At 38.8% G+C, this 288,358-nt stretch overlaps 3 protein-coding genes, 2 long non-coding RNA genes, 1 other non-coding gene and 1 pseudogene across 12 annotated transcripts; 4 read left to right on the forward strand and 3 right to left on the reverse strand.

Moving 5' to 3' along the window:
- The first annotated feature begins 8,511 nt into the window (after positions 1 to 8,511).
- On the forward strand, positions 8,512 to 149,397 carry GNG10 (G protein subunit gamma 10). 6 transcript variants are annotated; one of them, XR_013519840.1, is made up of 7 exons: positions 8,544 to 8,653; positions 12,939 to 13,070; positions 83,144 to 112,059; positions 115,106 to 121,440; positions 126,852 to 128,008; positions 133,583 to 133,687; positions 140,643 to 149,397. XR_013519840.1 is itself a non-coding variant. In XM_054256216.2 (4 exons), exons 1-4 carry the CDS (start codon positions 8,573 to 8,575, stop codon positions 15,355 to 15,357), a joined length of 402 nt encoding a protein of 133 aa, XP_054112191.1. In that variant the 5' UTR covers positions 8,544 to 8,572; the 3' UTR covers positions 15,358 to 16,294. The 6 variants fall into 6 exon arrangements, 3 of the variants coding, with proteins under 3 accessions (NP_001191904.1, XP_054112191.1, XP_078230645.1); XR_013520319.1 differs by lacking the exon at positions 115,106 to 121,440 and having other exon boundaries at positions 83,144 to 83,184; XR_013519168.1 differs by lacking the exons at positions 83,144 to 112,059; positions 115,106 to 121,440; positions 126,852 to 128,008; positions 133,583 to 133,687; positions 140,643 to 149,397 and adding exons at positions 13,972 to 14,094; positions 15,339 to 16,294.
- SHOC1 (shortage in chiasmata 1) lies at positions 25,643 to 131,838 on the reverse strand. 2 transcript variants are annotated; one of them, XM_054258891.2, is made up of 28 exons: positions 131,756 to 131,838; positions 126,271 to 126,394; positions 121,338 to 121,425; positions 115,657 to 115,841; positions 92,908 to 93,061; positions 92,610 to 92,721; positions 90,832 to 90,985; positions 82,909 to 83,016; positions 81,065 to 81,173; positions 76,127 to 76,221; positions 72,608 to 72,850; positions 65,093 to 65,512; positions 64,674 to 64,733; positions 62,661 to 62,780; positions 61,574 to 61,750; positions 54,940 to 55,044; positions 53,312 to 53,490; positions 51,837 to 51,909; positions 47,744 to 47,813; positions 46,450 to 46,628; positions 45,138 to 45,255; positions 41,518 to 41,629; positions 39,771 to 39,892; positions 37,600 to 37,693; positions 33,071 to 33,202; positions 32,711 to 32,860; positions 30,457 to 31,417; positions 25,643 to 25,847 (listed from the first exon to the last, which is right to left on the reverse strand). In XM_054258891.2, the coding sequence occupies exons 1-28, from the start codon at positions 131,798 to 131,800 to the stop codon at positions 25,747 to 25,749; spliced, it is 4,590 nt and encodes a 1,529-aa protein (XP_054114866.1). In that variant the 5' UTR covers positions 131,801 to 131,838; the 3' UTR covers positions 25,643 to 25,746. The 2 variants fall into 2 exon arrangements, with proteins under 2 accessions (XP_054114866.1, XP_035110541.2); XM_035254650.3 differs by lacking the exons at positions 115,657 to 115,841; positions 121,338 to 121,425; positions 126,271 to 126,394; positions 131,756 to 131,838 and adding an exon at positions 93,366 to 93,694.
- LOC144582677 (uncharacterized) lies at positions 59,403 to 61,563 on the reverse strand. The gene is made up of 2 exons (XR_013535896.1): positions 61,250 to 61,563; positions 59,403 to 61,049 (listed from the first exon to the last, which is right to left on the reverse strand). It is a non-coding gene; the product is annotated as an uncharacterized LOC144582677 (long non-coding RNA).
- Positions 149,398 to 181,992: 32,595 nt separating the features above from the next.
- On the forward strand, positions 181,993 to 182,100 carry LOC118148193 (U6 spliceosomal RNA). Its single transcript, XR_004734975.1, has one exon. It is a non-coding gene; the product is annotated as a U6 spliceosomal RNA (small nuclear RNA).
- Positions 182,101 to 197,737: 15,637 nt separating this feature from the next.
- LOC118143776 (uncharacterized) lies at positions 197,738 to 229,772 on the reverse strand. The gene is made up of 3 exons (XR_004728196.3): positions 229,303 to 229,772; positions 228,871 to 229,036; positions 197,738 to 197,905 (listed from the first exon to the last, which is right to left on the reverse strand). It is a non-coding gene; the product is annotated as an uncharacterized LOC118143776 (long non-coding RNA).
- UGCG (UDP-glucose ceramide glucosyltransferase) lies at positions 228,530 to 272,620 on the forward strand. The gene is made up of 9 exons (XM_002743199.7): positions 228,530 to 229,042; positions 249,764 to 249,905; positions 255,979 to 256,081; positions 257,924 to 258,025; positions 260,168 to 260,280; positions 266,258 to 266,436; positions 267,716 to 267,802; positions 269,291 to 269,480; positions 270,098 to 272,620. The coding sequence occupies exons 1-9, from the start codon at positions 228,945 to 228,947 to the stop codon at positions 270,266 to 270,268; spliced, it is 1,185 nt and encodes a 394-aa protein (XP_002743245.1). The 5' UTR covers positions 228,530 to 228,944; the 3' UTR covers positions 270,269 to 272,620.
- Positions 268,498 to 269,038, forward strand: LOC100386353 (ribonuclease P/MRP 21kDa subunit pseudogene; annotated as a pseudogene).
- Positions 272,621 to 288,358: the final 15,738 nt, after the last annotated feature.

The following is a 288,358-nucleotide window of genomic DNA, read 5'->3' on the forward strand; positions in this document are numbered from 1 at the left end:
TTGCAGCTCTAAAAGTATGAAATACTATTTATATTTTTGTAAACTTTAGATGAAAGTGCTTCATGCCTCCATTCTTTGGAGGAGTGTGGTGAAGGTACAGAGCTGAATTATAGGTAGCCATGTTTTAGGCTTCAAATGCCCACCTCTTAAACTATAGACAAAATGCCTTTCAAAGATGCTGTGGTTGCCCGTAGAGTCAGCGATCCCTGTTTTGGTGAATGTTTATCATATAGTTAACACACAATGGTGTTTACCACCTAAAAACATAAGTCCATATATTAGGAAGACCAAAAAGAAATGTCAGTACTTGACTCTCAAAATTTTTGAATAAATTTTTGAATGCCTCTATTTTTAATCTAGCAACAAAGCGTAAGAGGACTGGACATATTAGCATTCGTAAAGGTTGGCTGATGAAAACAGTTTATCTTCTGGTATTCTTTTGCGTATCTGCTAGATTACTGTATTCCTATCTTTCTAGAAATGTTTCTGGAATTGTCCCCAGTAGCCTGCCCACTTGGTAATGTTCAGTCAGTCTTTTGGAACTACTGTCATTGTATGAGTCTAGATGAGTTGTCCCTCCTTAACAGAAGAACTGATTCTTCTCTCCCCTTCCCTCAACAGACGGACCTTATGCTTCAAAATCCTAGGGTGAAGGAAGAGCCATTAGTTGTCACAAGTGTCATTCACATCCTCTGGGTGTCCTTACTATCTGTACCTTGCCCATCCCTCACCAAAAACCCAAAAGCCTCTCCATTTTAGAAACATCTGGAGAAGAATCCTGGGTAGAGGATTTCACAACTCCACTAGTTAGAAAGTTTTTCTTGAGCTTCATTTTAGGGCTGTCCCCATTTCCTTTTCGGTTGGTATTCAAGGGTTTATAAAGCATAGTGGACCTTATAAAATTATAAAAGGGTAGGCCGGGCGCGGTGGCTCAAGCCTGTAATCCCAGCACTTCGGGAGGCCGAGGTGGGTGGGTCACGAGGTCAAGAGATCAAGACCATCCTGGTCAACATGGTGAAACCCCATCTCTACTAAAAATACAAAAAATTAGCTGGGCATGGTGGTACGTGCCTGTAATCCCAGCTACTCAGGAGGCTGAGGCAGTAGAATTGCCTGAACCCAGGAGGCGGAGGTTGCGGTGAGCCGAGATCGCGCCATTGCACTCCAGCCTGTGTAACGAGTGAAACTGTCTCAAAAAAACAAAAAAAATTATAAAAGTGTTTATAATTTTAGCAGACCTCGACTATATGACATGATGGAGACATCTATTCATCATGTTATATAGTCGAGGTCTGCTAAAATTACCCTTCAGGTTATCTGCATAACAGATTTCATGACTAACTCTTCATTGCCTTATTTATGAATTCTAAGTTCTACAAATCATAGGTTACAGTTTCATAATATAAGGTGCCACACCTAGGATCTTAAATAGAACTATTGAGATACAGGATTTTTCAAATGTTACATGAAAGAATGGTTCAGTTTAGAGAATTAACAACTATTTGTATTATTTATGTTTAGAAAATCATAATTTATTTCTTTGAGGGGTTTTTCTTTTTTTGAGATGGAGTCTTGCTCTGTTGCCCAGGATGGAGCGCAATGGTGTGATCTCAGCTAATTGCAACCTCCGCCTCCTGGGTTCAAGCAATTCCCTGCCTCAGCCTCCCACGTACCTGGGATTACAGGCACCTGCCACCATGCCCGGCTAATCTTTTGTATTTTTAGTAGAGGCAGGGTTTCACCATGTCAGCCAGGCTGGTCTCAAACTCCTGACCTCAGGTGATCTGCCTGCCTCAGCCTCTCAAATTGCTGCGATTACAGGTGTGAGCCACCTTGCCTGGCCCAGCAGTAAACTTAATACCCAAACCTTGGAGATACTTTGCTTGAAAGGAGGTTAATTGCTAGGCTATCAGTATCGTGAACCAGACTGCTGGCCACAAACTGAAAGTAATGTGGAAATTAGAAATGGCTTTTATTAGATTATTATAAATAGGATATACCTACTTGAAGACATTAAATCAAACCTGGTCTCTTTTGACATAGAATTATACATTTGAAGCAAATAGATAAATGTTGATATTGATATAAGCCAGTTGTGTATGGGTGAATTATAATTAAATATTAGTTATAAAATGTGATGTGGTTCACATTTAAATATGGGCAAAGGCCAAATCTAGAACCTAATAACTAAATTAAATTTACTTCATAAATTATTTCAGTAAAAAAACCTATATAATTGTAAGCTTTAGCCTCTTCTTTTTTTATTGATACATCATAGTTGTACATATTTCAGCTTTTTTTTTTTTTTTTTTTGAGATAGCATCTGTTGCCCAGTGCAGTGGGGCTTGATCATGGCTCACTGCAGCCTTTACCTCCTGGGCTCACATGATCCTCCCACCTCAGCCTCCTGAGTAGCTGTCTACAGGCTCATGCCAGTATGGCTAGCTAATTTTTAAATTTTTTTTATTTTTAAATTTTTTATAGATGGGGGTCTTACTATGTTGTCTAAGCTGATTCTGAACTTCTGAACTCAATGTATCCTCATCCCTCAGCCTTCCAAAGTCCTAGGATTACAGGTGTGAGCCACAGGACCTGGCCTTAGCTTCTTCTTAAAGGATTTAGGATAACTTTGACAATTGTGTATGGAATGGATCATGTGGTCTCAGATCAGTGTCACAGATTTCTCCTTCCTGGTTTTATTTGGGGATGGAGAAACTTAACTGTCATTTGACAGTCTCTTCTTAATAACCTCAAGAAGCAGGATATAGTGCAATGACTGGCTTTATAACCAAATAGACCAAAGTTGACTGGGCAGGTTACTTTAACATCTGAGCCTTGCTTTCTTTTGTGTAAAGATAATATTTCAGGTCCTTCCGAGCACTGTCACCCTTGGGGCTGGGAAGGGCTGCTAAAAATTAAAAAGAAAAAAATAGATACTATTTCAGAGAGTTCTTAGAAGATAACAAGGGTAAAGTGGCTGGCATATATTGAGTGGTCAGGAAATGTGAGTTCTTTTGCCTTCAGAGGGAATGGCAAAGAGTCCCTTTGTTAAAAAAAAAAAATCCAGGCCGGGCACGGTGGCTCAAGCCTGTAATCCCAGCACTTTGGGAGGCCAAGGCGGGTGGATCACGAGGTCAAGAGATCGAGACCATCCTAGTCAACATGGTGAAACCCCGTCTCTACTAAAAATACAAAAAATTAGCTGGGCATGGTGGCATGTGCCTGTAATCCCAGCTGCTCAGGAGGCTGAGGCAGGAGAATTGCCTGAACCCAGGAGGCGGAGGTTATGGTGAGCCGAGATCGTGCCATTGCACTCCAGCCTGGGTAACAAGAGCAAAACTAAAAAAAAAAAAAAAAAAAAAAAAAAATCCATGGTAATAGATGTGATGATTACAAACCCATTGTTTATTCTTTTAATACATATTTGAATTTCTTCCCTTGTGCAAGGTACAGCTCTATAGTGAAAAAGTGATGCTCCTTAGGGTTGGAATTGTGTATTTTAAAAAGCAGCTGCCTGCCCTGTGCCACCAGTGTGCAATGTAGAGCAGCTGAGATGATGATTCAAGAAAGAAAGATAAACTTTCAGAGATGACAGAATGATGAGCAACTTGCTAGTCTCAGCCTATATTTAGTGAAGGGACATTTTCAATGTAGCAAACAGATATGCTTAGAATGGCTGCTCAAAAAGACATCTAATAGCCTTAAGTTCTGCCACCTCCCACAGTCTCAAAAGTGCCTGTGAAAACCTCTCCAGAAAAGCCATTCTGAATCTACAAACCTGCTGGTGATTCTTTCAGCTCCTGATTATTTCTAGGTTCTTCAAATAATAGACAAGGGTAGTAAAATAATTTTTATGGTACATGATACTGTGTCAAATATATTTGTTAATGTGTTTTCCTACACAATCATTTTGCAAACTATACATGGTATATATTATTGTCATTTTGATATAATGTTGACAGAAATATCTTCCCGTTATGTCATTTTTATGGAAAAGAGTGACTCACAGCCCTTTTCCTGGAAGAATAACCCACTGTTAGTAGGAAGGTGATAAAATGCAAGTCAGAGGAGTGAAGAACTGTAGATCCTAACAGGGAAATAAATGAAACATTTGTCATTACAAGGATATTGACATTTCTAGAAAGTTTCTTGAAAATGAGATTTACAAGTTTGTGCTTAACCAAGGAAAAAAATGTGTAACATAATTTTAAAAATGTTATACTGGTGACCTATGCATGTCAGCTACGGCGAGAAGGAAAGAAGGGTACTGTCTCCATCCCTCACCTTTCAGAGCCCTGGAAATCACAGCACATGTGAGAAAGAAAGGCCTCTGGTCCTCTAGGTGAGCCACGAATTTTTTTTTTTTTTTGAGATGGAGTCTTGCTCTGTCGCCCAGACCGGAGTGCAGTGGCACAGTCTCAGCTCACTGTAATCTCCACCTGGGTTCATGCGATTCTTGTGCCTCAGCCTCCCAAGTAGCTGGGACTACAGACAACTGCCACTATGCCTGGCTAATTTTCGTATTTTGAGTAGAGCCGGGTTTTCACTATGTTGGCCAGACTGGTCTTGAACTCCTGAACTCAAATGATCCACCCGCCTCGGCCTCCAAAAGTTCTGGGATTACAGGCGTGAGCCACCGCGTCTGGCCTGAGTTCTCTTGAAAGCTAAAAATGAAAGTTCTTTTCCCTGCTCCCACTTCCTGTGATACTAGCCAAGTCACTTCACTTTCCTTAGCGGGTCTGTTTCTTCATCTCTAAAATTGTAGATGGGGCACACAATCTGAGGGTTCCCTTCAACTCTGAAATTCCATGATGCAAAAATAATGAATGGGAAGTCTTCTGGGGTAAGTCTAGAGCATCACACAGATGGTCAGCCTTCCACAAGTACAAGGGAACCCGGCCTACTTACCCATGGATCACAGACCATTCCTCTTGAACAGCGCAAAGTAACACCGAGGTGGGCGGGGCAGTGGGTGTGTCCAGCATGAAGGAGGCAGGCAGGGCACACCCCTAGACTTTTCCTGCTACCTTGTGGCTGACGTACACAATATGACATGGCTGACGTGTGTTCTGCACTGAGGGGAACTCCAAAACCTTCGTTTCTTTTCTCTCTCTCTTTTTTTTTTTGAGATGGAGTCTCGCTCTGTCGCACAGGCGCGATCTCGGCTCACTGCAACCTCCGTCCCCTGGGTTCGAGTGATTCTCTTGTCTCAGCCTCCTGAGTAGCTGGGATTACAGACGTGCGTCATCATGCCCAGTAAAGTTTTGTATTTTTAGTAGAGACGGGGTTTCGCCATGTTGGCCAGGCTGGTCTCGAACTTCTGACCTCAGGTGATCTGCCTGCCTCGGCCTCCCAAAGTGTTGGGATTACAGGCGTGAGCCACTGCGCCAGCCAAAGCCTTCGTTTCTAATGATTTTGAGGTAATCTCATTACTCAGCTGTCGTTGCTGTGGAAACATCTCTCACATCTTGGCTACTAAACATTTTCAGCAGCCTAGAGGCATGTAGCAGTGCCATGGAAGACACTTAGTTACTCCCAAACCAAACCCTACATTATTTTTTACTCATCTCAAGCCAAGTCTTGTTTCCTTATTTCTGTTGTGGAGTTAGTTCTGGTCTACTCTCCACTTCAGAACCCTTCGTCCTCTTTTCTTTGCATTTTGTAACCGGCATGAAGTACCACTGATTTAGTCTTCTCAATTTGTTCCTCCTCATTCCTACTCTAACAGTCCTACCCAGGGCCTCATTCCAGCTACTCCTCCACCAACAGCTATCTTGTCTTCTCAACTTCAGTTCATTTTGCACATTCATCTCAGATTAATATTCCCCAAGTGTCTTACCTTGTGGCTATCCCACTGTCACCAGAAACTTTTGTGTGTGTGTGTGTGTGTGAGGTTTTCTATGACTTCTGACCCTAGCAAGTTTGTATCTACTATCATTCACTAGCGCCTCCTCTATTTTAAAATTTATTCACTCTACATGTGAGCATTGCCTCCAGCTCTCCTCCATACTGCAATTTTCTTCCTTTTCTTCTCAGCCATCTGCAAGACACATCTCCAAGGTCCAGCTCTCACAATCTGTGACGAGCCTTTCCTAATACAGTATGTATATCTTTGTACAGAGTTCTTTGCCATCTCTTTAAAATATCTAAATAAATATGAAATCATTCTATTTTCTTATTCATCAATCTAAGAATTGATGGTTGAATGTTCCCAACATGTACTTTCATCTCTTTACTAAATATATATATTAAGTTCTTTGTGGTGAAGAAACTGGCCACTAGACAGGGGTTTCAAATGTGCAAATCTCGTCATGAGCTAAGAAAAACTCTTTAATGTCCCCCCAAGCCATGGGCACATAGCTCACAGAATGAATAGCAGAAATGTTCAGCGTCAATAGTTAAGACATTTAGAAGACTTAAGATACCATTCTTCATCTATTAAAGAACCACAATAGGAGTTGTGAGGGTACAGAGAAATAGGCAGTCTCAGCCTTCCAGAAGGAAAATCAGTTGCTACCACCTTCTGGAGGATATAGTAGGAAAAAGCTTTAAAAAGTTAATATGCTTTGACCCATGAATTCCACTTTCAGGGATGCATCCTAAGGCAATACAACACACACATGAACACTGTTAAAGGTGTTCATCAAGGTGTTAAAGAATAGGATAGTAGATGATATGGTTCGGCTCTGTGTCCTCACCCAAATCTCATCTCAAACTGTAATTCCCATGTGTCAAGGGAGGGACTTGGTGGGAGCTGATTGGATCATAAGGGTGTTTCCCGCATGCTGTTCTCATGACAGTGAGGGAGTTCTCACAAGATCTGATGGTTTTATAAGTGATGGTTCCCACCCCCCGCCTCTCTCCCTCTAACCTGCCACCATATAAGAGTGCTTGCTTCCCCTTCTGTCATGATTGTAAGTTTCCTGAGGCCTCCCCAGCCATGTGGAACTGTGAGTCAATTAAACCTCTTTTCTTTATAAATTACCCAGTCTTGGGTATTTCTTTATAGCAATGTAAAAACTAATACAGTAGGTAAATAACTTGTGATCCACTTGTACAATGCAATGCCATGTGGTCATTAAAATTAATAGCTGTATGGCTTTTTGTTTTTGTTTTTGTTTTGAGACGGAGTTTCGCTCGTTACCCAGGCTGGAGTGCAATGGCGCGATCTCGGCTCACTGCAACCTCTGCCTCCTGGGTTCAAGCAATTTTCCTGCCTCAGCCTCCCGAGTAGCTGGGATTACAGGTGCGCACCACCATGCCCAGCTAATTTTTGTAATTTTAGTAGAGACGGGGTTTCACCTTTTTGACCAGGATAGTCTCAATCTCTTGACTTCGTGATCCACCAGCCTCGGCCTCCCAAAGTGCTGGGATTACAGGCGTGAGCCACTGCGCCCAGCCGGCTTGCTTTTTTTAAATTGGCCCATGCCTCTTTCTTATATCAGCATCCTAATTCTCCTTTGGGGATCCATTCTTCCTCCACACCCCAACCAGTCCAGGTTGTTTGAATGGGTGTTTTAGTTTGGGTTCCCTAGAAAAACAGACCCTGAGATGGAAATTTTCATGCAGAAAGTTTATGGGGAATATCCTTGAAACCAACACTTGTTGGGGAGTCCAGGAAGTGGTGATTGGACAGAGGGAGGAGTTGACCTGTGATGAACTGCCATAAAGGCCTCAGATTACTCTAGCAAGAGCTCTGGAGCTAGAATAATCCTTCAATGCTGTCCCAACTTAAGGCAAAAGGTTAGGGTTCAGCCCTTACGTAAACACCCCACATCAGTCACTGGATGAGGGCTGACACTGGGAGGGGTATGACCTTGGTATGGGTGGCTCTCTGGATAAGGGCAGTTCACAGAGAGGACTCAGCTGAGAGGCATCAGTGCCACCGCTCCCAGCAGTTGAGGGTATGAGTGTCTCAGTTTTGAATGGAGAATTTGGGTGGTGCCTCTCAGCACCCACTAGGTGAGTGAAAGACGCTGAATGTAATTTTGTACTGTACGTTTCACAGAGATGTCGGGGTCTGGGATTTCACCCAACTTAACATTCTCACTCCACCCAATGAACTGGTAAGATCTCCGTAAAACAGTAACAGGCTCACTTAGACATCGATTGCTGCCCCATGAAAATCCTATGAACCGTCCTTGGTTCCCCGAGGATACTGTCTGGCAAGGCCCCTTATTTCTCCAACTCCCGTCATACCTTGGCTCCAGTTCTGATTTCTCAGGGGTGCGTGTTTGCTGCCGCCCACTCCATCCTCGCGTCCCACGCCCTCGCGATTCCTGCTCACGCTAGGGGCGCCAGCTTCGCTGGAGGACGCCCCGCTCTGCGGGTCCCCGACTCGGTTCTCGGTCCGGCTGCAGATGCCACCCAGGTTTCGAGCGCTGAGGAGCAGAGAGGAAGGCCTGCCCGCTCGGGCCCCGCAGTCTCTGGCCTGCGGCTCCGCGCCGAGTGTGCTGGCGTGGCTGGGCGGGCACAGAGGCTTCCCCGCCCCGGGGCGGTGCCCTCGCGCGAGGCTGGTGGCTCCTCCCCTCCCGGCAGGGCCCAGCCGCCCTCGGAGCTCAGCGCCGCCGCCATGTCTTCTGGTGCCAGCGCGAACGCCCTGCAGCGCCTTGTGGAGCAGCTCAAGCTGGAGGCCGCCGTGGAGAGGATCAAGGTGCTGGCTCCGGGGACCCACGCTCCGGTGCCTCCGCCCGCGGGGCGGTGAGAGGAGGAGGCCGGGAGCCCGGGCCGGGCGCCAGCTGGGTGACTCGGGGGCGGCGGCGAGGCCTCGGCTGGGGCCGGGGGGCGGCGGGCGCCGCGGGGAGGGGAGGCGCGGGGCGAACCGGGGCCGGGCCCTACGGGAGGAGGCCGCGCGGTCGTGGTCCGGGCCGGGTCCCCGGGGGCGCGCCCACGCCCACTCCAGAGGCGGCAGCGGTCAGCTCCTCCGAGGGCGCCCCGGGCGGCCGGCGACTCGCGGGCGGGGAGGAGGGACCCAGGGCTGGGGAGGCCACCGCAGGGCCGCGACTTGGTGATGGATTGGTAGGATGAGAGCGAGAGGGAGGAGAGCCAGAATGCTCAGGTTTCTGTCACCGTGACGGGGTCGACGGCGCTGCCACCCGCCAAGGTAGAGAGGAGAGAGAGCGGGTTCCGGGACAGGATGAGTTCGGCTGCGTACCTGGGGACTCCGGGGAACCACCGGGAGGGATTTGTCCTCATGGCCTGAAACAGCGCCCAGGGCTGAAAGAGATCATTCAAGTGCAGGGAGGCGAAAAAGCCTCTTCTATGAAGAGCAGAGCTCAGAGCCTGGAACCCAGGGACCAGCCACACCGATGGCCGAGAGAAGAGGAAGTAAGAAACAGCAAGGTTTCTGAGCAAGGAAGGGGAAATTTCCAAAAACTGGGGGCTCAGTCAACATGTCCAGCGTTGGTTAGTGGGCCAAAAGTCGTCTGTTGCAGAGCTGTGTTTAGCAACGAGTGCAGCATAATTTGCAGAAGGTCTGGAGGAAGAAACAGGGAGGTAGTCCCTGTGCCTCAGCGGCGCCTTTGCTGTGTGCCTGGCGCTGCTACAGGGAATAGGGTGGTTCTGGAGGGGAAGGTAAACAGCAAATTAACGGATACATAGCATCGCTTCACATACTAAGTGGAGTGAAGATTATAAACAGGGTAAGGGAGAGAGGGCGTAGAACGCAGAGGTTTGGTGGCTTATGTGTTAGTAAAAGCAGAATCTGGACTGTCACAGGGCAGGCGGACTTTTTTCTTCTTCTTTTTAAAGAAACCTAGTTTTAAAGAGGAAATAACCTGGTTTTTTAACTTAGGAAATGAAAAGCCATGTTTTGGGGTTGAGAGGAAGGAACAAATTATATTTTTGGTTCCAGTGAAAAAACAAATGGAAGCCAATTGCTGGTAGAGGAGACAGGGCTACCGGAGGCGGGGGATTGGTGGCGCAGCTTCTGAGACAGGAATAAAGAAGGTAAAGATGTGTATAAAGATATGTTTCTGGATATGGGCTTAAGGACTTGTGACAATTTTCTTTGTGAAATAGGAGGCCACGTTTTCTTCTAAGGCAGAGGAAATGGGACTAAGGGAGTGGCCCTAAGCAGGCAGGTAGATGCACTGTGACTCTGAAGACCAAGCTGCTGTGAGAAGAGTGACTGCTGGTCATATTTGCTGGTCACTTTTCTCAAAAGAGACTCCAGCAACCTCTGGCCATCCTGGAATGTGAGTGCCGAAGGTGAACGGCAGTTGATGGAGGACTGAGTTAGCAGGAGAGGTATGTCAGAAAGGTGGAGATGGGGCCAGAGGGCAAGGCGTGTCAAGGTCTGGCCAGAAAGAGGCTGAGCCTAGGTGGATAGAGAAGGAATGGAGCCAGCCTCCTGGTGATGGGTGAAACAGAAGGGGAGGAGGTGACGCCTGGAGATCTGGGTGAAGTCAGAGTAGAATGAAGGAAGAATAAAGGAGGCAGCACCCTGGATGGGAAGGAGAGATTGTGATCAGAGAGTAGGAGACTGAGGTGTAAAATTTCAGAAGTGGAGCAGTTACAGGTGTTGTAGCTGTATCTGTTGGCATTGAGGAGAAGGCTGTTTGAGGAGTGGAAATCAGGGAACTGAAACCAGGGTTGTTGGAAATTCACAAAGACAATGTGGGGACCTGAGGTGGAAAGGAAAACTCTGAGCCAGTCAAATGCCTACCTACCTGCCAAGTAGCTATATATACATATATTTTTTTTTTTTTGAGATAGAGTTTTGCTCTTATTGCCCAGATTGGAGTACAATGGCGAAATCTCAGCTCACTGCAATCTCTCCCTCCCGGGTTCAAGCAGGATTCTCCTGCTTCAGCCTCCTGAATAACTGTGATTACAGGCACCTGCCACCATGCCTGGCTAACTTTTTTTTTTTTTTTTTTGTATTTTTAGTAGAGACGGGGTTTCACCATGTTGGCCAGTCTGGTCTCGAACTCCTGACCTCGGGTGATCCTCCCACCTTGGCCTCCCAAAGTGCTGGGATTACAGGCGTGAGCCACTGTGCCTGGCCGACCATGTTCTTTAGTCTAGAGTTCAGTTAGTCTCATTTCTCCATGGGTCCTGGAAGATAGTGTCCTTCTACCTACCATGTGTGAGTTTACCTGTTGCCCCAATGCAAAGATAGCAAGCCTGAACATAATTGATTCTCAATTTCTTTTGAATTAGTAACTGTTATATATAACAATTCCAATTATTATTATTTTTTTCCTCCATCTTCCCTAATTCCAATTATTATTAACATGAAAATGTGAGAACTTCTATTGAGAGAAAAGTAAACTTCAGCGTTAGTCTGGCAATATTATATTTTGTGTTTATATAATACGGAGAAAACTGTCATTACATTAATGCAACCAAAATTCCTAGAGCTGTCCAGAAACTTGGTAGCAACTGTAACAGAAACAGTTCATTTTCTAGTTATTTGGAGGCTTGGAAAATTAACACAAACTAGTAGTAATACCTGAACACCAATTGGAACCATTTTTGTACAATATGAGTGAATTTTATTCAAAACACCTTTTTTTCTTTTTTTGAGACTGAGTCTTGCTCTGTCTCCCATACTGGAGTGCAGTGGCACGATGTCAGCTCACTGCAACCTCTGCCTCCTGGGTTCAAGCGATTCTCCTGCCTCAGCCTCCCGAGGAGCTGGGATTACAGGCGTGTACCACTACACCCGGCTAAAAACACCTTTTAATGCACACGCACAAAAAGTACAATGAGAAAAGTCTCCAAGTAGAAATAGGCATCAAATGCAAGATAAGAATAGGCATAATAATATTGAATCAGTTAGTTTTTGCTGCCTAACAGATCACCCCAAAATGTAATGGCTTAAAACATTTATGCTCAGTTCTTAGATGGACGGTTTGAACTAGGTTAAACTGTACAGTTCTGCTGATCTTCTGGGCTCTCCCATAGATCTTCAATCAGATAGGGTGTCAGCTGGTGTTGGCCGGTATCTGGGTGTTTGAGAATGGCCTCACTCACATGTCTGCAGGTTGATAGACAGGTGGCTGGTTCTGGCTCACCAGTTCTCCACCACAAGACCCTCCAGGAGGCTAGCTGAGGCTCAGATGGTTGTCTTACAGTTCCATCTGCACCAAGAGAGGTAGATGCAGATTCTTGAGGACTAGCTTGGAATTTGCCCTTTATTTCTGCAATATTCTCCTGGTTAAAGTCAGCCCAGATTCAAGGGGTGGGTCAATAGACTGACTCTACCTCTTGGTGGAAGGAGCTGAAAACTATTGTGATCACATTTGCGGTCTACCACAAATGTATTGACATATGTCTGCACCATTTTAAGGGCTTTACATGTGTGAACTCAATTGTTGCAGCAACCCAGTGTGGTTGGTTTCTATTTCTAAATATTTCATAGATGACAAAACAGCTACTGAGATGTTGAGTAACTTGCCGAAGGTTATATAGGTAGTGACGGCTGAATTTGAGTCCAGGCATTCCTGACTATATATTCCTGAACAGTAAGCTACACTGCCTTAAAAGCAGGGCGGAAGAACTTCATCACTTGTTTGGAGCAGACTGAATAAGGCTTCAGATTTGTAAATATTACGACAATTCACTCATTTGGCAAACTTGGATATATCAATGCATGCTTTATATAAGTGAAAATTTGTCAAGGGAATGCTAGAATGAGCTATTTCTTTACCCATTCAGTTTCAAAACTACATTTCTAAATGAATAAAAAACACAGCTTTTTCTTGGCTTTGTTGTTATAAGCAACTAAACCCAAAAATACCTAAATTTAAGTTCATAGAAATTGTAACCTTTCCTCTGTGTAGTTCAAGTATTAGAACTTTCAGCAGAAAGAGACTTTTGGAGGTCACAAAAAGTTGATATTTACCAGGTTGGATGATCATTTTCAGAATATCCTTGGCTGCCAGATGGCTCGGCCGTGAGCAGCATGCCATGACGCTGTCCCTTTGTTTCAGGTGTCTCAGGCAGCTGCAGAGCTTCAGCAGTACTGTATGCAGAACGCCTGCAAGGATGCCCTGCTTGTGGGTGTTCCAGCTGGAAGTAACCCGTTCCGTGAGCCCAGATCCTGTGCTTTACTCTGAAGACTCGTGAGTAATGATATACCATGATGTCTTGGGGCCATAGCATGATCACAGGGCTTCCCAAAAGATTTGAGCAACTGAGTTTCGAATGTCTACTATTCTTGGGGGAATTAAAATAAAAGCCAGCAAAATGCACAACTTTCCCTGAGGGTGATTCTTGTGAATAGTTACGTTGCCTGTAGAATACATCCATTTAGGAGAGTCTGAAGTTTCTTTGGCACTAACTCATGAGATTCCAGTATCCTTCTGTACTTGAGCTCTTTAACTGAGTTGGCTGGTAGTAAATTCTTTTTTTTTTTTTTTTGGAGACACAGTGTCTTGCTCCATCACCCAGGCTGGAGTGCAGTGGCATGGTCTTGGCTCACTGCAACCTCCACCTCTCAGGTTCAAGCCATTCTACTGTCTCAGCCTCCCAGGTAGCTGGGACTACAGGTGCATGCCACCACGCCTGGCTAATTTTTGTATTTTTAGTAGAGATGGGGTTTCACCACATTAGTCAGACTGGTCTCAAGCTCCTGACCTCAGATGATCTACCTGCCTTGGCCTCCCAAAGTGCTGGGATTACAGGCATGAGCCACAGCACCTGGCCAGTAATTTCTTAACCTTAAGTCCACCCTCAGTCCTTCCAGCATCCCAGGGTTGTGATTTGCTGCTTGGTCCTATCAACTGACCTTGGGACTAAGGACTCCCCAGAGAGGGAGATGTGTGCCTACCACCTGCCATGATTTCTTTCCTAATGGTTTTCAGAATATATCTCTGTGTTTTAATGGAGGAAGAAATGTAGCTACTGGGAGAAAGTGTGAGGGGGTAAATTGATAAAGGAAAACACCTTTCTGGTGGCATTTTAGAAATCCCATGGGTTTGATTGCTTTGTATTGAGGTCATTTTCACAATTTCCTCCCCCCAGGATGGAGTTTTGCTCTATCACCCAGGCTGGAGTGCAGTGGCATGATCTTGGCTCACTGCAACCTCTGCCTCCCAGGTTCAAGCAATTCTCCTGCCTCAGCCTCCCTAGTAGCTGGGATTACAGGTGCGCACCTCCATACCCATCTAATTGTTTTGTATTTTTATTAGAGATGGGGTTTCACCATATTGGCCAGGCTGGTCTCAAACTAGCTGGTTTCAAACTCCTGTCCTCCTGATCTGTCTGCCTCGGTCTCCCAAAGTGCTGGGATTACAGGTGTGACACAGTATTTTTTTAAAGAGGACAAGGGCCTGAATTATTAGAGTCTTTTGGGACCAACATATTTCAAATGATGTGTTCTAAGGGGTGTTTATACAGTAAGTAATTATCTGAGGTCCTTCTTCACAAGTAGCAAAAGGAGATTGTTCACATTTAAAAGAAGGAAGCAATCTATCAAATCCTATTGTACTTTTTAATGGAAAATGTTCATATTTATGGTGTTAATAGTTTTATGTTGGCATGGCATTTTTCATTTTACAAAACTCTCTCCTTTCTTCCCTCCTTTCCTCCTTCCCTTTCTTCCTTTCTTTCTTCTTTTTCTTTCTTTCTTTCGACAGAGTCTCCCTCTGTCACCCAGGCTAGAGTGCAATGGCACAATCTTGGCTCACTGCAACCTCCGTCTCCTGAGTTCAAGCAATTCTCCTGCCTCAGCCTCCTGAGTAGCTGGGACTGCCGGTGCTTGCCACCATGACTGGCTAATTTGTATTTTTAGCAGAGATAAGATTTCACCATGTTGCTCAGGCTGGTCTCAAACTCCTGACCTCAGGTGATCTGCCTACTTTGGCCTCCCAAAGTGCTTGGATTACAGGCATGAGCCACTGTGACTGGCCTTACATACAAAGCACTTTCATGGGTGCTGCTTATTCAGTGGTGTGGTTTAGATGTTTTTTGTATTCAACTCTTACTTTCTTTTTTTTGAGACAGAGTTTTGCACTTGTTGCCCAGGCTATAGTGCAATGACGTAATCTCGGCTCACCACCACCTCCGCATCCTGGGTTCAAGCGATTCTCCTGCCCCAGCCTCCCGAGTAGCTGGGATTATAGGTACTCACCATCATGCCTGGCTAATTTTTGTGTATTTTTAGTAGAGACAGGGCTTTTCTGTGTTGGTCAGACTGGTTTGAACTCCCAACCTCAGGTGATCCACCAGCCTGGGCCTCCCAAAGTGCTGGGATTACAGGCGTGAACCACTGCACCTGGGTCACCTGTTACTTTCTATTTTGTGAATGCTAAAGTGCCTATGAAATGATGATGAGTTAATTTTATAAATAAATCTTACTAAAGTAAAAACCAAACAAACTCTTTTTCCAGTGGGAGAGAAGTTCCCTGAGGAGTGCCTTCAAGCACAAAGTGATGAATGACTGCCTTCAAGTCTCAAGAAAACACTTTTCCCTAGCCAAGTGGCTTTAAGAGATATTTCAGCCCTTTCCTGGGGCATGGGCCTGTAGCCAAAATCTCAGAAATTCGTGAATTTCTACTCAAGTAAGGAAACTGGGTGAAAGAATAGAGTTTTAAAGAGTGATAGCCTGGTTTTCTGTGGAAGTACTTTTATACATAAGACAAAAACCTTACCACCAAATATACCAAAACGCACCTCTTTCATAAGTGAGTTGCTAATGTTTCTATACCTGGAATATCATGTATGTTTTATTTACTGGATGTTTACATTTTAGGAAGGAGAATATTTTTGTTTATTTAAAAAATTGAATACTTGTAATTTGTTCCTGGTAGGTTTTTATACCATAAAAGAATTGTTCTCTTCTCATGAATTTACAATTCCTAAATGAAGACAAATATGAATTGCTGGAGGGGGAAGAATAGGTTTTACTAATCAACTGATGTCTTGATTTTTCTAAATGGGAAGTTTGTTTTATTTTTAACACTAAATATGGCAGCAGTTTCTTAGCAGACTTGTTTGGAAAAGTTAATGTTGTGATGTGCATTAGGCTGTCCCATTGTGTATACAAATGAAGCAGATTTGATCTTTGTATTCTCAAGTTCCTCTGCTTTGTAGTTGTGGCTGTACTTACAGAAATACAGGATTTCATATGTTTAAAAATGTTTAAAATGTGACCCACAGAACATTGTAAATGGTTAAAAACTAACATGAAAATATTACAACCTAAAAGAATTCTTAATGTCACAAATGTTTTACTTTGATGATGTGCCTTTAATTTGGGACACTTTTTTTTTTTTTTAGAAGGATACATTATTTATGTTTGTAACAGTCTTTGAAGAGCTTGGAAATAAAATTTCTGCTTAATTAATCATTTTTCTATGACAGCAATATTTTGTGTCTGATTTTTATATTAAGGATTCATGGATTTCTGTTTGCCTGTGAGGCTGAGTGCTGGAAATGAGAGAGTGAAATTTTTTTTTAAGTCTTTGTAGAATTTTGTAAATGTCCTGAAAAATAGATAACTGTATAACATGAAGAAATGTCTCTATTAATGGCAACATTTGTTCTCTGAAAATAGGTTTATATAAACTCATAAATAAACAAAAATATTGGTGAGTATAAGTAGTATTACAATAGAGAAAATAGAAGTCATTAGATGGGAACTCCCTGAACTTTTAGCTACTAAACTTCTAGATCTAGTGATTGGAATCCCTTATATTCAATCACAATTCAGGCATCCCTTTTATAACCTATTTGTTCTCTGGATCTGTTTCACCTTGTCTGAAATTTCACATTACAATTGATCCTTTCTCCTTCATCTTCAAGTTATCCACTGGATGCTTTCTTTTTTTTCCTTTTTTTTGAGACTGGATCTCACATTGTCACCCAGGCTGAAGTGCCAGTGGTACAATCGTGGCTCACTGCATCCTCAACCTCCCAGGTTACCTCCCACTTTGGCCCCTCATGAACCATCACGCCTGCCTAATTTTTGTATTTTTTGTAGAGATGGGTTTTCGCAATGTTGCCAAGCTGGTCTTGAATTCCTGAGCTCAAGCGATCCACCCGCCTCAGCCTCCTAAAGTGCTAGGATTGCAAGCGTGAGCCACTGCACCTGGCCTCCAGTGGACTCTTTCATCAGCATTTAGCATGCTCTATTCTGTCTTAACAATAGCATTTAAAAAAATCCCCATGGAAAAACAAAATTCTCTTTTGATTCCACTTTCCCCTTTCAGCAAATGTTTAATAAGATAGCACAATAAAACTATATACATCTCACAGATGAATATAGATGCAAATATCCTAGATATAAACGGATAAAATTCAGTAGTTATAGTAAGAGAAAATACAGCCTGATAAAACTATAACATAAGCGAACCTATCAATGTAATTCACTACTTCAATCACTTAAAGAAGGGAATCTATGCCAAAAAGTCATTTGATAAAAATCAATAGCTGTTCTGAATAAAAACCAAGTGGATTAGTGACATGAAAGTAGAGAGAAATTACAAAGTTAATAAAGACAAATTTTCAAAACCAACAGCCAATATGCTGCATGGTGAAAGGCTGACACATTCAGTATATCAGAAACAACACAAGACTACCTTTTATCACCACTGTTAATTAGCATTGCTTTGGGTGAATGCTTTGGGTGAAACCCTGTCTCTACTAAAAATACAGAAATTAGCTGGACATGGTGGTACGCGCCTGTAGTCCCAGCTACTCGGGAGGCTGAGGCAGGAGAATTGGTTGAACCCAGAAGGCAGAAGTTGCGGTGAGCCGAGATCGTGCCATTGCACTCCAGTCTGGGTAACAACAGCGAAACTCCATCTCAAAAAAGAAAAAAAAAAAAAGAAATGGAAATGGAAATGGAAATCATATCCCCTTTCTACTTTAATTATACAACTAAAAAGATACTTGGCAATAAACTTAAAAGTGCAAGAGTCATAGAAAAGGTTTTATTAATGTAAAATGGAGGGACATGGCAATTAGGATATGAAGGCCATTTTGGCTAGGTCCAGTGGCTCACACCTGTAATCCCAGCACTTTGCGGGGCAAGGTGGGTGAATTGCTTGAGATCAGGAGTTTGAGACCAGCCTGGGCAAGATGGTGAAACCCTGTCTCTACAAAAGATACAAAAATTAGCTGGATGTAGTGGCATGCACCTGTAGTCCCAGCTACTTGAGGGGCTGAGACAGGAAAATCGCATGAGCCCAGGGAGTCAAGGCTGCAGTGAGCTGTATTCATGAAACTACACTCTAGCCTGGGCAACAAAGTGAGAATCTGTCTCAAAAAAAAACCAAACCAAAAAAAACAAAACCCAATTACAAAAGATAATTTCATTAACATGCCAATCTTATTAAAATTTATATAGAAATTTAGCGGAATTCATTTTTTTAAAGGGAAACTAGCTAAAATATCTGAAAGTTTATATGGAAAATCAAGTATCCAAGAATGGTTTTTAAAACTGTGTGTGTGTGTGTAAAATATGAGGATGGGATGGGCATGGGCTGGGGGTTGTCTCACGCCTATAATCCCAGCCTTGGCAACATAGTGAGACCATGTCTCTATTTTTTTTTAAATTAAAAACCCAAAGAAACTCTTGTAAAAATTATTACAGACCAAAAAAAAAAAAAAAAAAAAAAAAAAAAAAAAAAACAGAACAGGGCATGATGTAATCCCAGCGACTTGGGGGGCTGAGGCAGGAGAATCACTTGAACCTGGGAGGCAGAGGTTGCAGTGAGACAAGATTGCACCATTGTGCTACAGAGAAAACATCTGCCATGTATAGGAGAGATAATGGGCTAATATCCATAAAGATACAGAATATTCTGATTGCATGGTGAGAAAAAAATATGAGTAAAGGTTATGAAAAAGCAATTCACAGAGGAGCGAATCCAAATGAAAGAACACATAACTCCATTAGTATGCAGGGGAAATGTAAATACGGTGATCATGAGGTATCATTTTTCAATCCCTCAGAAAACAAAAAATAAAAGCGCATATTCAGTAAGAATTTATATGCCATGTTCTAAGTATTTATGTGTATTAGGTCATTTAATCCTTATTGGTGTAACCTTGAAAAAATCAAATTCTCTGGGTCTCAGTTTCATCACCCATAATTCTTTTTAACATTTCAATAAGAATATCTTATCTCCTTTGTACACATGTGGAAAGTGAGGCACAGGTAAGTTGAATGTTGTTCATAATCCAACAGTTAATGGATGATAGAATTAGTATTCGATGTGCAGCAGTCTGGCTCTAGAGCCCACACTCTAAACCACTGTGCTGTGTACCATTGCTGGTGAGGATGAAGGATACTGGACAGTTTTATACCTTGTTAGGGTGTGATGTGCTACAACACTTTGGGAGAGGAATTTGGCAAAATCTCTGTAAATCCCAATCAGAAGGAAACAAGATTGAGGAGGTTGAGATCAGATTAATCCTCATGGCTTCAACTTAACTGTCATAGTTCAGGCGAGGTGGCTCACACCTGTAATCCCAGCACTTTGGGAGTCTGAAGCAGGTGGATCATGGGGTCAGGAGGTCAAGGACCATCCTAGCCAACATGGTGAAACCTCTGTCTCTACTAAAAATACAAAAATCACTCAGGAGGCTGAGGCAGATAATTGCTTGAACCTGGTAGGTGGAAGTTGCAGTGAGCCGAGGTCCCGCCACTGCACTCCAGCCTGAGTGACAGAGCAAGACTCCATCTCAAAACAAAACAAAACAAACTAAAACAAAACAAAATACTGTCATTAAGGTTTAAAGAGGCATGGTACAAGGAAGCAAAAATAAATACATAAATTAAGCATGAGAATTATGTCTAAACAAGAACACTGGATGTAGTTACTGGTACATTGAACTAACTGGAAACAAACAGATCAGAACCCATCACGTTTTTGAGGGGATTTGAGAAAATGGCCCTGTAACTTACATTTAAGTTTATTTTAAGTCTAATAAACTTAACTTTAGGCCCTTAAACTTACATTTCAGGAAGCAAGTGGAGAAAGTTTTGCAGTTTCTAAGAAAGATACTCTCTTAAGGGGTCCAAGGAGAATAAAGGGAGGACTTCCAGAGGGATGGGCTGAGGATGGGGTGAGGATGGAAAACCATGATGAGGGTTTCTCCCAGTGAGTAAAATGAGGATCTACCAGAGGAGGGCCTTCACATCTGCATGGCTGGATCTCAGAATGCTGACCACTGACTTCTGTGTGTCTCTCATTCATTCCCCTTCTACCTGGGAAGTTCATTGAGTCTCTGCTCCACTATTGTGTTTTTAATATTGGTATGTGAGAGTGAGGGAAGTGACAATAGATAACCAAAAAATTCCTAGGTCACAAGACTGAGAAGCCATATCTAGCCCCGATGGAGAAAAATAAGCATGACCTCATAATCCTGGCCTTTGAGCTGCCTGCAGTGACTACCTGAAACTTTGGTTTTCCTCTCTTGAGGTGGGACTCATTGTGTTCTATGAGTGAGAGGATGAATGAAATGGATATTTGGGGACCAGAATGGTAGAGTGCAGTAGAGAAGAGACTTTCTAGGTCTTCACCAAATCCCATTTCTCCCCAAAACACATAACCCAAATCTAATCATGAGGAAAACATCAGACAAATCCAAACTGAGCAATATTCTATAAAATACACCAGTATTCGGCCGGATGCGGTGGCTCAAGACTGTAATCCCAGCACTCTGGGAGGCCGAGGCAGGTGGATCATAAGGTCAAGAGATTGAGACCATTCTGGTCAACATGGTGAAACCCCGTCTCTACCAAAAATACAAAAATTAGCTGGGCATGGTGGCATGTGCCTGTAATCCCAGCTACTCGGGAGGCTGAGGCAGGAGAATTGCCTGAACCCAGGAGGCAGAGGTTGCAGTGAGCTGAGATCGCGCCATTGCACTCCAGCCTCAGAAACAAGAGCGAAACTCTGTCTCAAAAAAAAAAAAAAAAAAAAATACACCAGTATTCCTCAAAACTTCAAGGTCATTTAAAAAAGGCAAGTTTGAGAAACTGTCACAGCTAAGAGGAGGTCAAGGAGACATGATGGCTAAATCTAACAATATATCCTACATGAGGGTATACACATCCTACATAAGGATATATGAGATTCTCTAATGTAAATAGGACATTAAAGAAAAACTAATGTGTTCTGAATAAAATGTAGAGTTTAGTTAATAATAATGTATCAACATTGGTTCATTAGTTGTGACCACTGTGCCACAGTAATAGTAATGTAAGAGATTAGTAATAGGAGAAATTTGGTGTTTTGTATTTGGAAACTCTTTGTACTATTTTTGTAACTTTTCTGTTAATCTATTCTAAAATTGAAAGCTTATTTAGATTTTAAAAAGCAAATGTAATGGTCTTAGTGAGATGAATGTGCTTTAATTCAAGGACGTTTTGCTGATACCAATATTTCAAATTGTTTCTTTATTTAGTGCTTCAGTGGTGTTTACAACTTAGGTCTTGGACCTTAGTAAGATTCAGGATGGGTGAGAGATATACATTTATTTTACAAAGTGGAAAGACAATTGTAAGGATGGAAAGGAGAACCATTGTGATATGTAGGTCTCAGGGGTGTTCTCTGGCTTGGAGAAGCACTGGAAATTTACTGTTTTAAAACTGTTGGTGCCCATGTACTTGCTCTTTGAAATGTCTTTGTAATATGCCCTAGTGGTAGGTGTACCTAAGTCTAAAGACTTCTGATATATACGCATCTTGAGAAGTTCAGCTGTGAAAGTGCTGTGAAAGAGAACAGAGCAGGAGTAGTTGGGGAATATGAAGTCTAGAAAAGGTTCCTTCAGAAGCTTAAGGACATTTAAAAGTCAAGGGGAAGGTCATTGTTGAGGGTAGAAAGGAAGGGAGACCCCATGTGGACTTCAGGTTTAGCCTCAGAATTTTGAACATGGTTTAGAGAAAGCTCTATATAGGGGTTGTATGCACAGCTCAATTTATAATAAAATGTACTTTATGTTCCATTTATAATGATAACATTATAACATTATCATGATTATGGTCACTGCCTTGCATATTCTCAACTCCCTTGTCCCACTCTCACTTTTGCTTCTTTGCACAATCTTGGCTAAGCTGCAGCCCTTTAAATGCAATTCTCTGTCTTTGTTTTCCTCCTTTCTACTGGGCACCCCTCCTCCATTTGTGACCTACTTAATTCTCTCACTTTGGAGTCATGATTACTCATTTAAGAGGATCTTTAATATTGTCTGGCAAACATACACTATAGTTCCCCATTTCCTTCACTCTCTCTCTCTCCTAGGTGACTGTGTCGTAATTTCTTTCTCCTCAAATCTCCAATACCTTCTCCTTCTTCACTTTCAGCTTCCTCACTTTCATATCACTGAGGTTGAAAGTGGCTCTAGTTCCTCCTGGCAAGTTCCAGTTTATCTTCCCCATTTTGCTTCCAACTCTCCTGACAATGAGCTTGGCTGACCTGAAGTGACTTCAGGCCGAACACCAGATGCAAAAGCAACTGTCTTACATAACTTTTAAACCAGTTTCTGCATTTGTACAAGGCCTAATCCTTATCATAAATCCTTTATTCTGTAACACTCAGTGCTTCTGCTTTTCTGATCAAAGAAAACAGAAAAGTTAAGAAAAAAATAGAAACAATCAGAAGAGAATGGCCATAATCTCCCACAACATCTGCCTGTATCTATGCCCATAATCTCAATGGTTCTTCGTATGTCTGTGGATGATCTCTCCATGGTCCTAGCCAAGACCAACTCCCTTCTTGTCTGCACTATATCCCATCTCTTTTCACCTTCCCAGGGACATCCATCTGTTCAGCAAATCTCTCTCTGTTTCTGTCTCCATTAGCATTTGCTTCTGTACTGGATTTTTCCCACCCATTTACAAACACTATGAGATTTTTCTGTGTGAAGACTCCCCTCTCTTGACTTCTTCCTCTAGCCAGTACTCCAGCTCTCATCTGTACAGCAAAAGTTTCAGAAAGAGTTGTCTAAACTCCCCATCTTCTGTTTTCCTTTCCTGTACTTTCTGTAATCTATTATAATCAGGCTTTTGGCCCTACCACTGCTCCAAACACTGCTCCTATCAAGATCACCAAAGAGCTCCACATTGGTAAATCCAATGGTTCTCTTTCTTCCTCTCACTTCATTTGTCAATAGTAGTTAACACAACTGATTATGCTCTCCTTCTGGAAACATCTTCTTTATTTGGCTTCCAGGAAATCTGTTTTTTCTCCTACATCACTGATTGCTTCTTCTCAGTCTCCTTTCCATTTTCCTCTATTTCTCTCTAATGTTGTACCATGGCTTGGTGTTTGAAATCTATTTTCTATCTATATTCACTATGTTGGTAATCTTATCCATTTTTATAGCTTTAAATATCATTTATACTTTGATGACTCCCAAATTTATACTTCCCAGATTTATATATTCTATTGAACTTGAGACTTACATAGTACAAATACCTACTTAAAATCTCCACTTGGAAGTCAAGTAGGTATTTCAAATTTAACTTGCCCAAAAATTGAGCTCCCAAGCTCTGTAAATTATACCTTTCTCGTAATCTTCCCCATAGCAATAAATGGCAACGTCATTCTTCTTAGGCCACAAACCTTGGTGCTATCCCTGATTCTTCAGTTGTATCTTTAAAATATATACAAATTTATAAAGAATGACAACCTTTGTATTTATTACTCTATCTCCTACTGTTAAAAGTTTGAGAATGTGTCTGTCTATATATTTTTCATGCCAAAGCTGAAGTCCACCTAAATGTTCATTAGTGAGAGAATAATTAAATATATCACGGCAGATTATATTAAGCAGCTGCTAAGAATAATATATATCAAGTCAGTGACAATAAAAAAGACAGAAATCTGATGAAAATGATAGCACAGTTTTAAACATGCTAAATGGTTAAGGGATACACAAATACTATAATATATATGGCTCCTTCCCTTGAAAAATACTCAGAGTTTGCTCGTGAACCTGTAGGCCCCACTGTCCCACTGGCCAGCCCTGCCTAATGACCATGGCTGGTACTCTTTCTGCTCAAGGAAGAGAACAAAAGAGAGATTGAAAAAGAATGAGAGAATAAACAGAGAAAAATGGCAGAGACCTGAGAGGAAAGTGGGGAACAATTAAAGAAAGGGGAAGGTAGGAAGCTGCTTAGCCCAGCTGCAACTGGCAAGTTACTGTGAGGTAGTAACAGGTGGGTTATCTAGCCAGAAAGTTGAGACACCAGATGTGGCATTGGCTACATTGTATGGCTCAATGACCTTGTGAAATGTGGTGTGTGTGTTATGTGTATTCCTATCCAGTTTATTTCAGTTGGGTGTCATTTTTGAGTTCACCTAGAGTTTCTGGTAAACAAAATTGCATATCAGAATGTAGAATTCATCTTATGCCCACATTATTCCCTGATATAGTGATCATTTTGGAAAAATTTAGAATTTTCAAAGGTCGCCGGGCAGTGGCTCAAGCCTGTAATCCCAGCACTTTGGGAGCCCGAGGTGGGTGGATCACAAGGTCAAGAGATAGAGACCATCCTGGTCAACATGGTGAAACCCCGTCTCTATTAAAAATACAAAAATTAGCTGGGCATGGTGGTATGCGCCTGTAGTCCCAGCTACTCGGGAGGCTGAGGCAGGAGAATTGCTTGAACCCAGAAGGAGGAGGTTGCGGTGAGCCGAGATTGTGCCATTTGCACTCCAGTCTGGGTAACAACAGCGAAACTCCGTCTCAAAAAAAAAAAAATTTTTTTTTCAAAGGTCTATTTTTCAAAAACAAAAATGGAGTTGTGCAACACAGTGTTTTATGTATTGTTTCCCCCTGCTTTTTTTTTTTTACTCTTTATGTTATGGACATCCTGCCTTGTCAGTGCACCCAGACTTACTTTCTTCTAATAGTTTCATGATATTCTATAGTCTAAGTTGTTTACCTATTCCCCTACTGATAGCTTTTTTTATTGTCTACAACTTTTGCCTATTATAAATTATATATTTCATTGTGTAATTGAATATTTCTTTAAGACAGATTCCTGCAAATGTGATTGTTGAGTCAAAAGAACGGAGCATTTTTCATCTTAGTAGGTTTACACAAACTGTGCTCTAATGAAGCTGTACAAACAATATAGGCAAGTGGTCTTTTCTTCAATATGTAGACATTGGATAGTATTAATTTTCAAAAATTTTGGCAACTGATAGATGAAAAAACGGTAACATTGTTTTCATTTGCATTTGCCTAATAAGTAATGAAGCTTCATATTGTATCAAATGTTTATTGACTATTTTTGTTTTTTTCCTGAGGAAATATCTATTCATATATTTTGCCCATTCTTCTATCAGGTTGTCTTCTTCCTATCAATTTGTAGGAATTCTTTGTATATGAGGAATGTAAACTTTTTTCCTGTGACCTGGATTGCAAATATTTCCTTAGTCATTTGTTCTTAAATTGTGTTTGCAGAAAACAATACTTTAAAATGGAAGTTTTCTAACTTCAATTTTGTCCTAGGTTTTAACTTTCTTAGATGTGGGAGGGTTGACTGGTGACTCAAAGGGTCAGACTGTGATGGAGACTCATTTAAATGGTTTGTGTGTAGGGGTATCTGGAAGACAATTTGGGTCTTATGTAACTGCTAATTGATATATTAGAATATTTAACTTACAAATATGCAAACCATAGGGCAGAATACATATTATGAATATTTAATACAGAAACACTGAGACATATATGAAGAATTGCATTTTCTTTAATGTATGGGCAAATCTAAATAATTTTGCTAGTAGATTATCATCGAAAGCAGTGGGATATAGCATGTAGCACTGCTTTTCTCCCTCAAAAAAACGTCAGCCGAGTCTGCCCATCAACTCTACCAGGGACTTTTTCATATGCTAGACGTCGTTTTTTGAATTGTGGTCGTTGTGAGTACATAAAACCTGTTTAAAAAAGAAAAAGGAAAACCATTTTATTGCTTACAATAGTTAAGTATAGATATTTTTTCCTTACTATTCAAATGGATTCTGTGTCTTCATCATCTACCTACGAAGTGTCAAAATTTCTAAATTAGGATAAAATAATAACTATTAAAAAGTATGTTTTAAACATAAATGCCTCTGTACCGAATGGCCTAGTATTAAAAATTAGTAATAAATGCATATATTTTTATGCTTATGCCTTGTAGAAGTAGTTAAATCACCCTGGATTTCAATTTTCTCTTCTGTGAAATGAAAAGTTATAATACATAATCTCTAAGGTCTGTCCTAGTTCTAACATTTTTAAGTAAAAACAATCCAAATGGTTTGGGAAGGAACTCAGCCAGGGCTTCCTAATTCCTGAAAGTTTCTAATAAGTCCTCATTAATTAGGATGTAAGTTAGAGGCTCATTGTGACAGACTTTGAACCTAAAACAAAGAATATGCCTGGTCTCTGTGTACCTGGTATCCATCTTTGTGGTGAGAGTGTATATAATTCTTTCAGGGTTTTTTTCCTCCTTCTTTTTTTTTTAGTTTGCCCTTCCTATTCCTGACTGCAGCTTTTTTTCACTTGGGCTAATTTTCTTCTCGGGAACATATACCCTCTATGAGGCATCATTTTCACTAAGGACAATTTGTTTTCAGGGAGATGTTATGTATTTAGGAAATATATCTGGAAATTCATGTCTTTAAAGGCATGTCTGGAAAACAAATCTTTAACTCCCATTAAGAAGTTAAAGAATCCTAGGCCGGGTGTGGTGGCTCAAGCCTGTAATCCCAGCACTTTGGGAGGCCGAGGCGGGTGGATCACGAGGTCAAGAGATCGAGACCATCCTGGTCAACATGGTGAAACCCCATCTCTACTAAAAATACAAAAATTAGCTGGGTGTGGTGGTGCGTGCCTGTAATCCCAGCTACTCAGGAGGCTGAGGCAGGAGAATTGCCTGAACCCAGGAGGCGGAGATTGTGGTGAGCCGAGATCACGCCATTGCACTCCAGCCTGGGTAACAAGAGCAAAACTCCGTCTCAAAAAAAAAAAGTTCATCCGTAAATGAACAATTAGATGAAACATAGGGAATATTAAAGATGACAGGACCTTGGTTCTTCACTGTAAAGCTGTGGGAGAGCCTGGACTACCAGTAGCATGCTGGTAAATGTTTATCAACCAGCTCTTGGGGTGGTGTGGGGAAAACAGGGAAAGGCCTGATTTACAGCATTTGCCAATTTTTGTGGTATGAAGATGCCCACCACCATGGCTGATTTTAAGCTGCCAATGTGATAGAAACAATGCTTTTTTCCTGCATATCAATCTCTCACAGCCAATTCTAAAATTTCTAAAAATACTATTTTTTTAGAGCTTCCAGGAAGCTCTCCCATGAAATGAATGTATATTTTGCACCTATTTAATAACTCCAATTTATTTTCTGTATATTATTTATGTATGGATAGCCACATATTATTTCTATATGGATATCTACATATAGCTATCCCTATATTAGTATCCACATGTTCAATTATAAGGCACACAGAAATTTCCAGCTAACCAATACAAAGGATCCCAAGTAAATTCACAGATGAAAACAGTTTTGAAGAGATTACCAGTATTTTGGATATTATGAGCAAAATTTACTACATCCTTGCCAAGTTGGAAAAGAATCATCATTAATACATGGAAGGAGTAAATAATAAACTGATAGCAATGCAGTTGTCAGAAATAACAAAAGTGCAAAATAAAAAAACCCAACAACATGAAAAAAACCCCACTCTTAGCTCAAAATTATAATAGATCAATAAGAAAAAAAATTAGAATACCATATTTAAAAATGGTATTAGTAGCTCATATTCAGCTTCCATTCCAGTCTTTAATATGTCATTTTTAATACTCTTGCTTTTAAGTTTTCCCTCATTAGCTTGCTCCTTGACCCATAGCTATAATGTGAAATTTATCCTAAGCCCTGACGAATGATAGGTGGTGATCATGTAAGAACTCACCTTATATGGTTTTTTAATATATGATACATTAACATTGAATATCCTAGATTTTGATACGTATAGAGGCCAATTATTAAATCAGTAAAATGGAAAACTAAAAAATTTAAATCAGTTGTAATAATTATCCCTGGGGATATAATCTCATAATTGTAAGAGTTGTGATACCATTATTTAAAAGTTTAAAAGGCAGGGCCAGATGCAGTAGTTTCCACCTGTAATCCCAGCACTTTGGAAGGCTAAGCCAAGCAGATTGCTTGAGCCCAAGAGTTTGAGACCAGACTGGGCAACATGGCAAGACCTTTCTCTACAAAAAATACAAAAATTAGCTGGGTGTGGTGGTGCATGCCTTACGTTGCAGCTACTCAAGAGGTTGAAGAGGGATGATTCAGCCTGGGTGATAGGGTAAGACTCCATCAGTAATAACAATAAGTTTCAAAAGCAATGTATTTTGTTAAACAGACATGCCAACAAATAAATATAAAGCAATGTAGTAAGTAAGTATCTCATAGAGAGCACATATGTACACTTCTGGAAAAATGGAAAATTATCTTGAGGTTATGGGTTACACTAATGGCACTGGATAAAATTTCCAAGGCTGTGCCAGTATTATTTCAAAAAGTGTTGTACCTTAAACAATGTATTTGGAGGTAATGATGTACTATGAAAAATCAGTTAAATAAAATTTGCCATAGTGAATGAAGATTCTAGTATCAAAGATTCATGTGAACTGTTTGAATAAAATTATTTCATGGAAATAACTTGAAAAGTGGAAGAAATTAATATTTCTGACATTTTACAGAGTATGTGATTTAAAAATATATAACTAAATTAGTGAATTAAAATGTAGGTAGATGATTGACTATTCTACTCATATACCTAAAGCTTAAATGTTAGAATTTATTTAAAAACTACTTCTAGATCTTCTCATTGAAAATTGGGAGGTTATATGTTGGAGTTCTCTGTGCTCAAGAACATACAATAATTCACATGTGTATTTTGTTTCAGAGTAGAAAAAGATGAAATTTTCATCTAGTTTATGAAGTTAGCATAACCTTTATATCAAAATGTGATGAGGCACAAATAAAGAACACAATCTAATTTCATGAATGTAGGTGTGAAAATCACAGATAAATATTAGCTACCATATTTAACAGCATATTAAAATAACCTCTTAGGCTGGGCCTGGTGGCTCATGCCTGTAATCCCAGCACTTTGGGAGGCCAAGGCAGGTGGATTGCTAGAGCCCAGGAGTTCAAATCAGCCTCGACAACATAAGAAAATCCTGTATCTACTGAAAATAGAAACAAATTAGCCAGGTGTGGTGGTGTGAACCTGTAATCTCAGCTACTTGGGAGCCTAAGATGGGAGGATCCCTTGAGCTGGAAAGGTAGAAGTGGCAGTGAGCCAATCACACCACTGTACTCCAGCTTCAGTCACAGAGGGAGATACTGACTTTAAAAAAGAAAAAAAAAATCTCTTAGACAAGGTAGTATGAAATATTAAATAAAATAAAAATATACAAATGAAAAAAAAGAATCATCCCTCAAAAATTAGTTATGTTAATCACAGAAATGGTAAAGATAATTTAATATTAGTAAACCTGTAAGTATAATCTTTGACATGAAGAGGTCAATAGAGAAAACACATTTGATTTTTCCCAATAAGTACTAAAAAGAGTTTGGATAAAATTCAGCATCTATTTTTCACAGAAGTTCACACAAAACTAGACACACAATACTTCCCAATAAAGTGAGGAACAAAACAAGTTGTGACTATTAAATGCGAGCAAATTCAAGTATTATAAGTCCCGGAGCTTGTACAATTTGGGAGACCTTTTAAAAACAAAACAAAGAATACAAGATTTTCTTGGTCCCTCTCAGGCCTAACAAAAGGACCTATGAAAAACAGAAGTTTGAAACTTAAGCTTCCCCCTGCCCTTCCCTTTTTCTCCTATCCTGGGGAAGGCCACCTTTGTATGGCCATTAGATTTAATATTTTGTTTTAGATGCTTGGGCCAATGCAATAAGAAATACAGTGAAAGAAAAGCTAGAATCACTAGAAATAAGAAAATTAAATTGTTCTTTTAAAAATTTGATATGCTTAAATGTTCAGACAACTCAAAAGCATCCACCAGAATGGAGCTAATGATAGTACCTATTTAATAGAATTGTTAGAATTAAATAATCCAGAAAAGGACTTAGAATAGAGACCGGCACCTAATTAGGTTCTTTTAATAAATGTTAGTCAATTAAATATACCTATATCAGTGAATTTTCTAATTCACTGATTCCTCTGTTTAATCTTTGTTGATTTTAGTTTTCTGCTTTACTTAGAGTTGTACTGCTTTTATTTTTAACTTCTTAAGTTGACTGCTTAGTTCACTTAAGGCTATACAAATTTCACATAATATATTTTCTTTGCATTTATTTTAGAGTTTAGATTTTCTCTTTTACCTAACAGTTTAAATTAGAGAAGTTTTTTAAGCGTAGTCATTAAAACAAAAAAAATTTAAATTTGAAGATGGTTTTATCTTTTCAAATTAAATTTGAGAATAGTTTTGTCATCTATTGGATAGTATTACCTGTTAAAGATTCCTTGTCTCCTGAGTTAAATGAAGATTCAGAGTGCCTTTTCTCTCCTAAACTTTTTCCATATCTTTGGTAGAAATAAAGGCTGTCGAATTCTTTTTGATTTGCATTAGAATCAGAAGCACAAAATAAATCCAAACTGGGGACAGATGGTAATTCTTTCCAGAAAGTCTCATCATTTGAATTTTCACATGTGAGGCCTTCAAACTCATTTGATTGACATTTTTGCTGATCAGTGAATAAATTACCTTTCTGAGAGAACAATTTGTTGCATGTAGTCTGCTCTGTACCATATTGTAAGTTGAACGAGTGATTCTCTTGTTCCCATATATTTTTCTTAAAGTTCCAATGAAGAGGAGATTGAGAGCCCTCTAGTAAAAAGATAGGGTCAGCTCCTTCTTTATTTACAAAACCGTTTGCTTCGTGTGTTCTTCTTTTCTGAGAGTTTATAAAACTGGGGACAACTGACACTCTCTTCTGAGTGTCAATTGGTGATTTTATAGTTTCACAGTTCATTTGTGTTAGACCCAAAGAAAAGACATCTGACTCTGACTCTCTGTGGTTTAGAAAGGAGTTATAAGCCAGTCTTCTTGATTCTGTATTAATTAGAGAAGGAGTATTCTGCACATTATCAGGGTTACAACTGGAGTCTTTCCAGTAGCTGGTCTGATTGTATGAAGTTACAGGTGGTAAAAAACCTGCCATTTCTCTTAGTTCCATAATGGAAGAGTTGTAGTTCGAAGTGGTGGTTGTGTCTTCCTGCAATGTCTCTCCTAATCCTAAATACTGATAACATTCATTATGTTCTTGAATGACGGAGTCTAAATCAGAAGTTGAACTCTGAGAAGAGAAGGCACTAATCTGATTCCTATTTTCCTGAGGTGATGAAATTTGCGGTGATTTTGTTATGGAAGAAGAACTAATCTTGAATAGGGAAGTGATACTACAAAAATGCTAAAAAATTAATATAATACAAACAGTTTAGTAAATAGAAATAATAATGCTTATCTATACAGAAAGAACACAAAATATAAATGAGTAGTCTATTCATAGATATTACATTGATCCAGGTATTAAGAACATGAAATTATTAGGCTCTATTAAAAAAAAAAGTCATTTAAGTCATACATATTTTAAAATCACCTGTAATAGAATTTTTAATAGTCTATTTTTTCAGAACAATCTTAGGCTCACAGCAAATATAATAAAATTTTTAGTTATACAATTCATACATGAATACTATTTCCTTGATAAGGATTTTAAAATATTGCCAATAATGTTAAAGTTCTCTTTACAGCTAGAACAAAAGGTGTGTTAGGACTCTTTGGAAGAGGTAATGTAAATACATGTGAACAGGGTACATAATTGAATTTTCTGTGAGCATAATAATATTCCAAAATGATTTGAAGTGTGATAAACTGACTATATTGAATTTATCTGTATAAAATAGCTTTAGAATGTATAACATAGGCGGGGATTTATGGCTCATGCCTGTAATTCCAGCACTTTGGGAAGCTGAGGCGGTTAGATCACTTGAGGTCAGGAGTTTGAGACCAGCTCTACTAAAAATACACAATTTAGCCAGGTATGGTAGTGCACACCTGCAGTCCCAGCTGCTTACGAGGCTGAGACATGAGAATCTCTTGAACCCAGGAGGTGGAGATTGCAGTGAGCTGAGATCACACCACTACACTCAAGCCTGGGTGACAGAGGGAGACTCCGTCTCAAAAAAAGAAAAAACTACTGTAATCCAGCACTTTGGAAGGCCAAGGTGGGTGAATCACCTGAGGTCAGGAGTTTGAAACCATACTGACCAGTGTGGTGAAACCTTGTCTCTACTTAAAAAAAAAAACACAAAATTAGCCAGGCGTGGTGGTGCATGCTTGTAATCCCAGCTACTTGGAAGGCTGAGGCAGGAAAATTGCTTGAACCTGGGAGGTGGAGGTTGCAGTGGGCTGGGATTGTACCATTGCACTATAGCCTGAGCAACAAGAGTGAAACTCTGTCTCAAAAAAAAAAAAATCATAATAATAAAAATAAATAAAATAAAATGTATAATATAATTGGCAGCTAATGAAAAGTCTATATGAAATTTCGTTCAAGTAAATTTTTTTTTGCTATTTGGAGTCCAAAACAATTAAACTTGGATAACTTCATTTTTAAAATCCTATTGTAAAAATAGATACTCAAATTCAAAGGAAATAATAATATGTATTCATATCAGAATACAGATCTCAAATAACTAACCTTTAACACTTTTTCTGGAACTTCAGGTAGGAGTTCCTGAAGTTGACACAGAGTTGCTAATAATATCCAGTGCAGTGAAGGTGCTTTATTTAGCATGAGCTGAGCCACCAATGGGTTAATACATGGAAAATCAAGTAAGTACATTTCTTCCTAGAAAAGAATTTAAGAAGTAATCAGTCAGTAGTCTTTTGAAAGTGATCCATTTTATTCTACTCATTACAGCAGACTAAAAATGTTGTCATTGTACCTACCACTCAATTTGAGACATTTGGGGGAAAAAATGTTACCAGAAAGTAAATTCAAATACAGGGTTTTATACTTGCTTTGCTAATATCTAATTCATACATTTAGAAAATATACCTCAGACGGTGAAACTTCAAGCCAGGATTTATCCAACCATTCATGAGGATCTGTCTTTGAGGTCATTAAATTGTGGTCAGCAATCTGTCGAATTATCAAGGCAGTTGCTTCTACTCCTGGGGCAATTATAAGCTAAAAAATATTTTTTATGTTAGATTATAGGAAATATTAGGAAGCAAAATGTAAGATTTAAAAAATAATACTTTGTAATTAGAAGACAAAATTAAACAACAGCAGATTCTGATCTTTAACACTATATTAGATAGAAACTATTGGTTTATTTATGTCCAGGACATTTTATTTATGAGGATAACCAATTTTCTTTCCTTCTTTAAATATGACATCCTTGTGTTTTTAATTTTTGGAACTAAATCATTTTCATTTTCATTTGACATTTGTTAGTAGAGTCATTAAAATATAGTGTTATATTTCAACTATATTAGAAAAATCAGCAAGTTGAATATCACTAGGTAATATTACTATTTTGCTGTTTCCAAAGGTTGAACCTAATAGTTGTCAATTAAAAATAAGAATTTTTAAAAATATAGTGCAAAATTTTTCAGAGACAAAGTTAAAAAAATAAGGATATTTATAAATAAATTTGATGTTGTATTCAAAAAAGAAAAAATAAGGTTTTGATTTAGAGTAGTCGTTCCCAGCATTTTGGTAATTGCTCATCTAATATTGGCTTATTGATTCTAAGGTACCCCTGCCAAAAATGTGGTGTTTGTATATATTAAACTTAATTCTAAAAAAATTTTTCCCATTAGTACTGTGGTAAGAAAAAAAGTAAAGAAAAAATAATTTTGTAAATATCCTCTGTTTCCTGTCTGACACTGTTTTCCTTCATGTCCTTCTCTCTTCTGAAATGTCAACCTTCTTCATCTGCTTTCATTTCTTTCTTTTCTTCTTCATCTTTTAGATTTGGTTGAAGAAAAGATAGTTCATGAGTTAGCAGTTTCATGTGAACAAAGAAATACTGCCCCAAATAATAGTATCTTAGAAATACAAATACCCTATACTATAGTGGAAATCTAGTAAACTGTGGAAATCTCACAAGATAATTACAGCATTTTTTCATTTATAAGAATAACAAATACAAAACTGTTAGTACACACCTGGGTAATCTATGCATTTTAAAGGATTTTCTTTAAATTACTTTATATAGGGAGAGTACATAGAAATACATTGTTCAATTCCAAATGTACTTTATTGCTAGTTTTGGATGTTTTGAGAAGATATGACACTTTCATTTAAATATAAACTTTATTTTAACCCTTCTCCCCTTTAGAAAAAAGTACAGCACTCATTTAATTTTACATAAGCACACTCTTTGAGGCTGAAACAAATCTGACTGATTTTTGATGTGAAAATAAAATATAAAAACTGTGCTTGGAGTTATTTCTGAATAGAACTAACATCAGAATTGTCTGAATCATCAGAATTTTCTATTTCAGAAAAATCAGATTCATCAGTTGTATCTTCAGCCAACAGCTGTTTGAGAATGATGTTAACATTATGAGTAGGAATGCTTTGTTTTCTAAGATGTGACATTTTCAGGGATTGAGAATTACTATATTTTGTAATGGAAGTGCCACTACTAAAAATAGAATGCTATAAATACAAAGATGTCTTTTGTTTCCAAAGTTGATATACTAGAGCAATGCAAAAATAATAATAAAAATGAGATACTTTGTGGCAAAGTTATCTCTGGGTAAACACTATAACAACAAGCCTGGCTGGTGAGGATTCTCAAGACAAATGGGAAAAGGGTTAAAAGACACAATTTTATGATGGTGGTAATGATGACTAATTTATCAGGACAGGAATTCTGTGGTTCATGGCTAGATTTTGGGAATTTAGGAACCCCCTTAATTTGTTTGCCAGTTTTGCATGTGTGTATTTACGCCTTTTCTTGCAAAGAGGGTTCATAGAAAATTACAGAACTTTTAAAAAATTAGAATAACACTTAGCATAACACTACTAGCAGTATTTTCTTTTCTTAAACTTCCTAATACTTCCTTGATTTTTAGGTTCTTCAGATGCCTGAAAATAAACAGATGCTAATGGTTCTGATGCTCTAAGAGACAACAATCCGTTTTACTAGAGCAAGGCAAAGCAATAATATATTTTAAAATAATATGAGCCCAGAGGACCTCCTTTAATGCAACAATGTTATCAAGTTAGGAAAACAGGAGGCTTATGAGTACTGAGGACCTACTGATAATACAGTCAGAGCAAACTGGCCATAGTTGCCTCTTAATTGAGAAAATGACCTGCTTTCTAGATTATTATGTAAAACCTGAAAAGCTTTTAGAATAGTTTGATCCAGGTGGAAATAGACTTGTTTGGAACAGATTGCTCCTAGGAAATATGCCTATTTCATAGCCAAATGCCTTCCTTGGATCATGCCCTCCCTGGGCCATGTTGCTGTACTTGAATATAGTATCACTCACTGGTATCATATACCCCACGTATAGAGGAAAAAAACTTTCTAAAACATATTTGCCTGTAATGGTTTACCCTGAGCTGGGAAGAGAACAGACTAAAGTGGTAAGACCTTACCAGAACAGATGAGACAAATTTACATTTGTCATTCACTTATTTAGGTAACTTTCCTAAGAATTTTATTTCTGTTTAGTATGCAGCACAGAAATAAAATTATCTGGAATTCCAGTTCAAACAGATTATTTGTTGATTTTCTTAGCAAGTGGTACTTTGATTGAATTCCACTCAATGTTTTTGCTTTGTGCAAAGCACTAGGCTAGCTGCTAGGTTTTACAAATAAAAAGAACCTTATTCTTACCCTTCAAGGTGGAGGATATATGAATAAATATCCCCATGCTATATTAAAGATATGAATTATTAGTGGGAGAATGGGAGAGATGATGTATCCTGAGAGAGTACAATTGGGGCAAATTTCTTAAAGGAAGTGGTGTTTGAACTGGGCCGTGAAAGGCAGGTAGAACTTTGAGAGCTAGTGGTAAGGGAATGGGGAATAGGATTCCTGGGGGAAGGCAGACCAGAATGCCATGTTTGTGCAAAGGCTGAGAGGTGACAGTAACGAGGCATTTTCAGTAAATGGTGAGTAAAATGATGTTAAAGAAGGAATCACTAAAGGCCACATTGTGGTAGAGTTTGAATCCAGCAGAGTTTAAACTTTATGTTGACTTAAGTAGGAAGCTATGGAAAGTCTTTGAGCAAGAAATTCAAATCAACAGCAAATTTTTATCAAGAGACTACTATGTATCTGGCATTGTGCTAGGTTCCAGGAATAAAAAAATGAATAAACATGTTTCCTTGCCAAAGAGCTTACAGTCTAGGAGTGAAATATTCTCAGCTGTATTTAGGAAATGTAACTGGTGTATATATATGATGGATTGAAGTGGGGAAAGAGTAGAAAAAGGGAGATTAGGTAGGAAGCTACTTTAAAAATTCAAGTGTGAGGTGATGAAGGCCTTCATTTAGGGAAATAGCAGGTGAAGTAGAAAGAGACACTGCAGAGTTAAAAAGAAGATTTAGAGGCCAGGTGCAGTGGCTCACACCTGTCATCCCAGCACTTTGGGAAGCCAAGGTGGGTGAATCACCCAAGGTCAGGAGTTCAAGATCAGCCTGACCAACATGGAGAAACCCTGTCTCTACTAAAAATTCAAAAATTAGCCAGGCATGGTGGTGCATGCCTGTAATCCCAGCCATTTGGGAGGCTGAGGCAGGAGAATTGCTTGAACCCTGGGGGGCAGAGGTTGTAGTGAGCCAAGATCGTGCCACTGCACTCCAGCCTGGGCAACAAGAGCAAAACTTCGTCTCAAAAAAAAAGAAGATTTAGCTACTAATTAGATTAGAATAGTGATACCATGAACTAAGAGTGGGAGGATGAAAAGTTGTGTTTCGAATTTGTAGAGTTTGAGGTACTTGTTGGATATTCATGTGGAGATTCCCAGTAGTCTTTTAGAATACAGGTGCAGACCTTAAGAAATGTCAGGAAAAATTTCAGAATTATACTCAGAAATCTCTAAGTTCATAAAGAAAAGAATGTAATGTGATAATGTAACAGTGCTGAGCCCTGAACTTGGACAAATGTCTAAATTTCGGAGGACACTGAAAAAAGGGGGCCAAGTAAAGATATTGTTTAGAAATCACCAATATATTACTCTATACTAATATATTAACAATATATTACATTACATTACTAGTATATGTCATAAGAGTTCCATTTACAGCAGATAAAGCTTAGTACATCTTTCATAAGAACATTTTTAAATCAAGGGATATTTATTTTTATTCATATCCTGCTATGTTTAGAAAAACATCTGAGTAGTAAAAAAGATATGAAATATGATTTTAAATTCCTTAAACTAAAGCCTTTTGGAATAGAATAATGGTAAGATGTTTATTAAATTGAAAACTACTCTTTATTTAGCTTTTAAACAGTTTTTAACTCATTTGCTTACATTTTTTCTCATTGGGCACTTGAGTTTAATTTTGGTTTATAAAAAATACTTACGAACAAACACATAGGAAAAGAATACCTTTACATCCAGTTCTTCAGAGTTTAGCCTAAATGACACCAAAGCTGCATAAATCAGTGCTAGGTGATGAAGTGTCTTTTCTGTAAGCTGATACCTATAAATAATTATATTACTATATTTCTATTCATTTCATATCAGATTATTAAAATTTCATTTTATTTTTCACATTTCATAATATTTTTAGAATAGCCTAGCTAAGATAGCGTGGCAAATTTGTGGGGTTTTTTTTGCCCACTCTGTATTCTTGAAAAAACATCTCCATCTCTATTCTTTAATAATACTGTAAAAACTAGGGGATGCTAAGGGTATGTGTGTTGTGGGAGGTGTGGGTTGTGGGAAGAACTTAACCCATCCCTTTACTGACTCCAGGGATGGCTTTATGACCAAAGCCTAGCCAAGTAAAATACTCCATACCCCTCGTCAAAGTAACAGGTTCTGACTTGGACACATGACCAGAACCAGGATACACAGAATCCTTCCCAGAGTTTTCCGTGAACTGTTAGAAAAAGCATCCTTTTCTTTTCCTTTTGTGGTTACAAAGCAGATCAGATGTGAGTACTGAACTGTGGGTAGATGTAGGTAGATATTTCTACCTTTATCCACGTTATGTACCCGAAGCAACACAGAGGAAATCACTAGCTTATATTACGAAGAAGTCCAGGGAAAAGCATTGTTGGATCCTGGGACTCAAACAATGCCATCAAGATAATGGCTCTCTTTATTTCTTGGCTCTTCTTTCCTCTGTTTTGGACTCTTTCTCAGATTAGCTCTTTCCATATGAAAGGCTGATAGGAATACTGTGCCTAAACTGTTGACAATGTAGTTTCTGTTGAACACCTCCTTTGCTTCTTAGAGTCTAGAATTTTGATTAAGTGCCAGGCAGAGGTACCTACTTGACCAGTCCTTAAAAAAACCCTAGGCAATGTATCTCTAGTGAGCTGGTCTGGTAGACAAAATTTTACAAGTGTTATTAGAGCTTGTTGCTGAGAAAGTTAAGCACATCCTGTATGACTCTACTAGGAGAGGCCTCTTAGAAGCTTACTCCTAGTTCCCTCTGGACTTTGCCCCATGAGCTTTTTTCCTTTGCTAACTTTACATTATAAGCTTTGTAACCTTGCACCATAATAAATCATAACCATGAATACAGCTATATACTGAGTTCTGTGAGTCCTCCTGGCAAACCATCAGACCTTGGTATGGTCTCAGGGACCTCTGACACTCTTACTCCAACAAGAATTAATGGCATGAACACTACCGTAATTCAAACAATTTCTTCTGTATTTTCAGTTTTCCTCATTTGGTCAGTTGATTAAGATACTCTCTAAATGTTCTAATTCTCTAAAAATATGAATCTGAGATACCCAGAGGTCTGAAAATAGTTATATTTTATATTATTGTGAATAAATGATCACTCTACATCTTGAATATAAAACTATCTCAGAGTATTAGATAATTCATTATTTTCATGAAAATCTGGGTAAAAGTAAGTTTGAATCTCATTTGATTCTCCTTTGTACCTCAACTGTACTACTAGAGCTATAGGTAGACAGTAATATAAAACAACTTTAAAAAAATTTCCAAATCAGTTATTTATCCAGAACACTTCCAAGTTCCAGATGAAGCTTAAAATACAAGAAAGTTCAAAGCTTAAAATGCTTTACAACCTTTATTATTCTTCAAAATTAAGGTTTTAGACCGAAATTATTATTTTTCAGTTTTGGCAGAAGGGAAAAACCAGGCTAAATCACTTGCTAGTGGTTATTTGTTAATAGAAGGAGGAATAAAAACCAAGGTATTTGGACTCTTATATTCTAACTTATACTTATCCTAACCTGATAATAAGCATATACAAAAAATTTAGCACAGTAGTTAAACAGAAACCAGACAAGTCCAGAATTACAAAATAATAAAATACTTAAAGCAGCAATTCTTAGTGAGATGGCAGGGGGTGGGGCAGGGGGAGGGTGGATTGCATAGAATGTCCAGAGAAACATGTGTCATCTCCAAAATTCAAATTTGTTTTCCTACGATCATACCTCCAGCTTGAGAATTCTTGACTTAAAGCAAACTAGATGAGCAAGAAGAAAATTGCATAGCTATTTTCATTCAAAGAAGAGGACTTATGCTTAAGAAATATGAATATAACTTTGAATGAAGAAATGTTTACCCACTCTGAATTTAATGTTTCTTTGGTGTATAAAATTATCCAACAATATCTGTACTGGAATGATAATGCCATCAGCCTCATAATAATATTGTCTGATGCCTTCTCACAATTTAATTCTTCCATATCCTGTCAGAAAATAAAGAACATGTAAAAATTCATTAGGTTGAACAGTTATTATAAAATTATTTTATTATATTTCAAGAATCTATGACATATAAGTAAGTTGGAAAGAGGCATGGGTATGGGCTTCCATTTCATGGAAAAATTAAAATCACACAGGAAGTAGTAGGGGAAAAGCCACAGTAGACATAAAACACGTAGTGATAGCTTCAGCAAGGAAGGCTCATGAATCTCCCAAGGTCCTAGATATGAAGAAAGTAGCCTATGGAGTGCCCCTATTTTGGCACTCCATATACTAGTCCAATTTTGTATTGCCTTTGGAATGACCAGACTAGGATCTGGTCATTCCAAAGGCAATAGAAAATACGTTTAAAACCTATGAGATAATGTGCACTGCATGCTTATTCAGGGGAGATGAGAAAGCAGCAGTTAATGGACTTTCTGGGAATCTCTACCTAATGGTATAGAATCTCCTTTTCCTTTATCATCAGTAATTTTTGATAGATTAAGGAATTCAAAAAATGACCTTCCTCTAACAACAAGTTGTATAACTGAATTACAACAGTTTTGCCAGCCAGCCACGGTAGCTCATGCCTGTAACCCCAGCACTTTAGGAGGCTGAAGTGAGATGATCACTTGAAGCCAAGAGTTCAAGACCACCTTGGGCAACATAGTGCAACACTGTCCCTACAAAAAAATTAAAAAATTAGCTGGGTATGGTGGAGCATGCCTGTAGTACTAGCTACTTGGGAGGCTGAGATAGGAGGATCACTTGAGCCCAGGAGGCTGCAGTGAGCTATGATTGTGTCATTGCACTCCAGGTTAGGCAATGGTGTGAGACCCTATCTCTAAAAACAAACACACAAATAAACAAACAGTTTTGCCAAACAGAAAAATATTGTTTAAAAACTTTGAATATGCAAGACACTATCTCTTAAAAATCTCTAATAGAGTTGTGTTTCTCTATCATATAATTCTTATAACATTTGCTTATCAAAACACATATTGGCTATTAATATATTGCAATATTTATATTGTATACCATCAAACCTGGTTTCTGCTCCCACTCCCACCCCAATAAATTAATTTCTTTGCAGTTGGTTCTCCAATCAAGCAAACATATCAGGGAGATTCAGCCAAGAATTTATACATCAAAAATTCCAAACTATATGAATTTTTGAAGAGAAATTCTCTCTCTAAAAACTAGCTTACTTAGAGACAACTCCTATTTACATTGGAAATGCAATGGATTATTAGAAATTCCATATTACCAATCATCAATTAAAATACTATCTCCTTGTAAGAAATAAAGTGACTGGAAATTGCTTTTTTAGAGCTTTCAATACTAAAATTATTCTATAAATACACTTAAAATGGGTTAATATATAATATTAAAGATTCTTTATTTGCCCTATCTTCTTAAAGTATGTTAAAAAAAACTGTAAGGCATCAGAGAAATTTGATAATAGTCGTTTCCCACAGCGACGATTTTAGCACTTGTAGCCCATTTGCAAAATTTAGAAGAAATCACTAATAGATTATAGTTAAGCTTCCTATAGAAAAGATAAGAATGAATTACATAGCTATATATTTTAATAGATTTTAGTTTATATTTTTCTACCTAATTTTACCTGCAAAACTATGGCAGTGTGTTCATCAATTGTCACCACTATGTAACGCTCTGAACTTCCAAAGAGTTTCAATGACTCACTGCAGCCTCTCTCTACCAGTGTGATATTATAGCTGTAAAATACAATATTCTTGAGTGAAAAAATGAAATGCTAATAAAAATTATTTAAGAAAAGTTGTAGTATCCTCCTACATGTTATTTGGATTTCTGTGCTTCTTCTTTTATACGCCAATTTGTTCCGCTTTATAAAATTTGAAGAATGAAGTTATGATTTATTCAGTGTATAAAACAAATCAGCTGAGATGTGTGTTGCCTTAGGCATTGTGCTAAATGTTACTGCACATAACACTATTACAAATGTTTTAGCCAATTTATTCCAGCTCTTTAATAATTCATGAAATAAAAACATTATGGGACTAAAATATTCTGCATTTATCAGAATTTCCTTTTTTTTTTTTGGGGGGGGAGGAAGGCAGGAAGGAAGGGAATAAGGACGGTAGGGAGGAAGGAAGGGATGAAGGAAGGAAGGAAGGGAGGAAGCGGGGAGGGAAGGGAAGAAAGGAAATCAAGCAATGAAAGAGACATTGCCGACCTGGATCTAGAGGTTTACAAGTTGATTTCTTTTTTTTTGAGAGAAGGAAAGAAAAAAAAAAAAAAAAAGTAAGTAAAGGAGAGGAAGAGAAAGAGGGAGAGTAAATGGAAATATTGCTTTATTTTGAAAAAAATTGGGTATTAATAATGGCCAATCAATGTTTCATTTAAACTTATGGGTAGGTGTGATGTGGTATTGACAAGAATGTATATTTTGTGTATTTGAAGTGGAGAGCTCTATAAATATTTATTAAGTTTACTTGTTCTGGATCTGAGTTCGAGTCCTTGATATCCTTATTAATTTTCTGTCTCATTGAATCTAAGTCTCCTATCTGGGTGTTAGGATCGTTAGCTCTTGTTGTTGCATTGATCCTTTTACCACTATATCTTTGTTGCTTTAAAATCTATTTTATCTGATACAAGAATTGCAACTCCTGCTTTTTATTTATTTATTATTTATTTTTGCTCTCCATTTGGTTGGTAAATCTTTCTCCATCCCTTTGTTTTGAGTCTTTGTGTATCCTTGCATGTGAAACAGGTCTGGATGTAACATGCCGTTGGGTTTTGGCTGTGTCTTTTGATTGGGAATTCAGTCAATTTAAATTTAGGGTTACTGCCATTTGATGTTAACTGGCTGTTTTATCCATTTGTTGGTGTAAATTCTTCTTTATGTTGGTGCTCTTTACTTTTTGGTGTATTTTTAGAAAGGCTAATACTGGTTGTTTCTTTCTGTGTGTAATGCTTCTTTCAGAAGCTCTTGTAAAGCAGGCCTGGTGGTAATAAAATCTCTGAGTTCTTGCTTGTTCATAAAAGATTTTATTTTTCCTTCAGTTGTGAAGCTTAGTTTGGCTGGATATGAAATTCTGGGCTGAAGGTTCTGTTCTTTGAGGATGTTGAATATTGGCCCCCACTCTCTTCTGGCCTGTAGAGTTTCTGCCGAGAGATCTGCTGTAAGTCTGATAGGCTTGCCTTTGTGGGTAATCTGACCTTTCTCTCTGGCTGCCCTTAGTATCTTCTCCTTCGTTTCAACCCTGGTGAATCTAACGATTATGTGCCTTGGGGTTGCTCTTCTTGAGGAATATCTTTGTGGTGTTCTCTATATTACCTGGGGTTGAATGTTGACCTGCTTTGCTAGTTTAGGAAAATTTTCCTGAATAATATCCTGAGGGGTATTTTCCAGCTTGGATTCATTCTCTCCGTCGCATTCAGGTACACCTATCAAACGTAAATTTGGTCTTTTCACATAGTCCCACATTTCTTGGAGACTTTGCTCATTCCTTTTTATCCTTTTTTCTCTAATCTTTTCTTCACGTTTTATTTCATTAAGTTGGACTTTGACCTCTGATATCCCTTCTTCTGCTTGAACAATTCTTCAAGTATTGTATTCTTGTATACAACAATTCTGCTTGTATTGTATTCTTCAGTTCCATTAATTCACTCATACTCCTCTCTAAGTTGTCTATTCTCAATAGGATTTCATCAAGCCTTTTGTCAAAGTTCCTAGTTTCTTTACGTTGGGCTACAACATGTTCTTTTAACTCACCGAAGTTTGTTATTATCCATTCCTTGAAGAGTGATTCTGTCATCAGGAGGCGCTTGTTCTCCATCAAGCCTTGTTCCATTGTTGATGTGGAACTGTGATCATCTTTAGAGGGAGAGGCGTTCTGACTTTGAGTATTCTCAGCTTTTTTACGCTGGTTTCTTCCCGTCATTGTAAATTTATCCTCCTGTCGTCTTTGAAATTACCAACTTTCAGATTAGGTCTCTTGAGTGGACGTCCAGGTTGTTAGTTCCCAGGGCCAGAGCAGCGGCGTTAAAACTGATGGTGCTTTTCTGCCCAGGATTCTCCTGTCGGGCTTCCATAGTAAGTGACTCTGCCTTCCCTGGGCTCCAAACCTTGGTCAGAAGGGGAACCGTTCCTGTTTACTCTGCGCGGAGCGCTGCCGCCTCGAGGTGCTGGCGGAACCGCTGCGCCGACCACGAGAGTCGCGCTGGCGACTCGTGTGTTTCCACCACTGGGGGATCTTCTGCTTCGTGAGCGACCAGACTTTGTCTGAAAGTGTGGCGTCCTCTAGTTCTCCGCACCTTCCCTGAGAGCTGCAATCCCGGGATGTTAGCGATTGGCCATCTTGGATCGTTCTCCCAGAATTTCCTTTTTTTTATTTCTTCAAAATGGCTTACATTTTAACCACTTTTTATTTTATTACTGTATATTGTTATTATTTTTAGAGACAGCTCTGTTGCCCAGGCTGGAGTGCAGTGGTGTTATCACTGCTCACTGCAGCCTTGAATTCCTGGGTTCAATCGAACCTCCCACCTTGGCTTCCCAAGTGGCTGGTACTACAGGCACATACCATTATGCCTTTAACTACCTTTTATAAGCTCATAGTTTTCTATGAATGCTCCACAGCCTTACTATATAAACTAAAAGCATGGAACATACATCTGCATTTGAACTAAGGTAACAGCACAATTATCCTTCCTTAATATGCAGTCCAAGGTCCAACATTCCTGTGACAATTTGTGTGTTATGATAAAGTATTTTACAATTTTATAAGGTCCAATGTTTAGTATGACCTTAGATCTAAAGACCTAAAACCTTGAGAATTCATTTAAAACACAGTCCTGTTTTCCAGGCAGTAAATTTCTCAAAACAATACTCATTTTCAATATTATCAATGACCCAAAGACATGAACACATAATTCACAGAAAAAAGCATATAAAATGTTCATATTTGCTGGTAACAAAAGAAATGCAAGTAAAACATGCATTTAAACAATAATTAAATATTATTTTTATCTGTAAAATTGGTAAATATTACCAAAAAAGATAATATTCAACAATTACGAGGGTGTGGTATAGGGAAAGAAGTATAAATTGATACAAACTCTCTGGAAAACTATTCTTTTGTGATATAATTCCAGGTTTAAATCACAGAGACATGTAGTCACATATACAGCATAATATTTAGCCTATCAGAATATATATATATATATACTTTTGTTAAAGTTGTGAAATCAGTAACTTACTTGGATTCTAGCAGCTGAAGTATGTCTGGAGTATTAAGAAGTCCTTCAGATGCAAAAAACACATATGGAATCTGAATTTCCACAAGAAAACCTCCAAATCTATCCAGCAATGTGCTTCCTAAATAGGAGAAAATTTATAAATATTTCTCTTTTATTCTCATTTCCCAGCTCTTTCTTTTTTACTAAACATGAGGATAGTAGGAGTATTATAAAAATGATATTCAGTGTAAAAAATCAGAAACAGAATAAAGACAGGCTTGAAGAAGAAGAAAGTACAAACCATGCTATCCTACTTAGAAATAAGTTAATAGAGTTTACTAATACCACCATACACTAAAAACAGAGTTTTGTATATATTTCCAGACTTTTTTCAATTTTTTTTTGCTTATACTCACACATGTACACTCACTTAAAAAAAGAAAAAAAAAATAGGGTCACTCTCAACCTGAAATGTTGAAACTTGCTTTATTCACTTAAGTATATATTGGACATGTACTATATAAATATACTGATTTACATAAAGATTTTGAATTATGTGCAGTAATCCATAGGGAAAACATTTTACAGATCAATAAGAAAAGAATAAATACCTCAATAGGTAAACAGTCAAAAAACATAAACAGGTATTTATTATTCCAATTCCAAAGAAATCATTATGGTGACCGTATTTTTAGAATTGAGTTGAAATGTCTCAGAATCTATTTAGACTTCCCACTCATATTTGAAGTGAATAGAAAATAATTTATGACAAGCACTGAGAGAGATGCACTCTCACATTGAGTCCATCTTACACTGAAAATGTATCAGATACATTGATCTGAGAATTCACAATCTTAGTCATGTGAGGTGTTACTGACAAATACAAAGAAATAAAGAAATATATGAAGTGGTTTAGACCTTTTTCTAAGTATTCGTAGATAACCTGTGTTGCATATTAAAATTTTCTGAATCAGCATACTATTATGCAATTGTCCCCTAAAAATTGATAAAAAATACTATTGTATACGAGCCATCAGATTAAGATTGGGTATAAATGGAATAAAATTGTGCTATTATAAGTAAAATTTAGAAGTTAGATAAAGGAATGAAAACATATAATTAGTAAAGCTTACTTTACAAATGAGGACTATGAGGTAAGAGACAGTTAGAGGACTGCCACAGATAGTGGTGGGGTTAGAGGTTGAACTCAAGGCTTCTAATGTCACTCAAGGCTTCTAATGTCTTATTTTTATCCACAGATCATAAACAGAAAATAGAAAATTTTCATTGTTATAAAGCAAAACAAAAAAAGGATTTTGGCTTATATTCTTACTTTCTAAAACTGTGTCTGGAAGAATCACTTTAAAGGCCGTGTAAGGAATATTCAACTCTTTGCAGTGTTTAGTCCAACAAGAGTCTTCCACATAATTGTATTCTACCACAAATGAGAAATTACTCCAGGGGAAATCTGCTCCAATATATTGATTATGTACAACTACACAGGAACTTGTACTAAAGACAAAAGAAAGCCAAGAAAATGGCATTATACTTGTGTTATTATTTGCTCGGACTATTAAAAGATGACTGTTTCGGCTGTTCTATCCTTCTCTAATCTATGCCTCATCTTGGAAAGGCACTGGTGCATTTTCTGTTGATTTGCTCTGCAATTGTGTTAATTTCTTCATATTTTTCTTATTGATGATCATATATTTTTATACCAGGATATAAAAACCTGTAGACTATTTCATATCCTCAAATGGGAGACAGCCTGATTTTACTACCTGAGTACTATCAATAACAGAAATAAATGAAAAATCAGTCTCATTTTCTTACAAATATAAGGTCTTAATCTTAGATAATCTACATAATAGAATATTATCTGACAACTTTGAAATGGGATTTGTTTTTCTTAATGGGCTTCATAAATGATTTAACAACAACAAAAAAGATGGACACTTAAATATCATAAATTTAGCTTTCCTATCTCATAAAGTCACATAAACATTTCAAATCTCATAAAACATACCACCTACTATAATTAAAATTCTCTATTGCTGCTTTCTATCTAGGGCAGTCTAGAAGTTAAAAAGTATCTATGTCCAGTTTTTATGAGCTTCTATTTGACTTACATCTTTTTTTATTTGTATCCCAATATTTGAAAAAAAATTCCTATGAAAAATAAGGCAAAATAAAGAGTTTTATACAATTCAAGAGTCGATTTATTATTAGCAGTTTATTTATTCCTCACTGAAAGAATTTCTAAAGAACATACTTTAGGAAGAAGGAGAATCCCAAAGAAAGAAGAGGTAAAAAATAATGCCGAGCAAAAAAACTGGTAAAACTATACTTTAAATAGGCGCTTTTGTACTAACAACAACAGTATTCTTATTATTATTTGGGGATATTAAAATAAGATTGAATTAAATTTCTGGACACTAATAACATATAATACACAGGACAATGACCAGAACTAAAGTGCCCTATATAAAGCATTTTTCAGGAAGAGGGTAGAGGCATTGATTAATTTCAGATTTTGTTAAATTTTTAAAGTCAAATTCTAGAAAGATTTTGCTTTTCCTGTGAAACGGGTATGTTTGTTCTTCATGGAGAAAGGAATGAATTTTTACCCCTTTAAAACACCTTCAGATTCCAGAAAATCTTTCCTTTCATTTGAATGAAGGACAGTCAGTGTTAAACCTGTTGGAAAAAAGAATAATTTTTTCAGTGTGTTGTTCAGATACATATTTTTGGTATGTCATATATTTTACTACCATAAAAATGAATTAAAAATTTGTGAATAAGGAACCTGCTTAAAATGCAATTTGCTAGATTATTTTTCTAAGTTTAGCGTATCAGAAAGTTTGAACCATAAGCAATATTTCTCTTGTGTGTATATAGGTAGAGGATGGAAATTCTAAATTTATTATATAAAATAATAAAATAGATTAAAAACTTGTGTTTTTAATTTTTTTTTTTTTTTGAGATGGAGCTCACTCTATTGCCTACGCTGGAGTGCAATGGTGCAATCTTGGCTCACGGCAACCTCCACCTTCTAGGATGAAGGAATTCTCCTGCTTTAGTAGGATTACTAAGTAGCTGGGATTACAAGTGCCTGCCACCACATCCATCTAAGTTTTGTATTTTTAGTAGAGACAGGGTTTTAGCATGTTGGTTAGGCTGGTCTTGAACTTCTGACCTCAAGTAATACCACCCGACCTTAGCCTCTCAATGTGCTGCGATTACAGGTGTGAGCCACTGCTCCCCGCCAAAAACTTAATTTTAATAAGCAAATTAAACCCTCACCAATCCTGTGCAGTTAATTTTATTTTGCTAAATATCATGGTAGATTTTATCTTTGTTCTCTAGCCAAAAATTTAAGTACATAACTAAATAAGAGACTGTATTTCAGTGTAATAGGAATGCCTTTATTCTCTTTCTACTGAGTATTTAGAAACAGAAGACTTACTGGGAACTGTTTCTTAGATTCATTCTTGCTTCTTATACTTTAAATTTCTTATTTTACTAATGTTTAAACAAAATATAATAAATTTAAAAATATTCTGTACCCATCCACACACTTTATTTTTGGTAGACATAGTTGATTCAACAATAGCTAATTCTAGTTCAAATTATATATTCTATTAGTGTATTTTTTCAACCACGAAGTTCACAAAGGTGTGATATAATAATAATGAGAGTAATGGTTAATAATTTCATATAACTTTACTTGACAATAGTTCTGGTAGAGATAAGAAGTGTGTACTATTTATTTTTTATAATTCATAAGGTGATTCTTCTTTTTAAAAGCTAATCTGGCCGGGCACAGTAGCTCATGCCTGGTGGGTGGATCACCTGAGGTCAATAGTTTGAGACCAGCCTGGCCAACATGGCAAAACCCCATCTCTACTAAAAAAAATACAAAATTAGCTGGACATGGTGGTGCAGGCCATTAATTCCAGCTACTTGGGAGGCTGAGGCAGGAGAATCACTTGAACCTGGGAGGTGGAGGTTGCCGTGAGCTGAGATTGTGCCACTGCACTCCAGCTTGGGCAACAAGGGTGAAACTCCGCCTTAAAAAACAAAACAAGCAAACAAACAAACAACCTAATCTGCTTAAATAATTGTATTAGTTATGATCCCAAAGCATACTAATTATTTGGTGAGTGCATTACTGGATCTTATAAACATACAGAAAGCAGAACTACATTTTTACTTTCTAGTACTAAGCCGAAAAAAATAGGCCTAGCTTCCAGAAACAGGATAATTGCCATCCTGAAAAAGAGTAAAAACATCTTCCAGTTTATAGATTCAAAATTTTTGTGTCAGTAGACCTTGTTGAAATGAAGCTAACGAGATCGGCGATTACATAATCCTGAATGCCAAAAGAGACATGGGAATTCAGCATGAAACCTAGATAAGCAATACAGAGTAATAATCTGTCAATAAGGATGACTACAGTCAATGATAACTTAATAGTAAATTTGAAAATAAAGAGTGCAACTGAGTCGTTTGTAACTCAAAGGATAAATGCTTGAGAGGATGGATACTCCATTCTCCATAATGTGCTTATTTCACATTGCATGTCTGTATCAAAACATCTCATATACCCCATAAATTTATACACCTACTATGTACCCATAAAATCTAAAAATAAAAAATCTGTCAATATGTCTTCAGTAACATCAAAAGAGAAGGTGTCCCACTAAGTAGGTTTAAATATTCTTCTCTGTGGAGCAGGCATATTTCCTCAGGTTCTTCACAAAAACACTCCTTTGGTTACCAGCGCCCTTTCTTTTATAGTGCAAACATTGCTCAGCACTTTCCTGATTAAAAAAAAATGTTTCTAATTACCCTGATAACAGATAACTGTGGTAGTCTCAGCCCCATAATTGTTAACTATTGCACTAACATTTTAGCACTAGTAAGGATGTTATGAATTTGGTGGATACAAACTCATTTTCCCAGGATTGGAAAACTAAATGAAATAAGATCCAAGTTTACAAATCTGGACTCTGGATATATGATAACTTCATCAAGAAATAGCACCTTGTAAGGTTCTGCTTGAAAGACTTTTCCATCCTCACATTACTATAATTTAAAATATTAGTTAACTTTACGTCCTGCACCTGTGAGCAGATATATGTTGCTTTATTTGTATATTTCAGTTCAATCTTCTTCACTAGTTTCAGTATGTACTAGGTATATAGAGGGGTACTCATTGGCACATTCATTTGTTCAATAAATTTTTATCGAGTGCCTTCTATGTTGTAGGAATTTTCCTGAGCACCAGTATGATCTGAAGTATGCACATAATGCCTCAGAAGTATGCACATAATGCCCTGAGAGCACAGAGGAAAAGCATTTAAATCAAGACTTCCTGAACAAATGTTCTAATTAATATTTAAAGAATGTGTAGGAGTTATCTTCCTAAAGAAGGAGGAAGAGCTATTCTCATAGCTGGAACAGGAGGTGTAAAGGCATAGAGTACAGAATATGAAACAGCATGATAAACAGTTTGGTAAGGTAAGAGTAAAGGACTATTTTAGGAGATGAAGATGGCAAAAGATGCAGCTTATAGAGGGAAGACATAGGTTGATGGTTGTATTTTATTTTATTTTTAAGACTGAAGGGCTTAAACATTAAGGACAAGAGTCATTAGAGAGAAAGGTTGGGCTAGGAAGTAACTGATGGAGCAAAGTGCTTGAGACTGCAGGAGGAGATGGTATCCAAAGCTGCATTATCACAAGTTCCATATCATAGCCAAGGAACTGAAGATGAATATAATTTTTGTTGTGGAGGCCAGTGAAACTATAAAGCCAGGGTATGGAATGAATAATTCATGTTAGAAACATTAAAGATACCTAGAATAATCACAGGACTAGAAATGTAAAGAATATCATGAGCTAGGAACACAACTGTCCGTGGATGACAGGAAACAACCAGGTAGTTAGTAGATGATGAGTGGTAGAGAATAGCATGGCAATACGGCACAGCCTCAAAGGGTAGAGGAATAATGCTTTGAAAATGATAATGGAAAGCAAGAAATGGCTTTCTAATCTCTATGAGGTATATATATATGTAGAGAAAATGATCAGCTTTTATATGAGAGGAAGTAGTATCATGTGGGGAAAGTTGGGTTTCAGTTAGACAAAGGAGATGAAGAATGAGAAGAGTTTGCATAACATGCAATGGATTCTACAACACAAAGTGGAAAAGGTTGACAGAAGGAGCAGTAGTGGGTAGAAAAGTGTAGTGAGTGAGGAAAACAGACTAGAGAACTGAAGAATTGGGAGTTGAAGAATGATACTAAAACAAGAGAATCCTAAGTTTGAATACTGATTCCCTAAATACCTGTGAGGTATGGCAGGCTACATCATCTTTAGCATGAACTTTAGTTTCTTTATTTGTAAAACTGAGTTAATAAAACCTATTCATAGAGTTATAAGTAGCTAATATTTAGCAACCGGCAGGCAATCAATAAAAGGTATCAGTTATTAGTTATAATAAATACATATAAACACATTGTAGTATATATATACTGCAAACTTATAGTTCAGTCTGATTTAAAAGCTGGTTAGATCCCAATGAGTTACACACTTTCCAAGGGTGAATTTTATGGTATATTAATTTTGTAATTAATTTTAAAAGCTGGTTAGATCAATACATTTTTATAATTTCAAGCATTTGTTATCAAATGAAGCATAATTTAAAACTGCCTACCTTCTATTTTGTTAAGAATTTTAATGAGTAAATGTTTTTCACCATCTGAGTCCATTCTTATTATAATCAGTACCTAGTCAAAAATAAAAATTTTATATATATGTGAATGATTATTCTTTTTCACAGTTTTGATCAGTGACAAAATAACAAACTTTAATTGGTTCTATGAAACTAATGACAATAAAATTACAAAGCAAATATTTCTGTTGTAAAATATGTCAATACTTGAACACGAATATATATATATATATATATATATATATATATATATATATATATATATTCTGGCAAGATCAAATATCAGTGAAGAAAGTAGTTTGGGGTAGGGCATTCTTAGCATTCTTCAAGTATCCCCACATATGTGACTATCAATACGTAGGTTGTCTCTGTTAGTGTTAAATTCAACCCACACAAGTTTAAATTTGTTGGAGAAAACCAGTGATCTGATGCTATATTTTACTACTTACCATTACAGTTTTGTGGGGGAGAGGTGGGGAGAACAAATCAGTTTCAATTTCAAATTTCTCACTTAGATTAAATTATTTTAATGACTGAAGAAAGTTATTACCCAAGAAACTATAAAATTGAGGTTAAAGATACAGGAAGCACAGAGTGAAAAATGAGAAAAAGACCACATAAATTTATGTCCAGATTTTTAGTGTAAACCATTTTAAAATGCTTTTCTGCTTGATAAGATTTTTTAAAGCATTTTCTGTTAAAACTTCATTAATGCAATCTTGATGTAGGGTGGCAAATAATTATGAATATAATCCAAGGCATAAACTAAATGTTTGTTTTGGTGGAATCATATGAGATTCTGGCTCAGTATTTGAAATAAAAAAAATAAAAATAAAATCAATAAATCATTGTAGTTCTATTATATGTTCATGGACTTATATAAATATTTAAAATAAATACTGGCTCAGTATTTTAAATAAAATAATCATTGTAATTCTATTATTATGTATATGTTCATGGACTTATATAAGTACCAGACAATTGGAGAACTAATCCATAGGAGAACTATGCATAATAACAGTTAAAGTTTATTTATTTATTTATTTAGAGACAGGGTCTTGCTCTTTTGCCCAGGCTGGAATGCAGTGGAACGATCATGGCTCACTGTAGCTTCAACCTCCTGGGCTCAAGAGATCCTCCCATCTCAGCCTCTCTAGTAGGTGGAACTACAGGTGCACACCCATGCCTGGCTAATTAAAAAAAAATTTTTTTTAATAGAGACAAGGTATTACTATGTTGCCCAACTGGTAAAGTATGTTTAAATTTGAGACATGAATAATGATGCAAATCATCCTTTCTATGGGTCTGATTCTGTTATCTTATTCAAGGACTAAACCTTCAAGGGGCTAAGTAGTATAAACCACTTCATTACTTCAAAGTTAAATGCAAAAAATGTATATTACATCCAATTCTTTATTTTAACTGATTATTTTACCTGCTTTATTCCAATACTTAACCTTAACTTGCTGTTGACATTGCATCCAACTTTGTATCTGACATTGCAATTCTTGTATCTTGTAGTTGGTTTCAGGCTTTTTCCCCCTAATAAACTGTACGATCTGCAGCTGTCTCCAAATGTCACCCAAATAGGGGCCTAAAATGCTCTTGTAGGTATCTTTTGCCTTTGACAAATATCCTATTAAAGCAAAATTAGAAGAAAATTGCCTAAGTCTTTGTTTTATAAGAAACTCCATGGTAAAAAGACTGAAAGAAAATAAGTCAAAGCAGAGACAGTTAAAATTTCCTTTGTTTTCTGATTTTGATCAAAAATACTGACTAATAAAAACTAATAAAAAAATTTAAAACTGAGTGAAGTTTAAAAATATGTAACACATAGCTCTTTTTAAGCTGCATATATATACATTAATATATGTTACATACTTGCTGAATATATATTCTATTCTTTCCTGCCTCCTGGCTTGTTGAATGCTATCACACTCTTCCTTAATCCCTGTATCTATATTTACATTGCAAGTCTTGTTGAAATGCTACTTAAGTGGAATTTTCTTGGTATTTTATCTATATAATGTTTGTACTTGATATCTGCTTATTTATGTATATCACTTAGCCTATAAGCTCTTTGGGGGTAGAATGTGGCATTTATATTTATACATATTTAATTCATATAGCTGCTAAAACAGCAGTGCCTAATTCACACTCACTAAGGGCAGTTTTAAATATAGATTCATCCTTGAAGTTTCATATTCAGTACATCTAGATTGTGTCCTAATTATTTCTATGTCTTAAAAGCTATCCATGTGATTCTGCTGCACAGAATTTTGTAAATTAGTGCGCTAGAGGACCTGACAGTGGTAACTCATGTAGATCAGGTGTTTAATGAATATTTGGCTAACAAATAAAATAATAAATTAAAAAAATTAATGTTTATGTTCAAGTTTTATATGTATGTGCATATTAATTCTACTTTTATATTAAAATTGCTAGACTAATGGGCAACTTAGAGACTGACTTATGTTCTTTCTGCCTCCTCATCTTCAGACCTCCCACTCACTCTCTATATTGCCATCAGAATTAACCTTTTGAAAAATAAATGTAATCCAATAGCATCCCTGAAATTCTTTTGTGTGGCTTAAAGGGCTTTCCATGAGTTGGCTCTTTCTTGTTTCTCCAGGCTTTAGCTCCTGTTACCTTCTACTTGTCCTCTTCAATCTAGCCGTATGGAACTGCTGGCAACATATCCATTGGTTCATTCCTCTGGGCTCTTAATTCTGCCTAGAATACTCTTTTATACTGTATCTACTTGACAAACTTTTACTTATTTTTTAAAAAACATATTCATCTTAAGGATAATAGTCTCCATCCTTTGCGCCACTACCATATATCTCTGTTGTAATACTTGTCACATCCCATAATAAATACCGAATTTATTTCTGGGTTAAAACCCAGAAGAGAAACTCTATTATTCGAACCTAAAACTCACTACCTTGCCAGAATGTATGTAATGCTTAGTATATTAGAAAAGAAGTCTACATAATTTCTTATAAGGTGTATCTTTTTTAAAAAAGTAAGTTATTTCAGATGAAATATTTAATAGAAAGAAAAGGGGAAATAAAATATTCCCAACCCAATGCTGTGTCCAAGCTGCATGTTAAAAGGACATCTCTAATTGTTACCAGAAGATGTAAAAGAGCAGCATGCTTGAATGTCATTTCTCTTTCATCATTTGTACCTAAGTAAGAAAAACATATTTTAAAACATAGACAATATACTACAGTTTCAGAATGTGTATCAGAATCTGCCTACTAATGGGAGCTACCATTTATTATTGAGTGCTTACTATATGCCAGGTTGTACATAAGCTGGCTATTTCATTGAATCCATAACAGTAATCCTATCAGACAAGTTTATTATGATCAAAATTTTATGAATGAGGAAATAGTATTAATGAGGTTAAGTAACTGTCTAAGGTCAGTTAGTGAGTAAATGGTAGAGCTGTCATTCAAACTCAGACAGCTAACCTTAGAATTCATGTCCTTGTTGCTTCCAAAGAATATTCACTTATTTCTACTCCTATTGGGAAAAAGAGTCAATGGTTCCCAGTTATGAAACAAGATAAAAATAAATTCATAACTTACCAACTGATTAAAAGTAGGGGATTATAACATGAAGATATACCCTGAAATGGAGGTAGACACCTAGAAATATTTATTCAAAGGTATAACTCAAACAAGGGATAAACTCACAGGGACAGGCTAATTGCCTAACTGTGTTCCATTTAGTTCCAGAGCTTTTTTGGATGATAGGTTGGATTTTTCTGCATATAAAAGTGAGACCAAGAAGATGGTAATCTAGACCCCTACCCCAATTTAACCAGAGAAGCTCTACTTTTTTCTTTTTCATATATTGGGATCTCATGAAATATTTATTTGAACAAAGAATTCTGCTAAAAAGTTTGCAAATTGATGATATATTCAATGAAGATCAAGGCAAATATGTAGTAGGGAATTAAGAGGCAATAGGAAAGCCAATTATGCGTAATATATTCAGCCCCTAGAAGGACTTGTGGGAACAAGTCAACGATGACCTGCAAGGGCAGAGAAAACATATGTGGGGAACTGGAAATGTAGAAAATGCTTGGAAAATGGAGTACAGACTAGGAAACTAGTTGTGGGAAATGGTCTGACTTCTTTTAATCTAGGTTTACTTAATCGTTACTTGTAGGCTTAGTTTATCTCAATTCTGGGGCCAAAAAAAGAATATTAAGTATAACCACTATTGACTTGCTCGGGATTAACGCAATGTTTTTCCAATTGGATACCCAAAGCCATGTCCCTTTTTAATCATCCATTATATTTCATAAATACTTATGCCTGTATATTTTATAATAATCATCATTCTTCTCAATGATGTTCAAAGCCTTTAGAAGCTCAACCCATATTCAACCAATTTAAAACTTGAGAATTACAGGACTGAAACTATATCCAGAAGACATAAGTTTTTATTTTATGGAAGTCTTGTCTTCATAAAGGCCAGTTGGCTGACAATTGTTCTTTTCTATCCAGTATAATCATTACCAGAATGCCAGCTCCCCAAAGTGTTGATCTTGAGGCTCTTTCTGTGGCTCAGGTATTTCAAGTAGTAAACTATGGATTAACACCTTCCTCTCAGATCAAGTATTCTATCTCAGTAATACTACTGTGACCTCAAGGTTTTAGTGACTAAAATGTTGCTTCCCGCAAAGACTGGGCACTCTATTTGGAAGATTAAATTCAACTTTCTTTTCATTTGTAAAAGACAGTTAACCTTTAAAAAAATATATAGGACATCCAAGTTTAATGAATTTAGAAAATAGACTTTAAATAAAAATAAATTAAGTAGGTTCCAGGTAAGATGGAGTAAGCATACTTCACCCTGTCTCTTCCATTGAATACAACAATAAACACAAACTAGAATACATGAAATCTCTAAAAGGTAAATGGTAGCAAGTGGACTGGAGGAGATCAGATTTCAAAATGCCACCAAACAAGTGGTGAGTTTCCTTTTTTTTTCCACTTATGGTATTTACTAGCCTAGACTAAAGCAGACCAAGGCCCAGAAGTATATACCACCATGTGGACAGAAAGAGCTCCAAAAGAAGGCCTCATTTTGTCTACTATAGAAAACTAGGTTGATGTTATTTCGCTTTCAGAATTTTCAAAAGGTTACTCATTGTCTTTTCATTTGTATTATTTATGTCAAGAAATCTCATGTCACCCGTATCTTTGTTTCCTGTATGTAGCATGTCTTTTTGTTCCTCTGGCTCCTCCTACAGTTCTTTTATATTATTGGTTTTGAGTAATTTGATTACGTGGACCTTGTTTTAGCATTCTTCCTGTCTCTTGTACTTACTGTTCATTGAGATTTTTTGCATCTGTGGGTTTGTAGTTTTCATTAAGTGTAGAAAGATTTCAGTCATCATTTCTTCAAATTTTTTTTCCATTTACTCTTTTCTCCTCTCTTTTGAGAATGCTAATTACCAGAATGTTAGGCTACTTTAAGTTGTTTCACAGCCTACTGATGCTCTTTTATTTATTTTCCATTTTTTCATGCTTTACAGTTTTTGAGAGTAACAGCTTCTATTGCTATGCTTTCAAGTTAACTAATTTCTTTCTTCTGCAATATTTAATCTGCTGTTAATCCCATCCACTATACCTTTAATCTCATGCATTATAGTTTAGTCTCTAGAAGTTTGATCTAGGTATTTTTAAATGTCTCTAACTTTTCAAACAAACAGAAAACAGTTATAAGAAGTTTTGGTGTCCTTTTCTGGTCATTCTAATGTCTTTGTTGATTCCGGGTTTGTTTTGCTTGATTATTCTCATTATGGGTTGTATTTTCCTGCCTCTTTGTATACTTCATGATCTAATTGGATGCCAGACATTGTGACTGTTACCTTGTTGTGCATTCATGTATTCATATAAATCCTCTTGTGCTTTATGATGGGATGCAGCTATGTTCCTTGGAAATAGTTTGATCCTTGGTGGGTTGCTTTGTGATTTGTTAGGGAGGTTCAGAGCAGTGATAAGTCTAGGGATAATTATCCCCCACTACTGAGGCAGGATTTTTCTGAGTACTCTCCTTAATCCTCTATTAATTATGAGTTGTTCTAGTCTACCTGGTGGGAACAGCTATTATTCCTGCCCTGTGTGAATGCAGCATACTAGGCCATCTAGTCCTTTCCGATGATTTGTTTCTCTAACTCCATGTAGTTTCCTCACATATATTATTTGTTTGTTTTTGAGATGGAGTCTCGCTCTGTTGGCCAGTTGGCATGCAGTGGCATGATCTCAGCTCACTGCAACCTCCGCCTCTCAGGTTCAAGCAATTCTCCTGCCTCAGCCTCCAAAGTATCTGGGATTACAGGTGCATGCCACCACACCAGGCTAATTATTGTATTTTTTAGTAGAGATGGGGTTTCACCATATTGGCCAGGCTGGTCTTAAATTCCTGACCTCAGGTGATCCACCTACATCGGCCTCCCAAAGTGCTAGGATTATAGGTATGGGTCACCAAGCCTGGCCACTTCACATATATTCTTTGATCAATCATCTGCTGAATACTCAAGAGATATCCTCTGCACAATTCTATACTTTCTGTGTGAAGCTCTCTGCTCTCTAACATTCTGTTTTGAACTCTTATCTGTCTTGGTCTTCCTGGACTCTCACCTGTTTCTTCAACTCAGATTGTCCACCAGGCTCTGCCTCAGGTAACTTTCCCTACACCATGGCCTGACAATTCTTTCAAGACAGTTACCTAGGGTAATAGTAGAGCTCATTTCACTCATTTCCCTTCTCTCAAGAACCACTACTTTTCATTGCCTGATGTCCAGGGTCTTTCAAAACCGGTTTCATGTATTTTGTCTTTGTCTTTTTTTTTTTTTTCTTAGGAGGGTAAATCTAGTCCCTGTTACTCCATCTTGGCAGAAAGAAAAAGTCTAGGATTGATTTTAGTTTTTGGGGAATGATCCAAGATGGCTGATCGCTAACATCTCGGGATTGCAGCTCCCAGTGAAAGCTCAGAGAACAAGAGGACGCCACACTTTCAGACAAACTTTGGTCGCTCACGGAGCAGAAGATTCCCAGTGGAGGAGCTCCATGGGTCGCCAGCATGATTCTTGTGGCCGGCGCAGCGGTTTCACTGGCACCTTGGCGTGGCAGCTCTCGGTGTAGAGTAAACGGGACTGGTTCCCCTTCTGACCAAGGTTTGGAGGAGCCACATGGGTCGCCAGCACGACTCTTGTGGCCGGCACAGCGGTTGTGATAGCACCTCGGCGTGGCAGCTCTTGGTGCCGAGTAAACGGGACTGGTTCCCCTTCTGACTGAGGTTTGGAGCTCCAGGAAGGCAGAGTTGCCTATTATGGACTCAAGAAGGAAGCCAGACTGGAGATTCCCGGGTAGAAAAGCACCATCAGTCTTAATGCGGCTGTTTTGGCTGGCGCAGTCAGTTGCTCATATTTCGGCCCTGGGCATTAACTTGGACCCACTCAGCAACCTAATTTGAAAGTTGGTAATTACAAAGACGACAGGGGGATAAATTTACAATGATGGGAAGAAATCAACATAAAAAGGCTGAGAATACTCAAAATCAGAACGCCTCTCCCTCTAAAGAGGATCACAATTCCTCATCAACAAGGGAACAAGACTTGATGGAGAACAAGCGCATCCCATTAACAGAATCAGGCTTCCAAAGATGGATAATAAGAAACTTCTGTGAGTTAAAAGAACATGTTGTAGCCCAATGTAAAGAAACTAAGAACTTTGAAAAAAGGTTTGACGAAATCCTAATGAGAATAGACAACTTAGAGAGGAATATAAGTGAATTAATGGAACTGAAGAATACAATGCAGGTACTCTGAGAAGTATGCACAGGTTTAAACACTCGAATTGTTCAAGCAGAAGAAAGGATATCAGAGGTCGAAGTCCAACTTAATGGAATAAAATGAGAAGACAAGATTAGAGAAAAAAGGATAAAAAGGAATGAGCAAAGTCTCCAAGAAATGTGGGACTATGTGAAAAGACCAAATTTACGTTTGATAGGTGTACTTGAATGCGACAGAGAGAATGAATCCAAGCTGGAAAATATTCTTCAGGATATTATTCAGGAAAATTTTCCTGAACTAGCAAAGCAGGACAATACTCAACCCCAGGCAATACAGAGAACACCACAAAGATATTCCCCAGGAAGAGCAACCCAAGGCACATAGTCGTTAGATTCACCAGGGTTGAAACAAAGGAGAAAATACTAAGGGCAGCCAGAGAGAAAGGTCAGGTTAATTACAAAGGGAAGCCTATCAGACTTACAGCAGATCTCTCAGCAGAAACTTTACAAGCCAGAAGAGAGTGGGGGCCAATATTCAACATCCTTAAAGAACAGAACTTTCAGCCCAGAATTTCATATCCAGCCAAACTAAGCTTCACAACTGAAGGAAAAATAAAATCTTTTATGAACAAGCAAGTACTCAGAGATTTTATTACCACCAGGCCTGCTTTACAAGAGCTTCTGAAAGAAGCATTACACATAGAAAGAAACAACCAGTATTAGCCTTTCTAAAAATGTACCAAAAAATAAAGAGCATCAACATAAAGAAGAATTTACATCAACGAATGGATAAAACAGCCAGTTAACATCAAATGACAGTAACCCTAAATTTAAATTGACTCAATCCCCCAATCAAAAGATACAGCCAAAACCCAACGGCATGTTACATCCAGACCCATTTCACATGCAAGGATACACAAAGACTCAAAACAAAGGGATGGGAAAAGATTTACCAACGAAATGGAGAGCAAAAATAAATAAATAAATAAAAAGCAGGAGTTGCAATTCTCTTATCTGATAAAATAGATTTTAAAGCAACAAAGATATAATGGTAAAAGGATCAATGAAACAAGAGCTAACGATCCTAACACCCAGATACATAGAGACTTAGACTCAATGAGACAGAAAATTAATAAGGATATCAAGGACTCAAACTCAGATCCAGAACAAGTAAACTTAATAAATTTTTATAGAGCTCTCCACTTTCAATACACAAAATATACATTCTTGTCAATACCGCATCACACCTACTCAGGTTTAAATGAAACATTGGCCATTATTAATACCCATTTTTTTTTAGAATAAAGCAACATTTCTGTTCTCTCTCCTTCTTTTTCTTCCTCTTTCTTCCTCTCCTTCACTCCTTTTTTTTCTTTCCTTCTCTCAAAAAAAGAAAAAAAAGAAATCAACTTGTAGACCTCTAGATCCAGGTCGGCAATGTCTCTTTCATTGCTTGATTTCCCTCCTTCCCTTCTCTCTCTCCCTCCCTCCCTTCCTTCCTCCCTCCCTTCCTCCTTTCCTCCCTTTCTGCCTTCCTCCCTTCCTTAAAAAAAAAAAAAATCTAGTTTTTGACCTACTTTTTTGGGAGGAGACAGAGTGGTTCAGATTCGGACAACAATAAAGTTAATAAAGTTTCTGCAATAGGAATCTGTCAAGTGATACATGTCAATTAGGAGCTTCACTGAGAAGCAATGCCAGGATCAATACCAATGATATTTCTTACCTTTTTCTCTACTTAGCTGATCCTTCAGTATTGGTTTGGCTGGGTATAATAAGCTGAATTACAGTCATGATATAACCTATGACTAATTTCTGAATCTTCTATATTCAATTTTTACTAATTTGATACAATAATTTCTAAATATAGCTTTTTAAATAATGTGACTTTTATTTGAACTCACCTTGGTAAACAGCATCACTTACTACTTTTTCTTGTTCCTTTAAGAGAAACCTTGTTTGGTCAAAAATAACAGTGGCAAATTTCCAATTAGCAGTAGGGAGAGTACAGAAAGATATAAGGTTTTTTAAGATAGGAGAAGCTGCCGCTTCAAGGAGGCAAAATGCTTGGCACTGGCTATCTGCAAAAATAAAAGCAGTAATGGCAGTGTTTTAATAAAGATGGTATGCTCTTTTTGATAAACCAATTAAATATGTTATTTTGTGGAAATCTGAACTTCTATCTGAATTATTTTCTGAGTTAAAAATCATGAGATTATACAAAAACTTATTTTAAGATATTTATTCTACATAGACTAATTAAAAAACTCATGGAATTATATAATTTTATGGCTATATTATTTGAGAGGGTTTATTCCATAAATAACTTGACATGGCAAATATAAAGACCCATATAAAGAGAATTGCATTTTTAAAATTTGTCATTCTCCATTAGTAGCATACAATCTTAAGCCAAACAATGAAAAATTGTTTCCAGTTTTCTCAAGAATAACATTAACAATTTGCGTAATCATCTACAGACCACAAGAATGAAAAGATGAGAACCTGGGTCATATTTCCTTATTGATTTTAATAATGAACCTGATGTTCTTAAGCAGGCTGTTCTTTAGAGTTGAAGAATATTCTTCTTTACAGCATAACAAAAAAATCAATATAGGAATCAATAGTAACTTATTTACATCCCTCTGATAGTGGGTAAGAGAACACAGAGAGCATGATTAGCAGTTCATTTTCCAGTCTGGGCGGAAGAGTCCAAGGAGGTACAGTTGTTCTCAGATTGATATAGGGAAGCAGCAGTAGTTTAAATTAAAGAAGAAATAACACTGAATGGTTTGGGTAGGGCAATGGGGGAGGTAGGAGCAGTGGACTGAGCATTTCAGGTTGGAATAAAACTTGAAAGTAGGAGTGGAATGAAGAAATATCTGAAACAAGTGAAGAAAATGACGTGGAAAATGCAGTATGTCCTAGCTGTCTAGGAAAGGGCTTTCAAACTAAGCAAATCTGAATGCATTTTAAAAGCATATACCATACCTGATGCTTGAATTTCAATGACATTATCTGTTCCCCTTTCCTGATTTATTTCCTCTAGGGTTTTATTAATATGAATGATAGGACTTTCTTCTTGAAAAGTCAAAGAACATTCTTCTTTATCTTGAAATTCCAATAAAAAATATAAATTTGTGTTTTTCAAGAGAAACTTAATGTTGTTTTACATTAATTGTTTTTCTAAAATATGATCACAGTTGTTAAATTTCTTCATTGAAACACATCAGTATTAAAGTGAACAACTATTTAGATCAATGGACCTAACACTGCTAGGTAAGAAGATGAATGGTAAAAATGGAAAAACCTTTGGTATCAGATCAGTATTTCAAGCTCAGTTCTGACTCAGTTTCCTCATATGTAAAATATGGATACATATATCTGCTTTAAACACCAAGTATAGTTTCTGACACAGAAGGTATGTACCGTTCCCCTTAATTTCTCTGTGACTTTCCATATACCCTTCCTTCTACTACTAATCCTCTCCTCTGCCCCAAACCTTCCCTATTTCCATCTTTTTTTCTTTAACTAGGCCAATTCTTTTTCTTTTCTTTTCTTTTTAAGACAGGTTCTCCCTTTGTCACCCGGGCTGGAGTGCCATTGGTATGATCAGGGCTCACTGCAGCCTCAACCTCTTGGGTTCAAGGCAGTCCTCCACCTCAGCCTCCCAAGTAGCTGGGAACACAGGCATGTACCACCATCCTGGGCTAATTTATTTTTTAAATTTATTATTATTAGTTTTGGTAGAGATAGGGTCCCCTATGTTGTCCAGGCTGGTCTCAAAATCCTGGGCTCAAGGGATCTGCCTATCCAAAGTGATGGGATTACAGGCAGGAGCTACAATGCCTGACCTAGGCCTATGCTTACTACTGCACCCTGCAGGTCTCAGGCATTTTCTATAAAAAGTCATATGTAACTGCCCACCTGAATTCCAGGCGAGCAAAGGCCTCCCCCTTTTGTTTCTTTAGCACTCTGAAGATTTCTTTCCTGGTACTTGCCACATTGTACTGAAATGATCTATCTGCATATCTGACCTACTCTATCACACTGTGAGCTTCTCAAGGTCAGCAACATCATCACATTTATCTCTAATATGTAATTTAGTGCAGGCACAAAGTGTCTAATAAAATGTTAGTTTTCTTTCTTTCTTAGGTATTATAGAGGATTTATTCTTTCCTAGGTATTATAGAGGATTTACACACAAACACAGATACACATAGAAGTCTAGTTATTTTAACTATACAGTAGTATCATTTATCAGTAATATGATTACAAAACAATTCCAGAAACATGTTACCATCTTTAAATACATGGTTAAAAATATAATAGTAGGCTATAGTCTAAACTAGATTAATAATGTTACTTTCAAGTAATACTTTCAATTAACCATAATTAGAATAGATCTGATCAAATAATATTAATTATTAAAATTTTTGAGTGGTCCTAAGAATTTATAATATTACTTGCCCCTGAATTAACTGTAAAATAAGATGAAAAGGAAATATAGTGGCTATAAGCAGTGAATGTAAGACAATTACAACTCAAACAAAAACTGTTAGATAATGTTAGAAAGAGTAATACACAATTAAATGGGCAGAGAAAGTTTTCTTTCAAGTACACATTAAAATTTAAGTTAAAATACTGAAATAGGAGTTACAGCTAAAAGAGAAAAAAGAATGGCAGAATTGACTAACAAAAGTTAGAAATACTATGAATTTGTAAGGCCCTGTTGTAGAAAGCAAGTTTTACAAATAGTGGCTTTTGTTACAAATTCAAATGCACTTTTACATTTTTTGACAAATACGTATCTATATCTAAATTATGCCTATATATCCATAAACTATCTGTATACAAGAAGTCTCAAGAATCAATGACATTTTCCTTAACTATAAAAAATAATATTTTATCTACAAGAGCTTTATTTCCTTTTCTTCTATAATAAATTATGTGTTTAGTCCTGAGACTACCATATCTACAGCAAAATATTATTATATTACCTACCATGTTTTTCATCACTGTTGGTGACTTCAGTCTTTGAGGTGCAAGTCTTATATTTATTTCCTTATGAAGAAAGAATAGGATTTATCAAACAAGTTGATCGTTAGAAAATATTTCTGGTATTTCTGAATGTAACAATATATAAATATTGAAAGTTTCCAATGTCCCTGGCCATTAGGTTGAACTAGTGTGTACTGAATTTTAGGAATAAACAATAGCAGTCAATGAATAAATAAATATTGTTGTGTTTATTTCATCAGGGTAACCAATGTCAAACTTATTCTGAAATGACTGTTTTCTTTTTATGAGAGGTAAAATTTTATCTAGAAGAGCTTTATTTCCTTTTCTTCTATAATAAATTATGTGTTTAGTCCTGAGACTACCATATCTACAATAATTTAAAATATTATTAAATTACCTACCATGTTTTTCATCACTGTTGGTGACTTCAGTCTTTGAGGTGCAAGTCTTATATTTATTTCGCAGCATAATAAAATCGTTCAAAAGGTCTAAATCATTCTCTTGTTTTTTACCATGTTCAAAAAAAGATGCTTTTTTACTTATTGAATAGGAAGATGATTTAATAGATGGTCCTATGCAGTCAAGTTCAAAGTGATCTTCATTTTCTTTCTTTTGGATTATTCTATTTACTGGTTCTTGGTCATTTGTTGGTTTTTCCTCTTTTGCTGGTCTTTTATCAGAGAAACGTTCATCAGAAAAACATAGATCTAGTACTTCTTTTGCCAGAGGTAGACTCTTTTGTGGAAGTGATAAATGATCATTTGTAGATTTTTCATCAATAAGTGCAATAGGTGAAGAATGACTTTTATGTTCTAAACATGCTGAAAACAGAAAATAAAAAAATACACAAATAACCTCCACAAGTGTTCTATTAGGTATTCAAATAACTTAGTTGTGGTTTCTTATTAATGTAATTTGATCTTTAGGAGTACCTTGTTTTCTGCTTTGAAAATCAATTTTTGGTCTAAATGAAATAAATTTTTAAAAAGGATCAAAATTTAGCACCCTTTTTCTTATTACAGGAGCTAGTTTACCAAGCAAAGAAATTCCAGTAAAGCCCTTTTGCTGATAGGCTTATGAGTCACAGCCTTTGAGGTAACAGTTACTCTATGGGTCAAATACTTACTTATCAGGCAAGCCACAACAGAAAAAAATTCTTGCAATACATATAACTGACAGAGGACTGTATCCAAAATACACAAAGAACTCTTAAAACTCCATATTTCAAAAGGAACCCAATAAAAAATTTGGCAAAAGACTTGAACAATAGTTCACATAAGATATGCATATTCCTCAAAATAGATGAATCTTGAAAACATGCAAAGTGAAAGAAGTGTCACAAAAGGCCACATTTTGTAGGATTCCATTTATATAAAATGTCCAGAAAAGGCAAATCTACATATAGAGAATAGTGGTTCCAGAGCTGCGTAAAATGGGGAGTGACACCTAATAAGTACAGGATTTCTTTTTGAAGTGGTAAAAGTTTTCTAAAATGGTTTGTGGTAATGATTGCACAACTCTGAGATGATACTAAAAGCCATGGAATGGTGTATTTTAAATGAGTCAATTGTATAGTATGTGAAATATATCTTGACAAAGCTGTTTCAGGAATACCTCAGAGATATTATGGGTTCAGCTTTTCCTTTGCATTCACAACTTGGCTGTTTGATGCAAGAGACCTAGATTTTCACCTGTGTCGACTCTCAACATGCCTTTCTTACTTAATCATTTCTAGCCTTTGATTTAAAGTGACAGTTGTGCAACTCTTCCTTTCACTTGAAGACTTAGAGGCCACTGTAGGGTTATTAATTGGCCTAATTTTAGTATCGTTGTGTCTCAGTAGACATAGAGTGGCCCAAAGAAAATGGCCTGAAGACAGGGAGAGAGATGAGGGAACAGCCGGTAGTGGAGCAGTCAGAACACACACATTTATTAGTTCAATTCACTTTTTCATATGGGCAGGATCTATGGTACTCCAAAACAATTACAAAATTAGAATCAAGGTAACTGATCACAGATAACTATACCAGATATAATAATAAGAAAAAATCTGAAATATTGTGAGAATTACCAAAATGTGACAGACACAAAGTGAGCACATATACTTCAAATATCCATATAATGTATTGAATTTATAAAACTACATGAAGTCTTTATTGTGATATGTAACTAATTTGAAATTAAAATAAAACAGTCATATTTTATATTTTTGATATCAAATAAGTTAGGATGGTAATTCTAGAGTTGGAAATGCTGTTGGAAAATGACTGCCAAAGAATTGCTTGATGCAAGATTACCACTAAGCTTCAATTTGTAAAAAAGACAATTATCTGTGAAGCACAATAAAATGAAGTACAAAAATGAAATGTGCCTGTATTTTTAAAAATGATATACAAATGGCCAATGAACATGTAATTAGATGCCCAATATCATCAGTCAGGAGGGAAACAGAATTAAAACCACAAAGAAATACCACAACACACCCATTAGAATGATTAAAACTTAAAACACTGCCAATACCAGATGTAGCAAAGATATAGAGTAACTGGATCTTTCACACATTGCTGGTGAAAAAGTGCAATGGCAAAATTACTTTGGGTAGCAATTTAGTAGTTCCTTACAAAAGTAAACATATACATAAGACTCAGCAATTCAACTCCTAGATATTCACTCAAGAGAAATGATAAGGTGTTGGCCTGGCTCAGTGGCTCACACCTGTAATCCCAGTACTTTGGGTGGCCCAGATGGGAGGATCACTTGAGGCCAAGAGATTGAGACCAGCCTGATCACCATAGCGAGATTAATCTCTAATTAACTTTAAAAAAATAAAATAAAAACTTACAGAGAGAAATGATAACATTCTCCACAAAAAGGCTTGTATAAGAATATTCATAACTTTTATTCACAATAAGAAAAAACTGGGGAAAAAATCCAGAGGAATTGATAAACAAACTGTGGCATAGCCATACAATGCAAAATTTCTTAGCAATAAAAAGAAATGAACTAGTGATACACACAACATCATGAATGTATCTCAGAAATGTTATGCTGAGTAGAAGAGGGCAGACACAAAAGAACTTACACTATTTGATTCCATAGGTGAAATCCTAGGACAGGGGAAACATAAAGTATACAGTGATATAAAGTAGACCAGTGGTTGTCAAGGACCGGGGGTAGGTTAGTGAGGAGGAGAGGTGGGATAGAGGGAGAATGTCTACAAAGGGGCACAAAGAAATGTTTTTATGATAGAAATACTCTGTATCTTAATTGTAGTGGTAGTTTCACAGGCAGATATGCTTATCAAAATTCATCAAACTGTACAGTTAAAATAGGTGCAGTCTTCCTGGACTGGCAACATTTGTGTATATTGTGATACATCAATGGCAAAAGAGTTATGTATCCTGGGGACAATGAAATCTTCACATTTGGAGCCCTCCTAGGGTCCATCAAAAGCATCTTTTTCTTTGGCTAATATGTGTCCTTTCCCTTAGTAAACCATATGTGTGAGTACAATACAAACAAAACAGGTATAGTTTTATTTTATGTAAATTATACCTCATAAAATTGATTTGGGAAAAAAATGCCTATAGGGCCAACTAAATAATGTAAATTAGTAAAATGTATGGCTACTGCTTAAATCACAATCTTTGTTTGTATAGATGAACTTTGTATTATTTTCTTCCAAAATGTAGTTTATAATTTTAATTTTGTTTTTGCTTTTGCTTTTATTAGAGATATTGGTATAAGAAACATTTTACTTTCCTCTTATACCTAAATGTAAGACAAAAGTGTCAAATGTCAACTAGCAACAGGCTTTGATTTGTAAGTCCTGGAAACTGTGGTGGGCTGGAGAGTGCATGGTCTGTTTAAAGTGGTAAGCTGCTAATGGCTCCAGCCAATTGTTGTCATATCAGACTCTGAGTCCAGTTTTTGAAATTTTAAAGATAAACTCAAAATACATATTATATATGTAAAATCTCCCAAATTTTAAATGTTGGTAATTGGCCAGGCACGATGGCTCACGCCTGTAATCCCAGCACTTCAGGAGGCCAAGGTGGGTGGATCACCTGAGGTCAGGAGTTCAAGACCAGCCTGGCCAACATGGTGAAATCTCATCTCTACTAAAAATACAAAAATTAGTTAGGCACGGTAGTGCATACCTGTAGTCCCAGCTACTCATGAAGCTGAGACAGGAGAATTGCTTGAACCCAGGAGGCGGAGGTTGCAGTGAGCCACGATAGTGCCAGCCTGGGTGACAGAGAAAGACTCTGTCTCAAAAAAAAAGTTGTTAACTAATTAAAATACCATATGAGTCAATAATATGTGGGCTGAATAGGATCCAAGTGCCACTTTTCAGATATTCTCTAGTGGTAATCTAGTATGTCTAGCCGGTGAATAGAAACTGTTTATTATTTCAGTTTTTTCATTATTTCCCTTTATTATTATTGACCATTTGGCATGGATTCCAGATATAGTTATTGCTTTTTAAACTTCAGAATTATATTGCTATACATTTAACTATACTGTTAAACATTCATTTTTTTACAAATTGAAGTTCTGTGGCAATCTTGCATCAAGTCTATTGCGGCCATTTTCCAACAGCATTTTTAACTTCAGAATTATCATAACTTATTGGATATCAAGAATATCAAATATGAATGATATGTTTTATTCTAATCTCAAATTAGTTACATATTACAGTAAAGATTTCACATAGTTTTATATATTTAATACATTATATGGATATTTGAAGACCTCATAAAATCTTCTCCCTTTTCTTTTGTCTACTAACCTGACATAATCTTATTTAGCATTCTTATTCCACCATGGGTACCATTTAGGCCTGAGATGGACTGGTGTGCATTTGCTTGATATAGTCTATTTATCTGTTCTCTTTCCTAGCTATCCAAACATCTCTGTCTTCTGTCTTTTTAAAAAATTTATTTTACATTACTTCTTGTTCTTTTTATAAGGAATATTTCAAGAAGTAAGAAAGCAGATTTTCCTAGGTTACCTTTGAATCTGAATTTGTGTTACCACTTTCGTTACATTACTAGTAAGCCACAGGAGTACACTATAGAAATGAGTGGAATCAGAGACAGGGATATAATGACAGTTAATTGTCTATCATGTATTTATCCCAAGGAGCACTTATACATCTGTTATATATTTTGGTATTTGCTACTTGTAGGTTTTTTGTGATTAAAAATATAATTTGAACTTTTATTTTAGATTTAGGACTACATAGGAAGGTTTGTTACCTGGGTATATAGGGTGATGCTGAGGTTTGGGCTATGACTGATCCCATCACCTAGGTACTGAACATAGCACTCAATAGTTTTTCAACCCTTTCCCCCACTTCCCTCCTCTAGTAGCCCCCAGTTTCTATTGTTACCATCTTTATGTCTATGGGTACCCAATGTTTAGCTCCCTCTACAACATGCAGTATTTGGTTTTTCCATTCCTGCATTAATTCACTTAAGATCATGGCCTCCAGCCACATCCATGTCACTCCAAAGGACATGATTTCATTCTTTTTTATGACTCTGTACTATTCCATGGTGTGTATGTACCACATTTTTTTAATCCAATCCAGCGTTAATGGGCACCTAGGTTGATTTCATGTCTTTGCTATTGTGAATAGTACTGTGATGAACATATAGGTGCATATATGAGGTGAAAGACCTCTACAAGGAGAACTACAAAACACTGCTGAGAGAAATCACAGATGACACAAATAAATGGAAAAACATTGCATGCTTATGGATTGGAATAATCAATATAGTTAAAATGGCTATACTGCTCAAAGCAATATGCAGATTCAACACTATTCCTATTAAACTACCAACATGATTTTCCACAGACCTAGGAAAAACTATTTTAAAGTTCATATGGAACCAAAAAAAAAACCTGAGTAGCCAAAACAATCCTAAGCAAAAAGAACAAAGCCAGAGGCATCACATCACCTGATTCCAACTATACTATAGGGCTACGGTAACCAAAATGGCAAGGTACTGATACAAAAATAGACACAGGACTAATGGGACAGAATAGAGAACCTAGAAATAAAGTCACACACCTACAGCCATCAGATCTTGAACAAAGTCGACAAAAATAAGCAAAGGAAAAAGAACTCCCTATTCAATAAATGGTGCTGGGATAGCTGGCTATACAGAATAATAAAACTGGATCCCTACCTTTCACCATATATAAAAATTAACTCAAGAAGGAGTAAAAATTTAAATGTGAGAACTTAAACTATAAGAATTCTAGAGGAAACACCCTTCTGGACATCAGCCTTGGGAAAGAATTTATGACTAAGTCTTCAAAAGCAATTGCAACAAAAACAAAAATTGCCAGGTGGGATCTAAGTAAACTAAAGAGCTTCTGCACAGCAAAAGAAACTATCAACAGAGTAAACAGACAACCTACAGAATGGGAGAGATTAATCACAAACTATGCATCTGACTAAGATCTAATATCCAGAATCTACAAGGAATTTAAACAATTGAACAAGCCAAAAATAACCCCATTAAAAAATGGGCAAAAGACATGAACAGACAGTTATCAAAAGAAGACTTACAAGCGGCCAACACACATGAAAAAAGTGCTCAATGTCACTAATTATCAGAGAAATGCAAATCAAAACCACAATGAGTTACCATTTCATACCATTCAGAATGGCTACTATTAAAAATTCAAAAAACAATAGATGCAGTAAGGCTGTGGAGAAAAGAGAACACTTATACACTAGTGGTGGGGGATGTAAATTAGTTCAGCCACTGTGGAAACAGTTTGGAGATTTATCAAAGAACTTAAAACAGAACTATGTTCTATCCAGCAATCCTATTACTGTGTATATGTTTAAAAAATATATTGTTCTGTCTTCTGTCTTTGAAACATGCCTTGCTGATAACATTTCTTATTCAGATTCCTTAACTCCTTAGACCAATCTCCCAACATAGACAATAATTTCTAAAATTTATTTTTAAATATGTTCATTATTCTATAATAAACTATAAACACTCCGAAATCTGGCTGGGCACAGTAGCTCATGCCTGTAATCCCAGCATTTTGGGAGGCCTAGGCAAGCAGATCACTTGAGGTCAGGAGTTCGAGACCAGCCTGGCCAACTTGGTGAAACCCCGTCTCTACTAAAAATACAAAAATTAGCTGGGTGCAGTGGTGGACACTTGTAATTCCAGCTACTCGAGAGGCTGAGGCAAGAGAATCACTTGAACCTGGGAGGCAGAGTTTGCAGTGAGACTCATGCCACTGTGCTCCAGCCTGGGCAACAGAGTGAGACTGTGTCTCAGAAAACACACACACACACACACACACACACACACATGCTAAATACATTTAATTTACTATTAATATAATACCATATATAGCAACCAAAATGGCTCAAGACATAAATACTCAAAAGTCATTTTTGCCTTTTTAAGTTGTACAGTAAAAAATGAATTAGTAAATTTTAAGTAACAAAGGAAGATTCTCTATTGTTGAAGAGAGACATTACTGAATGCCAATGTTCAGCTGTTAGGTCAAAAAACAATTACAGCAAAATGCTGACCTGTGTCTAGGCTGAGTGAACAGAAATTGCTAGTAATTTAATCGTTTATAAAAGGAAACAAAATCACTTTAAATGAGAATTGCTAGAAATTTAAAAACTGAGACTATAGAATTTTAGGACATAATGAGATTGTAGGATTAACTAGTCAAACTTCATCATTTTTATTTTTCAAGAAAATGGGACCTAGAGAAATCCAAAGTCATAAATTCTGGCAGAGCCAGGGCCTATATGGAATGCAAAAACCTAATGATTTTCCTAATTACCTAGAGGAAATCCAGAATCTAATATTTTCACATTCTGAAAATGTTTACATGACTAACATTTACTATTATGTACTTACCTTCCAATTGAAATACTTTTGAAGGCAAAAATAGCTCCATTTTATTGTCATTAGAAGATAGATCATCAAGACATAAATCCGTATTCAGATGTTCCAAAGTTTGCATCATTTTCAGATTTAGTCCTGCTTGTTTCCACCACTCTGTGTTTACGGGATTAATAATAAGGCTTTCTTCTTTAACAGATAATATCTTTTTCAAATCGGTAACTGAATATTGGCTGTAGGGCTCTTGAATTCTTGGTACTTACAAAAAAATAGAAACAATTAGTTAGACACAGTCTACAAAGCAAAAGAAACAAAACACAATAAAAAGAACCACACTGGAATTTCTTTATGAAATGCATTTTCATGCATTAGGAAAAAAGTAAAACTTAAAGTTATATCTGGTATTTTTGTTTTCAAGATGCTAATATTTGTAAAAGTTCAAGCTATTATAACAGTAGAAGTCACATAAAGGATTTATTCCACTGTGAAAATATCGAGAAGTTAAAATTATTCTAATATTTGATATGAGAAGGAACTCTTATTTTGTTTGACCATTTTCAATTACTAAATTAATACATTTGATTAACATTTTGAAGTAATATAAGCTTTATTAAATTCTAACTCATTATAATAAGCCTAAACAAGAAGATATATTTTTTCAGCTTTTATGATGACTATATTATCTAAGATATTGTGGTACAGAGCTTACTGCCTCATTACTTTTTAGCCTAAATAGGGAGAAATCATAACATAGGGAGGAACTGAAGTAGCATAACTACCTAATATTATTTATCTGTATTATAAGCATCAACCTGAAAATAGGATTATAAATTTTGAAACCCTAATTTTGGAATGGTGTTTTCTAATGACAGGAATATTAAGAAGAAATCAAAACTTAAAATAAAAATACTAATATTAATAACAGTAATTACAAGTTACTAAAAAACATCTGGCACTATGCTAAGTGCTTTCTTTATATAGATTATTCTTTTTTTTTTGAGATGGAGTTTCACTCGTTTCCCAGGTTGGAGTGCAGTGGCGTGAGCTCAGCTCATGGCAACCTCTGCCTGCCTGATTCAAGTATTTCTCCTACCTCAGCCTCCTGAGTAGCTGGGATTACAGGTGCCCACCACCTTGCCCAGCTAATTTTTTGCATTTTTAGTAGAGATGGGGTTTCACCAAGTTGAGTAGGCTGGTCTCCAACTCCTGACCTGAGGCAATCCACATTCCTCCATGTCCCAAAGTGCTGGGATTACAGGCGTGAGCTACTATGCCTGGCCTATATGCATTATTCTTAATTAATCCCTAAATAATTCTGTAAGATAGATATAATTTTAACTAGCTTTATTAAAGTATAACTGACATGCAATAAACTACACATAGAGTGAAAAGTTTGATAAGTTTTGACATATTTATACATTCGTGAATCCATTACTACAGTCAAGGTAATGAATATATCCATTCCCTTCAAAGTTTGCTCCTGCCTCTTTATACCTCTCTTCTAATCTTCCTCATCCCCCAGTCCCACTGTTCTGCTTCCTGACACTATAAACTGCATTTTCTAGAATTTTATATAAATGGAATTATACCATATGAATGCTTTTTTTGTGGTTTCTTTCATTCTGCATAATTATTTTGAAATCATCTATTTTGTATGTATCAACAGTCCATTTCTTTTATTCAGATAGAAAATAATTGTAGATTCACATGTAGTGGTAAGAAATAATATAAGATGTCTTGTTCCCTCCTTTTTTTGTTTTCAAAGTATATTATACTATGTAATTGATAATTCAAATATATAATCTGATTTTGATGTCTAATGTTTCTGCTTTATCTCACTGGTGATCCCGATATATATTGTGATTTTTGTCTATTAGCATGTGTTTCTTTCAATTTTGTGGAAGGTCTTTGAAGCCTGTGTTGAAGTATATTCCTCAGGAAAAAATTTCCTCTAGAAAGGATTTATCTTTGTTTATGTGTTTGGGAGGCCTGTCTGCCTGGGACCACTTTAAATTAAATCACCACTATTTTTTCAAATTATATAGGTGGTTTGAATTCAGACTGCAACCAGGCATGATGGCTGCCTTCTGGTTAGAAGTACTTAAGGGAAAGTTTTTTTCTTTTCTTTTCTTCCAGCTCCAAGGTAGAAATAGGCAAATTTATTTGGAGTTCCCTTCTATATGGTGGTTTATTTTTGTATGCTCTTATTTTAATGGTAGTTTCTTGAACTCCAAGTTTTATGTAGGGTTTCCCTATTAGATTCAACATGAAGGATATTTCTTGACTCTACACTACATACAGACTTCAAAACAGAAGTTCAAAGTCTCCTAGGTTTAATAGAGAGCCTGGAGGGAGAGCCAGCTTTGGTGCTTACTTGCTCCCCAGGATTCCTGTTTTCACTTTGTTTTCGGCCTCCAAATGCAACTCAGTGATTCATTTAAAAAATTTTTAAAAGAATACCTTATCCAAAATTCCATTCACATAATGGATAGTTCAGACACAGACAAGAGTTTAATTTACTCAAGTAAATTTTGAATGTACATGTGAAATGTATATTCACTTCAAAATTATTTTGTTAAACTATAAACAAGTTTTGCTAAAATGCTTTTATTGATTTATTTTTGAGATGGAGTCTCGCTGTGTTGCTCAGGCTGGAGTGCAGTGATGATCTCAACTCCTGCAACTTCCACCTCCCTGGTTCAAGCGATTCTCCTGTCTCAGCCTACAGAGTAGCTGGGACTACAGGCGCATACCACCACACCCAGATAATTTGGTATTTTTAGTATAGAGGGGTTTCAATATATTGGCCAGGCTGGTCTCAAACTCTTGGCCTCAATTGATCCACCCATGTCAGCCTCCCAAAGTGCTGGGATTACAGGCGCGAGCCACAGTGCCCGGCCGTTTGTTTGTTTTTCTGTGTGTGTGTGTTTTTTTTTTGTTGTTGTTGTTTGGTTGGTTGGTTTCTTTTTCTTTTTGAGACGGAGACTCGCTACGTTCCCAGGCTGGATTGCAATGGCGCGATCTCGGCTGACTGAAATCTCCGCTTCCCAGGTTCAAGAGATTCTCTTGCCTCAGCCTCTCAAGTAGCTGGGACTACAGGCACGCCCCGCCATGCCCGGGTAATTTCCAGCCGTTGTTAAAACGTTTTAAGTGTCCTTTTTGGAAAGCTTGGGAAATGAAACATTTTAACTTTGGATGTGATTTTTTTTAAACAAACAACTCACAACCTTGGAAATAGAAATTACGTATATGGGACTGTTTTGTGTACTACTTGTATTTCATTTCTTTTCTTTTCCTTCTCCCATGTGTAGGAATTATCCAGAAAATCAGCAGGATCCAGATCTTGTCATATACTTCTGTACCTAGCATAATGAACCTTATAGAAGGTATCTTGATATTTTACCTTTAGGCTAAGTTACATATTCTGTGTTAAGAAATGGCCAAAGAAAAAGGATGCCCCACATTTCTACTGGTTGTATAGGTACCTTTTAACCTATACTTTCTATTTATCATTTAAAAGCAATTAATCTTTACCTGTAAGCAAAAATGAGTTCAAAGGGCTTCTACAGCTTTCTAATTGCCACATCATGTAGTATTTATTAGCTGATTCTTCAGCAGTAAGCAAGTTACTGAAAAAAGGAGTTAAAGTTTAACACATTAATAATATTGAGTCTTTGGTATAATAAAATTTTGTTTTTAAAAAGTATTTTTAAAGTACTTTTTACACTCAAAATCAAGTGAAAAATTAACTTTATAAATGTGTAAACTGCAGTAGAGTTCCATAGACCAAATGTCAAATACAGTACTCATTTTCTCCATCCCTGGGAAGGTTTGGCAATTTGTAAACTCAATTGTTCCTAATTGACTATAAATTACTCCCACCTTTACCTCCCTCAGTGGCACCTGGAGCCAGAGAGGGCTGACACAGGAGGGTTTTAGCACTTCCCTGCATAAACTATGCTAGCACCAATTTTCTACACCACCCAAAATAAAAATACAATCTAAGTAAAATTATCATGCTTACCATGAAAATAGCAACTTCATTTATTAAACAGGGAATCTGAACCTGGAAACCATCATTCTCAGCAAACTGACCCAAGAACAGAAAGTCAAACACCAAATGTTCTCACTCATAGGCCAGTGTGACAATGAGAACACATGCACACAGGGAGGGGAGAATTACACACTGGGGTCTGTGGCGGGGGTAAAGAGGGGAGGGACTTCAGGGGGTGGGGAGTTGGGGAGGGATAACATGGGGAGAAATGCCAGATATAGGTGATGGGGAGGAAGGCAGCAAACCACAGTGCCACGTGTGTACCTATGCAACAATCTTACATGTTCTTCATATGTACCCCAAACCTAAAATGCAATAAAAAAATTCTAAATAAAAGATTGAAAGAAAAAAAAAAGAAAATAGCAACTTCAACAAAAATTTTTACATAATTGCTGTCCCAAGTCCCTTCCATATATATAGAAATTCTGGATCCTCTACTGGCTGAGGATCAGTACTATGAAAAAGTCCTTCTCTGGAGATGGCAGAGTCCTAAAGTTTAGTTCAAGACCTTCAGTCTTGGTGGGTTTGTGAGTATGTGATGTGTGTTTGTTTGTGTTTAGGGGTACTGGGGGCAGAAGGGAGGAAATACGCATAACAGTTAGTGTAAATTACAGCTTATCTGTAGCTATGAAGCTACTAGCCTTGGTAGGGGAAAGATTATTAATTCATAAACCCCTTAATCTGTGCCCTAAACCTCCTGCTAGCCTGAGTGAGAATTGATTGTATTCGGTTTCTTTGTTCATATGGAACATATAAGAGCATGCTCATAATTAATAAGTACTGCCAGTTAAATTGACAGTCTAGGGCAGTGGAAAGCTAGGTTTTATGTCTAAGGCATTCAGTTTACCTGCATAATCCAAAAATCTGGTCATGCTGTAGAAAATTTGAGAATCTAGGCAATTCTTGAATCTTACCAAGGGTTCTTTGACAACACCTCAGATTGTCAGCAACTATTTTAAAGTGAAAGGAAGGGGTAATACTTAGCAAGCCATGTCCAATATAGACATATTTCACTCTTAATGATGCTTTCTGAAGACATGTCTGAATTTGATACATCGTTTGTTCATAAAAATATATTCACAAGTCGGCAGTTAGTTAGTAGGTTAATAAAATCTCATGCCATACAGACTTTTCTTTTTTAGCACACAAAACCTAGCATAGAATCTCACATGTGGTAGGCACTAAAAATATTGTTAACTGGGTATTATTTTCAGCCAAAGTGTTGTGTTCTGAAATAAAAATAATTGATACCTTGAAAATAAGTTAAAGCTATAATAACATTCCTTATTATTTTCCCTTCCTTTAAAAAAAATCTTAACACTTTTTCTCCTTGTTTTTAGTCTTGCAGTTGAGATATACAGTAGTTCCCCCTTATCCATGATTTCCCTATACTCAATTTCAGTTATCTGTGGTAAACCACATCCCCAAATATTAAATAGAATATTCCATAAACAATTCATAAGTTTTAAATTGCACTATTGTGAGCAGTGTGATGAAATTTCATGCCACCCTACACCATCTCACCCAGAATGTGAATCATCCCTTCACCCAGCATATCCACACTATATATACTCACTACCTGCCCATTTGTCACTTAGTAGCATTCTCAGTTATCAGATCGGCTGTTGCTTATGTTCAAGTAACCCTTACTGAATTTAATAATGACTCCAAAGCACAAGTGTAATGATACTTGTATTTATTATGGTCGTTCTATTTTATTATTAGTTATTAATGTTAATGTCTTACTATGTCTAATTTATAAATTAAATTTTATCATAGCCATGTATATATGAGAAAAAACAGCACATATAGGGTTTGATAACATCTGCAGTTTCAGACATCCATTTAGGGTCTTGGAAATTATTCCCCCTGGATAAGGGGGGAACTACTGTCAACTCATTTTAAAATACAGATTTTTAAGCTTTTACAGTCACCAAACCAATGAAAGTGATTTATCTCTTGCTCATAAATGGAGTAGTAAGGGAACAACTTCTTTCAGTTGTTTCAAATAACTCTAAAACCATTAGCAATTTGAAAGACTTTTTTGTTCTAACTTTGCCAAATCATTAGTTAAGATTTGTTTCATAAATTCTTATGAGACATTTTAGTTGTAACAATAGACATATAACATGTGATTAAAAAGAGCTTATTAGGGTTTATATAGTTTTAATATCAGATTGAAATTAAAGATTACAGTAATTTCTGCTAGTGTCTGTTTCTAAATATGCCAATCTGCCATAACAGATGGATTATGGTATATGGAGTAAAAAAAAGAGTAAAAGGGCACTAATAAAGACCGCACATGTCCTGCAAATAAACATCTCGCACCTTAGCAAGGGAACTAAAAGTATTTAAACAAATTATATGCAGTTTCCATACTTGTCCTGTGCAATTTGTAGGGCTCATATCTAATATGGACAAGTCTTAGTTCACGTATAGCACACTCTGTATAACACAAATTTGCTCCAGAAATGTAAATAGTTCTTAGCTAGAAGATAAAGACATATTTAGGGCCCTCAGTCTCATGCTTTGGCACTTTCCTGAGACCATTAATAGAAGCCTAAGCAGCCAGTGATAAATTATAGAGCCTTGACTTCAGTTGCTCCCAGTAATCCAAATAGCACTCTCCTCTGGCAGATGAGCTAATCATAACAAGAACTCAAAACCTAATACACAGCTCCCACAGTTTCCAGTCCTGGAATAATTCATTAGAGACTTGTAGACTTTACTGTCGTTTTCCTGAAAATATATTATTTTAGGACACATTAAGTTCTAAGTTTGTAGTAGACTGATTGTACTGATTATGTTCCCAATTTTGTAACTGGCATAAGAAGCAGAGGAATGGAGTGGCTTTATTCTAGGATAGCAGACCAATCAATCTCAGAGAACATTAAGTTACATGTGTGCTACACGGTTTAAGATAGCAACAAAAACTATCTCAGACTTTGTCAAAGGGCAAGATGCTGGGCGACTTAAGTTTGGCAATTTTGGCTCAAACTAGAATATAATGACATAGCCTTGCAATATCAATTCTACAATTTCAGACTATTCTGTGCAACAATGATGGTGTATTGAACAAGTTTATGAATCAACCTTGGTTCTGCATGTCTGGTTCACCCAATACTGAGACCACATTGACAGAGGTGTACAAGGTCAGTGAATGTCTTCTGTTAGAGACAGGACATGACCCTTGGTACTCTTAGTGGGAATATATTGATCAACATTGTCCACACTGCTCTGTGATCTTTGGCTATTTCTGGCCACAGACCTATGACAAATCTTTCAGTAGACCTCTTAAAAACCTTATGAGGTAGATACTATTATTATCCCAGTATTGTAGATTAAAAAAAATGGAGGCACAGAACAATTAAGATTGCAGTTAGAAAGTGATAGAGACAGGCAATCTGGCTGTAGTTCAGAGCTTCTACCCACTTATTATGGGCTGAATTGTGCCCCCACAAAATTCTTATGTTGAAGTCGTAATCCTCAGTACCTCAGAATGTGACTGTATTTGAGGAAAGGGTCTTTAAAGAGGTAATTAAGTTAAATAGGGCCACTAATAAAACATGACTGGTATTCTTATAAGAAGAGGAGACTGGGGTATAAACAATGATGGAGGAAAGAATGTATGAAGACAAAGGGAGAAGATGGACATGTATAATAAATCAAGGAGGGAGGCCTTAGAATGAATTCAACCCAGGTGACACTTTGTTCTTTCACTTCTTGCCTCCAGAACTGTGAGGAAATAAATTTCTGTAGTTTAAGTCACTTAATCTGTGGTATTTGTTATGGCAGCCCTAGCAATCTAATATACTACTACATTGCCTAATTTATAAAATAAACTTTATCATAGGTATCCATATATGAGAAGAAAACAGTATATATAGGTTGTGATAAAATCCACAGTTTCAGGCATCCATTTAGGGTCTTGGAACTTATTCTCCCTGGATAAGGGGGGACTAGTAAACTTGGTCTTTAAACCGAGTGACTGCCAGTAGAAACAGTGCCATTAGCAAGTATCCAGTGGCAATGTCCTAAGCATACTACTCCAATGTCAGGATCTTAAAAATTTTTTAATTTATTTATTTTTAATGATAATATATTCACATTAAAAATACTGAAATGTGTAAAAGGCCATATTGTGAAAAATTTCCTACCCACATTGCTAGGTTACCTAGTTCCTTTCTGAATACAACCAATATTTCTTGTTTCTTGTGTGCCCTTCTAAAGATACTCTTTGCATATAAAACCAAAGATATTCATATATTTATATATTCCTTCTAGTTACTTATTATAGACACTATACCAGCTCTTAAATTTTTTCAGAGAGGTATCTTGGAAATTGCTCTTATATGGAGAGATTTAAATAAAGACTGCTTGTTCTGAATTGCAACTTGGGTTCTAGATATAATACTTACATTTTGCAAACCGGAGATAATGGAAATGTCTGAAGTTCTGCACATAATGAATTCACTGAAGAATGCTGCCATGATAGGTCTAGAGGAGTTAGTGGCAATTCTAACTCTCCTGGAATATATGAAAATGGAAGTTATGTAAACATTGAATAATATTAAGTAGGCCAGGCACGGTGGCTCACACCTGTAATTCTAACACTTTGGGAGGCTGAGGTGGGAGGATCACTTGAGTCCAGGAGTTTAAGACCTGGGCAACATGGCAAGATCCAGTCTCTACAAAAAGTACAAAATTAGAAAGGAGTGGTGGCACATGCTTGTAGTCCTAGCTACCTGGGAAGCTGAGCTGGAAGGATTGCTTGAGCCCAGGAATTTGAGGTTGCAGTGAGCTGTGATTATGCCATTGTACTCTAGCCTGGGCAACAGAGCAAGACTTTGTCTCTAAAAAAAAAATAAATAAATAAAAATTAAGTATAATTTAGAACTTTTTGTAAGCAACTATTATGTTTGATAATTCTGTTACAACAAAAATATTTCAATAAAAAGAAATTTGAGTTGAGATACAAAATAAATGTCCATCTATATAAGGAATTACATATATATCACATTCTCAACTACAATTGTGGTGATTTTTAAAAAATACCTTGATAGTTAAACTTGACTGAGTTTACTCTGTTTCAGATAAATTCTGAGAGCTTTATATATTAAGGCTTTTGATTCTGACAGCTTGTGTTGTCAGTACTTAGGTGATAGAATTATTTTTATTTCCAAAGAAAGAAAAAAATAATTATTTGTATTTTCATACTATTCGTGATGTTAAACAAACTGTATTATAAAGAGTAATTATTCATCTTAATGACTCTGAACTCTAGATGGCCTAGCACAGAATTATATATTTATATGGTAGACTTGAAAAACTAATTTTCATGTATTGATAACTAGTGGGCGTGTTTTCATTACTTTCATGAATAAAGCAGTAGACTTTCAAATAGATAATTCAGATGATCCAATTATAAATGTAATTAAGTAAGAGTGCCATTAACATAGTTAAGAAGCAACACAATTTGGCATTGTACTGGAACAAAAGATGATTCTGAGATTCCAAATTTGGTAGAATAATGATATTAAAAATAATGATGACACAGAGAATAAGATTGCTTTGAGAGATTAAAAATTCAAAAATTTTAAAAATGTCACAGTGATCAGCAAGATTGCTAATATTGAGATAAAATATGAAATTTTATTTACTGAGCTATACTATTTTAGGGTTTCTATTTTTAATATTAACACTGTTTCCTCCATTCCTCTTCCACAATCTTCGTAACTCCCATTTATGTATTATTCAGTTTGTTTGTTTGTTTGTTTTGAGACAGAGTCTAGCTCTGTCACCCAGGCTGGAGGGCAGTGGTGCAATCTCAGCTCACTGCAACCTTCACCTCGCCAGTTTAAGCCATTCTCATGCCTCAGCCTCCTGAGTATCTGGGATTACAGGCATGTGCCACCACACCAGCCTCGCTAATTTTTGTAATTTTAGTAAACATGTGGTTTTGCTATACGGGCTGGTCTCGAACTCCTCATCTCAAGTGATCTGCCCACCTCAGCCTCCCAAAGTGCTGAGATTATAGGTGTGAGCCACCATGCCCAGCCTATTATTCAGTTTTGATTCCAGTAGGATTCTGAGTTAATGATAGTAATAAAGGGGCAAATAAGAAAAAATGACATAGGATTAAAACAATCAAATTTTAAGCATGGAAACTGACTCACGGTACACTGTATATGCAAATGTACTGTACTTTTACAACATAAATAGGTAATCCCCGAGAAGCTCAATGATTTATCAAAATTTCTACCTGGTTTACTGCACTTTTCTGGTTCACTCTGGCTTTGAATGGCCAAAATTTCTGCGGAGCTGAATTTTATATCCCCGATATCCTCAATTCCGTGCTTGTTAGTAAGATCTAAAAAGGAAGAAACTCTACTATTAGCAAGTGTACAATTAAATTAAATTTTTTGTAACTTTGTTTGGTGGCATTTTCCTTTTAAAGTATCTTTATTGTTTTATTTCATGTCAATTTTTCATTTTAGAGAGAAGCAGATTTATACTTCTGAAGAAAATGCTAACTTAGGTGAGTAACTATTCCCCCATGCACACCCCTTGTTACCCCTCAAATGTCAATCAAAATTACCAAAGGGAAATAAAAATGGAAAAATCTACATAATCACTGGAAGGTAAGATAGGGTGGGTAATCCATAAGCCGCAAACTTAAAGAATGAAATCAGTTTGAAGGGTTTCATCTCTATTGATATGTGATGACTTCCTTTGCCTTGCTTAGCTGGAACTCTACTTCTCTATATTAATATTGCCACTTTGGCTTTCGCTTTTCTTTTTTTTATCTTCCTTCTTTCCTCCCTCTCTTTTTTCCTCACTTCTTCCATCCTTTCCAGCTGTCTGACACATTTTACCTTTTATCTCCTTCCTTCCCTCCTTCCCTCTTCCTTTCCCTCCCTTCCTCCTTCCTTCCTTTTCCTTTCTCTCTCTCTCTTTCCTTCCTTCTTTCTCTCTTTCATTTCTCCATCCTCATTCCTTTCTAGCTGTCTGACGCATTTTGCCTATCCCTTTTTTATCTTTTGGATTTCTTTCTTCCCTCCCTCCTTTTCTTCCTGCTTTCCTTCTCCTCCCTGGATGTCTGACACATTTTGCCTATCCTTTTATTTTCCCCTCCCTCCCTCTTTTCCTTCCATCTCCAGATGTCATAAATTTTGCCTATCCCTTTATTTTTTACCTTTTGGTTTTTTTTCTCTCTCTTTCCTTCCTTCCTTCCTTCCTTCCTTCCTTCCTTCCTTCCTTCCTTCCTTCCTTCCTTCCTCCCTTTCTTCCTTCCTTCCTTCCTTCTTGGCTCAACTCTTGTAAACACCATACATGGTGGTTCTTTATGGTAAGACATTTTCTTTTTTTTTTTTTGTATTTTGTTGTTTGTGAAATTGTGATGCATCTTACAATCTGTATGTGCATTTAGAATGTTTCCTTCTTCCCTAAAAATTCTTAAGTTGATAATATATCTTGCAGTTGATAGGATCTTTGAATCAGACATATGGTCATTATATTTCCTTTTTAAATTTAATCTAAGAATCAGTCTCTTTTTTAATAGAGAAGCTTAACCTATTTACGTTTATTTAAACAAAGGCGATACTTTTATAATCTTATTTTATGCTTCCAATGCCTTTCGCTTGCTTTGCTCTCCTTTATTTCCATAGAATTAAATCTATTGTTCAGAGTTTTTTTTCTTTGTTAGTTTGGAAATTATACATTTTTTTTTTCAACTTTTATTTTAAGTTGAAGGTACATGTGCAGGACGTGCAAGATTGTTATATAGGTAAGCATGTGCCATGTGGTTTGCTGCACAGATCATCACATCACTAAGGTAGTAAGCCCAGCATTCATTAGCTATTCTTCCTGATGCTTTTCCTCCTCATATGTCACCCTCTGAAAGGCCCCAGTGTGTGTTGTTCCCCCCACCGTGTGTCCACGTGTTCTCATTATTCAGTTCCCATTTATAAGTGAGAACATGCAGTGTTTAACTTTCTATTCCTGCATTACTTTGCTGAAGACAATGACTTCCAAGTCTATCCATGTCCCTGCAAAGACATAATCTCATTCATTTTTATGGCTGTACAGCATTTCATGGTATATACTTACCACATTTCTTTATTCAGTCTATCATTGATGGACATTTTGATTGGTTCCATGCCTTTGCTATTGTGAATAGTGCTACGATGAATATATACATGCATGTATCTTTATAATAGAATAATTTATATTCCTTTGGTTATATAGCCAGTAATGGGATTGCTGGGTCAAATGGTATTTCTGCTTCTAGGTCTTTGAGGAATCACCACACTGTCTTCCACAATGGTTGTACTAATTTACACTCCCACCAACAGTGTAAAAGCATTCCTTTTTCTCCACAACTTTGCTAACATCTGTTGTTTTTTAACTTTTTAATAATAGTCATTCTGACTGGCATGAAATAGTATCTCATAGTGGCTTTGATTTGCATTTCTCTAATGATCAGTGATGTTGAGGTTTTGTTCATCTTTCTTGGCCATGTGTATGTCTTCTTCTTTCCTCCTCCTCCTCTTCCTTTTCTTTCTTCTTCTTCTTTCCTCCTCGTCCTCCTCCTCCTCCTTCTTCTGACAGAGCCTTGCTCTGTCACCCAGGCTGGATGGAGTGCAATGGTGGGATCTTGGCTCACTGCAACCTCTACCTCCCAGGTTCAAGTAATTCTCCTGCCTCGGCCTCCTGAGTAGCTGGAACTATAGGCACATGCCAACACACCTGGTTAATTTTTGTATTTTTTAGTAGAGATGGGGTTTTACCTTGTTGGCCAGGCTGGTCTCAAACTCCTGACCTCAAGTGATCCACCCATCTCGGCCTCCCAAAGTGCTGGGATTACAGGTGTGAGCCTCTGTGCCTGGCCGTATATCTTCTTTTGAGAAGTGTCTGTTCATGTCCTTTGCCCACTTTTTAATGGGGTTGTTTTCTTCTTGTACATTTGTTTGTGTTCTTTGCAGACTTTGGATATTAGACCTTTGTCAAATGGATAGATTACAAAAATTTTCTCCCATTTTGTAATTTGTCTGTTCACTCTTATGATAGTTTCTTTTGCTCTGCAGAAGCTCTTTAGTTTAATTAGATCCCATTTGTCAATTTTTGCTTTTATTGCAATTGCTTTTGGCGTTTTCATCATGCAATCTTTGCCCATGCCTATTTCCTGAATGGTATTGCCTAGATTTTTTTCTAGAGTTTTTATAGTTTGGGGTTTTACATTTAAGTCTTTAATCCATCTTGAGTTACTTCTTGTATATGGTGTAAGAAAGGGATCCAGTTTAAATTTTCTGCATATAGCTAGCTAGCTCTCCCAGCACAATTTATTAACCTTTCCCCATTGCTTATTTTTGTCAAGTTGTTGAAGATCAGATGCTTGTACATGTGTGTTCATATTTAAGTTCTCTATTCTGTTCTATGGTCTATGTGTCTGTTCTTGTACCAGTAACATGCTGTTTTGGTTACTGGTGCCTTATATCATAGTTTGAAGTTGGGTAACATGATGCCTCCAGCTTTGTTCTTTTTGCTTAGGATTGTTTTGGCTATTTGGGATGTTTTTTGGTTCCATACAAACTGTTTGCCTGTTGTTGGTGTATAGGAATGCTAGCAATTTTTACACATTGATTTGGTATCCTGAGATGTTGCTGAAGTTGCTTATCAGTTTAAGAAGATTTTGAGCTGAGAATATCTTATTTTAAATCAATGCATTATCATTAATAATATATGCATTTCAATTTTTATTTTTTCTATCTATTAAAAAAGGCTGCATCTCAGTTCTCCTATTTTTTAAATGAGAAACTTACCATATTTTTTCACCAAAACTTTCTCTTTTTGAAACAGATTAATCTAATAAAAGCTGAAATCTCTGAGATACTGATGTTTCAAATGAGATTATAATTGATTTCTTTCAAAATTATCTGGCTTTTGGTTTAAGAAAGCAGGAAAACATATATATTAGTTCTCCCTTCTAAATCCTATAGAATGACAGTAACCATCTATAAAATGTATAAAGTGAGAAGAGGAAGGAAAATTCATCTGCCGTCCAGAGTTATTAATAGAATTCTAGGAGATAAAAAGAAAATTAAAAACTAATATATAAAACAATGGAATTTTACTTTTAGCAATAGCTCCTTTGGGCCAATCTTCCTGTAGACAGCATTTATAACATTTATAACTCTGAACAAAATACATAAAATGACTGTCTGAAGGTACTACAGTCTAAAGCAGGCAGAAATGGGAAGGGGACTGATACTGAGTGAATTTCCTATTTTTATAGCTTTTCACCTGAAGGGATCACCTATTTGGTACTACCTGGGTCAACTAGAACTTGGATAAAAATCTGCAGTCTTATTATCTTGAAGAATTAGAGGACATCTCTACCTGAATTAGAGTTCATGATTACCACAACAGTTGGAAGATAAAGGAGGAAATACAGGAAGGGAGAGAGCAACAGAAGAGGAACCCCAAACTCTATGTATGTACTCTGTGTAATAAATCTCAGGATGATCCCTGAACTACACACGTATGGGGCAGATTGAAAGCATATCAGCTAAGGCTGTATATAAAGATTTCAGCTCTTTCCCACCACAGCAGAGACAAAATTTATAGTTTGAGTTAAGCCACATTAAGAGCCTACTACAACAAACAGAGAAAGTAGCTCTCTTCAAAGGAACATAGCAAACTACAGTTTCTATAATGTATCAGGTACAATGCCAGGATACAATCCAATACATTAGTAAAATGAAAAAACAGGAACATGTGACTCATTCTCTACAAAAAAATATGTCCCTGGACACTAACTGTGAGATGACTCAGATTTTGAAATTAGTATCCAAAGATTTCAAAGCAGTAATAACATAACGTAGTAATCACCATGCTAAAGGATATAGAGAAAAATATGGTTGTAATGAATGAGCAAATAGAAATTATCAGCAGTGAAAGAGAAAGTATAAAAAAGAACTAATGGAAATTTTAAAACAATATCCAAAATAAAACATTCACTGGATGGGATTCACAGAAAATTAGAGCTGACATAAGAGTCAGTGAAATTGAAGACAGAACAACAGAAATTACCCAATCTGAAAAATGATAAAGAAAATTGAATAAAAATGAACAGATGTCAGGTACAGTGGTTCATGTCTGTAATCCTAGCACTTTGGGAGGCCAAGGTGGGAGGATCACTTGTGCCCAGGAGTTCAAGACTAGCCTGAGCAACATAGTGAGACCCCGTCTCAACAATAAAAAAAGAAAGAAAGAAAGAAAAAATGAACAGAGCTTCAGTGACTGTGAGATAATTTATTTATCTAGTTTTTAAAACTATGCATCTTTGTATTTTTGTCATAAAATATAATTCTGTGGTAATCAAGAACTATTCACAAAGCAATACCCTTGTTCACTTGCCTTCAATGATGAATTCCATCAAACATTTAAAAAAAATCAACATCAATTATTTAGTCACTCCTAAGAATAGAAGTGAATGATCCTTAAGTCATTCTATGAGGCCAATATTATTCTAATACCAAAACCAGACAAAGGCATCACAGGAAAATAAAACTACAGACCAATTATTTCTTAAGAATATTGACAAAAATTAATAATCTAGTTTTAAAAAGTGGGATTTATTGCAGTAATGCAAAGTAGATTGAAAATCCCAAACTCAAAGTAATATACCATATCAAAAGGATAAAAAATTTTAAAACCATGATTATTCAATAAAAAATAATTCTAAAAAGAAAAACCTCAACAAAATACTAGTAAGCTATATTTGACAGCAGATTACAAGGATTATATACTATGATCAAGTGAGATTTTTTTTCCCCTGAGATGCAAGGATAGTTCAACATATGCAAATCAATAAATGTGATACGCTACATTAATAGAATGAGGGACAAGAACCATATGACCATCTCTATAGATGCAAAAAAGGCATTTGACAAAATTCAATATGCTTTCATGATAACTCTCAAAAAATTAGGTATTGACAAATAATGCCTACTCTCACCACTTCTACGTGGAATCTAAAAAACTGAACTTACAGAAACAGAGAATAGAAGAGTAATTACCAGAGGCTAGGGTGTAGCGGACATGAGGAGAAGTTGGTTAAAGGGTATAAACTTTCATTAACAAGATGAACAGGTTCTAGAGAACTAATGTACAGCATGGTGACTGTAGTTAATAATAATGCATTGTACACTTGAAACTTACTGAGAAAGTAGATTTTAAGTATTTTCATCACATACAAAAAAGTAAATATGAGAATATATGTTAATTAGCTTTTTATGGTAAACATTTCACAATGTATATATATAGATCAAAATGTTATACACCTTAAGTATGTACAATTTTGTCACAAAAACACTTCCTTAAAAATTCAAGTAATCCCAAAGAAGGCAGAAAAGGAGGAATTGAGAAACAAAAACAAATGAGACAAGCTTATAATTCAATTAAAAAAAATAAGCCAACTAAAATGGGCAAAGGAGCTGAGTAGACATTTCTCCAAAGAAGATATACAAATATGACTAACAGTATGTGAAAAGATGTTCGACATCCTTATTTATCTGGAAAGTGCAAATCAAAACCGCAATGAGGTATCACTTCACACCTAGTAGGATGGGTATAAAGAAGTTATATAAATATAACAAGTTTCAGAGAGGATGTAGGTAATTGGAACCCTTACACATTGTTGCAGGGAATGAAATAGTGTAGTTATTTTGGAAAACAGTCTGGCAATTCCTCAAAAAGTTAAACATATTTGATCTAGCAATTCTACTCCTAGGTATATATCCAAGAGAGATGAAAACATATGTGTGCACAAAAACTTGTACCTAAATGTTCACAGCAGTATTAATTTTAAGCTAAAAGGACAGCCCAAATATCTATGAACAGATATATGGATAGACAAAATGTGATATGGCCATACAATGGAATATTGTTTAGCCATAAAAATGAATGAAATACTGATATTATTGGATAATGCCAATAAACTTGCAAATATTATGCTAAGTGAAGTAAGTCACAGATCACATATTATATGATTCAATTTTTATTAAATGTTTGGAGTAGGCAAATCTATAGTTTTATTTACCCTTTGATCATGGGAAATAGGAAAGGAGCTATGGCTTGAGGAATCCCTGTAGCAGGCAACTTTATTGCTATACTAAGCAGTTTTATTGTTATTGTTGTCACAACCCAAAGGTACCTGGGACACTGCCTACCCCTGACCTTTCAAAAGTTTGTACAACTTTACTTGTTAGAAGTCCTCTGCGGCAATGACTTCATTTTACTTAGTACAGCATCTGAGTCAAGTGAAGGCAGGAAGTTTAACTGTATAATCACTCAATGAAGTCATTTGTTGTCCTTTACATTAGCATTTACAAAGCTAAGATTTGTGTCCTGCCAATAAGCCCATGACCCACCCTGCATTTTGAGATCTACTATATTTACAAGTTCTGGTACAGATTTGATCTACTTTCCCAGGTTGGCTTTTCATTCTCTTGCTTTGATTTGTAGGGTTATCAGAAATTCCCTGATTTAGTCTTATCTGTAAGAATTCCTTAAAGTCTGTGGTCTGTTCATGGCAAACATCACTGTTCTCAATGGATATCACAGATCCCCCTTCCATTCCTCCATATATTATATAACTTTTATCATTATAAATGGCATTTATGAGAGGACAGTTAAATATTTGGGCTCATACTGTCATTAAAAATAACTCAATAGTATTTACTAAGACTAAATGGGATGAAACCATCTAAGTTCTAAACTTTGACTCTCCTAGTCATCTGACTCCACAAATCCTCACTCTGAACTCTTTATTGTGAGCCTCTCCATAGTTAACTAATGTCAGTATAGAAGTTGATAATGTTTTCATTATTTATAAGAAAACAATTCTTTAAAAAATTTGCACAGTCATAGGTGTTTTAGTTGTATTTGTACAATTATCTTGAAATGATTAAACTTCAGAGAAGTTTTAAACCTGAAAGTCATATAAAGAGAATGACAATGAGAAAAGAATCTCATCAAAAATAATACTGAGATTTCAACAAATAACTTGCAGAACATTTTTGCAAAATCTGGAGGTTCAGAAAAATTTTAATAAACAAGAACCTATGTAACAAACATTCTTAAGTGGTTTTTACAAGTAATACATTTTAAAATTAATTCTCACCTCTTTTGAAAAGCTTTTCAATTTCATCGACATAGGTTATTATTTCTGGCACTAGGTTTAATGACTCCTTCAGTTCCGAGTGTGATGGAATATCAATTTCTTGTTTGTGGCTTGGAGGTATTAAGAAGTCATACTCAATAAGAAAACGTGATGGCTGAAAAAAACATATAGTTTTAAAAAGTTTTTAGGGAGGCTTTCCGAATAAATATTTTTGAAATTGTTTAAGTGGACAAAGTTTGCTTAAGCGATGTACACAAATTTTAAACTAAATCTGCATTCAAAATTGTCAAAGCGATATATACTTTTAAAAAACAGAAATGTAGCAACTAAAAATACATTCTATTATAAGCAATGTTCTCTCTGACTATTGTATTTTATGGTCACTCATTACATTAGTGATGTACAATACCCCTAGATGCAGAATTAGCTTCTTTTTGGCTAATAGCAAATTGTAAACATTTTAAATTAAAAACAGTAGATGAGAGATAATAAATGGGGAGAAGTGAAATGAGATCATGGAATGGAACAGATCTTTACTATGCTCCACAGAGTATGTTTCTCTTTCACTCCAACAGAACTTGACTCCTCAACAAGAGAGACTAATTCCACAACTCTCAGTGTTAACAGGGGAGGCAAGAAGGCAAGAGATACTGGAGGAATGGGGCCTATAGGTGAATTAATATTTTTACCATCATGTTCAAATTTTTACTGTAAGGAAACCCCTTAAATGCTTTAAGTCCATTAAAATTGCCAAATATAAAACATTTTAATTTGTCCTAAAAAATTTTTTTAAAGTAATTTTGTGAATACATCTATATGGGCCTAGATTTCTGAGCTTGTTCAACTGCAAAACGTTATTGCACTCTCGACTGCTAAAATTCTTTACATAATAAATATTATAATCATTTTGTGTTATTGAAACTAAATGCATCTTTAGAAGTGTGGTCTTTAATATACAAAAGATGTTATCATCCTTGTTAAACACTGGCAGAAAACTGAAATTCAGTTTTGGACCATCTATATTCTTACTCTTGCAATATTCTCATTAGCTCAAGTACTATTTTTTGTGCATCATTCACAAATCAATGTTTCTAGTTCCAGTGTCCAATTTTTAAACTAGACATCACTACTTAATTTTCTATACCCAGGTATATTGATTAGAATTATAAGAAGAGATTTTAAAGTTCCCTATGCCTGGGCTCTACATCAGACCAATTAATCAGAATACGTCTGTATAGAACTCAGGCTTTGATTTTTTTTTTTTTTTTTGAGACGGAGTTTCGCTCTTCTTACCCAGGCTGGAGTGCAATGGCGTGATCTCAGCTCACCACAACCTCTGCCTCCTGGGTTCAGGCAATTCTCCTGCCTCAGCCTCCAGAGTTGCTGGGATTACAGGCACGCGCCACCATGCCCAGCTAATTTTTTTGTAGATTATTTTTAGTAGAGACAGGGTTTCACCATGTTGACCAGGATGGTCTCGATCTCTTGAGCTCGTGATCCACCCGCTTTGGCCTCCCAAAGTGCTGGGATTACAGGCTTGAGCCACTGTGCCCGGCCCAGGCTTCGAATTTTTAAAAACTATTCAGATAATCCCAACATACGGCCAAGGCTGAGAACCACTATTTAGAAGTAATTTTGACTCCTTAATTGATACATGTTCATTCCGTTATCAAATCTTTTAATCTGATAATTGTAGACAGTCAATGTATATTATAAAAATTTACAAAAGTATGCCTCACTACTTTTATTAAAATATTATTGAAAGCAAATATTACAACCTTATTTGAACGTATTGTATCTTCTAGTTTCTCCTGACAAAAGTTCTCTTTGTCCATACAAATATCTTCTTTCCCCAAAACTTCCAAATCTTCTTGAAGAGAAAAACATCCCCTTAAAAAAATATTAATTAGTGTTTACTAAAAGCAAGTCACACTAGCTAACCAAAACATGTAATCATTAAAATTAAAGTTGAGGTAAAATAATAATAAAAAATTATTGATAACATAAGTTTGTGATCATACAAAAACATTTTCACCTCTTAAAAATATTTACAGCATTGGTCAATTAAGTAAGTACCTGAAAAAATTAGCTGCTGTGAAGATCTGTCCTTTGAAATCTAAAAGAGGATCCTTTACCAAAAATAGTTTTAGTCTACTCAAGAGAGTATGCAAGGTTGGTAGGTGATTTCTATTATTTACAAAAAGTATTTCTTCATCATCAATAAATAAATCTGAAAAGAAGTAACAAACATAAGAGAATAAGAAAAAAACTAAAAGTTATCCAAAGGGATCTAGATACTTAACGTAATCAGTCATTAGATACATTTGGGTTTTTCAATCACATTTAAACTCTAGTTCTTCATTGTACTGCTCATATAAATCATGTAGCATAGTACTGAAACAGAGGTAAAAGCACAGTAAATTTTAATATTATCCACTACACTGAGGAGTAGCCAAATATACCAAAAGAGCTGTAATGGCTAATACTTTATCAATAAAGATTAATCAATGGAGGAAAATAGCTTATGAACTTACGCTTCAAAATATCCAGGAGTAGCCTAAACAAAATTTTAAAGAAATAAAAGTATTTGACTTCTGCTGGTCCTGGTCTTCTCTGCATCATTTTACCTCTTAATATCTCCAATTAATTCCCCAGAGTATCTGACATAGAGGGAATGAAGATGGTTTGCAGTGCCTACAAAGGAGACTAACTGATTCTATTATTCTTAAGTTATATAGCAAAAAATCATACTCAAGGAGTATGATATATATTAAGAAACACTACTTAATTTCTGGAATAAATTTCTCCTCTCTGTCTCCACCCTGCCATGCTTGGGTTTCTTTAGAATCTTGGCTAACTGTCTAACAGCTTTAACAGTTTCTAAGTCACAGGAAGGAACAAAAAAACTTCCTGCAATACTTCAGTAAGTTTCTGAGTGGAAAGAGAAAAAGGAAAATATAAGTTCAGACGAAGAAGTATTCAAAAACTCAAGCTCCCAAAAAAGAAAGCCATCCTGAAGCAGAGTAATGGTTTCTTGTTCTGGGTATTGACTTTTCAGTTAAGTGATGCAGAATGGCATGAGAAAACAATAGTATCGAGTTTTCGGGTACTAATATCTCCTATGGTCAACTACATAATTGGTATGCAGGCAGCTAGGGAACATCCCTTTGCTTGGTGCTGACTTGATATGCCATAAGAAAACTTGTGGTATTAACTAGCCTCCTAATAGATATTATTTATCTGACTTAAGTTCCCAACAATCTCATGGCCGAAAGCTTCCCATGACACATCAAAGGAAGTTAGTCAATTCCATGTCTAAGGAGGGTTTATCTGAGACAGTTAAATATGGTTTATTTACTTGTATAATTCATTCTGTAAGTATTAGTGAAATCACATTAATAGTAAAAACCCAAACAGCATTAGTTTACATCCCATATCCATCTTCTGCTTCTAAATACAGATCCTCCAGCCATCTTCCCTATCTAGAGCCTCATTCTGATATTTCTGGGACCAAATGGCTGATATCTGAAGTCAATTATGTGGTCTTGTTTTCCATCCACACTTTTTGATGGAACCACTTGAGGGCAGCATCATACCACAACCAATGTTCTTTGTCATTCTACTAAGATTGTTTATAGGAAGAGTGCCACTTCCTTACATTCTTCAGGTTATATAGCATGCCCTGAAGTTTTTATTTTATTACAGCTAATATATGTACTATACAGATATAAGGAGACTGTTTTCCTCTATTGTAGAGGAATATTAAATTGTCACCAGGAAACAAAATTCTGGCTAGTTTACTATGAAAAGAAGCAGAAAAAGGTCTACTAATATAAAGGAAGAGAAGTTTATTCTTTACAAAGGACACTTTTGTTTTCCTAGAAAATTCAAGATAATGAAATGAAAACAAAGGCGTTCACTAAGTTGTCTGATAAAAATTATACAATTAATGTTTTTTTAAATATATATAAACTTGGTCATATAAATTAATGAAAAAAACATAATGTTCACCAATTTGTGAAATATCAAGGACTAAACATAAATATATTCAGAAAGCATATGCAGGAAATGACAGAACTTTATTGAAGATCATTCTTTTTTAATTTGAAGAAAAGGCAAGATAAAATACTTTCCTAGCTAGAAAGACTAACTATGGATAAAAATTTAAAGAATCCCATTACCATTTCAAGAGGTCTGTTTTAGAACTTGGAAAAGTGATTAAAAACTAAATCTGGAAGAATGTAGTTATGAGAGTAGGAAAAAGTTCTAAAAAGAGGAGATTATTAATATATGTTATAATTATATATTAAATCATTAACATTATATACTGACACAGTAATAGGCAAAATAGATCATAATAGAAAATAAAGAAATAAATTCTAATGTGGTTAAGGATTTAACATATAATGTAAGTGGCATTTTTAATCTGTGGGAAAGAAAGGACCATTTCATAAATGATATTGGGACAATTGCTAAAACACTTGAAAAAAAATTTTTATTCCTACTTTTAAACATATGTGAAAATCTAAACTAAAACTACACACTTTGGCTGGGGGTGGTGGCTCACACCTGTAATTACAGTACTTTGGGAGGCAGGTGGATCACTTGAGGTCAGGAGTTCGAGAACAGCCTGGCCTACATGGCAAAAACCCCTTCTCTACTGAGAATAAAAAATTTAGCTGGGTGTGGTGGTGGGCACCTATAACCCCAGCTACTTGGGAGGCTGAGGTAGGAGAATCACTTGAACCCAGGAGGTGGAGGTTGCAGTGAGCCGAGATCAGTGCACTCCAGCTTGGGCCACAGAGCAAGACTCTATCTCAAAAACCAAAAAAATAAAAAAAAAACCCTTGCACCTTCAAGAAAATACAAATAAATATTTATCTAATTAAGAAAAAATTTTCTAAGTATAAAAGAAATGAAAGAAACCATAAAAGAAAACAATTGGCAGAATTGGTTAGGTCCAAGTTAAATATATTTGGAGTTAATATCTTTATAAATAAAGATACAATGTATGTCAAAATATAGACAAAAGAGAAAATCATTTCACAAAAGAAAAAGATGCAGATGGTCAATAAATACCAGTAAGTTTATTAATTAATTTTTTATGCCCAGTTAGTCAACAACAAACCTGTAATTTTAAAGATGCAAATAAAAATATAATTCTTTTACCCATCACATTGGTTTAAATGCATTACTACAACATCAGCAGTAATATATCCAATGATAATAATGCTGGCATAAACAGGGCATTCTCATACCATACTAGTGGACATATAGCTTAAAAAGAACTTAAATAAATCAAATTCTAGGAATTAATGCTAAAGAAATAATTGGAAATAAGAATACATATTTATATTCATATTTGAAATTAAAAACATTAGTGCTCTCAAATTTGGATCTGTGTGATACATATATATGATTAAAAACTGCAATCATTAAAAGCCATGCTTTTGTCCAGCACGGTGGCTCACATCTGTAATCCCAGCACTTTGGGAGGCTGAGGTGGGAGGATTGCTTGAAGCTAGGAGTTTGAGACCAGCCTGGGCAACATAGGAAGATCCTGTCTCTACAAAAAAATTAAAAATTAGTCAGGCATGGTGGCACAGCTGTGGTCTCAGCTACTTAGGAGGCCAACACAGGAGGATCACTTGAGCCTGAGGGTTTAAAGGCTGCAGTGAGCTGTGATTGCAACACTATACTCCAGCCTGAGCAACAGAGAAAGACCCTGTCTCAATTTAAAAAAAAAAAAAAGAGACACAAAGCCATGCTTTTGAAGAAAACTCAAGCATATAATAAAATATTCCCAAGACTATGTTAATATTTAAAAATAATATAATGTATATGCAGTATGGTCACAATAGTAAAACAATTTATCTTTGGATTATAGAGTTATGAGTTTTTATTAAAGGGACATTCTATATATTTAAGATGTAGATATCTTAATATGTGGAAAAACATAACATTCAATCCTCATTCATGATTAAAAGCTGTTATCAAACTAGGAACAGAAGGAATCCTCCTCAACCGACTAAAGGAAATGTTTCTAATATTTCACCATTGAAAATGACATAAACATGAAATGTTAGAAGCATTTCCTTTACCATCAGAAATAAACAAGGATAGCAACTATCACGGCTTCTACTGAACAAAGTTCTAGAGGTTTTAGTCAGCATAGTCAGAACAAAAAAAAAGATGTAAATATTGTAAAGGAAGAAATAGCCGTTATTCACAGATAATATGAATATATGTATTAGAATTAGTTATTGGAATTACTATGAGAGTTTAGGAGGTAGATAAATATAAGAACATTATTGCAGATGCAGTTGCTGATAAAAAAAAGAACATTATAAAAATCAACTACCTTTTGTTACACACAAGCAATAAACAGAAACCTTAATTTAGAAATATAAATGATAATGGCAGCTAAAATAGAGTACTTATGGAAAAATCTTACATATGTAACATATTTCTGATGATAATAAAAAATATTTAAAAATAAATGATACATAAAATCTTTATGAAGTAAAATTTTAAACTTCACTGAAAGACATTAAAGACCTCAATAGGTGAACAATAGGAGATTCAAGAAGAGAGAACAGGAGAAAACAGTCATCAAAGAAATAACTCAAGAGAATGTCTTAAAACTGAAGTGTCTAAGTATCTACATGGAAAGATACACCATATATCCGGCCTAATATATAACAATAGACCCAAAAGGCACACACCATTGTGAAATTTGACAACACTGGAAGAAAAATATCATTAAAATTTTCAGGATGAAAAAATCTTTTTTTTTTTAGCTTTTTAAATTGGTGAATATTTTTATTATGATATCTAGCTTGGAGCAAATTACAAAACAGATTGTGACTTTTTCTGATGTTGCATCTTTAAGGTATAAGTTAAATGCCTTTATCCAGGATGAATTGCTGGAGAACAGGTATTCTTTTTTTTTTTAATTGCATTTTAGGTTTTGGGGTACATGTGCAGAACATGCAAGATAGTTGCATAGGTACACACGTGGCAGTGTGATTTGCTGTCTTCCTCCCCTTCGCCCACATCTGGCATTTCTCCCCATGCTATCCCTCCCCAGCTCTCCCCCACCCGCTGTTCCTCCCCTATTCCCTCCAATAGACCCCAGTGTGTAGTGCTCCCCTCCCTGTGTCCATGTGTTCTCATTGTTCATCACCCACCTATGAGTGAGAATATGCGGTATTTCATTTTCTGTTCTTGTGTCAGTTTGTTGAGAATAATGTTCTCCAGATTCATCCATGTCCCTACAAACGACACAAACTCATCATTTTGATGGCTGCATAATATTCCATGGTGTATATGTGCCACATTTTTCCAGTCCAGTCTATCATCGATGGGCATTTGGGTTGGTTCCAGGTCTTTGCTATTGTAAACAGTGCTGCAATGAACATTAGTGAGCATGTGTCCTTATAGGAGAACGATTTATAGTCCTTTGGATATATACCCAGTAATGGGACTGCTGGGTCAAATGAAATTTCTATTTCTAGGTCTTTGAGGAATTGCCACAGTCTTCCACAATGGTTGAACTAATTTATACTCCCACCAGCAGTGTAAAAGTGTTCCTATTTCTCCACATCCTCTCCAGCATCTGTTGTCTCCAGATTTTTTAATGATCGCCATTCTAACTGGCGGGAGGTGGTATCTCAATGTACTTTTGATTTGCACCTCTCTGATGACCAGTGATGATGAGCCTTTTTTCATATGTTTGTTGGCCTCATGTAGGTCTTCTTTTGTAAAGTGTCTGTTCATATCCTTTGCCCATTTTTGAATGGGCTTGTTTTTTCTTGTAAATCTGTTTTAGTTCTTTGTAAATTCTGGATATCAGCCCTTTGTCAGAGGGGTAAACTGCAAAAATTTTTTCCTATTCTGTTGATTGCTGATTCATTCTAGTGACTTTCTTTTGCTGTGCAGAAGCTGTGGAGTTTCATTAGGTCCCATTTGTCTATTTTGGCTTTTGCTGCCACTGCTTTTGGTGTTTTGGTCATGAAGTCCTTGCCTACTCCTACATCCTGAATGGTTTTGCCTAGATTTTCTTCTAGGGTTTTTATGGTGCCAGGTCTTATGTTTAAGTCTTTAATCCATCTGGAGTTAATTTTAGTGTAAGGTGTCAGGAAGGGGTCCAGCTTCTGCTTTCTGCACATGGCTAGCCAGTTTTCCCAACACCATTTATTAAACAGGGAATCCTTTCCCCATTGCCTGTTTTTGTCAGGTTTATCAAATATTTTATGGTTGTAGGTATGTTGTGTTGCCTCCGATGCCTCTGTTCTGTTCCATTGGTCTATATCTCTGTTTTGGTACCAGTACCATGCTGTTTTGATTACTGTAGCATTGTAGTATAGTTTGAAGTCTGGTAGTGTGATGCCTCCTGCTGTGTTCTTTTTGCTTAGAATTGACTTGGCTATGCGGGCTCTCTTTTGGTTCTATATGAAGTTCAAGGTGGTTTTTTTCCCAGTTCTGTGAAGAAAGTCAATGGTAGCTTGATGGGGATAGCGTTGATTCTGTAAATTACTTTGGGCAGTATGGCCATTTTCACGATATTGATTCTTCCTAACCATGAACATGGAATATTTCTCCATCTGTTTGTGTCCTCTCTTATTTCGTTGAGCAGTGGTTTGTAGTTTTCCTTGAAGAGGTCCCTTATGTTCCTAGTTAGTTGTATTCCTAGGTATTTTATTCTCTTTGTAGCAATTGTGAATGGCAGTTCGTTCTTGATTTGGCTCTCTTTCAGTCTATTATTGGTGTAGAGGAATGCTTGTGATTTTTGCACATTGATTTTATATCCTGAGACTTTGCTGAAGTTGCTTATCAGTTTCAGGAGTTTTTGGGCTGAGACGATGGGGTCTTCTAGATATACTATCATGTCGTCTGCAAATAGAGACAATTTGACTTCCTCCTTTCCTATTTGAATACCTTTATTTCTTTTTCTTGCCTAATTGCTCTGGCTAGAACTTCCAGTACTATATTGAAGTGGTGAGAGAGGGCATCCTTGTCTAGTGCCAGATTTCAAAGGGAATGCTTCCAGTTTTTGCCCATTCAGTATGATATTGGCTGTTGGTTTGTCGTAAATAGCTTTTATCATTTTGAGATATGTTACATCAATACCAAGTTTATTGAGGGTTTTTAGCCTAAAGGGCTGTTGAATTTTGTCAAAGGCCTTCTCTGTGTCAATTGAGATAATCATGTGGTTTTTATTTTTGGTTCTGTTTAGGTGGTGAATTACATTTATAGACTTGTGTATGTTGAACCAGCCTTGCATCCCCAGGATGAATCCTACTTGATCATGGTGGATAAGCTTTTTGATGTGCTGTTGCAATTGGCCAGCTAGTATTTTATTGAAGATTTTTGCATCTATGTTCATTACGGATATTGGCCTGAAGTTTCTTTTCTTATTGAGTCTCTGCCGGGTTTTGGTATCAGGATGATGTTAGTCTCATAAAATGATTTGGGAAGGATTCCCTCTTCTTGGATTATTTGGAATAGTTTCAGAAGGAATCGTACCAGCTCCTCTTTGTGTGTCTGGTAGAATTCGGCTGTGAACCCTTCTGGACCTGGGCTTTTTTTGTGTGGTAGGCTCTTAATTGCTGCCTCAACTTCAGACCTTGTTATTGGTCTATTCATAGTTTTGGCTTCCTCCTGGTTTAGGCTTGGGAGGACACAGGTGTCCAGGAATTTATCCATTTCTTCCAGGTTTACTAGTTTATGTGCATAGAGTTGTTTGTAATATTCTCTGATGATGGTTTGAATTTCTGTGGAATCTGTGGTGATTTCCCCTTTATCTTTTTTATTGCATCTATTTGGTAATTCTCTCTTTTCTTTTTTATCAATCTGGCTAGTGGTCTATTTTGTTGATCTTTTCAAAAAACCAGCTCTTGGATTTATTGAATTTTTGAAGGGTTTTTTGTGTCTCTATCTCCTTCAGTTCTGCTCTGATCTTAGTTATTTCTTGTCTTCTGCTAGGTTTTGAGTTTTTTTGATCTTGCTCCTCTAGCTCTTTCAATTTTGACGATAGGGTGTCAATTTTGGATCTCTCCACTCTTCTCATGTGGGCACTTACAGCTATATATTTTCCTCTAGAGACTGCTTTAAATGTGTCCCAAAGATTCTGGTATGTTATGTCTTCATTCTCATTGGTTTCAAAGAACTTCTTTATTTCTGCCTTCATTTCATTGTTTATCCAGTCAACATTCAAGAGCCAGTTGTTCAGTTTCCATGAAGCTGTGCGGTTCTGAGTTAGTTTCTGAATTCTGAGTTCTAACTTGATTGCACTATGGTCTGAGACTGTTTGTTATGATTTCGGTTGTTTTGCATTTGCTGAGGAGTGATTTACTTCCAATTATGTGGTCACTTTTAGAGTAGGTGTGATGTGGTGCTGAGAAGAATGTATATTCTGTGGATTTGGGGTGGAGAGTTCTCTAAATGACTATCAGGTTTGCTTGTTCCAGGTCTGAATTCAAGTCCTGGATTTCCTTGTTAATTTTCTGTCTGGTTGGTCTGTCTAATATTGACAGTGGAGTGTTAAAGTCTCCCATTATTATTGTGTGGGAGTCTAAGTCTCTTTGTAAGTCATTAAGAACTTGCCTTATATATCTGGGTGCTCCTGTATTGGGTCCATATATATTTAGGATCATTAGCTCTTCTTGTTGTATCGATCCTTTTACCATTATGTAATGACCTTCTTTCTCTCTTTTGATCTTTGTTGGCTTAAAGTCTATTTTATCAGAGATGGGAATTGCAACTCCTGCTTTTTTTTTTTTGCTCTCCATTTGCTTGGTAAATCTTCCTCCATCCCCTTATTTTGAGCCTTTGTGTATCCTTGCATGTGAGATGGGTTTCCTGGATACAGCACACCGATGGGTTTTGGCTTTATCCAATTTGCCAGTCTGTGTCTTTTGATTGGTGCATTTAGTCCATTTACATTTAGGGTTAATATTGTTATGTGTGAATTTGATACTGCCATTTTGATGCTAGCTGACTGTTTTGCCCGTTAGTTGATACAGATTCTTCATTTTGTTGATGCTCTTTAGCATTTGGTATGTTTTTGGAATGGCTGGTACTGGTTGTTCCTCTCTATGTGTAGTGCCTCTTTCAGGAGCTCTTGTAAAGCTGGCCTGGTGGTGACAAAATCTCTGAGTACTTGCTTGTTTGCAAAGGATTTTATTTTTCCTTCACTTATGAAGCTCAGTTTGGCTGGATATGAAATTCTGGGTTGAAAGTTCTTTTCTTTAAGGATGTTGAATATTGGCCCCCACTCTCTTCTGGCTTGTAGGGTTTCTGCCAAGAGATCTGCTGTGAGTCTGATGGGCTTCCCTTTGTGGGTGACCTGACCTTTCTCTCTGGCTGCCCTTAGCATTTTCTCCTTCATTTCCACCCTGGTGAATCTGACGATTATGTGCCTTGGGGTTGCTCTTCTTGAGAAATATCTTTGTGGTGTTCTCTGTACTTCCTGGACTTGAATATTGGCCTGCCTTGCTAGGTTGGGGAAATTTTCCTGGATAATATCCTGAAGAGTATTTTCCAGCTTGGATTCATTCTCTTCGTCACATTCATGTACACCTATCAAACGTAGATTAGGTCTCTTCACATACTCCCACATTTCTTGGAGACTTTGTTCATTCCTTTTTGCGCTTTTTTCTCTAATCTTGGCTTCTTGTTTTATTTCATTGAGTTGATCTTCGACTTCTGATATCCTTTCTTCTGCTTGGTCAATTCGGCTGTTGAAACTTGGGCATGCTTCGTGAAGTTCTCGTGTTGTGTTTTTCAGCTCCTTCAATTCACTCCTATTTCTCTCTAAGTTGTCCATTCTTGTTATCATTTTCTCGAATCTTTTTTCAACGTTCTTAGTTTCTTTGCATTGAGTTAGAACATGTTCTTTTAGCTCACGGAAGTTTCTCATTACCCACCTTCTAAAGTCTGATTCTGTCATTTCATCACACTCATTCTCCGTCCAGCTTTGTTCCCTTGCTGGTGAGGAGTTGTAGTCCCTTGTAGGAAGCGAGGTGTTCTGGTTTCAGGTGCTTTCCTCCTTTTTGTGCTGGTTTCTTCCCATCTTTGTGGATTTATCCACCTGTCACCTGAGTAGTTGCTGATTTTCCGATTGGGCCTCTGAGTGGACGTCCAGATTGTTGATGATGAAGTATTTTTGTTTCTTAGTTTTCCTTCTAACAGTCTGGCACCTTTGCTGTAGGACTACTGAGGTCCACTCCAGGCCCTGCTTGCCTGGGGTACACCTGTAGCAGCTGCAGAACTGTGAGGGTTGCTACCTGTTTCTTCTTCTGCTATCTTTGTCCCTGAATGATGCCCACCAAATGTCAGTCTGATCAGTCCTTTGTGAGGTGACTCTTTGGATATATGGGGGTCAGGGAGCTGCTTGAGGAGACAGTCTGTACTTTATGGAGCTCAAGTGCTGAGCTGTGAGCTCTGTTGTTCATTCAGTGCTGCTAGGCAGGTACGTTTAAGTCTGCTGCAGCAGAACTCATAAAGCCCCCTTTTTTTTTTCCTCAGGTGCTCTGTCCCGGGGAGTTAGGGCTCCATTTATGAGTATTCATTGCACTGTCCTGACCAGCAAGGAGGCAGTCTAATCACTGCTTCCCTGTAGTGGCTATGCTGAGCTGCCATGGGCTCTGCCCTGTTGCTGTGGGCTCCATCCTGCTGCCATGGGCTCCTCCCTGCTGCTGTGTGTGATTCCCTGTAGTCCTGTTTATATGGGTGTGGCTAGAGCTGCCATGATGATGATGGCCCGCCTCTGTAGTGGCGGACTCTCTGTTATGGTAGGTTGCCTTGGCAATGGCAGGTTGCCTCGGCAATGGCAGGCTGTCGGCAATGGCAGGCTATCAGCAATGGCAGGCTGTTTCAGCAATGGCAGTGTACCTCCATAGGGGTTGAGTGCCTTCATAATGGCGGATGCCCCTCCTCCTCCGATCTGCACCATCCTGGGTTCAGCTGTGCTTGCCATGAAACTCTCAACCCCGAGCATTTCCAATTGTTGTTTTGTTTGTTTTTGTGGGGGTGGGACCTGCCGAGCCTGATCATCTGGCTCCCTGCCTCAAAGCCCTTTTTTTTTTTTTAAGTTGAATGGTTGACTCTCTCCCGGGTGTTCCAGTCGCCTGCTGAAAGGGCGCCAGGATGTGTGTGATTTCCTGTGCAGCAACCCACTGCGCCGGCTGGAACCATGTTGCTGCCCGGGAATCTCCTGGCCTGGCTTTCTGTTTAAGTCCCATTTAATCAGATGAATGTGCTAATCTGCCTTCCGAAATCTCCAACTGCCGGTTTAACAGGGCAACCAAACCATTGTATTTTGTACGGAGTGCCGCTGCGCTGTGGCCCTGGCCCAAACAGCTGCGCCAGCCCAAACAGCCGCACCTGCCCAAACAGCCACGCTGGCGGCCCATGGGGCTCCTACACCTGGGAATCTCCTGGTCTGTGGGCAATAAAGATCCGTCTGGAAATGCAGTGTCCACTCACCATCTGCGATTTCACTGGAAGCTGCAATCCTGAGTTGGTCCTACAGCGCCATCTTCTCTCTCCCCAAAAAAATCTTATTAAAAAAATTTTAGGAATCAGAATGGCATTGAACTTCTCAACAGCAATACTGGAAGCTAGAATTGAATGGAACAATGTCTTTGAAATTATGAGAAAAAATATTTGTAACCTGGAATCTATAACTAATCAAACTATCAGTGAGGATAGAATTAAGACTTTTTGGATACAGAAGTTTTAAAAAAATTTACTTCCTGCATTCCTATTCTCAGGAAACTGAGTGGAAGCATTCTACTAAAAGGAGGGAATAAACTGACTAAACTGGCAGCTATAACATTGAAGAAACAAGACGCCCAGTACAAGAAAGAAGTGAACAGAATCATCAGGGATGGTGGTGATAATGACTTGTTCTAAAACTAAAATTCCCAAAGATAAAACTATTGGTAAAATTGATGCTTGAATGTGTTAAGAGGAGATTTAGACAAACGGGAGAGTTTTAAGATCAAGTTCTATGTACTAAATACATAAAAACTAAACAAAACAAAAAAAAACAGGAAACAAGCGTTAACTTTTGTACAGTAATCTCCTTTTATCTGAGATTTCAGTTCCCCACAGTCAACTGCAGTCCAAAAATATTATATTGAATGGAAAATTCCAGAAATAAACAATTCATGTCTTAAATTGCACAGTGTTCTGAGTGGCATGATGAAATCTAGTGCTATCCTGCTCTGTCCCACCCAAATGTAAATGATCCACTGTTTCCACACTGATATGCCACCTATTCATTTGTCACTTAATAGCTGTCTCAATTCTCAGAACGATTGTCCTTGTATTGCAGTGCTTGTGTTCAAATAACCCTTGTTTTACTTAATGCTCCAATTTTATTGTTAGCTATTTATTGCTATTCATCTCTTACTGTGCTTAATTTACAAATTGAAATTTATCATTGGTATATATGTTTAAGAAAAAACATTATATATACTGTATAGGGTTTAGTACTATTGGTGATTTCAAGCATTCAGTGGGCGTCTTGCAATGTATCCCCTGTGGGATACATTTATTGTACAAGAAAGACATCAATGAACAACACAATACTATTATCAGCAATAAATAGTATTTATGCACTCACAATTCTGTAAATACAGAATACTGATCTAACCAAAGTTATAACTACATTGGGAGAGTAGACTATAGGATGTGTGGGGTTAAGTAGTAGTAAGGGTATAAAAGAGTGAGGACAACTCCATCTTTATTCTCATAGTGAGAGATCAATATATAAGGTCTAAAACTAAAAACATCAGGAAATAGCAGTATAAGTATACCATACAGATAAATAAATGGCAAAAGAAATATAGTTTCTTTTAAAACTGTTTTAAAGAGTTGAAAGTGGTTGCCTCTAGAGAGTGAAAAAAATAAGGGGCAGTTGATGAAATCAGAAAATTACTGCTTTTAAAAAAGTGTTATACAATCATTTTAATTGATGGTGTAGAAAACATAAAATGACACAGAAAAGTGTTTATAAAATCTAAGTAAAAAAAACATTAAAAAGCATATAAATATTACCTTTGGCTGAATATAACAAAGAATTAAACCAAAGATTAATTCAAAACTCTGGGTTTTGGCCAGGCACAGTGACTCACACCTGTAATCCCAACACTTTGGGAGGTCAAGGTGGAAAGATCACTTGAACCAGGAGTTTGAGACCATCCTGGCCAACATGGTGAAACCCTGTCTCTACTAAAAATACAAAACTTAGCTGGGTGTGGTGGCATGCACCTGTCATTCCAGCTACTGAGGAGGCTGAGGCATGAGAATCACTTGGACCCAGGAGGCAGAGGTTGCAGTGAGCTGAGATCACCATTGCACTCCAGCCTGGGTGACAGAGCAAGACTCTGACTCAAAAAAAAATTTGACAACATTTTCAGGGACCCAAGTTCTTTCCATCTTTCTTTTTGTATTTTGATGTTTTGAGGTAAAATATGATTATTAAAATTTACTATCTTTACTATTTTGTTTTTTTTTTTTGAGACAGTCTTGCTCTGTCACCCAGGCTGGAGTGCAGTGGTGCAATCTTTGCTCATTGCAAACTCGGCTCCTGGGTTGAAACAATTCTCCTGCTTCAGCCTCCCAAGGAGCTGGGATTACAGGCATGCACCATCATGCCTGGCTAATTTTTCTATTTTTAGTAGAGGTAGGGTTTCATCATGTTGGCCAGGCTGGTCTCGAACTCCTGACCTCATTATCCACCTGCCTTGGCCTCCCAAAGTGCTAGGATTACTGGAATAAGCCACTGTATCCGGCCCATCTTTACTATTTTTAAGTGTAGAGTTCAGTGGTAATATATACATTATATTCTTTTTTCCCCCTTATCCCCCTTCTCTGCTACCCTTCCCGGCCTCTGGTAATCACCATTCTACTCTCTAACTTCATGAGATCCACTTTTTTAGCTCCCACATGAGTGAGAACATGCAATATTTGTCTTTCTGTGCTTGGCTTATTTCACTTAACATAAGGGCCTACAGTTCCATCCATATTGTTGCAAATGACAGAATTTCATTCTTTTTTGTGGATTAATAAGATACCACATTTTGTTTATCCATTCATCCACTACTGGGCATTTACGTTGATTACGTATCTTGGCTATTGTTAATAGTGCTTCAGTAAACATGGGAATACAGATGTCTTTTTGATATAATTTCCTTTCTTTTCCAGAAGTGGAAATGCTGGATCATATGATAGTTCTATTTTAAGTTTAGCTGAGAAGCCTCCATACTGTTCTCTATAATGGCTGTTCTAATTTATATTTCCACAAATGGTGTACAAGAGTTCCCCTTTCTCCACATCCTTGCTGGGATCTGTTATTACCATTTTGATACAAGGCATTTTAACTAGGGTGATATTTCACTGTGTGTTTTTTTGAGATGGAGTTTTGCTCCTGTCACCCAGGCTAGAGTGTAATGGTGTGATCTTGGCTCACTGCAACCTCCGCCTCCTGGGTTCAAGTGATTGTCCTGCCTCAGCCTCCCAAGTGGCTGGGATTACAGGTGTCTGCAACCATGCCTGACTAATTTTTGTATTTTTAGTAGAGATGAGGTTTTGCCACATTGGCCAGCCTAGTCTCAAACTCCTGATCTCAAGTGATCTGCCTGGCTTGGCCTCCCAAAGTGCTGGGATTACAGACATGAGCCACCACGCCTGGCCAGCTCATTGTGGTTTTGATTTGCATTTCTCTGATGATTAGTGATGTTGAGTATGTTTTTTCATATATCTGTTGACCATTTCTTCTTTTGCGAAGTGTCTGTTCATATCTTTTGCCCATTTTTAATTTGGTTTTTGTTTTTGAGTTGTTTGAGTTCCTTGTATATTATGGTTATTAATCTGTTGTCAGATGGATAGTTTGCAAATATTTTCTCCCATTCTGTGGGTTGTCTCTTCACTTTATGATTGTTTCCTTTGTTGTGCAGAAGCTTTTTAGCTTGATGTTATCCTATTTGTCTATTTTTGCTTTGATAGCCACTGCTTTTGAGACCATACATAAGAAATCTTAGCCCAGACCAATGTCCTAGAGCATTTCCCAAATGTTTTCTTCTAGTAGTTTCATAGTTTCAAGTTTTAGATTTAAGTCTTTGATGTATTTTTATTTTATTTTTGTGCATGGTGAGAGATAGGGATATAGTTTGATTCTTCTGCATACAGTCATCTAGTTTTCCCAGCATCATTTATTGAGGACTATCTTGCCCTCATTTTATGTTCTTGGTGCCTTTGTTGAAAAAGAGTTAGCTGTAAATGAGTGGATTTATATTGGGGTTCTCTATTCTGTTCCATTGGTCTATATATCTGTTTTTATGCCAGTACCATGCTGTTTTGGTTAGTATGGCTTTGGAGTATATTTTAAAATCAGGTATTGTGACGCTTCTAGCTTTCTTCTTTTTGCTCAGGATTACTTTCGCTTTTGGGTGTGTTTTTTGGTTCCATTCAAATTTTAGGGTTTTATTTTACTATTTCTGTGGAGAATGTCATTAGTATTTTGATAGGGACTGCATTGAATATGTAAATTGCTTTGGATAGTATTGTTATTTTGGCAGTATTAATTTAGCAATATTCTTTCAATTCATGATTATGAAGTGTTATATCTTGCCTTTTTTGTGTGTCTGCCTCAATTTCTTTCATCAGAGTTTTATAGTTTTTCTTGTATAGATCTTTTACTTCTTTAATTAGAATGATTCCTAGGTATTTTATATTTTTGTAGCTATGGTAAATGGCATTGATCTCCTGTTTTTCAGATTGTTCACTGTTGGTGTATATAAATGCTACTGAATTTTGTATGTTGATTTTTTTTTTTGAGACAGAGTCTTGCTCTGTCACCCAGTGCAGTGGTGAGATCTTGACTCACTGCAACCTTCACCTCCTGGGTTCAAGTGATTCTCCTGCCTCAGCCTCCTGAGTAGCTGTGATTACAGGTGCATGCAGCCACACCCAGCTAATTTTTGTATTTTTAGTAGAAATGAGGTTTCACCATGTCAGGCTGGTCTTGAATCCCTCACCTCAGGTGATCCACCTGCCTCAGCCTCTCAACGTGTTGAGAATACAGGCGTGAGCCACCACACCCAGCCGTATGTTGATTTTGAATTTTGCAACTTTACTGAATTAATTTATCAACTCAGTTTTTTGGTGGAGTCTTTGGGTTTTTTAAGTTTTTCTTTCCAACTATTATTTTAGGTTCAAGGTGTACCTGTGTAGGTTTGTTACATGAGTAAATTGCATAAATTTTTAGATTTTTCTAGCTATAATATTATGTCATTTACAAACAAGGCTAATTTGATTTTTACCTCTCCAATTTGAATGCCCTTTATTTCTTCCTCTTACCTACTTGCTCTGGCCAGGATTTCCAGTTTTATGTTGAATAAAAGTGGTGAAAATGGGCATCCTTGTCTTATTTCAGTCGTTAGAAGAAAGGCCTTCAATTTTTTCCCATTCAGTATGAAGTTAGCTATCATATACAACCTTTATTATTTTGAGGTAGGTTCCTTCTATACCTATTTTGATGATGGTTTTTATCATAAAGAGATGTTGAATTTTATCAAATGCTTTTTTCAGCATCTATTGAAATAATCATATGGTTTTCTTTCTTGATTCTTTGAATGTGATGTGTCACATTTAATGATTTGCATATGTTGAAACATCCTTGCATCCCTAGGATGAATCCCGCTTTATCATGGTGAATGATCTTTTTCATGTGTTGTTGAATTCAGTTTACTAATATTTTGTTGAGGATTTTTGCATCTATTATGTTCATTGTTGATATTGATTGGTAGTTTTCTTTTTGTTGTTGTTGTGTTCTTGTCTGGTTTTGGTATCAGGGTAATGCTGGCCTTGTAGAATGTGTTTGGAAATACTCCCTCCTTTTCAACTGTTTTGAAGCATTTAAGTAGGATTACTATTAGTTTTTTATATGTTTGGTAGAATTCATCAGTGAAGTCATCAGGTCCTGGCCTTTTCTTTGATGGGAGACTTTTTAATTATGGCTTTGATCTCATTACTCATCATTGATTTGTTGAGGTTTTCTATTTCTTCAGGGTTCAAACTTATTTTTCCTTTTTTTGAGATAGGGTCTCACTCTGTCATCCAGGCTGGAGTGCAGTGGCATGATCACAGCGAACTGCAGCCTTAACCTCCCAGGTTCAATCAATCCTCCCACCTCAGTCTCTCAAGTAGCTGGGATTACAGGCACATGCCACCACACTTGGCTAATATTTTTTTGTAGAGATGAGGTTTCACCATTTTTTCCAGGCTGGTTTTGAACTCCTGACCTCAAGTGATCCACCCACCCCACCTCAGCCTCTCAGAGTGCTGGGGCACAGGCATAAGCCACCATGCCTGGCCCATGATTCAATCTGGATGGGTTGTATGTATCCAGGAATGTATCCACTTCTTCTAAGTTTTCCAATTTGTTGGCATATAGTTGTTCATAATAGTCTCTAATGATTCTTTGTATTTCTGAGTTCTCAGTTATTATGTATTCTTTTCCATTTTGACTTTATTTATTTGGGTTTTCTCTCTTTCTACTTAGTCTAGCTAAAGTTTTTATCTTTTCAAGAAACCAACTTTTCATTTTGTTGATCTTCTGTATTTTTTTTTAAGTCTCAGTATCATGTATTTCTGCTCTGATCTTTATTGTTTCTTTCCTTCTACCAATTTGGGAGTTAGTTTATTCTTTCTTTTCTAGTGCCTTGGAGTACATCTTTAGTTATTTTATTTGAAGTCTTTCTATTTTTGATATAGGAATTTATTGATAAACTTCCCTCTAGTATTGCTCTTGCTATATCCCATATATTTTAGTATGTTTTATTTCCATTTTCATTTATTTCAAGAAAATTTAAAAGTTCCTTCTTAATTTTTTCATTGACTATTTAAGAGCATGCTGTATGATTTCCATGTGTTTGTGTATTTTCCAAAGTTTCTCTTGTTACTAATTCCTAGTTTTATTTCTCTGTGGTCAGAAAAGCTACTCAATATGATTTCTATTTTTAAAATTTGTTTGGGTATATTTTGTGGCCTAAGATATGGTCTAATCTGGAGAATATTCCATGTGCAATGAAAAGAATCAGTATTCTGCAGCACGGAATACACAGAATGAAGTTAGCTGTCATATGGATGAAAATGTTCTGTAAATGTTAATTACGCCTATTCTAGTGTGTAGTTTATGCTCTTTGTTCATTTTCTGTCTGGATAATCTGTCCATTACTGAGAGTGGGGTGTTAAAGTCGACTACTATTATATTGCAGTCTATCCTTTTAGATCTATTAATGTTTGCTTTATATACTTGGTGGTTCTGGTGTTGTGTGCATAGATTTTTATAATTGTTATATCCTCTTGCTTAATTGACCCCTTTCATGATCCTCTTTGTTTCTTTTTACAATCTTAGATTTGTAGTCTATTTTACGTAAGCATAGCACTCCTGCTATTTTTGGTTCCCAGTTGCATGAAATATCATTTTCCACCACTTCACTTTTGGTCTATGTGTGTCTTTATAAGTGAAGAGTTTCTTGAAGGCACCATATAGTTTGGTCTTTTTTTAATTCATTCAGTCACTCTATGCCTTTTATTTGGAAAATTGAGACGATTTACATTCAGTATTATTATTAAGTAAAGACTTACTACTGCCATTTTTTTTTTGGTCTATTTTCTGATTGTTTTAAGACTCCTTTCTTCCTTTCCTACTGTCTTCCTTTGTGGTTATTTTCTCTGTTAATATGTTTTAATTTTTTGTTTTTTATTTTTAGTAAATCTATTATAGGTTTCTGGGCTGTGGTTACCAGGAGGTTTACAAAAAATATCATATAGATATAAAAAGTTATTTTAAAGAGATAATATTTTAGATTATAAAGAGAGGAACAGAAACAAAGGCAAACACATACACACAAAATTCCACATTTTGACTTAGTTGTCTCAATTTACATATTTTTATATTATCTATCTCAATATGTTGCTATAACTATTGTTTTTGATTGAGCTTCATACTAGAGTTATGAGTGCTTATACACCACAATTATTGTAACAGAATATTCTGAGTATTCTATAATTTTTTTTTTTTTTTTGAGATGGAGTCTCACTCTGTGGCCAGACTGGAGTGCAGTGGCAAGATCTTGGTTCACTGCAACCTTCACCTCTAGTGTTCAATCGATTCTCCTGCCTCAGCCTACCGAGTAGCTGGGACTACAGGTATGCACCACCACACCTGGCTAATTTTTATATTTTAGTAGAGATGGGGTTTCACCATGTTGGCCAGGATGGTGTCCATCTCCTGATCTCATAATCTGCCCACCTCAACCTCCCAAAGTGCTGGGATTACAGGTCTGAGCCACCAGCTTGGTAAAAAATTCTTAAAACTAAGTGTTCATGTACTTAATTTTACCAGTGGGTTTCATGCCTTGAAAAGTTTTCTTTTTGTATGTTAATGGTTTTTTGTTTTTGTTTTTGTTTTTTTCCTCTCAGATTGAAGAACTCCCTTTAGCATTTACTGTAAGATGGGTCTGGTAGGGGTGAATTCTCTGAAATTTTGTTTGTTTGGGAAAGACTATTTCTCCTTCATATTCAAAGGGTACTTTTGCTGGATACAATTTTGCTGGATGGCTTTTTTTTCCCTTTGAGCACTTTGAGTATGTTGTTCCACTCCCTCCTGTCTGGGAAGTCTGTTACCAGAAGAATTGGAGGTTCTTTATATGTTATTTGCTTCTTTTCTCTTGTTGCTTTTGAGATCCTCTTTGTACTTGACCTTTGAGAGTTTGGTTATTACATACCTTCGGGTAGTCTTATTTGGGTTGAATCTCTTTGGTATTTTCAGACCTTCCTATACTGGAGATTTATATCTTTCTCAAGCTTTGGAAATTTTTGTATTATTTCTTTCTACCCCCTGCTCTTTCTCAGCTCCCTTTTAAACATCAGGAATTCTTATATTTGTTCTTTTGAGGTAATTTTCTATATCTTATAGCCAGTCTTTGTTAGTTTTCTTTCTTTTTTCTTTTTTCTCCTCTGACTGTATTTTCAAATAGCTAGTCTTGGAGCTCACTGATTCTTCCTCTGGCTGTTCCATTCTGATGTTGAGAGCCTCTAATGAGTTGTTCAGCTCAGCAGATGTATTTCTCAGTTTCAAAAGTTGTTTGATTAAAAATTGTTTTAAGTTAACTTTAAACATTTAACAAATTCTCTTCGTTAAAATTTTCCAACAAATTTCAGAATTGCTTTTCTACATTATTTTAGAGATCACTGAATTTCCTTAAAACTGCTCTTTTGAATTCTTGGCCAGAGAGTTCACAAATGACTCTCTTGTTAGGGTCAGTCACTGGGTTTTTGCTTTATCCTTTTGCAGAGGTCACATTTCCCTGTTCGGCATTGTTTCTTGTGGGTATACGTCTCTGTCTTTGCATTGAAAGACTGATTATTTATTCCAGCTTTCTCTGTTCAACTTGTTTTGTTTTTTTATTGGATATATTTGCTTAGCAAATCTTTACTACTAAGTTGTTGCCTCTTTCTTGGCCATGAGTGGTATCTTAAGCCCAGGTTTGCCTTGGCTCTAACAAATGATCAGGGCACTGTCTGCTCCAAATGGGAGAGTCTGAAAAAGACTATCCCAACAGCAAGAGAAGTCTGGCTAGAGGTTCATGCCCAAGGGACCTGTGCCTGAGGCTTCTTTGCCTGAGTTACAGAGCAGTTTCCAGGGCTGGGGTTAGTAGTCCCTTCTCCCCTCTTTGTCTCTCCTTTCAGGCAGTCACCATGCTTTCCATAGGTTAAAGAAAGAACAGTCTCCTGTCAGGGAATCCAAGATGGTGGGAAAGCTAGCTAACTATTCTAATCTCACTTTTTCCAGCAGAGAAACCATGAATTAGGAAAAGATTTTCCATGTGGTTCTTGTCAGGCAGAATGGGCAGGGTGGATGTGGAAACTGGATTCTCTTCTTAAAGTTTTTTCACATCTGCGTTCTTAGGATCTGTCTCGTCCTCATATTTGAGATGTGGGTTATTGCTACTGAAAATCTTGGCACTGTATATTTGCTTTTGGTTTCCTGTGTGAGTAGTGAAGCCAGCTTGCTTCTGTGCCACCATTTAAAACCACAAGTCAGATTACTGCTTTTTATTTTAAACCTAAGAAACTATTTGACTCACAAAACTATATGCACATGCAACTTCATTTGTTTTATTTTTTATTTATTCTTATTATTTTTTGAGATGGAGTTTTGCTCTTGTTGCCCAGGCTGGAATGTAATGGCGCGATCTTGGCTCACTGCAACCTCCACCTTCCAGGTTCAAGCAATACTCTCACCTCAGCCTCCCACGTAGCTGGGATTATAGGTGCCCACCACCATGCCCAACTAATTTTGTACTTTTTGTAGAAACAGGGTTTCACCATGTTGGCCAGGCTGGTTTCAAACTCCAGACCTCAGGTGATCCACCTGCCTCAGCCTCCCAAAGTTCTGGGATTACGGGCATGAGCTACTGTGTCTGGGCTAACTATATTTTTAAAAAGAAAAATAAAAGCTACATTTATATTTGCTTATATGTTCCCAGGATATCTAGAGGGATGCTTAAGAGTTTCATGTATTAACAAATAATATGTGAACATTATAGAAAATTTAGCAAATATCAATAAACCAACAACCATAAAAGAAAATCAGCCACTGTTTTATGTTTTAAAGATGTATATGTTTTGAAATTATAATTTAGTAATTATTTATAATTCTTATAAGATATAGTATATTTACAAATTCCAAAATATAATATGTTTCTTTTGATTTAGACAATAAGACCGAAGTATCTACAAATCTGGCAGCAATCAATATAACTGCAAAGAAAATAAATGAAATTGAAAATCTAAATTTATAAAGTGATGTCCAGTGACACAGGACACCTAAGGAAATACAGGATATGAAGAATTCAGACGCATTTTGGAAATTCAAGCATATTTTCTCAGTTAATATTTGATTCTAGCCAATAGTAGCTTCTAGTTTGCCACATTTATAAATAGCTATGTTTGTGTAGCCCATCAGTTTTTACAAATTAATATGTTTATATAAGTATATATTACTAATACTTATAAGTATATATTACTAATATATATACTAATTATATCATATATTAGTATTATATATATTATGTATTATATATTTAGTATCATATATTATATATCTATACATATAGAATATATGTATAGTTTCATAATATATGATATATACTAATACTAATATATTAATATTATATGATATATAATACAGGTCTTGAACTCCTGTGTTCAGGTGATCCACCTGCTTTGGCCTCCTGAATTGCTGAGATGACAGGTGTGGTAAGCACAATGCCCGGCTTACTTTTATTTTTGACAGTAAGTTTGTAAAACTGAGTAAATTTTGTAACTTAATACTGCAACTATTCCATCTCCACTTTGAACCTTGATTTCACATAAATTAGATGAGATTGAAAATATATATTATGTTTTAAGAACTAAAATGTAATCATCACCTTATAATATATTAATTTAATGTTACACTGGATTGCTATATCATGGGATTTGTAAAAGATACCAATATCATTACAGCAGTATGTTGAAAGCATACTAAGATCAAATTTCTGCAGGTTATTTTGAGGCCCAGCAAACTTAAACTCCAAAAATAACCCAACTTACAAAGAGGATTAATATGAATGAGGAAATACTGCCCTAATGTGGCAAAGTTTAGAGTTATAATTATGCAGTTGGATCTTTAATAAAAAAATTTTCAATCAAATCAAACAAAAAACTCACTGAAATGAATATAAAATAACAAATGTTTACCTTTGTTCTGTTTTTGAAGTGCTGAACATTTTTCTAAACAGCTGACAGGAGTAAAGACATCATTATAGTCCATGTGGGTATATAAGCTGGCCTCCTCTACTTCAATTTGGGAGTCTGGATTTGAACTTGGAACAACTTCGTCAAATTCACAGTTAATCTGGGTCACCATTCTTGTAATTGTTTTTCTGTGACAGTATAAAATTACTAATGTTATGTTTATGGCCTATTTTAAAACACTTTTATTGGTAAATACTATATTTCACTGTGGAAAGAAATTATCAAATTCCAACAGATACAGAGAAGAAACATATATAATCCCATCACTCAAGATGAATATAAAAATTATGTAAATCTCTCAATTTAAAAAAAATCTTTAAATAGTAGATTAATGACAATAGCATTCTATAACCTGTTCTTTCCTGTAAAACAATGAAGAATGAACACATTTACATGTCAATCAATGTACATTCAACTAATATTTGAATGGATACACAGGTATCAGTAAATCATGATTTATTCAACCAATTCCTGATTGCTGGAAATTTAAGTTTGTTTTAATTGTTTGGTATTGTGAGCAACAATGCAAAGAACATCTATATTCACTAATAATCTCAAAATACATTTCTTAAAAACAGAAATGATGAAGTTAAAGGTATACAGATTTTTAGGTTTTGCCACACATTGCCAAACTGCCTTTGTGCTGGATATTCAATGTCTGTTCCTCAATAAAATTACCCAAGCTTTTATGTTCTTTTCTGTAACCTGGGAAGCTAATCTCTATGTTCTAACCAAGCTTCCTTATCCTCTGGCTTCTGGATGGGTTCAGCCATGGAAAGCACTGGCAGACGAGCGAAGGTGAGAGAGAGACAGGTTGGAATATTATTCCTCCCAAATCCTTCTCTGTTGGGCCACAGTTTGGAACTGGCTGCACTCTTCCACCAAAAGTTACATCCCTTGTCAGACAGCCCTGCTCCCGTAGTTCTTACTAGCTTGGTAACTGCATAGGCACCTTGTTCCTTCAATCTTAGGGTAGTAACAGCTTTGTAACTGCCCAGCGGGTTCACTTTGCTCACTGCCTAGACAGTCGATTTATCAAGACAGGGGAATTGCGATGGATACAGATTAATTCATGCAGAGCCAGCTGTGCACGAGACCAGTGTTTTATTATTACTCAAATCAGTCTTCCTGAGCATTGGGGGATCAGAGTTTTTAAAGATAATTTGGCAGGTAAGGGCTTGGAAAGTAGGGAGTGCTGACTGGTCAGGCTGGAGATGAAATTATAAGGGATGCAAGTGAGGTTTTCTTGCTGTCTTCTGCTCCTGGGTGGGATTGCAGACCTGGTTAAGCCAGATTACTGGCTAGGTGGTGTCAGCTGATCCATTAAGTGCAGGGTCTGCAAAATATCTCAAGCACTGATCTTGGATTTTATAATAGAGATGTTATTCTCAGGAGCAATTTGGAGAGGTTCAGATTCTTACAGACAGAGGCTTCATGACCCCTAACCCAAAATTTCTAATCTTGTAGATAATTTGTTAGTCCTACAAAGACAATCTGGTCCCCAGGCAAGAAGTGGGTCTTCTCAGGAAAAGGCTATAATCAATTTTGTTTCAGAGTCAAACCATACACTAAATTCCTTCCCAAGATTAGTTCAGCCTACACCCAGGAATGAACAAGGGCAGTTTAAAGGTTAGAAGCAGGATGGAATCAGTTAGGTCTGATCTCTTTCACTGTCAAAATTTCCTCAGTTATAATTTTGGGGAAGGCAGTTTTAACTTCCTACTGTTGCTAGTCCTGAGGACATCTTTTTGGCTCTTTTAACCTTGCCCTTACCTGTTTCCTGATTGATACAGGTGTATCTGCCATTGTCTATACCATTACAATTGTTGGCATTACAAGAGATCTTCCAATAGATAAATATATTATTGGCAACTTAGTTATACGTCCTAATATACTTTTTTCCTGATATCCTGGAACATTACAGCCCTGATCATTCCTTTGTGCAGACTGAAAGAACCAAAATCAGTATAAGTCTCCATACGGGAGAAAAGACCAATTATGTCATATCTGTAGGATATGTATTTTCCTCTTCAAAGAACCAGTATGTCAGTATGTTCAGCTTCCCTGTTCTTTGCTCTCTATTTTAAGGTTCAAATTCCGTGTTCTTTATGTCCTCTTCCCCCTGGTTTCAGTAAACAACCCCTTCCTAGTCTCTATCACTAGTGGCTCTGTCCTTAGTCACCTGCTCTGTCCTTAGTCATCCTTAGTCACCTACTCTGTAACACATCCTTCCCACCAAAACTACTAACTCTGCCACACTGGATTGTACCCCTGCTCTCTATAAAATAGCCAATCAGAATTAGCTTAGACTGTGCAGTCCAACACTAGCTAATAGGGGAAAGACACAGCAGTAGGAACTAGTTGCATCAGGGATAAGACACCCTTCCCCTACCTTCTCTGATGTGCTCTTGCCATTCCTCCATCCCTGAGATGCACCCTTCTATAGAAGTAAATTTGCCTTGCTGAGTAAATTTATGTTTGAGTGCTATTTCTTTTGCGGCACTGAAAATTTGTTTTTAACATATCTTAAAATCATAGATGGAGAAAGCTTTAGAATTTATCCTTTAAGAAAATACAAAGTAGTGGAAAAAATATTTTAACTCTTCAATGTCCATATTACTAATTAAGATCCCTGAATCCTATATGGATCGTATATACTGAACTCAGTGTTTACATAGTTGCTGTTGTTTTAAAACAAATGTTGCTCACAGGGTCAGCACTCTATAACAATGCTTGGTACTACAGTTTTGAGAATACCAGTCAATTTTATTTCTGTAGACACAAAAGATCTATGAAGATCAGTGTTTCCTGGCTCTCCTCATGTACCTCTCTGTCAATATATTTATTCTCTTTTCACTGGTGCCTCCTCCTTTGCATAATGTGTCTTTACACTGGTCTTTACCAGGTTTCTACTCCAGATCATCTTTACTTTCCTTCTACATCATTCCTTTTAAGTCAGTTAATCTACTCCCATTCATTAATTTGTAAACTTAACAAAACTATTTATTAAGTGTCTGTAATGTGCTAACACCATTCTAGATACTGAGAATGGGGTAGTAAACAAAACAAAGTTCTTTCCTTCATAGAGCTTATCTCCTAAAAGGAAGATAGAAAAATAAGTATATAACATAATTTCAGGTGGTAAAAAATGTTATGACTAGGTCAGGTGTGGTGGCTCATGCCTGTAATCCCAGCATTTTGGGAGGCTGAGGGAGGTGGATCACCTGAGGTCAGGAGTTTGAGACCATCCTGATCAATATGGTGAAACCCCATCTCTACTAAAAATAAAAAAATAAAAAATAGCTGGGCATGGTGGCAGATGCCTGTAATCTCAGCTACTCGTGAGGCTGAGGCAGGAGAATCACTTGAACCTGGGAAGCAGAGTTTGCAGTGAACTGAGATCGTGCCACGGTATTCCAGCCTAGGTGACAGAGAGAGACTCTGTTTCAAAAAGAGGGAGAGAGAGAGAGAGAGAGAGAGAGAGAGAGAGAGAGAGAGAGAGAGAGAGAGAGATAAAGTACTGGTGGGGAGCGGTGGCTCACACCTCTAATTCCAGCACTTTGGAAAGCTGAGGTGGGTGGATCGCTTGAGGCTAGGAGTTTGAGACCAGCCTGGCCAACATGGTGAAACCCCATCTCTACTAAAAATACAAAAATTAGCCAGATGTGGTGGTGCATGCCTATAATTCCAGCTACTCAGGAGGCTAATGTACAAGAATCACTTGAACCCAGGAAGCAGAGGTTGCAGTGAGCTGAGATTGTACCACTGCACTCCAGCCTAGGTGACAGAGTAAGACTCTGTCTCAAAAAAAAAGAGAGAGAGAGAGAGAGAGAAAGAGACTGCCTCCAAAAGAGAGAGAGAGAGAGAGAGAAAGCACTAATACATGTGACAACATGGACAAACCCTGAAAACATTATATTAAGTAAAAGAAATCAATCACAATAAAAGCACATATTGTATGATTCCAGTTATGTGAAATATCCAGAATAGGCAAATCAATAGACAGAAAGTAGATTCTGATTCAGTTAGTCCATTTTGGAGCCTGAGATTGTGCATTTCTAATATATTTCTAGGTGTTATTGATGCTGCCAGTCCAAAGACCTACTTTGAGTAACAAGATGCGAGATGATCTCTAAGATCTCTTTTCACCTTATGAAATAATAATTTAGTTTTTACCAAACTAGCCCAATTATTGCCTTTGCTGAATAGTGATTGCATATTTCAGCATCTATGCCTGGAAACATGTTGTTTCCTCTGCTCAAAATCCTTTCTCTTGAGTTAATTTCTCTTTCATTGCCCAGCTATTTAAGCTCAATTCCTACTTATGTGAAGCTGACCTCTCCTACTTACAAATGCACAGCTCTACCAATCTAACTTATAAGGTGAAAAGAGATCTTAGAGATCATCTTGCATCTTGTTACTCAAGGTAGGTCTTTAACTGGTAGCATCAGTACCACCTAGAAATAGATTAGAAGGGCTCCAAAACAGAATCTGAATAATAATCTGCATTTTAATAAGATCCTCAGGGGATTCATATGTACACTAAAGTTTGAGAAGCACTGATCCATCATCATCATACTGATAAAATAAGGATCATAGGTAAAATGACCAGCAAAGGAGTTAGCGCTTGACTTTTGCAGTCAAGGTTTAAAATCTACATATTTTAATTCATAGTGCAGAGCTTTTTTCACTATACTGTTCTGTTTCCTTGCTGCTTAGGAGTTTACTCATGTAATACATACTTCTAATTGGCCATATGCCTTGTTATAGACTTTATGTTGGTCATCCTATATTATCATTTAATTCTTACATTGTTAATTTTTTCTGTACTTATCTATTATCTTCCTAACCTGACTTTAAATTCCTAGATGACAAAGATTGCATATTGGGATTCACTGTATCCAGTGTAGACACCTTTCAATGGTTTTTTTGTTTCTTTGAAGCACAACTAAGGAAAATTTAAATTACAGAAACTCAAAAATGTAAATAATAATGGAATCTTTCCTGGGTCTGATCAGCATTCTGTGCATGAAGTGAAGCAACAGAGTAAATTATTAAATTTGCACTAAAATATCTACTTTATGTCTATATTTACAATGTAGAACAGGTTAGATGTTCTTCCTCATATTATGTTCTGAGTGCCTATATCTGTCATTGTACTTTGTGCATTGCATTGTAATTATTTCTTTATAAAACTGTATTCCTTGTTTTCATGTGTTCTTTGAAGATTAAGACTATGTCTTATTCATTTTTATATCTTGTATCTAATACATAGCATGATAATAAATATTTGATGAATGCTTAAACTAATAATAAATAATGTTTTGACCAAATATATTACCAAAAATAGCCTTAAATCTGCATTTTTATTAAAGGGAAAAAGAGTTTAATATGAAGAACTTCCTACAGATACTTTCTACAGAAAGTTTACTAATTAAAAAAGAGGATAGAAGTCACTCCTATTAACTACTCCTTTGTGGTTCAAATTAGGACCTTTTCTTCAGATAAAAGAAGAAAATCCGTGAAGAAATAAAGGAAGATATTTCCATCTTTAGGTTTCTGGAGAACTTACTGTTTATCTTCTTTTAGATGTAAAAGAGAAATTTGAGATTAAGGATACATACTTCTCAAGGAAGTCGTCCACAAAGAGACTTGCTTTCCATTGGTCCAAGACTGAGGTATCTGTCATTCCCAGAACTGAAACAGCTGAGACTAGAAAGGATAATGGTAAACATTACCTTCTAGAATTTTCCTTTACACTTAATTCAAGGAAGCCAAACATTTATCTTTTACATTATGATATTATCTTTATTTGTTCACAAATGTAGTTTCATCCAAAGTAATAGCTGATTCCAAATATTTAGTCATCCTCATTATCATCAAGATACCCCTGCCCCTCATCAACTATAGTTAGAAGAACATCACTTGAACATATTGCCCCCATTTTATAGCCTCTCTTTTGTTCATACAGCATTACCATCACAGATAGTCCTTTTCAACTGCTCATGCTATACCTCATGAAGCTTCTATTAACCATTCCAGGTCAATCTGATACATTCTCCTTGAAGGGCCATAATACTGTTAGTAGCACTTGAATACTCAACCATATACAGTCCTATATTTAAAATTGTAGGTGGTGCGCAGTGGCTCACACCTGTAATCCCAGCTCTTTGGGAGGCTGAGGCGGGTAGATCACTTGAGGCCAGGAGTTCAAGACCAGCCTAGCCAACACAGCAAAACTCCATCTCTATTAAAAATACAAAAATTAGCCAGGCATGGTAGTGCGTTCCTCTAGTCCCAGCTACTTGGAAGGCTGAAGCAGGAGAATAACTTGAACATGAGAAACAGAGGCTGCAGTGAGCAGAGACCACGCCATTGCACTCCAGCCTGGGCACTTGCATGACAGAGTGAGATTCTGTCTCAATCATTCAATCAATCAATCAAATTGTATGTATATATAGCTTGTCTTCCAAATTAGACCCTTGGTTCCTTACAGAGAAAGACCATGTCATATACTACTGTCAGAATATGCAACTGAGTATTCTACCTTCCACTAGTGTAACTTCTTACTAGTTTTGTTACCTTGAACAAATCATTTAACATCTAAGCCTGTGCCTCATTGAAAAATATGAAAAAAAAAAATACCAAAGTTTAGTAGTTAAGAGTACAGGTTCGGAATCACTCTGCCCGGATTTTAATCCTTGTACTGCTACTTATTCACTATGTAATCTTGGGTAAATAGCTTAACCTTTTTGCGCCTCAGTTTTTTAAATGTATAAACTAGGAAGAATAGCCTTTCAGAGTGTTGTGGTAAAGATTAAATGTGAAGTGGCATGCGAATTGCTTAGAACAGTTTAGGTTCCATAGCTAGTCCCATAGCCATTGCTTTCAAAGACTCCTGATTCCCTTGCCTCTCTTTCTCTTATACCAACTTAGGACAACCCCTACTCTACACTTTCTGTGTATGTACACTAAAACAGTTGACAATTACTGGAAAAAAAATCACCCAGCCATGCTAAAGGAACTCATTCCAAATAACAACTATAAATTTCAAATGGCCACCCAACATTGACAGATGATAATAGTATACCCCCTAATAAAACTGGCTTTCTTGACCACAGAGACACAGGGAGGGTAGCATCACACACTGGGGTCCGTTGGGGGGAATTAGGGGAGGGACAGCGGGGGGAGGGGAGTTGGGGAGAGATAGCATGGGGAGAAATGCCAGATATAGGTGATGGGGAGGAAGGCAGCAAATCACACTGCCATGTGTGTACCTATGCAACAATCTTGCATGCTCTTCACATGTACCCCAAAACCTAAAATGTAATAAATAAATAAATAAATAAAATAAAAAATAAACAAAAACGAAACTGGCTTTCCTGCTCTTTAGACAGCTAATTCACACATTACCCCCTTAAATATTCAGTGTTCGTTCCATTATCCACTTTCAGTGCATGACCTTACCTTCACATAGGAAACTAATACAGAGAACTACCTCATTTTCCACCACCCATTCTACAACCTGCTGGCATAAGTACCTGCAAACCCTATCTTTGTATCCATACAGGGGAAGAATTATTTTATTTCCTGCTGAATACTAACTTCTCTAACTGTGCTTTTGATCCTATCCCCTTTTATTCCTGTTATCCTTTTTCTTTCCTGTATCATCCTTGACTCCTAATCCCCACCCCCAACTTTCTACCATCCAGAAAATTATTTTACCAAAATAATTTTTTATTTCCATTGGCAAACATTTTACAGTCTCTCTCATCACGTATTTTTAAAAAAATCACACATCAAAAACAAAAACAGAAAAGAATAACTCTTTACTTCTCCCATAAGTTAGTGCCTCATTTAAAAATTTTCCTTCCTGGCAAAATTTTCCAAAATAGTCAAATTCACTCGCATTTTTCCACTTCCCATTATGTTCTCAACATACTCCAACCATATTCCAATATATTCCTATCACACTCCAATTATATTCCAATCATATTAATAACCAATATTCCAGGGAAACCACTCTTATCAAAGTTATCAGTGACCTACATTTAGTCAAGCTAATGGTTAACTCATTATCCTCAGATAACTTGACCTTTTAACAGGACCCCAATGCATTGGACTACTAATTCCTTCTTGAAGTACTTTCTTCTTTAGAATTCTACAACACCAGAATCATTTGATTTTCCTATCTTGCTTCTTAGGTAACTCCTTTTACATCAGACTTTTATTGGAGTAGTCCAAGGCTCTGTCCTATGCCTTCTAATCTATTTATACTCATGCTCTCAGTGACTTCATCTGGTTTCACATCTTTATGTGTAATTTACATATTGAAAACTCCAATTTGAAACTCCAGCTTGTGAACCAGGTTAGCTGTGTACTGATTACCAACTTGTCTGAGTATGGGTGAGACAGAACACTCATACACAGGAAGTTACATGAAGTGGATTTATTACTTACAGATAGATAACAAGGGACAATAGAAGCCTAGGATTCATTGTGAACTGGTTCCCTAAGGCTTAGGAAAGCTGCCTGGGGCAGATGGAGTCTTCATGTGTCACACTTGCAAAGCAGCTGAAGAACCCCAGAAAGCAGTCCACCTGGGTTTGATATTCTGAGGTCAAAGGACATGCTGAGCTAAAGCATTGAAGGACATCCTGTTTCAGTGGTAGGGGAAGACTGGCAAGAACCTAGGCTGTTCTGGCCAGTTCTATCTCTATCTCAGAATGTTGCATTCCTAGCACATTTTATAGTTATTCTTAAGAACTTCAAGTGAGAAAAGGAGGCCAAGTCTACCCAGAGAACTGTCCTGAGCAGCTGTGCTCAAAATTAATATAACCAATTGCCTTCTTAATGATTCCATTTAGATGCCTAATAATCTGGCCAAAGCAGAGCTATTGATTCTGACCACAGTTGGTTTCTCTATAAGCCTTTCCCTATTTTAGGAAATGGTACTGTCATCTACTCAGTTTCTCTAGTCAAAAACCTAGAAGAATTTCTTTATTCTTCTATTTTGTAACCCCTCACTGTTGACAATTTCTAAAATAAGCTCGATTTTAAGCACATCTCACATCTCCATTACTATAAGCCTTGTCCCAGTCACTATAATCTTTTATCCAGAGCTGAGATTCTGGGCTACCACAATAGTTCCCTGATAGATTTCCCTGTCTCTACTCTTGACTCCTAATCCCCACCCACCACTTTCTATCCTCTAGACAATTATAACTATCTTTCTACAGCATAAATCAAGTTATATCATTCTCTTTCTTAAAATTGTCCAGTGACTTCCCATGTCCACAATTGTGTTAATCAGTCTAGGCTGCTATAATAAAAATACCATAGACTGGGTGGCTCAAACAACAAACATTCATTTCTCATAGCTTTGGAGGCTGCGAAGTCCAAGATCAAGGCACCAGAAGATTCAGTGAGGGCCCACTTCCTAGTTCATAGGTGGCTGTCTTCTTGCTAGACTCACATGGCAGAAAGGTTAAGGGAGCTTCTTGGGGTCTCTTTTATAAGGGTAGTAATCCCTTTCTTGAGGACTCCATCCTCATGACCTAATTACCTCCCAAAGGCCCCACCTACAAATATAAATTTTGAGGGAAACAAACATTCAGTTTATTGTAGCCATAATAAAAATAAATAAATAAATAAATTCTGTTATGACCTACAAATCCTTATTCATACATTGCCTACTTCTCAGTCCCTTTTTCTTTACCCAGTCCCAATAGCTTAATTTTCTGATCCTTACACACATCAAGTTCATTCTTGAGTCAGGAACTTTGCATTTGCTTGAAAGGCTTTTCCCCATATTTTTCATGGTTGTCGCCTTCTTGTCATTCAGGTCTCAACTCAAATGTCCTCCTCTTCAGAGAGACATTTCCCTAACCATCTTAGGAAGCAGCACTCCCTATTCCTGAAATTTCATAACACTTAGCATTACTGTCTCTTCTCTATATATTTAGCAATATCAGATACTGGTTTATATATTTAATGGTTTTACTGTTATATCCTCCTTACCAGTCTAAAACCCACTGAGGGCAGAGATTACTTCTATGTCTTTTAAGTAACTGTGTCCTTAGTACTTATAACAGTGTTTGGTATGTGATATATATCAAATAAATGCTGTTAACTGACTTGACTTCTCAAGGAGGCTACTTTTCTTGTCCATGACTTGATATAAACAAAAAACTATTTTATACATATATACTTAAAAATAATTTTATATTCAATGTGCCATTACAACTTAAAGTAGGCCTCAGATAGTCAAGAAAAACTCTATTATAATCAACAAATGTTTACAATGTTAGACTATTTTAAGTCTTCATCATCTACATATCTTTTATTTGGTTTATTCATATCAAATATAAGCTTTCCAATTCCTTATTTAGTTATCTAAATTCTATAATAAAAATACTGTTGTTAACTTCTTGGAATCCTGACATGAACAGATACAATGAGTTTTTAATTAGTAAAGCATTGCATATTAATAATTTACTGTGCTGAACTCTGAAATGGCTTTTTAAACACATTTTTAAGAAATGAAAACAAACATACCTCTTGTCCATGGCCTCCTAAATTTATTATCGGTAACTGCTATATGGTAACTTTCATCTTGATATAAACATGAAGGGATTCGAAGCAATAAAGCATCTCTACAAAACTTCTTTCTAACTACATTCTGTGGAAGAAGGATTAGAAAATCTTTTAACATTTACTATGTATCCATCAATATTCAGAATATATTAAAATCTCTATACTTTGAAATTTATATGATTTTTCTTTAAAAGTAATACATGCTCCTTATAAAAAAACAGGCACACCTTTACTTTACTGTGCTTTATTCTATTGTGCTCCGCAGATATTTTTGTTTTATAAATTGAAGTTTTTGTGCAATCCTGTGTTAAGCATATCTATCTGTGCCATTTTTCCAAAAGCATGTGCTCACTTCCTGTGTCACATTTTGGTAACTGTCCCAACATTTGAAACTTTTCCATTATTATTCTATCTGTTATGATGATCTGTGATCAGTGGTCTTTGATGTTAGTTACCATTGTAATTGTTTGTGGGTGGCATAACCTGCACCATATAAGACAGCAAATTAACTGATAAATGTTGTATATGTTCTGAAAAAACAGCCTTCTGTTAGAAGAAGATGCCAACAAGGACTTTCATAGCTTGAGAGAAGTCAACGCCTGGCTTCAGAGCTTCAAAGGACAAGCTGACTCTTGCTAGAAGCTAATGCCGTTGCTGATTTTAAGTTGAAGCTAATGCTTATTTACCATACTGAAAATCCCAGGGCCCTGAAGAATACTAACTCTACCCAATCTATGCTCTATAAATGGAACAAAACCTGGATGATGGCACATGTATTTACAACATGGTTTACTGAATATTTTAAGCCCATTTTGAGACCTACTGCTCAGAAAGAAAAAAAAAAGGAATACTTTCAAAATATTACAGCTCAGTGACAATGTACCTGGCCACCCAAGAGCTCTGAGGGAGATGTACAAGGAGATTAATATTTTTACACCTGCTAATGCAATATCTATTCTGCAGCCTATGGATCAAGGAGTCATTTCAACTTTAAGGTCTTATGGAAATAAATATATTTTGTAAGGATATAGCTGCCACAGATGGTGATTCCTCTGATAGATCTAGGCAAAGTCCTTTGAGAAAGGAGAACAATTCTGGATGCCATTAAGTATATTTGTGATCATCAGAGGAGGCCAAAATATCAACATGAACAGAAGTTTGAAAGAAGTTGATTCCAACCTGCATGGATGAGTTTCAAGAATTCAAGACTGCAGTGGAGGAAGTACATAACTATAGATGTGATAGAAATAGCAAGAGAATTTAAATTAAAAATGGATGCTGAAGGTGTGGTTGAATTACTGCAATCTCATGATAAAACTTGAACAGATGAGGAGTTGCTTCTTATGGATGAGCAAAGCAAGGGGTTTCTTAAAACGGAATCTACTCCTGGTGAAGATACTGTAAACATTGTTAAAATGACAACAAAGTATTCAGAATATTCCATAAATTTAGTTGATAAAACAACAGCAGAGTTTTAGAGGATCGAGTCTAATTTTCAAAGAAGTTCTGTGAGTAAAATGCTATCAAACAGCATTGCATTCTACAGAAATCTTTGGTGAATCAAAGACTCAATCGATGTAGCAAACTTCATTGTTGCCTTAAGAAATTGCCACAGCCACCACTTTGATCAGTCAGCAGCCGTCAACATCAAGGCAAGACACTCTACCAGCAAAAAGATGATGACTCACTAAAGACTCAGGTAATTCTTATCATTTTTTAGCGATAAAGTATTTTTTAATTAAGGCATATCCATGGTAATTTTTAAATTAAGGTATATCTTTTTAAAGACATATTGCTATTGTACTTAATGGGCTATAATATAGTATAAACATAACTTTTTTTTTGAGACAGAGTCTCTCTCTTGTCACCCAGGCTGGAGTGCAATGGCGTAATCTTGGCTCACTGCAACCTTTGCTTCCTGGGTTCAAGCTATTCTCCTGCCTCAGTCTCCTGAGCAGCTGGGATTACAGATGCCCACCACCAGGCCCAGTTGATTTTTGTATTTTAGTAGAGACGGGGTTTCACCATGTTGAACCAGACTGATCTCGAACTCCTGACCTGTGATTTGCCTGCTTTGGCCTTCCAAGTATAAACATAACTTTAATATGCACTGGGAAATCAAAAAATTCGTGTGACTGACTTTATTGTGATATTTGCTGTTGCTGAGGTATGCCTGTATCAGATACACAGAACCACATAACTGAGAAAGTCAAGGCCCCTTGTAATATCAGTAGTAGTTTGATGTATTCTCCTGCAGATATTTTTACTAGCTTAAGCTAAAATGCATGTGTTAAGTACTTGACAAAAAAACAGAATTATATCATTTACATATCACTTAGCAATGTGGTTTTTTTCACTAAACAGTGCAATGTGAATGTCTTAACTTTCGTTTTATCTTGCATTATTTCTTTTGTTACAACCAGCAAATTCATTTCTAATTTTTAAAAATATATCTAATAGGCAAGACGCAGTGGCTCACACCTGTAATTCCAGCACTTTGGGAGGCTGAGGTGGGCAGATCATGAGGTCAGGAGTTTGAGACCATCCTGGACAACATGGTGAAACCCTGTCTCTACTAAAAATACTGAAATTAGCTGGGCGTGGCAACACGTGCCTGTAATCCCAGTTACTCGGGAGGCTGAGGGAGGAGAATCGCTTGAACCCAGGAGATAGAGATTCCAGTGAACCAAGATCTTACCACTGCACTCTAGTCTGGCAACAGAGCATCTATCTATCTATATATAAGGAAACTGTATTTAAAGGAATGTTAAATCAGTTACTAAGTCCATAAATGAGTCAGTGTTCTCTTTAAATTAGGCTCCGCCTTTGCTTTCGAACTTTATCTTCCGTTACTCTATTCTCTCTAAATAGACTAGTCTCTTCACCACCTCACTTAACATTCAGTGGTCACTTCCTGGTTAACACCATGGTCTTCACTGTACCTTTAAAAATGCTCCGCTATTCTTCTCTATAGAGATCCTATTCATCTTTCAAGGCCCATCTTAAGCAATATCTCTTCTATGAAGCCTTTCTTTAGTGACTCTAATTTCCCACAGAATTCATTATTTTATATGTTTGGACAAATGTTAGTTTCTTGCATTATTTCACAAGACTTTTTGATGTTTGCTGAAAGTGTTACAACATATTAAATAAGAAGTCATTGTCCAAGAATAAGTGGTAAAGAGAAAAAGATTGGGCGGAGCGCGGTGACTCAAGCCTGTAATCCCAGCACTTTGGAGGCCGAGGCGGGTGGATCACGAGGTTAAGAGGTCGAGACCATCCTGGTCAACATGGTGAAACCCCGTCTTTACTAAAAATACAAAAAATTAGCTGGGCATGGTGGCGCGTGCCTGTAATCCCAGCTACTCGGGAGGCTGAGGCAGGAGAATTGCCTGAATCCAGGAAGCAGAGGTTGCGGTGAGCTGAGATCGCGCTATTGCACTCCAACCTGGGTAACAAGAGCGAAACTCCGTCTCAAAAAAAAAAAAAAAAAAAAAAAAGCGAAAAGATCACTTAAGGTAATTTTATATCAACTAAAAGATTCACAATAAATAGGAAAAAAGTTTGATTAGTATTTTATCTAAAATATGAAAGTTATAAAAAGTTTTATAAAAATTTCATTTATAATTAGCTTATAAATTATTACTTTTTGCCATAATTTTCCCATAAACAGTATTATATGATGATATGCATACTACTCATTACTTCATCTTTGATCATGAAAAAGATGTTTTTAGAGAATATTTGAAGATTTTCCCAAGGCATCTCTGACTCCTTTGATATTCAAACCATTCTTTCTCTTGTCTGTCAACTGATCTAATTTTGCATGATCTTCATAATATCTTTACTTATTATCTGAGCGGTTCCTCAACACTGTTTTCATGAACTTAACAAAGTCTTGCATCTTTTGCAAGATTTGCCACTGATTCGTATCATATTTGTATTATATCCCCAGTGTCATATACCAGTAGAAACTAAAATACCTTGGGCAAAAAAAAGTTTGAGGATGTTTGAATACAGACTAAATTTGCAAGTGGCCAATATATTCATAAATATATTTTGTTATGATGACTTTTGATTCCTATGATGCATCTTTTTTAACTACACATTTGCTTCTCTCACTTATGAGGGAATAATAAAACCAGAAGATGCCTGCATGTCTTTCTCATTTCCTGTAAAATGTCACACAGTTTTGTTACACTGGAGTAATTTTTTTCCTTGGTAAATGGGGTCAGTGTTACAAAGAAAAACATTTAACTTGTCTACTAAAATCAAGCCTGAGGAGAAATGCCAAATGTGGGTGAAGGGGAGGAAGGCAGCAAAACACACTGCCATGTGTGTACCTATGCAACTATCTTGCATGTTCTGCACATGTACCCTAAAACCTAAAATGCAATAAAAAATAAAATCATAAGAACAACAGACTGTTATATGATGGTTATTCTAATTAGTTTCCTAACAATGTGCCTGGGCTCAAATCTTAGCTCTGACAATTATAAAAGCTATTTAACTTCTCTGGAAACTAGTTTTCTAGCCTGTAAAATGTAAAACCTGTAAAATAATAGTATCTGTCTCACGAAGTACCTATGATGATAAAATGATAGCAGAATAGTGTAAAACTAATTGTGTTTTTTTCCCATTACTTTTAATTAACTAATGGTAAATTAATGGCAATTACTTTTGCATCACTCTAATATAATCCAGAGGGGCAAAGTATCTGTCCCACAGAAACTGGTCAATGTATGCTCTCAGTATTATCTTCTAAAGATAACAGGGATTCTTTTTTCTCCACTCCTTTCAAGAAAGATCACTCCAGATTGTTAGCAAAATCATCCCAAACTTGCCAAGAGTTTCCATTTTTTTCTCCTGCCAGCTTCAGATTCATTTTAATTGTTTGGTTTTAATTTTTTGATTATTTTAATAATTTACTTCCAAAAGTGGCATTTTAAAGATATATTAAATGTGGAAAATAATTTTAAATAAATCCAAAAATAATTAGACTAATAAACGATCTAAGGATTACTGAAAAATTATCACACATAAGTTGAGCATCTCTAATCCAAAAATTTGAAATCCAAAATCCAAAACTTTTTGAGTGCCAATATGATGCCACCTGGGTGGCGAAGATACCGGCTTTTTGATGGTTGGTTCAATGTGAACAAATTTTGTTTCATGCACAAAGTATTGTATAAAATTACCTTCAATCTATGTGGATAAGGTGTATATAAAATATAAATAAATTTGTGCTTGGACTTGGGTCCCATTTCCAAGATATCTCATTTTATATATATAAGAATATTCCGAAATCTGAAAAAAAAATCAGAAATCTGAAACACTTCTGGTCCTAAGCATTTCAGATAAGGGATACTCAACCTATATTGAATGTAGTTAACACTTTTCCCATCATAATTCTTAGTAAATAGGCAGTAATCCACTAACACTCTACCTCATATAAATAGTCTATTGCATGATATTTGAATGCTGAAAACATATCTTCTTTCTTTTAAAGCAGTGTAAATTTCAACATCTGGAAATATAAAAATTAAAATTAGCATTGATGAAATAGCAAGTCAAGTGCAGAAAATCTTAATCACAAAACTTTGGTTTACTCACTTTTAAAAAGACTGAATGGTAATCATTGGTAAAAAATAATATAATTTACTCTAATTTTAAATCTAATATGAAAATAATGTATATTGATATAAAACTGAATATTTTTCATATTGTTTAAACCATATAGCTGTTAGTTGGTTGGTGGGAATATATTTAATGTGATCATTTTGTCGCAAAAGAGGTTGAAATTCACAAGATTACCAGAGTAGTGTTCCCAGACTAACCATATTTTCCAAGTGGTCTTGGAATTGGATAACCAAAGGCAGAATTCTGTGCTGCAACAGTGGGGATTTGGGAAATTGGGAAACAATTTGCAAAACTGTTTCCATTCTCTTACTTAGAAAATAAGAAGCCTAAAGTTAGAATTTTCTGGTAACTAACTTATTTGGAAGAAAATAACAATGGCATATTGGTAAATCAACAAATCCATCGAATGAAGCAATAAGTAAAATTTAGAATGCTGAAATAGCCCAGGATGGTTCTCATTTACTTGAGAATTCAAGGAATTACAGCTGTGTAAAACTTTCAGTAAAACTTTTAAAAACTTTCAGAAAAAAACTGGCCAGGCATGGTGGCTCACGCCTGTAATCCAAGCACTTTGGAGGCCAAGGTGGGTGGATCACCTGAGGTCGGGAGTTCAAGACCAGCCTGACCAACATGGTGAGATCCTGTCTTAAAAAAATAAATTAAAAAAAAATTAAAACTTTCAGAAAAAAACTAAAAACAAACCTAAAACAATCCAGGTCAGCCGCGTTGGCTCACGCCTGTAATCCCAGTATTTTGGGAGGCTAAGGCGGAAGATCACTTGAGGTCAAGAGTTTGAGACCAGGTTGGTCAACATGACGAAATCCCATCTCTACTAAAAACACAAAAATTATCTGGGCATGGTGGTGTGTACCTGTAGTCTCTGCTACCCAAGAGGCTGAGGCACAAGAATCACTTGAGCCTGGGAGGTGGAGGTTGCAGTGACTCAAGATCGTGCCTGGGCACTCCAGCCTGAGCAACAGAGCCAGATTCTATCTCAAAAACAAAACCAAAAATAAAACAAAACAAAAACAATCCAGAGCACAATTATTTGATTAATGACTCGGAAGGATTTTGGATATTACAATGTTTTCCAATTAAAATGAGCCAAATATGTTCTCTGAATTGTCTTTAATATTCTTAGATTCTGTGGTGTGGAGAATATATAGTGTAGCCACCCTCTTTCACTCTTAAACGAGACCAACATGGCATTATTTTACTGATGGTTACTTCTCTGAGAATATTTCCAATCACTGAACCTCTATGTCTTTTCCATCCAGTGTATCACTGATCTTTCAAGCAAATACTGATTCTAGGATTCCATTTCTTGATGTTGTGCTTTCAGAAGAAACTGATTATCTCATTCTAAAAGCCGTTTCAAAAAGATAACAATAAACTCAACTCTACCGACGTTACACACTCAGCTTATTGTCAGCATTTATATTAACTTTTCTTGTGAAGCCTAGTATTTCCATCGACTTCACATTTATCACTCTCACTAATTACCTTAATAATTACCTTTGTATTGAAGTCAACCACTGAAATTCATGCTAAATATGTACTACTTAAATAAGATGCCATATATTATATACATTCTTATAATTCCATTTATCAAGTTTATTTCATTGCATTACAGATATTGAATCAATCTAACAGTGGTGAGTGGAGTGGATACAAGATAGATTGCTCTTATTTCTAAAACCAAAGATATGGGGGAAATGAACAAAATCATGGAGAGAAGGTAATTTAAAATTATCAGCTTTTGAAGTGCAACAATTCTCGAATATTTTTCCTTACCTATTTCTAAAGATTTTATTTCTCTGGTGCTTCCTGACTGACATCTACTGGGCCAAAATGGAAATGCACACCATAATGAGGTCAGGCACAAGGCCAGGAAGTCAGCTTTCCCAAGATGATGATGATGATGATTATTATTATTTTATTTATTTACTTATTTATTTTTTGAGACAGAGTCTCCCTCTGTCGCCCAGGCTGGAGTGCAGTGGTGGGATCTCTGCTCACTGCAACCTCCTGCTCCCGGGTTCAAGCTATTCTCCTGTCTCAGTTTCCCAAGTGCTGGGATTACAGGCGGGTGCCACTGTGCCCGGCTAATTTTTGTATTTTTAACAGAGACGGGTTTCACCATGTTGGCCAGGTTGATTTAGAACTCCTGAGCTCAGGCAATCCTCCTGCCTCAGCCTCCCAAAGTGCTGGGATTACAGGCACAAGCCACTGTGCCGTGCCGGGCCCTGGGATTATTTAAAAGCACTCGCAGGTGAGTGTGAATCTTCAGTTTGCCTTCCCACTTCTTCCCAACAACCTAAGACATCAGGAGCTTTCTGCCTTCTTCACTCCCTCACATAAAAACCACAAAACATAAGATCACCCAGCGAGGTAACTCACCCCTGTAATCCCAGCATTTTGGGAGGCTGAGGCAGGCGGATCACCGGAGGCTAGGAGTTCAAGACCATCCTGAGCAACATAGCAAAACCCTGTCTGTACAAAAATTTGCCCGGGCCAGCACGGTAGCTCACCCCTGTAATCCCAGCACTTTGGAAGGCTGAGGCGGGAGGATCACCTAAGGTCAGGAGTTTGGGAGCAGCCTTGGCCAACATGGCGAAACCCCCTCTCTACTAAAAATATAAAAATTAGCCTGTCGTGGTAAAGCGGGCCTGTAATCCCAGCTACTCGGGAGGCTGAGGCAGGAGAATCACTTGAACCTGGGAGGCAGAGGTAGCAGTGAGCCCAGATCGTTAACACTGCAAGCCAGCCTGAGCGACAAGGCAAGACTGCCTCAAAAAAAAAAAAAAAAAAAAAAAAAAGCCGGGCGTGGTGGCGGGCACCTACCACTCTGAGTAATCCCAGCTACTCAGAGGCTGAGGCGGGAGAATCGCTTGAACCCAGGAGGCAGAGGTTGCAGTGAGCCGAGATCGCGCCACTGCACTCCAGCCTGGGCAACAGAAAGAGACTCTGTCTTAAAACAAAGAAACGTAACATCGCAGAGGAGGCGAGGTATATCCATTTTCCCTTATTGTTTAGCCCATACAACTTTTTTTCTTTTTTGAGACGGAGTTTCGCTGTTGTTACCCAGCTGGAGTGCAATGGCGCGATCTCGGCTCACCACAACCTCCGCCTCCTGGGTTCAGGCAATTCTCCTGCCTCAGCCTCCTGAGTAGCTGGGATTACAGGTGCACACCACCATGCCCAGCTAATTTTTGTATCTTTAGTAGAGACGGGGTTTCACCTTGTTGACCAGGATGGTCTCAATCTCTTGACCTCGTGATCCACCCGCCTCGGCCTCCCAAAGTGCTGGGATAATAGGCGTGAGCCACCGCACCCGGCCTAGCCCATACAACGTCTAGCTGATGGGCTGAAATCCCACCAGTATCTCTGAGCCCTTCACATCTTCTATTCTCACCTAATTAGGTTAAGTGGATGGTGGGTCTGGGGTTTTGTCCCTGCAGAGTCACATCGGCCGGGCCTCACCGATGTGTTTTCCAGAGATTCCTGAGCTGCCATATTTCTTTAGTCCAATACGATCTTTTCTTCCCCTCAGCCCTCAAAAACATTCTCTCTTCTGCCTCCAGCCTCTCACGGACTTACCTGAGGTAAAATTGCCTCCTGCGGGTCTTCCCGGCGTTAAATTCCCGCCCTCCTGACACGTGACCGCTGAGCCTAGATTCTGTGCTTCTATTGGCCAGACCAGGCCCCGCCCCTGGCCCGTCCTTTGGGCTCCGGGAACTTCCGTCGGCGAGTGGGCGCAGCCTAGGGAGCTGAGGCTTGTGAGGATCTGAGGCCACAGCCTGGGCAGCGTTGAGGTTCTCGGGAGTGAGTGGAATCCTGGTAGCACTGGGCGGAGGGCGACGGTGAAGAAGTCCGCGGAAGGCCAGAAAGATCTGGGTATGAAGGGTTGAGAAGACCCTGCAACCCAGTCTGGGCTTCTTTGGGAGTGGAGGCTCGCATATTGGCAGCGAGGCCGGGCAAAACGCGGCAAGGTTAGCGGGAGGGCGAGGGCAGCAGCCTTCCAGAGCCAAGAGTGGGAGGATCTAGCATTCACGGAAAGAGGAAGGCAAGAGGGAGGAGGCAAACGTGCCTCAGGGGTCTGGCTAGGTGTTGCTCATGCCTTGGTAGCGTAAGAACCATTTGAGCAGGGGCAGGAAGATCCTGAGTTTCAATTGGCACATGTGGATTTTATACCTTAATTAACAGCCACCCCCTTACATACACACATTTAAGTATCGCTAGACTCGCCTGATGAATAATTATTCTTTTCTCCGTATTTGTTAATTCCTGTTTTTTTCCATGAAATGGCTTGGTATTAAACTCCTTCCCGGAAGATTGCAAGAAGTAACATGCATTTATTTATTTTATTGGACATGGGTGTCTTTTGAGTTGATTGTTCAAATACTAATTGTGAAATTTCAGTGAATAAGTTACTTTATTTTCTTACTTCCTTTATTTTGTACAGGTGTTGCAGTTTGCTTCAGTTATATGGATTTAATGTTTGGCAATAACCAGTTGGTTTTTTTTTTTTGGCAATAACCAGTTTTAAAGATATTCACCTAACATTGAGGTGCATTAATCATTCTGTGTTCTTGAATGTCTCCCTTTTATTAAAATCAATTTTAAATTAAATATCATTGTAAAAGTTACAAAAATTGGCTGGGCACAGTGGCTCATGCCTGTAATCCCAGCACTTTGGGATGCCAAGGTGAGTGGATCACCTTAGGTCAGGAGTTCAAGACCAGCCTAGTCAACATGGTGAAACCTCATCTTTACTAAAAAAAAAAAAAAAAATCAGCCAGATGTGGTGATGTGTGCCTGTAATTCCAGCTACTTGGGAGGCTGAAGTGGGAGAAGCACTTGAACCTGGAGGGTGGAGGTTGCAGTGAGCCGAGATTGTGCCACTGTACTCCAGCTGAGACTCCATCTCAAAAACAAACAAACAACAACAAAAAGACAAAAATAACATGTGCTTATCTTCACTATAACCAGGAAAACCATCCAAAGATGTATACAGAAAAGGTAATTTCCATTCCCATCCCAACTCCCAGGCAACCAATATTAATAATCTGGGTTGATTCTTTTCACACTTTGTTGTATGTTCATACAAGTTTATTCAGATACGCATATACAAAGTTGATTGGCTAATTATATATAAAAATTAGTACTTTATTTTGAGACAGAGTCTCACTCTGCTGCCCAGGCTGGAGTGCAGTGGCATGATCTAGGGTCACTGCAACCTCTGCCTCCCAGGTTCAAGTGATTCTCTTGCCTCAGCCTCTGGAGTAGCTGGGACTACAGGCCCATGCCACCACACCCTGCTAATTTTTTGTATTTTTTTTTGTAGTAGAGATGGGGTTTCACCATATTAGCCAGGATGGTCTCGATCTCTTGACTTTGTGATCCACCAGCCTCAGTCTCCCAAAGTGATGGGATTACAGGCATGAGCCACCGTGCCTGGCCAAAAGGAGTACTTTTAAAAATAGCTGCATAATATTTTATAGTAACTACGTTCCATGATTTATCTAAACATTCCACTACTGATGGATAAACAGATTGTTTCCAGATTTTTACCTGACAAATAATGTTGCAATAAGAATTCTTGACATATGCTCTTGAATACTTTCTGTGGCATAGATTTGTTTTGGCTTGCTGGCTCACATTGTAAGGGCATTTCAAATTTAATAGATATTGCCGATTTTCCTTCCAAAAATGTATAGCAGTTTACATTAACAGCATCAGAAAAGGATCATCATTTTCCTGAATGCCCAACAGTACTGAATATACTGCTTTTCAGAAATTTTGGCCAGGCTGATACATGAAATCATCAGCCTGGCCAAAATTTCTGAAAAGCAATATATTGTTTTAATTTGCATTTCTCTAACTACTGCTGAGATTAAACATGCTTTAGATGTTTATGAATCCTTTGGATTTCTTCTTCCATGAATTGCCTAATTATGCATGTGCCTGTGTATGTGTGTATTATGTATATGTGTATGCATCTATGTATGTTTGTGTGTGTGTATGAGAGCAAGTGATTTTTTATTGGGCAGGTTGAAAATCTAGTGTAAATGTGTATTAGTTAAAATCAGGCCTGTGTAAATAACAGAAAATTCTAAAATAATATTAAATGTATTTCTCTATCATGTAAATGAAGTCATGAGGTACAAAGGCTAAGAACTAATATGGTAACTCTGCCCCACTAAGTCCTCTGGGACTTACCTTCCTACCAGGTCCTTTTTCTGATATTTCTGTGTAGTGGTCCTTGTTTTCATGGTCTCTGGTGGCAGTATCTGTTTCAGGAAGCAGGATGGAGGAAGGACTGAAAAGGAGCAAAAGCCAAAGGCACAATATCTCTTTATATATATATACTTTATATATATGTAATTTAAGTTGTAAAATATAATGTTCACATAGAAATATAATGTTTACATAGAAACTATACCACAATGTATAGTTATAAAAATTATTTTAAGGGAACATCAATGGAGCCTCCCCTCAAATGAAGTAACAGCATTGGAATTTCAGAAGCCCACTTTTCCTTTCTAATCACAACTCTCCCTAGAGGAAGTCTCCCTCTAGACCTAGAGATTACTATAATTCTGAGTTGTGGTAATCATTGCCTTGCTTTTCTTTAAAGTGTTTCACCCAAGTATGCCTTTCTAGATGACATAGTTTGCCTATTTTTGAATCATGGTGTTTGTGTTACTTTGGTTCTTGCTTCTTCTATTCAATGGATGTTGTATAGTATATGATGAGTTAGTTTCATCAATTTCATTCAATGTATTATATATGATGATTTCAATTATGTATGATAATTAAATAGGATACAATAGTATCCTATTGTGTTAACATACTTCAGTTTATTCATTAAACTGTTGATGGACCTTTGAGTTCTTATAATTTTTGTCTATTACAAAGAATGCTGCTACAATATCCATGTATATGTATCCTAGTATACATATATGCTTCTCTAGAATATAGATTTAGGAAAAATTTCTGGATTATTGAGTATACATATCTTCACATTTATTGACTAACACCAAACTGTTTTCCAAAGTGATTATACCAATTCATACATCCATCAGTAATGTCTGACACTCTCTACTGCTTTATATCTCAACAACCCTTAGCAATTTCATACTTGAAAATTTGGAGTTCTAGTAGATGTCTAGTTGTCTATTAAGAAAGTTTTCTGTAAGCTGCCACTTGACTCTTCTGCTTACATTTCATTTGCCAGGCCCAAGTCACATGGTCACATTTAGCTGCAGTAAAAGCTGGAAGATGCAGTGTTCATTCTGGACAGTTATTTGCATAGTTATAATTAGATTCTATTAATATAAGCAAAAAGCAGATATTGGGAAATACTCAGCAATCTCTGTCGCATTTAGAATACTAACTTAAAAATAGCTGCCAGGCTGGGCACTGTGCCTCACACCTGTAATCTCAACACTTTGGGAGGCCAAGGTGGGATGATCACCTGAGGTCAGGAGTTCAAGACCAGCCTGGCCAACAGGGCGAAACCCTGTCTCTACTAAAAATGCAAAAATTAGCTGGATGTGGTGGCGGGCACCTGTAATCCCAGCTACTTGGGAGGCCAAGGCAGGAGAATAACTTGAACCTGGGAGGCAGAGGTTACAGTAAGCCGAGATCACGTCATTGCACTCTAGCCTGGGTGACAGAATAAGACTCCATCTCAAAAAAAAAAAAAAAAATTAGCCAGGTGTGGTGGCACACACCTGCAACCCCAGCTACTTAGGAGGCTGAGGCAAGAGAATCGCTTGAACTCGGGAGGCGGAGGTTTCAGTGAGCAAGATCACCCCACTGCACTCCAGCCTGAGCGACAGAGTAAGACTCTGCCTCAAACAAAGAAAAGAAGAGAACATCTAAATTGTATTTAGTACTTATTATTTGCCAAGCACTGTTCTAAACACTTTGAAACAACTCATAAACTAGGTAAGTTTACAAATATTACAAACTCCAGTTTACAGAAGAGAAAACTGGGGTATTGACCACTTAAGTCTCTTACCCAAGATGAGCTTGGAAGTATAAGACAGAGTTGCAAATCCAGGCAGTCTGGCTGCAGAGCCCAAACTCTGAATGACAGCATACACTCTCTACAAGGAATATTTGCTTTTGAGTCATCCATGTGTTTTAAGAGTTTTCCCCCTGCTTATCTTGGTGAATTTCTAAAGATACTTTTCTTTCTATATTTACAGAGAATTTTACCATATCCAAATCATCTGTTTATTTCTTCATAGATAAGGTTCTGCATCATTATTTCTAAAAGTTTACATATGATGACAATCTTAGAACAATTGCTTTTCCCTATAAATTTTAATTCATTATTTGCACCATTGTTATTTTGAACCTAAATGGAAATACAACAAGTTTAGATACACACTTGCATATAAACTAAGCTGAGGATGAGAAGGAAGAAAAAAATCTGTCTACTGTCCAGACCAATTCCACACATTTACAGAAATTTTTTGTAATAATATCAACCTTCATTGTTGTACTCACATGCTGTGCTGTTAAGACTATAGTAATAACATTTAATGTTTATTGAGATCATACTTTGCACCAGGCACAATACTAGGCACTGATGATGCAAAAAATAAGGAAAACAAATCTTTGCCTTCAAGAAGCTCATAAATCCTTGTCTGAGTTGATCTTATTTTTCTTCTCTCTAGGTGATTCTAAACACTGCTGCCAGGATGATATTTCTAAAACAGTTAACTGAGAATACCACTTTCCTGCTTAAATTCGTTCAACTGTCACCTCCAGCATAAAACCTGAAATCCTTATATGGAACAACTCGCAGTCAATCCCATTTATTATGGAATCCTGAACTGTTGGCCATTCTCTGAATATCTCTCAGATTCTCCCACTCCTAAGTCTTTGTTCCTGCTAATTTATTTTGTACTCTGATCACATGTTGAAATCCTACTTATTCTATAAATTTTAATTTAATATATTTCCTCCTCCCACTGGCACTCTTAGTGAGAATTAGTGGTTACCTTTTGTTATTCCTACAATTTTTGTTAGTATCCTTTTCATGTTTTGCATTATAATTGTTTTGTTCATGTCTGCCTTCCCCATCAGACTTCAGTCTTCTTGATATCATGGCCATGAATCATGTCTTAATTATCTTTATGTAACTAGCACAATGCCTTATCTAGAGTAAGTACTGTGATGAATATTTAATTACATTCACTTCTTCACATCTGGCACTAGGTTATTTTGAAATAATGACTATCAATTTTCTTGTACTTCCTACTAAATATAGGTTTTCAGGGTTTTTGCAGGAGCAAACGTGTATGAAATATTACACACACACACACACATACATGCCTGTGCAAAAGTAAACATGGCATGAATATAACAGATAATCAGCTTGAGACAGAATTACAGATTAGCTCAAACCAGATCATGCAGAAAATCTGGATATGGAATAAAAAGTATTGCACAAATATGTTGCATAAGTAATTTATTGTCTTCTGGCTGCTAATTTATAGGTGTAACCTCACATACTATCTTTTGATCACCATTAAGGGACTGTTTTACACCAATAGACTGAGAGCAAACATTTTAATACAACATATTCAGTCTAATTAAGCTGGATAATTACTGCTGGAAAAGAGGTATGGTAGCAACAGCATGTAAAGAAATTTTTGCAAGTATGGAAGGGAAACCTAACATTTCATATTCATGTAGATTACCTCTTTTCAGATACAAAAAGACAAATATTGTTCTAGCCTATTTTGGCAGTATTTGTCTCTGTAAACACTATTACTTTTCTCTGTCCCATATGTTCAACCCCTCAATGCTTTTCTGATTATGAACAATTTCACATATCATATGCTTATTGGATCTTTTACCTGAAAAATTCAGGTAAGCCAAGATTCTTGTCATAAACTTTATCTATGCTTAGACTTCACTTTGTAACCCAGAAGAAAAAGTGGCAATTGGGCGACCATTTCCATGGGAAATGTAGAAGTACTAATCCCATGCTTTCACATTTGCCTAGGTAATATTTACCCTAAAACCTTGCGTATGATGTGGTCCAGTGAAGTTAAGCAGTTTGCCCAGAATTACATAGGCAGATCTAGAACTCAGGTCTTCTGACTTCTGCCCTGTGAGGTATAACCTTACTTATTGATTTATCCATCAGTTATTTTTAAGCGTATATTATGAGCAAGTAAATGTGCTAGTTGGGGAGAGCAAACTGATTCTACTCTTTCAATGTAATAGGGAAAAGAAACCATTTACGTAAATATTATTCCTTGAGAAAATTAATGTCATAAGAATATGGAAGTTTAAAAAAGGAAATAGTGCTTTATTATTTCAACAAATAAGTTATAGAGATGCAAAAAAATTGATTAGATAACTCATTTAGATATTTTACCAGATTATCTGCACCAATGGGAAGTCTAGCTGTTTAGACCACAAAAGTCACAATATAGCAGACTGTGTACTTGATGGAAGATGTAACTTGCAAAACAAATAACAGCCAAAGGTCTAAACTTGCAAATTTGAACTTTAATAAGTTATAATAGATGTCTCAAATATCCAAGGTAACAAACATCATCCTTATAAAACGTGGAAAAACTATTATATCTTTCTCTCACCAAAATAAGTCTTAATGTTGTTTGAGATATCTTTGATTGCTTTTATGTCTTATGGTGGATCATGAGGTCAGGAGATTGAGGCCATCCTGGCCAATATGGTGAAACCCCAGCTCTACAAAAATACAAAAAGAAAAAAATTAGCCAGAGGTGGTGGTGTACACCTATAGTTCCAGCTACTTGGGAGGCTGAGGCAGGGGAATTGCTTGAATCTGGGAGGCGGAGATTGCAGTGGCTGAGATCGCACCACTGCACTCCAGCCTGGCAACAGAGTGAGACTCCATCACAAAAACAACAAACAAACAAAATGAAGGAGATGGGGCATTGGGCTAAACTTGGGGAGAAGAATGTTACATTAATAATAATTTCATAGGCAAGAAAAATCATTTTATGAAAAGCTGCAAGTAGACCTTTCCCATAAATAAAAATATTTTGTAAACAACAATTCTCATGTAATTTAGACTTAATCATGTGTCTCAGAATATAAGCTAATTTAACAAATGATTTTTGAATACCTACTATGTGTGCTCAGTATGTACAACTTCAGGAGAAAGATAACTTGTGTTGTCTCTTACAGGAAAGAAGAACACCTAGAAACAGTAATGTTAATGACCATCTACTGACCATCTATTTATCATTTAATAGACTATTGACTATCTTCTTTAAGTACCCTTCTTCTTTGGTTTCTTGCTTCCAAAAACCAGAAACTATTTCACTTGTTCTCTGCTTGGGCTCTTTATCATTTTGGAAGAAAATAGCAAAACCACAAAATCAGGCTCATTAGTTGCACTACAAATATATGCTGTGCAACTTTAGCTAGACTTTCAATGCCAGTTGTCAATCATTATTTCCATTCATTTGGTATAGACAGCATGTGTTGATGTATGCCAACAATATTCTAGGTGTGAGGAATAGAGTCTCAAACAAGACATTATCTATATATTTATTTATTTAGAGACAAGAGTCTCGCTCTGTCTCACAGGCTGAATTGCAGCGGCGCGATCTTGGCTCACTGCAATCTCTGTCTCCCAGGTTCAAGAGATTCTCCTGCCTCAACCTCCTGAGTAGCTGGGATTACAGGTGTGTGCCACCACACCCGTCTAATTTTTGTATTTTTAGTAGAGATGGGTGTCAGTATATCAGCCAGGCTGGTCTCAAACTCCTGACCTGGTGATCCACCTGCCTTGGCCTCCCAAAGTGCTGGGATTACAGGCACGCGCCAACATGCCTGGCTAATTTTGTATTTTTACTGGAGAAGGGGTTTCACCATGTTGGCCATGCTGATCTCAAACTCCTGATCTCAGGTGATCCACCTGCTCCAGCCTCCCAAAGTGTTGGAATTACAGGCATAAGCCACTGCACCCAGCCCTACCTGTTTATTTCTAAATGGCCCCTTATCGTATTCTAATAACATCTAGACCACTGGTTCTCATTTGGAGGTGACTTTGTCCCTTACGGGGACATTCGGGCATGTCTGAAGAAGTTTTTGTTGGTCAAAACTGGGGGAAAGCCAGCCTGGCTATGTGGCCCCCACCTGCTCCTGCTACTCAGGTGTGGTCTTCACCTGCCAGGCCCTTCCCCCCTAGCTTGGGGCGAGCAGAGCTGCATCCAGTGGAACTAAAGCTGGTCCAGGATTATTGAAAACTGAGCAACAACCTTGTGGGACCTGGGTCATCATGTACTCCCCCAACTGGAAGATATTTCTCTGGCCTCTATTCCCATCTCAAGACCCCACCTTCCACCTATGGTGGTGAGTCTTCTATACCCAGTGTGTCGACCTTCAACAGCCCACCTCCACACCAGATGTCCTGCAATGGATGCCTAAGCTTTTGGAGAAACAAGGCTCATGCCTGTAATCCCAACACTTTGGGAGGCTGAGGTGGGCCGATCATGAGGTGAGGAGTTCAAGACTAGCCCGGCCAACATGGTAAAACCCCATCTGTACTAAAAATACAAAAATTAGCTGGACATGGTGGTGGGTGCCTGTAATCCCAGCTACTTGGGAGACTGAGGCAGGAGAATCACTTGAACCCGGGAGGCAAAGGATGCAGTGAGCCAAGATCACACCATTGCACTCCTTCCTGGGAAACTGGGCAAGACTCGATCTCAAAAAACAAACAAACAAAATACTAGGGGAAAGGGTCCTGGTATCTAATAGGTAGAGGTCAAGGATGTTGCTAAATGTTCCGCAATGAACAGGACAGACTCCATGCTCCCCAAAAAGAATGATCTGTTAAATGAAATCTAAGAAATCTTGATCTAGACTAATCTATTCCCACATTCTCCATACTCTTCTAGTCATATATATAAGGCCTATCTCATTTCCTGCAGGTGACCTCATATTCTGCTTGAGTGGGAAGTTGTGTTTTTTTCCACTTTTCTCTTTTTATCTCAAAATGTCCATTTAGCCTCATTTGGCATTTTCTTACTCTCTTCTTTCTGTGAATAAGTATTTCTCTTTCTTTCTAATATATTATCTTTTAATCTTTATGTCTTATCTTATCCTCCAAATTATTTATACCTACAAAAATACATTCTGTATTACAGTGTACAAACAGATAAGAAAAGCAGAGTACTATTTCCCTTGAATTCGATATCTCATCCCCACTCACCTCCTCCAGAACTTAGTTTGTAGGTGTTTCCCTCTAATGTACATCTTCATTCTGTCTCCTATCATGTCTTTTCTGTATCTAAAAAGTGCTTCTAAAAATATTTTCTAACACTCTTATTTTGAACCTTTTACTTTAAAACTTTTTTGTATTCCTATGACTCCACTACCTCTTTCCTAGACTACTGTAATTTTCTCATAGCTGTTCTCCCAGCCTCTAATCTAGTCTACATAGTGCTGTCAAATAAGATTATACTTACTACTCTAATTAAAGTCCTTTGGTAGTTAACCAATAATAACTTTGATATGTCAAGCATCTCCTATTTTCAAGGTACGAAGCTTGGTACATAAGTTAGTATTAGTCTCTCTATTAGATAAAAGAGCAAACTGAGGTTTAAAGAGGTCAAGTGGCTTGCTCAAAACTATATAGCTAAGAAGTGAGGGGCCAAGACAAGTCTAATGCCAAAGTTTGTACATTTCACACAAGTCTTCATTTCCTAAGGAATGAATTCTAAACTCCTTAGTGTGGCCTTCAGGACTCTTTGTGATCTGGTTCCATGCTTTTTCCAGCTACTGCTGACCTTCATCCACCCTACACTACTGTTAAATTACTGTTGTTTTCTCCATACTATCTTTGCTTTCATTTCTTCTGTTTGCTCCCTCTCATACTGTACTGTCTTAGTCCATTTTCTGTTGCTTATAACCAAATACCTGAAAATTAGTTATTTATAAGAAAAGGAGTTTATTTTTTGCAGTTATGGAGGCTGAGAAGTCCAAGGTCAAGGGATTGCATTTGGTGAGAGTCTTTTTGCTGGTGGGAACTCTGCAAAGCCCCCAACTGGTACAGGGTATCACATGGCCAGGGGGATAAGCATGGCAGATCAGGTCTCTCTTCTTCTTAAAAAGCTACCAATGCCACTCCCATAATAACCCATTAATTCATTAATTCATGAATGGGTTAATCCATTCAAGAAGGCAGAGCCCTCATGACCCAATCACCTCTCAAAGGCCCCTTCTCTCAATACTGCTACATTGGGGATTAAATTTCAACATCAGTTTTGGAGCAAACAAATATTCAAACCATAGCATATGCCCTCTGTCTACATGATCTTTCTCACACATCCTCATAGGTCCAAGTACTTATTCATTTGTCAAAGCCCAGTTCAAGCTTCCCAGTTAAATTTCCTGATCTCTGATCTGCTCTTTTCTTTTTTACTGGTAGAGCTTTTCTTACTTTCAAATTTTGTTATCATTAATTGTATGTATGCTCTTTTGTCCTTCTACTCACACTCCTTTAGAGCAAGGAATTTGTTATGTGATAGTAACCTTTTTGTGTAACATTTTATAAACACTCTCTTTTTTTTTTTTTTTTTTTTTTAGACAGAGTCTTGCTCTGTTGCCAGGCTGGAGTGCAGTGGCGTGATCTCGGCCCACTGCAACCTCCACCTCCCAGGTTCAAGCAATTCTGCCTCAGCCTCCCCAGTGGCTGAGGCTCCAGACATGTGCCACCACATCCAGCTAATTTTTGTATTTTTAGTAGAGACAGGGTTTCACCAAGTTGACCAGGATGGTCTTGATCTCTTGACCTTGTGATCTGCCTGCCTCAGCCTCCCAAAGTGCTGGGTTTACAGGCATGAGACACCACACCTGGCCAAGCACTGTTTCATGTATGTTAAAAACCTGACAAAGAGTAGGAGCTCAGTAAATGTTTGTTTGGTTCTCATCTTCATAGCAACTCTCCAAGGTATTATTATACTTTACTATTAGTAAGGAAACTAAAGCTCCAAGATGTGAAGTGACCTGCCCAAGAGCATAAATGTTCCAGGGTAACCGAAGCTCCAACTGGAAAATTCTGTCTCAGTTGAAAGTTATTTCTGCTACCCTACCTATGGCATCAGAGTTTTGTTTTCCCATATATATCCTATCTCAATACCTTGGTCTAAGTAGTTTTTGAATAAGAGGTAAATGAATGAGTAAATGTTTGTTAAGATTCTTTCATGAGAATCATGAGAGATTTGTTGGTCACTGAAAATAAGAGTATTTGAGGATATGACTCATTCTCACACATAGTATTTATTGTTCACTTACGCAGAAGGAAAACAATTCTCCCATTCTGATAAAATGTCTTAAACAACATTTTATGTTCTCCACGTAAGAACACCAGCGTTACACACCTTTAACAAACACGGTTTTATATTTCACTTAAAATCAGAAGCTAGTAAGAAAATTGAGGAAATAATTTTTCATCTTTTAGTTTTAATTTTTACATAGCGAAATTTATCATTCTCTTTCTTATAGTTTCTGCCTTTAGGGCCATATTTGGAAAAGCCAACTCCATCCCAAAGATTGCATAAATTTTCAAATATATTTTCTTCTGTTTTTATCATGTCATCTTTTACATTTAGAACCTCTAGGATGATATATGTATATATGGGTGTGTAAGGCATAAAATGTGTTCTAGATTTAATATTTTTCTTACAAAGTTTAATGAATTACCTCAACACTGTTTTTTGACTTTTCCCTTTTATTTTAAATTACGTCTTTACCATTTACTCCCATGTACTAAATTCTACATACTTAATTTGTTCTGTTAATTTGTCCTGAGCTAATACTACTGTTTTGATTATTAAAATTTTAAGTTTTGGGGTATATAGTCCTTTTTATTTTTTAAATTTTAATTTTAATTTTTAGTTACATGTGTAGGATGTGCAGGTTTGTTACATAGGTAAATGTGTGCCGTGTCAACTCATCACCTAGGTATTAAACCAAGCATCCATTAGCTGTTTATCCTAATGCTCTCCCTCCCCCATCTCACCCCCACTGGTAAAATTTTAATTTCTGGTGTGGCAATCTCATTCATTACTCTTCTTTAAAAATAATTCCTGGCTACTGTGAAAGATTTATTCTTAAAAATAAACATAAGAAATATGATTGTCAAGATTTTACATTTTTTAAAACTGGGATTCTAATTGAGATATAATAAAATTTATAAATTAATTTAGAAAATTGACATTTTAATATAGAGAGTTTTCAAAATCAGAAAACCTGATATGGTTCTCATTTACTCATATTTTTCTCTTATTTCTCTCAGCAGTTTTACAGTTTCTGTGTATGTGTGCATATGTATTCACACTATAGCAGAGCATAATGCACATATGCAGGAATTGGACCCAGTTCGAAACCCAGCTTTACTATTTACTAGCTGTGTAACTTAGTTTCTTTACCATTGTGGCTTCATTTTTTCCTCCTGTAATATGTGAGGTGAATAGAATTTTTAAAATACTTAAAATCATCGCTGACATGTAGTATCATACCAGTACTATATTATACAGTATGCATTTTATGTTGCATATGAAATTTGTATTCTGTTATTACAAATAAGGTATTCGTTTTCCTTTTTCTTTTTCTTTTCTCTTTTTTAAGAGACAGGGTCTCACTTTGTTGCCCAGGATAGAGTGCAGTGGCATGATCATAGTTCACTGTAGCCTTGAACTACTGGGCTCAAGTGATCAAGTCATCCTCCTGCCTCACCCTCCTGAGTAGCTGAGACCACAGGTGCACAACACCGTGCCCAGTTAATTTTTGTATTTATTGTAGAGATAGGATCTCCCTATGTTGCCCAGGCTGGTCTTGAACTCTTGGGCACAAGCAATATTCCTGCCTAAGCCTCCCATAGTGCTGGGATTACAGGTGAGCCACTGCACTCAGCCTCTTTTCTGATTCTTTTTTAAAATTATTTTTATTTTTGAGATGGGGAATTGCTCTGTTGCCCAGGCTGGAGTGCAGTGGTGTGATCTCAGCTCACCACAACCTTTGCCTCCTGGGTTCAAACAATTCTTCTGCCTCAACCTCCTGAGTAGCTGGGACTACCAGTGCGTGCCACCATGCCCAGCTGATTTTTGTATTTTTAGTAGAGTGTATTTTAGGTATCATTATGTTGACCAGGCTGGTCTTGAACTCATGATCTTGTGATCCGCCCACCTTAGCCTCCCAAAGTGCTGGGATTACAGGTGTGAGCCACTGCGCAGGGGCTTTTGATTCTTATTGGTTGTCATTGTATTAATTTTGGTTATGGAGTACAACCTCAATAAACAGTAAACTTTGAAATTTCAGCCTCAAGAGGCCTCCCCTTTTCTGTGAATTACTATCACATCCTATAGATTATTTTTAAAGGAGTTTGTATCATTTATAAACAAATGATAAAACAGAAAATGAATGCTTGATGTTGTCAAAAGTTTAAGGAAGATAGATTAACACCAGCGAATAGTCCGTTAAAAGTACCACAGAATGACCGGACGCAGTGATTCACACCTGTAATTTCAGCACTTTAGGAGGCCAAGGTGGGCAGATCACCTGAGGTCAGGAGTTCGAGACCAGCCTGGCCAACATAGCGAAACCTCGTCTCTATTAAAAATATAAAAATTAGCTGGGAGTGGTGGCAGGCATGTGTAATCCCAACTACTCAAGAGGCTGAGGCAGGAGAATTGCTTGTACCCAGGAGTCGGAAGTTGCAGTGAGCTGGGATTATGCCACTACACTCCAGCCTGGGCAACAGAGGGAGACTCCTTCTCAAAAAAATAAATAAACAAACCTACAGAAACAAGCAATCCTGTTGCAAAACTGATGAAAGAGAAATCAGGTTAAAACTAAAAAGAAAATTGAAAGTAGAAGAAAATAAATAAGGAGAAGTTTGAAAATTATAAGAATGCTCATAGTTTAACCTGTCAATATGGTGAAAATTTTGACAAAATACAATAATATCTTAAAATATAAATTATAAAAATTGATACAAGAGGCAGAAAATTTCTTGTATCATCAATTCTATGAGAACTTTTAGAGGTAGGGTTAATTATAGAACATTTAGAGAGATGAGAAACTGTAACTTGTTCTATAAGGGTAACACAACTATAAAACCAAATTAGTGAGAAATAGAAGAAAAGAGAAAAAAAGCTATATACCAGTCTTGTTTTCCCTTCCTTCCTTCCTTCCTTCCTTCTTTCTTTTCTTTTCTTTCTCTCTCTCTCTCTCTCTCTTTCTTTCTTTCTTTCTTTCTTTCTTTCTTTCTTTCTTTCTTTCTTTCTTTCTTTCTTTCTTTCTTTTCTTTCTTTCTTTCTGACAGGGTCTCAGTCTATTGCCCAGGTTGGGCTCACTGCAGCCTTGACTTCCTGGACTGAAGCAATCCTCCTGCGTCAGCCTCCCAAACAGCTGGAACTGCAGGTTCGTGACCATCATGCCCAGCAAATTTTTTGTAGAAATGGGGTTTTGCCGTGTTGCCCAGACTGGTCTTGAACTCTTGAGCTCAAGCAATCCACTTGCCTCGACCTCCCAAAGTGTAGGGATTATAGGAGTGAGTTATTGCACCTGGTCACCAATCTTAATAATGAAAATAAATGCAAAGGTCCTAAATAAAACATTAGCAAACTGAATACAATAGTATTTTGAAAGTTGAATGCATCATTTCCAAATAGTTTTTATTCTAGGAATGCAAAGATAGTTCAGTATAATAAGACATGTGCCTGTTATGGTTATAGCTAATAATAACTAAATCCGTAAGAATTCTGTATATTTTTCCTTCTGACGTTAGCCTACTCTGCTGCTTCGATCATCTCTGCCTAGAATGTCTTCTTAGTTTTCTTGTCCACTCAGCTATAAAAGGAAAATAAACCTTGGGGCCCCCAAATCACTAAGCTGAAAGGAAAAGTTAAGGTGGGAACGTGGGAACTTCTTGGGGCAAATCTGCCTCCCCTTTTTATTCAAAGTCACCCCTGCGCTCAATGAGATAAATGCATATCTGATTGCCTCCTTTGGAAAGGCTAATCAGAAACTCAAAAGAATGCCACCATTTGGTCTTTCATCTACCTATGACCTGGAAGCCCACTTCCCGCTGCAAGTTGTCCTGCCTTTGCTTGGGGTTGTCCCACTTTTCCCATCTGAACCTCTGCTCATTGTGCATATGTTGATTGATGTCTCATGTCTCCCTAAAATGTGTAAAACCATCCTGAGAATACTTTGCAGAAAAAAAAAAAGTGTGAAATCAAGCCATGTTCTGGCCACCTTGGGCACATGTCGTCAGGGTCTCCTGAGGCTGTGTCAACAAGCAGGCATCCTCAGCAAAGTAAACTTTCTAAATTAACTGAGACCTGTCTCAAATATTGGGGGTTCACAACTCCAACTTAGGAAGAAGTTCTACTCTGGGTAAAATGCTATCAAACAGCATCACGTGCTACAGAGAAATCTTTCATGAAAGAGAGTCAAGAGATATGACAGACTTCATTGCCACAACCACCCCAGTCTTCAGCAACCACTGTTATTGGAAAAGTGTCCAGATCCAGACCCCAAGAGAGGGTTCATGCAAGAAAGAATTTTTTTTTTTTTTTGCAAGAAAGAATTTAAGGGGAATCCATAAAGTGAAAGCAAGTTTACTAAGAAAGTAAAGAAAGAAAGAATGGCTACTCCATAGGCAGAGCAGCCCCAATGGTTCCTGGCCGGCCACTTTTATGGTCATTTCCTGATTATGCTAAACAAGGGGTGGGTTATTCAAAAGTTTTCCATGAAAAGGGTGGGCAATTCCCAGAACTGAGGGTTCCTCCCCTTTTTAGATCATATAAGATAACTTCTTGACTGTTGCCATGGCATTTGTAAACTGTCAAAGCACTGATGGGAGTGTCTTTTAGCATGCCAATGAATTATAATTAGCTTATAATGAGCGAGGACGACCAAAGATTACTTTCATCACTATCTTGATTTTGGTGGGTCTTGTCCAACTTCTTTACTGCATGCTGTTTTATCAGCGAGGTCTTTGTGGTCTGTATTTTATGCTGACCTCCTATATCATCCTGTGACTTAGAATGCCTAACAGCCTAGGAATGCAGTCTGGTAGGTCTCAACCTCATTTTACCCAGCCCCTATTCAAGATGGAGTTGCTCTGGTTCAAATGCCTCTGACACCACCATCTAGATCAATCAGCAGCTGTCAAAGCAAGACCTTTCATTAGCAAAAAGGTTATGCCTTGCAAAAGGCTCAGATGATTGTTAGCATTTTAAATTAAGGTATGTACATTGTTTTTAAACATAATGCTATTGCACACTTCATATACTACAATGTAAATATAACTTTTATATGCACTGAGAAACCAAAAAATGTGTGCGGCTCACTCTATTGTGACACTCACTTTATTGTAGTGGTCTGAAACTGAACCCACAATATCTCTAAGATACTCCTGTATGTATCAGTCATAAAGTTATCTGCATAGTCCAAATGATTAATAACTCCCTCACCATCAAATGTTTCTCCTGTCTCTTGACAATCCATTCTTCCACTGCCCCCTCCCATTCCTCAGGCAACCATCAACTTGTTTTATCACTATATATTAATCTGTATGTTCTAAAAATATATAAATACACTTATAAAGTAGAACCATTTTTTGCTTGGCTTCTTTTACTCAGCATAGTGATTTTCTGATTCATCCATGTTGTTAAATATACATATTATTTATTTATTTTTGAGACAGGGTCTCACTCAGGCTAAAGTGCAATGGTATGATCACAGCTCATTGCAGCCTTAACCCCCCAGGCTCAAGCTATCCTCCCACCTCAGCCTCCTAGGTAGCTGGGACCACTGGCACATGCCACCACACCTGGCTAATTTTTTTTTTTTGTAGAGACAGGGTCTTTCTATATGGCCCAGACTAGTTTTGAACTCCTGGGCTGAAGCAATCCTCCTGCCTCACAGCCTCTCAAAGTGCTGAGATTAGGCCAGGCACAGTGATTTACACCTGTAATCCAAGCACTTTGGGAGTGGATTGCTTGAGTCCAGGAGTTCAAGGCCAGCCTGGGCAACAAGGTAAAACCCTGTCTCTATAAAAGGTACAAAAATTAGCTGGGGGCACACCTATGGTACCAGCTGTTCAGGAGGCTGAGACAGGAGGATCACCTGAGCCTGAGGAAGTTGAGGATACAGTGAGCTGTGATTGTGTCACTACACTCCAGCCTAGGGGCAGAGAGAGAGAGACCCTGTCTCAAAATAAATTTTAAAAAGTGCTGAGATTACAGGTGTGAACCACCTCACCTGACCTATAACAATAAATTTTTAAATTGCTGAATAGTATCCCATTCTGAAGATATATCATTATTTCTTTTCACTTGTTGATGGACATTTGAATTATTTCCAGTTTCTGAGTATTCCAAATAAAGTTACTATAAACATGTGGGTGTAAGTCTTTGGGTGGATGTGTTTTCATTTGTCTTGGGTAAATATTTAAGAGTTGAATGGCTGGGTCTTATGGTTTGTGTATATGTAATTTTTTCTTAAAAAGAAACTACCAAACTGTTTTCTAAAGTGGTTATATTATTTATATATCTAAGAATTCCTATTGTCCCACATCTTCACCAACACTTGATATGGTCAGTCTTTTTAATTCTAGCTAGTCTAATGGGTATGCAATGATATCTCATTGTGGTTTTAAGTTGCATTTCCTTCCTAACTACAGATGTGATTATATTTTTCATGTGCTTATTGGAAATTCATATCTCTTCCTTTGTAAAATACTTGTTTGAACCTTTGCCTACTTAAAAAAAATCAGATTGTCACCTTATTATTGAGTTGTACAAGTTCTTAATCATATTCTGGAAGTAAATCTTTTGTCTGATATATACATTGTAAATATTTTGTCACATCTGTGGCTTACCTTTCCTTTTTTTTTGAGATGGAGTCTTACTCTGTCACCCAGGCTGGAGTGCAATGGCATGACCCCAGCTCACTGAAGCCTCTGCCACCCAGGCTCAAGTAATCCTCCCATCTCATCCTCCCCATGCCCAGCTAATTGTTTGCATTTTTGGTACAGATGGGGTTTCACCATGTTGCCCAGGCTGGTCTTGAGCTTCTGAGCTCAAATGATATACCCACCTCGGCCTCCCAAAGTACTGAGATTACAGGTGTGAGCCACCATGCCCAGGTACTTTTTCATTTTTGTAACTGTCTTTGAGAAAAAAAACTTTAAAATTTGTATTGTTTGAATTTTTTAATGTTTTTATTTGTGTGTATGTTTGTGTGTGTGTGTGTGTGTTCTAAGATGTCCTTGCCTACCCCAAGGCTGCAAATATTTTATCCTCTATTTGATTATAGACCTTCTATTGCTTTCAGTTTTATGTTTAGGTCCTTGATCTGTTTTGCGTTAAGATTTGTTCTGTGAGGTAAGAGTCAATTTTCATCTTTCTCCTTTAGATATTAAGTTGATTGATCCAGCACTATTTGTTGAAAAGACTTACTTTTACTTATTGAACTGCCTTGGCACCTTTATTGAGAATCAGTTTACCATACATGTGAAGGTCTATTTTGGTGCTCTCTATTCTGTTCCACTGATTTATATGTTTATCATTTGCCAGTGGAATATTGTTTAGGTTAGTAAAGCTTTATAATAAGTCTTGAGATCAGGTAGACTAATTCCTTCAAGTTTGTTGTCCTTTTTTAAAAACTAGTTCTGCTATTTTAGATTCTTCATACTTCCATATAAATATTAATATAAACATGTTAATTTCTACCAAAAGAAAAGGGCAATAGAATCTTAATTGTTGTATCAAATCTGTAGATCAATTTGGGAAGACTTTCCATTTAAACAATTTTGATCCTTCTGATCCACAAATGTTCTGATAATATTCTGATAATAATCTATTTTGTCTGATATTAAAATAGCCATTCCAGCTTTCTGATGCTTACTGTTTGCATGGTATATCTTTTCTTGTCCATTTACTTTCAGCCTGTGTTATTATACTTAAGATGTATCTCATATAAATAATATATAGTAGGTTTTGCTTTGTTTTCTTTTTAGTTTGCTTTGCCAATCTCTGCCTTTTAATGAAAAAGATTGGGACATTAATATTAGTGTAACTATTGATATGATTGAATTTAGGGCTACTATTTTATTATTTCCTGTTTTCCCCTTTGTTTTTTGTTGCTTTGTTCCCACTTTCCTGCCTCCTTTGAAGTATTTGAATATTTGTAATTGTTAATTGGCTTTTAGTTTATCTTTTTGTAATATTTATTTTAATGGATGCTTTAGGGATTCTAATGTATATAACTAACATTTATTGTTAATGTAATATCTTTTTTTTTTTTTTGAGGCAGAGTCTCTCTCTCTCTCTGTTGCCCAGGCTGGAGTGCAGTGGCACGATCTTGGCTCACTGCAGCCTCCACTTCCCAGGTTCAAGCAATTCTCCTGCCCCAGCCTCTGGAGTATGTATTCCACATTGGTCATGATGTAAGTGGAACCTCAGTACTTTTTCAATGAGGCACTCAGTTTTACTAACTTAAGTCATCAAGACTGGGCTTTGAAATGAAAGGTGTGTCATGGTGGACCAACTACAGCAGAGATGACAAAAGAGGGGATGAAAATGACATGGTGAAACCCCTTCTCTGCTAAAAATACACATTGAGATAGTTGAAGTCATAAAACCACAAGATTAAAAAACCCTTCGGCTAGACATGGTGGCTCGTGCCTGTAATCCCAGCAGTTTGGGAGACCAAGGTGGGTGGATCAAGAGGCCAAGAATTTGAGACCAGCCTGGTCAATATGGTGAAATCCTATCTCTACTGAAAATACAAAAATTAGCTGGGTGTGGTGGCACATGCCTGTAGTCTCTGCTATTGGGGAGGCTGAGGCAGAAGAATCGCTTGAACCCAGGAGGCAGAGGTTGCAATAAGCCGAGATCGTGCCACTACATTCCAGTCTGGGTAAAAGAGTGAGATTCTGTCTCAAAAACAAAACAAAACTCTTCTACTTTGTAAATTCTTAGGTAGTGTCCTTCAGTTTGGGGCTCTTGAAGGTATTTGATGTTTATGCTCTGATGAAGACATATGTTTGTCTCAAGCCATGAATATAGGTTTACAGAATTCTAGAAATTCATGCAGAATGGGAAAATCAATCACTCTAGCCAGCATTGTGATCCCTGAGGTTTTCTGACTTACTCTACATGGGCTATTAAGTGAGAACGCATGCCAAATCGAGACATCTGTCTTTGATGAAGATGAAAACCACAACTCTGGCAGTTGAGATGACGAAACATACTCTGCAGGAGTTCAACGACCTGAGGGAGGGTCTTCCTTAATGTAAGATGGTAACAAATCATCATTGTTTCACAGGTAGAATATGAGAACTATTACTTCCTTGGGCTTATATTTGAATTGAAATGCTCAGACCCGCATATATTTCTATATCTTCTTTGTTTAAAAAAATTATATATATATATACAAGTATATGTATAATTGTACACACACACACAGAGAGAAAGAGAGAGAGAGAGAGAGAGAGAGAGAGAGAGGGGCATGGGTTCTCACTTTGTTGTCCAGGCTGATCTCAAAGTCCTGTGCTCAAGCAATCCTCCTGGCTTAGCCTCCGAAAATGCTGGGATTATAGGTGTGAGGTATCTCTATGTCTTCCATGGGAAAGTGGGAATTCTTGAGGAGTTCTAGCAGTAGTGTGAGTTGCTAGCAACTCAATCACTGCAAGTGTACAGCTGTCTCCTTATCTCTGGTAATAGAACTTTTAACTGTATAGACAACTCTATGATGAGCAGAGGGCATCTAACAATCTCTAGTCCTAGCTGTATTGTATAAAATCCTTGTCCTTGGAGAGGGCTGAGGGCATAATCTGGCTAGTGAGCATTCTGTAGGTCCACACCAATGGGAAGAACCTCTTACCAAGGATTTAGAATAATGTGGAAATCAAGGAAGCATAAACAGCCAACAGTAAAGAGCCAACGTGGGTAAGCTTGAGTTTAAAATGTCATCAAATCCAAAAGGCAGGCTAGAAATAGATTTCCAAACACTGGATATGCAGACCTAGTGATCACCAAAGTAGGATTATTTGAAACTATGCCCTTGCCAGGTGCAGTGGTTTATGCCTGTAATCCCACTCCAAAATCCTTTAAAAAAAACTCTAGCCCACACTCCTCGGGGAGACAGATTTGTTTCTTTCCTTCTCTTTCAGTGGCACTATGATTAAACCTCTTTCTCTGCAACATACAACCTATTGTCTCATTATTGATTTGCTGTGTACATGAGGCAATGAACCTATTATAGTACAAAAATATTATATAGCTGCTAGCTTGGGTGTAACCCAGATCATGAATACAAACTATGTTATTTATTATTAGCGGTAGTATGAGACCAGTCAGCCAGAGAAGGGACTTAAATAGTTTCTTATAATCACAGTGTAGTCTGAGGCTATCAAAAAGCTTAAGGAACTGAGCTCAAAGTACAGGATCTTTATGCAGGTGGGAGGAGGATCACATGCAAATGTCAAGATCCTAGTCAAATACCAGCATTAAGAACTGGTACTTGGCCAGGTATGATGGCTCACTCAGCCTGTAATCCCAACACTTTGGGAGGCCAAGGTGGATGGACTGCTTGAGGTTGGGAGTTCAAGACCAGCCTGGCTGACATGGTGAAACCCCTTCTCTGCTAACAATACAAAACTCGTGCCTGTAGTCCCAGGTACTTTGGAGGCTGGGGCAGGAACATTGCTTGAACCTGGGAGGCAGAGGTTGCAGTGAGCCAAGCTCGCACCACTGCACTCCAGCCTGGCACCTGGTGACAGAGTGAGACTCTGTGTCAAAAAAATAAAAATAAAAATAAAAAAATTAGCCAGGTGTGGTGGTGCACACCTGTAATCCCAGCTACTAGGGAGGCTGAGGAATGAGAGTTGCTTGAACCTGTGAGGCAGAGGTTGCAGTGAGCTGAGATTATGTCATGGCACTCCAGCCTGGATGACAGTGAGACTCTGTCTTTAAAAAAAAGAGCCGGTATTACTGGCTGACTTTAATATGATTTCTATGGACCAGCTAAATCAAAAGAGCCAGGAATAGCATCACACAGCATGGAAGTGAACCACTGTACATTTAAGGTGTTCTAGCACCCCTTCATATAGCATCTAAGCCTGCAAGTCTTCCCTACAACCCAGAACCACTTATCTTTTTTTTCCTTAAAAGTACTTATTAGTAGGCCACTGTTTAAGAAGAAACTTTCTCAATAGATTTTTACATATGTGTGCATGTGTATGTATAAAAGTGTGTTTCTTTTTCAATATAATTTGCTTTGCTTTTGTTTATTATGCCAAGGAACAACAGTAACAAAATCCAGGTTTGAATCCCACAGTATAACCAGAGAAAAGCACCCTAAAATTGCTGAAGGTTGACAAAAGCTGATGAACAAGGCATTGTAATTTATGATTCAGGATTCTGGCCGGGCGCGGTGGCTCACGCCTGTAATCCCAGCACTTTGGGAGGCCAAGGCGGGTGGATCACGAGGTCGAGAGATCGAGACCATCCTGGTCAACATGGTGAAACCCCGTCTCTACTAAAAATACAAAAAATTAGCTGGGCATGGTGGTGCGTAATCCCAGCTACTCAGGATGCTGAGGCAGGAGAATTGCCTGAACCCAGGAGGGAGAGGTTGCGGTGAGCCGAGATCGCGCCATTGCACTCCTGCCTGGGTAACAACAGCAAAACTCCGTCTCAAAAATAAAAAAAAGATTCAGGATTCATTGATTCTAGTTTTTATCCTTGTCTTTTACTAGCTGTGGCTTTGGCTAGGGTCTCATAGTCTTTTTCTGTGTTCATGTTCTTCCTTCACTTACAAAATGAGGTTAATTACAAGGACCAGCCTCATTCACAAAAACCACAGTTTTGTGGTTGTTGACTATTTAATTAGCAAGTCTTTTAGTACTAAGAATTATTAGTAACATAAACCATCTACTCTCTTTATTGATCGTGGGTGGAACTGCAAATATTGTGTATCTGAAGTTTTTGACAAAAGGAAACTATGTAAGGAGTACTCTATTTTTATTTGTTTATTTGGAGACAGAGTCTCTCTCTGTTGCCCAGGATGGAGTGCAGTGGCACGATCTCGGCTCACTGCAACCTCCGCCTCCTGAGTTCCAATGATTTTCCTGCCTCAGCCTTTCGTGTAGCTGAGATTGAGCACACCTGTCACACTCAGCAAATTTTTGTAGTATTAGTAGAGATGAGGTTTCACCATGTGGGCCAGGCTGGTCTTGTACTCCTGTCCTCAAGTGATCTGTCCACCTCAGCCTCCCAAAGTGTTGGGATTACAAGCCTGAGACACCACACCTGGCCAGGGGTACTCTATTTTTAATGAGCACCAGTTGACAAGAAATAAACATTTCTGGCTTACACCTGTAAACTTGGCACTTTGGGAGGCCAAGGGGTGGGTGGGGCAGATCACTTGAGGCCAGGAGTTTGAGACCAATCTGGCCCACATGGTGAAACTCTGTCTCTACTAAAACTACAAAAATTAGCCAGGCAGGTGATGGCAGGTGCCTGTAATCCCAACTACTAGGGAGGCTGAGACAGGAGAATTTCTTGAAACCAAGAGGCGGAGGTTTCAGTGAGCTGAGATGGTGCTACTGCACTCTAGCCTGGAGGACAGAAGGAGACTCCATCTCAAAAAAATAAAAATAAAAAAGAAATAGGCTGGGCGCAGTGGCTCACACCTGTAATCCCAGAACTTTGGGAGGCTGAGGCAGGCGGATACGAGGTCAGGACAGCCTGACCAGCATGAGGAAACCCTGTATTTTATAAAAATACAAAAATTAGCTGGATGTGGTTGTACACACCTGTAATCTCAGCTACTCAGGAGGCTGAGGCAGGAGAATTGCTTGAACCCAGGAGGTGGAGGTTGTAGTGAGCTGAGATTGCGCCACTGCACTCCAGCCTGGTGACAGAGCAAGACTCCATCTCAAACAAACAAAGAAAATAACAACAGCAAAAATACTACACAGCTATAAAGTGACAGAACCAGGACTCAGACTCAGGCCTATATGACTCTAAGCCTAGGTTTTTCTGAGATAATACAGAAAAAGTACTCCTGACAGTCCCTGATTCACAATAAGTTTCATGTAAGTGTTGTCTATTCTTTATCATAATTTGTAGTTATTTATTTATAATTCTTTCATTATTATTACATTGCAACATCTGTCCAAAGAGTGGCTCCCTCTTTCTTCTGACAATGATTCCCATGTGCCTGAGACAAATGTGGAGCCAAATTGAAGATGACTTCATTAATAGACCCAGTTCACATAGAAACTTGAGAACTGGCACTTGTCTAAGTTATAAGTAAAGACACATTGTTTTCCCACTTTAAAAGCCAGTTTTCAAAAGTTTTTTGAGAGTGCATCTTCTTCCCATCATTGCCCTCCGGCTTTTCTATTGCTGACATTTTCTTGAAGTCCCCAGGGGTCACTGGGCCAGCCATATAGGTTTACCTCTTTCTCTAACCTTGTGAAGACATGATTGCCTTGTGACATGCGTGGTGTGTACATCTCAGGCATTCAGCATGGATACACAGATATGTGAATAAGGCAGATTGTTCTCCTTTTGCTTGGGGGAGATATGAGAAGCCATGTGAATGGCATATAGATAGGATAGAATCAGGTCAAGTTTGTTGGTCTACAAGTAGTCTACATAAAACTTCATTTAACTTGTAATTAACCTTCTAATACTGTTGCTTCTTCACATGCCAGAAAAGGGGTATGAAGTTACTTCTCTAAAGAAAAATAGGATATATGGATATATCTTTTACCTTACTGCCATACAGTTTGCAGCCATACTGGTAGCCATTCTTGAGTTTCCTAAAAATTACACCTGTTTTGCTGCAAAAAATAGCCACTGACGTTCAAGTATATGTGAAACTAGGTTTTTTTGAGATGGAATTTTGCTCTGTCCTCCAGGCTAGAGTGTAGTGGCATGATCTCGGCTCACTGCAACCTCCCCCTCCAAGGTTCAAGCGATTCTCCTGCCTCAGCCTCCTGAGTAGCTGGGACTACAGGTGCAGGCCACCATGCCTGGCTAATTTTTGTATTTTTACTAGAGATGGGTTTCACCATATTGGCCAGTCTGATATTGAACTCCTGACTCAGGTGATCTGCCTGCTTCTTCTTCCCAAAGTGCTGTGCCTGGCTGTGAAACTAGTTTTAATGCTTCATTTTTATGTCAAATTCAGCTCACATTCCAGTGAATAAAAATGAGAAAAAGTAGCTGAAGATGTTGGAGGAGACATTAGGGAACCCTAGGGAAATGAGGAAGGGAAGTGAGAAAGTAGATGCTGAGAAAAAAACTCTCCAGCATCCCTTCTCCTACCACTTGGGAAATTCTGAATACATTCTCACAAAATGTGGCTTATAATTAGAAGTGACTGAACTTCCTGACTTGATTGTGGTAGCCTGAGTTTTTTCCCATTGCCCTGGCATGATTATTAATTTGCTCTTTCATTCTCAAAAGTGTGAGATTTAAACAATAAGTTTAAAAAGTCACCTTATTCATAATCTAATCCCCCAAAGTCTGGCTTCATGTTGATGTTCATGTAAAAAAAAAATCAATGAATTTTTTTTCATCATCAAAGATTACATTTTAGCAAATCAAAATTCTGATTTCTGCCTAAACTTTCTCATATGCTAGTGAGTATAGAAATGTTGACACCACTCTAAGAATGTTCTGACAAGATTCCCAAATTAGTTGAATTAGATTAATTAGATTCAGTAGAATTTTTTATATCACATATAATTTAATCATATAAAATGCTATTTTTTTTTAGTAGAAATCCAAAATCAGATTGTGGAGAGGTTATTTAAACTTTCTTCTGCTTCTGTTTTTTTTTTTTCTTTTGGTCACGTGTTCTGCCTTCACAACTTGAGGTAGGATGGTCTGAGTTGAGAACAGTCCTGCTATGTAAGATGAATACATTTGTTGGAATAGAGTAGGCACTGGATAGAAGCCCAATCAGACAGCAGAGTTCAGCAGCAAAAATGTGGGTAGTAGTGTAACAGCCCAATGGGTTCACCTTGCCAGCTGCCTAGACAGAGCTGATTTATCAAGACAGAGGAATTGCAATAAAGAGTAATTTACAGAGTCAGTTGTGCTGGAGACCAGAGTTTCATTATTATTCAAATCAATCTCTCTGAGCATGGAAGGGGGCGGTCAGAGTTTTTAAAGATAATTTGGCAGGTAGTGGCTTAGGAAATGTGGAGTGCTGGTTGGTCAGGTTGAAGATGGCATCATAGGGGGCCAAGTGAGGTTTTCTTGCTGTCTTCTGTTACTGGGTGGGATCACAGAACTGGTTGAGCCAGATTACCGGGCTGGGTGGTATCAGCTGATCCATCAAGTACAGGGTCTGCAAAATATCTCAAGCACTAATTTTAGGTTTTACAATAGTGATGTTATCCCTAGAAGCAATTGGGGAGGTTCACACTCTTGTAGCCAGAGGCTTCATGACCCCTAAATCATAATTTCTAATCTTGTAACTAATTTGTTAGTCCTTTAAAGGCAGACTGGCCCTCAGGCAAGAAATAGGTCTTTTCAGGGAAAGAACTGTTACCAATTTTGTTTCAGAGTCAAACCATAAATTGAATTTCTTCCCAAGGCTAGTTCGGCTTACACCTAGGAATGAACAAGAACAGCTTAAAGGTTAGAAGCAGGATGGAGTTGGTTAGGTCTGATCTCTTTCACTGTCATAATTTCTTTATTTATAATTTTTACAAAGGAGGTTTCAGTAGCAAGCAGGCTGCTTCAACAGTTCTTACAGGACAAAGCCTATCTGCCTGGCATCAGCTTCTTCTTAATGTTAGGTAGTTCTCACAAGGCAGTTAAATCTTCCAGCTTCCAGACTTGAACCATTTACCAAATAGACAAGCCAAATTACTTTCAGCTAAGAGGGACCTTGGCATGTATCAAAAAACATGGGGAGATTATGCTATTAATGCAGTGTCCCTTAAATTTCCTCAATTTTGGATTTAGTGAAAGTCTTTGTAGTCATAGGAATTCAGCAGGCCATTTGAAGCCGGTAGAAGTAATATTTTCTTAGTTTTTCCTAAGCAGGGTTTTTGACTGCGTACTTGGAAATTATTCAAAGGGTGAGTTTGCTGCATTTCTTTTGGGATATTTTGTATATGTTTTCTTTGGGAAGAGCTATACTCCTCTCAACTTCCTCTTATCTCAGCCATCATGATATGTATTGGCAAATCAATGTTTTTTTAATCACATTTTTCAATACTTTCCCTAGACTTTTAGATGTCTGTACCTTGTTACTGCAGATCATTTCCCTTTGCCCAAACTCTCACCTGTTACTTCCATTAGAAGCAACCCATCATTTGTGTTAAATAAGAAAGAAGAAATGGCATGAATATGAGGAGGAAGAGTCAAAGCAAGGAAGACCGGGAATAGAAGTAGAAAGAAAAAAAGTTTTACAGAAGATAGTAAGGGAAGAAAAGATAGGGGAAAAAGATACAAGAAGAAAAGGAGAATATGAAATAAGAGCCTGTCTTCAGTAAGATTTGAGGGTTTTCTGCTCTCAGAGGACCTTAAGTATGCCTGAATGTAGCAGAAACAATTAGGAACAGTAAGCACAGACTACTTAGCAACTTAGTGCACACACTCACCCACACCACCCTTATACCTGTGCCAACACGCTGTTGTATAGCAAATATAGTCATCCATAAGTCACAGGGTACTGACAGAGTTTTAGATTCAGTCTCTGTGACTGTGATCAGCGTGTCTCAGGTGTAGTGCTTGGCCCTGTGTTGCTTGCCAATACACCTGGTTGGATGTAAGAGACCTATGTTGGGGTCCACATCTCTTCTGTGTGATTGTTGCTTTCCTATGTCCTTGTCTTGCAGTGAATTCATGAGGCCTTTTACTTTAGATGAGTAGTGTGAACCCTGAAAATTTGACACAGGTCTTAGTTTATTTAGAAAGTTTATTTTGCCAAGATTGAGGATGCACACCTGTGAGACAGCCTCAGTAGGTCCTGATGACATGTGTCCATGGTGGTCAGAGCACAGTTTGGTTTTATATATTCTAGGGAGACATGAGACATCAGTCAACATATGCAAGATAAACACTGGGGTTTGGTTTGGAAAGGCAGGACAACTCAAAGCAAAGGCTGGAAGACTTGAAGCAGGGAGGGGACTTCCAGGTCGTAGGTAGCTAGAAGACAAATTAGCCTCTCCTTTGGAGGCTAACCAGAAACCCAAAATTCCAAAATATATATTCCTGGCCTCAAGAAGTCCTCCTGACTAAAAGTTCTAGGATTACAGGTGTGAGCCACTACTCCCAGCCAAAACTTTTTCTGTAAAGGACAATATAGCAAATATTTTAGGTTTTGCAGCTCAAAAGAGACAGATCAAGGTTATTATGAAGGTACTTATATAATCATTTAAAATATAACAATTTTAATTTAACTTAATTTTAAGTAAAAGTCCCCACAAAAATCCCATCCAAAGGTCAGCAGCCTCAAAGATTGAAGGTCAATAAACTCAGAAAGATGAGAAAGAAGCAACGAAAAAAGCTGAAGCCTCAAAAAGCCAAAGTGCCTTTTCTCCTCCAAATGATCACAACAATTTTAAAATGTAGGAATCATTCCTAACTAGTATGCTATACAAAGAGCAGGCAGCAGGCTGGATTTAGCCTACAGGCCATAGTTTGCCAACCTCTGGACCAGACTGATATGAAAAGAAAAGAACCAATCCAGAGACATTGCATTAGTCACTGAGGAACCTCCCTACATGGAGCAAAATGACCAAACTGGAATAATCTAAATACCCTTTTGCTCACATGTCTGACACTTTGGCTAGAATGACTTGAAGATGAGGGCTAAGACCCAGAGCCCCATGTAACTTGGCTTCTTACAGCTTTAGTTTCAGGCTAGTTGAGCTTCTTGTATGGCTCAAGACTCTTAAGAGGGAGTGAATGAGACAGAAACTGCATTGACCCAGCCTTGAACATCCACAGCCTCGTTTCCCACCATACTGTATTGGTTGATGCATTAATAAGCCTACCTAGATGCCAGAGAAAGGGACACAGACCCACCCCTAAATCAAAGGAATGTCAAAGAATTTGAGGGTATAATTTTATTTTATTTTTGAGGTAGGATCTTGCTCTGTTACTCAGGCTGGAGTGCAGTGACACAATCTTGAGTCACTGCAATCTCTGCCACCTGGGCTCGAGTGATTCTCCTATCTTAGTCCTCTGACTAGCTGGGGCTATAGGTATGCGCCACCATGCTCCACTAACTTTTGTATTTTTTCTAGAGATGGAGTTTCACCATGTTGGCCAGGCTGGTCTTGAACTTTCAGCCTCAAGTGGTCCACCCATCTTGGCCTCCCAGAGTAATGGGATTACAGGTGTGAGTGAGCCATCACACCTGGCCAAGTACCAGTTCTTAATGCTGGTATTTGACTAGTATCTTGACATTTGCATGTGATCCTCCTCCCACCTGCGTAAAGATCCTGTACTTTGAGCTTGGTTCCTTGAGTTCTTTGATACCCTCAGACTACACTGTGATTATAAGAAACTACTTAAGTCCTTTCTCTGGCTGACTGGTCTCATGCTACCACTAATAATAAATAACATAGTTTGTATTCATGATCTGGGTTACACCCAAGCTAGCAGCTATATAATATTTTTGTAACCATAATAGGTTCACTGCCTGATGTACACAGCAAGTCAGTACACCGAGACAATAGGTTGTGTGTTGCAGAGAAAGAGGTTTAATCATAGTGCCACTGAACGAGGAGATGGAAAGAAACAAATCTGTCTCCCCGAGGAGGGTGGGGCTAGAGTTTTTTTTTAAGGGTTTTGGAGTGGGTCAAAAGAGTGGTGATTGACTGGTTGAAGAGTGCAAGGTGAAGTCATGGGACAAGGAGATGAAGAAGCTGTATTCTTATGCTGATCCCATTCTTCTGTGGGGGGGGGGGTCTTCAAACTGGTTTCTAGAATTCGGAGTCTGAGAAACATCATAAGTCATCCTTAAACAAAAGCCATATCATTCGAATGTCAGAGATCTAGCTATAGGAACTGTGGGGATGCCAATGAGTCTTAAACAGTCTTATACTCTAATGCCAGGGGACCTATCTATAAGTACAATGGGAATGCAAATCGAGTCTTAACCGTCTTACCTAATGTCAGAAGCCCAATGTATAGGAACAATGGGGACACAAATGGTCAGTATCTAGTGCTGCATGACTTTTAGCAACAAGGAAGTGGACCAAAGTACAGCCTGATTAATGCTTAATTCTAACTATATTTCTGTCCTGAACCTGGCATGCAATTCTTGTCAACCCTGTGGGGATGGTTTCATTTTGAGACACAGAGATTTTTTCCTGTTGTGCTTTCTGGAACAAGCTACCCTCTCCAGATCAGTGGGGTGGCAGCAATGGTTTTTAAAAGTACTCTCTCTACAGCCAAGAACAAAAAGTCATATTCTTCTTTTTTTTTTTCTTGAGAGGATGTCTCACTCTGTCGCCAGGCTGGAGTGCAGTGGCACCATGTTGGCTCACTGCAACCTCTGCCTTCTGCGTTCCAGCCATTCTCCTGGCTCAGCCTCCTAAGTAGCTGGGATTACAGGCATGCGCTACCATGCCTGGCTAATTTTTGTATTTTGGTAGAAACAGGATTTCCATCATCAGTGAAATAAGAACCCATGAGCTAAAGTGTGTTATAAGGAAATCATTTACATTTTGCACACGTGAATGTTACTATAAAATATATTCCCATTACATTCTTAAATACCTTTTCTAAACCTAAAACTAAGATGTTTCTCAAATCTGTGGCAATAAGGGAGCACTTTGGTGCAGAGCAGGCAGTTCTTGGTTCAAGATTATTGCATCTTTTTTGCACTCACCATCTGATGCAACCGTGTAGTCATACTGATGGTCATCTTCTAGGCCAACCCCAGAACATAGGTATTTATGAAGCTGGACCTTTGGGATACCTGCAATTAAAAGAATGATCAAACATGTCTCTTCAGGTCCCATGTTATACCTACACCTTTGAGGACATTTTTATGCTGTTTGGATAACCCTCCTACCAGCATCTTCCAATGGTTAATGATGAGGATCCAGAAGGGTTTCCTAATAAGTAGCAGAGCTAGGAGGAACCTAGAAACCTGACTTCCCAGATCAAGTGCTAATGATGGCATTACATTGTGTATTGTTACTGGAACATCCTCCTGATCTACTCTGAAAATCTAGATCTCTGACATGAATATTCCTGGATGCAGTATAGTTAAGAACTGGCTTAACCCCTAGATCTGTGTTTGAGGACTCACAGATTCATTACTGGTCCACATATATAAGCAGGGCTTCTGCATGATACCCAATAGAACTTTCTTAAAATTGTGGGAAGCAACCAGGCACAGTTGCTCATGCCTGTAATCCCAGCACTTTGGGAGGCCGAGGTGGGCAGATCACGAGGTCAAGAGATTGAGACCATACTGGCCAACATAGTGAAACCCCATCTCTACTAAAAATACAAAAATTATCTGGGTGTGGTGGCGCACACGTGTAGTCTCAGCTACTCAGGAGGCTGAGGCAGAATTGCTTGAAGCCGGGAGGCAGAGGTTGCAGTGAGCTGAGATCTTGCCACTGCCCTCTAGCCTGGCCAGAGCAAGACTCCATCTCAAAAAAAAAAAAAAAAGTTATGGAAAATGTTGGGATGTACTAGTCTTATAGATAATTCATCTCTCCAATTCTATTCGAACCACCTCATAAAGGAGAATATATTATGCATTGCCAGGTGGCATCATCAAGCTATGAAAAACAGCATGCCTCCCAAGCCTTCCCTACTTCCCCATATCATTGGAAGCTTTACTTCTATCCCTCTGATATTAGGGAATATCTTACTCCTAGAGGAGCCAGATAACAGTGACTTCCACAATAACCTCATGTGGGAATAAGAATTAATAACTTGAAAGACTGCCCAAGAAGGGTGAAGGCTAAACCTCAAGGGTGATTGTGAAGCAATGAGACAGACCTAGAACCTTGCCTCATATGATACAGGAAAACCCAGCTTCTTTGTCTCTACCATGTAGGCACTGGGCAGGCAGGTAGGTGATATTTTATTTCACAACAAGGGAACTAAAGGTATGAACATTTCTCTGCTCCTCATTCTCTCTGCCCTAAAATATCTCAGCAATCTACCCCAAGTAGAGCAGACTGGCACTGTCTGGTACAGGAGGCATGCAGCAGATGCTCTGCATCTGAGCTGCGTAATGACTGTCCCCCTGCATGTCACCCCCTAGCCAGCCCAAGGGAATGCAGGATTCAGAGGGGAACTGTTCTAACCAAGAGCAGCATTATTAAATCCAGGCCAAGAGAAACCCACATCCAGGCACTTTATCTCTGTCCTAAAATGAACCTACCTAACCTCTTCAGACTATCCAAAACCCTGACCACTCCACATAGAGAGACATTTGCTAGCCTTACGTGTCACTTTCCACTGTACACATACCAATGACACCCGAGCCAAATATAAAGACAGACCCACAAAGGTTCTGCTGAGCCTAAGGATCTGCTCATCTATTTCTGATCCTTAATGCCCATGGGACATCTTCCAGAATGTGTGCCTTCACATAAAGTCTGGAAAATTGGAGGACAATTTAAATGCAAATGAATTGAGAAGGAATAAAAGCCATTAGAAATTCCAGGAAAATAATTAAGAAATGTAGAATAAAGTTACAGGGCCTGGTGCGGTGGCTCATGCCTGTAATCCTAGCACTTTGGGAGGCCGAGGTGGGTGGATCACCTGAGGTCAGGAGTTCGAGACCAGCCTGACCAACATGGAGAAATGCAGTCTCTACTAAAAATACAAAATTAGCCAGGCATAGTGGCGCATACCTGTAATCCCAGCCACTCAAGAGGCTGAGGCAGGAGAATTGCTTGAACAAGGGAGGCAGAGGTTGCCGTGAGCTGAGATCATGCCATTGCACTCCAGCCTGGGCAACAAGAGCAAAACTCCATCTCCAAAAAAAAAAAAAAAAAAAAGTACAACCCAAATATGAACCAAACAGACTTTCAGATCATGATGGTATATTATAACATTAATAACCCACTTTGCTCCACACACATAGCAATTGTAAAAATAAACAAACAGTCAGGCAGAGTGGCTCACACCGGTAATCCCAGCACTTTGGGAGGCCAAGGCAGGTGGATTACCTGAGGTAGGGATTTCAAGACCAGTCTGTCCAACATGGTGAAACCCTATCTCTACTAAAATTATTTAAAAAAATAGCTGGGCATGGTGGCTGGTGCTTGTAATGGAGCAGCTACTTGAGAGGCTGAGGCAGGAGAATTGCTTGAACCCAGGAGGCAGAGGTTTCAGTGAGCCAAGATAGGGCCATTGCACTCTATCCTGGGCAACAAAAGTGAAAGTCTGTCTCAAAAAAATAAAAAATAAAAATAAAACAAAACAAAAAGGGTTGGGCACAGTGGCTCATGCCCATAATCCTAGCATTTTGGGAGGCCAAAGCAGGAGGATTGCTTGAGTCCAGGAGTTTAAGATCAGCTTGGACAACATAGCAAGACCCTATCTGTACAAAAAAATTAAACAATTAGCTGGGCATGATGGCATGTGCCTGTAGTCTCAGTTACTCGGAAGGCTGAGGTGGAAGGCTCACTTGAGCCCAGGAGATTGAGGTGGCAGTGGGCTATGATTATGCCACTACACTTCAGCCTAGGTGACAGAACAAGACTCTGTCCCCAAAAAAATAATAAAGGAAAAGAAAAAGAAAACCAAAAGGTATAATTAGGCTCAAATACTAGAAAAACCTATCCAAAATCCAGAGAGCAATGGAAACTGTAAACAGCGAAAAGGACTGAAGGTGGGTAGCTGGTAATTTGGCTTTTGTAGGGCAAAAGGGTTTGAAAATGCTCCATAGGAGACAGGAGACTGGAATCAGACACACAGCTCAAAGACCTGGACAGTTGTGGGGCACCCTCAATATTATGAAAAGAGAATGTAAATGAGCTGCTCCTAACTGCTGCTTGGAATAGTAAGTTCTAGTGAGCTGTAGGCCTAAGGTCAAGGTCAGAGCCTTGCAACCAAGAGATGAGTCAGGACACCCAGTGGTTATGACTAGATCTGCCCTGCTCTTAATACCATCTTTAATTCACTGCTATGAGACTTTGCTCTGAATTAGAGACTTAGAGTGCTTAATAGAGGCAATCAAAAAACTGATAGGCAAGGAAAGGTAAGAAGAGGGGATGAGAGAGAGAAAGAGAGGCTGGGCAGAATAAGATTCTGTCAGAAAGAAGGAAAGAAAGAAGAAAGAGGAAAGAGAAAGAAGAGAAAGAAAGAAATGAAAGAAGGAAGGAAGGAGAAAAGGAAGGAAAGAAAAAGAAAATAAATTCTCGCTAAAAATAAATCCATACACCAAAATCCCAAAACAAATGTGTTGCTAAAAAAGCCAATAAAATCAACAATTGGAATAAGTAGTTCAATCCAGCTGAATGCTTTATGCAATGGTCTGACAAAGCCTTAAACATAAGTATGTTGAGGATATAAAAAATGTAAATTAGTATATAAATTCCCTAAAGCAAAATGAGAAGAAATGAAACTCTTTTAGATGGGTATCTAAAAGAACAATTCAAAATCTGGAAATCAAAAATACAATCATTTGAAAAAGGAATGAACCACTTTTAAATACAACACAGATGAACCTCAAAACATTATGCTAAATGAAAGAAGCCAGATGCAAAGGACAGGCCAGGCTCACACCTATAATCTCAGCACTTTGGGAGGCCAAGGCGGGCGGATCACCTGAGGTCAGGAGTTTGAGACAAGCTTGGTCAACATGGTGAAACCCCATCTCTACTAAAAATACAAAAATTAGCTAGGTATGTTGGTGTGCACCTGTAGTTCTAGCTACTTGGGAGGCTCAGGCAGGAGAATGGCTTAAACCTGGGAGGAAGAGGTTGCAGTGAGCTGAGATCTCGCCATTGCACTCCACCTGGGTGATGGTGCAAGACTCCGTCTCAAAAAAAAAAAAAGGTGAAAAAGTGTTACAGTTAAGGATATGCTCTAGACACAGCTGAAAATTAGGAATTGAAGACATCACTGGGGAAGTCAGTATACCATGCAGAGAGACAATGAAATTAAACATGATAGAGCATTAAAAGACACAGAGGCTCTAACAATTATCCAATGAAAGTTCTGGGAAAAGAATAAAAGTTGGTTAGAGAAGCAACATTTGAAGTGGAGATTGCTAAGGATTTCTTAAAAGCGGAAGAAAGACTAATTTATTTATGAAATATCAATCAGGTGTCTGTTTTGTGCCAGGTACTGGGAACTCAACTTAGATATGCATTTTCAGGGCCCAGCAGGATAAATAAAAATACCAAGCTATATCATAATAAAACTGCAAAGCATTAAAGATAAAGACATAATCCTAAAATCTCCCAGAGACAAATGAATGATTATCTGCAGAGTAATGACAGATCAACAGCAAATTGAATATCAGCAACAGTGAATGTCAGAAAACAGTAATGATGATGATGAGAAATAACCATGTGCACAGAATTTTGTTTTTACCCAGATATACTACGATTCATTAATGGGGTTGGGGGGAAAATATGTCCAGATGTGCAAAAAAAAAAAAGAACTTACCATCCATAGAACTTCATTAAGAGGCCAGGCATGGTGATTCATGTAATTGTAGCACTTTGGGAGGCTGAGGAGGAAAGATTGCCTGAGTCCAGGAGTTCAAGACCAACTTGGGCAACATGGTAAAACCCCATTTCTACAAAAAATTAGTAAATTAGCTGGGCGTGGTGGCACAGGCCTATAGTGCCAGCTACTTGGCAGGCTGAGGATTGCTTGAGCCTGTTGCAGCGAGCTGTGATTGAGCTCCTGCACTCTAAACTGGGTGACAAAGCAATACCCTGTCTCAAAAAAAAAAAAAAAAAGAGCTATTAAAGATATCCTTTAGCAAGAAAAAAAAAAATGAACAGAAAGAAGACATGGAATACAAAAAACAATGAATAGAATGTCAGTAAGTTCTGTTTTAAAAATACTCATTTCTAGCCGGGTGCGGTGACTCACGCGTGTAATCTCAGCATTTTGGGAGGCTGAGGCCGGCGAGGTGATCACACGAGGTCAGGAGGTTAAGACCAGCCAGACCAACATGGAGAATCCCCATCTCTACTAAAAATACAAAATTAGCCAGGCATGGTGGTGCATGCTTGTAATCCCAGCTACTAGGGAGGCTGAGGCAGGAGAATTGCTTGAATCCAGCAGGTGAAAGTTGTGGTGAGCCAAGATTACACCATTGCACTCCAGCCAGGGCAATAAGAGCAAAACTCCACCTCAAAAAAAGCCCTAATTTTGTTGTCTTTTCAAATAGTTAGATTGAAGTTCAGTAATTTTAAGGGGAAAAAAGAAAGAAAAGGAAAAAATAAAATTAAAGCTATACCTCTAAATTGCAGTAAGAAGACAGAGCTAGTATTTAATGGGTTGTTAAGTATCCTAAGACCTGTTTTTGGGTTAAGAGCATAATAGGAATACTCAATTATTATAAACTTTATTAGAAAAATGTATAACTCATGATGTATATACAAGCTTAATTTAAAAATAGAAATACCTATAGTAATGATTTAATTAAGGGAAAAAAACAAGTATCAGAAATTTTATCAAGTATCGAGTAGTAACAAAAACAAGAAAAATTATAGTAAACAGAAAACACAAATTAAGTGGTAGAATTAGGTTAAAATATTTCAATCACAAAATATACAAATGAATTAAACTCTGAGGTGAGGGGATGGTTTGAGCCGGGGAGGCAGAGGTTGCAGTGAGCCAAGATGTTACCACTGCACTCCAGCCTAGGTGACAGCCAGGTCCTGTGTCTAAAGATTAAAAACAAACAAACAAAAAAACCCTATGCAGCCTGAACAAATTACTGGGGATGTAAACCACAGCCACTGAGTGTGTGTGTGTAGCTTGAGAGGAGCTATAGCTCCGTGGGATTTCTGTGACTTTTTTGGCATTAGCTTTGACACTGGAATTTTGGTTCTACCATTGTCAATTAACAACAATAAATTCTCACATCCACTAACATCAAGGTCAATGGTGTTGTACTCCTTCCTGTCTTGAATGGCATCTCTGAATTTCTAGTTTATGCCAGGGGGCAGCAATCAATAATTATTAGTATTTCTTCCTGAGCATAAAGAAGCCTGGCTGGAAAAGTGTGGGTAGCCTTTCAAAGGTTTTGACTGAGGTTCTGATTATTCAGCTAGAACCCATCTCTTCCCTTCAGATACAATTTTCCATAACATGTAAATACCTTTTGGAAGGGAGTTGGAAGGCTAGGTGACAGGGTAAGACGGAGACTTACTTATCTCAATATACACTTTGGTACCTTTCAAATTTGAGGCATTGGTTTTTTTTTTTTTAATTATTATTTAAAAGGTATATAAAAACCTACCTGCTTTAATCTCTAAATCCTAAACTGACATATTATTAAGTTTTTAAGGTTTTCTCTGCAAGGATTTTTAAGAAGTGCTGGCCTTTTGGAGCCTAAGCCCAAAGATCCTGTTGACAGTTTTGCAGGGAAGACACCCAATAAATATTTAATGATGTTGGTGGTGTTATTGCAAATAATAATTATGAGAGTACCAATGATGAACAGCAACTCATTGCATCACCCCACAACCCAAAGCACTGGAGCTTTGTGAAGCGTGAACACCCTGATTGCCCCAGAATGGCATGTCAATAATGCCACTGCCAACTTCCCTGAAGGCTGATCCCTATCCTTGACATAGCTCCCACTTGCTCTGAAGAGTTTCTTCTCTCTACTCTCTCAGCATAGCATTCTGTCCTTTATCACTGGATTTGGTAGCCCTGACTCTAGGAATTCTTGTCACTCATTGGTGGATGCTGTGGTTGAGAATAACACATGTATTTGGAAGGAACCTACCTTACAGTGACCTGTACATGCTCACTAGTCAAGCATCGTGCATGGAAAGCGTATTATTAAATGATGTGTTTGTATCTCTCAGGTGCCAAACATGTCCACTAAAGCATGTCTGACAATTGCAGACCTGCAGACAGGGATTGTGTGGAGAGACATGAAAATCATTGCCACTTAGACATACCATTTAGCCCAATTAATCACCCATCAGCTGTCTGAATGCTGCCTGGCCCAGTGCAGATGCTGAAGTTCCATATACCTCATCGCAGAGACTTTATCTTTATCACAGAGGATTCCCTATCCCTGATCCTCCCTCCTTCTTTCTCTCCCTCCCTCTCTTCCTTCTTTTCCAGACTCTATCCTAGAAACAAGTGGAATAAACTCCAGTTGAAACTGAGCGATTCGGCTTGGTATGGTGGCTCACACCTGTAATCCTAGCACTTTGGGAGGCCGAGGTGGGCAGATCACTTGAGGCTAGGAGTTCAAGATCAGCCTGGCCAACTTGGTGAAACTCGATCTCTACTAAAAATACAAAAAATTAGCTGGGCATGGTAACACACACCGGTAATCCCAGCTCCTTGGGAGGCTGAGGCAGGAGAATCTCTTGAACCTGGGAGGTGGAGGTTGCAGTGAGCAGAGATTGCACCACTGCACTCCTGTCTGGGCGACAGAGTAAGACTCCGTCTCAAAACAAAAACAAAAACGAAACGAAGCAGTTCTCATCAGAGTTGCATCTGCCTGAGTAACTCCTTCTGTAGCCATATCTGATTTGGTTGGTAGGATTCTGTGGGAAACCATAAGTATAACAGAGAAAGATTCCACTGCTTCCTCTGGGCTCTTGGAAGGAGGAATAGAAAAGGTTGATGTCCTGTGTGGTTGTGCAAGTTGGGCCATGCAAAGAGATGCCTGGAGGAGGTAGTTCAGGGCAGATTCCTACCACCTGCTCTGCTCACTGAGCCATGAGGCTAGGGACCCAGAGCACAGGGTACCTTTTTCTCATTTCCACAGATGTATTGTATGTTCTTGGAAGCAGATCTGTGTTCTCTGTAATTATCTGGTGGGAAGGTCAGGAGTTTACACATCAGAGTGGAAACCCACTGCGAAGAGACCCAAGCTTTACACGGCAAGGTCCAGGGTGGACATCACCATCTACATCAGGTTCCCTGCTCTGAAGCAGCCTAGGGCCAGGATTTTTCTGGATATACATTTGAAAGTCCTGACACATTTCTAACTTGGGATCCAGATTTCACAATGGTTATTCTCTTTTCTACCCAATCACTCTTTACATTAGTCCTGTTTTTTTTTTAGATAGTTTCCCTTTTGTTGCCTAGGCTAGAGTGCAGTGGCACAATCTCTGCTCACTGCAACCTCCACCTCCTCAGTTCAAGCAATTCTCCTGCCTCGGCCTCCCAAGTAGCTGGGATTACAGGCATGTGCCACCATGCCGGTTAATTTTTTGTATTTTTAGTACAGATTGAGTTTCACCATGTTGGTCAGTCTGGTCTTGAACTTCTGTACTCAGGTGATACCTGCTCCGGCCTCCCAAAGTGCTGCACCCAGCCAGTCCTATTGATTTTTATTTCTCAAATAAACATATCTCCTAAATGTCAACATATACTCTTCATCCTCACTGGAAACTTCCAGAGCATTCCCCAGAAAAAGGCAACTGGACTTAAACTCTGGGAATTTAAGGAGATGAGGTATAAATGCTGATTTCCCAAGGCCAGCCGTGTTGTCTCCTAAAAAACCTTCCTGGAAAAAAGATTCAGGTCCCATTTGTGGTTGTGATCCTAACTCTGTGCCTGCTCTTGAATAACTCTTTATGATTCTGTGGGTTCCACTGTCTTGATCGGTAAAATAAGAGGATTGGGCTTTTCTTGTTCTGGGAGGTCATAGTTATACCCTTTGGCTGCCAGAGGTTGGAAACATAGAATCGAGTTGGCAGCAAGCCCTGCCTGTAGCCCCCTGCATCTAGGATAAGAAGGAAGGTGTGGTTGGGAGAGCTCATAGCTGAGCTACCAAGGCACAGGAGCCCTGTTCCTCTTTCCCTATGCAGTTCATGCCAAGAGGATCAAGGATATAATTAGCCTTGGTATACTAAACATGACCATTCTTACTTCACCTGCAGCCTCTCCTTTTGTTCCTTAAGCCCATGTGGAAGTTGCCATCCCTTGCACCTGTACGTGGGTATGCAAGATGCTACGGTAAAACACTAGGTGTTTTGAAGTCCTGGTTCCACCCCTTATTAGTTAGGTGACTGATTCCCAGTTTCCTAATCTGTAAAGTACAGATAATAATGCTTATGTCATGGAGTTACTGTGAGGGTGAAATGAGATTCTGCATAAAAACCACACTGAACAGGACCTGGCCAATACTCGTTAACTTCCTTTCTTCTCCTTCCACTCCCCACCTCTGTTGTTCCCTCATCCAGTGAGTGGATGTCATTTTACTCACCCATGTCAGTAAAAACTATTACAAGTTTGCACCCTAGAGGAGTGGATTGACTGGCTAATGACACAAGCTCAGACATGAAATAGATATGCACTTGGCTGTTTGTGGCTTGAGAAATCTCACCCCTGACATTTTTTCATTACAAGTTTCATCTAAGAGAGATCTCACTAGAATGACAAAAATATGCTTTTCCCCCTTAAGTGGTGGGTACCTCCAGTTACGTTGGATATAATTGTCCTATGTGTGTGTTTGGAAGAGCTTAGCATCCAATGGGTCTGCTCAAATGGCACTGAGAAATTCCCTTACGTTTTTAACCTCGGGCTTTCTGATAAATTGATTGTTTCCCACCACTCATTCGTGATTTGAAGCCCAACTATGCTGTCCCATCTGTCTCTTTTAGTGAAATGTACAACCTGCAGCAACCATATACTGTCCCTATGTGTATAAAGCAGGTGAGTGAGTATAATATATCAGTTATTGGGTAAGTCCTGTATTGGTTAAGCAATATAACATACTGGTGAAGTCCATATTTAGAGTCGTTCAGCTGTTTACTAACTTCATGACCTTGAGTAAACTAGTTACCTTCTCAGTTTCCTCATCTAAAAAAAATGAGGTCAACCTGATAAATTTGTTGTGAAGATTAAATGACTCAATATATATAAAGTGTCTGGTACATAATAAGTTCTCATAAATAATAATTATTAATGGTGATGATCTCTTCTCCACATGATAAGTGGTCATATCTTAGAACAAAGCCAAGAATGGTCCAGTTAACTACATAGAACAGGGTCAGTAGAGAGGAGCCAGTTCAGAACTTGAACAAGCAATTTCAGAGATATACCCAGCTACTGGTCCTATAAACCTTACCGTGAGACACACCATTGTAACTGGAAGGAGACCATTGATAGCATATGGAAGATATGGCTATTCAACATGAAGGGCAGCGTTCTATTAATCTTATTTATTTATATTTCTTTCTTTTTTTTTTTTTTTAAGTCAGTGTCTTGCTCTGTCACCAGGCTGGAGTGCAGTGGCGCAATCTCAGCTCACTGCAGCCTCCACCTCTCTGGTTCAAGTGATTCTCATGCCTCAGCCTCCCCAAGTAGCTGGGACTACAGGTATATGCCACCACATCTGGCTACTTTCTATATTTTTAGTAGAGACAGGGTTTTTACCAGGTCAGCCAGGATGGTCTCGAACTCCTGAACTCAAGTGATCCACCAACCTCAGCCTTCCAAAGTGCTGGGATTATAGGAGTGAGCCACCGTGCCCAGCCTATTTTTCTTTTTTCTTTTCTTTTTTTTCGAGATGGAGTCTCATTCACTCTGTTGCCCTGGCTGAAATGCAGTGGCACAGTCTCAGCTCTCTGCAACCTCCACCTCCCAGGTTCAAGGGATTCTTCTGCCTTGGCCTCCTGAGTAGCTGGGATTATAGGCGTGTATATGACACCTGGCTATTTTTGGTGTTTTTAGTAGAGACAGTGTTTCACCATGTTGACCAGGCTGGTCTCAAACTCCTGACCCCAAGTGATCCACCCCCTCATCAGCCTCCCAAAGTGCTGGGATTACAGGTGTCAGCCACCACATGTATGCTATTTATTTATTTTTCTTAAAAAGAAATAGAGATGAGATCTTACTATGTTGCCCCTTCTGTTCTCGAACCCCTGAGCTCACATAATCCTCCTGCCTTGGCCTCCCAAAGTGCTAGGATTATAGGTGTGAGCCACTGTGCCTGGTCTTGGAACTTTACTTTTTTAAATAAGGGGTTTGATGGGCCATTCCAGCAGAAATGTCAGATGGGAAGTTTGGAAATGCACACGTGTATCTTTAGGAGAGAGATTATCCTGGACATATACTGTCTTCCTTACTCTGAGACATCAAAGGCATGTACTTAGGTATTAACTAGAATGGGGAATTGTCCCTGGATATTTTTTCTCCTAGAGTTTTTCCCAAAGGGCCTTTAAGTTTTCAGCATATAAACACATTTATTTGAAAGGCATTTCCATGACGTTGAAGGCACACGTTACAACTGAATTTTATACCAACCTCCACATGTGGAATCCAGAAAAAAATCTCTGGTCTTAAGACTGAACAGGAAATGAAAGACGTGTCACTCTGGGTCCCTATTAGGTATTCCTATATTTTTACACCACTGGGGAGCCATTTAGGGAAAATGTGCAACCATGTTTCTAAAAAGGTTTCCAAAATTCTTGTCAAATAGCAAATAACTTTGCTATTTCTCTGGGAGTCACAGCAAATTAAAGATGCTTCCACCTCCCCTTTTGAGTACCATCTTCTAACACAGTGCATGCTACAATGAGAGCAGGGAGTGGGAGGGGCTGAGAAATGCTGAATTCTTCGGTAGCATGCCTTTGGCCTTTGGTTGAAACTACTCCTTGGAAGGCTACTATATTCCAAATTTTCTCTAATGGATAATTGATTTGTCAATCTCAATTTCTTCATTGTATATTTTAAAAATTATCTTATATTGTTTTGAACTACCAAAACCAGCACACTCATTTTTCATGATAACACACTTTGGTTATAAATGTCATTGCAAAATACACTTGAACATTAATCAGAAACTTGAAGATTTTGTTAAACTATGAGGATGGCATTCATCTGGATGGCATTCATCAGATTTCATTAAATTATCTATCAGGATGGCATTCATTGAACACCTGCAGTGCAGCTCTGCCAAATGGTCATCTGTCTTTATACAGGTAGATGAAAACCTGTAAATAAAAAGATAGATTAGAATTATAAGACCAGAAGAGTCTTTTAAAGATTGCCTACTCTTTTTCAGACACTAAACTATGAAAGCTATTTTGAAGAACAATATTTTATAATCTATTTCTGTCTTTTCCTTTCTTCTTTCCTCTCTTCTCTTCTTCCTTTTCCGTTTCTTTACACAAAACATTTCCTGAACAACAATAACATGCCAGATGCTATTAAGTAGGAGTGGTATAGTGATGAACTATAATCAGTTTCTGCCTTTCTTTATTTATTTTTGTTTTCATTTTTGTTTTTGGTTTGGTTTGGTTTTGAGACAGAGTCTCACTCTGTCTCCCAGGCTGGAGTGCAGTGGAGTGATCTCAGCTCACTGCAACCTCTGCCTCCAGGGTTCAAGCGATTCTCCTGCCTCAGCCTCCTGAGTAGCTGGGACTACAGGCACCTGCCACCATGTGTGGCAATTTTTTTTATTTTTAGTAGGGATAGGGTTTCACCATCTCTTGTTGGTGAAAAGAGATCAGGAGTTGGCCAGGCTGATCTTGAACTCCTGACCTTATGTGATCAGCCCGCCTCAGTCTCCCAGAGTGCTGGGATTACAGGTGTGAGCCACCACGCCCAGCTGAGTTTCTGCCTTTAATACTCTGTTTAGAGGAAACAGAGACTGTTAATACATCCAGAAACCGAGGTGGGATATCTATGTTCCTTAACTGGATGATTAGGTGATACTTTTATGGAGGTGATGCTTGAATTAATTCATTTAAGGACAAGTAGAGTTGGGGGAAGCAGGCAAGAGGAAAAGGGCATTCCAAGCAGAAGAGATATTAGAAATAACCTCATGGAAAACTAGAGCACCTGGTGAAATTGTATAGGTGGCGTGGCTTTTTGTGTGAATGTGGATACAGGAGAGTGCTCGTCGCCCCTACTATTGATGACATTTAAGTAAAATAAAATTGGCTCTTATTTTTAATGCTCTTCTTTGGTAAAATTGTTAAAAGGCTGAGAAGAATAAAATCTTATTCTATATAATTTAATCAGAACCAACTATAAGGAGAGGAAACTGAAAGGAAAATTTTCATCCATTTAATTTTTTCATAGTAGTTAGTATTTGCTAAGGGCAATGGTTATTAATAGGAATAGTCAAGGAATAATTTCTCAATTATTCTCAGCTGATTTTCCTGGCAGTATTTAACTTAAATAGGAAGAATGTTAATTCCATTTCTCATAAGATAGCGGGGCATGACCATCTGTGTCAAGAAGAAACAAAACCTCAAAGAGTTCCAAGTTAGTTTGGATCAGTCTCAGGAAATCCTGACTTTTATTTGATATGGCCCATAAATCCAATTATTATACTCAAAAGAAAGACTCTTCAAAGACTGGCTATTAGCCTCATTTTACATTCAGGGACAGGAAACAATAAATCTTAAAACAAGAACACGGGACTTTTAGAACTGATGTCAATGAGAGTCTCCCTCTCTCTCTTATCTTTCTATCCTTCCTTTTGATCTGCTTCCTTCCTCTTTGCCCATTCTTTTTTTTTCCCCTCTATTTTTTCCCCTTAATTTGTATCTTATGCCTACCAGTATTTCCTTAGGTAGTTTAATATTTTTAATGGTGATACTTGTATTTATAATATTTGCCCTAAAATAATATTTCAAATAACCTTCAGATCATTCACTTCCTTGGGATTGTCAAATAAGTTCCTTTTATGACTTCTTACACACTCCTACGTTTGACAGAGCCACACCTGAAATGGTAGGATTATTGTCTTTGCGTCACTCCAATGCAAGTCTTGTGGAGGATTCAGTCTCTCCCTAGCCCTGCCCTGTGAGGCAGTTTTCACAGAAATGTGTATGAAGACATGCATTGCAGAATTACCAAATCAGCTGGTGACTCAAAGCAAAGATCATAAATTACAGACTCTATATCCAAAATGATCTCAATTGGCTGGAATGCTGGTATGAAATCAATAAGACAAAATTTAATCAGATGTAAAGGCAAGGTGAGGTGACTCACACCTGTAATTCCAGCAGTTTGGGAGGCCAAGGCCGGTGAATCACTTGAGGTCAGGAGTTCGAGACCAGCCTGACCAACATGGTGAAACCCCATCTTTATTAAAAACATAAAAATTGGCTGGGTGTCATAGCACATGTCTATAATCCCAGCTACTTGCAAGGCTAAGGGAGGAGAATTGCTTGAACCCAGGATGCTGAAGTTGCAGTGAGCTGAGATTGTGGCACTACATGCCAGCTTGGGTGACAGAGCAAGACTCTCAAAAAATAAAAATAAGCCAGGTGCGGTGACTCACACCTGTAATCCCAGCACTTTGGGAGGCTGAGGCGGGCGGATCACAAGGTCAAGAGATCGAGACCATCCTGGTCAACATGGTGAAACCCCATCTCTACTAAAAATACAAAAAATTAGCTGGGCATGGTGGCGTGTGCCTGTAATCCCAGCTACTCTGGAGGCTGAGGCAGGAGAATTGTCTGAACCCAGGAGGCGGAGGTTGCGGTGAGCCGAGATCGTGCCATTGCACTCCGGCCTGGGTAATGAGCGAAACTCCATCTCAAAAAATAAAAAATAAATAAAAATAAAAATAGTAGGAAGAGACCTGTTAGATCTCAGAATTATAGCAATAGTTTCAGTTGACCTCATCTTTCTCCTACCCCTCTCTGCCCATGTCCTTTTGTCCTTGTGAGTTCTGAAATGAGTCCAAACTTCTCCCATCACAGTCCCTCTAAGTATACAGATTTATCGCTCTATCATGATTAAGGTATGGACAGAGTTGGCATTATAAGTGTATGATCTGTATTGCTGCACAGAGTCCTGCACTTAAAACCCCATGCTCAGTTTTATTCTCCTTGAAATTATTATTTTATTTGTGCTCACTTTTGGCAGCATATACACTAAAATTGGAACAATACAGAGAAGATTAGCATAGTATCTGAGCAAGCATGACACACAAATTCATGAAGCATTTCATACTTTTATTTATAATAAAATTTTTTCAAATTTAAAAATAATTTTATTTAATTGGCAAATAAAAAAATATATTTATCATGTACAAAATGTTGCTTTGATACATGTATACATTATAGAATGGCTAAATCAAGCTAATTAACATATTTATTACTTCACATGCTAATACTTTTTTGTGGTGAGGACACTGCAAATCTACTCTCTTAGCCACTTTTCGAGTATGCAGTATGCTATTGCTAATTATAGTCATCATGTTGTGCAGTATATCTCTTGAAACTTTATAAAATTCTTAACAGTTTCTTAATTTTTTTTTAGAGACAGAGAGTCTTACTATGTTGCCCAGGCTGGTCTTGAACTCCTGGACTCAAGCAATCCTCCTGCCTCAGCTTCTCAAGTAGCTGGGATTACAGATGCAAGTCACCATGCCTGAATTAACAACTCTTTGATAAAAAGTCTGGCATTTTCATTTTGCACGGAGCCCCACAAATTATGTAGCCAGTCCTCAGTATAGGAAACATCCTTTTCTTCTCTGAGCAGTTGAAGTTTTCCAAAAGTAAGTTTTACTATGAAAATGAGATAGCAAACAAACAAGTTGGCTACACCAATAGTTAGCAAAAATAAAATTTCAGATTACAAGTGAATCCAAAAGTGAACTATCACCAAGCCAAAAATGCAATTAGCACAGTAGAGACAGTCCATAGCTTCTGGCTCCTTGCCACTTAATTTCTAGCTGCCCAAAATGTTAAATTAAGATACTCGCCTGATCTGAGATGGATTTTGTTTAGCAACAAAACCAAATCCTATAGTATCTGTACAATTCTGGCTATGCTAGGAATAGACCCTAGGTCATTGGCCCTAGCTCCATTACCACTTGCCAGTTCCATTTCTGACCCTCTCCTTCTGTTCTTCCTATCTATTTCAGGTCTCCAGGGCTCTGGCTTCTTCTGGTTTGGCTCCATTTACTTCATATCTGTTTTCTAGCCAATTGAAAAGGTCAGTTCATTATGCAAACTGGAGAACTCTAGCTTTCTTATTATTAGCATAATACAAGCTTGTCAGATTTAGCTAATTAAAATGCAGGACCCACAGTTACATCTGAATTTTAGACAAATAATGGATACATTTTTAGTATATGTTTCATATATTGCATAGCATGTACTTATAATAAAAAAATTATCTTCTGAGTGAGTCACTATATAAGAATAAAAAATAATAAATAAATAAATAAAAGAAAAAAATTATTTATCTAGCTTACATTCAAACATAATTGAATGTTTGGCCAGGCGCAGGGGCTCACGCCTGTAATCCTAGCACTTTTGGAGGCCAAGGCAGGTGGATTACCTGAGGTCCAGAGTTCAAGACCAGCCTAGTTAACATGGTGAAACCTGTTTCTACTAAAAATACAAAAAATTAGCTGGGCATAGTGGTGGACACCTGTAATCCCAGCTACCCAGGAGGCCGAGTCAGGAGAATCACTTGAACCTGGGAGGCAGAGATTGCAGTCAGCCGAGATCTCACCATTGCCCTCCAGCTTGGGCAACAAGAGCAGAACTCTGTCTCCAAAAAAAAAAAAAGTATTAAATTTTCTGCATTTTATCTTCAAACCCTGTCATCATGGGCACCCATGGATCATGGGCTGTCCTGAACAACATGGGAGATGCCTACCATCTGACCTCCTTGGAGTCCATCGGCATGTCTTTAGTTTTCTTGGGACCAAAACCCTCCTCAGCCTCATCTGATGTCACATCCTCTGCTCCTGCAGTTTCTGCCCCTCTCAAGTTCCCATTTCAACAGGAAAGCAGAAATTACTAACGAATCCTGAGTCTATTGAATAATCATGTCTCTTTCTCAATTTACCTGAACAATTCTTCCCATTTACTCAAGTTCTCTTTCATAATTCTATTTCCAAGTACCCCCAGAAAAGTAACTGTTACCAGATTTAGCAATAGAGATGCTGACTGGTTTTCTCATCTATATATCTACAGTAGCCACCGTATTGCATGGCATACAGTGGAATTCAATAAATTCCCAGCAGATACTGGGTGATTGAATTAGTTAATTAAAGAGCATATTCCCTATAGGTTCTTTTGTTGGAACAAGCAGAACATAGCATTCTATTTTATTCCAGAGGGAAGGACCAGGGCCAATAGCATGAACACTTAGGGAAATCATTCTAACTTCAACATCTGGAAACTTTCTTAGCACCAGAGATCAAAGTGGTGGTGTTGAGAAGTCAAGACCTTCCTACCCTTGGCAATGTTCAGGAGGAGGTCTAATTTCCACCACTATGGCACTGCTGTCACAGACAGAATTTCTGGACTAGGGGCAGTGAAAATTAATTGTTAAACTATTTCTGAATCTAAGATGCACGAATGCTAATGCACCTTCTGCACACACACACATTTTTCAGCTTAAAAGTTGCACATGTTACTGAAGTTGCACATGTTACTGAGTTCTGCACTTCTTCTGAGATCAAGGACATATAACAGATGCATGCACACATTAATGATGTGCCAACTCCCTTTTGTTTCAGGCCTTCTAGAGCATAAAGACAAAGAGGTAGTTTCTAGTAACGGAGAGTAAAAAGCCTTTAATTTTTCAGTTTATCTTTGATTTATGTTTCTGTGTCTGTGTGTAGCCAGCCTTGGCCTTTTCAAAAGGAACATGCTAAAACCATTGAAAATGTGTGGTAACTGACTACATGTCTCTATGGGAAATCTTATGTCACTCAAAACAGTTGCTAATGAACACCCTGCACTAGTCCTTCAACATGAGAGAAAAAACAATTTGTAGGTGTGAAGGTAAGCACAAACATTCCCCGCAATAAACCTGGAATTCTTATATATCTCACCATTCTTTTCATTCTTTTTTTTTTTTTTTTTGAGACAGAATCTTGCTCTGTCACCCAGGCTGGAGTGCAGCGGTGTGATTTCAGCTCACTGCAACCTCCACCTCTTGGGTTCAAGCAATTCTCCTGCCTCAGTCTCCCGAATAGCTGGGATTATGGGTATCCACAAACATGCCCAGCTAATTTTTGTATTTTTTGTAAAGATGGGGTTTCATTGTATTGGCCAGGTTGGTCTCAAACCCCTGACCTTAAGAGATCCACCTGCCTCGGCCTCCCAAAGTACTGGGATTACAGGTGTGAGCCACCATTCCCAACCTCACCATTCTTTTAATGCTGTAATAATATGTAAGGGAAAGGGAGAGATATTTGGAATGGAGTAATTGTGCATATTTGAGCAGCATATGCCGTGTATGAGGTGGGGATAGGGAGATAGAAAGGGATAGTGGGGAGAGGACAAGATGTGTGATGTCCACGGGGCTATGGTGGGGAGTTTATGAGAGCTCAGTATGTTGTGTGCCTGTGAAGGCTGAGGGGGCAGCCATCACGGGCTGTGTGTGTGGGCATGTGTGTGCACACATGCATGAGTGTATGCATGTATGTGTAGGTAAGAATAAAGATGGTTGGTGGAAACCAAGTGTGTGTTGTGGGTAGGATGGTGGGGCAGAGTGCAGAGTGTATATATGTGTAAATGATCAGGGTTTATATGAGGGTACAGATGAGAAGCAAGGGGCATAATATAGAAGAGAAATAGGTCTATGCGAAAGAACTGAGCACAAGTGCATTTGTGTTTTTGTGTATGAAAGAAACTTGCTGGCAGCTAAATGTGAGGTATGGATAAAGTGGTGGGGACAAAGTCTGTAAACGTATATAACAGGGTATTGTGGGAGGAAGGATTGGCTGTAGTGTGTGTATGTGTGTGTTCAGAAGTGAACAGAGTGTGTGTGTGTGAGAGAGAGAGAGAGACAGAGACAGAGAGCAAAAGAGAGGGAGGGAGGGATATAGCTTTGGGACATTTGTGCTTATTTATGGATGGGGTATGTTTTTGAAGAGTTATTTGTGTATGGACAGGTTATATGTTTATATCTGAACAAAGTGTGAAAGAGAAAGTGTGTACATGAATGCACACGTGTGCATGAGGTGTTAGATCTGAGTATCCAAGTAGTAGATGGAGCCCTAGCGTGTTGACCAGTGGTAGACCAATGCATACATGCTTGTGGCAAGTGTGCTCATTTGGCCAATGTGTGTGTGGTGTGGGCCCCACGGTGACAGTGAGTTAGACTCAGAAGAAGGAAAGCCAAGTCACCATTGTGCAGTTTTTCTGTCTGACCTGCTTATCCTGTTTCCATTGTCTCCAGAGACCAGGAAGGTATACTAAGCACAGGTTCAGAGCAAGTTGACTGTGAACAAAAGAAGATTTTAGTCTTCTCCCTATGGATGAGTCATACCTAAAAGACAAGCAGGCAATGAGATGCCAACATGTGCTTCCTCAGCTATGCCCTGGGCGTGGCCTTCCATGTGCCCTCTGGGTGCCCAGGAAAAAAGGGTACACCCAGGATGTATCCACCCTCAGGGCTTTGTGCCACCATTGTCTCAGCATCCCTGAGTCCCAGTCATGTGACACACAGGCCTCTTTGCTTATAGACAATGTTAATAATATTTCATTCACTTCTGTCCTGGAAATCTGAAGACCAATAGAACGTTAGATCTGGAAAGACCCTCAGAGGTGCTCTAGCTAGTGATTCTCATTTGGGGATAATGGGGAAAGGAGAATGAGTATAACAGAATCTGAGAGTTTGATTGAAAGTGGGGGTGACAGGGTGGTTTAAGTTCCAGGGAGCTTTAAAACTGCTCCTTGGGTAGCCTGGATGTTCCTCTTCCCTCTCATTGAAAAACACTGCTCTGATCCAGCCCCTTCTTATTTTAGAAAATAGACATCTAAGATCCAGAAACGGTAAGAATCCTGTTCTAGTTGAAATGGCATCATGATCGGCAGGCGTTTTGCTGACTTGAGGTTCTCTAAGCCACCCATTTAAGACAGTGCCCTTCTGTGAGTGGATCTATATTTGTTTAGCTTTGTCTGTATGACCCCAAACATAGCATTTGAAGTAAATAAGCATTCTTTGTATAACTTATTAGACAAAGACAATCACCTACTATACAACATAACAGGAAAATCATAAATAGGCCACCTATGTTTCAATGAAAACTGAAAGATGAGCAATCATGACCTTTACAAGGCACTGTGAAATACACATTTACAATAGAAAAATTTTGTAATAGATAATGGACTAAAAACATTAAGTGGTATAGAAAAATGTTTTAATGCATCAATGTGTGTCTGAAGAAGAGACTCTGGTCTTCTCAAACTATAAAGCTGTATGCTTAAGGAAATCTGCGGGGCATGGTGGCTCATGCCTGTAATCTCAGCACTTTGGGAGGCTGAGGCAGGTGGATAACTTGAGGTCAGGAGTTCAAGACCAGCCTGACCAGCATGTCGAAACCCCATCTCTACTAAAAATATGAAAAATTAGCTGGGCATGGTGGCAGGCACCTGTAATCCCAGCTACTTGGGAGGCTGAGGCAGGAGAATTGCTTGAACCCAGGAGGTGGCAGTGAGCCGAGATCGCGCTGTTGTACTCCAGCTTGGGTGACAAGAAAGAAACTCTATCTCAAAAAAAAAAAAAAAAAAAAAAGATAGGAAATCTTCCACCCTTTTTACCTCCTCAATTTGCCTTCATTCCTTACACTGGTCTTCAGATTTAATTAGAGAACTTAGAGAAAATAACTTCCTGAGCCTTTTAACTAAGCTGTCATTTTCTTTTTCCTTTGATCCCAAAGTTGTTCCTCTTACTGCTTAAAAAGTAGAGCAGTGAAAAAGAACCCATAATTTATACTTTATTGATTTAAATTTTTTTAAATTTTTAATTTTTATGTGTATACAGTAGGTGTATATATTTATAAGGTACATGAGATGTTTTGATACAGGCATGCAATGTAAAATAAGCACATCATGAAGAATGGGGCATCCAGCCCCTCAATCATTTATCCATTGAGTTGCAAACAATCCAATTATATTCTTCTAGTTATTTAAAAATATACAGTTATTATTGACTATAGTCACCCTGTTTTGCTATCAAATAGTAGGTCTTATTTATTCTTTCTGAATTTTTTAGTGCCCGTTAACCATCTCCACCTCCCCTGCACCACCCTTCCCAGCCTCAGGTAGCCATCCTTTTACTCTTTATGTCCCTGAGTTCAATTATTTTGATTTTTAGATCCCACAAATGAGTGAGCATATGTGATGTTTGTCTGTCTAAGAACTCATAATTTAGACTCAAAGAGATCTCTCTTTATCCCTTTAAGTGTTTTCACATTTACAGACTGTGCTCCTATGATCTAATAAAATTAAGCTATCAGATCTCTCTTTAAATCTTGGTTCCATCTCTTACTGTATGATCCTGGAAAAATTGCTAATCTCTCAGAGTCTCAGCTTTCCCATCTATAAAACAGCACAATACTGACTACTATATATAAAAATTAAATTGCATGCATATATGAAATACATGGCCCAGAGCAGGCCATAGGCAAATATGTGTCCCATTTCCTTCTTCAACAGATGCTTTTACCTCTATCTGCTATGCTGACAAGTACTATTTGTCCAGTAGAGTCAATGAAGGCAGAAAACACCCCAAACTTCATCTGCCAGGGGACCATGAATAGGAGTGAGGTGCTTTCCTGGGGCACAGAATTTAAGGAGCTCTCCAAGAAATTAGTAATCAGGAGAAATATTTAGGCTGGGCATGGTGGCTGACACCTGTAATCCAAACACTCTGGAGGCCAAGGCAGGCAGATCACCTGAGGTTAGGAGTTCAAGACCAGCCTGACCAATATGGTGAAACCCCATCTTTAAAAATAAAAATAATAAATAATAAAAGAAAAGAAAAAAAGAGAGAGAAATATTTAATGTAATATTTTTTAAAATAAAAGTTAATGCTTTGGGCGAGGAACATGTTCTAAAATTAGGTAATGGAAATGGTTGCACAACTGTATGAATATACTGAAAACCACTGAAGTGTGCACTTTAAAAAGATGAATTTCATAATATGTGAATTATATCTCAATGAAGCTGTCATTTAAAAGCTAATATTTAAAAATAATGATAAATTAAATATTAAAATTTTAATGAAAGTAATGATCAAGCCAGAATCTACCCCCACCCAAGGCACCAGATACCAGATCTCAGGACCACAAATACTGCTTGAGAAAAGTGTGAGAAGGAAAAGGAAAGGACAACATACTGTGAGAAAAAAGAAAACACATACTGTTTCCTTCTTGTAGTTTTGTTGTGTTTTTTGAAATGGAGTTTTGCTCTGTCACCGAGTCTGGAGTGCAATGGTGCGATCTTGCTCACTGCAAACTCTGTCTCCAGGTTCAAGCAATTCTCCCACTTCAGCCTCCAGACTAGCTGGGATTAAAGGTGCCCATTACCACACCCAGCTAATTTTTGTATTTTTAGTAGAGACAGTGGGCGGTGGGTGGGGGGGTTTCACTAGGTTGACCAGGCTGGTCTTGAACTCCTGACCTCAAGTGATCCTCCCGCCTTGGCCTCCCAAAGTGCTGGGATTACAGACATGAGCCGCTACACCCGACCCACGAAGACATTTTAAAGCAGGAATATCTGAAGTGGCTTTTAAATCTCCTTTAATGTATCCTGTGCAATGTAATCTCTTCCAATGAATCCCTGCTCTTTAAATAAAGACTATGTGTATAGGCGGCAGTTTGTGTGGAAGCCAAAGGAGGGACTGAGTTTCTTGTGTAGATTGGCCTGCCCAGGATAGAAAACGGGATGGAGGAAGCAGAAGCCCAGGACACAGAAGAGGCTCTGAGCACCCCCGCGACCGTCCAGAAACCTAACAGAAGGCTCTGGACTCCTGCCAGTCGTGGAGTTAGGACAGTTGAGGCTGTTTTATCTCCAGCTCTCAAATATCAAAGAGGCTGTATCTGAGATTCAGGTTATGCTTAGATATAATTCCTGTTTGGAACGTTTTTCTGCGCCCCATGGAGGAGAGGTACAGAATCTTGCCAGTACATTCCATTTATATCCGAAGGGGGAGTTGGAGGAAGGAACAATAGATTGGATTGATACCAACCATTGCTTCAACAGACTCTGTCCAAATGCCTGGGAGACCAATTCTCTGAGGTACATATCCAACTTTGTTACTTGACATATTTCAAATATGTCACAATCAAGAAATTGAAACTTATATCAAGTTGAATATCTTAGCTAGATAAGCTTCTTACTTTGATAACGTGTTCCAATTTAAGAGCAGATGTTTGCCATTTTACCTTGTATATGTGTGTCTCTTCTTTCCACCTGATCCCACATTAAAGATTTCCCATTGGGAAATGATGGTTTAATGTGAATCACAACAGATTTTACAGTTTCATAGGATGCCATGTAACTGTTTACTGTTTTTTCAATCCTTATTTCATGTCAATAATACTTTTATTCCCCAAACTTTCTGGTCATACCTTATATTCATTTTACTTTGAGCAACCCTCAAAAAGACCCATTCCAGCCCAAATCAGAATCTCCACTGGAGGTCTTGGCATACTTTTCTTTCTTTCTTTCTTTCTTTCTTTCTTTCTTTCTTTCTTTCTTTCTTTCTTTCTTTCTTTCTCTCTCTCTCTCTCTCTCTCTCTCTCTCTCTCTCTCTCTCTCTCTCTCTCTCTTTCGTTCTTTCTTTCTTTCTTTCTTCTGACAGAGTTTCACTCCTTCACCCCCAGTCTGGAGTGCAGAGGTGTGATCTCGACTCACTGAAATCTCTGCTCCCAGGTTCAAGCAATTCTCCTGCCTCAGCCTCCTTAGTAGCTGGGACTACAGGTGCACACCACCATGCCCAGATAATTTTTGTATTTTTAGTAGAGATGGGGGATTCACCATCTTGGCCAAGCTGCTCTCGATCTCCTGACCTCAGGTGATCCACCGGCCTTGGCCTCCCAAAGTGATGGGATTACAGGCGTGAGCCACTGCGCCTGGCTGGAATAAGTATTTTTTAAAAGCACCCAGGTTATTCTAATGTTCTAATTCAGTTGAGAATTGCAAGAACTGAATCATCGGGGGCCTGTGTGTTTTGGAAAATCCTTATCCCCTCCTACCAGTTCAGATTGTTTACTAAAGTAAGAGTTAAGATAGTCTAATTCTATCGACTAAATAATTCGTCATTTTTTATTTTAAAAGTTTTTTCCACAGGTAAAAATCATACTTTTATTTGAGTCATCAGGAGATTCACTTGTGGTTAGAGTCAAATGTTCAGAATCACAAGCATAAGCCCATCAAGGAAAGGATCAAAACAGACCAAAATAAGAAACAACAACCCCGTATATAAAGATGAATGGGTTAGCTCAGTAACTTCAGGGAGGGGGAAAAAAAAAAAGATGAATGGGGCCGGGCGCGGTGGCTCACGCCTTTAGTCCCAGAACTTGGGAGGCTGAGGCGGATGGATCACGAAGTCAGGAGTCTGAGACCAGTCTGGACAAGATAGTGAAACCCCGTCTCTATTAAAAATACACACACACACTAGTCAGGTGTAGTGGCACATGCTTGTAATCCCAGCTACTCGGGAGGCTGAGGCAGGAGAATCGCTTGAACCCAGGAGTCGGAGCTTGCTGTGAGCCAAGATTACACCATTGCACTCCAGCCCGGGAGCCAGTGAGAGACTCCGTCCCAAAATAAATAAATAAATAAATAAATAAAAATGAATGGGTTGCTTCACACACACACACACACACACACACACACACACACGAAATGTTTGGACAGAAGCAAATTTCACATGATCACTTTGTTTCTTTTTGAATATAGGTTTCTGGGGTAGTGTTTTCTTTCGTTTCTTTCCAGCTATAAAAAAAAAAAGCTTCAAAGTGCATATGTGGGAGGAAAAGGCAGAAATTAAGCAAGAAAGTAGTTTTCCCCGGAGGGGCATGATGTAGAAAAAACAGGAAGCAGCGTTGGGAGAATTTACTTTGCTTATCATTGGGCTTCTTGCATTTTATTATTTGCATTTAATACTTTTCCCCCTTTCTTTCAAAGCACAACCTGAGGAATGCAAATTTAGAAATTAACATATTAATCCCGAAGTATCCTGATAACTTAGTTCCTAAAAATAAAATAATAACAATTTTAAAGCACTCCACTGAGACTCAGTAATTTCATTTATTTATTTGTTTATTAAGTCAACATATGATTAAGTCCCTATTGTGTGCCCATACAGTTCTAAGCACTGGGGATGCAAAAATGGGCAAGATAGTCCCTGACCTCAGGCAAAATTGGCAAGGCAACATACAAATACAATATACTGTGCTGCAAGTTAAGGAAGGAAGGAGTAAGCAAGCCTCTGAATGCACACTGAAGGGCATTTAACTGAATATTGGTGGTTGTGAAAGTGTCAGAAAGTGTCTAAGCTGAGACTCAGTGGATGAGAAGGACTTATCCAAATAAAGACAAGACACAAGAAAATTGTAAGTGCAAAGGCCAAGAGAAAGCAACAGAACCAAGCCATATAACAAAAAAAAAGGGGGCGCAGTGGCTGACGCCTTTAGTCCCAGCACTTTGGGAGGCCGAGGATCATACTCAAGGATCTGTATGTACACTCATATATCTATAGCTTAAAATTCAAGGTGGGTAGTGATTAGATATGAAGCTGGACAGGTAAGTGCAAGTTTGATTTTGAAGGGCCCTGTATATGGAGTTTGGACTTTATCCAGGTAGAGTATCATAGAAAGATTTTAGAAGTCGCCAGAATAGTTAAACTTAAGAAGACTGACAACTCCAAGAGTTGATGAGGATATGGAGTAAACTGGAATTCTGATATACAATACCTACAAATGCTGTATGACCCAGCAATTCTTCTTTAAGCTTCCATATCAAACAGAATGAACACTTGAGTCAACCAAGATTTACACAAAAATGTTTATGACAGGTTTGTTCATAACATCTAAAAATCTGTAAACAACTCAAATAGCCACCAATGGAAAAAGCATTAAAAAACTGAGATGTATTCATAGGATGAAATATTACATAACAATTTGTAAAAATGAGCTACTTCTACATGCTGTTGCCTATGCTAGAGTGCAATGGCATGATCTTGGCTCACTGAAACCTCTGCCTCCCAGGCTCAGGTAATCCTCCACCGCAGCCTCCTGAGTAGCTGGGACTATCGACATGTGCCACGACACCCGGCTAATTTTTCATTTTGTTTGTTTGTTTTTGAGATGGAGTCTCACCCAGGCTGGAGGCAACCTTCGCATCCTGGGTTCAGGCAATTCTCCTGCCTCAGCCTCCCTAGTAGCTGGGATTACAGGCACGCGCCACCACGCCTGGCTAATTGTTGTATTTTTAGTAAAGACGAGGTTTTACCATGTTGGCCAGTCTGGACTCAAACTCCTGACCTTGTGTTCTAACCGCCTCAGCCTCCCAAAGTTCTGGGATTATAGGCGTGAACCACCACACCCAGTGATTTTTCATATTTTTAATAGAGACTGGATTTCACCATGTTGTCCAGGCTGGTATTGAACTACTTTGGCCTCCCAAAGTGCTGGGATTACAGGTGCATCCGGCCTACAGACAAAAATGTAGAGTGAAAAGGTCATACACAAAAGAATATACTGTATGATTCCACTTACATAAATTTTTAAAGTCATAGATCTTTAGGCTCTGTCTCTACAGACAGATCTTTAGGCTTCTGTCTCTGTCTGTAGAGACAGAAGTCAGAATTGTAGTTACCTTGAGGGTGAATATTACTCAAATGGGGGCATAAGGAAGCTTTCTGGAGTGCCAGAAATGTTCTATATCTGGATCTGATTTATATATCTAAAAATGCATCAAACCACATATTTAAGATTTAAAGACTTTACTATGTGTAAGATATACCTCAATAAAAGTTCAAATAAAAGGGGGAGTATTACATTTTAGTGTGATCACTTTAGTTGTAGAACATACTGGAAGTGATGAGAAAAATTAGCATTTATCTCACTCAGTAAGAGATGGTGGTGGCCTAAGATAAGGGGTGGGCGAATTTTACACATAAAGGGTAAGTAAAAGGAAATTTGGTATTTCCTATATGTGGTAGATGAGGGAGAGGGAAGAGTTAAGAGTGATTGGGATTCCGGCTTAGCAACAGGAGGGATGGTGAGGACATTCACTGAGAAGGGGAACACAGGAGGTGGAGCAAGCTTGAGGTCATATTCGGTAACTGAGAAAAACTCTGGGAAGGGGAAGAACTGAGTGTGGCCATGTGGACCATCCACTCTCTCCTGCTGAGCTAATGAGCTGCTCATCATCTCAATTTGAGTCACCTGCATTTTATTGGCACTGGGAGGACAGGCTCCAGCCAGTCAGAGTGGCTGGGAGAAGTATTAAGGAACCACTGTGACCTTGTGAATGAGAATCTATGGTTTGAAACAAAGTCTGTGAAAAATAAACACATATTTGAAGCAGTGGTCCTCAAGTATCCTAAATGCCAGGAAATGGAAAAGTAAGGGCAGATGATGCCAGAGGAAATAAGTATGGTGACCATCTTTAGCCACATGATGAGGAACACAGATCTTGGGTCTTGGAGAATGCATTTATGTAGTTGTGTGGAATGAGGGGTATAGGGGAAAAGCAAGGGTTCTGGGGTCCAACAGATACAGGTTCAAATCCTGCTCCACTACTTATTTACATTATGAATGAGGGCAAGTCAGTCACATGTCTGTAGTCACCATTTCTTTATTTGCAAAATGTAGCAAATAATACCCACCTTTCAGGTGGTTATTAATTCATTATGGGCATTTAATATATGGGTTTCCATTCCCACAAAGTGTGCCTCCTCTGTGAAAGTCACAAAGGGTAAAATGGCCTCCTCAGAAGACTTCACCAAATACCACCGTACCTTCTGTTAATTGGTTTTCAAAATGCTATTTTGCAACCTTTCCTGACTAATTGCATCAAATAATCATTGTCTTCCTGTAATGCAAGTTACAAAAGAAGCAATCCTTAAGAGCTATGGGAAATCTCTTTACTTTGTCTATTCCATCTCTGATCTCCTATCTTACTCCCACTAAAACATAGTTAAAAATTGCTGCACAGGATCATGCAGTATACCCAGGTAACAAACCTGCATGTGACCCTTTGAATATAAAATAAAAGTTAAAAAAAAAAAAAGAAACAACTAGAGGAAAAATATAACTTTTTTTTTAAAGCTTGCTGTATGGAACCCAGAGATTGAATAAAGGACTTTATTGCTAGTGGTTTAACATCATCCAATGGCAAATGTATTAGTTAGGATTAGTTTGGCAGTATTTAATCAAAAGCCCTAAAACAATAGTGGCTCAAAAATACAGAAATGTTTATCTCTGTCAAGCAAAATAAATCAAGAAGTAGGTATTCCTGGCTTGGCTTAGCAGCTCTGTGGTAGCAGAAAGGACTTAAACTACCCTTTTTTTTTTTTTTTTAAAAACTCTGTTGCTCAGGCTAGAGTGCAGTGGCATGATCTCGGCTCACTGCAACCTCCACCTCCCAGGTTCAATCTATTCTCCTGCCTCAGTCTCCAGAATAGCTGGGACTACAGGTGCACACCACCACATCCAGCTAATTTTTTTGTATTTTTAGTAGAGACAGAGTTTCACCATATTGGCCAGGATGGTCTCAATCTCTTGATCTTGTGATACACCCACCTCGGCCTTTCAAAGTGCTGGGATTACAGGCATAAACCTAAGCTATTCTATGTCTATTCACCACCTAAGCACATGGCTTCCAACCTTGTGGTTCAAAATGGCAGCTGCAGCTTTACCCATCTCATCTTAATTGCAGCCAGAAGGAGGAGAAAAGACAGAAGAGCAATAAGGGTACTTCCAGATAAGGCTGTTTTCTTTGCATGGTCTTTATCAAAGTTCTACAAAACATTTCGTTGACCACATTACATTTCATTGACCGAAACTGGCTGCAAGGAAAGCTGAAAAACATAATTCCAGATGGTAGATGCCTATACAAAAATCCAGATTCTGTTACTAAGGAAGGAGTGAAGAATCCGTGTTGAGGTAGGCAACCAGTATTCTTTTCTCCAGGGTATTATTCATCCAACAAGTATGTATTATGTAACTTTTGTTTAGCACCAGGCCCTATTCCAGATATTGAGATTTCATCGAGAAAAAAAAAAAAGACAAATTCTTATCTTTAAAGAGCTTACATTCTACTGGAATAGCAATAGATAACATTTATTAAGTGATTATCCTATGCTAGATGCTAGGCAAGGTTTTAAGCATTTTACTTCTGGCATGACACAGTGGCTCATGTTTGTAATCGCAGCACTTTGGGAGGCTGAGGCAGGAGGATCACTTGAGATCAGGAGTTTGAGACCACCCTGGGTAACATACTAAGACTTCATCTCTACAAAAATTTAAAAAATTAGCTGGGGATGGTAGCATGCACCATCCTAGCTGTTTGGGAGGCTGAAGTGGGAGGATTGCTTGAGCCTGGGAGTTCAAGGCTGCAGTAAGCTATGATTGTGCCACTGCACTTTAGTCTGGGTGACAGAGGGAGACCCTGTCTCAAAAAAAAAAGAAAAGGGCTGGGCATGGTTGCTCACGCCTGTAATTCCAACACTTTGGGAGGCCAAGGTGAGTGGATCACTTGAGGTCAGGAGTTTGAGAGCAGCCTGGCCAACATGGTGAAACCTCATCTCTACTAAAATAAAAAAATTAGCTGGGTGTGGTGGCAGGCGCCTTTACTTCCAGCTATTCAGGAAGCTGAGGCAGGAGAATCATGTGAACCTGGGAGATGGAGGTTACAATGATCCAAGATTGCACCACCACACTCCAGCCTGGGTGACGAAGTGAGATCCCATCTAAAAAAGAAAAAAAGAAAGAAAGAAAATACACAATAAAAAAAAGAAAGAAAGAAGAATTTTACTTGTATTAATTTATCTGATATTTGCAATAATCCTTTAAGATAGGTTCCATATTTTGCAGATAAGGAAAACTGAGGCACAGAGAAATTAATTTGCCCAAACTGATGTATGTCATAACTAGTAGAACTAGAATTTGAATTCAGATAGTTGAAATCTAGAGTGCATGCTTTTAACCTCTACACCATATTGCTTCTCCATGAGTTCCCCATATGTTTCATTTGCTTTCTCTTCTGGGCGTAAATAATTGTATGTATGCTTTGGAGGCTTAAATAGTTGGGCCCAGTTCTCCCACTTTTCTCTGGTGGTAGAACTGGGGCAGTAGACTGCTGATGCTTGGCAACACATCTTATCGGGAGTGAGTGGGAGAAAGTTGTCATATGCAGAACCCAGGAAACTATTAGGATCCTTACCAACTTACAGTACTGCTTAGATGCTATAGCAAATAGGAAGGGTCCTCCTTCACTTTTTGAAGAGCCATGACTTGAACTGAGACCAATTATGGCATCACTAGTTGCTCAATCCAGAAACCTGGACATCATCTCTGGTCCTTCCTACTCCTTCACTCCCACATACAATCAATTAGTTCTTTTGTCTGAACGTCCTAAATATTTCTAGAATTTTTCAGCGTATCTCCATCTCCATTGTCACATCTCCAAATTTATGACATTACTGCCTTCTATTGTGTAAGTCAGTTGTTACACATGTGGTGTTCCTGCCTCCAATCTAGTCTTTTTGGATCCATTCTTTACACTGTAACTGAGGGATCTAATACCCAAAGCTGATATCATCCCATCCTACTTAAAACCCTCCAATGACTCCGTATTGCCCTCAGAATGAAGTCCAAATTCTTACATTTACAAAGTCTTGTATTCCCAAAGCAGGCTGAAACACTGTTGCAGGTTGGGTTTCCCAGGAAGCAGAGTCAGACGGTAATTAGCATGGAGGAGGTTTCTTAGAGAGTCTTCTTTGTGTCACACTGTCAATGGAGACCTCAGCTGCCATCATATCGCCATCTGAAACTGGAATGACCCATTAGAGTCATCTCAAGTTGGGGTGAGAGGACTGGGTCTTTATAGCCCCATATTGATCAGCCATTGGATATGGGTTGCCCTTGGAAGGGAGCAAGACCCTGGATGAGACCATTCACTTATTCTGCAGTCTCTTATGCTAACCCCAAGCCCTTTTTAGAACAATGGCCCAAATTTAACACTTCCAGGTGCCAAACCCTTGAATACTCAGGATTTCTCACTTAATTTCCCCAGCACATTGGGGAGGGTAGGATTCTGAGGCTGACGCCCTCAGGCCCATCCTCCCATTCAACTGCCTCTTACATCCCACACTAGACCCTTGGCTTTCTTATGAGGCTTGCATCTTCCAGGTTCCTGGGTCTGGTTGTCAGAGGTTTCTTTCCCTGGGCCTCCTCTTACCCCATCACAAGCAGGTATCATTTTAGGAAACTTCCCAGGGACTCAGGTACCACCTGAGTCCCCTTCTTCCTTCTATGCTAGTCAGTCAAATTCTTATTCTCTTTGGGTAGCAAAATAGCTCTTACATTCACCTTCACTGATCTCAGATTGATCCAAAAGTTTGTGGGATTTTTAAATCTTATTTTGTTTTGGGACAGGGATCTTGCTCTGTCACCCAGACTGTAGTGCGGTGGTGCAGTCATGGCTCACTGCAACCTCAACCTCCTGGACCCAAGAGATCCCCCAACCTCAACCTCCCAAATAGTTGAGATTATAGGCACATGCCACCACTCCCAGCTAATTTTTGTATTTTTTGTAGAGACAAGGTTTTGGTTTTGCCATGTTGCCCAAACTGGTCTTGAACTCCTGGGCTCAAGCAATCTTCCCGCCTTGGCCTCCCAAAGTGCCAGGATTACAGGCATGAGCCACTGCGCCTGGCTGATCCAAAAGTTTTATGATAAAATTCTATGCTCCGAGTCCCTGAAATTTGCCCTTATTTTTTAAAGCCCAGTATTTATTCTTTTCTCTCTCTCTCTTTTTTAAATTAAAGTTTTAACTTTTTTTTTTTTTTTTTTTGAGACGGAGTTTCGCTCTTGTTACCCAGGCTGGAGTGCAATGGCATGATCTCGGCTCACCGCAACCTCCGCCTCCTGGGTTCAGGCAATTCTCCTGCCTCAGCCTCCTGAGTAGCTGGGATTACAGGCATGCGCCACCGTGCCCGGCCTCTTTTTTCTAAGCATCATGCTTGTGAAGATGAAATCCATGACCTTCAAGATTATTGTCTCTTACAAGAGTCTACTTGAAAGCTCAAAATGCAAAAATTCAATTCGTGTGTGTGTGTGTGTGTGTGTGTGTGTGTGTGTGTGCTTGAATCTTTTCCTGCTCTTTTCCTGCTCTTGGATAGTGGGGAGAATGATCTGAGCAAAAGAAAGAAAAAAACCAGCCAGTCATGGTGGCTGATCAATTGAGGTCAGTAGTTCAAGACCAGCCTGGCCAACATGGTGAAACCCCGTGTCTACTAAAAATACAAAAATTATCCAGGCATGGTGACATGTGCCTGTAGTCTTAGCTACTCAGGAGGCTGAGGCAAGAAAATTGCTTGAACCCAAGGGGTGGAGGTTGCAGTGAGCCGAGATCGTGCCATTACAATCCAGCCTGGGTGACATAGTGAGACTCTGTCTCAAAAAGAAAAGAAAAGAAAAGAAAACACATGGTTTCAAATCAAATTTTACTGTGCTATACACAGGAATCTGCTCTGTGTTACTCTGCCTTCCCCCTACCTCTTGCTCCCTGGGATCATCTCTCAAATAAATTACCTGTATCCATTTCTCTATCTTAAGTTCTGCTTTCAGGGACACTCAATGAAGGGAAGTACACTCCTCATTAATTCCTGAGCATTATCCAGGGTATTGCTTCATGTGTGTTCAGGAACAGGATCTTCATGATCTTCTACGCAGTTACCCCATGAACTTCCCACCCTGCAGACTCTGCTACCTACAACTCTCATTAGATTCTGGCTGAGCCACTGACTGAAGGGTTCTCGGAGATTACACACCTGATACCATCAGTAAGACCTTCAAGGTAAGGGACAGTCTTCTAAAGTGGAAACACATTTTAGAAATTGTGTAGTTTACCATGGCTCAGAGGATCCATCTATAAATTTTAATGGGATATGACTAATGGTTTGAGGATCATGGCAGTGTCACACAATAATGATTATAACCAACACACAAGTCCAAATCTGTCCTGGGGTTTCTTCCTGACAAGGCCAATTCTTGGCTCCTCATGTACTGCCTCCATAGTAGGAAGGTCAGTTCAAACCCTCTCTCTGGAATCACTGCTGGTACCTCCACAACCAAGAGTTCATGGCCAAACTGGCCTTCTGCTTTCAAAAAGGAGGGTTGTTTTTTTCCTCCTACTTTATTCTAAAATCCTCATAAATCCTCCATGTTCTCTATTTTTTTTGGTTCAAAAATATATCTTTTCCCCAAGATAATTGTTGGTGGGGTGTATATTACCAGAAGAGAAATTAACCCATAGGCATGTGATCTGGTTCTATGGAACCAGCAAGACACAAGCACACAATATCTATAATCAGTACATTCTGTAAATCTTTTTTAAAATGTCATATTTAGGCAATCAATGTCCAGTTTAGGTTAAGTCTGATAGTCCAATAGTTTCAACATCTGGATCATCTCTGGGTCTATGTAAAACTTAGCTTGGCCCCTTTTCAGTTTCCTTTTATTGAATACTCAAAATGTTAGAGTTCAGTCTCAGTCTTTGTTACAACTACGTATGAAAGAAGGTGGAAAGTTGAACAATCTTTGGTTCAAATTAAAAGTGACACACATTTAATTTATGCTAGCCTAAGAAGAAAAGGAGAATTTGTAAGCTCATGTAATAAAGTCATGGTAAAGAGAGGGATGGTGTTTGTCTTAAGGGTTCCTGGAACAAAGCAGTTGAGTGCTGTTAGTTCTAGCCCATCTCTCATCTCACTTCTTTACTCTTTATTGACTATTTTTTTCAAGCTTCTCTAGTGAAGCTGAACAGCAGTTGTGGTTTTATAACTTTTTAGCTTCTTTCATTAAAAATACTTTTAGGCTGGGCACAGTGGCTCATGCCTGTAATCCCAGTACTTTGGGAGGCTGAGGTGGGAGGACTGCTGGAGCTCAGGAGCTCAAGATCAGCCTGGGCAACATAGTGAGAACCCATCTCAAAGAACAGTTAAAAAAAAATATATGTATATATATATATATATATGTGTGTGTGTGTATATGTCTTTTTTATTTACAATCATTTTTCTCATTTTGGTTATTCATTTCTTTATATAGCTCCAGGTTTCCATCTGATATCGTACTCCTTCTGCCTGAAGAAGTTCCTTTAGCAATTTTTAATAATTTATTGCAGTTCTGGCAATAAATTATTTCAGCTTTTGCTTATCTGAAAAAATCTTTAGTTTGCTTTGTTTTTGAAAAATATTTTGGATGGGTGTAAAATTCTGGGTGTACAACTTTTTTTTTTTTTTTTTTTTTTGAGCTGGAGTTTTTCTCTGTTGCCCAGGCTGGAGTCCAATGGGATGATCATGGCTCACTGCAACCTCCGCCTCTTGGGTTCCAGCAATTCTCCTGCCTCAGCCTCCTGAATACCTGGGATTACAGGCACCCCACCACCACCACCACCACGCCCAGCTAATTTTTTGTATTTTTATTAGAGACGGGGTTTCACTATGTTGGCCAGGCTGGTGTTAAACTCCTGACCTTGTGATACGCCCACCTTGGCCTCCCAAAGTGGATTACAGGCGTGAGCCACCATGTCTGGCCCCAGCTTTTTAAATTATTCTTTCTTTCTTTCTTTCTTTCTTTTTGAGATGGAGTTTCACTCTTGTCACCAGGCTGGAGTGCGATGGTGCAATCTCAGCTCACTGCAACCTCCACTTCTGGGGTTCAAGCAATTCTGCCTCAGCCTCTAGAGTAGCTGGGATTATAGGCATGCACCACCATGCCTGGCTAATTTCGGGGTTTCACCATGTTGGCCAGGCTGGTCTCAAATTCCTGACCTCAGGGGATCCATCCATGTCTGCCTCCCAAAGTGCTGGGATTACAGGTGTGAGCCACTGAGCCCAGTCTTTTTATTTTTATTTCACATCCTTAAAGATGCCACTCTATTGTCTTCTGGCTTGCACAGTTTCTAATGAAAAATACATTGTGATTATTTTTAATTTTTATTCTATTTTTAAAATTGATTTTATTGTATATATTTAAGGTACACGATATGATGTAATGTAATACATATAGATAATAAAATGGTTACTATAATTAAACAAATTAACATATCCATCATCTCACATTGTTACTTTCTTTTTGTTTTGTTTCTGTGGCAAGAACAGCTCAAATTTACTCATTTAACAGAAATCCCAAATACATTACAATTTTATGTTGTACATTAATTAGGTCTCTAGACTTGTTCATCCTACATATTTGCAACTTTAAATCTTCTGAACTACATATTTTCATTTCCTCTCCTCACTCCCCGTTCCTTGACCCTAGTACCCACTGTTAATTCTCTATCTCTGTATATTTGACTTTCTTTTTTTAGATTGCACATATAAGTGAGACCATGCAATATATTTCTTTCCATATCTAGTTTATTTCACTTAGCATAATGTTCTCTAGATTCATCCATGATGTGGCAGATGGCAGGATCTCCTTCTTTTCTAAGGCTGAGTAATATTTCTCTATGTGTATAACATCTTTAGCCATTCATCCATTAATAAACACTTAGGTTGTTTCCGTATCTTGGCTTTTAGTGGGATATACTTCCAAACATATCCCATTAAAAATTATAAATAACACAATAACACTGTAATAAATATGAGAGTGCAGGTATCTTTTTTTTTCTTTCTTTTTTTTTTGAGATAGAGTCTTGCTCTGTTGCCAGGCACCAGGCTGGAGTGCAGTGGTGCGATCTCGGCTCACTGCAACCTCCGCCTCCCGGGTTCAAGCAATTCTCCTGCCTCAGCCTCCCAAGTAGCTGGGACTACAGGCGCATGCCACCACACCCAGCTAATTTTTGTATTTTTAGTAGAGACAGGGTTTTACCATGTTGGCCAGGATGGTCTTGATCTCTTGACCTCGTGATCCACACGCCTCGGCCTCCCAAAGTGCTGGGATTTACAGGCGTGTAGATGTCTTTATGAGGTGATGATTTCATTTCCTTTGGGTATGTGCCCAGAAGAGGGATTGTTGCAGTTCTATTTTTAATCTCTTTAGAAAACGCCACACTGGTTTTCATAATGGCCGCACCAATCAACATTCCTACCAACAGGGTCCAAGAGTTCCTTTTTCTCCACACCATTTTTTCTAGCATTAGTTGTCTTCTCACTTTTTATTAATAGCCATCCTAATGGGGTGTGGAGGTGGTATCTCACAGTGGTTTGATTTACATTTCCCCAATGATTATGAATGTTGATCATCTTTTTATATTACTGTTGGCCATTTTTACGTCATCTTTGGAGAAATGTCTACTCAAGTCCTTTGCCAATTTTTAAATCAAATTATTTGTTTCTCTGCTATTAAGTTGTATGAGTTCTTTGGACCATAAATCCTTATCAGATACATGATTCACAATTTTTTTTCCTTAATCTATAGGCTACTATATCATATTGTTGATTATTTTCTTTGTAATCCAGGAGCTTTCTAATTTGACGTAGTCCTGGTCATTGATTTTTGCTTTTGTAGCCTGAACTTTTGATGTGATATACAAAAACATCATGCCAAGGCCAAGTCTAGGACATTTTTTTCCTTTGTTCTATTCTCAGAGTTTCAGAGTTTCAGGTTTTACCGGTAGGTATTGTATCTATTTTGAGTTGATTTTTTTTTTGGTATGGTGTAAAATAATATTATTTTTGAGGCCGGGCACGGTGGCTCAAGCCTGTAATTCCAGCACTTTGGGAGGCCAAGGCAGGTGGTCAAGAGATCGAGACCATCCTGGTCAACATGGTGAAACCCCGTCTCTACTAAAAATGCAAAAAAAAAAATTAGCTGGGCATGGTGTTGTGTGCCTGTAATCCCAGCTACTCAGGAGGCTGAGGCAGGAGAATTGCCTGAACTCAGGAGGCGGAGGTTGTGGTGAGCCAAGATCGCGCCATTGCACTCCAGCCTGGGTAACAAGAGCGAAACTCCATCTCAAAAAAAATATATATTATTTTTGATTTTCCAAGTAGAATGAAGACTTAAACAACTTTAAAGTAATTTCAGCATAAACTTCTTGATTTTTCCGTTTTTCCCCAAGTAATTTGTAGTTGTTTCTCCAACAGCTAATTCCATGTATTTTTTGAAAGAACTTACTTTTAGCAAGTCTTTCCAACACGTTTTGTACGAACAATGGTTTATTTTGCACGGGTTTTCATCAGTTTGTGTAACATTTCCTTGAATTACTTAAATATTATAGTAACCACAATTGGCATAAATAGGCTTAGAATAAACACACTGACTTTAGTCATGTTCACCATGGAGGCTCCATCTTCCCTTTTCTTTGTCACCACATGTACAGCAAAAAAGCAGACAACTGGTGCCAGCCAGGTAGAGAAGCCCTCTGCATAATAAAAGGCTAGTGTGGGGAGGCCAGCTTCTTCAAGTGCTATGCAAATGGCACACCTAATCCTAACCAGTTCTTCATGTGCTATGCAAATGACACACCTGGTCTGACCAATCTTTCATGCCCTATGTAAATGACACACCACCTCCTTAAGGTTATCTATAAAACCTCCTGCATTTCACCACAGACCAGAAGACCTGTTTAGGACCCCCTCTCTCTGCGGGAGAAAGCTTTTCTCTTTCTTTTGCCTGTTAAACTTCTACTCTTAACCTTACTCTGGTGTGTCTGCATCCTAGTTTTCCTTAGCCATGAGACAACAGATCTCAGGTATTTGTCCCAGACAAGGATGCCACTTCAATATCAATGTACCTGGACAAAGTTGAAATGCGGAGGGATAGAGAAAAAGGAGGACATATAGAAAGTAGAACTAGGGTTAGAAGTAAGAATCTACAAAATATTTTTTCTAAGAGAAGGAAAAGCAGAAAGACATTCACTTTTAATTTTATGTGCTTCTGCCCCATTTAAAAAAATTGTAAATCATATTCCTGTGTTACTTTAGTAATTTTTAAAGAAATAAAAGTGGCCGGGCACAGTGGCTCACGCCTGTAATCCCAGCACTTTGGGAGGCCGAGGCAGGCAGATCACGAGGTCAAGAGATCGAGACCATCCTGGCCATGGTGAAACCCTGTCTCTATGAAAAATACAAAAATTAGCCTGGCGTGGTGGCACGCACCTGTGGTCCCAGCTACTCGGGAGGCTGAGGCGGAAGAATCGCTTGAACCCAGGCGGAGGTTGCAGTGAGCCAGATTGCGCCACTGCACTCCAGCCTGGTGACAGAGTAAGACTCCGTCTCAAAAAAAAAAAAAAAAGAAAGAAATAAAAGAAGAGAAAAATAGTGAAACCCTACTTTGTCATGGTGGGTAACTCTATTAATTTGTGGTTGTATTTGTTATTCTAGCATTTTATTTAGAACTATCACATCTTTTTCTTTCTCTTTCTTTCTTTTTTTTTTTTTTGGAGACAGTCTTGCTCTGTTTCCCAGGCTGGTGTGCAGTGGTGCCATCTTGGTTCATTGCAACCTCCGCCTCCTGGGTTCAAGCTAATCTTGTGCTTCAGCCTCCCAAGTAGCTGGCATTACAGACTCATACTACCACGTGCAGCTAATTTTTGTATTTCTAGTAGAAACAGGATTTCGCCATGTTGGCCAGGCTGGTCTTGAACTCCTGATTTCCAGCGATCCACCCACCTCAGCCTCGCAAAGTGCTGGGATTACAGGCATGAGCCATGTGCCCCACCTAGAATTTTCATATCTTTCATCATTGGCTAGTATTCTTTTTGTATGTGCTAACTCTGGTTTGGGTCTGAGGATGATGTTAGGTTTATTTAACAAAATGAGAAGTTTACCAATTTTTTTCAATACTCATTCATTAATTCATATATTTACTTAGTCAATAATTTTTTATGTCATGTGGGTATAATTTCAGGTTTGGGGGCCGCTATGATCTGAGTGTTTGTGTTTCTCCAAAAAGTAATCCCCAATATGAGGTTTTTCAAGGTGGGGCTTTTGGGAGGTGATAAGGTCATGAGGGTGGAGCCCTCACGAACTGGATTAGTGCCTGTGGCAGTGTGAAATATGTATTTGGTCTTCAACCCATTTGCTACCATACAAGTCCTAAAATCCTTCAAATCTCCAAAGTGTTGTCTTTTTGTATGCTAATGATTAACTGATGACTGGCAGCCCCCAGGCAATTTCAGGATGGAGGCTGGTCACCAGAAAGACCAAGGCAAGATTAGAGGTTTGGGACTTTCAGCCTCATCCCTCAATCTCTTAGGAGGGGCTGAAGGTTAAGTTGATCACCTGTGTCCAGTGATTTAATTAACTATGCCTACATAATGAAGCCTCCATTAAAAACCCAAAAGGATAGGGTTTGGAGAGCTTCCCAATAGCTGAACACATAGAGGCTTACAGAAAGGTGAATAAGAACTCATCCAAGTGCCAGGAGGATAGTGCCTCTCAACTCTGCAAGGACAAAAGGTCCGGGGCTCAGGATCTTCTAGACCTTGCCTTATGTATCTTTTCATTTGGCTGTTTGTTTGTATTCTTTAATCTATCCTTTGTAATAAACCAGTAAACATAAGTGTTTCCCTGAGCCCTTAATCAACTCAAAGAGGAGGTTGTGGGATCCTCAAATTGAAACCAGTTGGTCAGACATTCTGGAGGCCTAGACTTGAGACTGGTGGGAAGGAGGGGGTGGTCTTGTGGGACTGAGCCCTGAACCTGTGGTTTCTGAGGCTCTCTTCATCTAGATAAGGTCAGAATTGAATTGACTTGGAGGACACCAAGCTGATGTTTTCTGCAGAACTGATTGCTTGTGTGGTGCTGGGATCACGGAAGTCTGTGTTGATTGCTGTTGTAGAGTGAGAAAATAGAATTCTTTGATTCTTTTTTTCCCCCTCTCACAGTGTCCTTATAAAACAGGCTCAAGAGAGCTTATTAATTCTGAGGACACAGCACGATGCCCTCTATGAAGCAGGGAATGGGGTCTTACCAGACACCAAATCTATAGTTGTCTTGATTTTAGACTTCCCAGTCCCTAGAACTGTGAGAAATACATTTCTGTTGTTTATAAGCCACCCACTCCATGGTATTTTGTTACAGCAGCCTGGGTGGACTGAGACAGGCTACAGCAGTGATTAAAAAGACAAGGTGCCTATATCCATGGAGTACAGCTTTCTTTCTGTGGAGTCCTAACTAAGGAACAGGAGTCAGTCTGGCAGGACCAGGGGAAAGCAAAAAGAAAAAGCAGATAAGCTATAAAACTGCCTTTCTTCATGGTCCAGGAGACACAGCCCTCCTGCACAGATAACTCACGATCTTCCTGTGCCCAGCTATCACCAGACCCTTGGCTGACAGCAGATGCAGTTTAGCTCAATGCAACATTGGCGCTATCAGTACTGCACGTAACCCTCTCCAGCACAAGCACCATCCTGTGAAATCCCCAGCAAGCCTTTGTCTCCTTGTAGTCAGCTCCTCTTTTGCTGACTTGTCCATTGCTTTCTTGTGAAGTGTTTTCTCTAACAAATCTGCCTTTCTTTATTTACAACTGTCTTGGTAAATTCTTTTTACTGCCTGCACCACCAGCCCCAGATAGTGGTGGTGCAACAATTCTGAATTGGGAGAGTCAGTAAATAAGAAGATAAAGTAATATGTTTTTAAAAAATCAGGTGCCTGGCATGGTGGCTCACACCTATAATCCCAGCACTTTGGGAGGCCGAGGTGGGCAGATTACAAGGTCAGGAGTTCAAGACCAGCCTGGCCAACATAGTGAAACCTCATCTCTACTAAAAATACAAAAATTAGCTGGGCATAGTGGCATGCGCCTGTAGTTCCAGCTACTCAGGAGGCTGAGGCAAGAGAATCACTTGAACTCAGGAGGTGGAGGTTGGGTGAGCCATGATCACACCACTGCACTCCAGCCTGGTCAACAGAGTGAGACTATCTCTGTCTCAAAAAAAAAAAAAAAAAAAATTCAAGCATAATAAATACTTGCCAGAAAATGAAAACTGAGTCATAACTGATGGTCTGAGGAGGTGATATTTAGGCTGAGACCAAAACAATAAAAAAGGAGGTAAAAAAGCGAAAGTTATAATTGTATATGTTGTACCACTACTATAATCAGAAAAATAATTTCACTGCATTAAAGATCATGTATTCTGTATATGAACACACAATGGAATTCTTTTCTTACATAGAAAGTGACACCCCTGGCCTGGCTCGGTGGCTCACCCCTATAATCTCAGCACTTTGGGAGGCCAAGGCCGGTGGATCACAAAGTCAAGAGATCGAGACCATCCTGGTCAACATGGTGAAATCCCGTCTCTAACAAAAATACAAAAATTAGCTGGGCATGGTGGCACATGCCTGTAGTCCCAGCTACTCGGGAGGCTGACACAGGAGAATTGCTTGAACCCAGGAGAAGGAGGTTGCGGTGAGCCGAGATCACGCCATTGCACTCCAGCCTGGGTAACAAGAGCGAAACTTGGTCTCAAAAAGAAAAAAAAAGAAAAGACACCCTTTTACACATACAGTCTCTCTTTGGATGGGAGTATGAATTCTGTTGTTCATAAACCTAGTCAGTGTCTAGCAAGCAGTACACCATATATTTATTTCTTTTAAATTTTTACTGAAAATCAAATGACATAAGTGAAAAATGTCAGGCTGGTCTCAGACTCCTGAGCTCAAGTGATCCACCTGCCTCAGCCTCCCAAAGTGCTAGGATTACAGGTATGAGCCACTGAGCCTTGCCAGGAAACTTTCAACCATGGAAGAGGGTAAAAGGGAAGCTGGCACACCTTACATGGCCAGAGCAGGAGGAAGACAGAGTAGGGGGAGGTGCTACACACTTTTAAACAACAGATCTCAGACAACTCACTCATTATCTTGAGAACAGCAAGCGGGGAGTTCACCCGCATGATCCAATCACCTCCTACCAGGCCCCTCCTCCAACATTGGAGATTACAATTTGACATGAGATTTGGGCAGGGACACAAATCCAAGACATGTCACTTTGTAATCCTATATATTTTATATTTTGCACCTAAAAACTTTTTTTTTTTTGAGTCAGAGTCTCATTCCAGCACCCAGACTAGAGTGCAGTGGCACATTGTTTATTACATTCTTGACCTCTCAGGCTCAAGCAATCCTCCCACCTCAGCCTCCCAATTAGCTGGAGCCACAGGTTTGCCCCACCACATCTGGGTAATTTTTTAATTTTTGTAGATATGGGGTCTCACTATGTTGCCCAGGCTGGTCTTAAACTCCTGGACTTAAGTGATTCTCCCACCTCAGCCTCCCAAAGTGCTGTGATTACAGGCATGAGCCACTGCATGTGACCTTAAAAATGTTTGTTTTTGTTTTTGTTTTGGAAAGAGTCCATAAGAATCTCTGGATTACCAAAGGGTTCTGTGGCATAAGAGATGTTAAGAACACCTGCATAATTTCATTCATGGCTTGAAATACAATTTTATGCGCGATGATCCACAGATTTCTATTTCCCACATTTAGATTTTTAACCCAGTTATTTACTGCTATGTTATACTTGCCATAAAAACTAGTGACATAAAATAACAACTGTTTTATTATATCTCCCCAGTTTGTAGGTGAGGAATTTGATATTGACAGAAGTCACTCATTGACATTCAACTGGCAGATGGTGGGGCCTGGAGAATCTAAGACAGTTTCCCTCACACGTCTGGCACCTTGGCAGTGATGGCTGGAAAGCTGGGTTTATCTGGGACAATTGACTGAAATACCAATGGATTTTCTCCAGCATGGTGATCTCAAAGAGGCAGATTTCTTTTGTGGAAGCTCAGGGCACCCAGAGGGTTCCAAGAGTAGAAACTGCAAGGCTTCTTATGGCCTAACCTTAGGTGTCCCCAGTTGTCATTTTTACCACTGTTTGTAGGTCAAGCAAGTCATTAAATCAACCCAGATTCAAGAGGAGGGGAATTGGACATCACCTCTCAAAGGGAAGGGAAACAAAGCTCTATGGCCATGTATAATCTACCACAGATGCCTAACAGGCATCTTGTTTGTAACATGTCCAAACAAAACTCTTAATTTCCTCTCTATACCTGCTCTTTTCTGGTGATCACCCTCCTAGTAAATTGGACCAATTGCTCAGGCCCCAATTCTTGGAGTCATCCACGACTGTCCTCTTTGTTCCATACTCTACATTCTATTCATTAGCAACTCCTGTTGACACTACCTTGAAAATACATTCTCAATCTGACTGCTCACCTTCTCCACCTCTATTGCTATCACCCTAGTACAATCCACTATCCTTTTCTTCCTGTACTACTTTCATAGTTTCCCAACTGGATTATCAGCTACCACTCTTGTCCTCATGACTCCTCCACACAGCAGCCTCAGAGATCCATTTATTTATTTATTTATTTATTTTTGAGAAAGAATCTTGCTCTGTCACCCAGGCTGGAGTGCAGTGGTATGCTCACAGCTCATTGCAGCCTCAGTCTCCCCAGGCTCAGGCAGGCCTCCCACATCAGCCTCCTGAGTAGCTGGGACTACAGGCACATGCCACCAAACTCAGTTTATTTTTGTATTTTTTGTAGAGACAAGGTTTGTAGGTCTCTGGCCTAGAGCAGTGGTATTGAGGATTTAAGAGCCAAAGTGAATTCCAAAGCGATCCCAGTGGTAGGGCAAATTATTAAAATAAGACCCTCCTTTCTACTCTCACTTTCCAAATTCCCAAATGCAAGAGTTTAGGTACATTTACTAGCTGCCCTGTCATCATGTTGCCCACACTGGTCTCAAAATTCTTGGGCTCAAGCGAGCCGCTCACCTTGGTCTTCCAAGAGATCTTTTTAAATGTAAGTCAAGTCATGTCATCAATGTGCTTATAATGCTCCAATGGCTTTATATCTCAAAGCAGAATCCAAAATTCTTAGGATGACTTTCATAACTTCATAATCTCTAAATCCGGGCCACCACTCTGACTCCATTTCCTACCTTCCTTTCCTTCACTCACTGTAGTCCCGCCCCACTGGCCTATCTGTTCTTCAAAGAAGCCAAATGTGCTCTTCCACAAGGCATTGCATTTGTACTTCTCACTACATGGAATGCCCCTTCCTTACATATTTGTATGGCTTACTCCCTCATTTCCTTGAGGTCTTTGCTCAAATGTCATTTATTTAGAGAAGCCCTGTTTATCACTGCAGCACCTATATTTACTTTTTTTCTTTTTTGAGACAAGGTCTCCCTCTGTCTCCCAGGCTGGAGTGCAGTGGCACAATTATGGCTCACTGCAGCCTTGACCTGCTGGGCTTAAGCAAGCCTCCCACCTCAGATTTCCAAGTAGCTGGGACTCTAGGCACATGCCACCACATCCAGCTAATTTTAAACATTTATATACAGATGGAGTCTTACCATGTTGCCCAGACTAGTCTTGAAATCCTGAGCTCAAGCGATCCTCCCAACTTGGCCTCCCGAAGTGTTAGGATTAACAGGTGTGAGCCACCACACCCAGGGCACATTTACTCTTTATCTCTCTATCACACTATCCTATGTGTTCATTTTTTTTATTACCTGACTGCTCCATTAGAATATAAGTTCTATGAAAGTAGACACTTAGTAGTGTTCACTGCTATTTCCCTATCACTCAAAACAGTGGTTATCACCTAATAGGTGTTCAATAAATGTTTGTTAAATAAATTAATAAATGTGCTTAGTCAACCTATTGGGTGCTCCAACACTAGGAGCCAAGAGAGGATGTTACTAAAACCTTGGGGGTAATTTGGTTCAACATAGAATAGCACCTTCACCAATATTAATCATGATGTGGTTCAACTGCAAACCAAAGAAATACATAAGGTTTTTGAATCTGCCTCTCATTCATTCTCTCTGAGGGATCTAATAATAGTCCTTCTTGGAATAGCTGTGACTTGCTGAACAATGCAAGTGCTTTATTTTTGTTCCTTCTTTAGAATATTAGGTTATTTCCTATCTCTTGCATCTACATTTTATAGCCTTCTGACAGAAATCAATTCTACTGAAAAACGTGCGTACCTAGCAAAGGCTAGTTAATGATATAAATTATAGAGTAAATCAAGACCCATGGACCAGATAAGTTGGTAAGGTGATGGGATGGCGTAAAAATGAGAAGAGATTAGGAAAGGCACTGTAAGATAGGAGCTTATAAATGCTAGTGAAAGTTTCCCTTTTTAAATTAGTCTTAAGTTAGGACATAGTCTGCTTCCAATTGCACCATGTATGCTTAGTGGTCAATAAAACATATTGAGTTAATATAAAAATACTAAATACTAACGATCCAAGATGGCCGATCGCTAACATCTCGGGATTGCAGCTCCCAGCGAAAGCTCAGACAATAAGAGGATGCCACACTTTCAGACAAATGTTGGTCGCTCATGGAGCAGAAGATTCCCAGTGGAGGAGCTCCACGGGTCACCAGTGCGACTCTTGTGGCTGGTGCAGTGGTTTCGCCGGCACCTCGGCGCAGCAACTCTCGGTGCAGAGTAAATGGGACTGGTTCCCCTTCTGACCGAGGTTTGGAGGAGCCACACAGGTCGCCAGCGCGACTCTTGTGGCCGGCGCAGTGGTTGTGCCAGCACCTCGGCACGGTAGCTCTTGGTGCAGAGTAAACAGGACTGGTTCCCCTGCTGACTGAGGTTTGGAGCTCCAGGAAGGCAGAGTCGCCTATTACGGACTCAAGAAGGAAGCCAGACTGGAGATTCCCAGGCAGAAAAGCACCATCAGTCTTAACGCGGCTGTTTTGGCCGGCGCAGTGGGTTGCTCATATTTCGGCCCTGGGAATTAACAACTTGGACGTCCACTCAGAGGCCTAATTTGAAAGTTGGTAATTACAAAGACGACAGGTGGATAAATTTACAATGATGGGAAGAAACCAGCGTAAAAAGGCTGAGAATACTCAAAATCAGAACGCCTCTCCCTCTAAAGAGGATCACAGTTCCTCATCAACAAGGGAACAAGACTTGATCGAGAAGGAGCGCATCCCATTAACAGAATCAGGCTTCCAAAGATGGATAATAAGAAACTTCTGTGAGTTAAAAGATCATGTTGTAGCCCAACGTAAAGAAACTAGGAACTTTGAAAAAAGGTTTGACGAAATCCTACTGAGAATAGACAACTTAGAGAGGAATATAAGTGAATTAATGAAACTGAAGAATACAATGCAGGAACTCCGAGAAGTATGCACAGGTTTAAACACTCGAATTGTTCAAGCAGCAGAAAGGATATCAGAGGTCAAAGTCCAACTTAATGAAATAAAACAAGAAAACAAGATTAGAGAAAAAAGGATAAAAAGGAATGAGCAAAGTCTCCAAGAAATGTGGGACTGTGTGAAAAGACCAAATTTACATTTGATAGGTGTATCTGAATGCGACAGAGAAAATGAATCCAAGCTGGAAAATATTCTTCAGAATATTATTCAGGAAAATTTTCCTAAACTAGCAAAGCAGGACAATATTCAACCCCAGGTAATACAGAGAACACCACAAAGATATTCCTCAAGAAGAGCAACCCCAAGGCACATAATCGTTAGATTCACCAGGGGTGAAACGAAGGAGAAATTATTAAGGGCAGCCGGAGAGAAAGGTCAGGTTAATTATAAAGGGAAGCCTATTAGACTTACAGCAGATCTCTCAGCAGAAACTCTACAAGCCAGAAGAAAGTGGGGGCCAATATTCAACATCCTTAAAGAACAGAACTTTCAGCCCAGAATTTCATATCCAGCCAAACTAAGCTTCACAACTGAAGGAAAAATAAAATCTTTTATGAACAAGCAAGTACTCAGAGATTTTATTACCACCAGGCCTGCTTTACAAGAGCTTCGGAAAGAAGCATTACACATAGAAAGAAACAACCAGTATTAGCCTTTCTAAAAATATACCAAAAAGTAAAGAGCATCAACATAAAGAAGAATTTACATCAACGAATGGATCAAACAGCCAGTTAACATCAAATGGCAGTAATCCTAAATTTAAATTGACTCAATCCCCCAATCAAAAGATACAGCCAAAACCCAAGGGCATGTTACATCCAGACCCATTTCACATGCAAGGATACACAAAGACTCAAAACAAAGGGATGGAGAAAGATTTACCAACCAAATGGAGAGCAAAAATAAATAAATAAATAAAAAGCAGGAGTTGCAATTCTCGTATCTGATAAAATAGACCTTAAAGCAACAAAGATATAGTGGTAAAAGGATCAATGCAACAAGAAGAGCTAATGATCCTAACACCCAGATACATAAGACCTATAAAGAGACTTAGACTCAACGAGACAGAAAATTAATAAGGATATCAAGGACTTGAACTCAGATCCGGAACAAGTAAACTTAATAAATATTTATAGAACTCTCCACTTTAAATATACAAAATACACATTCTTGTCAATACCACATCACACCTACTCATAGGTTTAAATGAAACACTGATTGGCCATTATTAATACCCATTCTTTTTAGAATAAAGCAACATTTCCCTTCTCTCTCCCTCTTTTTCTTCCTCTTTCTTCCTCTCCTTCACTCCTTTTTTTCTTTCCTTCTCTCAAAAAAAAAAAGAAATCAACTTGTAGACCTCTAGATACAGGTCGGCAATGTCTCTCTCATTGCTCGATTTCCTTCCTTCCCTTCTCTCCCTCCCTCCCTCCCTTCCTTCCTCCCTCCCTTCCTCCTTTCCTCCCTTCCTGCCTTCCTCCCTTCCAAAAAAAAAATATATATATATACTAAATATGATATTCTACCTTGTTTTTTTTGAGACAGTCTTACTCTGTCACCCAAGCCGGAGCGCAGTGGCAAGATCTAGGCTCACTGTAACTGCTGCCTCCTTGGGTTCAAGTGATTCTCCTGCCTTAGCCTCCCGAGTAGCTAGGATTACAGGCATGCACCATCATGCCTGGCTAATGTTTATATTCTTGGTAGAGAAGGGGGTTTCACTATGTTGGCCATGCTGGTCTCAAACTCCTGATCTCAAGTGGTCTGCCCACCTCAGCCTCCCAAAGTGCTGGGATTATAGGGGTGAGCCACCACACCCAGCTTAAATTCTATCTTTTAGAAATGCTAAGTTCCCATAGCTACAGGAGGAATGAAGGATGGAGGGATAAAGGATATGTACTAATGTAGGAGTAAGTGGAGTGCTGGTAACAACTTTGAGAAAGTAAAAAAACAAACAGAAAACATTCTTGCAAAATTCTACCCACCTGGAGGACAGCAGGAACATTTAGAAAGATATTGCTGATAATCCAGATATGAATGCTCTCATGGCCAGAGCCTTGGCACTCAAAGTGAGATCTGTACACCAGCATGGGCCTTGCCTGGGTGCTTATTAAAAATGTGGAATGCCAGGCTCCACCCCAGACCCACAATCTATATTTTGACAAGATTCCCAACTGATTCACATACACAATAAAGTTTGAAAGTTTCTGGCCTAGAGCAGTAGTAATGAGGATTGAGGAGCCAAAGTGAATTCCAGAGCTATCTCAGTAGTAGGGCAAACTGTTGAAATAAGACTCTCCTTTCTACTCTCACTTTCTAAATTCCAAAAATGAAGAGTTTAGGTCTGCTTACTAGTTGTTTGACCTTGGAGAAATTATCTAACTCCCTATGCCTCATTAATATTTCTCTGTTGTCCCTAAGGTATCCAAAAAACTCTAACTGCTGACTCTATGATTTGTAATCCTCCTCTTGCACTGCCCCGTCAAGTGGTCATACAGTCCTTTTTAATTTTTATGTATTTGATCTACCCTATTGTAAAGTTAACGAATTATTGGGGAGTAAATACTAAGACAAATGATGGTTCCAACAGGGCCCTACTTCTAGTTGTGAGGAATGCCTAGTTTAACAGAACTGCCAGTGAATTCTAGAAAGGATAAAAATGCTTTATGGCAAACAAAAGATGGAAGGTAGCACTTGAGAATGGCAGACAAAGAAATTCTGAAAAGGTCCTTCATATGAGCAATGTGAACACTTTGCAAAAATTGTCAAAATTAACTTTTCTTAGAACTTTGGAAATTAACAAAAGACCTACAACTATCTGAGAAGACTTTTTTCAAGAAAAGTGGTTGAGGCTGGGTGCAGTGGCTCACACCATAATATCTCTGCACTTTGGGAGGCTGAGGCTGTTGGATCATCTGAGGTCAGGAGTTTGAGACCAGCCTGACCAATACGGTGAAACTCCATCTCTACTAAAAATGCAAAAATTAGCTGGGCATGGTGGTGGGCACCTGTAATCCCAGCCACCTGGGAGGGTGAGGCAGGAGAATCTATTCAACCTGGGAGATGGAAGTTGCTGTGAGCTGAGGTCATGCCATTGCACTCCAGCCTGGGCAACAGAGTGAGACTCCATCTCAAAAAAAAAAAAAAAAAGAAAAAAAGAAAAAAAACAAAGAAAGAAAGAAAGAAAAAGAATAAGAAAAAAAAGGAAAAGAAAAATGGTTGACTGTTGAGTGTAGTTAAAAAAGTGAGCTTTGTGGAATTTCAACTTGCCCTATTTCCGTGCTTTGAAGTAGATGGAAACAAAACTACAATATACCAAAACTTATGGTATATAGTTAAAACAGTGCAGAAAAAAATTATAGCTATAAATGCCTGTATTTTAAAGAGAAAAAAACTAAATTAATACATTCAACCTCTACCTTAAAAAACTGGAACAAAAGAGCAAGCTGAGCTCAACATAAGCAGCAGTAGGAAAATAATACAAATTAAAGTAGAAATAAATGAAATAGCAAAGAGAAAAACAATACAGAAAATCAATGTAACCAAAAGTTTGTTCTTTGAAAACATCAAGATTGACAAATATTTAGACTGACCAAAAGAAAAAAAGAGAATAAAATTACTAAAATCAGCCATGAAAGAGGAAACATTATAACCAAATGGAAATAAAAGGGATTACAAGGGGATACTATGATAACTGTTTGTTCACAAATTAGATAACCTCCATGAAATGGACCACATTCTAGAAAGACACAAACTACTGAAACTGATTTAAGCAGAAACAGAATATCTGAACAGACCTACAAGTCAAGACATTGAAATAATATTTTTTTAAAAACTTACCCAAAAGAAAAGCCCAAGCCCAGATGCCTTCCCTATTGAATTCTACCAAGCATTTAAATAATAGAAGAATTCTTCTATTCTTTAAGTTCTTCAAAAACTTTCCAAAAATTAGAAGAAAAGGGAATATTTCTAAACTATTCTGTGAAGCTAGTATTGCCCTGACACCAAAGAAAAAAAGATACTGCAAGAAAATAAAACTATGAACCAACATCTCTTATAAATATAGGTCCAAAAATCTTCAATGAATACTAGCAAACTGAATCCAGCAATATATAAAAAGAATTATAAAATATGACCAGGTGAGATTTATTCTAAAAGTTAATTACCGTACAGGTCAGCACTCTTAGGTATATACCCAAGAGAAATAAAAAATATGTGCCTATACAAAAACCTGTACATGAATGGTCATAACAGCTTTATTCATAATAGCCAAAGAATGGAAACAACCCAAATCCAACTCAGTCGATGAATGAAAAATAAATGTGGAATATTCATAAAATAGAATATTATTTGGCTATACAAAGGAATGGAATACTGGTATGTACTATGACATGGATAAAACTTGAAAATATCATGCTGTGAAAAAAGGTAGTCATAAAAGGCTGCATAATATGTTAATTCCATTTTTATGAAATAGTCAAGATAGGAAAATCTATATTAAAAAACTAAATTAGTGGTTTCCAGGAGCTGGGGGGAGGGGAAATGGGGAATGACTGCTCATGGATATGGGGTTTTTTTTGCAGTGAGAAAATGTTCTAAAGTTGGGTAGTGATGGTTACACAACTCTGTGAAGATACTAAAAGTCACTGAATTGTACGCTTTAAAGGAGTGAATGTTTTGGTGTGTGCCTATATCTCAATAAAGCTATTATTTAGAAAAATAACAAGCTGGAAGAGCTAACCTGTAATCTTTCATATTTAAGACTTCCTAGAAATTTTCTATTGTTTTGGAAAAACTCAGTATGGTGGCTAACGTGGTTATCTTTCCAATTCTATTCCTCCCCCATTCATTACATAGTTGCCATGTAGTTTGGATGGGATTATCCTTACTACTAGCTTCAATCGATTCTAATTTGACCGTTCTAGTCCACCTTGCCATATCATAAGCCAATTAACAAATGGTATTGAAGGGTAACCATTAGAAAAATAAAAAGGCTTAAGATTTTTGTTAGGTCATAACTAACACATGCTCTCTCTTCCTGGATGTGAAGTACTGATAATTGTCGGCAGCCATCTTAGAACCTTGAGAGAGGTTAGCTTAAAGACAGAACTGGCAGGTGCGGTGGCTCACGCCTGTAATCCCAGCACTTTGGGAGGCCGAGGCAGGCAGATCAAGAGGAGTTAAAGACTACCCTTGCCAACACAGTGAAAGCCCATCTCTACTAAAAATACAAAAATTAGCCACGTGTGGTGGTGCATGCCTATAATTTCAGCTACTCAAGGGGGTTGAGGCATGAGAATCGCTGAACCCAGGAGGCGGAGGTTGCAGTGAGCCAAGATCTCACCACTGCACTCCAGCCTGGACGACAGTGAGTCTTTATCTCTATAAATAAAATAAAATAAAATAAAGACAAAACTGACACATAGAAGAGGGGCAAGCCGACTATCACAGAAAAATGGAGGAAGAACTCCATTTTTGAACTGTGCCTCACTCTTTTTTCCATAAGGTGTGACCTTGTGACAGCCTCAGTTTCTCCTAGCCTGGTTGTTAATAGTGTCTCCTTTCTCAGAAGAGTCCTGCTTTTGATGGTCATTCATATGGTCATACTCCCTATAACTGGATTTTCAGTTACAGATCAATGAATTTATTAGTTAATCCAGGCCAATTGTTTCTCAAGGCCATCCAGGTTTTGTTTGTTTGTTTGAGATGGAGTCTAGCTCTGTCACTCAGGCTGGAGTGCAATGGCACAATCTTGGTTTACTGCAACCTCCACCTCCTGGGTTCAAGCGATTCTCCTGACTCAGCTTCCTGAATAGCTGGGATTATAGGCGCCTGCCACTATACCCAGTTAATTTTTGTATTTTTAGTAGAGATGGGGTTTTGCCATGTTGGTCAGGCTGGTCTTCCAGGCCTCAAACTCCTGGCCTCAAGTGATCTGCCCACCTCAGCCTTCCAAAATAGCTGCACTTTCCTCACTCTTGGCAATGTTTTAGTCTTTCTTCAGGACCCAGGTGACCTTCTCTATGAAGTCTTTCTAGACTTTCTGAAATAAAAGTAATCACTCCCAACTCCCCCCAGCTTTTTTTCGTACCTCTGCATCAACACTCATTGCATTACAATGATACATACTTGCATTTCTCTTCCACAGCTGACCATGAACTTCACCAGGGGGCAAAAAAAGATTATTTTTCACTTTGTATCCAAAGCATAGAACACTGTGTACTTGGAACATCACATATTTTATTTTACTATTTTTTTTTAAGATGGGTTTCACCATGTTGGCGAGGATGGTCTCGATCTCCTGACCTCGTGATCCACCCTCCTTGGTCTCCCAAAGGGCTGGGATTATAGGTATGAGCCACCGTGCCCAGCCCACTATTATTTTATTATTTTGAGACAGAGTCTCACTCTGCTGCCCAGGCTGAAGTGCAGTGGTGTGATATTGGTTTACTGCAATCTCCACCTCAGCCTCCTGAGTATCTGGGACTATAGGTGCAGGCTAATTTTTGCATTTTTTGTAGAGGTGGAGTTTCACTATGTTGCCCAGTCTGTCTCTAATTCTTGGGCTCATGCAATCTGCCAGTCTCAGCTCCCAAAGTGCTGGGATTATAGGCAGGAACCACTGTGCCCAGCCTTATATTTATACATATGTATACATGTATGTGTGTGTTTATATATGTATAGATATATATGTGTATGTGTAGATATATATGTATGTGTGTGTATATATACTAAACAACAAGAAAAGAGAGAGACAGAGAGACAGGATCTCACTATGTTACCCAGGGTGGTCTTAACTCCTGCATCCAAGTGATCCTTCTACCTCGGACCCCAAAGTGCTAAAATTACCACATGAGCCACCACGCCTGGCCACCTGGTATATTTCAATATTTGTTGAGAAATAAAGGAAAGTAAATAACTAAATAGGAAATCCATTAATTTGTTTACTTTATCATCTTAATAGTCTAAATAATTTTGCTCAGTGTTCTCCATTATAGAGTAAATGACTGTTAATGATGGCTCCCAAGTCCAAGGGACCCCAAAATAGTCAAGGTGGGTGGGCAACTGAATTTAGCCATGGGCTTATGTTACAGGGAAGGTCCTAATTATTGTTTCTATTTCCTTGTATTGCAAAATGTGTTCTTTTGTGCTTTTTTTCATGTTTTCAACTTTATACCTACAATGACATAAAAGGCTAAAAACAATCAGACGTGATTTCCAAACTATAAAATTACTAGACTAGGGGAGGATGCATCTTTTTCACAAAATCATTCTTAGTTTGGTACCAATCTGTGCAAATGTTATAACATTTTTTGCCAATTCTGAGCTTTAAAAAATAATACATTTTCATGTCACAGGCTTTGGGGTCAGATTAAAAATAATAATAATATTTTTATGTAAACTGGACTCTCAAAACTTTGCCTCATGTTAATCCTGATGCATTTTATTCTATTTTATGAGGTATTTATTGCCAAAAATAGTTTAAAGACTACTTGATATCATTGTTTCTTAACATCAGAAGGCCAGTTTGTGTACCTTTCTAATATTATGCTGGCTTGTAGGGAATATTTTCTTTCGAGGCCAGTAATTAATTTTTTTCATGGAATAAAAGTATCTGTGCTTGCTCTTTACTATTTAATTATATTTCTCCTACTTCCTACAATTGTCATCTAATTCCATTTGTTTCTGATTGATTACAGCAGATATATTAGCAAGAAGATGAGATCTACAATACATTCTGGTTTGTGTAATAATAATTAAGAATTATAATGTATGCTTCTCTCACAGGGACTAATTTGCCAAAGATAAATCCTTCTAATAGCTAATTTTATTTTTTTATGGGTTGAAACAGTAAACAGAGATATAGAGAAAGCAAAAATTAGTAATCTAGATGAAATGAGACAGGAGGAATGTACTTTCTCTATTAAGGAATAAAAAAAAAAAAACTTGTTCCTGGAATTGTTATCAATATTTGACATATGTTAACTTGTTTAGTCCTCACAACAACCCATTTATAGACAAAGAAACTTAGGCAAGAAGCTGGGCACAGTGGCTTAACTTGTAATCCTAGCACTTTGGGAAGCCAGGACAGGAGGATTGCTTCAGGTCAGGAGTTCAAGACCAGCCTGGGCAACATAGCAAGACCCTTTCTCTACAAAAAATAAAAAACTAAGGCAAGAGAGGTTAAGTGACTTGCTTAGGTTACAAAACTATTAAATGGTGGCACTAGAATTCAAACTCAGTCAGTCTGACTTTCACAGTATTCAGGCTTAGCTGATGGTCTACACTGCATCCTAAAGCAAAGCAATCTTCAGAAAAGGTATTTTTGTAGAGATTCTAAAGTCAGGAGGTCTAGTTTATCTTAACAGCCTTTGTTTCTTAGTAAATGTTTAATTCATGTTTTAATTATATTGTTGGTAATTCTGTAAAATGATACAATAAGAAACAGATTTTGTTGGAATTTTTCTGAATTATTTTGTGAGAAAAAAGTGCACTTACAAAAAAGATTGGTCTTTTAAATTCTTGTTGTTGTTTTAAATTCCACTTGTTGTTTGTGCTGTTAATAAATTGCTCTGCAATGACATTCTGTTTCATAAAATTCCTCTTAACTGAAGCAAATGATATGGTGGAAGGAAAGAGCAAGATGTTCAAATTCCCAGCACACCTTAACAGAAAAACATGATATACTTTCCTAAGTCTCAGATGGTGGAATTCACTTTCGTAAATTTCAGATGTCGAAGTATACATTACAGTGGTTATCAAACTAAATAATGCTAGACCAAAATCCACTTTGCAAACTGAATTCTGAGAGTTGAACATCTACGATATGTTGTTTAAATTAACTCAGTACTCTACTTGCTTACTTAAATAGCATTGACTTTGGAGTCTGACAGAGCCAGGTCCAAACTCCATCGCTCTCACTTAATTGAATGTCATCTGGGTATTTAACTTAATCTTTTTGGCATCTAACTGTACATTTTATGAGTGTTATGAAAATCAAGTTAATAATTAAATAATTTCCCAAGCATTCCCAAATATATGTTTCCATGTTCAGTAAATACTAGTCAATCTCTCTCCACAGTAAACTTACCAAGTTTGTTTACGGCAAGCTGCATACATAGTCTAGGTGAAGATTTTAGCATTATAAACTTAAATAAACGAGAACAAGTCATAAGTATCTAAAAAGAAAGAAATTTCAAAAAATATTTTTAAAAAGATAATAGTTGAGGCCGGGTACAGTGGCTCAAGCTTGGAATTCCATCACTTTGGGAGGCCAAGATGGGTGAATCTCTTGAGTCCAGGAGTTTGAGACCAGCCTGGGCAACATGGCAAAACCCCAACTCTAGAAATAATGAAAACATTATGCAGTGAGCTTAGATCATGCCACTGCACTCCAGCCTGGGTGACAGAGTGAAACTCCATCTCAAGAAAAAGAAAGAAAGACAGAAAGACAGAAATAGAGAGAGAAGGAAAGAGAAAGAAAGAAAGAAAAGAAAGAAAGGAAGGAAGGAGGGAGGGAGGGAGGGAGGGAGGGAGGGAGGGAGGGAAGGAAGGAAGGAAGGAAGGAAGGAAGGAAGGAAGGAAGGAAGGAAGGAAAGAAGGAAAGAAAGAAAGAAGGAGACAGGAGAAAAAAAATTAGCCTGGTGTGGTGGCAAGTGCCTGAAGTCCCAGCTACTTGGGAGGCTGAGGTGGGAGGATCACCTGAGTCGGGAGGTCAAGGCTGCAGTGAGCCATTATTGTGCCACTGCACTCCAGCCTGGGTGACAGAAGCTGCGTAAGTGCTTACAAGGTGCTAAACCGTAGGATCTGATGGCAAACTAATATTTTTTTTTTTCTTTTTAAGACAGAGTTTTGCTCTGTCACCCAAGCTGGAGTGCAGTGGCATGATCTTGGCTCACTGCAACCTATCTCAAAAACAAAACAATACAAAAAAAAACAGTTGATATTTACATCAAATTTAGCTTCCTTTAAGAATGAACATTAGGTCAGGCACAGTGGCTCACGCCTATAATCCCAGCACTTTGAGAGGCCAAGGTGGGCGGATCATGAGGTCAGGAGATGGAGACCATCCTGTCTAACATAGTAAAATCCCACCTCTACTAAAACTGCAAAAAATTAGCTGGGCATGGTGGCGCACGCCTTTAGTCCTAGCTACTTGGGAGGCTGAGGCAGAAGAATCTCTTAAACCCAGGAGGCAGAGGTTGCAGTGAGCCAAGATCATGCCATTGCACTCCAGCCTGGGCCACAAGAGCGAAACTTCAAAAAAAAAAAAAAAAAGAATGAACATTAATCAGTCAGGCGCAGTGGCTCATGCCTGTAATCCCAGCATTTTGGGGGGCCGGGACGGGTGGATCACTTGAGGTCAGGAGTTTGAGACCAACCTGGCCAACATGGTGAAACCCGGTCTCTACTAAAAATACAAAAAAATTAGCCAGACATGGTGGCACATACCTGTAATCCCAGATACTCGGAAGGCCGAGGCTGAAAAATCTTGAACCTTAGAGGAGGAGGTTGCAGTGAGCAGAGAACATGCCATTGCACACCATCCTGGGTGGCTGAGCAAGACTCAGTCTTAAAAAAAAAAAATGAATGAACATTAGTGGTTTATTCTAGGAAACTATGGACTAAAAGAAGATTTTTTTTTTTTTTTTTTTTTTGAGATGGAGTTTCACTGTTGTTACCCAGACTGGAGTGCAATGGCACGATCTCAGCTCACCACAACCTCCGCCTTCTGGGTTCAAGCAATTCTCCTGCCTCAGCCTCCCGAGTAGCTGGGACTACAGGCGTGCACCACCATGCCCAGCTAATTTTTGTATTTTTAGTAGAGACGGGGTTTCACCTCGTTGACCAGGATGGTCTCCATCTCTTGACCTCGTGATCCACCCGCCTCGGCCTCCCAAAGTGCTGGGATTATAGGTGTGAGCCACTGCACCTGGCCTAAAACAAGATTAAACATGAAATTTTAAAAGAAAAATGAGTATGTGATTTTATTTATTTGAGACAAAGTCTCACTCTGTAGCCCAGGTTGGCATGCAGTGGCACGTGAGCTCGGCTCACTGCAACCTTTGCCTCCCAGGTTCAACCAATTGTTCTGTCTCAGCCTCCTGAGTAGCTAGGATTATAGGTGGGCACCACCATGCCTGGCTAATTTTTGTATTTTTAGCAGAAACGGGGTTTCACCATGTTGGCCAGGCTGGTCTTGAACTCCTGACCTCGTGATCTGCCCACCTCGGCCTCCCAAAGTGCTGGGATTACAGGCATGCCCAACTGAGTATGTGATTTAAAAGAATATATATATATATATATATATACATTTTAATTAGGCATTTGGATATGAGTTGGCATGTCAGGGGATAATAACATGAACTCTAGTAAACTCTAGTCACTCCCTTGGACCACACCCATATATAAACACAGGATACCAGTGGTTTATCCAGATCAGGTTCTGAACTGATACTTTGCCTAGAACCTTTGTATCATTTAAAAGCAACTTACAGTAACAAGGTATCTTAGGATCTGAAGGCTTTTACAAAGTTACCATTTCATGCATAACAAACCAATGTAAGTTAATCACCTGAGCTGATAAACAGTTAAGGTATTTTTCTACTTAATTCCAAACATGCTTGGCATTAGCACCACAAATTTCATGTCAATTGATTCTAACTTTGTTTATGAAACTTCAAATTTACTCCATTTCTGGAGGATCACCTTGTTTTCACCTTACTTTTTATGTTTTTATAGGGCTGAAAATTTATGGTATACCTATCTTTTAAAAATAACACATTAACCATAGAAAATTGAATTGTGATTTTTTAAATCTTTATATGAAAAAATCTTTATAATAACGATAAAGATGGAAAATACATCTGATACTGAGATGAAAATTATGCTGTTGACTGTCAAGTAGAGTACGGGCTTTGGAGTAGGTCTTTGGGGTGTGATTAGTTGAACTAATATGTAATTACTCTAACTCTTTGGCTTAATTTTATAAGATAAAGGAGGAGGTATGGGAGTTAATGTGTATTCTTTCTTACAAAGAAAAAAAATTAAAAAATATTTACAGACAAAGGAGAAAACTGAGGAATTTTTTCCAGAAAATTTCAGAAGTCACTGAAATTTTTCCAGTGACTTTCGTCAATAGATAAACATTTTATTTATTCATTCAGTCAACAAATATTTACGTGCCCACCAGGTGCTAAACCCTGGGATCTGGTGGCAAACTGGTAATTTTTTTTTAAGACAGAGTCTCACTCTGTCACTCAAGCTGGAGTGCAGTGGCATGGTCTTGGCTCACAGCAACTTCTGCCTCCCAGGTTCAAGAGATTCTCCTGTCTCAGCTTCCTGAGTAGCTGGGATTACAGGTGCCTGCCACCATGCCCAGCTAATTTTTATTTTTTGTAGAAATGGAGTTTTGCCATGTTGCCCAGGCTGCTCTCAAAACTCCTGGGCTCAAGCAATCCTCCCAGCTTGGCCTCCCAAAGTGCTGTGATTACAGGCCTGAGCCACCTCGCCTAGCCACAAACTGGTATATCTTATTCAGACATTTATAGCATTTCCAATTTTATACACATATTTATATAAATATGTATGTAGAATGCCTTTAGTAGTACACTCATTAATTTTTTAAGACTTTACTTTTCAGAGTAGTTTTAGGTTCACAGCAAAACTGGCAGGAAGTACAGAGGGTTCCCATACACGTCCTGCATTCCCTCCACCAGCCTCCTCCACTATCAATATCCTGCACCAGATCTTGCCATATTTATTACAATTGATGGACATAGATTAAACATCACTATCACCTAAAGTCCATAGCTGACATTAGGATTCATTCTTGGTGGTGTATTTTCTATGGGGTTTGACAAATATATGACATGTATACACTATCATAGGATCATACAGAATAGTTTCACTCATGGCCCTAAAAATCCTGTCATCTATTTGTCCTTCTTTCCTCTGCTCCATAGCAACCATGGATCTTTATACTGTCTTCATACTCTTCCCTTTTCTCAAACTGTTGTTTTAAAACGAGGTTTGGGTAAACATAGTTTAACCAGGGTCAAGTATAATATAACTGGTCTTTAATCTACTGATTATATTCAATTTAGCAAATTTGTTAATTCTTAAGAATATCTACTTTCACATTTTTTTGCCTCATTTTCTGTTATTATTGATCATACTGTATAAAATCCTTTGTTGTAAGGTTCCAGAAAACATTTTTGAAAAAAATGCAGAATATAACAAAATGCTTAAATTAAGCAATTGGTATAGTTCCTCAACTCTAAGAGGGCATTTAAATATAAGATGTAGCATTATTTTATATATCACTAAGATGCACTATTATTTTATATTTGAGTAAGAAAAAACACACGCCATTGGCTCGGTGCAGTGGCTCTTGCCTGTAATCCCAGTACTTCAGGAGGCAGAGGTAGGCAGATCACCTAAGGTCGGGAGTTCAAGACCAGCCTGACAAACATGGAGAAAACTTGTCTCTACCAAAAATACAAAATTAGCCTGGCGTGGTGGCAAATGTCTGTAATCCCAGCTACTAGGGACGCTGAGGCAGAAGAATTGCTTGAACCTGGGAGGTGGAGGTTGCGGTGAGCCAAGATTGCAACATTGCACTCCAGCCTGGGCAACAAGAGCGATTCTCGGCGAAGGAAGGAAGGAGGGAAGGAGGGAGGGAGGGAGGCAGGGAAGGAAGGAAAGAAGGAAGGAAGGAAGGAGAAAGGAAAGAAAGAAAGAAAGAAAGAAAGAAAGAAAGAAAGAAAGAAAGAGAGAAAGAAAGCAAGCAAGCATAATGTAAACTCATCTAGGGTGAAGAAACAGTCCTAGCATCTTCTTGGAATGACTTAAAATGAGGACAAATAGTTACCTTACTCCTCAAAGTGACATTTCTTTCCATTTTAGAGCTGTGCTGTCCACACGTTCAATTAAAAATTTCTAGCAGCTAGCCACAGTTAAAGTATTTAAAAAGAAAGGCCAAGCGTGGTGGCTCACGCCTGTAATCCCAGCACTTTGGGAGGCCGAGGCGGGTGGATCACGAGGTCAAGAAATCGAGACCATCCTGGTCAACATGGTGAAACCCCGTCTCTACTAAAAATACAAAAAATTAGCTGGGCACGATGGCGCGTGCCTGTAATCCCAGCTACTCAGGAGGCTGAGGCAGGAGAATTGCCTGAACCCAGGAGGCGGAGGTTGTGGTGAGCCGAGATCACGCCATTGCACTCCAGCCTGGGTAACAAGAGCGAAACTCCATCTCAAAAAAAAAAAAAAAAAAAAAATTAGCCTGGTGCTGTGGCAGGCACCAGTAAGTAGTACCAGCTACTCGGGAGGCTGAGGCAGGAGAATCACTTGAACCCGGGAGGTGGAGGTTGCCGTGTGCCAAGATCGCGCCCCTGCAGCCTGGGTGACAGAGTGAGATTCCGTAACGAAAAAAAAAAGGAGAAATTAACTTAGTGATTTATCTAATTTAATGTAATATGTCCAAAATATTACCTATTCAACATGCAATCAATATAAAAATTACTAAGGAGATGGTCTTCCACATCTGGTGTACTGTTTACACTCAACTCCAAAGAGGGGTCAGCTGCCTTTCCAACCCTCACTTAGCCACACGTGGCTACCGTATTGGACAGCAGTCTTAGGGGATTTCAATATGAACGGATTCTTTAATTCTGAGTTTGAGAATTTTTTTTTTTTTTAATAATACACACGGTTGCTAAGGCGCTTAGAGATCTGTGAGGCGCATGGAGATTATTTTACTCTCGGGTCCGTTTTGATCCAAGATACTGCATTAAAAGCAGTTAAGAGGGAAGGCAATTGGCAACCCTCGCGCCCAGGAACGTGGCATGGAGGAGGGCCTGGCTGTTCCGATCAGTGCCCGGCGGGGAAGCTGCAGATACGGGGTTGGAAGTTGGATTTCGAGACGAGCTCCAGCAGTTGCCCGGAACCCGTGTTTTTTTCTGGGGTACTCGGGAGCAGCAGGGCCGGAGGCAGGGAGAGCAGCCTCCCGGCCAGACACAGGGTCCCAAGCCGCCACTGCCGCCCAGGCAGCCGGGCCCAGGGCTGCAGCGCTTCCCGCCTAGGTGGGCGGCAGCGGGGGGCGGGAGCAGGAGGAAGCCGGACCAGCGTCCCGCGGACAGCAGGACACACTCTCCCCGGCGCATTCGCGCCGGCGCCGCAGCGGGCGCGCGGGCGGCAGGGTGGGCGTGGAGCGGCGGGGGCACCGCCCCTAGGAGAGGCGGGCGCCGCGGTTCCGGGGGCGGGGGCGCGCCGGGGAGTGGGGCGTGAGCCGCGGGTTTTGATTAGTGCGCGGAGCTGCGGCGGCGGAGCCAGGCGGTGGAGCTGCTCGGCCGGGATCCCGGCAGAGAGACGAGGAGGCGGCGGAGGTGCGGGCGCGCAGGTTCCGGCCGGCGGCTGTCAGGGTCGAAAGAGGCGAGCCGGATCGCGGGGCCGCGGTCGCCCGGACCAGAGACAGGAGACCGCAGCGCCCGCAACCGCCCGCGAGCGCGCCGAGGATAGCGCGCGAACGAGAGCGCGCAGGCGGGGGCGCGCAGGCCCTGCCCGCCCCTTCCGTCCCCACCCCCCTCCGCCCCTTCCTCTCCCCACTTTCCTCTCGCCTCCCGCGCCCCCGCACCGGGCGCCCACCTTGTCCTCCTCCTGCGGTAGCGCTGTCTGTGTTGGCGGCCGGAGCGGGCCGGGCCGGGCCGGCGGGCCGGGGGATGGCGCTGCTGGACCTGGCCCTGGAGGGAATGGCCGTCTTCGGGTTCGTTCTCTTCTTGGTGCTGTGGCTGATGCATTTCATGGCCATCATCTACACGTGAGTGAGGGACAGCAATAGGGGCGCGGGGCAGGGGTCCGGGCCTCGGGGACAAGCGAGAATGGGAAACGTTTGCGATTTGGAGGGGACCGAGCTCGGGTGGGGGGTGGAGAAAGCTGATCCTCAGGCTGTTGTCCCCGTTCCTTTACCCCTTGGACCCGCGGTGGCAGTGGGCTTCGCGAGGGAAAAGTGTCGGGTGAGGGAAGGGTTTGCTGGGTTGCAGGCGACTGCACAGCCCGGCGAAAGGAGACTGTTCTTACGTGTCAGGCGGAAGGTGGTGGCTCGATTTGATTGTGCTGGGGATTCGTGTGATTTTCATCTGGGCCGAGATGTATGGTGTATTGTTTTTTTCTCCCGACCTGGGCCACGTTTGTTAGGGTGTTGATTGTGTCCACTCTTCTGGGAGCTGCTCACAGCTATCTGGACACTTCCCTGTGGATTTTCTTCTTCCTGGAAAGGCTCTATACGCTTAGATAGGTGTGAAGCACCTGTCCACCCTGAAAAATGTCCACAAAACCTCCGAGCTGGCATGATAGCTTTGAGTCCTGTCAGTTCGGACATCTCAGCGTGGTTTTCTTTCCTTTTTCCAATTCCTCGTTTTATTGTTTTACGTGGATTTGTGCTCTCCTGTCCGCCAACCCCATCTTTTCATTTTTGTTTGGCAAATACTTCTTGAGGCCTACTAGATAATTCATTGTTCTTTAGCGGGGGGCACGGTGGTGAGCAGGACAGAATTCCTGTCTTCATAGAGCTTACATTCTAGAATGAAGAAGCAGATAAAATCCAAATAAGGTTATGAGATTTTGATGACACGTGTAAGTAAAATAGAACTGAGTAATGGGATGGATGGAGACATGGGGTATGTGGCTAGTTTGGTATATCCACGGTTCAAGGTGAAATCTGCCTATGTAAAGAAATGAAAGAATTATATAGAGCACTTTGCTGATGTCGATTCACTTGGATTTTTAGGCTGGGAAAAAATGAACAATTGTATATAGTAATCGTTACTGTGAACTAGAATAGAATATATGTTAGTGGAAGAGACTTTAAGAAATTAGCTACTTTTAGGTTTTTTTTTTCATTTTAAAATTTTGTTTCTTTCTCATCTGGTAGAGAAAGATTATTTTTTCCTTTTTACTGTGGTAATTGTGTGCCTTTTCTTTTGGAAACACTATTTTATTAGTCTAGTGTGGCATTTCCTGGTACTGAGAAAGATGCTGCTAGGTACAAGATACACTGATATTTCTTTGAAAGTGAAAGAAAACATGCCACTTGGATATTGTTGACTTTAGTTTTTGGAGTTTGTGACCTTAGTCACTGAGCACATTCCAGAGTTCATTTAAAATATATGAGTTCTTTAAAAAATTGTTAGTTTTTACAGTCATGAATTCCTACCATGTAAGGAAATTATGCAATATAGAGGGATAAAGAAGAAAATTAAAACGTGTACACACCAATACTACATTACCATGTTAACCTTTTGTGACTATCTTTCTGTGTGTGAGAGAGAAAGAGGAGGGGGGGAGGGGGAAGAGAGAAAAAAGTATGGTAGAGAGAGGAAGAGGGAAAAATGCTTTGTCCCTGCTTGAAAACAACTCACTATTAAACTGGGAATTATTTTTACTTCAATAAGAAAGATATCAAATCCAGGCACAGTGGCTCATGCCTGTAACCCCAGCACTTTAGGAGGCCGAGGTGGGTGGATCGCTTGAGCTCAGGAGTTGGAGACCAGCCTGGGCAACATAGCAAAACCCCATCTCTACAAAAAAACGCAATATAACCTGCTTTAAAAGTTCATCTATTTAATAAATGCTTCTAGAGAAGCTGTTTTGTGCAAGGCACTGTTGTAGTTGCTGGAAGTAAGAGTGAAGAGCAAACATCCAAGGACCCTATTCACATGGAACTGTCCTGTAGAATGTCATGACCATTTTTTTCATGTCAATACCTGTATGATCTCTGCATCATTTGTAATAGATGCATGATATTTTAGTTTACTGGGTACTAAGATTTCCTTATTATTAAAGATAGATGTTTAGGTTGTTTCCAATTTATCTAGATTGCAAACAACACTGTGATGAATTTATTAGGCATACATCTTTGAGGAATGATCTCCTTAGTTGAATTTCTGAAAGGAGAATTATTGGGCCAGAAGTGGTGCACATTTTAAACTTTGATATATATTTGCCCTGCAGAAATGTTATGTATATTCACAGTCCTGGTAACATTGTATGATGGCCCCATTTTGCTTTACAGACACTAAGTAGCAGGCATTTCACTGTTTTTTGTTTTCCATTCCTTTAATTACTAGTTACATTGAGCACTTTTTAAATATGTTTATATGCTAGTTACATTTAGATGTAAATTACATACTCATAAGCCTTTGCCTGTGCTGTTGTTTTTTGCTAAATTAATCTTTGTGATATAAAGGTTGTTTTTCTGTTATCTGTCATATATAGCATTCTTTTCCCCAGTCTGTTTTTTGTCTTTCAACTTTGTACATATATTTGACATGGAGAAAAGTGCGTGTGCATGTGTGTTTTAGAGTGACAGGTCTTTCTGTTTCTTTTACATTTTCTAACTCTGTTATAATTTTTATATCTTCCTTATTCCTTCAAATTATTATATATGTTAATTCCTCGAAATTAACATATATATATATGTTAGTCCCTGTTTCCTCTTAGTATTTTTATTTTTTTCACTTATTACTCTTTTGTTTTGTTTTGTTTTTTTGTTACAGGTATTACTCTTAATTCACCCAGTATATTACTTTGTTATATGAGAGCCAGAGCCCTAATTATAGTTTCATCTGAATATTTAGGTACTTGTCCAGAATTACTTATCAAATGATTATTTGATTATTCCACTATTTTGAAATATTTTTATTACAGACTACATTTTTCATTGTACTTGGGTATGTTTCAAAGCTTCCATTGCCATTTCATAGATGTACTTTCATTGCCATTTCATAGACCGTACCTGGCCCAGTTTTGTACCAGCATCCATTGTTTTTGTTTTGTTTTGTTTTTGAGACAAGGTCTCACTCTCTCACCCAGGCTGGAGTGCAGTGGCACAATTTTGTTTTCCCAGGCTCAAGCCATCCTCCTACCTTAGCCTCCTAAGTAACTGGGACTGCCACCACGCCCAGCTCATTTTTTTTTTTTTTTTGAGACTGAGTCTCGCTCTGTTGCCCAAGCTAGTGTGACCGTGTGCAGTGGTGAGTGCACTGGTGTTGATAGCAGCTCACTGCAACCTCCACCTCCCGAGTTTAAGCAATTCTGCCTCAGCGTCTTGAATAGCTGGGATTACAGGTGAGTGTAACCACACCTGGTTAATTTTTGTATTTTTAGTAGAGACAGGGTTTCACCATGTTGGCTAGGCTGATTTCAAACACCTGACCTCAAGTGATCCACCTGCCTTGGCCTCCCAAAGTGCTGGGATGACAGGCCCATTTTTGTGCTTTTTTGTAGAAATGGGGTTTTGCTATGTTGCCCAGGCTGGTCTCCAACTCCTGAGCTCAAGCGATCCACCCACCTCGGCCTCCTAAAGTGCCGGGGTTACAGGCATGAGCCACTGTGCCTGGATTTGATATCTTTCTTATTGAAGTAAAAATAATTCCCAGTTTAATAGTGAGTTGTTTTCAAGCAGGGACAAAGCATTTTTCCCTCTTCCTCTCTCTACCATACTTGATAAAATTGCAAATTTGACATTTCAGCATTTTGAAAAGGAGGGTTAAAGAACTTTGGTAATAATATTTTGATTAAAGAGTATTTTATTAAAGCATATATTTTTTGAATACATGTCCTATGTCTTGTCACATCTTTTCTTGAAATTAGGTGAAGTATAAATATATTAAAATTAGCTGATATTAATACTCTCCTAAAAACTTATGCTGGCAAGTAGTGGAAATGGAGCCTATTTTCAAAAATTTATATAGCTCTATATCTGGTTGTCAGAGTAGAGTGTAATCTGGCCAGGCACAGTGGTTCACACCTATATACCAGTGCTTTGGGATGCTGGGGCAGGTAGATCGCCTGAGGTTCAGGAGTTCTAGACTAGGCCGGCCAACGTAGTGAAACCCTTTTCCTACTAATAATACAAAAAGTTAGCTGCATATGGTTGCACATGCCTGTAATCTCAGCTACTCGGGAGGCTGAAGCAGGAGAATCACTTGAACCTGGGAGGCAAAGGTTGCAGTGAGCTGAGATCACCCCATTACACTCCAGGCTGGGTGACAAGAATGAAACTCCATCTCAAAAAAAAAAAAAAAGTGTAATCTGTGGGCTCCTAGTTTTTAAATATGTCTATATAAATACTGTAATACAATTGCTAAGAAAAAGTATAGAATATTTTAAAAACCAATTTGTTATTTTAAAAAATTAAATACAGTGTTTAGTGGTATCTCGTTGATTCAGTTTTTTTAATTGTATCTTCTTAAAATGAGATAAAGAAATGTTGACCAGTGTTTTTATATGGAGCTGAATTTTATCAATATAGTGAACAACTCCTGTTCAGTGAGTGATTGTTTGTTCTGATTTCACAAATGTCTTACAATTCCTGTAAGCCTACAATGTAAAAGGTTTTGTGACAACTTATAAACTAGAAAACCATTATTTCCAGGGTTTTGAATCCATCTCTGCTCACTGGTGTCTCTACCTACAGCTTTGCTCCTTTCCAGTTTTAGTATTGAACCAATCCTTAGTCATTTCTTTTTTTTTTTTTTTTTTTTTTGAGATGGAGTTTCGCTGTTGTTACCCAGGCTGGAGTGCAATGGCGCAATCTCGGCCCACCGCAACCTCCGCCTCCTGGGTTCAGGCAATTCTGCCTCAGCCTCCTGAGTAGCTGGGATTACAGGCGCACACCACCGTGCCCAGCTAATTGTTTGTATTTTTAGTAGAGACGGGGTTTCACCATGTTGACCAGGATGGTCTCGATCTCTTGACCTCGTGATCCACCTGCCTCGGCCTCCCAAAGTGCTGGGATTATAGGCGTGACCACCGCGCCTGGCCCCCGTAGTCATTTCTTAACGTATTTGAGATGGCAGATGTTTGTATGATTTCTGCCTGCAATGTTAAAGGTAACATTCAGATTAGAATCATTCCAAATTCAAGAGTCTTATTCTTGAGATTAAAAATTTCCTAAAAATAACTAAAGATTATAGCCTTGGCAAGTTAAATAGTCTTTATGGGCTAAATTTGTGTGTGTGTGAGCCCTAGTGTGGTTTGATAGCTTGGGGCCCAAGGTGAAATTGTATAAAGTCTAGAACTGGTGGTAGTTTTTCCCTTTTAGCCCCTGGGAGCCATGTAGCTGCGTGATGGATAAGTGATCTAAACAGGAACCTTGCCTCATGCTCTCTCCCCATCCCACCCACCTCGGATCATTATTATTTCCCTGTGTACATAAGGTCTTAATGTTTAGCCCCAGGTTTTGTCTTTTGACTGGAGGTGCCAGGCTAGTGTGGAAATAATTTGTGTGTCCTTAAATGTTATTTACCCTCAAGTAAAATTGAGGTCCTTTTACCTGGAGGGGTGTGTGTGTGTGTGTGTGTATTTTTTTCTTCTTCTTTGAGACAGGCTCTTGCTCTGTTGCCCAGGTTGGAGTGCAATGGCATGATGTCGGCTCATTGCAACCACCCCATCCCAGGCTCAAGTGATTCTCCTGCCTCAGTCTCCTAAGCAGCTCCCAAGTAGCTGGGACTACAGGCATGCCTGGCTAATTTTTGTGCTTATTGTAGAGATGGGGTTCCACCATGTTGCCCAAGCTGGTCTTGAACTCCTGGACTTAGGTAATTCACCTGTCTCAGCTCCCAAAGTGCTGGGATTACAGGTGTGAGCCATTGTACCTGGCCCCCTAGAGACTTTTTAAGACTTAAAATTTTTTTAAAAGATTTTTAAAGTTAATTCTGCTTCCACAAACATATTTCCTTTATTTATTATCTTTTTTTGAGACAGAGTCTTCTCTGTTGCCCAGGCTGGAGTGCAGTGGCTCACTCACGGATCACTGCAGCTTCCACATCCCAGGCTCAAGCAATCCTCCCACCTCAGCCTTCCCAGGTAGCTGGGACTACAGGTGCATGCCATCATGTCCAGCTAATTTTTGTTACCCAGGCTGGTCTCAAACTCTGGGCTCAAGTGATCCCCCCAACCTCAGCCTCCCGAAGTTCTGGGATTAGAGGCGTGAGCCACTGCTCCCACCCCAAATATGCTCTTTCTAATATATAGCATCTTCAATACCTGATACATAGTTTTTGAGTGGAATTTGCATCCTCATTGTGTCAGGGTAACTGTGATAAACTACCTCTCAAAAACTGATTGTGTCTTTAATGTAAGTTTTAGCATTTTGGAATATTATTTTTAGTCAGTATGATCTTGTCTTAAATTCATGAATGCATTGGTGTTCTGAGCCTTAGTGGGATGTAAATGGAGAACGTCTTTTCTGGGTTTAGTCCTGAGGATGCCCTTGGATTGTGGTCAAACGTTGATCAGTCAGGATCATTGCTGCAGGGCTACTTTTGGGAAAATGAATGAGGCAATTCAGCAATTAAGCCCCTTTAACCTGAGTCTGGGAAGATACAGAATTAGATTATAGTGTGTAGCTTTAAAGAGCAAAGTGAGGGGCAGTGGGGGGGGAGGGAGAGCATCAGGAAGAATAGCTAATGGATGCAGGCTTAATACCTAGGTGACGGGATGATCTGTGCAGCAAACCACCATGGCACATGTTTGCCTGTGTAACAAACCCACACATCCTGCACATGTACCCCTGAACTTAAAAGTTGAAGAAAAGAAAAAGAGCAAAGTGGAAATTGCAAGATTTTAATGATGGTTCTATTGATTCATTATCCTCCCCTTTCTCTCTGACATCAGTGCAGTACACCTTCATGTCTACCCTAGATATTGAAATTATCTCTACTCGCTCGTATCTCTAGCTGCAGCCTTGCAATCCTTCAATTTTATATTTCTTATTGTAGCCTTTATGCTTCTGGGTTACTAATCTTGGATCACAGTCGCTTAAACTCTTACCATGAGAGACACGCACAGCTCTGTAGGAGTTGGGCCATCCCTGTGTTCCTGTTTCTTCAGCAATGTTGTATTCCTGGCATTTCCCTGAATGTGCAGTGTGCTTTCTCTGGAATTGTCTTTCCTTCCTTCCTTTTTTCTTGTTTAACTCCTACTCATTCAAATCATTTTAGACTTTAGTTCCTTATTGGGTTAGGTGGTCCTTCTTATGTCTCTCCATGGTACCTTGGATTTGCCATCTAAGTTGCAAATTTGTGTTCAGTTGTCTTTTTTTCCCAGTCAGATTGTAAGCTTTTGTGGGTGAGGGGTAATGTTGTCTTTACTATTGTATGTCAGGTGTCTGCTGGGTATTCAGTTATTACTTGTTGAGTGAATGATCTTTGAGTTTCTTTGGTAGTACTAGTAGATTTTTGCTCATTCATTAATTCAGTCTCAATTTGAGGCCATTGTCATTTGAGGCAGATGGTCAGAATTTGATTTTCAGTAGCCATAGACATTAATGAAATTAATTGGACCAAATGGATTCTTTATCTCACTATGCCTAAACAATTAAAGTAGAAACAGACCTATATCCATAATTTAAGTTTATCCATAGATTTGTTGTTACATCTGACCCCCTCCTTTCCTTCCCCAAGATTTCTGAAGGCCTGCCTTGCCATATGTACCTTTACATTTAGATCTGTCTCTTTGGAAAATGCAGAGCCCATGGCTGTCCTGAGTGGGTTGACAAGGACAAATCAGGAGAAGTATCCCCTACTTTTCCTCCCTCCTCAGAGGTTTTTTTTTTTTTAGATGGAGTTTTTCTCTTGTTTTCCAGGTTGGAGTGCAGTGGTGCGATCTCGGCTCACTGCAACTTCCACCTTCCAGGTTCAAGCAATTCTCCTGCCTCAGCCTCCCAAGTAGCTGGGACTATAGGCATCCACTACCACGCCTGGATAATGTTTTGTATTTTTTGTAGAGACAGAGTTTCACCATGTTGACCAGACTGGTCTTAAGCTCCTGACCTTATGTAATCTACCTGCCTGGGCCTCCCAAAGTGCTGGGATTACAGATATGAGCCACTGCACCCCTGCCAGAATTTTCTTTTATACACAAAATAGTTTAAACATTGAGTTCAGATTGAAAAGGGTAGCTTTAGGGAATTATGTAGAAGAGGATAGAGACAGTCTCATTAGTTTCCCTTTGGTGGGAAAAGAGTGGACTTTGAGTTGATGGTATGTTTGAGGATGTTCTGTATTTTTAAGTACTTTCTGGTAGGTTCGTATCTTCTCCTTGGTGCCTTTCTTAGTTTTTGGGAGCAAAATATCATGCTCTACCAATATCCTGTACACTAGAACTAACCCTGTCATTACCAAAGGGTTAATGAGTTTGGTTTTTGTTGTTGTTTGGTTTAGGAAATTAATAAAGATCTCCTATTTGTTGTCTTTTTTTTGAGACAGAGTCTCACTTTGTTGCCCAGGCTTGAGTTCAGTGGCTGTCTGCAACCTTCACTTCCTGGGTTCAAGCGATTCTCCTGCCTCAGCCTCCCAAAGTGCTAGGATTACTGGCATGCGCCACTGCACCTGGCCATCTTTTGTTTTCTATGGTGGTGACATCTTTTATATTCTACAGTGTGTATGTCCATTGTCTAGTGGGCAGAGTTTGTATTTTCCTATAGAGCTAACTCACTATTGGTTATTTTGCCTTCTGTAGGAGATTTTATGTTAGCACAGTTAAGCTTGCACCAGAAGGCATGCTTTGCATAGCTGATGAAGCCCATTTTGAAGCAATGCTTTTTTGAAATGAAAAGTGCTATATGTAGTAAATTGGTCATGACACATACCGATGATAAACAAACAGTAATACAAAGGTCATTAGTCACTAGAAGTTGCTGGCATGGACTATGTGAAGCAAGGGACCTGCTGATACAGCAATCAACCTAATTTTACATGAATTATTAACAAGCTTTGTGACGTGGAGCAGGGAAGATGAATTACTAGAGTCAGATAAATTGGTTTAGCAGAACCACACAGCAGAATTATAAAAACAACACTTTCTAGGGCTTAAACAAGGTGAACTTTGCCCTTGTGGAATTCATATTCTTCCTTAGAAACGAGTGAAATTCTCTTTTCTGTTTTTTGAGACAGAATCCCACTTTGTCCCCCAAGCTGGAGTGCAGTGGTGCGATCTCGGCTCATTGCAACCTCTGCCTCCTGGGTTTGAGTGATTCTCGTGCCTCAGCCTCCCAGGCAGCTGGGACTACAAGCATGAATCATCATGCCCCACTGATTTTTGTATTTTCAGTAGAGATGGGGTTTTATCATGTTGGCCAGTCTGGTCTTGAACTCCAGGCCTCAAGTGATCTGTCTGTCTTAGCCCTGCAAAGTGCTGTGATTACAGGTGTGAGCCACTGTACCCAACCAAGTGAAATTCTTATTTTTTTAATTTTTATTTATTTATTTTTCTCTTATGGTAGCTGGTAGCTGGTATGTAGCTTCCAAGTGGAATTCCTATGCCTCACTTGTGAAGAGCTGTATTAAAGTTGCTGCAGAGGCTACTTCTCGCCATCTGAAGGGGAAGGAGCACACCTTCCTTGCTAAAGCCAAATATGAATACAAAACTGTAAAATTTAAAAATCACACAAACCATTAAATCAAAAATTGTTGAGCAAGAAGGAGCAGGGGTTGAGACTAAAAGATAGGAAGGATAAAACAAATAAGCCAAAATTATGAAAAAGGCAGTATAAATTATAGACCCTAGGATGTTGGGAAACCAAAATCAGCTAAGCTCAAATAAAGCCATCCTGTGAGTTCAGAGCTTGAAAACCCTTGTGCAGGGAGGCAATTAAGATTCATCAGGCTGCTGGATGCGGTGGCTCATGCCTGTAATCCCAGCACTTTGGGAGGCCAAGACAAAAGGGTCACCTGAGGTGAGGAGTTCAAGACCAGCCTGGCCAACATGGTGAAACTGTATCTTTATTAAAAATATCAAAAATTAGCCAGGCATGGTAGCACGTGCCTATAATTCCAGCACTTTGAGAGGCCAAGGCGGGACGATCGCCTGAGGTTGGGAGTTTGAGACCAGCCTGGCAAACATGGCGAAATCCCATCTGTACAAAAAATGTCAAAAATTAGCCAGGCGTGGTGGCACGTGCCTGTAATCCCAGCTACTCTGGAGACCTACTCATGAGAATCACTTGAACCCTCGAGGCAGAGACTGTAGTGAGGCAAGATTGCGCCACTGCACTCCAGTCTGGGCAACAGAGCGAGACTGTCTCCAAAAAAAAAAAAAGATTCATAAGGCTAAAGCAGCTGTAAAGGCCAGCAGAATCCCTGAATATTTCTTCCTGTTCCTTGGAGTTCTTTGAAGTGTTCCCCAAATAGATGTCCTTCTAACTCACAATGGAAAGCAGGACCCTGAAGGCCTCTCTTTTGCCCATGATTCATCTCTCACAACCTTTTGGACTTTAGGCAGGTCTAAGTTACTCTGAGAAAACACCCCAGATAGTACCTGTGTTCTTTGTCCCAGCTGCTAGCACGTATGGCCCTGCAGCAACCTGCTTTGACCACCTCCGCTCCCTGGCCTTGATAGTGGTGCTGCCTTAATTACATTCATTTTTTTAAAAGTATATAGAGTGATTCTATCTCTTGATTTTAAATTGACTTTAGAAATAATTCCTCAGGAAAGTGATGCATATGTTGAAAAATTATGGCTGGGTGCTATGGCTCACGCCTGTAATCCCAGCACTTTGGGAGGCCAAGGGGGGCAGGTCACTTGAGGTCAGGAGTTTGATACCAGTCTGACCAACATGGTGAAACCCTGTTTCTATTGAAAATAAAAAAGTTAGTTGGGCATGGTGGCACACACCTGTAACCCCAGCTACTTGGGAGGCCGAGGCACGAGAATCACTTGAACCTGGGAGACAGAGGTTGCAGTGAGCTGAGATCGCATCACTGCAGACTTCATCTCCAAAAACAAGAGAAGCCAGGACTATGCAGCATCTTTGCCCAACCAAGAACTCAGCTAATAGTTTAAAAGGAGAACTCAGCTAAAACAAAATAAAACAAAACAAAAAACAAAAGCCCAAACAAACAGTAATAATCATTTTTAATGGGTAATAATTAATAATATTTAATGTTCTTTACTGTCATACTTAGCATTGCTTTACACTTTTGGATGATGTCTATAGAACATTAAATTTGTTCCTAAATACATGTAATTTTCAATATAATGTTAACCTAAATATTGGACGTAATTTAAACTGTGCATTAGATGTGTTCATTCCATTTCTCCTCTTTAATTTTTCTTGATACACAAGAGTTGGTTTTATTTATTTGTTTATTTTTTAAAGCCCACCGTAATGACCTAATAGAAATATATAGGAAAGAGTCTTTCAAGATTTTCCAGCCCTTCCTCTTTGGTACATGAATCTCATCAATATTTGATATCTCTAAATCTCTTAAGAGAATTACAGTAATTCAGAGAAGTTCCATTTGATGGAAATTGTCCTTGAAATTAGCAGGTTTTTTTTCTTTTAACTGGATAATAATAGCTATCATTGCACATTTACCTTGTAGCTTGATCTCATATATTCCTCACAACTACCAATGAGATAGGTACTATTATCCACACTTTAAAAAAAAGTTAAGATAAAGAAGTAACTTGTCCACAGACACACAGCCAGCAAGCTGGAATAGAAATCCAGGCAATCTGCCTGCAGCCCAGGTTCTATATATTATATACTGCCAGTATATATATACTGCCAGAGGTAACCTAAAATGACCCTGGAAGTAATCCATAGAGGTAGGGTATCTGTACAGGAATTTCTCCAGTTGCTTTGAATCTTAGTTTCTGATAATTGGCAACATTTAGGTCACTGTGGAGAGAGCGCCTATCCATTCTCGTCTACTCTTTCACGTTCTTGCACCACTTGTACTCCTCCTTCACAGGCGCCACATTTTGAGTCATCTCATAACAGCTGATCTTTCTCAAAGTTTCCACTTTGGCTTTTTTTCTTTTTCTTTTTTTTTTTGAGATAGGGTCTCGCTCTGTCACCCAGGCTGGAGTGCATTAGTGCTATCATGGCTCACTACAGCCTTAACCTCCCAGGCTCAAGCAATCCTCCTACCTCAGCCTCCTGGGTAGCTGGACTACAGGCATGGACCATCACGCCTGGCTAATTTTTGTATTTTTTGAAGAGATGGTGTTTTGCCCTGTTGGTCAGCCTGGTTTCGAACTCCTGAGCTCAAGCAATCCGCCTGCCTTGGCCTTCACAAGTGCTGGGATTATAGGCCTTTTCCATTTTTCAGTCATCTAGTCTTTCTAGACCTGTGGTTGTCAACTTTGCACTATGGAGTCACATCGAGGGCTTAAAAAAAAGAAACAGCTGCTGCCTGGATCTCACCCCTACAGACACGGTTAAATTGGTTCAGGCATTAGTGTTTTTAAAACTCCCCAGGTGACATGGATGTGCAGCCGAGGCTGAGAACGACTGCCCCAGGCTGTCTGTCCACAGTTGTGTCCAGCATCTGCCACCTCTTGGCTTCATTTACTTCTCCACATAGCCCGGAGCCCACAGTTCATCACTTCATTATCTTGCCTCTTGCCTCACCTCATATCTGTCTGCCCTGTTATCCTGAATCCATCCAATAATTATAGCTGCTCAACTTTGAAAATCCTGCAGAGGGTGATCACACAGCCATGTGGACTAATACTACTTACTACACATTGGGAGTCTCAGGGCTCAGCTAAGCCTGCACGTGGTGCTGCCTGGCAATGCTTTTTTTTTTTTTTTTTCTGTATTGAGCTCTGACACCCATCACTTACAAAACCTCTCTAAAGCTCCTCCATCCTACCGCATTCTTGATAGACTTTAGCTCCTTGTTTTTGTTTTTTTGAGACAGTCTCACTCTCTAGCCGAGGCTGGAATGCAGTGGCACGATACTGGCTCACTGCAACCTCTGCCTCCCAGGTTCAAGTGATTCTCCTGCCTCAGCCACCTGAGTAGCTGGGATTACAGGTGTGCACCACCTTGCCTGGCTAATTTTTGTGTTTTTAGTAGAGACGGGTTTCACCATGTTGGCCAGGCTTGTCTTGAACTCCTGACCTCACATGATCCACCCACCTCGGCCTCCCAAAGTGGCTGGGATTACAGGCTTGAGCCACCACGTCTGGCCTTTCACTCGTTTCTGATGCCTTTCTGGTTTGTGTGCCTCTCTTTCTTTTGGACCTTTATAATATTTTTCCCTTGCCTTCCATATCCTCTGCCTGTACTTTATTCTCTTAACTTCTATAAATACGAAAATGATCCTGGTTGCTTCCTTTTAGCCTTTCATGGTTATTTCTTGTCTAAGGGATGAGCTCCAGGCCTTTTCAGCCTTGTCTGTGAAGTCACGAAGAATTTATAGCAGAGATGAGTCTTAAAGCAGTGCTGCTCAAGCTTGAGTGTGCCTGTGAATCACCTAGATATCTTGTTAAACTAAAGATTCAGTTTCGGTACTTCTGGGGGGCGAGGCCTCAAATTCTGAAGTTCTGAAAAGCTCCCAGGTGATGCCAGTGCTGCTGGTCCATGGACCGCACCTGGAGTATGAAAGTCTGGAAAGGCTGCCTCCTAGGAATAGTTAGATGCTTCCATCTGTCTCCTCCCAAAGTGTTCTAAACATACTTTGTTGATAGTCTGTATCACCCTGCCTTTGCAGATTCTTGTACAGACTTTACTTCTGAATGAGAGGTGGCCAGTGCACATGAGAACCACCTCTCCTGTTAACACATGGAAATGCTGTCATGATTAGACACTTATACACCCAGAGCCTGAAAATATGAAAGGGAAATCTCTACATTCCAGAAACCAACAGGGAATGTAAAGCAGTGGATTGGTCTTGTCTGCCAATTTGAATCCCAGTGGGGATTTTATTTATTGATATTTCTTCTCATTATTGGCCATATTTTCCTGATTCTTTACATGCCTGGCAATTTTTTAATAGATGCCAGATATTTTGAATTTCACTGTGTTGGGTGATGGATTTTTTTTGTTTTTCTGAAATCTTGACTCCAGCTCTTCAATTCGATTTCCCTCCCTCCCTCCTTCCCTCCCTCCCTTCCCTTCTTCCCCTCCCTCCCTTCCTTTCTCCCCTCCCTCCCTCCCTTCCTCCCCTCCCTCCCCCTTCTCTCCCTCTGCTCCCTCTCTTCCTCCCTCCCCCCTCCCTCCTTCCCCTCCCTGTTTTCTTCCCTCCCTCCCTCCCTTCTTTCCTGTCTCTTTCTATTGCCCAGGCTGGAGGGTAGTGGCACAGTCTCAGCTCATTGCTGCCTCCACCTCCAGAGTTCAAGTGATTCTCCTGCCTCAGCCTCCCAAGTAGCCAGTGGTGGGAAGAGTAGGGTTTTTAGTACTAGTGTGAGGACAGAGACAGTGCGGCACACTAATTGCAATAATCCCAAACTGTAAGCAACCAAAACAGCCATCAACAGAAACTAAAGTGTGGTGTATTAGCAAAAGGAATACTATCCTGTAACATGAGTGAATAAATGATAACTAAATGTAACAGCATGGATGAATCTCACAAACATGACGCAACCCAAAGAAGTCAAACATGAAAGATACATCCTATGGGATTCCATTTATGTAAAAATTTAAAGCCAGCAAAACCGATCTGCATTGTTAGAAGTCAGGATGGTGAGTACCCTTGAGAGGAGGGCAGTACGTGGAAGGAGACACGAGGGGACTTCTGAGGTTCCGCTAATACTGTTTTTTGATCTGGGTACTGGTTACATGAGAGTTTCACTTTGAGAAAATTCTTTAAGGTGTATGCATGATTTTATAATATGTACATTGTGCATCAATAAAAAGTACCCCACCACCACCACTTCTCCAACAAAAAGGTCAAGGCTGCAAGCCAGATGCATTACAGGAAGATAAGAACTGGATTCCCAGTATAGAACCTGGAAAGCAAGTCATCTGCCCTAGGCTGAGGGTGGAAATGGACACCCATGAGAAAGCCTGTGCAACATGTAGGAATCATAGGCTGAAGTTCATATTGTCTAGGAAATGCAGAAACCCTGATCTGAGACACTAAAAGTAAAACTGGTTGGAAACCAGTAAAACCTGTAGGACTCTGTCCGAGCCACTTATAATACTGGCCCACTTTAAGGACTCCATCATTGAGGCCACTTTTGAGACATTAGGCAATTGATCACAATGCTTGTTCGTCCTTCCTTCCTTCCTTCCTTCCTTCCTTCCTTCCTTCCTTCCTTCCTTCCTTCCTTCCTTCCCCTCCCTTTTTCCCTTCCTCTTCCTTCCCCTCCCTTCCTCCCTCCCTTCCTTTCTCTTCCTTCTCCTTCCTTCCTTCCTTCCTTCCTTCCTTCCTTCCTTCCTTCCTTCCTTCCTTCCTTCCTTCCTTCCTTCCTCTCTCTCCCTTTTTCCCTTCCTCTTCCTTCCCCTCCCTCCCTTCCTCCCTTCCTTCCTTCCTTCCTCTTCCTTCCCCTTTCCTTTATTTTGAAAAAAAATCATTGGGATTTAAAAATTTTTGAAAAAAATTACTGAGATTAAAAAAAATTTTTTTGAAAAAAATCACTGGGATTTAAAATTTTTTTTTTTTTGAGAAAATCGCTGGGATTTTAGAGCTTTTTATTCTGTCATCCACATCTCAAACTCTTTCATGATTTCTGTGTAGAAATCTGTAGATTGGTTTCCAACACAATGGTCGTGGGCAGAGGCGTTGTTTCTGTCTGTGGAATGATGCTCCAGAGCAAAGCTTTGTTGACGTCTGTAAGAGTTTTGTAAGAAGAAGAGCTTCTGGGCATGTGCAACCGAACTTCCCCATTAAGCCACAGCCCCTTGACAGTAGGGAATTCACCTGTTGCTTGTTGCTTCTCCAGTGCATATCATAATGACCAGTGTACATTTGGGGCTCTAAATATGTTGTTCAGTAAGTGACTGCAAAGTAGTCATGGAGGACCACTGTGTGCTGAGCCAAGTGCTAGAGGTGTTTTGTTTATTTGGTGACCTAATGGATATTCTTTTATTGTTTTGGCAAACATTTCAAATAATTTATACCAGGTGGCTTTGTTGGTTGCAATACATAAGTCAAAATGGTATTCTGCAAGGTAGGATCTTGATCCCTGGGGTATATTACGCACTGCCTGTTGGGTTTTGAAAACAAAATATTAGAGACAAGGACAGAGGGGAGGCACAATTTTTTTTTAAAGGTCCTGTGATATAGTCTGGCTTATTTTGAGTAGAAATTACAGATACAGTACTTGACAGTTCTCTTCATCCATAAACCTAAAGAGGGCTTTGTGGCTGTTGGGAGAGTCAGAATGAGTCTATGATAAAATACCCCATTCTCAATACAAAAAGTTCTTCAAAGGAAAGGAGGTGTATCTAAGAGTAATCAAAGTAAAACATCCTGGGAGAACGGAAAAATGGGATCTACTCTAAACTTTACCCAAATGTAATCGCCTCTAGACTATTCAGTACTTTAGATGATCTTTGTTGCTGCTGTGTTGAATCTAGAGCCTTGCCACAGGCACTGAGATTATTAGTGGGCCAGACTTCTCTGTTCTTTGGTCAGCATTTCACCTGCATGTTTTGCTACAGTTAATGGCACTTAAAGATCACACAGGGGGACCGACAGATAAAAATCACTGGCATTTTAGAGCTTCTTAATCTGTCATCCCAGAATCTCAAACTTTTTCGTGATTTCTGTGTCTTTGCCTGTCCTTCTCTCTGGGCTGCATTCTGGGTAGTTTCTTCTAATCTAGAGTCCAGTTCTTTCATAAACTGTGAGTATGCAAGATTCTGTGTTACTTATCTTTTGAGTTTCTGATGTCAGTGATCATAACTGTCATTGCTAGAACTTGTGTGGTTCTTTTCATATTATTTGTGGTCAAACATGATGATTCTCCTCATTTCCTTCTCTTCTCTTGGGTTTTGCTCAGGTACACAGGGAGGTTGCATTCTCGGCCCACACCCATATGTGAGGTGTTCTCCAAGAGGACTTTTTACTTTTTTTGGTTTTGTTTTTGTTTGAAACCGAGTCTCGCTCTTATCGCCCATGCTGAAGTGCGGTGGTGCGATCTCAGCTCACTGCAGACTCTGCCTCCCAGGTTCAAGCAATTCTCGGGCCTTAGCCTCCCGAGTAGCTGGGACCACTGATGCATACCACTGTGCCTACTCACATTTTGTAATTTTTAGGAGTTTCACCATGTTGACCAGGCTGGTCTCAAACTCCTGACCGCAAGTGATCTGCCTTTGAAAGCGCTGGGATTGCAGGCATGAGCCACTGTGCCCGGCCTGACTTTTTTCTTTTATTCTGTTTCACTGAGGATTGAATCCAACATTAAATAGCATCCGCATCTTCCCTCTGTGGACCAGGATTTTTCTGCTTGCCTTTTGGGAGTCCAGATTTATACAAAGCTCAGAACAGTTGTCCTGTCATTCTTATCTCAGGCTTCTCTCCATCTCCAGGTCACCAGGGACCGATAGATGGTCGGGAGGCAAGCATGGACTCCAGCACTCACTGAGAGATTTTTTTCTCATTTCTGACCTTAGAGACTCTTCTTTATTTTCCTAATGATTAAATTATGTATTTAAAAACATGCTTTTACTACACTTGTATTAAGGAAGAGAGAAAAGTATCTATTAATATGTACATATATAATACATACCGTAAATACGTATATATATTTATATTTTGACTTGTACATGCATTTTTAAAACCTCTGGAAGGACAATAAACTAATACTGCTGGGGACGCAGTAATGGAAACAGGAAGATGTGGGGGCAGTGTTGACAGATTTCTTTTCCAAGACCCTCTTAATATTTTTAGTGATTTGAACCATGTGAATATATTACCAGTTCAGGGGCTGGATGTGGTGGCTCATATCTGTAATCCCAGCACTTTGGGAAGCCAAGGCAGGAGGATTCCTTGAGCCCAGGAGTTCAAGACCAGCCTGGGCAATATAGTGAGACACCATCTCCATAACAGAATAAAAAATTAGCCTGGTGTGGTGGCGTGTACCTGTCGTCCCAGCTACTGGGGAGGCTGAGGTAGCAAGATTGCTTGAGCTCGGGAGATGCAGATAATCATGCCACTGCACTCCAGCCTGAGCAACAGAGCAAGACCCTGTCTCATATATATATATATATATATATATGTATATATATATCTGGTTCAGTCAACCGATTGTGTAATATAAACTTTTCTCCCCAACAGTCTAGATGTTCTTTACTGGGTGGGTTTCAGGCATCTAGTCTGGTATTTTGTTGGAAATAAAATAGTGATTGCTTCTGTGGTTTATATGCATTTTAGATCATGGTTTTGCCTGTGTCTAGTCCTCTAGATGAACTCTGTAGATCAATATTTTTCAGACTATCTGTGGCAAAGCAGTTGTTCTGTAAAATTTTCCAATCAGGTCAGGTGCATTGGCTCACGCCTGTAATCCTAGCACTTTGGGAGGACAAGGTGGGGCCGATCACTTAAGATCAGGAGTTTGAGACCAGCCTGGCCAACGAGGTGAAACCCTGTCTCTACTAAAAATACAAAAAGTTAGCTGGGCATGGTGGTGCACGCCTATAATCCCAGCTACTCGAGAGGCTGAGGCAGGAGAATCACTTCAGCCTGGGAGACGAAGGTTACAGTGGCTGAGATCACGCCACTGCACTCCAGCTTGGGTGGCGGAGCAAAACTCTGTCTAAAAAAAAAAAAATCCAATCTGCCATGAGCTGATATTTTGGTAAACTATGCTAAAAATAAATTGCCAATCACATGCTTGATGTCATGGCAATGTTAAATTGCTATACAAGTTTCTAAAAGGTTTCACTTAATTGTTTCTCATTTGCAAACCCGTAAAAAGCAACGGCTGGACCAGACCTCACTTTAAGTAACGCTGCAATATAATGCTCCAGTATTTTCTGGTACTTGGTGTATCAGAAGTTGATGTCACCCTGTTCTTTAAATTTCTTGTTGATTTTAAAGTTTTTCCATTGTAAACCTGGTGTGTGTGTGTGTGTGTGTGTTGCTTGTATGCGTGTAAAACTGTTTGTATAGCTTTATCTAAAACATTAGATGTTCGCTGCAGCACACACCCGCCTTAGTTAGAAACCAAGCCTGTGGCTAAGTGATCTGGGTTGTGGCACTGGTGTCCTTCCAAAAGTCATTCCTAGTTTAATAATGGATTTTATGAAATCAAGATGCATTGATGCAAGTATTTTTGGATCATCTAGAAGTTCTCAATAGTTGATTTTCACAGTAAGTCAGAGCTGCCCTCTGGCTGGCAGCAATTGTAAGGTACCATCGATGTCAGAGATGTTAAAATGTGGAAGAACATGTGTCTTAGAATATCTTGCAGATGGACCCATGATTGTTCTAGTGTCTAATTACTGTGAAATGTTTGGAGACTTGCTTACGAGAAGTACTTGCCATGTACTTACGAGAAGTAGGAGGAAGCCTTCAGTGGCTTCCTTGAGAAACTTCACCACTGTACTGAGTGGCCTCTTGTTGTGATAGCCGGATGTTAACTGGGGCACGTTCTCTCTTCTCCATCATTGCTTCTTTTTTTTTTTTGAGATGGAGTCTCACTGTCACCCAGGTTGGAGTGCAGCAGCACTATCTTGGCTCACTGCAAACTTCCACCTGCTGGGTTCAAGCGATTCTTCTGCCTCAGCGTCCCAAGTAGCTGGGATTACAGGCAGCCGCCACCACACCTGGCTAATTTTTTTTTTTTTTTTGGTAGAGACAGGGTTTCATCATGTTGACCAGGCTGATCTCGAACTCCTGACCTCAAGTGATCTACCTGCCTTGGCCCCCCAGAGTGCTGGTATTACAGGTGTGAGCCACCGTGCCTGGCTGGCGTTGCTTCTTTCATTAGGAGCCCTGCTGTGCTACAGCATCCTTGCAATGGACCAGCAGTGAGAACACTGGCCATTTGGCCACTTATGTGTTAACTGGTGGCACTGGTATATCTTCCAGTGTCATTAATAGACATTTTTCTCATCATTGAGTGTTTTCCTTACTTTCAGCTTCCTTTTGTTCTACCCCCACCATTCTGACCTTCTTAATATTGGGGGTCCCCGTTATAACATTACTTGCTTGCCATGCAGTCTGCTTGACACTTCTTTGCATTGTGTATTATCTCACTGCAAAGAAATTTCTCAGAAAGTTCTGGTTATTTTTCCATAATTTTCTGCTGCAGACGGGGTTAAATTTTACCTGCTTTTGTAGTTCTGTGGCCACTTCAGTGGCAATTTAAGATGAAGAGCAATTAATCTTCGGGCTAACACCGCCATTCATTTCTTCACCATGTATTTTATTGAATGCCTGCACTACGCCTGGCTGGCATAGTTCCGTGAACACAGCAATAGTCAGAGAGTAAGTACATCGGGGGTATTCAATCTTTTGGCTTCCCTGGGCCACATTGGAAAAAAGAATAATTGTCTTGGGTCACACAAAATACACTGACACTAACAATAGCTGATGACACTAACAAAAAGAATTGCAAAAACATCTCATAATGTTTTAAGAAAGTTTACAAATTTGTGTTGGACCACCTTCAAAGCCATGCTTACCTGGTTCTACTTCCCTTCATGTTCAGATCTTCTTGTAGAAAGATGGCAACTTTCAAAAATCTTAAATTAGGATTTAGTGATTTATTGATAGTTTGTAAGTGCTTTGATTGGATACATTTGATACTAATGTATTCTATAGAAATAATTTATTTATCATTTGCTTTTTAGCCGATTACACCTCAACAAGAAGGCAGCTGACAAACAGCCTTATAGCAAGCTCCCAGGCGTCTCTCTTCTGAAACCACTGAAAGGGGTGGATCCTAACTTAATCAACAACCTGGAAACATTCTTTGAATTGGATTATCCCAAAGTAAGTACAGTGTTGAATTCATTAGGAATGGGCTAGACCGTGGTTTTTTGTTTTCTTTTGTTCCCTTCATGATAAACATTTAGAGATTTCAACACTATATAAGGTGAAGGTACTAAAAATTCATGATGATGTTGGCCTCATCAAATATAAGCTTTAGTAGTAGTCAGCACAGAACAGGGGTCTAACCACCTATATGTCCGTGTGAAGTAGAGATCCCTAAGTATATCTTCTGAAACTCAGACATTGTCAACTGCCTGGTAGTCTGAAAATAAAAATGTTCTTCCCTAAGAGTTGGACGTGAGCAATAGGAAGAGAAGACCAGGAGACAAGGAGAGGGAGAAAGCAGTGTGAGTGGTCTGAATGGATTGCAGAACAGCTAGAACCGAACATGACTTCCCCGGAGATAGTGGCTTTGAGTCCAAAATAGATTACAGTTAGTGGTAAGGTAGGGTTTCATCTTACCTCATTTTAAATTTCCTTACTGTTCTGATTTTAATAGCTAATTGTATTGCTTATACCATTTATCTATGTAATCTATATATCTATAAACTCAGTATACTCCCTTAATTAGGGAATTTCCAGTTTTCTTGAGACGAAAGTATTCTTTTTATCACTTTGCTTTAGTCCACCTGTAGGTTCTTTGGAGAACTTAATATTCTTTGATTTTGCACTTAGGTTTACAGCAGTTTTTTATTAAATTGCGTATTTGAGACACTGCCTTTGAAAGGGCATTTTGGTGGTAACTGATCACTTGGGAGAAGAATGTGTCTTTATGCTTCTGCCCACTTGACTTTCAGTACAGTTTAATTTCCCTTTGCGGTCTCTGTTCACTCGCCTCAGTTTTTACCCTATTGCCTCAGTTTTTCCATAGCTATTTTTGCTACTGGGAGAGTCAGCCCTCTTAATTTTTTTAGGCAGGGTAGCTCAAACAGAAGGAAGATGATATGCACACTGTACTTCTCATGGTGACTGGTTTTCATGTTCTTATTTCTTTTCTTTTAGCCTTTATTTTTCTCGGTAGCACCAATGAAAAGAATAGAGAAGACACAGATGTGATAGCCTTAATGCAGCCCTTATTAAGTAGGTAGACATGAGTATCATTCAGTTATTTTTTTTAGTGTTTTTATATTATTGCTTTGGAGTTTTGAAGTTCAGAAGCCAATTTTGGAGTATTAGAAGCTATTTTGAAGCAAAAAAATTATATATTCTAGTTTGTGTGTGTTTATATGTTTAGTAATTTTAGAGACTTGAATTAAATACATGTGTTAACCATTCAATCAAATATGTAATTTTTAAAAAAAATGCATAAAAAAAGAAGTTAAAAAAACAAAAAAAAGCTATAATTATATATACTTGTTTTTTCAGACTAAAAAATGTAAAAACATGGTTTTTTGTAATTCAGAAAGAATGATATAAATAAAATTAATTGTAAAATAAGCTTTGCAGTAAGAAAAATGGAAGATTTTCAAGCTCCATAAAAGTAAATGCAAAGGAGAATTAATGTTTATGAATGAAAGAAGTTTTTCATTGATTATGAATAAATCTTAGAGCATAGCTTAGAATCATATGCATTATCATTGTGAAACTGAATCTCACATTTCAGTTTTTTAACCATCATCTTTCACTTTCCCCATTCAGTCACTCTTAAAATTAGTTATGGAATTTTTATGTTGTAGCGCTTTTGAGATGATAGTTATGGGATTTAAATGTTTGAGGAAGTTAGTGAGGAGTTTAGTTGTAGAAAGAATTTTTTATTTAAGACAGTGTCTTGCTGTATCACCTAAGCTGGAGCATAGTGGCACAATCATGGCACACTGCAGCCTCGGCTTCCTGGGCTCAAGCAGTCTTCCCACCTCACCCTCCCTAACAGCTGGGACTATGGACATGTGCTGCCACACCTGGCTAATTTTTGTATTTTTTGTAGAAAGAAGGTGTTGCCATGTTGCCTGGGCTGGTCTTTAACTCCTGTGTTCAAGCAGTCCTCCCACCTCGGCTTCCCAAAGTGCTAGGATTACAGGACTGAGCCACCAGGCCCCACCAAAAGAATTTTTAAAAGTAACCCCGGGAATATATGTATCCATTGACTATGAACATTTCTAATGACCCCATAACTGTTTTCTTCTGAATGAAGATATTGGCTGGGCATGGTGGCTTGTGCCTGTAATCCCAGCACTTTGGGAGGTTGAGGTGGGAGGATTGCTTGAGGCCAGGTGTTCAAGACCAGCCTGGACAAGACAGTGAGACCCCACCTTCAAAAAAATAAAAATTAAAAAATTTTGGAAATTACAGTGTAGAATGATCTCAAGAGCTCTAGGTTTCACTTAGAGTAGTAGTTCTTTTTCCATTTAGTTATTTCATTTAAGTTGCTTGAGGAGAAAGTTATTTTGGCATTCATTGTAAAATGAGTAACAGCATCTACAGGAGCTTATTTTATTCTTTGTTAGTACAGAATTTTATTTTCTAATTATACAAGTATATTTAGCTGTTTAAATAGAAAGTTTGGAAAGCAGGGGAAAAGTGCAAAGTACCTGCAATTTAAGGGAAATGTTTGATCTCACAACATTTTATTTACTTTGTAAAAACCAAATACAATGGCAAATGTTCTACAGGAGACTAAAGTCACTGAAATCACACATATCTGAGTATGAACAGACAAGGCATTTGTGTCAGCAAGGAGTCAAGGAGACACAAAATAAACATTTGTATGACTGCCAGGTGCAGTGCCCTTTCTTATTTGCATTTTGCCTGGTGTGAATGTCGTTTTTTACCAGAATATGGAAATGTCAGTTTGGAAATAACTTTCTCCTCTGGTATTCGATGGGGACCATTAGAGGCCATTTGGGGGAAAATAATAGAACATATGGACATGTGTAAGAAAATTTGCTGCTACTAGTACTTGCTCTGAATTTCTAGGTTTCAATTTTGGTGAGACTATATTAGTTGCCCTGAAAGATCTCTGTGCTGTATATATCTTACAAATCTACTTTTATACTGGTACTCATTCCTTGGAAAGACATAGAATGAGAAGGTGATGCAGTTCATTTTCTACAACATTGAACATTCATTTGGCACCAGCATAGAAGGGATTTGGGGAGAAATTAAGCAGTAGCAGGAAGATTTAGTAATCTGCATCTAAAGTGGCTCACTGGCTTTACTTCAGTAAATTCTGGCCATGTGAAGAATACCTAAATTAACTATCAGTTATTAACAGAGTGAAGCTATCATAACTATGATTTTTTTTTCTTCTTCGCAATTACAGAATTGATTGTTGTTTGTTTGTTTGTTTTGAGACAGAGTCTTGCTCTGTCACCCAGCCTGGAGAGCAGTGCCACAATCTCAACTCACTGCAACCTCCACCTCCTAGGTTCAAGTGATTGTTCTGCCTCAGCCTTCCAAGTAGCTGGGATTACAGGCATGTGCCACCATGCCTGGCTAATTTTTGCATTTTTAGTAGAGATGGGGTTTCACTGTGTTGGTCAGGCTGGTCTCGAACTCCTAACCTCAGGTGATCATCAACCCACCCCAGCCTCCCAAAGTCTGGGATTACAGGCATGAGCCACTGCTCCTGGCCCACAAATTTCTTTATTGGCAATTTTTGCTGAGATTATATGTAGTGGGCAAACGATTGTTTTTATGCGCATAGGCACTGTAAATATTTTATTTCTACTTTTTACTTGTGTATGCTTATCAGTGGAAGTAAATAAAACAGACTTTGTCATTATCTTGAGTTAATTAGCTTTATTATGTTTTCATGGTCATAATTAACCTCGCTTCTGTGCTTAAAAATGTTCAACCAGTTTTATGTTGTCATTTTGGTTTTTTTTTTTTTTGAGACAGTCTTGTTCTGTCACCCAGGCTGGAGTGCGGTGGCATGATCTTGAGTCACAGCAGCCTCCGCCTCCTGGGTTCAGGTGATTCTCCTGCCTCAGCCTCCCGAGTAGCTGGGACTACAGGCACGCATCACCACACTTGGCTAATTTTTTGTATTTTTAGTAGAGACAGGGATTCACTGTGTTGCCCAGGCTGGTCTCAAACTCCTGAGCTAAAGTGATCCACCAGCCTTGGCTTCCTGAGATGCTGGGATTATAGGCATGAGCCACCGTGCTCGGCCATTCAACCAGTTTTAGAAAAGATTTGGTAGGAAATTTGTCATTGAGTCAGCATGAATTTATTACCACTTCTGAAAAAAAATCACTACTTAGGATACATATCCTACAAATAATAGAATAGTACTTCTGTATGTTAAGGACAAATACTTTAAAGATTTTGTTGTTACTGAATGGAAATTTAGGGTTTCGGCTCAGGATTTTATAAACCTGTCTACATGTCAGATCACCCCAGAGATTCTGACTCAAAAGTCTAGAATAGGGGCCAGTTCTCTATTTTAAAATAAATACCCCAGGGTAGATTTTTTTCTTTCTTTCTTTCTTTCTTTTTTTTTTTTTTTTTTTTTTGAGATGGAGTTTTGCTCTTGTTGCCCAGGCTGGAGTGCAGTGGTACGATCTTGGCTCACTACAACCTCCGCCTCCCAGGTTCAAGCAGTTCTCCTGCCTCAGCCTCCCAAGTAACTGGGATTACAGGCTTGCACCACCATGCTTGGGTAATTTTGTATTTTTAGTAGAGACAGGGTTTCACCATGTTGGACAGGCTGGTTTCCAACTCCTGACCTCAAGTGGTGCACCTGCCTTGGCCTTCCAAAGTGCTGGGATTACAGATATGAGCCACCGTGTCCAGCCGTTTTTTTTTTTCTTTTGAGATAGGGTCTCACTCTGTCGCCCAGCCTGAAAGGTAGTGGTGCAGTCTTTGGCTCACTGTAGCCTCAACCTCCTGGGCCCAAACAATCCTCCCACCTCAGCCTCCCGAGTAGCTGTGACCACTGGCATGCCCCACCATGCCCATCTAATTTTTAAATTTTTTTGTAGAGGCAGGGTCCCACCTTTTTGCCCAGGCTGCTCTCAAACTCCTGGGCACAAACAGTCCTTCCACCTTGGCCTCCCAAAGTGCTGAGATTACAGGCATGAGTCACCATGTCCAGCTCCCAGGGTAATTTTGACACAGCTAGGCAAGTGTTAAGAAATGCCTTTCTGAGTTGGACATGGTGGCTCATACCTGTAATCCCAGCACTTTGAAAGGCTGAGGCTGGCGGACTGCCTGAGGTCAGGATTTCCAGACCAGCCTGGCCAGCATGGTGAAGCCCTGTCTCAACTAAAAATATGAAAATTAGCTGGATGTGGTGGTGGGTGCCTATAATCCCAGCTGCTTGGGAGGCTGAGACAGGAGAATCACTTAAACCCAGGAGGCGGAGATTACAGTAAGTCAAGATTGCCATTGCACTCTAGGCTGGGTGACAAGAAAGTGTTTCAAAAGAGAGAGAAAAAAAAGCCTTTCTTAATTTACTGTTAAAGTCTAAACAGCACTGCCGAAAATAAAATTGTGGGTATTTTGGGTATTTTCATAGGTACAAAGCTAAGCATGCATTTAAAGATAGTAAATGTATCATTCAAATCAAATTGTTTTGTTTCAAAAAGTTACAAAACAAAAAGTATAATCTTGCTTTGTCCTTTTCATCTGAAGAATTTGGAAGGGCCCTTTAAATTTATTATAGTGGGATTTTATATGAAATTTGTTGTACCTTCATGAAATAATATTAAGTGTAGAGACAAAGCTTCTAGAGAAAGGATGTGTTTATTCGACTTCCTTTTGATGTCACTTTTTACTCTGCTAAGCACACTGTGAACAGTGAATCTTCAGTAATGATGGTCATGGACAAGCTTGACATCCAGTTAATTCCTAGGACAGTCCTATCTGGGAATGGCAAGACTGCAGTTATGGGCACTGCCAGTCTCTTCCTTATTTCTTCTACTTGCAAATAGGCTCCTAATCAGGAGAAGCTTCACTCCATTAAAGCAACACTTGTTATCATAAGTGTTTGCATCCATTGTGAATGCCTTCTTTTAAAACTTTGGATAATACAATTGCTTGTTTCTTTCTGTGCTTTTTGTTCAATCAATAAATGCTAGTAAGTGCTTATTTTTTTTAAGAATTTAATTTGCATGCAATGCTCTTTGACTAGTATGAAGTGCTCCTTTGTGTACAAGATCATGATGATCCAGCCATTGATGTATGTAAGAAGCTTCTTGGAAAATATCCAAATGTTGATGCTAGATTGTTTATAGGTAAGTAACAAATAAATTCTTTAGTAACCATTTTGTATTGATACTATTAATTATCAGTAATCTCTGCATTTAACTAAAGATTAAAATGTTAGCCATGTTTGCTAAAATACTGAAAGGTGTTTACATCCTTTTGAGAAAAGTTATAGAAACAAAGATTTTTTTCATTGAGGAACAAAATCACACACAAAAATAGTATTTTTTCTGTTAATCAGACATGAGGGTCTGTTATTTTTGTTTCTTCAGTATTTTAAATATGTGGCCTTTTCTGTATCTTACTGACTGTAATTGGAGTGAATGATAGAATTCACTTTTATTATACTACAAGAAGAATATTTTTCCAAAAGCCTATAGGCTTTTAAAAGACTTTATTAGAGGTGTGTTTGCCATTATTATAATTTTTTTTTTTAACATGGAACTGATGTGTTCTCTCTAAAAAACGAGTAAGTCATATACAATGGTATCAGATCTTTGCTATTTGAAGATAGGGCAATGATTTAAATTATTACCTTAAAATGCAAATTTGAAAATTAAAATAAGTTTAGCATACCTACAAATTAATCAGGACTGTTACAAATCTATCAGCTCCTGGTCAGAGATGCTTATTCTTCACATGTGCTATCTTAAATTATTTACTATCAATATTTATGTTTTTCTGTGTGTTTTTTTTTTTTTTTTTTTGAGACGGAGTTTTATGCTTTTGTCACCCAGGCTGGAGTGCACTGCCACCATTTGGCTAACTGCAATCCCCACATCCCAGGTTCAGGTGATTCTCCTGCCTCAGCTTCCTGAGGTGTGTGCCACCATGACCAGCTAAATTTTTGTAGTAAAAACAGAGACGGGGTTTCACCATGTCAGTCAGGCTGGTCTTGAACTCCTGACCTGAGGTGATTGACCCGCCTCGGCCTCCCAAAGTGCTGGGATTACAGGTGTGAGCCATGGCTCCCAGCCATTTGTATTTATATTTAATAAATCTTTATTAAATTTTTGTAATCTTTACTTACATGGCTACCACCTTAAATCTTTACTAAATAAAGATTTAACAAATCTTTACTAAATATAATCTCACTGTGTTTATGAATTTATACTGTTTTAATTATAGCTTCAAAATGATGCCTATAGGCCGGGCATGATGGCTCATGCCTGTAATCCCAGCACTTTGGGAGGCCGAGGGGGTGTGGATCATGAGGTCAAGAGATGGAGTCCATCCTGGCCAACATGGTGAAACCCTGTCTCTTTAAAAAAAAAAAAAACTCCAAAATGACGTCTATAGCTATTTTTCCCTTAGGATTATTTTTTACATTGACAAATAAAATTTGTGTATCTTTTTGGTGTACAGCATGATGTTTTGAAATACACACACACACACACACACACACACACACACACAGACACATTGTGGAATAGCTAAATTAATGTATGTATTACTATACATATTTATTCATGGTGGGATTCTCTCAGCAGTTTTCAAATATACAACACATTGTTGTATACTTTCTCATGTACTTCTAATTTATTTGCAGTGAGAAATCTGCTCTTGGTCATTTTGAAGTATACCATACATTGTTGTTAGCTTTAATTGTCATGTACAATTGCTGTTAAATATGACTTAACTACTAAGGCAGGGAGTTAAGAATTTAAAACAGTAAATTTTTAAAGATAAATGATAGTTTTCCTTTTGAACATGGACAGTTTTTTCTTAAATATATTATGAAAAATAAAGAATGTTAAATAATATGAAAATATTTTCATTTTAATTATTAAATATGCAAGTACTTTTCATTATACTAGAGAGTATTTTTAATGTTCTATAAATCTTTTACTACTGTACCTTTACATTTGTAGGTGGCAAAAAGGTTGGGATTAATCCTAAAATTAATAATTTAATGCCAGGATATGAAGTTGCAAAGTATGATCTTATATGGATTTGTGATAGTGGAATAAGAGGTGAGGTTTTTTTTCTTATTTATTTTATAAAACTATTAATTCGAAGATAAAATGCTAAAAGTAATCTGCAGATTCATTCATGAGCCCTTTTTATTTGCCTAAAAGAGTAATTTATTTCATCATTATTTCATGGTAATATGTCCAAGTATGCTTACCAAGATTTTGATTTTTTTAATTCTAAACTAGAATGTTACATGTATTAAAATGTTTTTATTTTGAAGAGAAAATTTCAACTATTAAATTAGTCGTGGTTCATTATACAGTCCGCAAGCCTTCTCATGGGAGTAACTTTTCCCTTGTTTGCCTGACACTTTAATGTGTTTGGCTTGCATAATACACTGCCTCACAAAGGGACAAAAATTAATAGGTGCATATCTTACTAAACACATATACTTATTAGACTCTACAGATGACTTTTTAACTTAAATGATTTTAGCAAGAAGCCTTTTCTATACTAAAATTATAACTTGCATTTTTAAACACTTATAGTTTCAGTGTGCTATAACATCTTGTTATATTATAATTACCTTAAGTTTCTCAAGCCCAAAACTATTCGCATTTTGGGCTTTGTTGTGGGAGCTATCTTGTAGGATGTTTAGCAGCATCCCTGGTATCTACCCATGAGATCCCAGTAGTACCCCCTTCTGAGTAGTTAAAAGCAAAGATATCTTCAGATGTTGCCAGATGTCCCCTCTGGGGCAGAATTGCCTCCAGTTGAGAAGCACTGACCTAGAATGAGTATTTAAAGTCCACATATGGCTGGGTGTAGTGGCTCACGCCTATAATCCCAGCACTTTGGGAGGCTGAGGAGGGCGGGTCACGAGGTCAGGAGTTCGAGGGCGGGTTCGAGGCCAGCCTAGCCAATGTGGTGACACTCTGTCTCTATTAAAAAAAAAAATACAAAAATTAGCCAGGTGTGGTGGCATGCGCCTGTAGTCCCACCTACTTGGGAGGCTGAGACAGGGGAATCGCTTGAACCTGGGAGGCAGAGGTTGCAGTTGAGCAGAAATTGCACCACTGCACTCCAGCCTGAGCAACAACCGAGACTCCATCTCAAAAAAAAAAAAAAAAAAAAGTCCACGTACAACTTTTCGTTATAAAGTAGATTTAGTTCTTAAAGACTTGGAGGAAATGAAAAATAAGGAAAGGTAAAATTATATGTTTGCTCTTTAAAGATTGGCCAATAATTAAAATTTTTCATTAGTTTAAAATGCAAATTAGAAAATGAACATAAATGTCGCATTCCTGTGAATGAATCAGGACCGTTACCAATCTGTCAACTCCTGGTCAGAGATGATGTTCATTCTTCATATTTGCTATCTTAAATTATTTACTATCATGTTTTTCAGTGTACGGATCTCTGTTCAATATAATCACATTCCATTCCCATTAGGGCTATGAAATCTGTTACTCACAGTGAATGTAGTCTCATTTCCTATGGTTGGAGAGTAGAGATGCCAACACAAGAACTGAGGTCCTTTTATTTATTTTAGTTAATTTTTTGAGATGGAGTCTCGCACTGTTACCCAGGCTGTAGTGCAGTGGCGAGATCTCAGCTCACTGTACTCTCCACCTCCTGGGTTCAGGCAATTCTCCTGCCTCAGCCTCCAGAGTAGCTGTGACTACAGGGGTGTAGCACCACACCTAGCTAATTTTTTTTGTATTTTTAGTAGAGATGGAGTTTCACCATATTGGCCAGGATGGTCTTGATCTCCTGACCTCGTGATCCACCTGCCTCAGCCTCCCAAAGTGCTGAGATTACAGGTGTGAGTTACCGCTCCTGGCCAAGAACTGAGGTCTTTTATCCTCTGCTCCTGACCTTTTCCACTAGGGCACATTGCTCTTATTCCAATCTAGAAGTTCTGGCAGGGGGTTACCTTTTCAAAGTATATCCTATCTCTGGTACATAGTAGGTATATACTGGACTAAAAAAAATGTATAAATTAGGCCTTTTTGAAATTTTGTACTCTCAGAAAGGTGGTTGAGATTCATTTTATTTGATTCATATATTTAAAACAATGTATTTTTATTAAGAATTTAATAACAGTTCACAAAATACATTTTATGTTAATGGGCATTCTACTAAAAAGAATTTTTTTTTTCTTTCCCCCTCTCTGTTGTTTTTTTTTTTTTTAATTGTAGTAATTCCAGATACACTTACTGACATGGTGAATCAAATGACAGAAAAAGTAGGCTTGGTTCACGGGCTCCCTTATGTAGCAGACAGACAGGGCTTTGCTGCCACCTTAGAGCAGGTGAGTATGGTGGTTATAAATCATGTTCATGGTATCAGACCCCTAATCTCCTAGAAGCTTGAGACTATGAGAGTTGGAATTAGGTATTTCACGTTAGCTGTACTAAGTCCATTTGGGAACCTGCTGTATTCTAGAATCCCTGAGCTGAGAGCAGCTGTTTGCCTTAGTGAGGAGATTCTTGGGCCCCTGACCATGCCCTGGCAGTGAACAGCTGTGCACAGGAAATGCCTGTGGTCTTACTGCCAGCTGGACATAGCCTAACCTCCTGGCTTATAGTAGTCACTTCCAGTTTTGGAGTTCAAGTCTTTAAATTGTTCTTTCAAACATTCAATCTGAAAAGAACCCCCCCTTTTGTAAACAGAGTCTTGCTCTGTCGCCCAGGCTAGAGTGGAGTGGCGCAATCTCTGCTCCCTGTAACCTCCACTTCCCAGGTTCAAATGATTCTCGTGCCTCAGCCTCCCAAGTAGCTGGGATTGTAGGTGTGCTACCACACCTGGCTAACTTTTGTATATTTAGTAGAAATGGGGTTTGACCATGTTGGCAATGCCGGTCTCAAACTCCTGACCTCAAGTCATCCACCCGCCTCACTCTCTCGTAGTATTGGGATTATAGGCATAAGCTGCTGTGCCCAGCCCTGAAAAGAACCTTTTAAAAATATCACAAAGTGTTTCAAATGTACAGAAACAAAAATGTATTCATATAAGTCTTTATAAAATCCATTTGATGTTCTTTTAAAACATATTTCTAATAATTATCTGAGAAACTTATGTTTTCATTTTATTTTTTCTCCAACTTAGAAATAGTAACATGTGTAGGAAACTATAAATAATGCAAAAGTATAAGATGCAAAACAAAAAAAAAACAACAACTGCCAGGCCCAAGCGGCTCACGCCTGAAATCCCAGCACTTTGGGAGGCCAAGGTGGGTGGATCACCTGAGGTCGGAAGCTGGAGACCAGCCTGACCAATATGGAGAAACTCCATCTCTGCTAAAAATACAAAATTAGCTGGGCATGGTGGCACATGCCTGTAATTCCAGCTACTTGGGAGGTTGATCTGGGAGAATTGCTTGAACTGGAGAGGTGGGGATTGCAGTGAGCTGAGATTGTGCCATTGCACTCTAACCTGGGTGAGAAGAGTGAAACTCCATCTCAAAAAAAAAAAAACCTAGAACCCTAACAATATGAGAAAGTTTCTGTTTTTAAAAATAAAGATTTCTCGCTGGAGAACGATTCAAGATGGCCGATCAATAACAGCTCGGGATTGCAGCTCTCAGTCAAAGCGCAGAGAACTAGAGGATGCCACACTTTCAGACAAATTCTGGTCGCTCACGGAGCAGAAGATCCCCAGTGGAGGAACCACATGGGTCACCAGCGCGACTCTTGTGGCCGGTGCAGCGGTTTCGCCAGCACCTCCGCACGGCAGCTCTTGGAGCAGAGTAAACAGGGCTGGCTCCCCTTCTGACCGAGGCTTGGAGGACCCACACGGGTCGCCAGCACGACTCTTGTGGCCGGGGCAGCGGTTTCGCCGGCACCTCGGCACGGCAGCTCTCAGAGCAGAGTAAACAGGGCTGGCTCCCCTTCTGACCGAGGTTTGGAGGACACACACGGGTCCCCAGCACAACTCCTGAGACAGGCGCAGTGGCTGTGATGGCACCTCAGCGCAGCAGCTCTCAGCGCAGAGTAAACGAGACTGGTTCCCCTTCTGACTGAGGGGAGCCCTGGGAAGGCAGAGTCGCCCATTACGGACACAAGAAGGAAGCCAGACAGGAGAATCCCGGGCAGAAAAGCACCATCAGTCTTAACACCGCTGTTCTGGCCCTGGGAACTAACAACTTGGACATCCACTCAAGAGACCTAATCTGAAAGCTGGTAATTTCAAAGATGACAGGAGGGTAAATTTACAATGATGGGAAGAAACCAGCGTAAAAAGGCTTAGAATACTCAAAATCAGAACGCCTCTCCCTCTAAAGATGATCACAGTTCCACGTCAATAATGGAACAAGGCTTGATGGAGAACGAGCACATCCCAATGACAGAATCACTCTTCAGCGAATGGATAATAAGAAACTTCTGTGAGTTAAAAGATCATGTTGTAGCCCAACGTAAAGAAACTAGGAACTTTGAAAAAAGGTTTGACGAAATCCTACTGAGAATAGACAACTTAGAGAGGAATGTAAGTGAATTAATGGAACTGAAGAATACAATTCAGGAACTTCGAGAAGTATGCACAGGTTTAAACACTCGAATTGTTCAAGCAAAAGAAAGGATATCAGAGGTCAAAGTCCAACTTAATGAAAGAAAACAAGAAGACAAGATTAGAGATAAAAGGATAAAAAGGAATGAGCAAAGTCTCCAAGAAATGTGGGACTGTGTGAAAAGACCAAATTTACTTTTGATAGGTGTACCTGAATGCAGTGGAGAGAATGAATCCAAGATGGAAAATACCCTTCAGGATATTATTTAGGAAAATTTTTCTGAACTAGCAAAGCAGGTCAGTATTCAACTCCAGGTAATACAGAGAACACCACAAAGATATTCCTCAAGAAGAGCAACCCCAAGGCACATAATCATTAGATTCACCAGGGTTGAAACGAAGGAGAAAATACTAAGGGCAGCCAGAGAGAAAGGTCATGTTACCCACAAAGGCAAGCCTATCAGACTTACAGCAGATCTCTCAGCAGAAACTCTACAAGACAGAAGAGAGTGGGGGCCAATATTCAACATCCTTAAAGAACAGAACCTTCAGCCCAGAATTTCATATCCAGCCAAACTAAGCTTCACAACTGAAGGAAAAATAAAATCTTTTATGAACAAGCAAGTACTCAGAGATTTTATTACCACCAGGCCTGCTTTACAGGAGCTTCTGAAAGAGGCATTACACACAGAAAGAAACAACCAGTATTAGCCTTACTAAAAATACACCAAAAAGTAAAGAGCACCAACATAAAGAAGAATTTTCATCAACGAATGGATCAAACAGCCAGTTAACATCAAATGGCAGTAATCCTAAATTTAAATCGGCTAAATCCCCCAGTCAAAAGATACAGCCAAAACCCAACGGCATGTTACATCCAGACCCGTTTCACATGCAAGGATACACAAAGACTCAAAACAAAGGGATGGAGAAAGATTTACCAACCAAATGGAGAGCAAAAATAAACAAATAAATAAAAAGCAGGAGTTGCAGTTCTCGTATCGGATAAAATAGATTTTAAAGCAACAAAGAAGTAGTGGTAAAAGGATCAATACAACAACAAGAGCTAACGATCCTAACACCCAGATACATAGAGACTTAGACACAATGAGACAGAAAATTAATAAGGATATCAAGGACTCGAACTCAGATCTGGAACAAGTAAACTTAATAAATATTTATAGAACTCTCCACTTTAAATACACAAAATATACATTCTTGTCAATACCACATCACACCTACTCATAGATTTAAATGAAACATTGGCCATTATTAATACCCTTTTTTTTTTCAGAATAAAGCAATATTTCCATTCACCCTCCCTCTCTTCCTCTTTCTCTCCTTTACTCATTTTTTTTTCTTTCCTTCTCTCAAAAAAATAAATAAATAAATAAAGATTTCTTGCCGGGAGCAGTGGCTCATGCCTGCAATCCCAGCACTTTGGGAGGCCGAGGCAGGTGGATCACGAGGTCAAGAAATCGAGACCATCCTGGTCAACATGGTGAAACCCCGTCTCTACTAAAAATACAAAAAATTAGCTGGGCATTGTGGCGTGTGCCTGTAATCCCAGCTACTCAGGAGGCTGAGGCAGGAGAATTGCCTGAACCCAGGAGGTGGAGGTTGCGGTGAGCCGAGATCGTGCCATTGCACTCCAGCCTGGGTAGCAAGGGCGAAACTCCATCTCAAAAAAAAAAATAATAATAATAAAATAAAGATTTCTTATAACATTATAATATTTGGGCACTTTGGAGTCTATTTTTTTCTCTTTTTTTTCCCCTCTGGGCCCTTTAGAAAACATTGTTGAGATACTACTATAAAAGTAATTTGTATCTTATTTTTGTGACTTTATACGCTCTTCCCATATTATTAATAGCTTTTCATAAAAATAATTTTTACTGCCAGGTGTGGTGGCTCACGCCTGGAATCCCAACACTTTGGGAGGCCGAGGTGGGTGGATCACCTGAGGTCGGGAGTTTGAGACGATCCTGACGAACATGGAGAAACCCTGCCTCTACTAAAAATAAAAAATTAGCCAGGCGTGGTGGCAAGTGCCTGTAATCCCAGCTACTTGGGAGGTTAAGACAGAAGAATCGCTTGAACCTGGGAGGCAGAGGTTGCAGTGAGCCAATATCTGGCCATTGCCCTCCAGCCTGGGCAACAGGAGTGAAATTCCATCTCAAAAAAAAAAAAAAAAAAAAAAGAAGTAATTTTTATTGACTGTATGTCATATGTGTGTCCTATGCTTGAGTTAATCATTCCTGTACTCTTTTTTTGGGAGGAATAATTCGTTATAATGTTATAAGGACAGATACCTGATATCAGTCTTTAAATATGTCAATTTGCTCTTAAGCATATCTGCATTTATATTCTTTTGAATTGCAGTCTTATGATTGCCACATATCTGAAGGGGTAAAGGTACATTGTGGGAACTTGCATCTGACCTTTGGCAGTTTGAACCATGAGCTCTTTCTTAATATTGCCTATAAATATATTTGTCCTACTGCAAGAAATTGTTAGTTTTAGATATCAGTATTTTTGTTTAGAGAAACAGAGTAGCTGCTTTAAAATAAAATTCAATATATTCTAATATACCAAATTGTATTTTTGTCTTAGAAATAGCCAACTTGATGTAGATGTCAATAATGTCTCCATGATGCATATGTCAATAAACATCTCCCACAGTACACTTATTCCCTTAGTGTAGGTTTAATCTCTGGAAGTCACTCTGCCATACTTAGTTGGCATTGAATGAATCATTCTCAGCTATAAAGAAATCCTGGGAGCATTCAGCTCAGTGACTAACATCTCCTTCCTAAGACCTCACTTAATAACTGCTAAGGAATTAAGATGTGTGCCTCTGTTCTTAGAAGTCAGGTTTGATTCAGTCCCACAAACACTAGGGCTTCACTGGAGTCTGGGTTCAGGGTAGGTAACAAGAATCATAATCTTAATTGCCTCTTAGAATTCTCTTGCTCTATATTGTGTGTGTAACTCCTGACACCGAGAAAGACCACTACTCTTTATTTCAAGCTAATTAGAAAAGGCAACATATCTGAGGTGTAAATAATAAATGGGGTTTTATATTTGCAAAGTAAGGTGATGACAGTCCTTTTCTACATTGATTTATAAGCTTATATATCTATGACTTCAGAGTATATGTAGAGAAAAAGCAGTAGGGGATGAGAGAATTTTAGTATCCCTGTTATGAAAAATACATTGAAAATAAATGAGGAAATTGGGAAGCATCTTAGTGATTAAGAGAGGCTGGTTACAAGAGGATGCAAGAAAAAGAATTAAGAAATAGGATTGTCCTGCCTGTCCCCGCCCCGCTGAAAAAAATAAAAGGAAATAAAGAAACAGGATTGTCTTGAAGGTTGATATACTTATTGGTGATGTGTGTGTGCATGCATGTATATACATAACATACAAATATATTTGTATGTTAATCCAAGTAAACTAAGTAGATGTGTGTGTATATTCACATGGACACCCTAAAAACAAGATACATTAAATATTTGTTAATATTTTATATGTCAATGAGTGACATTTTTATTTTATTTTGTATCTAAATTGTTTTATTTGAATGTATTTTTAGGTTACTAATTGTGCTTGCTTTATGAAAGCAATATTGTGTACCATTTTTTTATTCAGGTAGTTTACCTAAGAATAATAGGGTATTCACTCAGTCATACTTTTAAAAAATCATGGGGAAAAACAGTTTATACACACCATGCTTTTAACGTGAAATTCTAATCATATTCATTTGTGGTTTTTTTGGGCAGGTATATTTTGGAACTTCACATCCAAGATACTATATCTCTGCCAATGTAACTGGTTTCAAATGTGTGACAGGAATGTCTTGTTTAATGAGAAAAGATGTGTTAGATCAAGCAGGAGGACTTATAGCTTTTGCTCAGTACATTGCTGAAGATTACTTTATGGCCAAAGCGATAGCTGACCGGTAAGACAACTAAATGAAGCTGTAGTATTTTTATTACCTAACTTCTGTTGGTTTATTCTTTTTGTTCAACCTATAGATTAGGGTTAATTTAATTTTACTTTTTTGCTAGTAAGCACAGAATAGGTCAGTAATATTATTATTTTGTTTGTTTTTAAGACGGAATCTTGCTCTGTCACCCAGGCTGGAGTGCAGTGGCAGGATCTTGGCTCACTGCAACCTTTGCCTTCCGGGTTCAAGCACTTCTTGTGCCTCAGCCACCAGAGCAGCTGGGACTACAGGCATGCACCACCACACCCAGCTAGTTTTTGTATTTTTAATAGAGATAGGGTTTCATCATGTTGGCCAGGCTGCTCTTGAACTCCTGACCTCAAGTGATCTGCCCACCTCAGCTTCCCAAAGTGCTGGGATTACAGGTATGAGCCACTGCAACCAGTAGATCCGTTTTAGAGAGTAATTCATATTCTAATTATAGAATTATAGCTGTCTACTAATGAATCAAGTAAGTGTTCTGATTCCTCTACATTTTTCAAATTAATGTGTTTTAAAGTGATTAAAAGGAAACTTCTTTGTGATTAGAATTTTTACTATATAGAAATAAATTTTATGTGTTTTAGAAGAATTAAAATTATTAGTGCAGTCATAAACCAGGAGGTGAAAATTTAAAGACTGTCATTTCAAAATTTAAAATTTCTCAGTGATACTTTGCTAAGAAGCCTCTGAAAGATTCATATGACTGACTTAGCATTTCTTTATCACAAAATATTTGTTTGTTTTTGAAGGGGATCACTGCCTTGTGTGATAATTTTTTTTAAATTTTTTAAAAACTGAAGTGTGTTTTAAGTAAAAATTCTGTCATGATTGTGTTCATGTGGTTCATGGTTTCCTAGTGTCTCCCATGAGATCCATAATGCCACTTTCTGTGTGCATTTCTTGTTGAATGTTCACACAACTCTGTTGGTGTTGTTTGGTTAGTAGTCATCAGAGACTAATCTGTTAAATATAAAACTCTCTCCATTTTTTTCTGAATGACTGCATTTTAAGTTTCTTAAACCATAAAGTAAGGAGGGTACAGTTTCTTCTAGTTCTTAGATGGTGCCATCATGGGCCAATGTAATTGCTGAAACATCCATATGTATGGTAGACCTTAAATAGTGTGCTAATCCTGAAAACTGGGCTCACCTTGAATACTAGCAGTTGCCTGGTCTTGATAAATGCATAACCAGTTACGCTTGCATGTGTGCATCATCGTAACTTATTTTCTAATTGTCTTAATTTTCAGAGGTTGGAGGTTTGCAATGTCCACTCAAGTTGCAATGCAAAACTCTGGCTCATATTCAATTTCTCAGTTTCAATCCAGAATGATCAGGTAAATCAACTGTTTTCTTTATATACTTAGTTGAAAGGTTGGGGTGATAATTTTTACGGGGTTTAATATAGTTAAATAAATATACCTAAAGTTTAGATTTTTGTTTAGTTCCAGCAAATAGAGTTTAGCTTCTGGGTTTAAGGTAAGTTTAATATCGAAATATATGTTCTTTGCTGTATAACATTGAAAGCACCCAATAGAGAGATGTTGAGGCTGAATTTTTTAATATGCTGAGTCTCTGTTTTCTAACTTTCTATACTGATTAAATTTTATAATATGCATTCATCAGCATGTAAGCCATACAAATGAATTTATAGACATTTTTCTTTGACATCCTATACAAAAATTAAAAAGGGAGTCATTAAAACAAAATTTAGGTTGGGTGTAGTGGTTCACGCCTATAATCTCAACACTTTGGGAGGCTGAGGGGAGAGGATCTCGTTTGAGCCCAGGAGTTTGAGACCAGCCTGGACAACATGGTGAAACCCTGTCTCTACAAAAAATGCAAAAATTAGCCAGTGTGTATGGTGTCCTGCACATCTGTGGTCCCAGCTACTTGGTGGGATGAGGTGGGAGGATCACTTGAGCCTGGGAGATTGAAGCTGCAGTGAACACCGCTACACTCCAGCCTGGGTGGCAGAGCAGAGCCTCATCTCAAGTTAAAAAAAAAAGTTTAGGCGGCCCCAGAGCGCTTCGCTGATGGCGGGGCTGGTTAAGGACCGCGAGGCCTTTCAGAGGCTCAACTTCCTGTACCAGGCCGCCCATTGTGTCCTTGCCCAGGACCCCGAGAACCAGGCGCTGGCAAGATTTTACTGCCACACGGAGAGGACCATCGCGAAGCGGCTCGTCTTGCGGCGGGACCCTTTGGTGAAGAGGACTCTCTGTCGAGGTTGTTCTTCCCTCCTCGTCCCCGGCCTCACCTGCACCCAGCGCCAGAGACGCTGCAGGGGACAGCGCTGGACAGTACAGACCTGCCTAACATGCCAGCGCAGCCAACGCTTCCTCAATGATCCTGGGCATTTACTCTGGGGAGACAGGCCTGAGGCCCAGCTGGGGAACCAGACAGATACTAAACCACTACAGCCCTTGCCAAACGCAGCCCACTCCATTCCAGCCCACCTTCCTGAGGAGAAAATGCCAACTCAAGGTTCCAGTCACCAGTGATGGATTCGTCCCAGCTCCCAAATAAAGTTTGCTTGTTTTACATTTCAAAAAAAAAAAAAAAAAAAGTTTAAAGAGAATGGCCTTTCTATTACAAGGTTAAAAAAGTCAATTATTTTTTGGGGAAAAAACGAATTCGTCTTGTAACCAGACTTTGTTTTTTATTTTTTGAGACGGGGTTTCACCATGTTGGTCAGACTGGTCTCAAATTCCTGACCTCAGGTAATCCATCCTCCTTGGCTCCCAAAGTGCTGGGATTACAGGCATGAGCCACCATGCCGGGCCTACCAGACTTTGTTTTAAAGAAAATCCTTTTTGTTTTTCTAGGTGGACCAAACTGCGAATTAACATGCTTCCTGCTACGATAATTTGTGAACCAATTTCAGAATGCTTTGTTGCCAGTTTAATTATTGGATGGGCAGCCCACCACGTATTCAGATGGGATATTATGGTATTTTTCATGTGTCATTGCCTGGCATGGTTTATATTTGACTACATTCAACTCAGGGGTGTCCAGGTATGTGGTTAGGCATGAAAAGGTTGGCAGTCACTTGGTGGAACTAGAACTGTTTTAATTTAGAAAAAGTTGAAGAAGATCTCTCTGAGCCATTTTTCAGCTTCCCATTGTAGGTTACAGTTTTGAACATTCCTTTCTCTAGTGGAATGTCGACACAAAACTTAAGTTGATTTGCAACTTTCTATTGGTTATATAATCATTTTAAGGTTCCAAAAGCATGAAGTTAATCAAAACAGTATTCAAACTAATAATACATTAAGATAGCAGTTATTTTAATGCTTCTTCTATTAACAATTAGCATTTTCTTGTATAATATGGCAGTTAAATTACATAAGGAAGCAGACTTGATTTTACATAGTATACTTAGAAAAGTGAAATCTAGGCTGGGCATAGTGGCTCACACCTGTAATCCCAGCACTTTGGGAGGCCAAGGCAAGTGGATCGCCTGAGGGTCAGGAGTTCAAGACTAGTCTGACCAACATGGTAAAACCTCATCTCTAAAGAAAATAAAAAATAAAAAGAGAGAAAAAGAAAGGGAAATCTAAGAATGTAATGTTTTAACTCTGTCTTTAGTTTGGCAGTGAATGAACTAAAAAAAATTTTTTTCCCATTCCTAGGGTGGCACACTGTGTTTTTCAAAACTTGATTATGCAGTTGCTTGGTTCATCCGCGAATCCATGACAATATACATTTTTTTGTCGGCATTATGGGACCCAACTATAAGCTGGAGAACTGGTCGCTATAGATTGCGCTGTGGAGGTACAGCCGAGGAAATCCTAGATGTATAACTACAGCTTTGTGACTGTATATAAAGGAAGAAAGAAAAGTATTATAAATTATGTTTATATAAATGCTTTTAAAGATCTGCCTTCTGTAGTTTTATCACATGTATGTTTTGGTATCTGTTCTTTAATTTATTTTTGCATGGCACTGCATCTGTGAAAAAAAAACACATCTGTAGTCTTGGCCAAATGATACAGTTTATTTTGTGGAAGTAGAAAATCAAGAGGATTGGTTCTAGGAACCTGGGTTTGTTCTTCATTGTTGTTTATTTTTTTAAAATAAATAAATACAGAGATGCTCTGCAACAAACACTATGACAGTATCCTTCAGTAGAGAAAGTTTCTTATTTGTGAGTACACTCTTTTAGAACATTTACAGGCGGGATGGTAGAAGCTTTGCTTTAGAGTTTAGAAGCGACTAGAAGGAATGACGATTCACGTCCAAAGCGAATGGTATTATGCAGTGAGCAACTCTTGTTGAGGTACTAACTGAGAAACTTTTTCATGCTTTACGCCTACCTCTTGTAGTTGTTGCAGAGCAAATATAAATTGTAATAAGGTAGCTAGGCCTTGCAGAAACAAGCAGAAAAACTTAATAATAATAATAATAATAAGAGAGCTGAAGTCTAGTATTTATATGAATCTGTGAGAGAGATTTTTTTGGTCTCACTGCAATGAACCAAAAGTGGCTGAGTTTGGTTTTTAATTGTAGCCATGTATTGAAGGCATCTTTTGACCAACTCTTGTTGGTTCTGTCTTGAACCATTGTTAATCACTGTGCTGTAATTAGTATAGCTAAATCTTTTCCTTCCCTGCCCCTCCCACAGCCCACCCCATCTTTCCTTAACATTTTTTCAGGGGGGGTTGGGAGTGGTTTTGTTTTAGTGTGAGTGGACGTTTTGATAGTTGTAAGGAAAAAAATGCATTTCAGACACATTTCACACATGAGCTATTTTCTTACACAGTATGTCTTATTGTTAATAAGAATGTAATTTCATGATACAGGTATTTAATATCTTTTTTAAGTCAGTCAATATTCTAGCCATCAATAAATAAATTGCAGTAGAGTATTAAGAGGGGACAAGATGAGTTTACTCTTAAAATTAATCAGTATCAAACTAAGTCTACTGTGTGTGTTTTTTTTTAAACTGTTATAGTCTAGTCTTAATTAAATTGGGTTTTTGTATTCCAGTTTATATGACAAAGTAGACTAGATCAGCGCTGGTTGTAAATGCATGCTGTACCTCACTCTTTTCTCCCCATCATGCCGCTAAACTTGCTCATCAGGTTGTGCTTAACTTGTGGTGAACTGGACTTGTTTTTGTTTTGTTTTGTTTTTAAAAAAAAAACAACAAAAATATAAGGGACAGTGCATAAGCCTTTCCTTTGTTTTTGTAGTGGTTTTGCTTTTTCTTCAAGATTGGATGGCATGTTGTCCATAGGAATGCCTACTGCAGGGCTAACACTGGCAATATGGCAGCTTTAAATTCTAAGTTACAACAGTCTCCATGTCAAAGCATAATGTGTAGCATATTAGCAATAACTACATATTTATCAAAAACACTTTTTCACTTTACTGAGCCAATTCATTTAATTGTCTAATGTCTATATCCATGGTTTAAATGGCAACATATATATAAGTATGTGTACACATTATGTTTAAGCTTTTCTCTGGGCCAAACTGCTTCATCCTTTTTCTTTTCTTTTTTCTTTTTTTTTTTTTTAGCCTTATGATGAATTTGTTTGAAGGGCATTTTCTTTATGAACAAAGGCTTGGATGCATATTCCTTTCTTTCTGTGAATGGGTATTGTTCCCTGAGGAAAGTTGCACAGTGAAAACCAGTCTGGTTGTGACCCACTACATGTTTTATTGTTTGTAATCACTATTACCTGAGTTGAACTTTGCTCACCGTGTTCGTACTTGTTGGTCTGTTTAATGAAGTTTGGTTGATGCCATCCTTTGCACTGCCAAAGTGTAATCTTGTGTATTACTTAGCTTTCTGCTGATCTCAGTATGGACAGTGTAACAACAAAACCAAAATGGCTGGACAGACTTCCTGTGTTTTGTAAATATAAAATAGGACTGTTCTGTAGGTGTGTTCAGTGTGGTAGTGGAGTATTTTCTTAATGTAAACCTTCACTTAAACAGAGTGATTCTTTGTTTAGCAAGCTTGGAGTGATGATAAAATGGTAAGAAATAAATGTTGAAGACAGCATCACAACAGAACTATAGGAGTCTAAATTTAATAAATAATCTTTAAAAAAAAATCCAGTGTCTAGGATATACCATGTTTTATTATTTAAAATCATTGTCTTAAATTTTTTGTTCAAAAAATAAAAATTTGAATACAATCAAAACATTAGCAGTAGTGTATTTTTTTGCTGTTTTCTTTTATGTATTTAAAAATAGCATGCTCCACCATTCACATTAGAATTATTAGAAGAGTTCTGTCAAGTATTTCTTCTGAAATCTTCCTTTTACCTGAGCTACAAGCAGTCCTATGACTTAAAGTATGGCTTTTCTACATTGGTTGCTTGTTAAAATCACCTGGAGAACTTGTTCACACACACACACCCTGGGCCTTACCTATGGTTCTACTGTGAGAATACTGGCCATAATGACATTCAGAAAAGAGCCAGTGGGCCGGGCACAGTGGCTCACGTCTGTAATCCCAGCACTTTGGGAGGCTGAGACAGGTGGATCACCTGAGGTCAGGAGTTCAAGACCAGCCTGGCCAACATAGCGAAATCCCATCTTTACTAAAAATACAAAAGTTAGCTGGGCATGGTGGCACATGCCTGTAGTCCCAGCTACTTGGGAGGCTGAGACAGGAGAATTACTTGAACCCAGGAGACAGGTTGCAGTGAGCCGAAATCTTGCCACTGCACTCTAGCCGGGATGACAGAGTGAGAGTCAGTCTCAAAAAAAAGAAAAAAGTCAGTGGTCCTTTTGCCCTTTCCTCCCTGCCGCCCAGGCTCACAACTTGAACTCACCCTTTTAGATCTTACCACTCTAATGGCTAGGAAAGGTAAATCCAAAGGAAGAAATGGAATGTTATTTACTTGAGACCCAGGTGGGAGATGGACCTTGTACTTTCCAAGGCCAGCTTTCTCCCAAGCTGGAGGCCTTCACAGGCTTGTTTTATGACCATCCCATGAGAAAAGAATGTTCTTAACTGGAGAACAAATCCCAGGGTAGGAAGAATCTGCTATCAGCTGAATATTTTTGTGTCTCCATAGTTCATATGTTGAAACCTAATCCCCAATATGAGGGTCTTTCAAGGTGAGGCCTTTGGTAAGTGTTGAGAGCCTTCATGGTGGGATTGCTGCTCATAAAGGAAACCCCAGAGAGCTTTCTTGCCTCTTCCGCCATGTGAGGATATGGCAAAAAGGTGACCAGCTATGAACCAGAAAGTCAGCGTTTACTAGCCACTGAATCTGCAATGGCTTGATCTTAACCTTTTCAGCCTCCAAAACTGAGAAAGTTCTGTTGTTTATAACCCACCCAGTCAGTCTATATAGTATTCTGTTATAGGAGCCATAAGAGGCTAAGACACAATCTAAAGGGGATGTGGCCCAGTAAACAAACTCATTCCTTGTTATTTGTGTACATCTAAAGCTACAGTTTAAGAAATGACCAACACAAATTGAGTATGTCTTAGAATTTAATAGCTAGGTGGAACTTGAAGATCCTTCACCCTTATTTTAGAGTGAAGAAGCTGAGACACCCATGGTGAGAGCTGTGATCATACGGTTAGGTAGGTATGGCCCTGGTGGCAGAGCTGGGAGTAGCCCCTCAATCTGGTTCCAGCGTGGTGGTATTTCTCCACTGGATCACATTGTTGAAATTTATACACTCGATCTAACATTTGCCTAGCCCTCAAGGGGGAAAAATCCTGTTTTAATAGCCATCTGTAGTCTAACTCAAAAATTATTCTAGAGAACCAGATTCAAACCTGCAGAACAAGAATGTAAATTACTCTAAAGCTCATTGAAAGTGAAATGCTTTACATTCATGATTGATAGAGAAGATTAATACCACAAGACTGTGTTCGTGAGAATGAAAATAGTTCAGATCTTTTCTTCTGAAGTTTATCAGGATCTAGTGCTTGCGTTATTTTTTATTCATTTCAAGTTATAGTTAATGAACGTATCAACTTCATGTCATTGAAAAGAAATCAAACATCACAAAATGGTAAGCACCTCTCTGCAGAGCTGCAAGGATATGTTTAGTTGAATAATTTGCTTTAAAAATATTGATACCTAGAAGAAAGTTTAAAATCGCTATCTTAGTATTTTCTAAAAACAAAATTGCATACCTTTAAGAGATCCCTGAACAGCTACTTGCCTTAGAACCAGAATGTGCTAAGCCTTTCATGTGGCCCCTCCTCAGATCCAGGAGAAATTGACAGACTGGGGTGTCTGTGGAATGCTTTCATGCGGTTGTGCTGTTCAGACTAATCATCATTAAGACATCCATGTTAATAGCATGGACTTGTAATTATCTAATTTAAGCAATTTAGAAATATCATTTATTTTTCTATAGGACTGAGTATCTGCGCCCCTCCCCTTCTGCCTGCACACCTCCCAAAGGGTCATGCCACCTTTGTTTCCCAACCCTTGTCACCAGCTGTGAAACCTCTATCATTTCCCCTCGTGACTGACCAACACCAGGCCAACCTAAGGAACATGCTGGAGAAATCCAGCAGACTATTACTGTGCAGCACCGGAGCAGGGGAAGGGAATGGGGTTAGAAGTGGTGACTTGGGGGTAATTTCCCTAAGGTCATGACTGAGACAGTGAATATAACCAAAGTCAGTCAGCGGGTGACAACTAAAGACAGAATTGTGGGGACCTATTTAGAGAGATACTGGAAGAAAACATCTAGAAAAAGAGGCTGCCAAACCTGGGGTCCAAATGGGCATTTTGGTAGCTATGGGACTTTAGGTAGATTCCTTCATCTTTCTGAGCTGAGCTTTCTTATAGAATGGAGATATTAAAGCACCTTCCAAGGTGGTGGAGATGACTCAATGAGGTCATGTACATAAGCATAGAGACATTTAGTGCCTTTTTCCTCCCAAAGAAAAACCGTAAAAGGAGTGCCACAGTTACCGTGGAAAGAGATTTCAAGAAGGAAGTGGTCACGGGAGGGGCTGTTGACCGTAAAGGATGAGAAGAGGCCAGTGAATTCTGGGACAGGAAACTCCCTGCAGTCGCCAGTGTGGGTCTCCACCATAGTCATTGTCTCAGATGTTGAGAGACGAAGTGTCTGCGTAGGAGTAATACAGCTTCTTTATGAATGATTTTTCTTGTTTTACGCAATACTGTTTTTTTTAAGAGGCAGGGTCTAGCTGTGTTGCCCAGGCTGGAGTGCAGTGCCTATTCACAGGTGTGATCCCACTACTGATCGGCACGGGAGTTTTGATCTGCTCTGTTTATAATCTGGGCCAGTTCACCTCTCCTTAGACAACCTGGTGGTCCGGCGCTCCCGGGAGATCACCATATTGATGACGAACTTACTGCGGACACCTAATCGGCACAGTGCACCACAGCCCAGAACTCCTGCTCAAGTGATCCTCCAGCGTCAGCCTCCTGAGTAGCTGGGACTACAGGCACACGCCACTACACCCCGTAATGTTACATTTTCTGCAGTGAGAGACAAAGGGGTGGGACTTTCAAAGCCAGAAATTGCTCCTGACCCTGAGAGCACCCATATGACTCTGATGCCAAGGAAACATTTTAAGAAAGGCAGCTCCCAGGAAGCCAGTTCAACAGAGTGGAAGAAGCAGAAGTCAGATGCCTTAGGTTTGGCTGCATGTGTAAAAGACATGAAAGCTATGGGTACAGATACTTAGAAACTGCAACAATGATGCATTTCCACCCAAGGTCCCAGTAATACTAAGCCAAAAAACTAAGTCGGACTTGAATTTGTGAGAAATGTCCTAAGAAGTTGGGTCAGTGAGAGATGATGCCGGGGGAATTGCCCATCACCATCTTCCAGTCTACTGACTTTATTCTAGACCATCGCCCGACAGCATAATCAGCATCCCTGAAGCAGGTGTGGGCACCCCAGCCCTGCCCACAGTCAACCCCTTTTCATTTTCAAATAAGTTCCGATTCACTTATTTTCGCTCATATTGCTTGCTTTGCTTCATGCTTTGTCTCTACATTGACTTAGAGCTTGACTTCTGACTTCAGCTGCTTTCTCTGACCCCATGTTCCTCAGCCTTACTCAAAGTCCAGGAAAAGGTGGTCCTTAATTTTCTTTTTTTTTTTTGAGATGGAGTTTCGCTCTTGTTACCCAGGCTGGAGTGCAATGGCGCGATCTCGGCTCACCACAACCTCTGCCTCCTGGGTTCAGACAATTCTCCTGCCTCAGCCTCCTGAGTAGCTGGGATTACAGGCACACAAAACCATGCCCAGCTAATTTTTGTATTTTAGTAGAGACCGGGTTCCACCATGTTGACCAGGATGGTCTCGATCTCTTGACCTCCTGATCCACCCATTTCGGCCTCCCAAAGTGCTGGGACTACAGGCTTGAGCCACCGCGCCCAGCCCAGTCCTTAATTTTCTATCCTTGTTTCACATCACCATCTCCAGCCTGAGCTCTCCACCCCCAACCCAATGCCTCACTCGCAACCAGCCCACTCTTTTCCACGTGGAACCAAAGCTTCCTTGCTGTTTGCTTACCCTAAAAGTTTCTCTCCCTTCATCATCACTTTCTCTGCCTACGGGGATATGCTCTTCCTTTATTGTTGGTTTCTTCTTTTTCTTTTTTTTTTGAGACAGAGTGATCTCACTTTGGCACAGTCTTAGATCACTGCAACCTCCACCTCCTGCATTCAAGTGATTCTGGTACGTCAACCTCCTAAGTAGCTGGGATTTCAGGTGTGCGCCGCTACATCCAGCTAATTTTTATATTTTTAGTAGAGATGGGGTTTCACCATGTTGGCCAGGCTGGTCTCGAACTCCTGTCCTCAAATGATTCGCCTGCCTCGGCCTCCCACAGTGTTGGGATTACAGGCATGAGCCACTGTGCCGGGTCAAGATACTCTCCTTTAAATCTCAACTCACATTCATTTCAGGACCTTTCTAGGGTTCTGTGTGCCCACGTTTTGTTCCTTTCATTTTGTCAGGCACTTCACTTAGATGTCTGTCTGCAGGTCATTTCCAGTTTTCAAGGGCCTGGACTTCGCTTATCTTAGCCGTCCTTTTTGTGCTGCTTTTCTCTTTGTACCCTTCCCTTCCCTACGGTGCATTCACGTAATAGTCACTCGGGAAAGGTCTGTTGTTGACAGTCAAGCCAGAATCAAAACATTAATTCTGGCTCAAATGTCACTTAATACATTTTCACCCTCTCATTGTGTTAGTAAGGCTTTTGCTATTTCATGCCCCCAACCCTCCACCCTCACCTTACTTTAACTAAAAGATTTCTCTGCACATGAGTAAATTACTAAAATTTTGTTGTTCCCTTCTGGAATCTTCTAGTTCAGGTTTGGGGTTTTCGTTGTTTTATTTTGTTTTTATAACTTTGAGAAGGCAGCAGTTTTTGGAAGGAATCAAGAGGTGACCTGTCAAATCTCTTATCGACATCTTACAAGCCCATTGATTCCTGCTGTGTTTTATTTTTTAAGTCACACCTTGGTTTTGGTTCATAAAAATAGTACATATTATTTACTGACTATGTACTATTTATTAAACCTGAAACATAAATGAACAAAAGCACTTCTAGGTAGATACTCAAGAGAACTGGAAACAAAACATGTCCACATAAAAACTTGAACGTTCATCACAGCATTATTCATTATAGCCAAAAGGTGGAAACACCCTAGATGCCCATCAACTGATGAATGGATAAACAAAACTTGATCATGTACAGGCAATAGGATATTATTCATTCCTAAAAAAGAAATGAAGAGCCAGGCACAGTGGCTCACACATGTAATCCCAACACTTTGGGAGTCTGAGGAGGGCAGATCACTTGAGGTCAGGGGTTTGAGACCAGCCTGGCTAACATTGTGAAACCCTGCCTCTACTGAAAATGCAAAAATTAGATGCACGTGGTGTCATGCTCCCGTGATCCCAGCTACTCAGGAGGCTGAGGCATGAGAATCGCTTGAAACCAGGAGGCAGAGGTTTCAGTGAGCCGAGATAGCACCACTGCACTCCAGCCTGGGCAACAGAGTGGGACTCCATCTCAAAAAAAAAAAAAAAAAAAAAAAAAGAGCCGGGTGGTGGCTCACGCCTGTAATCCCAGCACTTTGGGAGGCTGAGGCAGGTGGATCACAAGGTCAAGAGATCAAGACCATCCTGTTCAATATGGTGAATCCCCGTCTCTACTAAAAATACAAAAAATTAGCTGGGCATGGTGGCGTATGCCTGTAGTCCCAGCTACTCAGGAGGCTGAGGCAGGAGAATTGCCTGAACCCAGGAGGTGGAGGTTGCAGTGAGCCGAGATCGTGCCATTGCACTCCAGCCTGGGTAACAAGAGTGAAACTCCGTCTCAAAAAAAAAAAAAAGAAATGAAGTATAGATGCGTGCTACGACACAAATGAACCTTGGAAGTGTTATGCTAAGTGAAAGAAGCCGGATACAAAAGGCCTCATAGTGTATGATGGTGTTTGTTATGAAGTGTCTAGACCAGGCAAATCTATAGAGATGGGAAGTAGATTATTGGTTGCCATGGGCTAGTGGATGGGAAGAATGAGATGTGGCTACTAACAGTAGTCATTACTAACAGGGTTTCTTTTGGGGTGATAAGAATGTTTGCAAAGGAAAAATAAATATTACCCTCAATGTATTATTTCCTTCCCACATCCTGGCACGTACTGCTGAAGTTCTTTCCAGAGAAGGTGTGTGCGTTTCTCATTACTTGTCAACCTTGCTAGGAGTCAGAATTGCTATTTTCTAAATCTTTTTAAATTTGACAGATGAAAAGGTTGGACATCATTCTTTAAATATGTGGCTTTTTAATTACTGGCAAGATTATTTTTTATGTATGATTTTTAGCCATTGGAATTTCTTCCACTTCTTAATCTTATTTATTTATTTACTTTGAGACCGCGTCTCGCTCTGTCACCCAGTGTGGAGTGCAGTGGCATGATCTCAGTTCACTACAACCTCCACCTCCCAGGTTCAGGCAATTCTCCTGCCTCTGTCTCCCAGGTAGCTGGGATTACAGGTGCCCCCACCACGCCCATCTAATTTTTGTATTTTTAGTAGAGATAGGGTTTCACCATGTTAGCAAGGCTGTTCTTGAACTCCTGACCTCGGGGAATCTGCCTGCCTTGGCCTCCCAAAGTGCTGGGATTACAGGCTTTAATCTTATTTAAATGAGGATCCAAATGTTTTCTTATTGCCTGTTCCACATCTTTTCTTTTTAGCTATATAAAATAAATGCGACATTGCCAAGCTGAGCCCTTCGCTCTTCTAGAACCTTCATATTTAGCATGGTGTTTCCTTAGGGGAAGATAGAATAGGCCTGGAAATAATTGATTAGCATTTGTGCAACTAAATGGCCCAGGAGTTGTCCAGAGTAAAGACCAGTCTTCCCAAATTTGCTTTCTCTCCCTCTTTTCAAATAAAACCATTTTCAGCTTTGAAGTAACAGTATTTTCAGAGGCTGTATATACCTGCATTTCTGAAATAAAGCTGACTTGACCTTTGGGTACTGTTTTTCAGATACGTTTCTGAACTTCATTTGTTGTTATGTTATAATATATTTACTAGTCTTCAGAGTTAGAATATGCTAACTGTGCAAAGTCAGTTGGGCCTTTTTTTTTTAGATGGAGTTTCTCCATCATGGCCAGGCTGGTCTTGAACTCCTAATCTCAGGTGATCTGCCCACCTCGGCCTCCCGAAGTGTTGGGATTACAGGTGTGAGCCACCACACCCGAGAATATGCTAACTGTGCAAAGTCAGTTGGGCCATTTTTATTCCTATGCCCCAGAAAAAAAATATTTAGCTAGGAATTATCTGTTCCTTAAAAGTTTGAAAGAGGCCGGGCACAGTGGCTCACACCTGTAAGCTTAGCACTTTGGGAGTCCAAGGCAGATGGATTATTTGAGGTCAGGATTTCAAAACCAGCCTGGCCAACATGGTGAATCCCCATCTCTACTAAAAATCCAAGAATTAGCCAGGCATGGTGGTGAGTGCATGTAATCCTAGCACTCAGGAGGCTAAGGCAGGAGAATCGCTTGAGCCCAGGAGGCAGAGGTTGCAGTGAGCAGAGATTACACCACTGTACTCCAGCCTGGGCAACTCCATCTCAAAAAAAAAAAAAAGTTTGAAAGAATGTATCCATAAAACTTTATGGGTCTGGCATGTTGATAATATTTTCAGTTTATTTCATTGATAATAATCAGTTAATCAGTTCTGTGTTTCCAGAGTCAGTTTTAGTCATTTATACTTTAAAGATACGTGTAGCGTGTTCATAATTGTCTTCCAGTGTTTTCTTTTCCTGGTCATATATGGATTGAGCAGGAGGTTTGCAGCCCCTGTGTCAGCTGAACTTGGGCCTCTGTGATGTAAGAGCAGAGCTGCAGGCAACTTCATCCCTCTCATGTGTCTATCAGCGGCTTCCTACTGGGAAGGAAACATGACGCTGTTCCTCCTCCTCTTAAAACACTGTAATGGCTTGATGTTGCCATCAGGATAAAGCCCCAGCTTTTGTCACAGCAGAAAGGCCATTTTAGGTTTAGCCCCGCCCACTCCTCCCGCCTTGTCCGTCAACTCTTTTCCTAACCTGTTCATATAAACCCTCCTCCAGTTTCCTGATGCCTGGCCTTTTCCGCTGTGGACCTTGGTGCTTGTTGCTTTCACCTGGGTCCCCCAATTCCACTAAGTAAGCCCTGCTCTGCCCTTGGGACTCAACTCAGAAACCAACTCCCCCAGGAGGGCTTTCCTGACTGACGCTCATGTGGGTCTGCACCCTGTGTCTGTGCCTCCCCAGCTTCACCCTTCTTCTGCCCTAGCACTTACACTAATTATTTTAATTGCCCCTTTAGTTGTTCGTGTTTGTCATTAGACTGGAAATGTCAAGGACAGGGAGGGCCCATAACTTACTTGACTGTGTCCCAAGCACCTAATTAATGTAGCATCTTACACAAAGTCCTTTTTATGGAACAAATTAATGAACAAATAAAGGTAAGCATGCCTGTCTCACTAGTATTAAGCCTACGGCTGATCACAGTGATGAGGTGTGCAGATTGTGCAGCCAGACTTGGGCTCACTTTCCAGCATCACCATTTGCATCCTGTACCACATCCCTGTGCCTCAGTGGATACCAATGAGTGAAGTTTTGTGTTGCTATGATATGGATCTCAAGTATTAGACTCTGTCACTAAGCAAAATGAAAGCTTGGCTATCCATTGGACAAAGTCATTTTCTTTCTTTCTTTCTTTTCCTTTTTCTTTCTTTCTTTCTTTTTCTTTCTTTCTTTCTTTTCCTTCCCTCCCTCCCTCCCTCCCTTCCTTCCTTTCTTCCTTCTTTCCTTCCTTCCTTCTTTGATGGAATCTCACTCTGTTGCCCAAGCTGGAGTGCAGAGGTGGGATCTCGGATCTCGGCTCACTGCAGCCTCCGCCTCCCAGGTTCAAGTGATTCTCCTGCCTCAGCCTCCCGAGTAGCTGGGATTACAGGCACCCACCACCACACCCAGCTAATATTTGTATTTTTAGTTGAGATGGGGTTTCACCATATTGCCCAGGCTGGTCTCGAACTCATGACCTCAAGTGAGGTCTTCCTCCTTGGCCTCCAAAAGTGCTGGGATTACAGGTGTGAGCCACCATACCTGGTCCAAATTCACTTTTCTTTCCTCAATACTTGAAGAATTGTTTATCCTCTTGTGGAGAGGGTTGCATGATCTTTTTGAGGAGAATTGCCTTTTTAATTTCATTTATTTTTTTTTAGCTCCCACTATGTGGGAGGGGATTCCAGAAAGCTGGAAATCCCAAGAATTTACTTTTTGTCCTTGATGATTCAGAGTAAATATTCTAGTGTTTGAGGAGAAAAATCAATCTGATTTATTTGAACTATTATAAATAGTGCTTTTGTAGCCATTCTGACAATATATAATATTGTTCAGAATGTTAACGCCAATGGATTGATGTGCAAAGCTTAGGAAGCAGCTGCAAGACCTCTTTGCATAGACCTGTGTTCCTATAAGAATAGCCCACAAAACCTGAAAGCTAAAGTGTCTGTAGCAGAGCATTGTACATACAACCTGGAATCAGATACCCCCACATCATAGGCCACATCCAAGGGGTTTTACCCAGTTGGAATGCTTCCAGCTGTTATTCATTTAGTGGACGACTGGTTCTATATAAATCAAAGACAATTTCCTGGGTGTTCTCTTTTCTGGGCACTGAGAGTAATGAGCACATAGGTGCTTAGGTCTCTCTAGAACTGGCCATGTGGAAGAGAGTTTTCTTTGTAGAGAGTGTGGGCTTTGTAGGTTGTCAAACTGTAGCATGAATCAGAATCGTCTTAAATGTCAGCAGCAATGCCCTACTCCCACGTGAGGAAAGCAAGGACTCTGCAACTTTATTAGTTTTCCTGAGGTTCTGATGCAGGCACTTCCAGCCACTTTTCCAGGAATATCTCAGTAGCGGTTTGTCCCCAGGAGGATGCATGGTCTATGGTCTACAAGCCAAGGATGGTGGAGTGGAGGTGGGAGCCTTGTGGGCTGGAGGGTTGAGGCTCAGACCCTAGGATGTCACTCTGTTGATTTCTAAGCAAAGCATAATAGAACCTAATAGAAGGGTAATCACCAGAAGTTACAACACACAGGATTTTTTTTTTTTTTTTTTTTTTTGAGATAGCGTCTCACCCTGTTGCCTAGGCTGGAGTGCAGGGGTGTGATCTCGACTCACTGCAAACTCTGCCTCCTGGGTTCAAGTGATTCTCCTGCCTCAGCCTCCCAAGTAGTTGGGATTACAGGCACGCACCACAACGCACAGCTAATTTTTGTATATACATATTTTTTCAGTAGAGATCAGTTTTGCCATGTTGTTCAGGCTGGTCTCATGCTACTTGCCTCGAGCAATCTGCCTGCTGGCCTCCCAAAGTGCTGGGATTGAAGGCCAGATCACATGGAACAGCAGTTGTTGATTCACAAGTAAGAGATCTAGTACCAGACAGAGAAAGTCAGGCAGAGGAAAATGTCGAAAAGTTAGCAGAAGGTTTTCTCTTCATATTTTTTCTCCTAAAAACTAGGATTTTGAATTTTGTCACTAGGGTGTCTGGAACTTAAAATTTCTACTTTATTTTAATGGATTAGCCCAAGGGGCAAAAAATGTATGGAGGAGTACCGCTGAGACTGAGCCAAAGCTGCCGAGTGGAGATAGGAAGCACTGTCCCACAGACTCCCACTGATTCGGGCCAACAGTGCTGTACTCGCCCATCCTTGGGAAATTCTGGGAAAGTGACAACCTGTATTGGCTGATCACTTTTGATTTTCAGTCCCTCCCAGCTAGGACGATTCGACCACCAAATGAAGATCCAGACAGAGCTCAGAGCTCATAGTTTGGTATCTAGAGATGGGGATCCAAATCTGGCTGCCTTACTCCCTTGATGTGACCATCGCTGGGTGAAACTGATAAATTCCACTGATGTCAGTGGCACTAGAAAAAAGGTTTCACTTCTTGCATCTGAGAATAGAGACTATACCCCGAGAAACCTCAACAGAAAGTCCCAGCTGCCTGCCTCATTACTGCTGGCCCATCCAGTGGCAGTCAGTTCACTATGGCTTGAAGAAATCCAACAGCTGACTTGCAAAGGAAACGTACAATTTCCTGGAGATAGACCAAAATGCATGACCAGAAAATATGGCTAACATAGAGGCAGAATGAATAAGAGAAAGAGAAGTAAACTTCAGTTAAAACCTAATGAGGGGGAGAAACAATTAGGATGTTTAAGAAGATACAATTAGAGCATAAAAAATGAAATTATGGAACTAAAAAGTATTGTTTCTAAATTTAGAAATTCAATGTAGAAATGAGAGAGAATATTACTTCTGAAAATCAAATTAGTGTTTAGTAGAAACCCTGTAACCAAGAGTAAAACAAAACAAAATATACTAAATACTAAGAGAAATACACAGATACAAGACAGAGGACCATTTAGGTGAAGACTTAATTGCTTAATAATAGGATTTTCAGAAGGAAAAAGGAAGAGATGGAAGAAAACCAAAGACTTGCTTCTTTAGATTTAAATGACTTCCGTAGTCCCAGGTGGGTAAAATGAGAAGACACATTTGCAGTAAACTGTCCTAAAAGAAGAAAATGGGGAAAAATTAAATAGGGTTAAGTTTCTTAACCCCAAGGATAAATTTAATGGTCATCAGCCAGAAAGAACAAGTTATTGACAAAGGAAAGGGAATTAGACCATCATTGGATTATTAGCAAGACTGAAGGTTACTGGGGGGAAATATGATAGGAAAATCTTATATCCAGCCAAAATCTTATTATATGAGGGCAAAAATAAGGTATTTTGGGGCATGTAGGACCTCAGAAAGTATACTACCCATGTACTCAATCTCAGGAAATTAGTCAAGAAAGTACTAAAGAAAATAAGGATGCAAAATTCCAGCTAGATAAGAGAAACAAGTTCTAGTGTGGTATAGGATCCACAATCCCTATAGTTCTAGTGTTCTGTAGGGTCCCTCTAGCTAATGACAATCTATTACACAGTTTCAAATAGCTAGAAGGAGGATATTAAATGTTCCCAATATGAAGAAATGATAAATGTTTGAGAGGATGGATATGCTAATTACCCTGATTTGATCACTTTACAATATATGTATCAAAACATCACTATATATCCCAGAATATATACAATTATTATTTGTCAATGTAAAATAAATTCTTTTTGAGATGGAGTCCCACTCTGTCACCCAGGCTGGAGTGCACTGGCATGATCTTGGCTCACTGAAACCTATACCTCCCAGGTTCAAGCGATTCTCCTGCCTCGGCCTCCAGGTAGCTGGGATTACAGGCATGCACCACCACATCTAGCTCATCTTCATATTTTTAGTAGAGATGGGTTTTCACCATGTTGATCAGGCTGGTTTTGAACTCCTAACCTCAGGTGATCAGACTGTCTCAGCCTCTTAAGGGGTTGGGATTACAGGTGTGAGCCACTGTGCCCAGCCTAAAATAATAGTGTTTTTTTTTTTTTTTTTTTTAACTCAGCAACAGGGAAAGACAAAGAATACAAGAAAACAGTGGTGAATAATGATCTTGTAATTGTCATACTCTAAATAGATGCCAACGTGATGTGGAATAATGAGAATATAAAAATCAGATGAGACTTATTATGGAGAAAAATTTAATAGCCTTGGCTAAAATTCCAAATTATCTCAAAGCCTAGGAGTAGGGGTGTGAAAGAAGAAAGTGGGGAAGTAAAAGTGCTTCTAAGCTTTGTTGAGTTTATGAATTGTGAGGGAGGGGCTACAATGCTATTCTACAGTGCACAACAAACAACTTTACAATTGCTCCTGGCTGGGGTGGTGGCTCACGGCCGTGATCCCAGCCCATAATCCCAGCACTTTGAGAGGCCTGCAGGTGGATTTCGTGAGGCCAGCAGTTTGAGACCAGCCTGGACAACATGGCAAAACCTGTCTCCACTGAAAGAAAAAAAACAAACAAAATTAGCTGGGCGTTGTGGTGTGTGCCTATAATCCCAGCTACTTGGGCAGCTGAGGCAGGAGAATCGCTTGAACCCAGGAGGCAGAGGCTGCAGTGAGCCTAGATCGCACCCCTGCATTCCAACCTGGGCAACAGAGTGAGACTTTATCTCTAAATAAATAAATAAATAAATAAATAAATAAATAAATTGCTCCTTGGACATGGCTATTCTGAAAATCCTTGATCTGTTCTTCCATCAAGGATTTCTTATTAGCAGTAGTATCCTTTCTCTCTATCTCTCTTTGACCTAGAAGTCTCCTTTCCCCACCTTCCAAGCTCCTCTCCCTTTTTCTGTTCCTCCCCATATTCATCTCACTTTTTACACAGGGAAAATTAAATACAGTTTGCAAATTTAGGTTCTGTGCAGCTCCAGGGCATGTAGAGCCTTCAAAGTCCAGTTCTAGAATGTGGGCTTTGTCCTGAAGGCAGCAGGAAGTAATTGGAGGTTTTAGAATGATTTCTCTGGCTGCTAAGTGGAGGATGGATTAGAGAGAATGAGCTTGAAGGCATGGACACCCAGCAGGAAGGTTGTTGCTCTAATCCTAGTGAAGAATTCTGTTTCTCCCCCATTTATATGACCTAAATGTGGCTAAAACATTTTCTTTTTAGTTTTGTACAGGTCAGTTGGGAACGTACCACTCACAAACTGCTCCCTTTCTACCATGGGAACTCTTTCATGTTTCACACCGACCCTAAGCCTTCCTTAGGAGGGGCAGGCTGCCCAAACTCCCAGAAGGCTGACGCCTAAGAAAAGTCCGGTCTTGGTACAATGGCTCATGCCTGTAATCTCAGCAGTTTGGGAGGCTTAGGCAGGTGGATCACTTGAGATCAGGAGTTCGAGTCCAGCCTGGCCAACATTGCAAAACCTCATCTCTACTAAATATACAAAAAATTAGCTGGGTGTGGTGGTGCATGCCTGTACTCCCAGCTACTGAGGAGACTGAGGCAGGAGAATCACTCGAACCCAGGAGGCAGAGGTTGCAGTGAGCCGAGATCATGACACTGCACTCCAGTCTGGGTGACAGAGCAAGACTCTGTCTCAAAAAAAAAAAGTACATATCAGGATCACAGCCCACTTCATCTGACTTCCTGCCTTCACTTGACTCCTCCAGAATGGTGCTCTCAAATCTGTTCCTGCATGTGACTGGCTCTCAGTCCTACTGACTTTATCTCCCTGCTCCAGTTTCCTACTCAGAATTGATGACCAGCTTGGTATTCCCTGCTGCTTCCTAACACTCAAAGCTTCATTCTGCTGTATGTTGAATGAAAACATTAGTTGCGTTCACAGCCTCATCAGGCTATTGCCAAAGTTATAGCATTGATCAGAAAGAAGTCAGCCTAGAAGAATTGGTTTGGGGGAATTCACGTGACTTAGAGGATCCAAGTCCCAGTGAGCCTCTCTTGCCACCAAATGCCACTCTACCTCCTTTTCCTTTTCTGTCAGGGACCCTGTAAGCTCTTTTAGGCTGACTGATGGCCCCATGGACTCCATGTTAGCCTCTGTGACCTGCACAAACACTCCAGATGAGTTTATGGAAAATCTGAAGTAACTGGAAGACCATGAAAAGGGGAAGAAATGATCAACGCCTGTGAGGCCTACTTATATTTCAGACATTCTCTATTCCTTATTCCTGCCTCAATTGATAAGGCCATTGGACTTTGTAACCAACCTTGGCTAACCTCGTGACTTCACACCCTATGACCCCCTCCCCGCTTCCAAACCTATGCTCCCCTCCCAGCTTGCAAAAGACCACCCTAAACTGTAACTCCTGTAACTTTCCACTGCCTTCCCCACAACCTATAAAACCAACTCCTATCCCACACCCTTTCGCTGACTTTCTTTTTAGACTCAGCCCACCTGCACCTGGGTGAAAAAACAATTATGTTGCTCACACAAAGCCTGTTTGGGGGGAGGGGGGTCTCTTCATTCAGAGCACACGTTTTAACAGAGCCCACATTGACCTGGCTAGAGGGAGTTCCCTTTGCCAAGTCTCTTCATACTGGGCACTCTTACCATCTGATTGCCTCCAGACAACAGCCAGCACGCCCTTGGGGCTCCAGAACTAGGACGAAAGCTAAAACATAAAAAGGATGTCAAGTATTTGCTCATTTTTATTAGCAAAACCCTGGAGAACGCCTGTGGGCATAAAGACTGGACCAAGGAAAGAGGGACATAGACAAAGGTTAGGCTAAATTTTTTTATTTTTTTGTTTTTATTTTTTGAGACAGAGTCTTGCTCTGTCACCCAGGCTGGAATGCAGCAGCACGATCTCGGCTCACTGCAATCTCCAGCTGCCAGGTTCAAGTGATTCTCCTGCCTCACCCTCCTGAGTAGCTGGGATTACAGGTGTACACCACCATGCCCGGCTAATTTTTGTGTTTTTAGTAAAGACGAAGTTTCACTATGTTGGTC

The sequence above is a fragment of the Callithrix jacchus genome, chromosome 1, assembly GCF_049354715.1.
Source record: "Callithrix jacchus isolate 240 chromosome 1, calJac240_pri, whole genome shotgun sequence".
NCBI classification, from domain to species: domain Eukaryota; kingdom Metazoa; phylum Chordata; class Mammalia; order Primates; family Cebidae; genus Callithrix; species Callithrix jacchus.

What these genes read in the sequence shown, in the direction of transcription:
- GNG10 (XM_054256216.2), top strand. Translation starts at nt 8,573, where the DNA reads ATGTCTTCTGGTGCCAGCGCGAACGCCCTGCAGCGCCTTGTGGAGCAG. An exon ending in GTGCCTCCGCCCGCGGGGCG is followed by an intron (nt 8,701 to 12,938) that starts GTGAGAGGAGGA and finishes CCTTTGTTTCAG; the next exon opens with GTGTCTCAGGCAGCTGCAGA. An exon ending in GTGCTTTACTCTGAAGACTC is followed by an intron (nt 13,071 to 13,971) that starts GTGAGTAATGAT and finishes TCCTCCCCCCAG; the next exon opens with GATGGAGTTTTGCTCTATCA.
- UGCG (XM_002743199.7), top strand. Translation starts at nt 228,945, where the DNA reads ATGGCGCTGCTGGACCTGGCCCTGGAGGGAATGGCCGTCTTCGGGTTC. An exon ending in TTGCTGCCACCTTAGAGCAG is followed by an intron (nt 260,281 to 266,257) that starts GTGAGTATGGTG and finishes TTTTTTGGGCAG; the next exon opens with GTATATTTTGGAACTTCACA. An exon ending in TTCAACTCAGGGGTGTCCAG is followed by an intron (nt 269,481 to 270,097) that starts GTATGTGGTTAG and finishes TCCCATTCCTAG; the next exon opens with GGTGGCACACTGTGTTTTTC.
- SHOC1 (XM_054258891.2), bottom strand. Translation starts at nt 131,800, where the DNA reads ATGTTTTCAGCATTCAAATATCATGCAATAGACTATTTATATGAG. An exon ending in TTATCTCCGGTTTGCAAAAT is followed by an intron (nt 76,222 to 81,064) that starts GTAAGTATTATA and finishes TCCTTTTTTCAG; the next exon opens with TAACTTGCTTACTGCTGAAG. An exon ending in TCCAGACACAGTTTTAGAAA is followed by an intron (nt 45,256 to 46,449) that starts GTAAGAATATAA and finishes TCTCCTATTTAG; the next exon opens with GAAGCACATTGCTGGATAGA.